The sequence below is a fragment of the Crotalus tigris genome, unplaced genomic scaffold, assembly GCF_016545835.1.
Source record: "Crotalus tigris isolate CLP2741 ecotype Arizona unplaced genomic scaffold, ASM1654583v1 scf7180000017743.441908, whole genome shotgun sequence".
Lineage (NCBI taxonomy): Eukaryota > Metazoa > Chordata > Lepidosauria > Squamata > Viperidae > Crotalus > Crotalus tigris.
In genome coordinates this window covers 79443-313211 of record NW_024096610.1, presented here as the reverse complement: position 1 = coordinate 313211, position 233769 = coordinate 79443, and the positions used below count along the sequence as shown (strand labels likewise).

General features: G+C 38.7%; 1 protein-coding gene and 2 long non-coding RNA genes across 5 annotated transcripts; 2 read left to right on the top strand and 1 right to left on the bottom strand.

The window, feature by feature from the left end:
* Positions 1 to 52016: 52016 nt before the first annotated feature.
* Positions 52017 to 103253, bottom strand: LOC120306668 (potassium channel subfamily K member 12-like). Of its 3 annotated transcripts, none has more exons than XM_039340285.1 (3): positions 102903 to 103253; positions 101198 to 101930; positions 52017 to 52986 (listed from the first exon to the last, which is right to left on the bottom strand). In XM_039340285.1, the coding sequence occupies exons 2-3, from the start codon at positions 101538 to 101540 to the stop codon at positions 52091 to 52093; spliced, it is 1239 nt and encodes a 412-aa protein (XP_039196219.1). In that variant the 5' UTR covers positions 101541 to 101930; positions 102903 to 103253; the 3' UTR covers positions 52017 to 52090. The 3 variants fall into 3 exon arrangements, with proteins under 3 accessions (XP_039196219.1, XP_039196218.1, XP_039196220.1); XM_039340284.1 differs by having other exon boundaries at positions 103030 to 103253; XM_039340286.1 differs by lacking the exon at positions 102903 to 103253 and adding an exon at positions 100447 to 100505 and having other exon boundaries at positions 101198 to 101295.
* A 119-nt stretch (positions 103254 to 103372) lies between these two features.
* Positions 103373 to 146978, top strand: LOC120306669. The gene is made up of 5 exons (XR_005556368.1): positions 103373 to 103625; positions 110436 to 110636; positions 143603 to 143700; positions 144481 to 144619; positions 146848 to 146978. It is a non-coding gene; the product is annotated as an uncharacterized LOC120306669 (long non-coding RNA).
* A 17087-nt stretch (positions 146979 to 164065) lies between these two features.
* LOC120306667 lies at positions 164066 to 227105 on the top strand. Its single transcript, XR_005556367.1, has 3 exons — positions 164066 to 164274; positions 176190 to 176265; positions 225454 to 227105. It is a non-coding gene; the product is annotated as an uncharacterized LOC120306667 (long non-coding RNA).
* The last annotated feature ends 6664 nt before the right edge of the window (positions 227106 to 233769 follow it).

Genomic DNA, 233769 nt, shown 5'->3' with positions numbered 1-233769 from the left:
TGATTGGCCACTGTGAAAACAGACTGCTGGATTAGATGGGTCAGGGGTCTCATCCAGCAGGGCATATGTCCTCTTGCTATACTGTATCCAAATCTTTGCTTTAGTTATGTGTAGAAAGACTGAAACGGCCATGGTCATGACTGACAGGTTGCAATTAAACTATTGCATGCCTTGCTAGGTCAAAAGTCCCTAAACTTTGGGGTCAGTGAGTACATTTTCAGTGTTGTAATGGGCACTCTAAAAATTGCTGCATGAAAGAGGACAAAAATATATATTTATTAGAAGGCAAACTAGTAGATTTGCTCCCAGCTACCCCCTCTAGTCTTCTACCATTCCACTTTATATCTGTCTTTTCTTCAGATCAAGTAGGCATATTTGAATCAGAAACTGGGCTGAAGTTCCCAATTATTTATATTTCTAAAGATCCTTCCAAGAGATATACAGAGTCCATAAGCAGTCTTAGAAATAAATATTATGTTCGAGTTAGTAATTGGCTTTACAGCATGCTAGCTTTCCTTTTTTTTTCCAGTTAAAAGAATTCAAATAAAATAACATCTGATAAGGGATGATGCCTATCAGGCATTGTAGAGGATGTGAAAGATGTCATGTTGGGATCCCGTTTGGTTAAGAGTATACAAATTACTGATTTTTTTGCTTCCTCCTGATAAAGCCCCATGGAAAGTCAAGAAAACAAATCATCCCAGAGTTCTTACTTGAGACATAAATGACCAGACTCAAATTATCCTACTTTGATCACATAATGTAAAGAATTAATTCTCTGGAGAAGGCTCTGCTGATGGGAAAGGTAGAAACAAATAGAAGCAGCAAGGCAGATGGACACAGTTACAGTGGTGATTATTGCACCTTTGGGCCTGAAAGGCTGAGTTAGGGATAGATCATCATAGAGAAAATTATATGGTTGCTAAGAGTCTTTAAAGTTCTTGATACAAACTTTCTCATAATTATTTTAAACGGAAACCCAGTAAAATTTACCCCAATAAGTCATATAAAAAGCATACTGTGAAATGGGACCATTTGATTTTGCATTGATTTGGTTGAGAATCATGGGTGTTGTGGTATCAATTTGTTAAAGATACCGTGTTGGAGGAATGCTATATTGGCATCTCTAGGGATGTTGCTGCTTTCTCTGATTGCATTATTCAGGGTAAACAAATTATGTTCTTCCTTTATGCTGAATGCCATTGGATCTCTTCAGATCTGTGGAATAGTCTAAAGATGCCTATATCACCATATTGCTCAGATTAACTCTGGAATAATGTGGAGTTCTATATCTTCTACTGGAAACTCTTTGCTTATACTTAAAGCAGCATTTGATACTCTTGCTATTGTTGATAATTGAGAGATTATAAAACAATTATAATCTATAAGGTTTTGTTTCAGAAAAACAATCAATAGTACATACCTTCCTCTTCTATTTTTTTCTCTGTTTCCTCACTTCACCAAGCATTTTTTTTAAAACTCCATTTTAATGTCCAATTTCTAAATATATTCTTCCATCCATGTGTTTCATTTCAATTTGGTATTTATTGCATTGGGAGATTTTCATTCCTATTGTGAGAGTCAGTAGGAATGCATTCTGACAAGTCATCGCATTAATGAAAATAAAATGACATTTACATTTCTTATTGTGTTGGGATGCACACTAAGTCACTAGAAAGAATATAGAAAGTCTATGTTCCAGCCCACTGGCATTACCATTTTGAAGATTGTCAACTTCACAAAATTATTTTTTCCCACATTTTCTGTTTAATTCTTTCTTACACAGTAAACAATTCTAGGAGTGTAGGTGTATTGTGGGTGATATAAAGCAACTCATTATGTATGCAGGGGAAAAAACCCTCTTTAGGGTGATCATAGAATCTTTTTATATAAATATATGTTTTATTGCATTTATAATTGAAAGGATGATAGTCCAAAAAAGAATCCCACTATAGCATATAATTTTACTACAGATTAAAATAGCTATTACTAAAACATTCATGATAGCCCTTCACATGTTACTGTACTTCTTTACTGAATAGTAGCTATTTTGGAGATGAAATGGAAAGTGTTCTAGACTAATGTTCTCTTCAGTAGGTAAACAGGACAGAAAAAAGATGCAACGACTAACATTCTATATAGTTTGGTCCTTAATGGATCATTCATAATGTATTTGTAAGGTTTCTGGCTATTGAGTGGAAGATAGGTATGCTTCCAGGCAGCTATTCTAGTTACCTCAAGTATAATGAACAGAAAGGCACTTTTATTGGAGTGACCTTTGATATTTGCCAGGTCTCCATAGCAGTAGTTGTGTATTTTCCTTGGTTTTAATTAGGATGATACACTGGAAGAAACAGAAACAGTTTGTTTTGTGATTGTTTCAGAGATACTACCTCTCTGATGAGAATAGCTGTGAATCAAACAATCTTATAGTCAGCCATTCTAGCAATGCAACAAACAGCTTTGTTTGGTTATTTTTTCAACCTCTTTAATGAGAACTGTTTGACAAGGCTGTTCTATTCTTGCAGCACATCCCCTATTTTTTATGGGTTTCCAGTGTTGGGTGCCAACGATCTGCTTTAACGAAGCCAAAGAAATCTTGCAGGAAATATAAGTTACATAATTAAAAATTTTGTTTTCTCAAAAGCTTTTGGTGTTGCATGCCATGCATGAAAGAAATGAATTAGCAAAATCTGTACTGAGAGTGAATGCAAAGCAAGTCTTATGTATGCTGTTCTCAGGACTATAACCTAAAAGCAAAGAAAGCAACAAACAATCTCTGTTGGTTTGAAAAACTAAGGATGGAAACGTTACCTTCCCACTTTCTTCATTTCATTTGGTGATTTATATTCTTTCTGGGTTGGAATAGGTACATTTGAATTAACATTACCAAGTTTATACTTCCTTGTTCTATTACTCTGATCACTATTATGCTAGATACCTATCCTGATTTTATTTGCTTAATTTTAAAAATGGCAAAGTTGATAATTACAATAACAAATTAGATTAGGAGGCCATCATGCACAAATGCCTGTTGGCAGCAGCCTTGCACAGAGAAGCAAAGCAAAAATAATTTTATCACTAATAAGGCAGCATGCCCAAATTGAGCAAACTTGTCATTCACATTCAGAACATACCCAACCCTGTGACAGAACATCTAATGACATTGGGGAATTAACAATATTAATTGTTTTTTCCCCTAGAGAAGGACACCTATTAAGTAATGCCATGTTTCTCATAAAAGTAATCAGCAGTCCTTTAGCCTAGGAAAAATAAGTGATGTTCTAAACTCCTGAACATTTGCTCCTTTCAAAAGGAAGGTCCATTTTTTCCATATGGTATTGAACAAATGAGATACTTATCCTTGATGTTCTCTTACAGCGGTGCATTTCAACTCAATTCAGTGGCCTTCAACCCAAATCAGTCTGGGCACTTCAGTATACTGTCTGGATAATTCCTTGAGTTGAAGTCCACACATCTTAAAAGCTGCCAAGGGTGAAAAACACTGTTTTAGAAGGACATTCCAAATAGCCATTCACCAAGAGCTTCTACTGATGTTGTACTATCCAATCTGACTACTGGTATTAGCATACATACTGTTCTGAGGTTCTGTGACCTATAGTGATAAATATCAGGTGGACTTTTAATTCTCAGTTTAGTTTACCACCAGTTTTGAGTAGAACTTTTAGAAATTTTGTGGCCTAGCACACAAAGCTTTTTCAGCTCACTGCTTCTTAGTTGCCTTATCTAAAAACTCTGGACATCTTTCAGCACATACTAAATCTTGATATTTTAGCAGCCTTTGTTCTAATACTGAATAGGCTTTCCAGCTTCTCTCACTGGCTCAAACAAGCCTCAAAAGAAGGAGCTACAGGGAATTTTCCAGGCCCAATTTTCCACATTGTTATGTGAAATAAAGCAGTACCAGTCAACTGGGATGACAACATGTTGGGCTAAATATGTCTCTGCAGCAGCTGCTTCATTGAATGAAGACATCATGCTCTCCCAATTGGCTTGCTGCCCTTTGGCTGTTATAGCTGTTGCTCAGAGTCCCCAAATTGCATTGTGAGATGGTGGTAGCCTGAAATGAGAGGACAGTTTCTTGCTAATTTCACAATGTCCTCCTTCTCAGCCTTTTCTTGGTGGCACCAGCACAGTTTAATCTCCAACAAGCAGCCCATCCTTGTATACTGTACGTATCATTGAGGGGATTTTCAGAGTTATATTCCTAGGATGTTTCACTTCTCAATGTTATGTTCAGGACTTTAGAGCCTCTGGACAGTGGATGAATACTAATGTTGCCACAGAAGGAATGCACAATGTGAAACACACTCCCAACAATAAGATAGCCATGGTAGGGTTGTCCTGGACATTTTATGGCCCATGGGCCACATCCAGCCCTTTGACTGTCTGTGTTTGGCTTGCAGCAGCAGCAACAAAGACAGTGCTGGCTGGGGGATAGCTCCTTGGGAAAATTAATTGCCTGCCCCTGCACTAGATCATCCTTCTACTTAAACACTGAGCCCTTTTGTCTCAGCCAGTGTGTCTTCATGGGCCACTGCTAAGACTTGCTTCCAGCTACTTGGCTCTAATTGCTTGTTGTCCTGGACCTGCAGAAAGAAGGGAGAAAAAAGTACATTCTCTCTCCATCTGTCTAAGAGCCACAGGAAAACACCAGCAAAGATATATTAACCAGATCAAATTGGAGATAACCTTCCTTTTATAGTTCAGTATTTTATTCTCTCTTCTTTTGATCCTAAACCTGATGGAGATGCATCCCCCGTGGTTGTAAGTTGCTGTGGGAGACAATCATTTGAAAACTGAAATAAGAACATAGCAATTAAAGAAACTGTTAACATGTCAAGCCACAATAATTGCCAGAAAATTGGGATAAAAACATGGTAATTAAAGAAATCATTAACAAGTTTATTTTAATGGACAGAAACTGCTTAACTTATCCACCTATAATTTAAGCTTGTTAGAACCAGGGCTTTTTTATATCATAGAACGCCTAGAATGGAGTTCCGGCACCTTTTTTGGATGGAACCTTATAGAGTAGGCAAGGTGGGTTGTATGACGTGTGTGAGTTCCGGCACTTTTTTTTTTTTTTTTTTAGAAAAAAAAAGCACTGGTTAGAACCAATCTATCACTTGGGGAAGCAGAAAATGAGTGATTTCCTTCTGTGCAGTAACCATTCCATATCTAGACAGAATAAATAGGCATGGTTTTGTTATTCCATTATATTTCCAAAAATGAAAAACTTAAGAGAATGATGCCTGTTTCTTCTTGACAAATTTGGGAGTTCCACTGGTACAACTCTCTTCCCAATGGGATTCAATTTAGATGACTAAAAATTCAAAACCATTCTGTGGACGAATACTATCATCCATATTTGTTGTGTTTTTTTATTGTTTTTCTACCTATCTTTCCTTACTGGTAGAAAAAAATTCAACCATTTTGTAAACCTTGTATTGGCATAATAAATACACTGTTTTTAATGGATTTGAATATTTTAAAGACTTTTCCCATTGGATGAATGTTCAGATTAAATGAATCTAAATTTTCCAAATTTCTACAAAGAATTTATTTTTCATAGCACTGGTCATCTTTAATGAGCTCCCGGAATAATGCTGCAAGTATGTTATGCCCCAATATTTAGAAATTGTGGGAGGCATGGTTTGGAGACAGAGAAGTAAGCATTTCAAAGAAAATGGATTATCTTCCTCAGCCCATGTCTTGAAGTAGATCTGAACTGGGGTAACAGTGCCAACTAGGAGGACTTCACAATTATTGTCCAGTTTCAAAATGAAAAAGTACCCAGTTTAGCATTAAAGTGACAACATGTAGAGCTAGTGGGTAGGCCTTTAGTTTCAGAAGAGGGAAACCTGGAGTCTTCCAGATATAATTGGACTCTGGCTGTCATCAGTTCCTGAGCTTCAATTATGCACATTTGTCTACAGTGAACAGTTCCTGAGTAGTGGTGTTTTTAGCTCTTCAGCTTTTTTAAAAAGAAAAAATGATTTAAAAATTATATGAGCCTCAGTATAAACATTTATAGGAAGTCGTGAATGGTACGGGTTGTCTAGTGCAGGGCTTTTCAACCTTTTCACTGACTGTACCACTTTTAGGATATGGCAGTATTCGAGTACCACCTAGCAAGGTGTCAAAAACTTGATGACTAAAAAAAAATTGTTCAAAGTTGCAATTGCACTGAAATGACTTATAAACATTTTCCATACTTATAACCATTGCAGCATGCCCAGAGTCATGTGATTTATATTTGGATGCTTGGCAACTGATTCATATTTATGATGGTCACAGTGTCCCAGGGTCATGTGATCCCCTTTTGCAACTTTTTGACAAGCAAAGTCAATGTAAGTGCTGCTGGTGGCCAAGTGCTAAGGCAGGACTTCCTTCCCTCCCTCCCTTCCTCCTTCCCTGCCTCCCTCTTTCTCATTCCCATCTCCATCTGAAGGAAGAATTTGACCCCCCCCCATTTTCCCTCTTCCATATATTTATTAAACAAGGAAAAGCCTCCAGAGACAGAAAAGACAAGTCACTGAGGGAACTAGCTTAAAAAGGTGCATTCCCCTTTAAGAATTAGCTACTGGCTAGAAAGGAAAGTTAAGGAGCCCGCAGCTGGAAAAAAAATGTAGTAAGTACTGGCTGCCGGCTAAAGCAGCCTCCCCAAATGGCTCCATTCATAAGTAAAGGAATGCTACAGGCAAAATCCATTCAGGAGAAAAATACTTCAAAATCTTTTGCAGCAAAACTTATAGCTAACAATAGCAGAGCGATAGAAGCTAACACGAGATATCAGCCATCAGCCAAACAGAAATTGCCAAACACTCCTTAAGAACACAAAGCCCACGTTGCACAAATCCCAGAACTTCAAAGTCACAAAAGCACATAAGAATCCTTCCACTCTCCATCTCCCTCCCTCCGTGTCTCATCTCCAGCCGATGCTGCCTTTCTTCATTGCTGCCTTTCTTCATTCCTTGTGGAGGACGACCCCTCCCCTGCTGCATTTCTTCCCTGTTTGTTGCTGCCAGCACAGGTGGCTGCCACAGAAGTTGGAGATCAGCTCATGGCTGGCCTGCTTGATCTCCTTTCCCCCACCCTCCTCCTTCTTTCCCTTCGGTGAATCTACAGCTGAATCCGCCTCCTCCCAAGGTTGCCTCTTTTTCTCTCTCTCCCTCTCCCACCCAAGCTGCCTCCTTTTATAATCTCTCCTGTCTCTGCCTCCCTCCTCCTCCTTTCTCATCTGGGCGAGCTGAAGTGAGCCTGGGGCCTTTGCCTTGTCCCAGCCACTCTGCAGCTCCAAAGGACTCTCTCATAGTAAGTCCTGCCCTGCACTGGCTGGGCAGGGCCGCATATCACCTGCCACGTGCTAATGTACCACAGGTGGTATGCGTACCAATGGTTGAAAAGTGCTGGTCTAGTGGCCTAGAGTAGACAACCAATTGATTGCCAATTGCTTTCCTTTATAAGGGCAGGTCCTGCTGGCCATATAAATAGATACTGTAGACACAAATTTAAACTGAGTTTATATATAAAATCAAAGCATCAAAATGTGCAAAAGTGTAGGTACAACTAGCAGCTTAAAAAAATATCCTTACTATGGTGGTTTTTTTCTAATGCCTTAGACATTAGACCCATCTTTATCATTAATACTGTAATAACATAATTCTTGTCCCATAAACAGATCACTGCTGGCTTGAAACTCAGTAGATTTTTTTTTCTTTTCCTGAGCTCCCTACATTTCCCTATTCCTCTGCATTGTTTCATTCTTTTTCCATTCATTGGAATATTTTGAACCAGATTCCAAACCAGCAAATTTTGTTAACATGTGTGGGAAGCCAACCCCCCCCCCCGAGAAGGAAATATTAAAAGGGCAGAAAAATATATTTCCTCAAAGGATCTTAAAGAGGCAGAAAAGCATGCCCAATTTTCTTAATAGCCCCAGGTCTCCCTCCCCCGAGCAGAAACCAGCTCTGTAGAAATGCAGATGTAAACCATTCAGGAAAGTTGAAGCTAGAAGATTAAGAAGACAAAGACACCTAAAATCTACATACCCACACAAACTCTAAGACAGGACATAATAGGATTAAACCACAGACTCAGGTCAAAATTCATGCCACAGGAACAACTTTAAACAAAAGGCTCAAGAAGGAATACATGTGCTCTTTCTCTTTTCTTCCAGAGCCATCCTTCTGTCTGGCTCTCCTCTTCAATAAACTGCAACCTTCTTTCTAAAGCAGTCATCATGTTGTTTATTCCCAGCTTGGACTGAACCATGATGAAGACTTTTCCTTCAACATATGACAGAAGCTAAAACCATTGTATTATTAGAGACTTGTAATAAAAAGATAGCCTTATAGAAGCACTGTTGAAAGAGTATCTCTTTCTTTGCAAAGTAGCCAAGGAAGTGCTTAGGTTAACAAATGTGCTTTCCAAAACTGAGAGCAGCTTGGAGGCAACACAACATAAAAAAGGGAACTTTAGAACTTGTCCTGAAGTTGCTTTGATGGTGGGTAGGGGATTAATAGAGGTCAACATCTGTTTTTGTCCTTCATAGAAGGTGACCTGCCTATTCTGGCTATCAGGTGGTGGAGATAAATCTCATGGTCATAGTTAAGATTCCCTTTTCATTAAGTTCTTATACAAAAATGTTTCAGTCTATTTAATAAACTTTCAGTTTAAATCTTAAGCAGAAATCTCTGCTTTAGAGGAGAGTTTAGGACAGAGATGGCGAACCTTTTAGAGACCGAGTGCCCAAACTGCAACCCAAAACCCACTTATGTATTGTTGAGTGCTGGCTGGGTGTGGCCCATTGGCTGGGTGTGGCCAATTGGGTGGGCGTGGCTGCAGTGGTAATGGCAGACTGGGTGGGACTAAAAAGTTCAATCAATCAATTCCAACTTTGCAAGAACTTTTTTTTCCCGCAAGAAGTTGAAATTGACAGATTGAATCTTTTTTTTTTTTTGCACATGGCGGCGGAGGCCTAAAACAAAAAGGTTTTATAAAACCCAGCTGAAGGCCTAGGACTGTGGCAATGATGCACGTGCCCACAGAGAAGGCTCTGAGTGTCACCTCTGGCACCCGTGCCATAGGTTCGCCACCACTGTTTTAGGGGGACAAGAATAAAGCAAAAAAAAAAAAAAAGAATTAAACCTCTGTAGTAATAAAATAACAGAATCAACCCAGCTGTCCATTGACTGCAGATTTTTTTTGAGGGGGGGGGGTCAGTGGAAGATTGTAGAAGCTGTTTAGGAAGGCAGAAGTCTTTGATTGCTGCTTCTTTTCTCTTATCATACCCCAAATAATCAGTTGTCAGCAGCACTTGTTCCTACTCGAGAATTAAAAGGATACCACCAGCTACTCTCTATGGGTTCTTTTCCCTTTTAAGGTCATCTCAGCATGTATCTAGCACTGCATCCTACAACAGTCCCTTGTATTAAATGTGTAATAGATGGTAAATGAAGTTATTTCTTTTACCAGTCTTCCAGTTTCCTGCCAATCAGTTTAATTGATTGAGCTGGAGTTCTATATTATAAGCAGCAAGGAAGGTTGGTCACTGCCAAGAACTTTGAAGAATGGAAACATTTCTTCTTTTTCTTTAATGAATGCCTGCTGGCTTCTCTTTCTAAAATTCTTTCTTAGTATTGAAAAATTATTGCCCCTCAAGTAGTAACAAAAATATTTGTCTTATTATGGGTTAAAATCAAACATAATGCCTAGGGAGTTTTTAAAGTTATGATTTAACTTTGTAAGCAAAGAGCTTATTGCTTTTATCGTAATTAAATTATAAATTGGTCCTTCTCACCCTTTTCTCCTGTAGGGACTACATCACTATCCTGCCAAGAGTTTTTTTTTTTTAATGCATCCTACTAGAGATAAAAATACGCTTTTGATGCTTTTGAGGTGAATCTCAGGACACCAAAAAAAAACCAAAAACAAAAAACCAAGAGTTCCTCATTTCTCATGCTTGCATTAAAGATCCCATTAACTATGAAAAGCTGTACTTGCTTCTGAGTATAACTGTTCTCTTGGACCTCAATTAATATTGAATTTTTCTTAGAAAAGTCAGACTGTGGTCAAAAGAGTGGTTGAATTGGTATATACATGAACACACAAACCTTATTCTCTTTTAATTTGGATTTTCAAGTTCTAATAAGGAAAGAAAAACTAGGGTTTTTGATTATGTAGACTTACCATGTGAGGCGAGTTATAAAAATAAATTTTATGTATTATTAAAAAGAAAGCTACGTTAATCTGGGTGGGGGGATAAAAAAACTTCATTTGAACAAAATTTCTTCATCATTCTCAAATGTTTGTGCAAAAATCTGCAATCTTTTTTTCCAGCATTTTCCTTGGTTTTAGTGAAGTGAAAAAGACAACTTAAAACCCAAGAAGGATCTTTTTTGTTGCATGCCATAGTCCCCATATTTTCTTTTCCTTTTTCTTTGCACCTTTAAAATGAAAAATAAACGGGAAGTTTCTACTATGCAAATCAATCACCTACTACAACCATGATTTTCAAAGAAATTTCTGAGACCCACAGAAGTTCCAGATCCATGCTTGGAAATAACTATAATGGGTGGCTGTGTCCTACTGCTGTGTTTGCAAGCACATCCTCTACATTAATAAGATGGGATAGTAGACAGCAACCTGGCTGGTAGGCCGTAGAGATGTGCACCTTTTCAGATCCAAACGGAAAAGGGGATCTTGCTGGACCTTTTAGTATCTCCTTAAAGAAGTCGTGACTTTTCCTCCATTCCCACATGGTCCCACGAAAATGTGTGTTTGAGTTCAGGAGGCCTTAGGGAGGGTAAAATGGTCTTCTTACATCCTGTCAAATGCTCCTTAATTCAAATACTTATTTTTCTAGGACCGTGCAACTTCTACAGGTAATCCTCGACTTACAACAGTTCATTTAGTGATTGTTCAAAGTTACATATGACCATTTTTCATAGATACGACCTTTGCAGCATCCCCTTGATCATGTGAGCAAAATTCAGATGCTTGACAACTGGTTCATATTTATGACCTTTGCTGTGTCTCAGGGTCACGTGATCACCTTTTGCCACCTTCTGGCAAGCAAAATCAATGGGGAAGCCAGATCCACTTAATAACCAGTTTACTAACTAATCAATTGCAGTAATTCACTTAACAACTATGGCAAGAAAAGTTGTAAAATAGGGCAAAACTCACTTAACAAATGTCTTACTTAACAACAGAAATTTTGGACTCAATTGTCGTTGTATTCAAGCTGCTAAAACATAGAGCAAGTGTACCTGCCATCTTTTCCAAAACACTATTTTGTCTTTGGATCTGAGTAAAAACATGTAATCAGTATGGAGCAGTCTTACCAAACTTGTTTTCAGACAAGTGGGTTTTTTTTGTTTGTTTGTGTGACTGGCTATGGCAAACATTTTATAAATAAACAATTCTTCTACTGCTCCCTGTGGCAGCCAATTTTCTCTCAACGCTTCAGATATGCCTGCCAATCCCAAACTATATCCTTAACATTCTGATATTGCCTGTGGATTGCTACATTTTTATGTGCTATGTATAGCTGGACTTGCGTGTTGCGGTGCTGGTGAATTGAGCTCACCAACAAAGAGTCCCAGCAATCCAGTAACAATATCTTCTGAGCATAATAACACATAGCAAAAGAGCAGCTGTAATATTGGCAATTGCTGCTGGCTGACAAGATACAGCTATAGCACAGATACAGGCTTAAGTACCACATTGTTCATGATTGCAATGACTTAACAGTTTGAATATGCAGGAAAGTTTGACAAGGTGGACTAGATCAAAATAGGAGGGTTGGTGGAATGTAAATTTGACCATCTGAAAGCTTCATTATTCTTGGTGGTAGGTCAGTGTCTGAAATGTTAGAGGAGCCTCTGCTTGGATTCTAGTATAGAACTGGATCATCGTAGGCAAGGAAGTGTGCAAATGATCGATAGCTACTACTGTTTCCATGCTCTTCTGTCACTTTTTCCCCTTGCCTTAATACATGATACTGAAGGAGAAGAAGTGGCAATACCTGGGGATAGAGTCAAAAGGGAATCAGCTTAGAGTCTCTACATAGCCATGAACAGACTAAGTCCAGCCCCTCTTGAAATCTGTTGACCCTTATCCAGCACCAAAATAGTGCCAACCACTCGGTGGGTAGATTCCTGAGCATTGGCATGAGTAGTAATAAATCAAGTTTAACTGGAACTTCATGTTGTCCTGGTCTTTTGCACCTGACAGATACAGTGTTTGATGGTATTCCTTTTAGGGTTAATGGGTGGGATACACAATTTGGTCATGTACACTATTGCATAATGCTGTCAGTTACATTTTAAAAAAGCTATGGGCTAGATTTTTGGATGCAAAAATAGCCAGTAAATAAATTTTATAACTGGTTGAGAAGTGAAACAATACATGTATCTACATGAAGAATGCATTAAACATACAGTGCTTATTTTGAAGGGATGTGATGTCTCAGCGGTTAAAGATGCTGAGCTTGTCAGCCTGGGTTCGAGACCCAAGTGCTGCTCAATGGGGTGACCCACCTAGCAGTTTGACAGCATACAAATGTGAATACATTAATAAGCACCACTTTGATAAGAAGGTAATGGCAGTCCATGTGCCTTTGGCATATAGCCATGCTGGCCACATGACCATGGAAAATCTTTGGACATGATATGAGATGAGCACCATGCTCTAGAATCAACACAACCAGGCAGGGAAACCTTTACCTTTACCTGCATTACATAGCTATGGAGACCATAAACTCTAAAGAAACAAGCAGGCTAAAGAATGAGAGATAAATATCTCTCATTCTATAGCTCTTTCTATAGAAGGGAGGAGGGACACTTTCTTGTAAGTGTGTCTTTTGAATATCTTCCTATGGGTTAAAATTGCCATGTATTATGTATAGTTATTTGTGCCTTATATATTAATTTTGGATCCTATCCAATTGACTTTCCTCTCTTTCATGCTTATTAAGTGATCTTTGCTCATGGAAATGTAGACTGACCAGAATGGTAATAGCCAAATGGTAGAAGGCTCTATGAAACTTGTCAAGTTTTTATTGCCTGTTAAAATGAGATATCACAATAGCCAGTGTGATATAGTAATTAATGTGTTCTACCTCACACTAACCTTTGTGCAAATCCTATTCGGCACATTACTATTGCAGGCTAATCTACCTTACAAGACTAATATGGTGCAGAAAGAAGACATCAAAAAAGGGATAAAAATATAGCAAGATAAAAATAAAATCAAATATAGCATCTGACAATGCTTGGATTGGAGTCCATAGAATTTACTTTAAATCTATGTAGTATCGATTAGACCAGGGGTTCTCAACCTTGGCAACTTTAAGACTTGTGGATTTCAACTCCCAGAATTCCTCCCTCTTCCAATAACTTAGAATTAGTTTTATAATTTTGTGTTGTTGGAATTTGTAAAGTTCATTTAGTATTCAATTAAAGTTTTTTTTTAAAAAAAAAATTCAGGTTCCTCGCTGGTTTTCTATGTTATCATATGTGCTTATACTTGTTACTATTTTTTTCATCTTTTCTACTCTTCTGTTACCAATTTCCAGTTATTTCTGCAGTTTCTGAGGAAGTCTGAAGACCCTGATGCTCAGTTAAATAAAGAAGCAGCAGCTGCCTAGAGCTGATCTAGCCTATTATTATATCACAGTAACACAGGAATATGAAACACCAGATCTCATTTCGTTCTTTTATGGATATCCCTTACATCCGTCTGCTCTGACTGAAATCAGCAAACAGTTTTCCAGGAAGGATAGATTGGTTTGAGGTAAGATTCACAGAACTGGCCATCAAAAAAGGAGATTAATGTCAGATACATTCTTCTTGAGATCATGGTGATTTCACCAATAAAAGCTGTTTTTATGGAATCACTGAAGCAGTAGGAGTGAGCTTAAATGGACTCCAGAAGATGGTAGAGGACAGGAAGACCCGGAGGAACATTGTCCATGGAGTCGCGATGGGTTGGACACGACTTCGCAACTAACAACAACAATGGGAATGGGATATCTTTTTTTAAAAAATGAAATCTGTAGTTTCTTGGGTCAATTTGCTATGAGAGCATGTTTTTTTTTAAGATTTTCAGATGGTTGGAGGAGAAAATATAATGGAGACTTCTCCCTTTTCTTCTTGCTACATCTTAATGTATGTTTTCTCTGTTGTTTTTTGCCAGTCAAAGAGGGTGTATAGGAAATTCAAACACTAAAATAACGCTTGAGATTACATTTAACAGATGGATTTTACTGCAGTGAATAAAAAGTATTGATCCATTTCATCATATCAGCTTTTAGTCCTCTGGCTGCAATAAAAGTAAAAAAGAAAAAAAAGATGAGTGTGTATAGGGCATATGGAATAAAGTTTAATTAAAACAAACCAAGTACCTAAATGCAAGGCTTAAGGTTTAGGACTTCTACTGGCCCCACTTTGCAAACCCTCTTTTCCTATATTTTTGTCTGCTTTGTCAGTAAAGCTTTTTTGCCTTAAAAACTCTTTGGGGCAGGGAAACAAGATAAAATATCAGGAAGATAAAAGAGAGGATTGATGGTTGATTTACTGAAAGAAAGGAACAGATAGACTTTTATTAAATAACCCAAAAAATTAACTGTAAGCAGGTTCAGTTTTACAAATGTCCTAGAAATCTAAAGCCCTGCCTCAGCTGATTCCCTCAAGAAAACAGAACTCTTGAAACTGGCAGCATTTCAAAAGGAACTTTTATTCAGAGATAAAAGTCCCATCTTTCTTTTCTTGGAACAGAACCAGGGTTGCCATCCTGGGTCTTGTATGAAATCTTGGGCTAGGTTCTTGTCTATAAATTTGCATTGTTCTTCCAGCTCCCTTGGGGTCACTGAGCATAACTTTGGCTTCAGCTGCCTGGCCCTTGAGGTAATGTCAATGGCACAGTCTGTGGGCTGGTGGAGAGGGAGTTCATCTGAGCCCTTCTCACTAAACATATTGGCCAGATTGTGGTATTCTTGTGGCTTGCCCTGCAGCAATTCGCCTTTCGAGGCAGCCCTACCACCTCTTGGCTGGGTTGCTTACTTGCTTTATGGCTGCAGCCACATGGGGTTTGCTCTTTCTTTGGAAGCTTTAGAAGTCTCTTCCTCCAATCCACCTGTGGGTTCCATTTTTTGAGCCAGGTCAAACCTAGAACCAAGAACCATTCCATCCTGGGCACCATAATAAAAGTCAAAGTCTCAGAGTGGCGGCCCATGGCTAGGTCCAGGGGTTCAGTGGTGAAAGTGGCAGGGACGCCTCTGGCAATCGACCCACCTAGTTGGCAAAAAGAGATTGGATTCTTAAGTCTCCTCAGGTGGGCCCTCAATTTTCCTACTAGATTTGGACTTATTAAACATTTGGTGTACCCCAAGTCTAGCAGAGACTTTAGGGCCACTTTCTTTTCCAAGCTTGGGATTAATAGTTCTATGGGCATGGTTACTGGTGCGATTGGCCTACTTAGCAGGAGGTCATCATTGTAATTGCTATCGGAGGGTCCCAGGTTGTCTTCCGATGGGGTCGGACTTCCCTCTCCTGGTTTTGGAGGGGAGCGGAGCTCCACAACCTCGGCACTCTTTAGAGTTGTGTCTTTGGCATAGGGCGAGGGCTTCACCTATTTCTCCGCCAGCAGTCACTCTCCTTTCTTTACTGGGGTTTTCATCTGGCACTCGGCTACCCGGTGACCCTCTTTGCTGCACTTGAAACAGGCAGTTGAGCATGGCGGTACTGTCTGGGGTTTGGCCATCTCCCCTCTCTTCTTGGATAGAGGTCGCCTCCACACTCTGCCTGATTGGTACTGGTTCCCCACTTGGTCGAACTCTGCCTGTTCAGCTAGGATGCACCAGTCGTGGAGGTGAGCCAATGTTCCTCTGGCTATGCAGACATAATACAGGTTGTTGTTCAGCTCATCCTTGAAGCAGCTCACCAGAATGTCTTCTGGCCAGTTGAAGTGGCAGGCTAGGTCCTCGGTATATTCTGCTATTGGCGCCACCCTTGTCTCACCATTTTGATGCAGTCTCTGGCTTTCTGGTCAGCCAGGGGGTCCTCAAACCTCCACCTCAGTGCCATCATAAAATGATTGAAATTCTGGAGCTCCAGAATGTTGGCGTTGTGGAGGGTCACCATCCAGCAGGCAGCAGCTCCCTCCAGGGCTAGGGTGACTACTCTAATCCTAGTCCCCTTGGTGAAGATATCTTGCTCATATTCTTGCATATAGGTGAGGACATGGATGAGGAAAAATCCCAGTTGCTGAGGATCTCCATTGAATTTGATGCCTAGGGGGAGTGCCTTTAGTTCCTGCTGAGGGGCTACCCCCTGCAAGTGTTTGCGCCTCCTGGATCCCTCCAGGAAGGGCTGGCTGGTGTGGCAATCACCCTCTCAGCTGATTTGGTGGCACCTGCAGCCATCTCTGGAAGGAAGAATTCCCCTTCACAGGTCTCCCCCTAGTACTTCCTGCTCTCTCTTTCCAGGTGGGCTACAGCCCCTCACGTTTTCAGGCTTTGGAATGCTTCCATCATGAAGCACATAGCTTACTTCATGAAGTGATCGCCATGGTCTGTTTCTTCTTCTGATTCACCATCATCGTAGAGCTTTTCCATTTCGTGTCTCCAGCCACATTGTTGGCTACTGCGGGTAAGGGTGACTCCCTTGGCTCTTCCTTCCAACTCTTCCTTCTTCCCCATGCCAATGGAGCATCTCGGCTTCTCAGGATCTTCCAGGGCAGCAACTTCCTTCGTCCATTTGCCAGAGATTGTGTTGGGGTGAGTTTTTGTAGAGGTCTCTCCCCAACACTCAGCCTCTCCATGCTCACCACCTAGATTAGACATCATTTGCTTGGTTCCCATGATAGGTCTGGTGCCTCTCTGGGTTGATCACTGCAGATCCTGCATAATGTAACGCTCTGCCTCAGCTGATTCCCTCAAGAAAGCAGAACTCTTGAAACTGGCAGCATTTCAAGAGTAACTTTTATTGAGAGATAGTGAAAGCAGGAAAAACAGGCAGGATCTGAAGTTCCTGTATGAAGACATTAGGTTAAATCCAATTGTTCAAAACCCCTCCCAACTGCCCAGTCCATAGGGAACCAATCCAGAGGTGCGAAGGTTGTGTGAGAACTCTGGATGGAGGATGCAATAAGAAGGTGTTCCCAGATGTCTTCCCAGGCATTGAGTCCTTGTTGAGGCAAAGCAGATGGCCCCAGGCTCTTCCCTCCCCCTCCCATTCCCCAGGAAGGTACATCAAAGCAAAGAGAAACAAAGTAAACAAAGCAAAGCTAAGCACATCACAAGAGAGCTCCAAAGCCCCCCCTCCCATCAGAATGGCAGCATCCCGACAGGGATCTATAGGGACCTGACAAGATCTTATCAATACTTGCATATTTAACATTAAAAATATTCCTTGCCCTAATTCCTTGACAGGGTGAGGTGTGACCAGGTTTGGACTCCCAGCCTGCCTTAAACCAGTCCCTGCAAATATACTTTCCAAATCCTTCTCCTCCTGTTCCCTCTTCTTGCTGGACTATAATTCCAGAGGGAGATGCTCTTTGTTGCTCTCCTGACTAGCAGTTCATTTCTAATCATGGTATGGAGAAGATGTTATCTGGGAACATGAAGGTCAATCAAATCTCACTCAGCACTGGAGTAAGCCCAAGTCAACAACAGGGGTTTCTTGCTTTTTCTCATTTAATTAGTGACCAAGTGGCTATTTAGTTGGAAGGAAAATATCTAACATCACTCAAAAGTATTTTTTGAAATGAGGTTTGAGGCATGGGTTGAAAAATCCAGCAATATAGTCTCTGCCCACTGAGTATAAATTGACTTTTTTTGCTAGCGTACTTTGGCCAAATCTGGCCAATGATGCCTAACCTGATTAGCCACTTGGCACCTTTCAACTGTTCAGATCCTGAGATAAATAAATAAATAAATAAATCAAGCTTGTGCTCCATTGCTCCTTTCTCCTTCCCAGCAAAGGTCAGCCAACCAAAGTAGAATAGATTAGCCCCATTTCTCCTGGCAGTATCATTTTCCATGCATTTCTTGGGAATATGGGCATGATCTCCCTCTCACAGCACTAGAAGATAAGCCAAGATAAACTTAGATTCTTATCTTATAAATGTATTTCTTCTCATAACCATAAAAGGGTGGAATTATTTGAGATATTTTTCAAAGATGTAGGGAACCTCAGAGATGGCCTTGGAGAAAGCATCCAGAAACCTTTTTAGGAGAAAGACGGGTGCAGAAGAAGCATGTTGAGCAGAGACGGTGGGTGTGAAAGTATTAGGAAAAATCCTAGCTGGCTCCTCCTTGATTTCCTGAGTTATAAGAGGGAGAAAAGAAAAAATGCATGCGAAATTTGCAAGAATTCTGTTACTATAGCCTGTCTCAGAAGCATCTAATTCTGGCTTTCCCTTGGAATCAGTTTTCTGATCTGGTCTTATAGGGCTAAAAAGAAATTTCTCTCCCCATCTCCCCATACTATGTACAGTAGCTTCAGCAATACAAACTACTCTATTTTGATCATATATGTCCTCGATCAATTGTACTGCTACATGGTACCGCTTCTTTCAGCAAGAGACATTTGACAAATGGCACAGCTTTTTTAGACCTGTCCTTTTACCAACACAAAGGAAATGCTTTGTCTATGCCAATGTGTCTCTTGACTGCATTCACTGTTGAGCTGCCAAGACTATTAGTTTTAGCACCAGCAGAGCTAGATTTTTCTTGTTGCTTTGTAGTATTTATTTCATTGTGGCAAAATATTGATCTAGGAAAATTTATATTATTCTGTCTGTATTTGTGAAGATCCATTAAATTTGATATTTGTAATAAGTGAAAGAAAAGGTCTTTCAAAACAAAACGAAATGAACAGTTACCTTAAAATATAAAGGCAGTAAGCAGTATAATAGCAATTAAAGAAACAGAGCAAAAATAAATGTACCAGTTTTATGGAACAAATTAACTCTGTTAAAAGATTTTATTCTAGTTGTATTATTATTATTATTATTATTATTATTACCACCATTTTAGATGAAATTGTGTAATCTCTTTACAAGAAAAAGAATATGGAAATGTTGACAGTCAATTATGCCACTTAAGAAGAATGGGTAACATCAAATGTAAGAGATTAGGAGTTTGCTTTTTCAGAATTTTCCCAAGATGGGATTTTTATACTTTTTAATTTTTTTTGGCTTCAAATAAACTTCTTCTTCTTGTTGAGCCATATCCATTATCGGACGTTAGCAATCATGTTGGTCATCCTGTTTTTATCAGCAGCCGCACGAAAAAGTGCTGCTGAGTTTTGTCCAAACCAGTATTTTCATATTGATGTCTTGTTTGTATGAATAATTTGGTTGCAAAAGATTTCTTCCTCATCCCACTTATGAATTCAATATTTGTAATTTATTACAATTTATCAGTAAGGAGGATCCTATGTTTCTTCTGTATGTAATATCAATGAGCCCTGTTTGCTGGCATGAAGGATATTAAACATATTTTTTTTAAAAAAAATTAGCTCTATTTATTACCCAAGAGAAGAATATAACACTACTTGACTAAGCTGCCCTTGCTTGTCTCCAGATTTCTAAATTTTTCTTAAATTTTACAATGGTTGATTCAACACAGTATTAAATAGGACTGGAAAGCTTGTTAGGCAATGGAATTCCTCTCCAGCTATGGCTATTATGTGCCTCTACCTTAGATGCTGCAAGGATGGTAATCAGAGAGGCTTTTTGGTGAAGTCACCTCACTATGGAACATCTCCCTGAGAGCTTTTCTGTTCCCTCCTTTGCTATTCTTTGGCTAAAGGCTTTTATCAGGCTAATTGTTGAACTCTTTTTAACACTGCTGAAATTATTGATGTGCCTTTTTACTAGATGTGCAATTTTTTTCCATCTTGGATAATGCCAATGGGTTGTTTAAAGTTGAGGCAAAAAGACTCATAAAAGCATGGTGGATTTAGGCATAAAGCAAGCAAATTACTACATACAGCCTCATGTTATGAGCAATCTCTAAACATATAAGAGATAATTAAGAAGACTGCTTTCTCTTAAATAATATTTCATATAACCTCCACTGCCTACATTCTGAAACCTGAGCTCCTGTTTGTGGTCTAAAATCAATTCTTAAGTTTCCTTATTTTCCCATAGCTAAATACTCGCTTGACCCTAAAAATATGTTTGGCTCCAATCTTCCCCACCGCATCTATAGTTTGAATGTAACTTGAATAAATAGTGTAGTTTCAACCAGGATTATTTTCAACTGTAACCACAAGTTACTAACTGCATTTTCACTGCATATGAACCCAAGGGTGGTCAAATCATATGAGGATGGAATAAGTTGTAAGTAAAACTGCAGCCTTTTCATTAAACATAATAAACATCATCACTGGATGACATCATTAGTGATTATGTTTCTTTAAAATCATGATGTTCCAAATCTATTATGTTCTAATAAAATGCAGTGAATTAAGATTAACATACCATAGTGAAAGAAGAACGAGATGGAACAAGAAAAAGCCAGCCACTGCAGTGCTGCTTTGTTTTTCAAATTTACTTGACAGATATTATTCATCCTTCAAGGTAAAAACCTGTGCCAATCTGCCAGTCATTCAGTGATCTGTCTTCCTTGGCAAGATTAAGATGTCTGGACTCCAGCTCCAACTCCTGAGCCATCATATTGTCTGGGGAATTCTAGGTGATGAAATCCAGACATCTTAAAGATGTTCAAGTTGAGAAAAATTATTCTAGAAGATCATATAAGCTTGCTGATTAGAGCAGTTCTTCAGAAAAAAACAATACCAATATTAATAAAAGGCTAATGAGATGGGGAAAATCTAATTTTCAGGACATTTTAGGCAAATTAAGGCAGCTCTTTTCCAAAGTAATTTGGGAATTGGATATTATGAATGATGGATACTAATGAACTGAAGCAATTATCAGCTTTATTATTGAGCTAAAACTTTTAAGATTCTTTGGGGGAAGCAATAACAATAAAATGTGTATAATACCAATGGAAACATGTAATGTACAGAAAAAGGCATTTCAGATCTAGGCTTCAGTATTTATGATGCTAAAATAGAGATGATGCTATAAACCTTTCTGTACAGTCTTTGAAGACCAAAAGATAGTTTGGAATAGTGGCAAATATCTGTAGCTCAGGTGTAGGATGAGGGTGAAGGTTCATTCTCCAAGCTTGTGGGTTGGTTTCTGAACATTTCATTACCAGGCTAGGTAACATCTAGGTAACATCCACAAGCAATTCCATCAACAGACACTTCGATCTACAACCAGTCTACGAACCCCTCAGGATCCAATCAACTGTACAGCCAATCCGACTCTCAACCAACCCATGCAAACCCCGCCTATCCTCCACCAGCAGTTCACCTCCCAATGAGCCTAACCTGAGGTAACCCTCCCATCACAAGAACCATCACAAGACTCACTGAGTCACTCACACCTGGCCCAGCACAAGATCCACCATAGACCCTCAGTTGACACCCTCACACCTGAAGCCCTTATAAACAGAACACGTGCACTGACATCCCCTAAACTCTGCTGAAGAAGTTACCTAGCCTGGTAATGAAACATTCAGAAACCAAGCCACAAGCTCACCTTCACAAAAGATAATGCTCATGAAACAATTCATTCAGCCTTTTGGACACTATCAAATACGGACCACCCTTAAACTTGGGATGCAAAAGGTACCTGGGATAAGTGCAGGAAGATATCATGTTTTCCAAAAGTTTTATCTCTTTTTCCACTGGAGGTTTTCAAATATAGGTAGAACACTAATCTATCAGGGATGGTGTATTGAATTCTGCAGTGTACAGTGGGTTAGATCTGATGATTTCTTAGGACCTTTCCAAGTCTATGAATCCATGGACTAATTGTGACACCAATTCACTATTTGCCCTGGAATGCAATAAAACGTATTTCCGAAGGTTTCTTTTTGCTATAAGATGTTCCTCCTCTGTTCTTACATCTGCAGGAATCTTCTTCAATACAATCTGTGTAGATGACTCAACTACAGCTCCCATCATCCGCAAATAGTCACATTTGCTGCAAATGATATTTGGCATGAACCAAGTTAATACAGATTTATATAGATACCATGGGCCAAATTTTCTTTTAAAATTAGATATATATATATAGTAGATCAGATATTTATTAGATTGACTTTGGAGTTTTGTTTTAGAGGTTGTTGACATTGTTTAATGCAGGAATGGTACAGCATGGCACTATCGTAATTTTATTTCAAAAGCATTCTGCAGATAATTGTTCCAGACATTTGCCAAAAAGCAAATTGGGAACAGGGAGGGAGAGAGATAGAAGTTTCTTTCTCATAGAAATGTTACTAAATTGAAAATGGGTCTTCACAAGTTTATGGACTTGAAGAAAACCTCAGAATCTGAGCAAATGAATTAGCTAATTAACTATCAGCTCAGCTCCTCCTCTAGAGTACATTTTGCAGCATCTCATCTGCAGTTGCAATGTTTCCCTTGTTCCTAAAGTTAAAGCTTTGTAACATTTGTCACTAACCTTCCCCCCCTTCATTCCTTCTGTATATGAAGAAGGTTGGCTCAGCCACTCTTCCTCCATAGTTGTGGATTGTTGGTGCATGAAACATGTAACAAAAAGGCCTACCCTACCCCGCCCCCAAAGCAACCTGAAGCAAGGAATCTACTCTCTATTTGCCAGTCAGACGGGTCTTGCAATCTTCCCCCTTCAATTTCCAGAGAGCACCATTTGTGCAAATGGTTTAAAGCTGCTAGGGAAGATCGGTTGGCCAAGATTAGTGGCTGTTGCCCAAAAGCAAAGGAAGAAAGGAATCCCAGAAAGAGAAATATTGTTTGATCTCAGTTATTGCTTGCTTAAGCACAGCCACCTCTAATGTGCAGGTGATTTTCAAGGAAATGCAGTTATTAGACATGGAAAGTAGCCCAACTGGGCTGCAGTGCTTTGTTGCAGTGGGAATGAAGGGAAATTGAAAAATGAGGATGCTGAAATGTCTACCTGGAAAAATAGTAGAGTTTTTTTGGGGGGGGGGAGTAGGGAGGATTGATGTTCAAAGAAAAGACACGAAGGAATGGTTAAATAAACGTAGCATCAGGACTTGAGTTTATTGAAGATCTTACTGTGTCTCTTGCCCCAGGGCAGATCCAAAGTGAAATTTTACTCAGGAATGTTTTTCCTTATAAATTTATTTTTTGTTGATTTCCTTTTTCCTTGTACAGTAGCTCCATAGCTACCCCCTCTGCCTACCTCCCCCTTTAAATCTGTCCTGGCGCTGAAAAATTTAGAGACTTTCAGGAAAGTATGGGAAATGGTACTCATCCTAGTGGCGGGAAATGCGAATCAGAGAAAACTGCAATCTTCAGTAGAAAGTCTCAAGGGGAATCACGTATCTTCCTTCATATAATTGTTAACACTTTTAAACAAGAAGATAAAAACTGACACAACTAATATAAAGTAAGGAAGCAAAAAGAAAAAGAAATAAATCAAAGAAATAGCCAAAAGTGCCAGAAAAGGAAAAAGTTGAAGAAAAATAGAAAAAGAAAGAAAAAACAAAATGTAAAGATATGGCTTCCAATACTCTTCAGAGTAATTCTAAGTAGAAATATATTTTAACTTTTCTCCCTAGAGTCCCATCAAATTATTCTTCTTTCTATAATATACCTTGTCTAACTATCAAAACCATAAATCACATTTTTTTTCATTTTTGCACAAAAAGTCCATAAGAGGCTTCCAGTCACCAATAAATACAGATTGTGTGTTTCAAGAATCACATACCTTCTTCTGAATGGAAGGGATTCACAGTCCTCTCTGGGCACAGAGGAAACAGCTCAAGATTCAGGGCCATATTTTATTTATCCATCGTAAAATATCCATTTTATGGAAAAAACCCTCTGTCTATATAACGCAACTGGGATATATTACCAAGATTGCTGGGAGTAGGGGTGGTTACCATAAACCGGCTCCACACACAAAGCCACATTGTAGTCCACTGTGGGATTCACACAGATTGGGAGAAAGTAAGGAAAGAGTTTGTGGGAGAGGGGAGATGAATTTGCCTTCAGTGGCCCAGTAACTGTACATTGTGGCCACTGAGTAGAAGAAAGCACAGGATTATCCTGCATTGGGTTTCATGAATACATCTCATTTGTGACAGAACCTTGGAAGCGAGTTTTTATGCAAAGTGTCATGGTTGCTGGTTGAAATTAGCAAAGAGCTGCAGTTTCTCTCCATCCCTTTTTATTCCAGTGTTTCCCACTATTGCCTGGCTTTCCCCTTCTGTTCTATCTACTAGCTCTTGACTTGCATCTCCTAGCACATCCTAAGTTTGTGTCTGCCATAGCATCTTGTCTCTAGAGGATGCCTCAATTAGTTTAAGCTTGCCATCTTATAAAGATGGCACACAAGAGACCGCAGTGGTTCTACTCTGACAAAGCAGGCACATTTCTGTTATTCTGTTTTCCTGGCAAAGGAGAGTGCAATGCTAGAGATTAAATGGGAGTTTATGTCTGAAGATAATCAATTCTCTTCTACAATTTTCTAACTAAACTGTCCAAAAACTGATATTCATTGAGAAGTCTGGGAATAAAATCTGGTTAGCAAAGAATAAGAAGGGACAAGAAAGAGGGATTATGACCTCAGTGACCATTAATGATGGACAGTGATTGCTGAAAGAAATCTGTTTAATTTGCTGTAAGTATTACTTCCAGACTGAGACTGAGCAGTATTCTTAATTTTGAACATTTTATAGCAGAGAGTACTGTTTATTTGTTTGTTTACTTATTGAATTTATTGTCACAAGAAATGACTCCAGGCAACATTGAGCAAAAATATATAAAAACAATAAACATGCCAAACACAGTCATATTAGCACACACAGAAACATGATTCAATCAACAAGAGAGCCACTTCAAGATCTTACAGCTGCCCTGAAATTCCCAGGTCCAAAGACAAAGCCAGGTCTTGAGGAACTTCTGGAAAATAAGGAGGGATGGAGCTGACTTCACTTTGGGGTGGGGGGAGGGAGAATATTCCACAAGGCAGGCACCATGTTAGAGAAAACCCACCTCTTTGGGCACGTTAAGTGTTGTTCCCTGAGAGACAGGACCTGCAGCATGCCTTCATGCAGGACTTGATGGGACAAGTATTGTAACTGAGGAGAGATGGTCCCTCAAATAACCTGGTTCTATGCCATGAAGGACTGTATAAGTCAAAACCAGCTCCTTGAATTAGACCTGGAAACAGTCTGGCAACCAATGAGCAGATTCATGGAGCACACATTCAATATGTTGTTTAGAAGCACCCATTTTGCACCACCTGAAGTTCTGGATACTCTTCAAGCACAGCTCCATGTAGAATGCAATTCCAATTGGAAGATGACTATGACATGAGTAACTGTGAGCAGAGCTCACTGATCCAAGAATGGACATAACTAGTACACAACATGAAGATGTGCAAAGGCCCAGCTCCATGGAGTCAGTGAGAGAGAAACAAGTCCAAAGTTGCAGCTGGTTACAGAAAAGAATCTGTGAATGCTCCAAGTAGATGCTGCCAAACCATAATGCTTTAGATATGTTTCTGCTCCACCATGCTTAAATATATAGCGTTTGTGTCATTAGTATTTGTGCAACCAAAAGGAAGTGAACTCTTATGTGCTGCCCCAGAATTTCCTTATTATGGTAGATAAATAGGCAAACAAGCAATATGCAATATTTGGGTTGCTAAATAAAACATTGCAAAAAAGAAAATAAAATAAACAGAAGGATATTGTTTCAGACATGAAATGTGCCAGAACAGCAACATATCATTAGAGTAACTTAAAATAAAACAACCACCATTATTTTTCTTATTAACATAAAATAACATAATATTTTAGAAGGGGATTTCCTGAAATAAGGAAGAGATGGGAAATTGAATATTTATATATGCTTGTATTTTTCTTACAGCACATCTTTCCAGGGCAAGGGAAGTAACTTTATGTAAACAATTTCTTAGACAAAGACTGAGCAGCGTTATAGACAAAGAGTGACACAAAGTAAATCCTTAGTTCTCTATCTAAACCTTACTGCTCTTTTGTGGTCAATAGGACATGAAGTGCTAGAAAATCAGTGACATCATATTTGGATCTACATAGTTTACCAGTTATATCACATTGTTTTCTCATGTCATAACAGGGACATCCAGATCCTTTTCATGTATACTATTGCCAAGCTAGGTGTCCTCCATCCTATACTTGTATTCTATATTTTTTCCATTCAAATGCAGAACTTAACATGTCTCCCTGTTAAATCCCTAAAATATTAGCTACCATGCCAGCTTTGTGCACCTACAAATATTATGTTTCTCCTCAAATTCCTTAGTGAAGTAGTTGATAAAAATGTTGACCAGCACACGGGCCCAGAGTCTAGGTCTGACTGTTGAAAAGGTTAGTGTCTCTGTACACAAGAGTACTTAAAATGTCCTGGTTTTGCTGTTGTATGTCTTGTGAAAGATTGGTTATCTGACCCCAAAAGAGATTCATCCATATCTTCTGTCTGCCCAGGATCCATAATAAACTCCCACAAAGGTTCTATATCGCTATTGTTTATCTCTCTCTCTCTTTAAAATATTATTCAATTTTATTTTTATACAAGGATTTCTGTGTTTTGGTTCCTGAATTTCTGTGCATCTATTTTTAAACAAGGCAACCCAAACACCCTGCACATTTTCTAACTGTACATTTGACAGTGCTGATTATTAATCCATTGAGCTTCAGTAATGCTGGTTATATAAGAGTCTTCCTCAGTTAAGATATCTGATTCTCCTTGTTTATTTCCCTTATGGTAATTAATTAATTAATTATTAATTAATGTTTATCCAAGTTGTAATCAGCTTTCTTTTCACTCCAATCCAAATACTATTAGACCCATAGAATAATTAAATCACAGGATCCAAGTCTTAGAAAGGGCCAGTTGCCCCATCAATTTCAATCTGCTTGTCTATGAAGGTATCCTTGTTAAAGCGATCCCAATAGATGGCTTTTGAAGGAGAGTTTATAATCCCCCTTGGTAACTGATTCTATTGTTGTCCCTGCTTATTCTATTGCAGTGTTTTCCCTGTCAACTGTAATTTTCCTTCTTGATTTTAAAAACACTATGTTGTGTGCCACACTGTGATGTTAGATAACCATTTGTACCTTTCTTCTGCATAACTATAACTTCAAATATTTGAAAAATGCTATCTCTGAAATTTCAGATTATCTGTATGTACTGTTTCTTGATAGCCTATCATTTTTTATGCAGTCACATTGGTTTCTTCTGCAACCTTCATTCTTTTTATTATTACAATTATTTCCATTTTTAATTTTTTTTTACCTTCCATCCATCTTAGACAGCTTTTCCTATTTGCTCTTGCCATTTGTTCTTATCATTACTCTGAGTTTATTAAAACACATTTGTTTCTAATCCAACAATATGCATTTGATTAGATTCAGGCTTAGTACTCCTTCAAATCACAAACTTTAACATTGCACAGTTGTTTTCTTCCCATGTTTCTGCTACTTGCACTTTATTAACTAAATCTTCCCTGACAGTTAGAATCAAATTAGGAATATTTGATCCCCATGTGTCTTCCTCTAGTCTCAGAAGAAGGAATTTATTAGCAAAAAAAAAAAAAAGAAGTCAGAAATCTTTAGAGAAAACATGCTTCGCAGAATTTATCTTGCTGCAGATGTTGAGATACTTAAAATCCCATGATGCTACTATTATATAGATATGTAATTCTCTTTTACTTTTTGTATTTATTTACTTATTTTGAAAAATAAGTAAATAAATGCAAAATAAAAAGGAGATAAAACACACAATTCAAAATTGACAGAATACTCAAACAGTTATAGCAGAATCCTGAGTAGTTAAAAGTTTCTAAATATCAAACATATTTAAAAGCAACACATTAATTGATTGAAATGCTAGGAAGGTTAAAAATATCCTTGCCTGACACAGAGAAGTCTATAAAGGCCTATCTCACTAGGAGGGGGTGTCAGAGTCAAGGGTAGGATGGAGGGTTGAAAATACCAACTACGCAAGATCGCAGCTGTCAATTAAACTCAACATAGCTCATATTGACCACTGGCCACACTGAGAATAATCACTGAAGGTTTTTTTTTCTTCAAAGCAACTATTTTTAGTAACAACTTGTATAATCAAACTTTATCACCTTGCCCAAATAAGCATTACTTTTAATCTGTCAGGCATTTTCTTGTAACTTCAGCTTATGATAAATGCATGTGAGCAAACCCAGTAATAAGTAGGCAACCCTTTCTTGCAATTTCTTTTCCAAAGTGAGTTACAGCCCTCCCTTCCAGAATATGTTCAACATTGTGGATAAGAACATGCATAGGAAACACAAAATCGCACCTGTAATCCCAACAGAGGTATAACTACAAATAAAATTTTCCCCAAATTGGGTCAATAATTTGATTTGAGAGTATCATATTGTTTCAAAGGATAACTCCAGTGTCTTCTTTTCTGTCCTTCTAGCCAAGTCTAAAGGAAACACTAAAAGAGAGAGTGTGCACAATTTTGTCTTTACACACATTGAAAAAGGGAGAAGTGAGACAGGGTCAGAATCCTGAAATGCTACTACACTACATGTGTGATATATGCTAAACTGGATAGTATTTAGGATATTCTAAAGAGCTATTATATAAATATTACTGATCCCATACTTTGTGTTAACATGATATGTGAACAAAGCCAAATGGAAGTATTGGAGTAAGTGGGGTGCCTGGTTAATAATCCCCCTTTGAGGTTCATATTAATGGTTTGCTCTAATGGTTAACCATTGTTTGTTTTTCACATCCTTGTCCCCTGGCTTTTTATGATCTCCTGTGATCATCAGTACATCTCAGATCAGACTGTCTTGGCAGTATCCGAAGGTATTATAGATATCAGGGCTACATGAACTGAATTGCTGAGGTGCCTTATTTATCTTAGAAATCACATAAAAAATCTCTATTTACATGTGTGACTTCAACCATGTGACTCCTAAGATCCCAAATCCAAATAAAACTTCCCACATTCTCTTGTAAGCAATTAATACGTGCAAGAAAACACCAGAACAAATGGAAGCAGGAGTTAAATGGAAAAATAACTTTCTGTCAAGAAAGATGACCAATTACTATGGGTAATTTCCAGTTTAGTTTGCACCAGCATGCTCCCAGTCAATCCTGATATCCAGATCAGAGTAAGCACCCACACCACAAAGTTATGCCAGTAAATAAAACAACAACCCCTTCATATTTGTTAAATATCAGCAACCATCAAAACAAGCATGCTGGCTTGGGAATCCTTGGAGTTAAAGTCCACACATCTTGAAATTGTCAAAGTTCAGAAACAATGGTCCACACTAACTATATCTACAGGCATGGAATTTCCAAAAGTCCCAAATACAGCAACTGTGTAGGTAATTATCATGAAAACTCGTAAGTAAATGGTTATTCCAGGTTTTATGTACACAACAGCAGTAGAAGACAATTGGAAAATAAGAACTAGGTAATTCCTCCTCTATTCTGCATCATGATAAAAAAATATTTGGTGATGGGGATGATGTATACAACAAAGAGAAGCAGAAACACTTAACATAAAGTGTTATTGTAAATAAATTGTTGTTCAGCTGAAAGACTTGGGACAATTTATGCAAAGCAAACATGATTTCAGAATTCAGCAGTTTTCAGACTGCCATCTGAAGCCTGAAATTCTGCATTTGGGAGCTCTAGTACCATCAAACCTCCTCCTCATCAGAAATTTTGGAAGGTCTACTGGATAGCTTAATTAGAAGCAATGATTCTCTCACCACCGAACTGTTACAAAATTGAATGTAGAAGAAGAAATCCAGCTTTTACATTTTTAATTGAACCACAGGCAAAGCACATTTTGAAATCTTACACCTTTACTTTTGATGCTGCGCTTAAGGAGAACTCTCTCCTGGTTTTAGAAAATAAAATGGTTTTGAGTCCAACACCTCATCCACTAAAAAATCTTGCTTTCACCAAAGGACGCAAAAACTAAAGGAATCTGCTGAAGCTCATGCATGATGGCTATATGAGAAGTACATGGAGCACGGAGACAGTTTCAATGAAACAATAGGTCAGTTGGGTTGTGGGCATTTTGTCCAAGGCTTTACCCAAAAGTTACTGAGGAAATCTTAAAAGATGCTGTGCAGAAGATAAGAAATTAATTGATCAAAAATCCTCAGTAAGACTGCAGATGTTGGTAAGGACCTTCTACACAACTGAGACAACTGAGGGATAAGAGAAACAAGTAAAAAATTAGGATAGACAAGCTTTGTCTACAGCATGGCAATCTGCACCATTGCCTGGAAAGGCTGTAGATCTACTTGCTGTATGATTAACCAAATGAGTTTTTGGACTAATTGTATGCCCTGACAACTGCCATATTATAGAGAGCATCTTTAGAAATTACAGCTATGTATTGTCTTTTAATAAATAGTGATGTGTTAACACAGTTGTGATTTCAGAATTTGCCTGCAGAAGCTTCCAGAGCCTGCAATAACTCAACAAACTACTGCATTTTTAAGGCACTGGGGAATATAAATTAAAATACCCCATAGTCAGATAAACAGTCTTCTAGGTCAAGAGACATCTGCTGTAATTAGCTGTGTGTAAGAACTTAAAAAAAACATTTCCCCAAGGCTCAAGGAAGGAGTTGTTTCTGATGGGGACCATATAAAATTAGGGAAGATGAGTCAATATAAAGGGATCATTAGCAGACATCTGTCTACCAATAAGTCAAGTACCTAGGAGAAATGGTATCAGCGATTGCATATTTATAGATCATATTTATAGGTCAAAAGGTATGAAAAGACAGAGAACCTTTCTCCTGACCTTCTCTCATGACAATTGGTTTCTGAAATGTTCACATAGTTTAAAGCAATAATCATTGTTTATATTCCGTTGGGTGAATTCCGTTGGGTGAATTCCAGATTGTGACAAATTTTATCATAAAGACGCAGACACAACCTAACACTCTTCAAAACCCAGCACTATAAAGGTTTGTTTTTCTGAGTAAGATCCAACAGAGGTGCTGCATGTCAGTTGTACCTGCATACAAACATCTAACCCCAAGAATGATCGCACCCCCTTTTTTTGTGTAGGAATAGGTCATTGCTAGGTATCCATTACTTCAGCTTTCAGAGGTGAGATAGTCCCATATCCTGCTTTATGTCCAAGGTTGACTACCTGATTCAGCCAACTAGACATTTCTTGGTCTTGAGTCCAATCTCCTTGATACTGATACAGCCAGATGCTGTTCACAGGTAGTTGAAAAAACCCTGTATTTGGTCTTATGAGAGGTCTAGACCAGCACCTCACATGTGAAAAGAGTTTTAGTTTAGTTCTTGCTCATGTTTTATTTCTAGAAAGATTGCCTGAACTGAGTTTTATGGTGATTTTGTTCACATTTATACTTTATTGGTCATTTTCTTGATGGAGAGTTCAGCTTAAATCCCTGACATTTATGCTTTGGACTGTATAATGTCTTCCATTTCATTAATATGAATAATATTAATAATACTGGATGAAATAACTCAAATATTTAGAATGCGGCACCATGACTACATGGAAAACACTGTCTGCTTTAAGCACTGTCTTTGCCAGTCTAAGTTCCCATTTGACTGTGGATCAGAGGGACCAGCCATTCTTCCCGAGGAGGGGTGCATCACTTCCTTGTCTTGTCAGTTTCTGGGATAGCCAGCACTTTAATCAATACTAGAATAAAATCTGCCACAAATGTATGGGAGCATATGAATAGTTGTATGGATACAAAAATTTGATATGATATACTGCATATGTTCATGTTTATGTACATATACATGCACCAGACAATGGCAACACTTACAAAGGAGCAGGACCAAGATGAAAAATAAATGAAGTAATTAATCATTATTGATTAAAATTGATTTTCTGCAAAATAAAGCCTTCCTTGGTTCATATAATCTATTTATCTTTCAACTGAACTGTATGTATGCATACTATTGACTTATATATAAATTATTCTTTCAACACACACAGACACACACACACACAGAGCTGTGTAAATCTGGGCTCAGGAAACACAAAGCACTAGATGTTTACTTTACATCAAGTCCCAGGAGTTCACTGATGTTCCTGGGAAGGCTGCATTTGGTTGTTGCTATGTTTAGCTGAACTGTTTAGCTCAGCTTATTCCATATAAACTGCATTGCAAATTGGGGAAATGAGGTAGTGAACTATTTTTTTCCCCTTTCGTTTGCAAAAAGGAAATGGGACATGGAAATCTCTGCACTGCACTATAAGGACTCAGAAACTTATAAATGCTTTTTCTGTAGTTAGTTCTTTCTTTCAGCATCAGGCAGTGGTGGATTCAAATATGTGAACAACCAGTTATCTGTGTGAATGCCACTTCCGGAAGTCTGTTCTAGACCTGGGCAACAAAAATTAGCTACCGGTTCTGCTGAACTGGTGTGAACTGGCTGAATCCCACCATTACTCTCAGGTATGATTGGGGCTTAGGATTCAGTCAGTATGCTACCATCATTCTCCTCTCATTCCACATTCATGTGTGGAAGATGAATGCTTGCAACTGAAAGCATCTTTATCCATTGAAACGTTCCACTGATTGAGAATCCTAATTTCCCAGGGTGCTCATTCACATGAAGAGTCTTTATGGGTAGGGGCGGCTCTTCTCTGCAGATATGCATCCTCTATTTAAGAAAAAAAAAACTTGTGCTCTTTCTGGGACATATGATATTACATTTATCAAAATGTGAGCAGTGCTTCTTAGAGTATGCTGCAGTACTTTCACTACATTTGACTGATGTATTTATATACTGACTTTCTTCTAAACATTTTCCCCTACGAATAAGACATGTTAAGTTAGTGATAATTATTTCCCATTTTAATTTCTCACTGAAACTATCAGAAATAGGAAACAGAAATATTGTCCATATTTCTAAAAATAAAGAAATGTTAGCATTTACTGATATTTATAACTTATGGAATAAATTGTTGTAATATCCAATAATGGAACATTAATGGATACAAGTTTTAAAAATTGTTAAGTTTAAAATGTTAAGCTTGTTTCTTTGGCTTTAAAGTTGAAATTAATCCATCAAAATATTTTATTTCAAGTTAATTGGACTTCTCAAATTATAAACCAGAAAGGCTAGACTGTTGGTGATGTCAGAAATTTGAGCATACACTAACTCACATCTGGTTTTGCTTTCTCTGGAGAACAATATTGTAACATACATTAGTAGTTGTAAAGATGCCAAGGTCAGCCTCAGTTATACTCCAGAATTATAGAATCTCATTGCTTTTGAGAAATGTTTAGGTTGAGCAAGGGAATTACCAATAGAATTATATTAAAAGACAAAAAATATGACTAGCTCTTAACAAAGGCTAATTCAAAAATGTGTATTTAACCATTTTTGAAAAGGCTGTTCACAATACATTTTTATTTAGCATATATTTAATAATATTTCACAAGAGTAGACATTTGTAGGTATAATTTGATATATTTATGTATAATGTAATATATTTTAATTAAATTATTATATCAATATGTAATATATATGTTATTAATAGTAACTTATTACTTATAATAACTTATCATAAGTAAGTTATTTTAAAGATTTTTTGTGTCTGCTTATTTATTATATTGTTTGCTTTGGTATTCATAACTAATTAATGTATTGGAGGTGTGCATATGATTGTTTTTCTTCTAATTTGTATATTGATTTGTCTGCATTTCTTTTTTTAAAATTGCAATAACTTTTTTTTAAAAAAACTAGGCTTTTTTTTTGCCTGACATTAATTGCAGTTCATTGACTACAATTAATGACATGATTAATGATTGCATTGATGAAACACAAGTTCATCGAGCAATCTACAAGGAAGATGATACAATATTTGAAGGCTGCTTTGCCATTTAAAACTTGGAAAATCTTTTCCTAGACTCTTAATCACTTTACTGTTTAAGTTAATAGTTTGTTTTGCTAAGATTTTTTTTCCCTTCCTTCAGTTGGGCAAGTGCCTGCAGTCTCCTTGTCAAGATTTTTTTTAGAAATCATTTTGCTACAGCCTCCTTATTAGGGCTCAAGGTCACCCAGTGGGCTTTGTGTCTGAGAGACAGCCTAGGACTACAATCTCCTGGTTTCTAGTTTGATGCCTTAAGTCAGAGTTTCTCAACCTTGGTGCCTTGAAGATAGGTGGACTTCAGCTCCCAGAATTCCCCAGTCAGCCATGCTGAAGCTGAAGTCCACCCAAATGGGGGATTCTGGGAGTTGAAGTCCACTCATCTTTAAGGGCCAAAGCCGAGAAACACCAGTGGTTAAGGCTCTTTGGTACTTATCTCTTTTTTAACTTTATTAGCACAGCATATATTTTAAGGCCTCGAATAGTGTTTTATGTTTCTCAGAATCATTAAACGTTATTTATAACTTTAAATGGTATCAAATTTAACCTGCATTTATCAGCAAAAACATATTCCTTCACACATACATTCCTTTAAAAGTCCATATCTTTTAAAACATTATCCTTGGAATTGATTTAACTCTGAATATCAGGGAAATACACAGAAAAGTGACTATACAATGCAAGCTGTTTTGGTCAGATTTTGTTTTCTAACGCAAAATGCACTCAGTTGTAGTTGTGACCTTCTCACCAGTCATCCTTTAAGGAGAGAAAAACAAGTAGGGCTTCTTGCTGTGTGGTGGAGTGGGATGCAATCTCAGGCAACATGCTTCCACAGACATAATGAAACAGATGGGTCAGTTTTGATTTTCTTTTTGTGATATTCCCTTTACCTTCCATTGTGAAAACCCCACACAAATCTTCTAGGTGAATCATAAAACCCCCACACAAGTCTTCCCTTTTGCTTCTCTCTCTCTGTGTGTTTTACAAGAAGCCATGAAATCCATCATGATATTAACATAATAAATCAAGGGTTGCTTTTCTTTCTTTTGGATGCCCGCTTTGCTTTTGGGAGACCTTTAGATAACAGAAGTAGGAGAGAAAAACTAAGCAGTGCATGACTTGAACTACAGTATGAATGAAAAAAATGTAAAATCTGAGAATTAAGGATTCTTTGCTTTGCTATGGGAACAGCTTACATAACCACATTCTACATCATGAATGTTTTATGTTAATCCAAGCAAAAAACCCCAAGAATGTCTTCATGGCCTGAATGCAGTACTATAGACACTTACAGCCCCTTCATATGCATTCTTAGAACTGTTGCCCATCTTATGATGTCAGTTTATTTAGAGGGCTGATTCAAGGTTGTTTTGACTTTGCACCAATTTATGTGAAATGAGAACAAAGCTGGACATTTTGTCAATGCTGGGTCTTGCACCAAATTTGTTTTTCTGTTTGCTTCATAATTCCTGTCAGGATGAAAGCAATTTTTTTTTTCTTAGCATCTACTGCATTCCACCTATGCTAGGAAAGGAATTCAGGCAACTTTTTCAGTGAACCTATTTCTAATATTTTCAGGAAATTTATACAAATCCAAAAGATTATTGCATAACAGAGAGTTAAAGAACATACACACATTTTGTTGACACCTATTGAGAATCCAGACTTAACAACAATAACAACAACAACAATAATAATAATATAATAATAAAGTTGGAAGGGACCTTGGAGGTCATCTAGTCCAACCCCCTTCTCAGGCAGGAAACCCTATACCATTTCTGACAAATGGCTGTCCAGTTTCTTCTTAAAAGCTTCCAGTGTTGAAGCATTCACCACTTCTGGAGGCAGGTTGTTCCACTGGTTAATTGTTCTAACTGTCAGGAAGTTTCTCCTTAGTTCTAGGTTGCTTCTCTCTTTGGTTAGTTTCCACACGTTGCTTCTTGTCCTGCCTTCAGGTGCTTTGGAAAATAGCTTGATTCCCTCTTCTTTATGGCAGCCCCTGAGATATTGGAATACTGCTATCATGTCCCCCCCTTGTCCTTCTCTTCGTTAAACTAGACATACCCAATTCTAGCAACCGTTCCTTATATGTTTTAGCCTCCAGTCCCCTAATCATCTTTGTTGCTCTTCTCTGTACTCTTTCTAGAGTCTCAACATCTTTTCTACATCGTGGTGACCAAAACTGGATGCAGTATTCCAAGTGTGGCCTTACCAAGGCATTGAAGAGTGGTATTAATACTTCACGTGATCTTGATTCTATCCCTCTGTTAATGCAGCCTAGCACTGTGTTGGCCTTTTTGGCAGCTGCAGCACACTACTGGCTCATATTTAGGTGATTGTCTACTAGGACTCCGAGGTCCCTCTCACAGTTACTACTATTGAGCAAGGTACCCCCTATACTATACCTGTACATTTGTTTTTTCTTGCCTAAATGTAGAACCTTACTTTTTTCACCATTGAATTTCATTTTGTTAGATAGCACCCAGTGTTCAAGTCTGTCCAGATCCTCCTGTATCCTAAGCCTGTCTTCTGGAGTGTTGGCTATTCCTGCCAGCTTGATGTCGTCTGCAAATTTGATTCCCCATCTATCCCCTCGTCCAGATTGTTGATTAAGATATTGAAGAGCAGTGGGCCGAGAATAGAGCCCTGGGGCACCCCACTACACACTTCCCTCCATGTAGATGCGGTTCCATTGAGGACCACATGCTGAGTATGGCCGGTCAGCCAGCTACGGATCCATCTGGTGGTGATTCTGTCTACCCCACATTTTTCTATCTTATCAAGTAGTAGGTTGTGATCTACTTTGTGAAATGCCTTACTGAAGTCCAAGTAAATTATATCCACAGCATTCCTCTGGTCCACTAATTTTGTCCTTTTTGAATTACTTTTGGAAATTACTTGTTAATTGTTTTTAAAGTTTAAGGACATTTGGCTTCATTACCCACCTAGGTGATATCATCTGAGTATGGGATTTACTCCCTGCTTATATACAGTAGCTTTACCTGCTGGTGTTGGTGAGGCTGTGGTTTTCTTCTTCATAGTTCTTTGATTAGGCTTGGCTTTCATGCCTAAGTCATGACTAGGTCACAGGTTTCTAGTCTGGTTGAGAATTCTTTTTTTAAAAAACATAATAGGATGGAACTTTGAAGGTTGGAAACTGGGAGAACTAGAAAGAACTAAAGATTATAATTGAAGAAGAACACTTAAATTTGACTTACTAATACAGAATGCAGCAGAATACTTTTAATATTGGACATATTGAAGGATTATTTGTGGACTCAGAAATTAATTATGAGATACTCTAACATTAGAGATAAGTGGGTTATGGAAAAGGAATGAGTTTTACTGTACAAGACTGAGACCAATCTGAAAATTGATTTAAAAATGAGAGGCTACAAGAAAAATATGAAAAAGATGCTATGTTGAATATATAAATGAAACTGGCTGATGTCTTAATAATTAAAGGGATATACAAATAACAATGTTTATTGTTTGTTATGGGGCATTTGAAGGATAATAAATATCCACAATAACCTGGAGACAATTTGGAAGTAGAGTATCTTCTATTTCATTGTATGTTTTAATTCTGCTATCTACATTAAAATGAACGCATAACTGCAAAAAGTTTCTAGAAGCCAGCTTTACTTGCTGTGATCCATTAAGTTTACACGGTCAGTTGAAATTATAAATATATGAAGTACTTAAATATATTCTTGTTGTGCAACTGGGATTCCTGCAATGGACAAATTCAAGGCTGCACAACTAGTGAAAAAGGAATGCTGATTCTGTTTTAAAAAAAACACAAACAAGTATCTCCAGTGAGATCTGATCAAATGGAAGACTTAATGCAGATTAAATCTTCTGTTGGTGGGAGACTCCTAACAATGAAGATATTTCACACAAGATGGATCTCAGTAAAGGAAGTATGCCCTGTCTACTCTATACTGTTGGCCTGCATGGAAGCAAGATCTGAAGTGATGGAGGAAATAGCCAAAAGGAAGAAACTCTCCCATTTCCTTAAGAAATTTGCAGCCACAGAGGAACCTATTAGTAACCAACTGGTCCTCTTTCTGTAGAACAATATAACAGGGGCCAGAGGTCACTCTTAAATGCAGCAAGCTAAATATCAATTTCCCTTTAGTACCTCTCAAATGCAGTAATAGCTTTGTACCAGTTTTGTCTTGCAATCAGACAGAGGAAAAGCAATTTATGCTTGACTTGGGGGAGTATATAGAAGAGGTCTAACATGTGACGCATTTTATAGCATGCTGCTACAATAGACCTGCCCTGACCTGCCCTGCTCTCTTATAGTGTGAGAAGTCTCATTTTAAAATGGCTTATTTGATAGCATTGAACCTTTTATTGATACTGAACAAAATTTGTCAGATACTTACATCTCTGGAACCAGTCCATTTGCTAGAAGGCCAATGATGAGCTTTGAAAGAGCAAATTTCAAGAGGCTATAAGACTAATACAGAAACAGATTCTCAACTTATAGACAAAACTGTGGCCAGTTTTAGAAAAGAAAAATGATAAATTCCAAATGGTATTAGTATTGCAGGATGTGGACTTGTTCTTCCTGGATTTATCATGTAGACAATCTTTGAAGGTAGGATGTGGGATGTGGGCAACAATAATGATAAATAAGTGCCATTATTCCCTTTGATAATGGATTAATTTTTATGGGAAATCAATCAGAATTTTTTATTTTAAAATAGTGTTGCCTAATTATATAGATATGGTAGTTTACGAGAGACGTGCTGCTTGGGCATTTCTCCTATGCTGCGTTCATGTGTTTGAGAGGGATGAGAGGGGAGGAAGGTGCAGGGAGGAAGTAGGATGGTAAGAGGAGAAGGGGAGGGGAAGAGAGTAGGAGGGCAGGAGAGAAAGAGGAGGGAAGTAGGGAAGGTACCAGAGAGGGTGGACGCGGCCTGGGGGGAATGGGCAGGTGATACCAATGGTTATGAATTTATTTTATCTTGTGAATTGTATTTTGTATGAATAAATGGAAAATAAAAAAAATTATTAAAAAAAAATAGTGTTGCCTATGCTTCCAAGGTTAGAAAGAAAAAAAACCTTTATGTTAACACTTATACAAAGGATTTCAATTACCTATATCCCTGTGGCTCTCAGGAGACTTGGAAACTCTAAGGGATGTCATAATAATATGGCTTTTTAATAATGTTTCATTTGGCAGATTGGTCCTAGCTCATCAGACTATACCAGGCATGTCAAACTCGCGACGTCACGTGATGCTGCACAATGTATCGGGCCGGTTTTGCCATTGCTGGCAATGGGGTGGATGCAGCTTCCATGTTACACATCCGGACCGCAGGCCAGCAGTTTGACACCCCTGGACTTTACTGTAGATACCTGAGTATTTTTTAACAAATAGTGGCTGTTTCTATATAAGAAGGCAAGGATATTTCAAAACTCACGCTAGTATATTTTTGTCCCCATCCCCATTAAATTAATGTTGTGGGCATTAATTTAAATGATTTCACAGTAAGACCAAGTTGTATTAATGGGTGAAATGTAAGAAATAAATAATGTTCAAGGTAGTAACTGTGTTGCATCTTTCATAAATTTCATGCACTGCAAGCCCCAAGAGGAGCTGCCCCTTTAAAAAAAATGGGAAGCATATAAATAAATATTTAATTGTGGCTAGCTGAATAAATAATTCATATTAAGTTACTAAGATCTCTGTGCAGTTATGGTGCACTTAATAAACCATTTTACATCACTTGAGCTGACTTTTTTCCTTCCAATATATGCAGCTCACAAGGAAAAAATTGTTTGAGAGAGCTTAAAGTCATGTTAAGCAAGGGTGGTGACCTCCCTAATCAACAGAGCTGTAGCCAAAATATGCTTCAGGAACTGAAATAATTGGGTACCTCTACATTTTTCACTTAGGGCAGTACAACAGATCAATTAAAGTATCTCATTTATTTGGCACACATTTCTGTTTCCTGCACCACCATCATCAATGGACAAAAAAAAAAAAAAAAATGGAGGAGAAAAATACATTGTCTTGGGATACAGGGAGAAAGCCTCCAGGCCTCTCAGACTCTTGAAAAGGGCCTGGTGCTACATATTTACATTGTATAGGTGTTACAGCAGCATTTTAGATCTCAGAAAAGGGAACCAATAGAACTAATTGGCAGGGTAGGAAGAGAGCTTAAGCAAACTATTTTTAGATCAGACTTGAAAGGAAGAATTTAAAAGATAAACTATACCCTCTAGATATTTGGGTGCCTCAAGCAAAGGATATAATAAGAAATGAATTTACATGCAAGGTAGATAAATGTCTTAACCATTGAGAGGAAGAAATCAAAACATTTGCTTGTTAAAATCACTGAAGAATGACTGCATTAGAGTGGCATTAGTAAAAATGCATCCAAAGGTTGTGCCACTTACAGTCACTATGGTAACAATGAAGCTATTGTGTTATACCCCATGTTTGACTATGTTTCAAACAACTACCCAGATCATAGAAATTAGAAAACTTGATTGTAATAATTGACCATCTGATCTTGCCCAGATGCTGAGAACTAATGGAAGCTTAGTTTCCAAGCTACTAAATATAGACATTTTGGAGATCAGATCCACACTGCTGTTACATTAAGTATTATTTTAATTGTATTTCCAACCATAATACCCAAACTGGGCATCGGTGCTGATTCTTTTGACAGTCGTTATCCCCAGTTTATATAGTTTATGTCAGGGTGCCCAAGAATCACTTGGTGGGTGATATAGATCCTGGGATAAGTAGACATTAGACATTAACATGCCTGAAGCTCAGCAATAAGCTTAGTGGTGCCTCTAGTCCATTTGACACCTTTTTTTTGACACTTCCCCCTTCATTGCTAGGAACCAGTTTGGTATAGTGGTTAAAATGTCAAGACTAAAACTCAGGAAACTATGACTTCTAGTTCTATCTTAACCACAAAGCAGCTGGTTGACCCCTCTCTCAGGCCTAGGAAGAAGAAATAGTCCGAAAAATATTGCCAAGGAACCTGCAGGGGGCAGTCGCCAAAAGTAAAAACTGATGGGACATTTTGTTTCCCTGTTGCTGCTTTGCTGCCTCCTGCCAAGCAGCTGTTTGATGCACACACAGCAGCGACCCACTTCCACACCCACTGCTAGCCTCCTTGTGTCTTTAGCAGCTACCCCCCTGCCCCCGGCCCCTTTATGCCACTGAATAAAGCAGTTTGTATATAGCAGTCGTTCTGTGAAGAAATATCAAGAAGCCTACAATGGTTACCTAAATGTGAGGCCCTTGAATATTGTACATATTAAATACATGGGCTTACATTTGAAAAGGTGTTGATGGAATGGGTGCTGGATGAGGGCTTTCCTGTTCTTTCTTTTCCCTGATCTGCTAAGGTTGCTTTATATTTCTGGCTGATATTCCTTCTTTCTCTGGTCTTTTGTATCACAGACTGTTGACCCTTAGGAAAGGCCACCTGGGGATTCAGAATGTGTCAGGGTAAGAAGTGGATATATCTCTCTCCCTTTTCAGAGGATGTCACTTATTGTGTCTTCAATGAGGTATTTCTTTAGGTTCCTGATAGCTGAAGGCTAAGAGCATGATGGCTCAGCAATTAAAGATGCTGAGCTTGTCAGCTGGAAAGCTGACAACCTGGGTTCAACACCCAAGTGCTGCACAACAGGGTGAGCTCCCATTATTTGTCGCAGTTCCTGCCCATCTAACAGTTTGAAAGCATGCACAAGCGAGTAGATAAATAGGTACCACTTTGGTGGGAAGATAACAGCATTCTATACACCTTGGCATATAGTCATGCTGGCCACATGACCACGGAAATGTCTTCGGACAATGCTGAGTCCTTCAGCTAAGAAATGGAGATGAGCACTGCCCCCTGGAGTTGGACATGAGTGGACAGGGGAAACCTTTACCTTTAGCTGAAGGCTGATTTTGCTACTGGAAAAAGTGGCTTTGTTTTTATGAGTGGCCTCTGCATAGGGTCATCAGAGCAATAAAAAACCTTCCTATTTTATTCTCACATAAGCCCTGTGAAGGAGACTAGATCAGCAGACTGATTTTATGAGATTTGAATCTAGACTTAGTCCAATCCCCTGCCCATTGTATATCCTTGTCTTACTGCTTGAGTTGTTCGTGAAATATTTATATGCTTGCTTATTCAGTTAAAAGTACTACATTTAGTCTTACTGTTTAAACAACAATCAAAACAGAAGACAATATTGAATGACATTACAGTTTCAGGCCACTTGGCAAGGAAAACAGCGGGCATTTCTTCTATAAATATAGTGCTAACTCCAAGGAAGAAGATTACAGTCTAGCACAGACACGGAAACCTAGATCTTCAGTTTGTTTGTGGAAATGATTCCCAGCATCAGTTCTGCTGGCTCAGGCTACTGAAAGCAAAAGACCAAATATTCTAGACAAAATATGATGGTACAGTTCCATACAGTGCTTATTAATACTGCATAGTTTACAGAACTAGCAGTTTTGAAATCAATTTTGCCACTCAGAATGGGCTGCATTTCTTTTATGAGAGCTACATTTATTTAAAATAAAACTGGTTGTGGAAGGAGCCCGAACCCAGTATGGGTAGCTACTCTTTTTTTCTCTGCTACTTCCTGCTCTCTATCCCTTTCTCTTCCTGCCATCTATACCGAACAGTAGTTCTCCAAGTGATCAAGCAGTTTTTCTTCTACTGGATCTTCTGATATAAAATGGAATTGGCGGTATTTTATAATGTGCAGGGACTTTTTAAAAAAATGTGTCTAATAGCTGGTTTCATTTACATCCTTTAGGTCTAGATTATAAATGTTGGCCTGTGATCAAAGTAAATTAAAAATGCTTACATAACTAAAAATTTATTCATTTTGTGGTGTTCAAGAGATATTTAAATGGCTTTCATTTGGAAGTATTCCAATGCATACTTAAATGGTGCAAGGAACAAGCTGCCTTCCACCACAGAAGATTGTGTTGTGAACAAATCTTTACAGTGCATTATTCCATTGAATTCCAACTGATCAATTACATTGACTTCAAAAAGTCTTTTGATAGCACACTGAGAGTCATTATGGAATATTGTCAGGAGTTATAAAATTCCCCAGAAATAAGTCAGTATTTTCCAGAGTTACTGTTTGAATTCCAATTGCTACATAAGAACTGATGAGAGCACTATGGAGTTCTTCATATAAAGACTGGAGTTCAACAAGTTCTGGAGTTCTGTCAACATTTTTGTTTGTTTTGGTTATGGACTTAAAAGAGCCATAAGCCAGTCAAACATTGAAGAGGTAGAGCAGTTCAGTGTCTGGGAAGCATACTTTGCAGTGATGGAGAAGCTGAGGTAGACATCAAATACAGGGTTGGAAGAACTTTGGCAATATTTCAGCAATTACATCCAATCTAGTCTATGTCAACTATTAAGCTCTAATTTTATAATAGTACTGTTTTGCCAGCTATAACATATGCCAGTGAACCATGGAAGATGACATGTCAAGTAGCACAAAAACTCAAGATTTCCATACAGTCCTACCTGTGAAAGATCTTTGGTATTATTAGTGTTACCAATGCTGACATCTTACGAAGAAATGACTCACTTCAGATTCAGGACAGTGTGGCAGAAGGCAGAATGCTGGGTGACTTTGGGCCAGGTTTAGGAAGAAAACAAAGGCAAACCATCTCAGAAAATCATGCTCAGATGACTGCAGGGACTAGTCCAGGCAATCACCAGGAGTCAGTATTGACTTGAAGGTACCAGCCCCCACACCAACTATCCCATAATCATTTCAATTGGGTAAATTGAGGGACACTGAGTATACAAAAATTACACAATAAAGTTTTTGACCGAATGAGGATTTGAACTTGAATCTTGCCAGCTTTAACCCAGCCCTTGAACCACCACAACAAGGTTGGGCATGCAGCAGAATTCACACAGTCCTCATATCTCTGAAATTCAGCAGGAAAATGATTGAATTTCAGCAGCATTATTTTAGAACATTTTTCAGTTTTTGCCAGGGATACTATTTAAGGGTGGATCTTTCACTTCTATTCTCACTCTTCAAGTAACAAAAAAGTCAAAATTGAATAATTAATTAGTTTTAATTTTCATTTGTGAAAAAGTAGTATGTCACCCCTCTAAAGTTTGGACTAAGTCACTGTGGTCATCTAAAAGGTTAAGAACCTGAGCTATAGTCCCAATCACTGAGAAGTAATCCATCTTTTCAACAACCAATAGCTTTAGATTAGGTTGTGAGTTAACTAGATAATATACCCTATTTTGGTTTGGTTTGGTTTTTTTTTTAAAAGTAGACTGGAGAAGGAAGATTCAGATTTCATAATGTTTTATAATAGTATTCTCTTCTGTTGGGATTTATGCACTTAACAAATCTCAGTAGATAGATATTGCCTTATTCCAATATACGTCTTCAGATAAGACTTTTATTGTGCAATTGTCTTGTCTCATTCATCATCTTCAATTTGTAACCCTCTTGGGTTTTCCCATAAACATTCCACTAAGAAGGGAAATATAGAATACTTGCATTATGTTTTTTGATTTGCAATGCTAGGAAGTCTCTTTGTAGAAGCTTAGCTATCATGTTTGAAGGTTAGATGATTGCTGAAATGCTGGATATTGTTCTGCTCGATTACTGTAGTGCTAGACTTCCTTTGGGAACTTGTTCATCTCCTGAAAATTGTGAAGGCTTCTCATTTTGGAGTAGTTTCTTTAGAAGTATAGTGTTGAATTCTAATTTTGTTATGCACCTAATCTAGTGCTAATATCTGCTTTGCAATTTTTCAATAGTTTCTTTTTCCTCTTGTGAGAAGATATTCTGTTTCTCAGCTCTTTTGTCTGGGTGGTTGAGAATACTTACTTTCCAAATATCTCTTTTGTTTTTGATCATATTTGGCTGTTATAACTAAATGAGTGCAAGAACACTAGGACCACCATATTTGGAGTGAAAAATCCTGAATGATCACTAGAGAAACTCTTTGCTGCCACCTAGTAGTTGTTTAGGATTTTGCAACTTAGATATGAAGATAGACTTAACAAATATGACATTTGATTTATTAGGATTTCACCAACATTCTTTTCTCTTTGGGAAAAAAACACTGTATGCAAATTATTTTTCATTAAATGGCATAGAAACTCAGATTTTTTTTAACATCATCCAGTAGTGATTTTGTCCTTGCAGAAAATGAAAATGGAGACCAATTTTTTTTTCTAGATTTTCCACTGCGCTGCAGCATTTTGTCGCATCTTTAATATTTTTTGGGGAGTTCAGGGAGCAGTAGTTTTATGGAACCCTCATAGTGGAGGCAATTACAATGAATAAAAGGGAGTGGTTAATAAAAATGGTGCCCTCCTTTGCACAGCTAGAAGTATTTCATTTAGGAATGCATCCCACTTTATTTTTAAATTTATTTAATAGAGAAAATTGATTTATAATTCATCTTGAGTTTTGTACTGGAAAAAAAGTAGTGAAAAAATAGTTTTAACAAAAATAAATAGCATAGATCAGCCATCATTAATGAAAAACTGTCATATCATTCAATGTTGTGAATGAATATAATATTCAATGAAGAAAATGAATATAATTGTGTATTATTCAAACCGGTCAGTCCTAGAAGAGATCAACCCCGACTGCTCTTTAGAAGGCCAGATCCTGAAGTTGAAACTCAAATACTTTGGCCACCTAATGAGAAGGAAGGACTCACTGGAGAAGGGCCTAATGCTGGGAAAGATTGAGGGCAATAGAAGAAGGGGACGACAGAGAATGAGATGGCTGGATGGAGTCACTGAAGCAGTAGGTGTGAACTTAAATGGACTCCAGAAGATGGTAGAGGACAGGAGGACCTGGAGGAACGTTGTCCATGGGGTCGCGATGGGTCGGACACGACTTCGCAATTAACAACAACAACAACAACAACATCAAAGAAAGAGACAGATAAGAACTGAGGCTTAATCCAGTGGAACATGAGTAGCTGAATAGTTTCTTTCCAAATCTATTAGCTGTGTGGTGAGAAATATTTATTACAATTTATGTTAGTCAAGAGCTTATAAATGGTTCTGTTCTTTTACTGTTTATTGAAACGTTTGTTGTTCAGCACTGGCATTTGCTTTAACCTCTCTACATGGAACCAAATTTCTAGAAGGAGACGTATTTAATATTTCCTTTTTACAAAGTGGTCACAATCTAGGCTCCAGCAATTTGTGTTCGCCTTACAACAAGCACACAGATTTTTTTTCTGGGTCAAGAGCCACTTTTGGTTTCTCAGTGACATTAGGGTTGCAAGGAGCATCAAGAAAGCTGCAGTATCAAAGGGCCCTAATTTACTTCATTTCACTTCATTGTACTTTACATCTTCTGCTTATGTCTCAGGGGACTGAATGTATTTATTAGCTGGTGGGATGTGAACAACAGTATGTTGATTTGTTTGAATTAGAGATCCTAACATGCACAGAAGTGGGCATATTAAGATCTTAATTCTTGAGATAAATACTTGAGACTATTTGCACTTGTGGCATAATAGCTAAAATGTTCCCTAATCTATTGGAACTGTCATTATCATTACCATTAGCAGGGAATTAGGCACGTGGTGTGGGTATAACTAGGGTTGGCAAGTGAGTCTACTTCTCTGCCTCACTAAAATGTGCTATTCAAAAGCCTCAGTTGATCAAAACCCAGATAAGTCGTAGAGATCAATATCTATGGTGATGCAAGACTGCTGGATGGAATTATGTTAGAGATATGTATCAGAATGATAGTGATCAGAAAAGAAGTGGATTGAAAGAAATATTAGTGCCTGAGAAAAAAGTGATGAAAAAGAGAACATTTTGAATGCAAAACAAAACAAAACAAGGCTACTGGTATAACTAGCTTAAAGGAAGAAATATGAATTAAATAATTAATTTAATTGTGAAATACAAACAGGAAAAGGTTTCTCATCAACAAAGAAAAAAATAATTAGAAAAAACAACAACTGAATACAGTATTATGATTAAAACTGACTGTATTTAACAAAAAGATGAATTAACCCTAACAGCAGAATGATAACTACATAAAATTAAAGGAGAACAAATTTGATCTAGTTGTTAAGGCACCAGGCTATAAACTAGGAGACTGTGAATTCTAGTCCTGTGTTAGGCATGAAAGCCAGTCACTCTCTCTCAACCCATGAAGTCAGGTTCAGGAAATAAGCCAGTCAATCATTTTTTGTCACAACTAATGGATCAACTCTTGGTTAATCCCAAAAAATGCAGACCTTGCATTTGTGGGAAAATGCTAAAAAAAAACCTATATAAAATTAATTAAACCATTAAATCTGTTATTAAATCTAGATTAGAGAAATGTTAAAATATAAATACATAGTGTGCTTATAATCTAGCTATGCAATTTGTTTAATATGTACTGTATGTGAAGATTACTGCAGATGGGAAGAATCTGTTCCTCTGTAATAAGGGAAAGATAGGTAAAGTGAATGCAAACTTATAGAGGAATTAGTTTGTTAACTATGCCTGACAGAATGTTTGACAGAATTCGGATTGAAATCTCATTGTTCATATTTTGAAGCAATACTAAACAAGTCTGCCTTTCAGATACCTGAAGGCATCTATCGCATCTCCCACTGAATGCATTGGGAATGGGGTCTGAAGAAGTGAGTAAAATAAGAAACAAGGTGCATTGGTGCTGTATGAATGATTGAATACAAAAGAAAAAAAGATCAGCATGAAAAAGTACTTTGAAGTGTTTTGGTCATATAGAAAGAATGTTTTGTGATTCAGTAATATTCCCTGTAAGACCAAAGACTCCTCGCTCTTACTGGCCACTCACTTTTCTGAGTGAAAGTAAAGTGAATGAATTGAGAGGAAGATGAAGGCTGAAAAAATGTGGTTAGATAAGAGAAGATGAGAACCTTAAAAAGAGAAAGAGGGAAAGTTTTTTTTTAAAAAAAGGCAATCATATGCCTTTCATTTCATTTTTTTTATTATTTCTTACTTTTTTTTGCTCTTCACATCACATTGCTAAAATTAAAGAATGTAGAGTGATGGTTATATATGCATGTAACTTATCAACATCTCTTGCCATATTTTACCCCTGGTGATTGAGATAAAGTTCTTCTGTAGTGAAATTATTTTATTCTAAATAAATATGTAGAAATTTAAAAACATAAACCAAAGTTTAAACAAACCCTCTGGTTTGGGCAATCATAATATGTAAAGAGGCTTTAGGGTCAATTTCTTTGCATGTGTGACACAGATAAAACTGGGATGGGATCTAAACACTGATGGTTATAGTCATTATCTCAGTATTTTTGTCCCTTCTTGTGGATGCCTTTGTGTAGATAATATTATGCTGGATAGAGAAATAGCTGGACCTGTTACAAAATAGTTGTCAGTGACAAACTAATGGTCACATACCAATAACATTTTCTAGATAAAATTAATATCCTAGAAATTAATTGCATTACGTGTCTGGTTAAGTTTAGGTCAGTGGTGTTTTGTAATCTCAGCAAGATTTCTTGCATTCTTTAAATGCTGTCTGCTTATTTCAATTAGTGCTGGATTCAAGGCAGCCTTCTAAAAGAGCAGAAATGTAGCTCTTAATGTACAGCAAGGCTGTGCAAACCATGAAACAGCAACTTCAAGACAATCCATCAAACAGATACTTCAAATATTCTGGAAGGAAAGAAATATATCTTGTGTTATGTCAAGAAAATCAGTTTGGGTGAAATAATTTTGATTTCTGTTTTGTAGCTAGTTATTTTTTTAACATCAGTGTGCTTTATATTCAATATGAAAGATTCCACAGGATGCTGGATTTCTGTAGCTGTCAAACTGAAAAACAGGGCCATCAATATTTGCAGTAGGAATAGTTAATGAAGACAATAGGTGCCTGGAGCTGTCACATTAGTAAAAAAATTTGAAGCTTACAGGTTTGTAACATACTGTATTAAAAGTAGAACAGTTGTTGCAGGCCAATCTACAAGGCATTTTTGGAAAGTTTCCTTATGTTATGGGAAGTTGTATAAGAAATGAAATCCACAATCTGGGACTATAGTAGAAACCAAAGGTCCCAATTAGTCATTGAGCAGCCTATGATGCTAGGGGCCCAGTACAAATCATTCCCCCATACCTGGATTTTTATAATGCCCTTCATGAAATTATAGGCTGCTTGAATATCATTATCCCTGGTTTGTAATGATAATACCCCTTATCTTGATATACAGGTTTTCTAACTGAATGCAAGCTCTGTATAAATGCTAAACTGGGCCTTGGGTATTCACATACTGATAATTGGTTTTCACAGTGCTTTTTTTCTGAAAAAAAAAAAGATGCCGGAACTCACACATGTCATACAACCCACCTTGCCTACCCTACAAGGTTCCATCCAAAAAAAGGTGCCGGAACTCTGTTCTGGGCGTTCTATGAGAAAAAAAGCCCTGGGTTTTCATTTTAAAACAAATAAGCTTTCTAGCCCTTACATTTATTAAGTTTGTAAGATTTAATAGACATGCATGTTGGGAATGGTCCTATTTCTGATTATTGTTTATGCGACTGCTCAAGGGATGGATTTAATTATTAGGGTGATATTCTTCAATATATTGTTATTATATTGCAATTGGTTCAGGCTGTATATTTTTAAAAATTCTATACCATTTAAAAACTGAAAGTAGGCCACAGGATGTTAAATATTCTCTTTGTTAGTTGATGAAAGATAGAGAAACTATAAGCAATAAAAGTCTAGAGCAGTGGTTCTCAACCTGTGGGTCAAGACCCCATTTGGGGTCGAACGACCATTTCACGGAGGTCGCCAAACAAGGCTGTCTGCCATTTTCCCCCCTTTTCTTTGGCCACACCCCTGGCACCTGGTGATGTATAAGTGGTTGGCCTAATCCTCAAGGTAGTGAGCCCATCCTCTAGAAAGTGTTACTGTATCAAACACTTCTAGACATCATCCTGGATTATAATGGATCCATCTAAGTAATGGATTATCTGGACTCATCTCAGTCAGGTTTCAGACCAGAATACAGTAGGGAGACAACATTAGTCTTGCTTTTTGATGACCTTGGGTGAACTGGATTGGAGGTATTATATTTATGGCCTGTTCTCTTTTAGAGTGCCTCAGGACTTGATGTATTTTCTCCTTCAGTTTAATATCTATCTGAACTTGCTGAGTCAAGTCATCCATTAGTTTGAGGTCCAATATCATCAGTATTATCCACATGACCCAGAATATATTGCCAACTTAGTGTAGAAAAATGCTCATGTCTCATAGGTGGGTTCTGCACAAAAGGATTACCTATATGCTAGGACAGGGGTGTCAAACTGTCAGCCCACAGGCTGGACACATCATGCGGAAGCCACACCCACCCCATTGCCGGCAATGGCAAAACTGTTCTGATACATTGCGCAACGTCATGTGATTTCGTGAGTTTGACATGTCTGTGCTAGGTAAAGTAAATCAGTCTTTCCTAACCTACTGCCCCCCACAACCTATAATTAGAGCCAAGCAACATGGCTAAAAAAATATTGGGAGATCTAATCCCAATGAATCTGGAGAACATCATATTGGGAAAGATAAAATAAATCACACTGGTTGATAAACATGGGATACACAGTGCCTGGCAGTCAAAATAATAAATACTATTCTGGAAAAATCTGATTTCCGTAACAGTTGTTTGGAATCTCAGCAGCTTGAAACAGACAATGTGAAACACATTCATCCTTAACAAGAGTATCCACTGACTGGATAGGATAGCCAAATTATTAGTTCAGTGCACACATAAAGTCTTAGCATATGTAGTTTGTGACGATCAAGTGAGCATTTGCCACTGAATACAATGCATGAAAAGAATATTTTGCCAAAAGGCTGCTAGTTTTAATATTTACTTTGGAATTAGCATAAAGTAAATTAGTTACTACTAATACAATCAGTGAAACTCGTCTTATTGCTTGAAATGGTGATAAATACTCTTTGGCCCCATCCTAATGAAACAGAAAACCAGAAACCTTTAGAAATGTGCATATAGAAGATAGTTTTGCTCAGTGGATTTAAAGCAGGACTGGAATTTGGACTTCCTGAGTTTCAGTTGCAACTTTTAGTCTATAAAGTAGGATGAGAAAGGAATTGTCTTGGAGAATTATTATACATTATTTTCTTTTTAACAATTGTTTAAATAAATTGAGCTCATATCCATATTTCTTTGCTGCTCCAGTTCATGAGGTTGACATAGAAGAAAACACAATTGCAACAGTATTGAACTATGGTTACTGCATTTCCATCCTTTAAGACGGTTACGCTTTTTCTTAGCTTAACACTATACTAACACTATACTAACAATGCGCTTAATTCTATCAACTTTATATTATGTCTAGCAGTAATTAGCTGGAAGTGGGAAATAAAAGTGAAAATCCACCTCCTGCTTATAAGTAGCAGCAGTAATGTAGGCAGGGTATGGTCAAAATGTCAAGATGGCAGCCACAATAGTGTGATTGAATCTCTGCTTGTTTTAATTCACATTAAGACAGGAGGAGCTCTGACTGCACTTTCACAGATACCACCTTGACTTTGTTAGAGAATGTCTCAAAGGATAGGACAAGGGAGCATCTGTATCTTTACCACTGTGCACTCAACTGCTTGCTGTCTGACTAGTCATTTTCTGCAGTAGTCTGTGCTCACAGAGTGAGAGGCTGGCTGGTTAGAAACTGCATACTTTCATGCTGTTATTTGAGGCCCCTCCTACCTTCAGCACCACTGGGATGACTAAGACTGAGGTTGGGATTTCTCTTTGCTTTTTGAGTGCTCTGTAATATCAGTGGTATATGCTAGTTACTTGCTAAGTTGGCCAATGATGATTGTGCCCCTGACGCTACTGGTTAAAATATTATAAAAACTTAAGGGAATAAATACTAGTACATCCCCAAAAGGCCTCTTTAAAAATATTAAATAATCAGCTTTTAGAAACAAGCAAAACAGAAAGTCTTCCAGGAATTTGCCCTTGAGATGGACTTAATTTTTTTAAATATCATTTTATTAAATAAAGAATAAGAAAAAGTCTTCACATTAGAGAAAATAATTTCAAAATTTCTACCTAGAATCACTTGTCTCTGCCAGTCTATTGTTCATGATCGCTAAAGCGCCAACTCCACCTGAAAAGTCATTTTGCCTGGTGTTGATGCAGACATTCCTGGGATAGCCATTGGCCGTCTCTGATAACTGCTTCTGCAGAAGTGCCAGGGAGACTTTGTTAGAAGCTGTGAGATCCCTCATAGAGATCATCTCACCTGAAAGCCTTCTCCCTTCTGTGTCACTATCATATTGTCCATCTGTTTCCATAGAGAAATTGTGCCGGCGGAAGCGGGATCCGGGTGTAATGGCATTGCGCCGCCCAAGGCGGGCAGCTGGCTTATTGCAATCTGGGCAACATCTGCATCGGAACTTTCTTAGCATCCAGTTTAAAACCTGCTTGATTACAATTGATATGACATTAAAAAGAGAATATATGCAGCATACCCCCATTAATATAAATGTGAAATTCCCAAATCTGTATAATCCCTGATTTTGGTAGACAGCATTTTGACTGCTCACCAGATCACCAAATCCAATGGTGCTGAAGGTGACAAAACAATAGTACAAGGAGTCAATATAATTCCATCCTTCCACCACTGTGTACATGGCAGAGGCACAGCAAGCTAGAGTAATGGCAAAGATTCCCAAAATTAGCATCACATGATAGACTGATGGCTTCCACCCAATCAGGCTGTCCACATCAGACATGGCAGAGCCCCTTCGGCAGGTAGGAGGTAGAAGGCCACTTCTTCTCAGCTGTCTCTCACGGCAAGCCTTCATGACCAAAGCCAAAAGTGAGATGATACGTTCTAGAAAAAGGTTGAAGAACAAGATGGTTCCAGCACACCCAAAGAGACCATAAACGATAAGGAAGGCTTTACCCGCTACTGTTGCTGGTGTGGACATCCCAAAACCTGGAAAAATAAGGAGATAATGAAGCTAAAGAAACAGAGGTGAGCTAAGATTATGTGATCATTGAGACTAAAAAGTTCATTATTTTGTTTTATTTTTTATCACAGTGATTTGCTGCTATTTAATAGTATTCCAAAACTATAGCATCTAAGGCAAACTGTCTGTGTAGTCATGTAACTATGGCCCTCACTCAGTGACATAAATTATTGCAATTGATTTGAGAGGATTAATACATTCATTAAAGCAGCCCATGAATCTTATTAAGTCAAGAGAAACAAGTTTTATGGGGACAGTGAATATATTTGGAATTCTGAGAGTATGTAATTCACATCCTCGTAAGTGGCTTCTGCTGTATATTGTAATTATAAGTATTAGTCAACAGGGATTAGTTTAAGGATTTAACACATTCAGAAACTTTTGGGAAAAGTTTTACTATTTGGAAGGTTTTTGGGATTTTCCAGATCTAAAATAAAACGTGGAAAGTGCCGCTTTTGAGATCTTCAAATATTTAACAAACCAGAATTATGACTCTGATCCATTAGATCACTCAGAGGTATTGCTTGACCTGCATTTTAAGATTTATAGTGAAGGATGATCCTTTTTTCAAAATTTCATCAGACATCACTCTGCAGCATTTCTTACAGTTAGATTTGTGTTTGGTAACATTGATATGTTTTTTAAATAGTGAAATCCAAATGTTTAATGCAAGGGGTTGTTTGTGCTTGTGTAGCTGTTGTGTGGAGGGACGGGAAGTCTTTAATAATACACTGGTAGTGGATGAATCAAAATGTGCCACTAACCCTGTATTGAAGAAGCAAAGCTATGATAATACACTACCAGGGAGTCCACAGCTGTAGAAATTTAGAACTCTGTGGGAAGACAAATTATACCCTTGCTTGAACTCTACATCAAAAGAGTTCTTTTCTGTGGCCTAAACAACTGAAGAACATTAAAAAATATATATAGGGCATTGTCCATTATGTTCTTGAGTCTTTCATCAGTAAATCATAGAGCAAGTCTTCCAAAGCAGCTTTATATTCCATGATGAACTCAATAATGGATTCTAAGAACAGGAAACCACAGAGAATTTGCTGCTTGACAGCTTCAGCTGGAAGAAGGAATGATATTGTGTAAATCTCTGACAATATTGCAGGGCAAACACAATTTTTCCATCTCAAATCATTGCAGATTCACACTTTTGGTGGTGTTAGAAGTAAAGTCTTCATCCTGGTTCATCCAAGCCGGGAATAAATAAGCAAACATGGTGACTGCTTTGGGAAGAAGGTTACAGTTTATTGCAGAAAGATGGTCTTCAGGAAAGTGCAGAGGAGAGAGAAGGGCAGAGAGCACAGACAGAGATTGAGCACATGGGCAGTAGGTTTTATACCCCCCCTAGCCTTTTGTTTGGAATAGTTTCCTGTTCCTGTGGCATGAACCTTGAGGCTGTTTCTGAGTGTTTGTCTAGGCCTTGATATCTGTGGTTTAATTCTATTATCATATCCTGCTTCCCAGGTGATGGGGCTGACTCCTAGAGTTTGGGTGGGGTATGCAGATCTTCTCTTTTGTCTTCTTGATTGCTCTGGCTCCAACTTTCTGATGGTTTTACATCTGCATTTGTACAGGGCTAAAGTCTTGCTTGGGGCAGAGAGATAGATTTGGGGCCAGGTTTGGTTTTAAAAAGTCCTTTTGAGGAAAAATATATTTTTCTGCCCTTTTTAATATTTCCTTCTGGGCTAACTTTCATCAATCGTGTGTCAGCCCTTCAGGTTTGACCAGACTAGGAAACCCTTTTATCTAACTGCTGCCTTGGATGTTTCCTCCTGTCCTTCAAGACCATTCTATCTGCCCTCCATAAAGTGCAAGGATGACAATAATCTATGTTTATAGTGTGATTTAAAATTTCAAAAGCCTGCACGTCATAGCACAGGTATTACATAATAAGCCCTATAGTGGTTATTGGTTTCTAAACTCTAAGTTCACACATTACTTCACTGCAAGCAGGGAGTCATGTCTGTAAATCCTGTTTCTATGATAATTGTTTTCATCATACTGTATATCATTAAAGGAAACAAATAGAATGAATGCCTTTTACTATGTTTGCTTCCATGAATCTACAACGTTAAACCATGGAATTTAGCTGATTCACTGGGAACTCCACTTCCCTAGAGAAATTTGGTGACGTTGCTATGTAGCTATATGGCTCAATGAGAGAGAGCACATGCTTTGCATGTAGAAAGTGCTGGGTTTAATCCCTGCCACCAGTAAATAAGATTGAGAAAGATAAGGATACAGCCCTGGGGGAGTAATTGTTACACTGTGTGAAAAATAGTGAAATAGATTGCCTAATATTTATGTATCTGTTTTATATAACCACTCATTTCACATGAATGACTCTGGATCAACAATTAAAAACAAGAAAGCCTAATTATAGTACAAATAAAGAACTAAAATGAAAACCATCAGAAAAACCAATTAAGCAGTTTACAACTTCTGATTTGATGTAAGGCAACTTTCTCTAAGCCAGGTAGTAAGCTGAAAAAAAAAATTCTTAGAACCTTCACTGCATTGCAAATTTTACAGTACAAATTAAAATGCTAATATTCAAGACGTGGAATAAATATGCTTATTATGCAAGTAACTAATAACAAGTAAAATGAATTAAACTCTTTTTATAAATGGAACTGCTAACTCACAATCAGAAATGCTCAAACAAGACTAGCCTTTATTATTTTTTATTTTATTGCAAGCTTTACTTTTTTTAATCATATGAAATTGGGTTTTTCTTCATCAATGTAAGGTAAGGTAAGAAACTTCTTCTGCATTTTAAGTTAGCCATGGGGATTCTGAAGGAAAATCAGTCTGACCACCATAGAATTAGACACAACTCATTGACTCATTTTAGAAATAGCAAACATGCTGTGTGGCAACACGAGCAATTTATAAGCATGGGAAAGCAGACCTCTGTTGGTGGGCCAGTTGTTAGAATGAAGGCACAGTAGATTAACTTTACAGAGCCACCAGGAAACAAAAATCAAAACAAAATGTGGAGGTTTAGAACTTTTCCCTACTTTGGAGTGGAAGTAGTATCCCTGTATCCTTGAATCTAGAGAAAGTTATACCAGTGTGAAATTTGCTCTCCCCAGTGTTAGTTTCTTTCCCAGTCACTTGACTTCTCTCCAAGATAATGAGACATAAAATCTAACAGATTTTACATGTGAAGAGGCTGTTGGAGATGTTGGTATAAAAACGTCTGCACAGCTAAGGATAATTTAAGGTTAACTTAGTCATTTGTTGGATATGAGATGAAGGCAATGCCAAGGGGCCACAGAAGAAAAAAATACATTGCCCAGGTATGTTTGTGTTGCAGTTAGGTCCAAGGGGGAAAAGATCATTAGGGTGCTCAGTGGAACTTAGAAAATTGTCATGGCTACCATATGGATTCACTTTACAGTAATAGTTTACATGCATGCTTTTGGACAGCTTGATGTAGTGTTTAAGACATCAGCGGAGAAATTATGAGATTATGAGTTCCAGTCCTGCCTTAAGTACAAAACCAGTTGGATGATCTTGGGCCAGTCCCCCTTTGTCATCCCTAAGAAGGAGACAATGGAAAACTGCTTTAGAAAAATGTGGCCAAGAAAACTGCAGGGACTAGTCGAGGCAGTCACCAGGAGTCAACACTGACTCAAATGCACACCTGCAGGATTTTGGAACCATTTGGATAGAGAGAAAGTTTTTTTGGGGAGAAACTGGAGTGAATTGATAACTGGGAACTCTGCTCATTTCTCAGTTCTAAATTTCTTTCTCAGCTCGAAGTTTGGTTCTGTTTTCTCTCAGCAAAGTTCTATGTCCAACCAGGCAGTTGGAGGAAGCAGAATGAAGGAACAGGACTGAAGCCTAAGAAAGAAGGGAAGAGAGAATCAGAATCCTGTGATGAAGAGTCAGGGAAGGTTGTGCTATGTCATTAATTGGTTGTGCTTCAGTATCTATTTTTTATAAATTAAAAACAACCACTACCTCTGAAGGCAATATTTATGAAATATTTATTTGGTAATACCTGTTTTCATAAATACTAGATTAGTGTTGGATTTATTTGGGCTGTTTTATTTGGCTACTAAACTAAATTAAATGGCAACAAAGAGCCATTCAGTGTCTATTTTTGCTACCCAAATATGATAGCCTTAATAAATAGTCCAGTAATTGAATTTTATGTGAGCTGCATCTTTTCAGGTTTGTAATACTATAGAAACATTTGATAAGAAAGAACAAAATCTTTTCTGCTCTGACTTTCCCAATTCTACTTTATGGAAAATATCTCTACTATGGAAAACAAGCTGTCAGAAATAATTTGTTTTTTCATATATTTTTGGAAAAGATAAAAAAAATAAATTTAATTCAGTGCCAAGCAGCTCGTACCATCTAGTACAGCGGTTCTCAACTGTGGGTCGCGACCCTTTTGGGGGTCGAACAACGCTTTCACAGGGGTCACCTAAGACCATTGGAAAACACATATTTCTGATGGTCTTAGGAACCGAAACATCCGGTTCTCTATCCAGCCACTGCTACCACCCTCCTCTATCTGGCTGCTGCCACCGCCCTCCTCCCCCTCCTCCGCCAGCTCCTCTACCTCCAGGGCACCCTTCTCCTCCAACAGCGCCTGGTCCTGCCGCTGTAGCGCCATCGTGCGCGTCCCCGATGCCGCCCCGGGCCGGCTCTGAGCCACTGGGCTGCTCTGCTGCTGCTGCCGCTGCTGGCTGAGCTGAGCTGAGCTGTGGCACCGAGCCAGTCTCCATGCCTCCTGGTTGCCGGCTGCACTCCACCCCCACCACCCTCTGCGCCGTGCCGGAACCTCCCCCATGCTGCCCATCCTGCCTCCCTCACCATCGGAGGCCGCCTTGGCCCTCTGGCACCTGGCATGGCCCTGGGGCTGGCAGGCAGGAGTGGCTCCTTCCTGGCTCGCCAGGCTCTGGGCCTCGGAAGCAGCCAGGCGGCAGGCAAGAGGGAGAGGCGGCGGCGATGCCAGCATGTGTGTCAGAGGCCAGCCGGCCAGGCTGGGAGGAGACAAGCGGCGCCTTCCGAGCGAGAGTTGGTGTTCCGGCCGTGCCCCTCTCGCATGCGACGAATCGGGGAAGGGTCGTGGTGGTGAAGGGCTGCATGGTGGAAAGGGGAAAGGGGCTCCCGTTACCCTGCTGCTGCGATGGCGCTCAGGAGGATGGAGGGGCGGCAGGTCCCAGGTGCGCAGCTAGGAGAGGACAAGAGGTGCCGGGATGAGGTTGGCGGGCGCAAGAGGGCGGCCGGCGGCTCTGAGGTGCGCGGATCCTCCGCATGGCTTCCAAGGTCCTGGAGGTGCCGCTGCTTGGTTCTCCGCCAGGCTCTCCTCCAGAGCCTCTCGCTCCTCCCCGGGCAATTGTGTGGAGCTGCTTTCCCCTTCAATCTCCTTCCCACTCCATCTCCTTCCTTTCCCCTTCAATATTCCTTCCTTCCATCTCCATCTCCATCCCTTCCCCTTCAATCTCTCTCCTTCCTTCCTTCCTTCCTTCCTTCCTTCCTTCCTTCCTTCCTTCCTTCCTTCTTCCTTCCTTCCTTCCTTCCTTCCTTCCTTCCTTCCTTCCTTCCTTTCTTCCTTCCTTCCTTTCCCCTTCAATCTCCTTCCTTCTCCATTTCCTTCCTTTCCCCTTCAATCTTCCTTCCTTCCCCTTCCCTCCCTCCCAACATTTTTGAGCAAGGAAGATTAAGCTTCTCCAGCGAGCATTGCTATATTGTTTTTGTGATTAATCACTATGCTTTAATTATGTTCAATTCGTAACAATGAAAATACACCTTGCATATCAGATATTTACATTATGATTCATAACAGTAGCAAAATTACAGTTATGAAGTAGCAACAAAAATAATTTTATGGTGGGGGGTCACCACAACATGAGGAACTGTATTAAAGGGTCACGGCATTAGGAAGGTTGAGAACCACTGATCTAGTATGAAATAAAATGTTTGTTTTATTCTTAAGAAATGATACAGTTGTTTAAATGCTCCAAGCTAGGTCTCTTGCTGAGGAATTATACGATCTGGAATCCTGACACTATGATTTAAGTATTGAATCGGATTGAATTGAATTAATTTTACAAATCACTGATATAATTTGAATATTTCCAATTTCATTTAATGATTCAATTTATTTGCAAAATCTATCTGATTCAAAATTCTGCTCAAATTGACTTCAAACCAAATCTTCTAACTGAAGCTTAATGTGGCTCTATTAAATCTACATGATCTTTAGATTACAATAGTTAACTTGCCTATAGGAGTAATCCAAGACTTTTCACTACTGTAGGCAAAAAGGCACTCCCTCATCCTGTGAATCCATTTACCTAACTAGATTGGAAACTGAATTATACTTCAGTTAACAGTGGCCACTGCACCTAAGATAATTGCCTACTTTAGAGGATACAGGACAAATTTCAATCATACACAACTGCCTTCCTTAGAGCTTCCTGCTGCTTTCCATTCCTTCTCCCCTTATAGATATAATCTAAATGGAATGCTTCACTCTATTGGAACATATCCACCATCTTTGCTGCATCTCCAATCATTGTTACTCAACATAAAGCCCTTTCAATGCAATCTGCGCTTGGTTCCATAAATTGGCTGGAATAATTTTGCATTGGCTGTCATATTACTAGTTGTGCTGAGTTTAATGGCCAATAAAATACCTTTACAATTAGGCTAGAATAATAATATGTCCAATTCATTTTACAGCTGCACTTTACATTTCTTAGTGTGCTTTTTAATCAATGATAGAATATCCACCCACCCAAGAAGTTTAATTAAGGGAGACAAGTAAGAAGACTTTAAGGAATCAGGCTCAAATTGGAAGGTATAAAATGTTCAGATTACAAGGATAGTTATATCATTATTTTAAATTAATTGTAAGGATTTAAGTAGTCTACATGTTTTATATCTGTCACATTTTACCACTAATTGTGTTAGTCAAATGTCAGCAAGATCAACGATTCAGTAATGACTCAAGTTTTGCTATTGTGCTGTCCTCCAGTTAGGATAAGTTGTAGACTAAGATCTCAGCTATAAACCTGACTCTAGAAGGCTTAATTTATTTGCTGGACTCAGACTTGGTTGAAGTTTCTGGCATAAAATAAAAATTCTTTATTGCAAACTAAAATGAACAGTTGATTGTTCTTGTTATTATAATGATTGATTATATACATTTTTTGGTATTGATTAGTTTTTGTTGATACTATTTTTAGCGTTGGTAAGCTGTTTAGATTCTGCTACTTCAATCAACTCAAAAACACTTATAATAGATATCATAAAAATTAAATGCTAAAATATCTCATTTACCTTTGCTTCTACAAAATACATTTTCAATCTGGCTAGTTGGAAACTAGTTTTGTTTAAAGCTTTCTAGGTCATGTGTTTCACTTTAAAAGGGTGATTCATGACTTATCCCTCATTTTTTGCTACAGTCATAATGTAACTCTCGGATAAAGCTTTGCTCCTGGCACATTTTGCATGAACTATGCTTGAAACATATTTTGTCTTTCCTTCTTAGACAAAGGACTGTTCCTGATATTTTGATTTGTATTTGAAGGCCCTTACCTTTCAAACTTCTTTCTAAGATTTTGTTCCTCAGACTAAATTAAGTAATGCTGATAACTTTAGTCAGAAATATTGGGAAACAGTTGCCAGAAAAGCTAGGCTTGTTAGATTCAGGATCCTGGATGTGGTGAGACACCACCACCACCACCACCACCACCACCATCATAGTTGGAAGGGACCTTGGAGGTCTTCTAGTCCAACCCCTTATACCATTTCAGACAAATGGTTGTCCAGTCTCTTCTTAAAAACTTCCAGTGTTGGAGCATTCACAGCTTCTGGAGGGAGGTTGTTCCACTGATTAATTGTTCTAACTGTCAGGAAGTTTCTCCTTTCTAGGTTGCTTCTCTCTTTGGTTAGTTTTCACCATTGCTTCTTGCCCTGCCTTCAGGTACTTTGGAGAATAGCTTGACTCCCTCTTCTTTGTGGCAGCCCCTGAGATATTGGAACACTGCTATCATGTCCCCCCTTGTCCTTCTCTTCATCAAACTAGATATACCCAATTCCAGTAACCGTTCCTTATATGTTTTAGCCTCCAGTCCCCTAATCATCTTTGTTGCTCTTCTCTGTACTCTTTCTAGACTCTCAACATCTTTTTTACATTGTGGTGACCAAAACTGGATGCAGTTTTCCAAGTGTGGCCTTACCAGGTGGTGTCAACACTTCGCATGATCTTGATTCTGTTAATGCAGGCTAGCACTTGATAGTTCAATTGTCAAATTTAATCTAAGCCAACATTTTATGTTAATTGCAGAAAAGTGGATGAGTGTTTACCAAAAATTCAGCATCCATAATTGAATATCTCAATTGATATCTTTAAATTTCTCTTAAGGTCATGGTTAAAAAAGTAAAATGTATTCCTCCCTCATTGTTTTCTCATAGAATCTTCTGAAGGTTTGTTTGGGTGCAGTTTTTTTTTAATTAGGTACATGTTCAGTAGAATTTATTTATGAAAGAGAAATTATTTGAGGACAATTGAAGTGAGCTTCAAGGATTCTCTATATACTTGCCATCCAGCCAAAATTTGTTATCCAAATCTTTATTAATATATCCTTCTTTTGGACAGAAGAAAGACATGTTGCCTGCTTTGATCTTAGGAATTAAGACCTGTGTATTTTTAACAGCAAAACTACCAAAGCTACAAAATTAGTTACTGCAGTTTTACAGTGTTTGCAGTTGCTGCTTCCTTTATATTGTATAGTAATTATATGGGTTTTGCTAACCCTCTTAAATATCAAAGTTTATGGATCAGATTATTAAAACATATTTAAATCCAAGAGAAAGAGGACAATCAAGAATCTAAATATTTGTTAAAATTCACAGATTTACATATTATTTGTGGGCAAAATATTCATCTGATCAAGGAGTGGAAGATTGTATGCTAGGATAGGATTTTAGGGGAGGAAAATATTGGCTTGACATTGTATAAACTCCTCCAGTTATTAAATTACAACTGCCCCCAGATAACAGATGGATCTTAACAGTAAATATGCTGCTTGCCTTCATTTCCCATCTGTAGAATTTCACCCAGCATCCATTTCCCAATTTATAAACACTGTTCTGTTTCGTGCTCTTTCTACAATAACAGCAAAGTAAACACAATATCTCCATAACAACCAAACATACTACCATCTCCTGGAAATTAGACTAGCGCTGTAACAATGATCTATTTTACAACTCTGAGAGCTTCAACTCTCCACCCTACCTGCTGTCCCCACTCCAGGCTTTCTTTAGTTCCAATTGTTCTTCCAAGTTTTCTAAATGAATCCCGGGGATGCTAAATAAGGTTTGCAGAACATGCTAGATAAATCTAGAGGGGAATTATGTTCAGTAGTAGAAACTGTGGCCAGAAATAGCTCAAGAAAACCCAGGAGAAATCAATGGATAATGTAAAGCAAGTAGATAAAAGAAACATGACAGATTGGAACAAAATCAGACCCAGACTATTAAAAAATGATGGTCTGAGAAATATCGGTGCTGCTTCACTGTCAATTCCTAATAATCAATTTTATACACACTATGTGTGGTAGACCTCATGAAATTTCAAATAGAAGTTATGTTAGCATAGATTAGCAGTTAATTTTAGGTAGGCTCATTATTAAAAACCCAAACACAGGTCTAGCATTTGCTGCCGGGCATATCTGCTTGGCACAACACATATGAAAAGGATTTCAATATTGTAACTGATCTCAAGCTGAACAGGAGTCGTGATTCTGGTGCCATTGCAGAAAAGGCTAATGAACTTTTAAACTGCATTAATAGAAAATAATTTCCAAGTCACGGGAAATAATATGCTAATCAGATGAGCTATGTACAGCGTAGGGATCTTTATTTCAAAAAAGCAAAAATCAGAGATGAATTGAAAGAATCAGAATGAAAATGGAATAATAAAAATAATTAAATATTTGAAAAGAATTAAAATTGGAAAGGAATTGAAATAATCAAGGGGCATGGAAAACAAGAGCAAAGAACAGGGTCTATTGATTGTGGGGAAGTAAAGATTGAAGCCACAGTACTTTTTAAAAAACTGAAAAGACAATGAATATTTTTTTCTCTGCAAACCAGAGAGCAAGGCTAGATCTCATGTTCTTACTTAACGAAAGAGTACATTTTATGCACTGAAATGCTTTGAATGGGGAAGCAACCAACTCTATCCTCAGCCTGCTGCTAAATTACAATTCTCTTAATTCCTAAAAATTCTGGTCAAAGAAAACCTGGACAAAGCAGGTTGGATAGAAATCTATTTTGGTCTAATGGTTATCACCAAACTTTTTTATTGTCTGATAAGAAAATAATGAGAACTGCTTCTAAGAGTCCAGCATTTCTACCTGACTATGAGATGCTGATGATATGATGGAAAAGTCCTATACAACATCTGTTTCCCTTTCACAGGTCATGAAACATATGGAAAACTCCATTGATATATATTTTTTTCATTTAAGATGATTGATTCTCCTCTACCCTCCAGTTTTGCAGTTCAAGGCCAAGTTATACATGTTGTTAAATAGTATTTGTATGTTAAAAATTCTGTTTTTTATTGACAGGAAATCTTCCAGTAGTGCTAATGAAAGTTACATTCCCACTGGAAACCATATGTTGAATGGGAATGAGATATCTTTAGGAAGCAATCACACCATCTCATCCTTAAGCTAAACTTCTAAAATTCCTTAAAATCTGAGGGTACATTTGCCTTTTGGTGGAATTTGATATCCCATTCCCATTCATCATATGGTTTCCAATGTGAAAATAAATGGTTTGAAAAAAGTGGCTTCATCTCTTCCACTGATCTAATAATAACCTTTGAAAGATCAGGAGACCAAGTGGCATTTCTTCACCTCTCAAATGGTACCTTTTGGGTCTGTACAAATTATATTCTGCTACTAATTAATGAATTATATTTTAATTTAGGATATTTGGGAAGCTGAGCTATCAGGCTGTGAAACCCAAAGAATTCCAGGTCTGTGATCTCTAGCTATTAGAGAACTGTTGGCTAACTAACAACAGAATGTAAGATTAGTGGGAGAAGAAAGTGGCAGCTACTTATTCAAAGATACTGCAGAGAATGAAAAGGGTTATATGTAACATTTCTTTTTTTTATTGAAAAGTTTTACAAAAGTTTACAACAAAACAACCACAACCCCCCCTCCCCCTCCCACACTTCCCAGAGCTGAATACAGGGTTACAAATATGACAATCATAATCTAAATTATATGTAACATTTCTAAGAAGTCTGAAAATTAAATAGAAGGGAGAGTGGATATAAGCAATTAAAAGATAGAAGATGAATATAATTTCTAAGAAAAAGTTAAGTGGGCAGATGAAATTATTTAAATAAGTGTTTTTCAAACATGGTAAATTTAAGATGCTAGCTGGATAATTCTGGGAGTTGAAGTCTATACATCTTAAATATAAATATAAGCAATATTTCAAGAAACATATAAATCCTTAATTACGAGTAGTGGCTAGGGATAACAAAAAGGAAAATGAGCTATTGAAAGTTCTTCCTTATTAAGATTTTTGTTATACCTTTTGACTCACTTTTCTGTATCCATTTATTTTTTACTATCAGCTCGAAAAATATAGAGTAACTATATGTTTATAATATGATAGATGATAAATAAATATTAAAGTTTCATTAAAAAAAAACCTAAGAGATTGAACATGAATCATTTGGTAACTTATCTTTTAAATGGCAAGAAATCTGGGAAGAAGCATTGTAGATTGTTCAAAGAGAACTGCCTCACTATAAATGAGGTTAGAAAATTCCTCTTACAGTTTCCAGAACTCTCTGTATTTACCTACAGATTAGTATGACGGCTATTTTACTGAAGTTTGTGTGGTTCTTGCTCCCATGATTTTCCCCTACTGTGTGCAGCCTGACAGATAGACATCTAATTGCTGAAATGTTAACCGTTCAACTGAAACTGCTCATTTTGAGTAATCAAATCAAATCTTTTATTACGGTCGTAGACCAGCATATCTCATTATGAGTAAGTTTGAAAACATGTCACAGAAATACTCAAAAGGTTAACTTTAATTACAGTTTTCTGTCCAGTTATTGTCAGTGAAAATTCAGCTTTAGTGGGTGAAACATTTGAGGACCAATCTAGACAAACTGAACTGCTATACAGTAATACTTCCTTTTTTTAGAATGGTAGAATTTCTAAGTTGTGGTTTATTCAATTAACCCAACCTCCTCTTAATAACCTCCTGCTTCTGCCGGAGATTTACCCTGCTTGCCAGTGAGGTAGCTTTCTTGGACCTTGTCTGGATAAACCCACATTCTCTGAGCACTGATAACTTGTAAACTACAATTGGAGATTGGTTTGGATTTCACAAACTTCCTGAACAGATTTCAATGGTGCAATTATTACTGTTACTATTACTACTGCTCCTACTACTGCTATTACTACTACTACTACTAATAATAATAACAATAATAAAGTTGGAAGGGATCTTAGAGGTCTTCTAGTCCAACCCCCTGCTCAGGCAGGAAACCCTATACCATTTCAGACAAATGGTTGTCCAGTCTCTTCTTAAAAACTTCCAGTATTGGAGCATTCACAACTTCTGGAGGTCGGTTGTTCTAATGGTCAGGAAATTTCTCCTTAGTTCTAGGTTGCTTCTCTCTTTGGTTAGTTTCCATCCGTTGCTTCTTGTCCTGCCTTCAGGCACTTTGGAGAATAGCTTGACTCCCTCTTCTTTGTGGCAACCCATGAAATATTGGAATACTGCTATCATGTCACCCCTAGTCCTTCTCTTCATTAAATTAGACATACCCAATTCCAGCAACCGTTCTTTAAATGTTTTAACCTCCAGTCCCCTAATCATCTTTGTTGCTCTTCTTTGTACTCTTTCTAGAGTCTCAACATCTTTTTTACATCATGGTGACCAAAACTGGATGCAGTATTCCAAGTGTGGCCTTACCAAGGCATTATAAAATGGTATTAATACTTCACATGATCTTGAGTTATCCCTCTGTTAATGCAGCCTAGCACTGTGTTGGCTTTTTTGGCAGCTGTAGCACACTGCTGGCTCATATTTGACAAAATACTGCTATTAAAATGGATGTTTACAGCTTAGTAGAAGAAATGAAAAGGGCCTATGCCTAGCATACCAGAATAGCCACCCTCACATGGAAAGAAAAGATTGTAGAAAGATTCATGGAAGTCTTCATGAGAACATGGAGAAGGAGAGGACTTCTGGGGACAAAACAGTGAATTGAATACAGCCCCACTGAGAGTGGAGCTGATGACAGTGGCAGAATGAAGATCTGGCAAATGGACTGACTCTTTGGGATTCCACTCTGGGCAAAGAGAGGACTTGGGATCACTCCCATTTGCCTCAGACAGTGGCTCCTCACAAGGAGACTGCAAGACAGTGGTCTCTACCAGGTTTGGAGCTTTGGGAGAAAAAGGAGTGTTATCATTGCCCAAACTGCAGCCGGCACTTTTATAGGTGCAGGAGTCACATACTTCCATTCTTAATCACTTTGGAAATTGCTTGTTAACTGCTTTTCAAGATAGTAAGAATTTTGAGAACTGCAAGTTTTACTACACTGGGCAAATTTCATTCAATCCTTAGTGAAATAAATGTCTATGGAAATTCTCAGTCATCCAGGTCATGGTTATCCCAAAGGTGTTTTTCAAGAGGCAATTGGACTTTTTTGTTTTTCTTTGAAGACATTTTGCTTCTCATGCAAGAAGCCGCTTCAGTTCTGACTGGATGGTGGGGAATGGAAAGATTTATATTCCTTGCAGACAACTGGTCATTTGTATTCTTTTAGAGAGTTGTTAAGGCCACTTGGAGGTTTGTCTGTATCCTCAGGGTCAAATGGGTGTGGACCCTTCCTGGAACTGCTGAAAGGACTGTGTTGTGGAGCTATGCTTTCTGCAGGATGTTTCTGCAGGATGAAATTACAATACAATCCTTTCAGCAGTTCCAAGAAGGCTCCACACCCATTTGCACTACTCAGGTAACCCTGAGGATATAGATAAATCTCTTCAAGTTGCCTCTTGAAAAAGCACCTTTGGGACTTAAGTTTTAAATGCAACTTTTAAAATATGATTTTATTAAATTTTTAAAATATGATTTAAAGGTAAACAAACAAGGAAAAATAAAATGGAGAAAAAAGAATCAGACAAAATGCAAGATAAAAGTGCAGAAAGAAAAAGAAAAAAAGTAAAGAAAAAAGCAATAGAATGGCTTTTGACTTTCTTTGGTAGAGATAGAGATAAAATATATTTAATTCTTACTGTAAAGTTAACAATAGTCTACATTACTTCTATAATCCCATATTAATTCTGATAATCAAATTTCTATTTCTTTTCATTTTCTTATTTTTTCTTTTTTCCCCTACACACATATAACAAAACACACACATAAACATACATATACAATTTTCTGTATTTTCCATTTTTTTCTTTACTATTTTCCTTAGTTTGTATTAATTTTTAACTTTTAAATTGCAATGCTTAATAAAATTACTATACAAAAGCACATGGAGGAGCAGAAAAGAAGATTTATTGGAGCATTTATAGCAGACAGAAGCAGAACAAGAAGATTTATGTGCACATTTTCAAAAGGAATGGAAGAGGGACCAGAATACTGTGTGTACAATTCTTCTAGTTTAGATTATTTCTTTTTTAAAAAAAAGAAATGGAGAAGTTGAGCTTTTAATTAATTAATTAATTAATTAAACTGCCCAATTCCATAGTGAATTTGGATGGTAAGTCATTAGGAATGTATTCTAATTAGCAACTAAAACTTTTTGAGCTGTGGAGAAAATCTGCATGATTGGGCATGTGGGAGGTTAAGAAAGAGCTATATTATTTCTTTAAAAAATAGATGAAAAAGAAAGGGAAATGAGTACTGTATTAATATTCTATTCTTTTTGTCTTCAAATACATGTTAAAAGTTCTACTACTCCACTTCTCCCCTTGCATGGCATCTCTTTTTTTTCCTTTCCTTTTCTTTCTTTCTCCCACTCATTCTCATTGCTTTTCATCTCCTTTTCCCTCTTTTCTTAGTTTCATTTGATTTAAACAATTTCAGAGGATGGGCTATATATGTGTGTCCAGTCATTTGTGGAAGAAAAGAAAGTGAGAAAATAAGATCTTCAAACATCAATCGATTTTGTTGAGAGTCAAGACTTTGTTTAGTCTCAGAATCATGGAAAACTCTACTTTGGCGCTGTATTTGACAAGACTATTAAATACTATTGGATTTGCATTTTATTTTTAAAGTAATGTACATTTACTATACTTTCATTTTAAAAATAAAAAAGTTCATCTCTGACTTTTTTTTTAAAATCTTGTGTTCTTATGCAAACCAATTTATGCAGGCTGTTCTCTTTGGAAGTGGAAGGGTTATGTCATGAATCCTTTCCCTCCTTCTCTTGCTTGGCCTTTTCTCTAAACAATGCCCAGAAATTACCTGAAAAAAATCTAAATAGTTTCAAATCTTAAACTATCTTTCTCCATGGTTCATAGAAAGGAAGTGTTGCAAAAATGTCCTATGGAAAAATAATATAATTTCTAATAGTTATTGGTGCTTTGATTCTTTTGAGCAAAAGCTTATGTAAAAGAATGTGCAAACTATCAAATTCTCCAGAATTCTTTATCAAGCAAGATGTTACAAAATAACAACAGCAACAAATAAGACAATAGAAAATAAATAAGGGGTACCAGCAATTCATTGTTTCCATGAGGAGGCTTGAAATATTTCAAAGCCATCTCAAAATGGAGTTTGTAGACTCATGGCAGAATCATCATGAGGTGTTGTCAATATCATATTACAACAAAACTGTTGGCTGTTGTCCTAACAATTAGTGCTACTTTTATTTACAGAATACAAGTCATGTACTTGTAGAAACTGGTGGATTACCCCAGTTTTGTTTCCCTTTCTTCACACCAAATATCACCAGTCAATAGGAACTGTTCCCCAATTTCTTTAACATACATTTTGGCTGGGACTGGGGGAGATGTTTTGGCAGACCAGTGGGCTAAACTACCTGTCAAAACTAGTAACTATTGTTTCACAAGTGTTTTATATTCAAAGGGAGCCTGAATTTCAGTTGATATTCACTGATAATTGGCCTACTTTTGAAAACAGTTCTAGCCTTATTTCAGAAGTGGCACAGGGAGAGTTGCACCATGAAGCTGCTTTCCTCTTCCACCACCTTATTTCACCCTGAAACACCCCTGCTGGGCCTACTGATCAGCTGTTGTACAGACTGAGCCAAGCATTTGAGCCAGGGATTGGTTTGAAGATCCCCGGGAGCCCACATTGAAAGAACTGGGCTCTTTTAGTGATCTCAGAACCACTGAACCATATCTTTCAAACATCCTGGAGCATTCGAGAACTACCAGAGGACTGAAAAAGGGCTGACATGGTTCCTATCTTTAAAAAAAAAAAGGGAAAGGAAAAAATAGATCCAGGAAACTGCAGACCAGTCAGCCTGATATTAATACCTGGGAAGATCCTGGAAAATATAATCAAGCAAGGGATCTGTGAACACCTAGAAGCAAGCAAAATTATCATTAGAAGCCAATATGGATTTGTCAAAAATAGATCATGCCAGACAAATCTTGTTGCATTCTTTGGCAAAGTGATTAAATTAGTAGACTGGCGAAATGCTGTGGGCAATACTGTATAGAGAAGAGGAATTTATCTTATTCTCCAAAACATCTGCAGTAATGATTGGAAACTTATCAAGGGGAGATCCAACCTAGAACTAAGGAGAAATTTCCTGACAGAACAATTAATCAGTGGAATAGCTTGCCTCCATAAGTTGCGGGTGCTCTATCACTGAAGCTTTTAAAGAAGACACTGGACAGCCATATGTCCAGAATGATACAGGGTGTCCTGCTTGAGCAGGATGTTGGACTAGAAGACCTCCAAGATCCCTTCCAACTCTATTATTCTTCCACTGCCTGAGGCAGGAAGTTTTGGAAGATAATACCTAGAGACCAGAATATAAGAGGCATGCCAGCCCTAAAATGGCTTATAGATGCTGGGCTGATGTCAAGCCTAGGAGTCACCATTGGTTGGTGAAGTATGTCAGCATGAGCAAAGCCTCTATCAAGACTGGAGGAGAATGCTATGTTGATGACTTCAGTCTGCTTCAGGTATTGGGATCAGAAGACAATGTGATAAAGATCCAGTTGAAGAAAGAAACTACCAGAGCATGTTTCTGCTGCAGTTAGATGCAAGGGAAGAAAAGTTCTTTTTCCCTGGGTGGAAAACAGTGATTAGGAATGACTGCATTAATTAATAATATGACATTTTTTAGTGTTGGCAGATGTACTGCAGTTTGTCTTCAGTGAGCAAAATGGATATTTTCTCTCAAATAGATTTTACCATCACCAGAAAAGTTCTTAACTGGATTGCAGGAATCAAAACATTCAATTTTATGTAGAGAGGGAAAAAAAAGATAACTTCAAATGTCAGGAGTACTTTTTAAATATCACATCAGCATTCTTTTTTTTTTTTTTTTTTGCTCTGAACTGTTCAAATGTCTTTGAAAAGGAACGGATGTTCATCTTATTTGAGACTGTCATTTCCTATGGAATGTTGGCTTACTTTCAAAGATTTTCACCCATGAGCAGCAAGCAACTTCTCATTTCTTTCACCTATGCAGTCTTCTCAATAATATCTTTTTATTATCTGCTTTTCAAAATAGATAATAAGACTCTACATTTAAAAATATATATTTAATGCAAAGGACAATGGATTAGGATGCTTTCTCAGTACATATTGACCCTATCCCAGTAGGATCTGCAGCAAGGGATCAAAATTGGCAAGTTGCAGATAAAGCATTTAGTGCAATCTTGCCCTTTTTGAACACATATGCAATATTGACACAGTACAAAAGTGAGACTTGCACTGCAATGTTCTGCCTGCCATCTTGCACAACTTTGACCTCCCATGTGAATTCTACTGTCCTCTCCACATCCACATCCACATCCTTGTCCTCAATCTTTATTTTTTATATTTTGGTCATGTTAAATCTTGCCCACCGAAACCTCCAACACAGAGATCTCTTTTCTTAGGATAAGGCATTATGGGCAAGATGTCTATAGAAACTATCTTTCATCAAAGGTCTACTGACAGCAGATGGGTACCCTACAGAGCTATACATCTGATGAAGCAGGAAAATGTCTGGCATAGCAAAACTCTTGGGAACTTGGTGTCTTCAGGTCTATCCTGGGAGCAGAGCATTGGCTCATTGACCAGTCTGTAGCTGCATTGTGGAAGAAAAATCACCTGTCCCTAGTGACAGTCCCTATTTTCTACCACAACAATATGAGGTGCTACTGTAGCTTATGGCCTCAGCCTATTTTCATAACATTGTCAGTCTCTAGAAGAGGCCTGTTCATCCCTTGATTAAGGATCTTCTCTCAATCCCTTCCTATCAGTCCTATTTAAAGAAAAAAAATGAAATGATCACCAGAAAGAAAGAAAAGGGGATGTCACATTGAGAATGGGTATCTCCCCCCCCCATTTAGCTACTATTCTTGCTACTCTATGTTATGTAGCCTCCAGTAATTCCAAACAGAAAATGGCTGCTCATCTCTGTCCCAAACAATGTCATGCTAGTGGCAAGGTCAATAAATAAAATGACAACAAGCAGCTAGTGAGACTCTCTTTGATTCTGGAAAACTTATCTGGAACTGAACAGCTGAAATAAGGAAAAAATGAGAATTATGGAAAAGGATCATCAATGTATTTTTGTACGTTATTGTGTATATTTAAGGCTGAATGAATGACAAGCTGAATTTATGTATATATTTATTAATCAAATTTATATTTTTCCAGAAAATAAGTAAATAAATATGGGAAATAATGTTAGTGAAAAGAGATCTTAAAATCTGCCTTAAACATAGAGTATATTCATACTGGTGATTTATACTGTCATCCGGCAACATTTATGGGGATATATCACTAAAAGGACAAGCTATATAATGCTATAGTGATGGTTAAATAATACTACATATGATTAATGTCGGAAGACTTTTGGTGTGTATTGGAACAGGTAACACTGAATGCGGGAATAAAGTTGATGATACAGAATGAACAATTAAGATTGTAAAGATATAACTATAGTTAAAGAGTGGATTTTAAATGTTCTGTTAATGGTCAGGACTATAGAGGTTTGGGGAAATTTGATTTAGGGGAGGTTCTGCCAGATTAAGGTACCATTTTAAAGTCATAACTGGAACTTTCGATTGCCAGCTATTTTACCCTATCCTTCTACCCACGAAAACCTAAAATCTCTGGAAGTAGATTGCTGTTTTGAGGTGTCTTTTTGTTGGCCACAGTCAACATTATCAATGGTTAGGAATGATGGACTATGCAGATATTAATATCTAACAATTGGATTGATATATAAAGAAAACATTAGAAAGAATTTCTTGAGAATCTGAACTGAGATTTTATGATTAAAATTGTCTTAGAAGTTTCTCCTTCATAAGACATATTTTAAAGCAGAGATTGAATTTCTGCTCCTTACTAAGGTATTTTAGCAGCAGTTCCTATAAAGAGAGTGTTGGCTTAGATTAACTTTGATTATCTTTCAACTCTATGATTCTAGAAGTAACTTATTTTAAATTTTAGAAAATAAGAAAAAAAAACTATTTCCCAAAATAATATAATGGAGGCTGGGTATGATTAATAGACACAAATGCTAACTAATAGTGGGATGGCTTGGAAAATCATATAGAGAATGGAATTATCAGTCATGAAAAAGGCAATGTTTTTTGGGCTGGAAACCCAAATTAATAGCATTAAATTGCAGGTCTCTTAACATTATTTTGATTGATAAAATATTGATGGGTATGGAACACAAGCTGATACAAGCTTTCTTTCCTCTCTCTTTCAAACCAATTGTGACTTTCTCTACAATTCCATTTTTTCCCTTTAGTATTACTTGATGCATGAAAGTAAAGATGCAAATACTTAACATTTCTCTATCTCATTTTTCTTCTTCCTTGCCTGCCAGAGTTTTTGTTTTTTGTTCTTGGCTTAGACTGATGGGCATTTCAGAATAAAACCAAAAGCAATATTCTTTTAAATGATGAGGCTATAATTCCTTTTCAAGATTCTGCTGTCATTGCAAAAATCCTTCATTATTCCTCATGATAAATATACTGCCTTATAGTTCATAACTTCCTATAAATTGTTTTGTATGCCACCCTTTCCCACAGTATGTTGGTGGAAATGTTTGCTGAATCCTTGTAATTATATTTCTTTTTTTTTTTAACAAAGATTGGTGCAAGAAATATGTCAGTAAGAGCGAGTAATTTTCAGACTGATTATTAATTCATTTTTTAGAGTCTGGCTACAAATCACTTCAAAACATAGACACATTTGAAATTGTCTCTTGACCCGATCTACTCTGCATGTAAAATGAGATAGTGAGAATTCTGAGATGGTAAAAAGCAACTTTAAAAGAATTCCTTGTCAGAGAAAACTTTATCATCCATACTGTTAGCACATTTGGAAGAAAAATTTGGGCCCCTCTTCTTCCCATTCTTTCTATTTTTCTATTAACAGTGAGTTTCCAGAGCAGCATTCAAATGTGAAAACTTCTTGCCTGTGGTCTGACTTGATAAAAATCTATTTTGCCACCTTAGAAGTCTCTATTAATGAGTTTTAACAGTATTATGCTAAAGGTATGCACAAGGCAGAATTGCTGAGACATCTGAAAAATCCTAAGTACAGGTCACAGAGGGGAAGACCTGGTAGTTGCCAGTAGACAGTTAAACATGGAAAGCTTCTTTAGATCCAGCTCAGAGACATGTCCATATGGGTTTTTGACAATAATATGGAGCTGATATGCTACTGTCTTTTTCTCAAGTTTTTTTTAAAACTTTCAGGCTTAACCTACAGCCCTGGATTTCCCTGGATGTTCAAATATAAATCCGAATCCAAGTAGTTCTTAATTTACAATCATTTGTTTAGCAATCATTCAAAGTTACAACAACACTGAAAAAACTGGCTCTCACATTTATGACTATTGCAGCATCCTGACAGTTATGCAATCAAAATTTGGGCACTTGGCAACTGGCATATGTTTACAATAGTTGTAGCATCCCGAGTCATGTGAAAGCCATTTGTGACCTTCCTAGTGGGCTTCAGACAAATAAGTCAATGGAAAAAGCTGGATTTGTTTAATGACCATGTGATTTGCATTAATGACCATGCAATTACTTACCAACTGTGGCAAAAAAGTGAAAAAAAATCACTCAATTCACTTAACAACTGCTTTGCTTAGCAACAGAAATTCTGATCCCAATTGTGGTTGTAAATCAAGGATTATCTATACTAATTTGTCCAAATACTAATTAAATCTACTCATCTAAGCTTCTGAGCCCAGACAAGTCACCTTTCAGTATCTGTGCCTTTTAAGAATGGAGCAAGAATTACAATTACCACGTTCTCATTGCCAAAATAATAAGTGCAAAATGAAACAAGAGTTATAATGAGAGACAGATTATTCATCTATCATATAGACAACAATATTGCATTGGATCTGTGTTATCTTGATGGCAAGAAAAATAAGGATGCTGACAATACATTCTAATGTGTTCCCAGTTTTTATTATTATTTACAGTAAGTGGAGCAGCACATTAATTCATAAATCATGACTATCAAATGTGTTTGCATGTTATCATAATGTGTATTTATGCAAATGCATTTATAGCATGGAATGGGTAGATTGAGATGGGTTTTCTCACTAATAATAATAAGACAAGTATGGAGAAAGAGTTGTGAGGATTAAATATCTCTCCAACCATTTACCTGATTCTTTCCTTGTACTCAGTGTTACTAGCAGACAATGGATACTGGGTTGGACATATGTACTTCCACTCTTGATGTCATTATGAGTAAGAGAGAGATGACTAGCTTTGAATAGGAAATCACTACATTTGTAACAGCGTCTGAGAATTAATAATTAGGAAGGGGTCATGTCAAACTTACTCAGATTAATTTTGATTTAGGGCATGTTTGCAATCATTTCAGTGGGAGCTCTTTTTACTGATTGACTGACAGGAAGAAAGCTTTCAGGATATGTAAGTGGAGCAGGCTCCTCTCATGCTTAATGCAAATAATTCATTTTCAAAATACAAATTAGACACTAAGTCTTTTGATTCAGATACCATAGCTATTCACATAAAAGGTTATGTGCTCAGTGGGTTCTTCCTCCTCCTCCTCCTCCTCCTCCTCCTCCTCCTCCTCCTCCATCATTACACTTGGAGACTGAGGAATGGTACCTCTATACTACACACACATACACACACACACACACACACACACACACACACACACATATATATATATATATATATGTAGGTCTTTGGTTGTTCGGGTTTTCTCCCGCGTAAAATTGGAAGTGTCTTGGCGACGTTTCGACGAAGTCCCATTCGTCATCTTTAGGCTGGTGTTTTCAGCTTCGTGCTTCGAGCAGCAATTTTACGCGGGAGAAAACCCGAACAACCAAAGACCTACATACAAATACCCGCGAAAACCTCAGAAAACTATATATATATATATATATATATATATATATATATATATATATATATATATATATATATATAAAGATAAAGAAAAACTATATTCTTTGGAGGTACAAAGTGCACAAATACACAAAGTAACCACAGAAGCTAAGATAAGAGTGCAGAGGGCAAGAGCTACTGGGTACTAATGTGTCATACTTTGTTTTGGCTGGAAAGGATAACGAGTCATGAAGCAACCAACACTGACAAGTTCTAGCTTGCATGTTGAGTACCAAACAAACGATAAGTACAGGGACAAAATTTTCTCGTCAAAATGATAAATTTCAAAGCAGTTGAGTACCTAGGTACCATTATATGTGAATTAATGTCTTTCCTTCTAATTAATCCACACTTTGGCCTTTTGCCTGCTTGGCTTCCCACATTTTAATTAAATCCCAAAGAAAGCTATGGTGAGCAAATTTTCCAATAGATGGGGTTGGCCATTACATTTTCTTTAGCACAAAGGCCATAGAGATTTTGAGATTTGTAAGCCAGACATTATTACTACTTTCTGGAACTCTGAACAAAAATTATGAATATTTACATCTGAATAACTGCTATTCCTCATTATTCTCATTTATTTGAATGCTGTATTTTATTTTCTCTGAATGAGAACTTATGCTTTCTTAGATCCTCATATTATAATCACTTGCAGTGGATGGATAGAGGGGATCAATGGAAGCGCAGCTGAAGTGGCAATTCAGCATCCTCTTAGTTGCTAGGGAATAAACCCCACTGAGTTTTCTCTACAGGAAACCCCAAGTTAAATCTCTATTATCTCTAGCAGAAAAGATCTTAGGTAACAATGCTAATCATTCAGGAAGCTTGAGGAATCATTTCAAATAGTGGACCTAGCTAGTGTTAAAGAGTGTAATATATCCAGACTTGATTCTGAGCATATCTATAATACTGTTAATGTATGCCCTTGGACTGCTGGATCAAGCATCTTTGGTTACAGCCTGCTTGGCCCCAGTAGCAATGGTCCACCAAGCTCTATTACCAACCTGGATGGATGCTAATATCTATCTACACTCCTGGCTTATAGCTCAAACAGGTCTATGGCCAGGTGAGTAAAGTAATCAGATGTGTTCTTACTTTTAGTTCTAGTTTCAAAAACAACCATGTCTAACAGCACGTTTCATTAGCCACAATGAAAACTGTATGTTTATCAAATGACATCAAATGTAACTACAAACATGCCAATACCTAGCCCTGATGAAGAGTAAATGGAATTAAATTTTACTTTGACTATTGTTATTTGGTCAATTGGCATTTTTCATCATACTACATGAGTCTCTTTTCTGAATATGTCCTGTGAAAGTAGACGAATGGCTTCTCCTTGACATTCATTGAAACTAGTAATATTATTGAAGACTATTCAGGAGCATTTGTTTTCTGCGTCTGTCATACTGTTCCTTCAGCAAGAAATGGGTAAAATTGGATTTCTCATTCTCTTTTATCATTTGAGGGTCTTACAAATTATACGTAATTTTAGGCAATCAATGCAGCCAAATCTTGGATGGTTGTATGTGTGTGTTGGGGGGACAAGAGGAGGAATTGAAGAGGAATTTACACACGAATGCTGAGTCTTATTACATTTGGAGGCAACAATAAACTCAATGTTAGAAGCAGTTTGAAAAGGAACCTGAATATTGCAGCTTGCATTTCTATCAAGGTAGTGTGGAGATCCTATCAGGAAACAACTCCTCAATTAAATCAAATATACTTCACCTACTAGTTCTGTTCTGCAGATGTATGTATATTTATCTAGCAAGGATCTGTTGACTTAGGGGAGCAAATGATGGCAAAGTCAACTGTGAAAAGGAAAGCCAAGCAATGAAGGGGTTGGAGCCACTCCTCTACATGACAATGTTTCAACTTTCAAGGTTTTCCAGCTTAGAAAAGAAGACAGGAAAAAGAAATGGTAGCACTGTAGAAAATGTAGCATTTGGGATATCTTATTCACATTCCCACAGATCTGACAAGGATATTAGTTATGGTTGCAAGATTCCTTTACTGTACTGTAAATCTCTTGATGCATTGCTTTGCTGTCTTTGTCACCCATTAAATGTCTATCTGACTTGCTGCGCTTCTATCATGGTGTGTTCATAATATACAAAGATCAAAGATAATTGCATAATCTTTCTAGTTTATGTCTGTATAAATTGATACCAAGAATGAGGAAGTTTTCTACTTTGTAGAGCTTGGAGTGTCAGATGAGAATCAGAAAAGGCCCACTTAAACCTCCATCTAGTTATGAAGATGATTAGATGTCAAACAAACATTGCTTTGAAAGGGGCCATTTAGGCTATCAGCCTCCAGCTCAGTGCAGGAATCAAAGCTTCTACTTGAAAGGTTGCCCATCATTTTCCTGGGAAACTGGTTCTATTATTATGGAGCTTGTCATTCTCTGTTAGCCTAATATAAATTCATAGGATTTTTATGAAGATAGGGGAAAAAGTCATATATACCTTTGTGGCTTCCTTTGAAAATGATGGAACAGGAAAGAAGGAATAAGCTTAGATATTTATCAGCATCATTTGTTTTTCTGGACTTTAGGGAGTTTAAGTAAACCAGTTTTCAAAACCATTCACTTGAATTCTTTTCCAAGTCTGATGTAAACTTTATGTTAATAAATTGATTTTGAAAACAGATACATTCTCCTAGAATCAGTCTTTATAGTCAGGTAGAAATCTGTCTTGTTAGGCCCAAAATATTACTATTTTGGTAATGGTATGGTTTATGGTCAGGTAAACTAGAGTCTTGGACTTCAAGAGAGCTAATTTCAATAAACTTAGAGAGGGTTTGGGAAGGATTCCATGGATGAGAATCCTCCAGGGGAAAACAACTCAAGAGGCTTGGGAAATTTTGAAAAGCGAGATAATAAAGGCCCAGTCTAGCACAATACCAAGAAAGAGGAAAAATAATAGCTCTCAAAAGAAACCAGCATGGCTGCATAAAGAACTCTCTGATCAATTGAAAGATAAAAAGGACAAGTATAGAAAGTGGAAAGAAGGACACATAACTAGGTCAGAATATCAGCAAATAGCCCGAGCCTGCAAAGACGAAGTGAGGAAAGCTAAGGCTCAAAATGAACTAAGGCTTGCAACCAAAGTCAAAAATAACAAAAAAAAACTTCTTTCAACATGTAAAAAACAAGAAAAAAGTGAAGGAAATGATTGGTCCATTAGTGGGCGAAAGTGGCAAGAAGGTGACAAGCAACAGGGAGAAAGCAGAACTATTTAACTCATTTTTCGCATCTGTCTTTACACAAAGGGAAAAAACAGACCAACCTATCAAAAATAGTGCCATAAAAACCAGTATAGAAACACAAGTTAAGATAGGCAAGAAAATGGTAAGTGAACACGTGTCCAGCCTAGATGAGTTCAACTCACCAGGACCAGATGGATCACACCCCAAGGAACTGGCAGATGTGATCTCAGAACCACTGAACTATATTTTTCAAAGATCCTGGCGCACTGGGGAACTATCAGAGGACTGGAAAAGAGCTGATGTAGTTCCCATCTTCAAAAAAGGAAAAAAAAGGGACCCAGGAAATTACAGACCTATCAACCTGACCTCAATAGCTGGGAAGATTCTGGAAAAGATAATCAAACAACGAATCAGCGAACACCTACAGGCAAACCAAGTCATTACTAAAAGCCAACACGGGTTTGTCAAAAACAAATCATGCCAGACAAATCTTATTGCATTCTTTGACCAAGTGACAAAATTAGTGGACCAGAGGAATGCTGTGGATATAATTTATTTGGACTTCAGTAAGGCATTTGACAAAGTAGATCACAACCTACTACTTGATAAGATAGAAAAATGTGGGTTAGACACTATCACCACCAGATGGATCTGTACTGGCTGACTGGCCGTACTCAGCGTGTGGTCCTCAATGGAATTGCATCTACATGGAGAGAAGTGTGTAGTGGGGTGCCCCAGGGCTCTGTTCTGGATCCAGTGCTCTTCAACATCTTCATCAAAGATCTGGACGAGGGGATAGATGGGAAACTCATCAAATTTGCAGGCAACACCAAGCTGGCAGGAATAGCCAACACTCCAGAAGACAGGCTTAGGATACAGGAGAATCTGGACAGACTTGAACACTGGGCGCTAACTAACAAAATGAAATTCAATGGTGAAAAAAGTAAGGTTCTACATTTAGGCAAGAAAAACCAAATGTACAGGTACAGTATAGGGCAGCGGTTCTCAACCTGTGGGTTGTGACCCCTTTTGAGGTCAAACGACCTTTTCACAGGGGTAGCCTAAGACCATCGGAAAACACATATTTCCGATGGTCTTAGGAACTGAGACACCGCTCTGCATCCATCTCCACATGGCCTCCTCCATCATTTGCAGAGACAGAGAGAGAGGGAGGCAATTTCGCTTCCCTTCTCTCTCTCTCTCAGATGGACTTATCTCCTGCAGGGCTCCTGATTGGTCCTGTGCCCAGGTGCCCCATCCTCTGGGAGAAGTGCGGCCAGGGCCTCTTGGAGCTGCCTGGGAAAGTCCCGGGATCCCTGTTGGGAGTGGCCTGCTGGAGGCTCCGCTGAGCGGACCAGCCCTCCTGCAAGCCATGGTCCAAGGGAGACCAGCCCCTGCAATCCCCAGCCAGCCCGACCATTGGCCCTGCTGGCCAGGAAGGCGTGCCGGAGTCCAGGCTCCAGGGAAGGAAGAAGGAGATTCAGCAAAGGTAGGAGAGGAGAGCCGCCTCCTGGGGTCTAGCGTTGGCGGCGGCTTCCTTGCCATCCTCTTCCTCATCCCCTTCTTCCTCTTACTGCCCCCAAGGCAGCTCAGGCAGGCGCTGGGGCAAGAGGGGTGCCTGGGAGGGAGCAGCCAGGCTGGATGAGGGGCTGGCAGGCTGCAGGGCACCAGCCCCCAACGCGGCTCCATCAGATGGGCAGAGGGTCAGGCCAGGCAGTGTGGGGGCGGCGGCAGCGGTTTTCTTGCCCTTCTCCTCTCCTTCTTCCTCCTGCTGCCCCCAAGGCGATTTGGGCGGGTGCCGGGAGGAAGAGGGGTACCTAGGAGGAGCAGTGGGCTAGCAGAAGGGCTGGTGGGCCATGCGGTACCAGCCCCCACCATGGCTCCATTGATGCACGGAGACTCAGGCCGGGCAGCACAGGGATGGCGGGGACCCCTGATGATGCAGCAGTGGCTGGTGCTGCCACCGTTCCCGCCACCCCTGTGCTGCTGGACTGGTCCTCCGTGCATCAATGGAACTGTGGTGGGGGCTGATGCCGTGCGGCCCACCAGCCCCTCCGCCAGCCCACTGCTCCCCCCAGGCATCCCTCATTCTCCCGGCTCCCGCCTGAGCCACTTTGGGGGCAGCAGGAGGAAGGAGAGGAGAAGGGTGAGAAAACCACTGCCGCTGCTGCTGGCTGAGCTGAACTGTGGTGCCAAGCCGGTCTCCATGCCTCCTGGTTGCCTGGCCGCACTGCACCCTGGCCACCCTCCGCAGCCTGCCGCCCAGCCCGCTTCCCTTGCAGTTGAAGGCCACCTCAGCCATCTGGCGCCCAGTGCGGCCGTGGGGCTGCTGGGCAGGAGCGGCTCCTTCCTAGCTTGATGGGCTCCAGGCCTCGGAAGTGGCCAGGGGGTGGGGAAGAGGGTGAGGCAGCGGCGATGCCCTCATGTGAGTCAGAGGCCAGCTGGCCAGGCCGGCAATGGGGCCCCGAAATCAAAGAAGAAAACTCATTTTGGAGCTGTAAGAAAGGCTCCCTCTCCCCTACCCTGATCCCCGCCACAAGCAGTGCCAGAGTTTGGAAAGGCGCTGCTCCGGGATCCATGGCTACAGGGGCAGGCTGGCAGCGGCTCTGCTCAGATATGGGGGGAGGAAAAAAAACGGCCGGAAGGGAAGAGAAATCATTCGAGTGGACCTCGCTTTGGATAAGGCTTTGCAGCTTGAAGCATTTCATTTGGAAATATTGGCACCAGTTTTAATCCGGGCGTTTGTGCTTTCTTACCCCTGCGCATGCGTGCCTGTGCGTTTTCCCCAGTGGTAGCCAAAAAGGGAGGGGAAGGGGCAATGGGAAGCGTCCTTTGATACATCATTTACACTCCCACCTCCCCAATCAGGTTTATTTGGAAATCGGTCCGACGGACCTGCCTTCCTCAATCAGCCACCGAAGGTTAAAATATCTTTCCCCGTCGAGCATTATAAAGCACCTTTTTCTTCCTTCCTTCCTTCCTTCCTTCCTTCCTTCCTTCCTTCCTTCCTTCCTTCCTTCCTTCCACCCATCCATCTCCTTCCCTTCCCCTTCAATCTCTCCTTCCTTCCTTCCTTCCTTCCTTCCTTCCTTCCTTCCTTCCTTCCTTCTTTCCTTCCTTCCTAACCCCTTCAATCTCCTTCCTTCTCCATCTCCTTCCTTTCCCCTTCAATCTTCCTTCCTTCCTTCCTTCCTTCAATCTCCTTCCTTCTCCATCTCCTTCCTTTCCCGTTCAATCTTCCTTCCTTCCTTCTTTCCATCCATCCATCCATCCATCCATCCATCCATCCATCTATCTCCTCCCCTTCCCCTTCAATCTCTCCTTCCTTCCTTCCTTCCTTCCTTCCTTCCTTCCTTCCTTCCTTCCTTCCTTCCTTCCTTCCTTCCTTCCCCCTTCAATTTCCTTCCTTCTCCATCTCCTTCCTTTCCCCTTCAATCTTCCTTCCTTCCATCTCTATCCCTTCCTCTTCAATTTCTTTCTCCTTCCTTCTTTCTTTCCTTCCTTCCTTCCATTCTTTCCCCTTCAATCTCCTTCCTTCTTCATCTCCTTCCTTTCCCCTTCAATCTTCCTTCCTTCCTTCCATCTCCATCCCTTCCCCTTCAATCTCTTTCTCCTTCCTTCCTTCCTTCCTTCCTTCCTTCCTTCCTTCCTTCCTCCTTCATCTCCTTCCTTTCCCCTTCAATCTTCCTTCCTTCCTTCCATCTCCATCCTTCCCCTTCAATCTCTTTCTCTTCCTCCTTCCTTCCTTCCTTCTTCCTTCCTTCCTTCTCCATCTCCTTCCTTTCCCTTCAATCTTCCTTCCTTCCTCCATCTCCATCCCTTCCCCTTCAATCTCTCTCTTCCTTCCTTCCTTCCTTCCTTCCTTCCTTCCTTCCTTCCTTCCTTCCTTCCTTCCTTCCTTCCTTCCTTTCCCCTTCAATCTCCTTCCTTCTCCAGCTCCTTCCTTTCCCCTTCAATCTTCCTTCCTTCCCCTTCCCTCCCTCCCAACATTTTTGAGCAAGGAAGAGTAAGCTTCTCCAGTGAGCATTGCTATATTGTTTTTGTGACTAATCACTATGTTTTAATTATGTTCAATTCGTAGCAATGAAAATACACCCTGCACATCAGATATTTACATTACGATTCACAATAGTAGCAAAATTACAGTTATGAAGTAGCAACGAAAATAATTTTATGGTGGGGGGTCACCACAACATGAGGAACTGTATTAAGACGTTGTGGCATTAGAAAGGTTGAGAACCACTGGTATAGGGGGTACCTTGCTCAATAGTAGTAACTGTGAGAGGGATCTCAGAGTCCTAGTGGACAATCAATTAAATATGAGCCAGCAGTGTACTGCAGCTGCCAAAAAAGCCAACACAGTGCTAGGCTGCATTAACGGAGGGATAGAATCAAGATCATGTGAAGTATTAATACCACTTTACAATGCCTTAGTAAGGCCACACTTGGAATACTGCATCCAGTTTTGGTCACCATGATGTAGAAAAGATGTTGAGACTCTAGAAAGAGTACAGAGAAGAGCAACAAAGATGATTAGGGGACTGGAGGCTAAAACATATAAGGAACGGTTGCCGGAATTGGGTATGTCTAGTTTAACAAAGAGAAGGATGAGGGGGGATATGATAGCAATGTTCCAATATCTCAAGGGCTGCCACAAAGAAGAGGGAGTCAAGCTATTTTCCAAAGCACCTGAAGGCAGGACAAGAAGCAATGGGTGGAAACTAACCAAAGAGAGAAGCAACTTAGAACTCAGGAGAAACTTTCTGACAGTTAGAACAATTAACCAGTGGAACAAGCTGCCTCCAGAAGCAGTGAATACTCCAACACTGGAAGTTTTTAAGAAGAAACTGGACAGCCATTTGTCCGAAAAGGTATAGGGCAGGGGTAGGCAACCCAGAACACTCAAAGAGCCACTTGGACCCGTTTCCCACCAAAAACAAAACACCGGGAGCCGCAAAACCCTTTTGATATCTAAAATGAAGATAACAAAGTATATATCCTTTTTTACCTTTATTATAGGTGTGTATGTGTGTGTGTGTGTGTGTATTACATACACACAAACATATATATATATATATATAAAAATTACATACACACAGGTAAAAAAATGATATATGCAGTGTTATCTTCATTTTAGATGTCAAAAGGGTCTCTCTCTCTCTGTCTCTCTCCCTCTCTCCCTCTCTATCCACCTTTGGTCTGCCACTCCTCTTCCCCCACTCTCTTTCTTTCTCTTTCTTTCTCTCTCTCTCTTTCATATCTCTCTCTCTCTCTCTCTCTCCCCCCCTCCTATCTGCTGCTCACCTGGCAAGCTTCAAGCTGTTGTCCAACAAGCTCAGGGGTAAGCAACCTCGTCTCTTTTATGACTCATGGACTTCAACTCCCAGAATTCCTGAGTCAGCCTAGCTGGGCTAGCTAACTCTCTCCTGCCCTTCCTGCTTCCTGCTTCCTGCAGAGACGCAGCAAAGGGAGGAGCTCCGCCCAGTAAGCTTTTCAGCTCCTCGGAGAACACTGTGAGTGCACTCTCTTTTACACATACACACACACACAAAAAAAAAAACACAAACACACACACAGAGAGAGAGAGAGAGAGAGAGAGAGAGAGAGAGAGAGAGAGAAGCGCAATTTGCCTCTCTCTGTCTCTGTCTCTCTCTGCAAAGGCAGAGGAGGCTGGGAGCCACAGGGGAAGGCTCAAAGAGCCGCATGCGGCTCCGGAGCCGCAGGTTGCCGACCCGTGGTATAGGGTTTCCTGCCTGAGCAAGAGGATGGACTAGATGACTTCCAAGGTTCCTTCCAACTTTATCATTATTATTATTATTAAATGCTAGGATCAGATGGATGTAATTCATTAATATCTCTTTCTCTTTTTCTCTGTCTTTTCTTCTTCATTTTCTCACAGTGTTTCTGGGCAGTGGACACCACTATGCTGAGAAACATTTAAAAGAAAACAGAAAGTGTCCATAGCTTCAGCCAGCATTTCACTGGCACTGAGTAAGGAAGACTGACTGGCCCTACCAGCAAGAGGGCACAAAGATATCTCACAGGATCCTTGCGAGGGGACTTCACAAACCAGGCTGCAACATTTTTGTTCTTCCATACATTTGGGCCACAGGACAACATACTGAAATACACGACTGTGGTAGGAGCAGTTATAGTAGTTACAAGTGGACAAACACATGTATGAATGAGGGGTAAATAAAACCTTTCCGTGTGTAGCATTGTAAAATGAATATTTATTTCCAAATTTTAAATAATTTTGGGAGTTGATGAGAATCAAGCAAATTAAAATGTAGTGATTAGATAGTGAAATAACACCAGTAACCAAACACAAATTAAAGCAGTTTGGGGATAAATCTCCATTTTCATATCTACAAACATCTCTCCTGGCTATCTTTGAACAGGCACTGTTGCTTAGAAAGCTTCTCACTTTCTACACAATGTTTTTGGGAGAAGTATTTTCTATATGTGTGAGTAAGAAGGAAGTACATCAATTTGTAAGTGAGTGTGTGAAAAAGAAGGAAAGTAGGGTATATTTGCCTCAGGCCTGCTTCATGCTCCAGAACTACCCACCTTCAGTCAACTTCCAAATACCATGCAGTTCTTCCATCTATTGATGGAAGAACTGCACCTGCACTGAGGGGAGGGGAAATGCTAATCCCTCCTCTATCAAAATGAAATATAGTACAGTCCTGTTTACATGGCACATTTGCCTAGGTGAAGGAATAGGGTTAGTATATCATGCTAACTTTTACCCAGATAAGTGATCCAGTGAAATAACCCTAAGAGGTCATTTTTGTAATGTCCCTCAGTCAGCCATGTCTGGGAGCAAAACCCAACCTTTTCCCATCCATGTAATACGAAGGGCTTGTGAAAGAGTCTTTCTTAAGCATTTTGATTCTGTTGTCATCGTAATTGTCATCCTTCTATGATGGGGGTAAATAGAGGTGAATAAGATTCAAAAAAGAATAGGAGGCGGGAATGTCAACCAGATCATATCATTAGAGATTCCTCTCCCCCCCACAAAAAAATCTTAGATTAGATATGTATTATAATCAAGGACTACTTTGTCAAAATGAGGATTTGCATAAAATCCTCAATATGACTTTTTTTCCACTATTTTGAGAGTTTGGTGCTATGTGTATTAGTATAAAATCAACACATTTTGATAGTTATTAACTAGTGCGGTACTATCAGGTCTCTTATTTTAGCTGGAATTAATTTACAGTATGTATCCCTGGGCTATAAATGTATCTAGATGAAAAGCAGAAATGAATTATGCAGTGTTAAGAATATAATACTGATATAATATTAATGAGAAAAATCATAATCATCAACATATTTTGCATCTGAGGGATTAATTTCTTGATTGGTAAAAATACTTGCAGGAATTCACAAAACAATAGAACAGCAGAGAGTTGTCTTCTCTCTCTCTCTCTCTCTCTCTCTCTCTCTCTCTCTCCCTCCCAGGATTGTCAAAACATAATTTTGAAACTGCTTATCGTTATCTCAATTTGACAATAATATTTTAGTTAGTAAAAATATCTGGTAGGATTCCTTAAAGGTTTTGATTACATTTTAGCAAAATTATTCTTTAGACTTTAAAATAGACTTTTCTTGCGCTTCATTAGCAAAAGTACTTTTTCAGTGATCTTTGGTGCTACTGGCTAATCCATTATTTGTTTGTTTTGTTCCTAAAGTTCCTCATGAAACAGATTTCACTATTATACAGTTCTATTTATAACATGAATAATAGGCAATACCAGAGCTTTTTTTTTGTCATAGAACGCCCAGAACGGAATTCCGGCACCTTTTTTGGATGGAACCTTGTAGGGTAGGCAAGGCGGGTTGTATGACCTGTGTGAGTTCCGGCATCTTTTTTTTTTAACAAAAAAGCACTGGGCAATAGAATAAAATACATTCCAATAGAAATTAGAAATTAATAGGTATATATGTTGAATAAAATTTAGTATGAATGCAGAAACTAAAACAAGTGAATAGAAACCAGCTGCCTAGGGAAGAGCAAACCACTATAAACTCCCAAACACACAGGCATTCCAGAAAAGTATCAGGATATATCCAAGGCCGCCTACAAGTCTGAAAGACAAGAGAGGTATACTTCTCTAAAAAGCTGTATCACCTTTCTTCAATATGGCCACATGCAGGGAGAATATCTTTAAGAGTTTAAGAGTCCTTCAGGCCAGCTCTGCTCTTCCTAAGATTGACCACCTTTGCTACTCCTCCCTTCCTGAGCTTCATGAAAGAGCCAAGTTGGCCAAGCTCACTAGTAAGGAAGCTCATTTCATAATCACTCTAACCTCTTCCTCAGAATTAAGAAGCTGAAATGAATCTCATATATCCTTGCAAGATGTTATCTCTTCCCCCCCTCAGATCTCTTCCATACAGACTCGAAATCTGAGCTCAATTAAGCAATTTTGCCAGTATGCATATTCCATAGTGATTCTCAGAATGATCTTGTGTCTCACCACATAAAAGGAAGTAAGTTATAGTAAATAGTGGTGGCATAGTCTACTATAGCAATTAGGGCAAAAAAGAAAGCTTTTCTGTTCTTATTGCCATAGTGTAAGCTCAGACAGAAGATCTCCATGCTCAATCAAGTTCACTTCTGCTCTTTCTTTACCAGAACAAATTCTCTACCATTGTCTCTTCTGCTGCTTCATCTCCTAGAGCTCTTTGAGGAATCCCCTGAACTTGGTCAACAGAGAGAGGCCACTTAGGGACAATCTTATCATGGGGTTCTCTATTATTCAGAACCCACACCATATGAAGCTTTATTGGCTCAAGCCAAGACTTTTAATTGGACCTGCTAATAGAAAGAAAGAATTCACAAGACAGAATCATAATGTCCAATTTTAGTTGGAAGTCTTGGAGTTTTGCAATAGATGAATACTCCATATCATTGCTCAGAGACATCTCTTCTGCCAAATAGATGATCTAAGAAGGCAAAATGGCAGTTACAAAAACATGGTTTAAGCCTGAGAAGTAAAGAAAGCATGGAAAAGAAACTAAAACTGATTCCTCCCTAATTTACTGGACTATAAAAGATAAAGAAGTGGAAACTCAGACTTTCAAGATTCTGTTGTTATAGTCTGTTTCAGTGTGAAGGAGAAAAATCAACCAAGAGACAACTTGGCCCAACAAAATGGCTTCAGGTACTGTATGCTTCAACATTATCAAAATATTAAAAATATAAAATAGTTTACTAAAGGGTTTGAAACTGCAAATCCAGAGATCAGTTACCTGAAAAGGTGAAGTTGACTCCTTTTGACATTTACTGAAACCTTGCTAACAAAACAAAACCAATGGCTAAAAATATAGGGTTGTTACAAGGAGGAATTCTATTGCCAAGGGGTGGGGCTGCCAAGAAGGGGGGGGGTATTGTTTTTTCATGTAAACAAGGTCACTAAATAAGCTTTTGCTTTTTCCCCTTAGTGGGTAGAACCCTTTTTTGTGTCCTTGCATAATTCAATAAACTTGGCTTAATAAACTTTGTGTGGTCTTTGCTCATCAACTGTGCTGGGGATTTTCTCCTTCAAGTACCAGCCATAGTTGTGTAATCTGTTCCTGACTTGGACTCCCTCAAAAGGCTTAAAAGAACTTCACATAAAATGTGGTGCAACAACCTTTACTAATCTAGTGCCCTCCTCATAGGGTTTCTCAGCAATTCCTAGAACTCCAAATCAGTGCAAAAATTGGGAGTTTCAGATCCCATATGTTGAGTCCGTCGTGAAATGGTAAGACACGAGAAGCAGTTGTAGTTCTCAGAAACCTTTATTCTTCAGTTCAGCTTACATTGGAAAATGGTGGCAAAAGCCCACACCTCGCAGCCTCCTTTTATAGGACTTTCCCGGGTCAATGTGTTACTTTTCGCGCGCCAGCACTTGTGCTTGCGCACAAGCACTGGCGACAGCCTGTCTGGTCCCGGGCAGCTTGCACCTGCCCGGGACCACCTGCAACGCCCCGAGCCCGCTTCCAAGGCTCAGGACATAACACCCCTTTCCCCCGGGCTAAAACTACGACCAATGCCAAATAATACACAACCCACTCTTAGTACAATGCTCTGCTCCCCTCCATGTTCGGAGTTCCCCTGTTTCCATTGCCTCAGTGTTTCTACCCTTCTACTGGCTCTGTTTAGCCAATAGTGTTATGTAATCCTCTAAGTACTTAGGAGATTTCCTTGCTCTCTGTGACCTCCTAAGCTCTGGGTGTCTGACAGGTACCCCCTGACTGAGGGGTGATGTGTGTCTGTTCCCCTTGTTATGCCTTGGTGACTCCCAAGGACTGTGCTCCAATGCCTGGCCTGCTTGCTTGCCCACCGGGCTCGTCAGGCCAGGGCTTCTTCCAGTGTATGACCTGGTTGTCCCGCCTAGCTGTAGGCTCTCTGGCCCTTCTAAGTGACTGCCACTGTTGGGCATTTCTGCAGAACCTCCTAGGTCCATCCAAGACCTGTCAGGAGGCTGTCTATCCCTGAATCCCGTTCTGTGTCTGGGCTTGTGTGGGTTTCAGTACTGTCCCAAAACTCAGTTGTCCCCTGAGTGTAGTCAGAGGTGTTGTAGTCGGGATTTGATTCCTCGACCACCTCCCTGTATGTTTGCCCCCTTCTAGGGACAGGGTTGAAGTCAGGCCAACTAGGAGGAGTGTGTGCCAGCTCTCTTGCAGGGAATGGATTGTTGGGATGCTCCCGGGTATTCTTTCTGACTGGAGTACTGAGTGATGTGGGTGAAAAGTGATCATGCCCCCGGGGTGACTCCCTGGCTGGAGTAGGCATTGATGCCTGGGTTCTAGTTGGGCTCCCTGACTTCCTGTTGGGAGCAATTGCGGAATTTTGGGATGGGCCGTTTGTGGCTCCCTCATTGGTACAGGGCAGCATTCCATGCCCCTCCCTTTGCCCAAAGGGCTCCCCCTCCCCCCCTGGAAAAGACCCAGGAGTCTCAGCGGGAAGGTCCCGTCTAGGGCAAAGTTGGTCAATGTGCCGACGCAGGACACGACCGTTGTCCAGGGATACCTCGTAGGATAGAGGACCTGTGACCCTGGATATAGATGCGGGGACCCATGTATGACCAGACCCGTAATTACGAGTCCAAACCGGGGCACCCACAAGTAGTTGCCTAGGTGCCCTGGGGTGTGAGACAGAAGGAGGCAGTCTGTCTGGATGCAACCGGTCAAGCTTGGTAGTCAATTTGCGCCCCCAACGAAGTTCAGCTGGGCTTCTCCCTGTAGAGGTGGATGGTGTGGTGCGATAAGAAAGGAGGAAGTCAGACAACCTGTGATGCCAGTCCCCGTAGGTGAGCCTCTTCAAGGCGTCCTTGGTGATGCGAATGATGCGTTCAGCCATACCGTTGGTGGACGGGTGGAAAGGTGCAGAAGTGGCATGACGAATCATAGTAGCCTGCAAGAAAGCTTCAAATTCGGAGGAAGTGAATTGAGGGCCGTTGTCAGACACAATGACATCTGGGAGCCCGTGTGCAGCAAAAATCCCCCTCAGTACCTGAATAGTCTTTGCAGTGGTGGTGGAAGAGACAGGTACAACCTCAAGCCATTTTGAATGGCTGTCAACGAGGACCAAGAAGAATTGACCCTGAAAGGGCCCAGCGTAGTCAATGTGCACCCTAGACCATGGAGACTGTGCTTCCTCCCATCTATGCACAGGAGCTTGGGGCATTTCAGGGCGTGAACGTTGACAAAGGTGGCAAGCATGCACCTTAGCTTCTATGTCTTTGTCTACCCCTGGCCACCACAAGTGGCTGCGTGCAACAGTCTTCATACGAACAATGCCAGGATGACCCTCGTGGAGGGAATCTAAGACCCTAGTCCTCATTGAGGTGGGAATGACAACCCTGCTTCCCCAAAGCAGACAACCCTGAGAGGTGGACAATTCGTTCCTTTTAGACCAGAAACTCTGAAACTCAGAACTAGGACAGTGCTCAGGCCATCCAGACAAAACCCAAGAAAGGACACGTGAAAGTGTGTGATCTGTGCCTGATTCAGCGGCTACATCCCTGGCATTCAGGGGGGACTCGGGCAAAGCTTGAATGGAGAGAATATTGATGGCTGGCGTGGGGTCAGCCTCTATTACCGGCAGGGCTAATCTACTGAGGCCATCAGCATGGCCCATTTCCTTCCCAGGCTTGTGAAGTAGGGAAAAATCATATGCAGACAAGAAGATAGATCACCTGAGCATCCTGGGAGAGATGATTTGGGGAGTTTGTTTATGTGTGGTAAACAGTCCCAGCAAAGGCTTATGGTCAGTGAAGACCGTGAATTGCCTACCATATAAAAAAATCATGGAATTTTTTAATTCCAGCAACAACAGCTAAGGCCTCCCTGTCTATTTGAGCATAGTTGCGCTCAGCTGCAGATAATGTCCTGGAGTAATATGCAACAGGAACCTGAGTTCCATCAGCCCTGAGGTGGCTCAGTACAGCACCCACCCCATAAGGGGAAGCATCACAAGCGATGCACACAGGAAGGGACTCATTGAAGTGTGCAAGTACACTGTTAGAAGTGAGTAAGGCCTTGACCTCATTGAAACTAGCCTCATGTGTTTGTGACCACTGCCACACTGCCTGTTTATCTAATAGCCTGTGAAGAGGCTCAGCTACACTAGCCTTATGTGGAAGAAAGGAATTGTAGAAATTCAGAAGGCCCAGAAAAGCCTGCAGTTCGGCCTTAGACTTTGGCCTAGGGGCTTGCATAATGGCTTTTAGTTTGGATTCAGCAGGATGAATCCCAGCAGCATCAATTTTGAACCCCAGAAACTCAGTAGAAGGTACCCCAATTTTACATTTGTCCTTCTTGAGTTTGAGTCCCGTTTTCCTGAACCTTAACAGGACAGCCCTTAGCCTTTCAGCTAGAATGTGTGTGGAGTCTCCTGCAATTAAGACATCATCAAAATAGGGGCAAACCCCTGGTATACCCCGTAGTGTGTTTTCCATTATGCTTTGGAAAATCCCAGGAGCGACATTTACTCCAAATTGAAGTCTCTTTACCTTGAAAGCCCCTCTGTGGGTCACAATAGTCTGAGCTATAGCAGCGTCATCATCAACAGGCAGCTGTTGATATGCTTGAGCTAGGTCAAGCTTTGCAAAAACGCGCCCCCCCTTGAGGGAGGCCAGGATATGACTGACCACAGGAACAGGATAGGCATGTTGCTGCAATGCCTTATTTAGAGTGCATTTGTAATCAGCACAGATGCGAATGTCCCCATTTGCCTTAAGAGGCGTGACAATGGGGGTCTCCCATGGACTGGAGTCAACAGGTTCTAGAATTCCTTGTTGGATCAGTTTGTCCAACTCAGTGTCAATTTTACTCTTTAAAGCAAAAGGGACCTTTCTTGTTTTAATTCTAATGGGAGTGACCGTGGGGTCTAACTTTAATGACACAGGGGGTCCTTTATATGTGCCCAGCTGGGGGCTGAAAACGTCTGCAAATTCTTTGCAGACTTCCTGTAGGTCGAGTGTTTGTAGGCTGTTGAGCCCTGTGACATGTATCCCCAAGGCCTCAAACCACTCGAGTCCTATGAGACTCGTTCGTTCACCCTCTACTACTAGTAGGTCTAGTGGACCCTCAAAATCCTTATACTGTACGTTAAGGGTGGCCTCCCCCTTAACACACACTCTGGAGTTTTGAAAATCCGTTAGCACAATGTCAGAAGGCCTCAACTTGGCCTGGGTTCCGCTGCCGGAACAAATCTTCCTAAATGTGTGCATAGAAATGATCGAAAGTGCAGACCCCGTGTCCAGTTCCATAGTTAATGGAACCCCTTGTAGCTTCACCTTAAGTGACAGCTTTTTCTTAATGGGCTTGTGTGTGCCTGTCCTGTAGATGCTTCTTCGCGAAGCACAAAACCCCACCCTATTCTGGCTGGGGACCCTGGTACCTTTCAGGCGCAATTCTTCCTGAGGTTGTACCTTCTGACGGCCCAGGCACACAGCTGCAATGTGTCCTTGTTTTCCGCACGCCCGGCAGATAGCGGAGCGGAACTTGCAGTCGGCTCTCTTGTGGCAACCTCCACAACTGATGCACTTGGGGAGAGCTGAAGAGCTTCCTCTTGGTTTTCCTTCCTTTGTGGGGTGGAGACGGTCCACTTCCTCGTCCGGATCCTCCTCGGAGTTTCTTTGGATTTCTTCCTGGTGCACGGATGCAGCATCTGGACTGTTTCTGATCGGCCGCATGTTCTTGATGGTGCCACCCGCTGCTTCTTCTGTGGTGACCTCTCTCAAGGCATCTTGGAAAGACAAGTCCTCCTTGGCGAAAAGTCTCTGTTGCAACTCTCGATGCCTTAGCCCGCACACAAATCGGTCCCTCAGTCGTTCTTCGAGGTCCTTGAACTCGCAATGTTTGGCGGCTTTCCTCAGTGCAGTGATGTACTCCAAGGCCGATTCTCCAGGTCGTTGATCCCTCTGCTCGAAGGTGTGGCGCCACGCGATGACGGACATCTTAGGTTGGAAGTGCTCCTTCAGTAACTTTTTTAGATCTGCGTAGCTGACAGACTCTAAAGGAACAGGTGCTGCGAGGTTCTCAGCGATTTCGAATGCGTCTTGACTGCAAACGCACAGCAGGGTGGCAGCCTTCAAGCTCTCTTCCCTCACCTGGTTCACTTTGAGGTAGTTTTCCACCCTGGCTGCGTAGGACTCCCACCTCTCTGGGTGTGAGACGTCGAATTCCGAAAGCCTTCCAATCTTCGCCATTTCGTATCAGGAAAGGTCTATCAGCCAGCCTACCCCCGAATGCATGCTGGATTGGCGGGTAGCTGCCGAGTCAACGCCGTTTCTGCCGCTCCGGACTCACTCGGGTAAGCTTACACCTTCTCTTTTCCGATGTAAGGCAATCCCACCTTCATCGCCAGTGTTGAGTTGTCGCGAAATGGTAAGACACGAGAAGCAGTTGTAGTTCTCAGGAAACCTTTATTCTTCAGTTCAGCTTACATTGGAATATGGCGGCAAAAGCCCACACCTCGCAGCCTCCTTTTATAGGACTTTCCCGGGTCAATGTGTTATTTTTCGCGCGCCAGCACTTGCGCATGCGCACAAGCACTGGCAACAGCCTGTCTGGTCCCGGGCAGCTTGCACCTGCCCGGGACCGCCTGCAACGCCCCGAGCCCGCTTGCAAGGCTCAGGACATAACACCATACATTTCTAAAAGAAGGGACAACTTCCAGCATTTTAGGTGGATAAAAAAGAAAGTTCATTGTGTATCAAATGGCAATGAATCTGTAACAGTGTTTTTCAAGCTTGACAACTTTAAGTTATATGGATTTCAACTCCCAGAATTCTACAGCCAGCAGATATATGATATATGAATAATTTCAATGAAATCCCCACATATTTATAGATCCTAATCACCATTCCTTCTATTTGTAAAGTTCAGATTGTGAATGCCATACTTGTGTGGTCAAAATGACACAACATACTAATGAGAATAAGATGTTAACTTCTGCAATTCTTGGAGGGCTATTAATCAATATCTTGTGGACAGGGTCAGTAGGATTCAGATAAGATTCCACTCCATGATTTGCAGAACTATGAACAAATGCCTAAGAGATAAATAGGTGTGCACAATGATTCAATAAAGATTATGTATTTTCAGTAGCTATGGTTTAGAAAGAGAAGAACACAGGGAAACAGAATGGCATAAAATGCTTTGAATATTAACTATTGTAGACAGAATGAAGGATATTACTATACTTTCAGGTCCTCTTTCTGAGCACCTAGAGTCATCTGACTAGCCCAATTTTATTCAGTCTGGCATGCTGCTGTTATTGGGCCACTGATCACATCATCCCAAGACTGTTATCCATCTAGAAAATTAGAAGAGAAGGCCTAACTAATATTGGAAACAAAATGCTGAAATAGAGAGTGCTCCCTCACCCTTCTTTGTTGTTTAGCTTAATGGTGTCCAGCAAAGCATCTGGTAACAATGCACACTAAGAGTCCTGAATACATGAAATTCAAAATTGTTTCCCAAAGACTGTTTCCTATGTAACATTATTTACACAAAAGCAGAACAGATGAAAACCAGAGTGCGCCTTTATTATTCCATCAAAGGAAGGTAGATTTGAGCCCCAATATAAATTTTGATTGCTGGCTAGACCTAGGATATCAGTGATAAATCATTATCCTTGACTGGGCAAAGCAACAATTAGACTCATGCAAAACTGAAAATAAATGTTCATTGAAGGATAAAGAAGAAATAGAAGAAGAGCTTACCAATGAGTTTTCAAATAGGATAGACTTGAACACTGGGCACTATCTAACAAAATGAAATTCAATGGTGAAAAAAGTAAGGTTCTACGTTTAGGCAAGAAAAACCAAATGTACAGGTATAGTATAGGGGGTACCTTGCTCAATAGTAGTAACTGTGAGAGGGACTTCGGAGTCCTAGTGGACAATCACTTAAATATGAGCCAGCAGTGTGCTGCAGCTGCCAAAAAGGCCAACACAGTGCTAGGCTGCATTAACAGAGAGATAGAATCACATGAAGTATTAATACCACTTTACAATGCCTTGGTAAGGCCACACTTGGAATACTGCATCCAGTGTTGGTCACCACGATGTAAAAAAGATGTAAAAAAAAAAAGATGTTAAGACTCTAGAAAGAATACAGAGAAGAGCAACAAAGATGATTAGGGGACTGGAGGCTAAAGCGTATAAAGAACAGCTGCTGGTATGTCTAGTTTAATGAAGAGAAGGACGAGGGGGGACATGATAGCAGTGTTCCAATATCTCAGGGGCTGCCACAAAGAAGAGGGAATGAAGCTATTTTCCAAAGCGCCTGAAGGCAGGACAAGAAGCAACGGATGGAAATTAATCAAGGAGAGAAGCAACCTTGAACTAAGGAGAAACTTCCTGACAGTTAGAATAATTAACCAGTGGAACAACCCGCCTCCAGAAGTGGTGAATGCTCCAACATTGAAAGTTTTTAAGAATAGACTGGACAGCCATTTGTCTGAAATGGTATAGAGTTTCCTGCCTGATCAGAAGGTTGGACTAGATGACCTCCAAGGTCCCTTCCAACTTTATTATTATTATTATTGTTATTGTTATTATTATTATTATTATGCCTAACTCATTTATTACCAACCAACTGCTCTAAAGTGAGCATGAGTAACACCCTAGAGATTATTCAAGAGATACTTAGAAAGTAGTTGTACTACCTATAGATTTGGTTTTATAAAGAAATACCCCATTACTTTTGTATGTATGTAAGACTATATGTTTAGATAGCTATTCAGGGTCATCACAAGGTATGTTAAATTCTGCAGTTCTAGACTTCAAGCAGAAAGAACTTTCCTTTGCATTTTTCTAGAGCTGAACTGAAGGGAGAAGTTTTGGTAAAATAGCTAAAAGTTCTCCAGGTAAATTTAGGATGTGTGACAAGATTTCTCCTGAGTGCTGGCAACCTATTGTGATTATATTTTACTGAGGAAACCTTAGAAGAAAGGGTTTGTTTATTTATTTATTGGTTTGTATATTACTAGAGCTTGTATATTACTAAATATGAACAGATTTGGGGCAAATTACAGAATCACAGTTTAACATAAAATGTAAACATTTGCAATAAAGTTTAAAATGAAAACAAAAAATGACATGCATCAAAAACAACTAACAATTAAAATCATCGTAACACTCTGATACAACCATTAACTAACAATATTAGCACTCTGAAATTATTCCCTTTCCAATGGGGAAATTATAACATTTCAGGCTAACCTATTAAAGCAATTACTATTTTCTGATCAGGAAATTAGGAAAATGGGAAGTGTGGAACAAAATAAAAATGCAATGGAGTCATACCAAATAGCCAGTGATTGGCCTTCTTTTATTCTTCCTTGTCTTTCCTGTAAGTTGCATTTTACTGCAGAATTCACCTTTCAGTTGAATTGGCTGCTTCCTTTGAATAGCTATTAGTAGCAGCACATTTCAGTTAATGTGCAGCCATTGTTGCATTGAATGAGCAAATCTTTTGGGAGCTGGAAAAGTGCCTTTTAGTTTTGGAGTAGTGAAGTAGTGGAGCATATTCCAGGAAGCATTAATTTATAAAAACTGCTGCATGTTGCTGTGGTACAAAGGGCCGGTTGAGGGGTTCATTCAGTTCTTTTTCTTTTAATCAGAAATTGATATTTGAGGAAAGTCCACTGAATAGTAATACAAGCAGCAATAGACTTCCCATGATTATATAGTTGTATCAGTTCCTTTATGCCTTCTGGTTATGTTATTTATATTTATAAATAAATTGTAGGATCCTATATTGCCTTTTGAGTCAGAGGTATTTTCTAGATTTCTTCCCTAACACCCACAGGATTGTGAAGTGGATGATAGATCACTTCTGAAGTGAGTTGGGAGCGAGCATATTGGGTTAAGGCCAAGGATAGATACGGATACCAAAGATGGCTGCTTCTTGTTAGAACTGCTGTCACTTCTATCTGTTCACCTGATCCTTCTCCTCACTGGATGGTGTGGATGACTGAACCCAATTAAAGCTGAGGAAGCTGTTCCTTCTATTTCATCTATACCAAGAAATTGTAACTTGGTGCAGAGTTTCTGCTGGCTTGCTCAACACTACAGTTCTCAGACTTTCTCAAAAAGAAGATATGGTATAGGGTTTCCTGCCTGAGCAGGGGGTTGGACTACATGACCTCCAAGGTCCCTTCCAACATTATGATGATGATGATTATACACTGTTAATTCAGTATCTGGTAGTGCTGGTTGCTATGAAAAAGAAAAAGATCTAGAAGTAAAGGGAAAAAAGAAATATATAAATGGGGGGGGGAGAAGTGTCTCTGTTGCAAATTGGTGTTTAAAGAAGTTCCCTAGGGTAAAAAGCCAGAAAGATAATTTGCAACTATCTGATTCAAAACTGAGGAAGGATTTAGAGCTGGATCCAACAATTATTTTCATTTTATTGTAATCATTCTCCTAGCAACTCAGAGTAGTACAAATGGTACTCTTTACCACCTATAATAGATGACTGATCCTAGGTCACCTAGTGAAATTGATTGTTCACATGAGATTTAAATACGTTTATCCTTGGCCTTAACCCAATATGCTCACTCCCACCTCACTTCAGAAGTGATTTATCATCCACTTCACAGTCCTGTGGGTGTTAGGGAAGAATTCAAAGATGTGTTCTCTTGACTTAAATGAGACCAAAGGATGCACTGAAAAAACATTCCTTTTTCAATATAATTGTTAAGAGGAAAGTGCTCAGGGCTGTCAGAGGTTAGGGTTAAAAAATAAAATCTAGATGGCAGCTTTGTGCAATTAAAACCTTATTCTTTTATATATAACATGCATAAAAAGAATAAGGCTTTGGTTGTGCAACTGTGCCAAACATCTTGACACTTTTTTACCTTCCTTGCAGATGTCCTGGAAAGTGGTGGGAAATACAGTAAGAGGTTTTAGAAAATAATCTCTTCTTGTAAAGATAGAGGCAGCTGCTAACAAACAATTGCTAAACTCTGGTTAATCAACACATATTCTAACGTCATCCTGAATTAATTCTTGTTATGATTTAATTTATTTATTAAACTTTTATGCTGCCCATCTTGCCAGAGGTGACTCTAGGTACCTTTAATGCTATAAGCATAATATTTATATATTTAGGTGGATTTAATGCGATACCCTCTTCTATACATACTATAAAGTAGAAGCTAGAGTTAAAAGAAGTGTGGCCAGGGGAAGTGTTAACAGGGAAAGCAACTTTCGATACTAATATTTCCCAATCTTTACATTTCAAAGAATAGCACTGTCTATAATTTTATTTCTGAAGGAGAATGTATTGACATTTTTTAAAAAGCAATTATGATTACCACTATGGGAACAAGACATGGGAGAAGGTCTAGTAGATTGTGAGCAATAATGCTAGTTCATAAAGTGATATTCTTTATGAAAAAAATAAAGAACATTGTTCAATAGTTTGTTAGCTGCATGTGACAAAGTCAGCCATATCTGCTAGTGTTCTCTTCCCAGGTACAGTAGGTAGCTAGGTCAGGGATAGGCAGAAGGTAAATTTGAATCTATTGATATATCACTATGTGGTTGTTAATATAACACAAAGTTCTGTAATATAACAAACATTTCTGTCTAGAAGGTAGAAGGCCCCACCCAGCAAAGTATCATTTATGTAGCACTTTTAGCATCACTTAACTCTCAGGGCAATGCTTGGAAAGGTAGAAGGAAAGAGAAGACAGTGACAAGTAGCAAAGTGAATGGCCTCAATTACAGCAGTGATGGGTGCACTACTGGAAGACCTGAAGGACAGACTGGGGACAGATTGTCCTGGAGGAAATCTATGTGTTCATTAAAAGCTGACACTAATTTAATGTACCTAATGAATCAATCAAATGTAGATGGACAATGTAAGATGTAAAATTTTTCTGCGTAATTTATGGACATTAATTCTTAGAATTCTTACCATTACTACTTTCCTAAGATACTACAATATAAGGAACCTAGCAATCCTCAAAATGTAATGTATATCTCATTTTATGACATATTCAGTTCTTCCTTTTAAATATAGACATTTAATTCTACTTCACTTTGACGTAATGCAAGGTTACATGTCATACTCCCTATCACTGGATGGGAAGTGCTGATGGGGGGAAGGAAAAAAATCCAAATTCTGTAATATTTATTGGTATTGAATAAAATTTCATTCTGAAGGAATTTCCATAAAATCTATACTCGCCATCTAGTTCAGTCTGATTTTAAATTTGTCATCAAAAAACACAGAACTATTTAAGTAATATTAAATTGATAACAGACACAAAACCAGGAATGCAGGAAAGAGGAACTGGCGATTTTAGCCCACCCACTCTACTCTTGCTTCAGATATAAAACACAGTTAACTGCCCACGGTGGCAAGACCAGTTCTGTCTATGGAGGCATCCTGACTTTCAGATCATTTTCCAAACTTCAGTTGCTATAGCAACTTAGGAAAGCTTTCTAGAAAAAGAAACAACATCACTTCTGAACTTCACCCATTCTACTTCATTAAAGTATACCAGCTGTTTATGTTTGCTTGAATTTTGAAAGGAACATGCACATAGTGTGTTACTCAAATCTTGTTTCTTTGTGGAAAAATAATTAAAGTCATCAATAAAGGTCACAAATATATTAATTTTCTGAGAGCAAAAAAATATCCTAATGTGTTTCCTCCTTCCCATGTAGAGCCTTCCTTTGTATTTTGATTGTATTGTTTTCTTTCACATCATTTTTGAATGTTATCAAAAAGTTCATTTCAGCTCTTATACAATACTAGTGTGAAGTTAATTGGCCTAAGATGTAATAAAGAAAAGCATATATTTGTGCATTATTTTTTAAAAAAGTTTTATTTGCTTTAAAAGCTGATTTGCATACTGATTTTAATCTTATATCTGAAAATGCCCTTTTCAGAAAAACTGTTGCATTGGTATACTTAATAATATAGGGTAGCTATTTCTCTGTGATTTTGAATAAAAAAACATGGATTTGACACTTTGGCTTTAAAAGAATAACTATTCCCCCCCCCCTTTTTTATAGCAAAATTCAAAGTATGTTTTTGTCATTGTTTCCTAACCTGAAGTCCTCCATGTGCTGAAGAGCGATTTCTTGCATTTCCAGCCAATGGTGTTGATCCTAATGAGTTAATGCAGTTGGAGAAAACTAGATTAGGAAAACTTTTTGTTTACTTCTAAATATACGCTATATGAAGATCTCGTATTACTGTGATTGATTTCCATTGTCTTTGAGGTAAACCCTTTGAATTAGTGACATTTAATTATGAATACTTATAGATTTGTGTTTTTAAATGTAACAGAAATAAATTCATTCAATCTTTCATTTAAGATGGGAGAGAAATGGGAGAGAACAAAGATGGTTTAGTGGATTATGTCTCAACTACACAATTAGTATTCTAAAATAAAATGTGAAATGATTCAGTTTTAAATAAGAGGATACAGTATGTCTAGATATATGGTCAATAGAATTCTTAGTCAGCATGGTCAATATTTTCATTTATTTGTTGGATTTATAATCTGCCCTATGCTAAAGGAGTTGAATGCAGCATACATAGTAATTTCTCCTCTATTTTCTTCAACAGCATTGGGGTTGAGGGAAAGTGGTTGGCCTAAATTTGGCCAATGAGTTTTCATGATCAAGGGTGAACTTGAAACTGGGTCTCCATGATTTTAGTCCAACACTTTCTCACACTTTCTGGAGAATATCAAATTGTGAAAGGTATTTGAAAGAAGAAAGAAGGAAGGAAGGAAGGAAGGAAGGAAGGAAGGAAGGAAGGAAGGAAGGAAGGAAGGAAGGAAGGAAAGACTTACCTATTGTTGAAACCACTGTGCACACAAAATAGAAAGCTCCTGTGAAGTCCCATCTTGGTCGGAGGGCATCTACTCTAATACCTGCAGCCATGGCTGCCTCATAGCTTCTTAAGAAGGCTTTCAGCTCAGGGAGACTAATATTGAAGATCTGGCTAAAGTTGTGAAGAGTCCAGTTCCAACGATGCTGTGCTTCTGCTTCAGATGGGCTCTCAATGGCTGAGAAGATGGTAGCTCCAGCAATCAGGTATGCCACAATGAGTACTGCTAAAAGGACAAACCTACCATTGTCCTCATTGAAATGTGACATGCAGCAGCAGCCTTTAAGTGTCCTGATAGACATCATCCAAATTTCAGCACCACAGAGGTGATGGAGAATGACCAACACCTCATTGGGGGGACTGGCATGGAGATATTACCCAGTTAAAGCATCCAATGGGGGGGGAGGGAGAAAGATCCTTCTTTTGAAGGGTTTCCCTTCTGAGTCATGGGTATTGGTTCATCGTGCTTATGTCAATGCACGCCTCCATTAACTGGTATTCCACTGAACTCCCCCACATCAGCCTAGGTATATCAATTTTCATAGAACTACTTGGGGAATTCTGTTGCCCCTGAAGCCCACTTCCAAGCATTGGCTGTAACTTGTAAGGAATAGGTTTTCTCTCCCATCTCAGATAGTTGCACTTGGCCATGTTTTTTGTAGTCTAGCCTTTATCCTGAGCAAAGACGTCCAGGTCTAGTGGAGAGAAAAAAATTCAGTCAAAATTAGTGTTGCTAATGTATGATACAGAGGGCCAATAAAATCTAGGATACTCCTCCTCCTAAAGGATGCCAAATGTTCGTTTCACCTCCCATCATTTCCTTTTCATGCTTGCCTCAGACTTTGCAATGAATCTCCTTCAGTTATATGTCACCAGCACAGCTCTTCTTTTCTGAGTCCTTTAAACACTATGCAGGTAGCATTCTCATATATTGAATACACTTAGAAAGCTACATGAGGTAAAGACTGAGCACTAAAGCTGCATTCAACACAATTTATAAAAAGGAGAGTAAATGCTCAGCACATTTAGTCAAATGTCACCATTTGACAAACACAGAAAATAGAAAAGGCTGGTTGGATAAATCAATTTAAATGTTGCTTTATCTAACAAGCTTTTTCAATTTTCTGTGTATTTCAACTAGATGAGTATTCATCAGCTTCATCATTGAAAAACCCTGAATCAATGAGACAACACCCATGTAACTTCATTTAGATCTCCACTGAATAAACTTGCTTTCTCTTTTTCTAAACACTTCCAATTGATATTTGTTCAATAAAAGATTTGGAAGTTTGAAATATTCAAGACTGCATTTGTTTGTGCTGCATATTACTTGCCTCCCTCCCCCCTCAGTAAAGTTATTCCTATCTCTTGTAAATCTGAATTAAAATGGGAAAACATTGCCCGTCCATATTCAATCACTACTGGATATGCAGTTTAGCATGAAGATAGCAGAAAGCATAGTGAAGTGAGAGGGTGAAATTTATCAAGACAGATACCGTACCTCCACCACCCCCCCCGCGCGCCCAGCATAGCCTTCCCCATATCAGTTCATTCCATATAGATGACAATATATGGGGGGGGAGCAAATGAAATAAATAAGATGCAGTTTGCCAAAGCATACTCTTCAGCATTTTTTAAAACCTTTCTTTAGAATCAGGCGAAGTTACCTTCTTGGGACTCTTCTTTCAACCTCCGCTTGAGTAGCTCTGATTTTGCCAAAGTCCCGGCCACCCATGCCAAGGCTCACAACCCCAACCTCATTTCCCTTGAATCTAATCATAAGCCAACACACACCATGTCCTTTTATTCACAGCAGTTCGGAGTCCTTCTGTAACATGCAGTTGTAAGTCCCAAACATGAATGACGGCTGGGGGGTGGAAGGGTGGGATGATCGCCTCCTTTTCTTGTACGGCTCGGTCGCGGTGATGGGAGAACCGCTGGGAAAGGAAGTGCGGCTGTTCAGCACCACGGATAGTGCACTGCAGCTCCGCGTGCGCCCGCGACTCCTCGCTCTGTCCCCGCCTATAGTTGAGCTTAGAGGGCTGGGCGGGAGCTGGGCCGCTCCAGCCTGCGAGTTGTTCAATAACCAACTCCGCCTTTTCATTGCCTTCTCGGCATTCTGTTGATTGCGGAACATGCAGCGGAGCGCTCAGCTCAAAACGGGAGGAGGTGGAGATTTATTTCTGCCTTGCCCATTAGTCGGGAAAGCTGTATGTTGCTGCTGCTGCCAGTTTTGATCGGCAGGTATTTTCGATATTCTCCCTTTTACGAGGTTGGTTGTGAAGTGGGCGAGAGGCTGATGCATTGCTGAGTGATGTCCAAAACCACAGGGAAAAGACCAGCCAATTCTGAAAGAGTCGCATTTTCAGATCCTGCAAAACGGGACCAAGGTTCGCCACTTTTCTTTCCAAAGAAAGTCTAGGAGACTTTTCAAATATTTTTCTGTCACATTATTTCTGTGACTCTTTTTCTGATTTAAAGAGATGTGCTCACATAGATGCTTGGGTTATGTGTATTGAAAAGAGTATGTTTCGTTCTCTATATAAACATGTAATATGTGTTCTTACAGAGATCATGGTTGGAAATGCAAAATCCTCCTATGTCCTTATTTCAAGTTTCAGCCAGAGCACCTAATATATGCAGATGTGGTGAACAAAACTCCCATCATGCACAAGGACACGAGGAAGTGATGAAAGTTGCAATTATTCTAGAGGATGCAATACACCATATTAGGGAATGTTTTTTTTGTTGTTGTTATTTGCTTAGTGACTTGTGCCTTCAAGTCAATGTTGATTCCTGGCTGAAGGAAGCCCCACTGTTTGTTGTGTACAATAATAATATTGTTCAAGAGATATGGTCACTTTTGTACTTTGAAACAATGCAACAATGGAAAAGAAGTAATTTGTGCACGTTGGTCTTCAGTTCTGAAACATCTTTCTCAATCTGTTTAAGATGTACTTAGGCAATTAATAAATCAAGACTTATATCAAACACAAGAACTATAGCCATTTTTTTCCTCTTCATTTTATTCTTAGACTCCTACGAGGTTGGTTAGTTAAGGAAATAGGACGAGGAACATACCAGTAGTTAAAAGGACATGAGCTAGTGCAGTCATAATTTGAACTGAGATTAATCCAGGTTTAATTTAAGATCTAATCATATGCCTCATTAGTCTATATGCCAGAAGTGCTACCCATGAAGTTTGGATTAAAAGGTTCATAAGTTCTTATTCTTAGCCATGGCAGCTGATTCCACATTTTCCCATAAACCAATTCCTTCTTTGCTTCAAGTTGGATCCTCTCCTATACCATCTGGCTTTCTTTGGCAGACTAGACATTCCCTAAAGTAGAAAGAGTAGATATAAAAACAACAACAATCCAGAAGTGCTTTGAAAAGTTGTTCTTGTGTTTCAACAATGGAATGAGAAAATAATGCCAATGAGAAAAGATACTATTTCTGTAATGTGTCTGCTTGTCCCCACCATTGTTTAAAAATAATATCACACAGGAGTCAAGAACAGACAGTGCTAACATGCCTGGGCAACTCCAAAACAAGTAATCCAATTTGTATTTCTTTTCCACGAGGGTGTCCTAGAGAAATAAGCAGCAGAGATCAGGAGCTACAATAGGCAATGGAAGGCACAATGTTGTGGGAATTACATGGCTCTCCATATGAGTTCCCTGGGTTTTTAATGAAACATAATTCTCCTTCCCTGTTGAATGACAACAATTTTAAAATGAATTTCTATAAGAAACTTTGTGAGGAGGTAGCCTTGGCCTCTGGATTATAGATTATCCTGGTCAACAAGCCAGTCAAGAGACCTTTTAGAGACAGCCTCTCATTGACTCACGTTTTCATGTTTTGAATTGTTTGCCTGAATCAATTCTTCCTCTCACTCTTCTAAGAATGGAAAATGAATCCCTAGGGATCAAATCAAAACTACCTTGAAGCCTTCTGGATGCTTTGGACTGTAACTCTCATCATCTCCAGTCAATTTGACTAAAAGCAATGGGCTATGTGATATTATAATATAATATAACAGAATCAGGGAATGTAGTAAATGTGGGCCATGATTCTATTTAATGATCTCTTTTACAATGAAGAACAAGACAAAACTTAACACAGCTGGAGGAAAGACCATTGTCTACTTTCTCCTGTGCTGTTTTTCTGTTTGCAGGGAGATGTCCTCATAAGTAAATATTTTTAAAAATTACTCTAGCCAGCAGTCTGTAACAAGACCGTCTATTTTAGCTTTCTGCAACCAAGCTGGCTGAACATTATGGAGCTGAAATTTAACACGTCCAGAGGGTGTCAGATTGGGGAAGGTGCTCTATTCTCTTCCCTCATTCTGATGTACGCATATACCTGCACTTCCTTGATTATAGTTCTGAAAATAAATCCAAAGGTTGGCTTGCTCTTATCATAGAGTGAGTAACTGTGTAAACAAGCTTTGGCTAATCAAATGTTATAAGAGGTTTCCTCTGGCTACTTGGATAAATGAGGTTATAGAGTACAGACCAACAATAATGTAGAATTAACTGGGCCATATCCATTACTAATCAGGTTGAGTCTCAATCTGCAAGAAATATTCTGTCTCTTCTTGGCTATTTTTAATCAATCACCTTATTTAAACATGTTTTAATGAAGGACCAATCATAAGCAGAACAGAAGCTCAATTTCCTGAGTTTATATACACAGTGTTGACTTTATTATTATTAAAAAAAAGAAATAGGCCTGGTCTAATGAAGGCAAATTGTTAATGGAATAATAAATAGTATTAGCTATTTGGAACAATGTGCTTAGGGAGTGAGGGAGAGGGAACAGGAGAGGTGTGCATGTGTGTGTGTGTGTGTGTGTGTGTGTGTGTGTGTGTGTGTGTGTGTGAGAGAGAGAGAGAGAGAGAGAGAGAGAGAGAGAGAGAGAGAATGGACGTGCATTCATAAAATCTTTAATTAAATAACCAAAGTAGATCAATCCCAGAACATCATGTACTGCTTAAAAAATGCAAATTTCTGATTGCCATTTTTTAAACACATGCATTAACATCATTGATAGGTGGAATTTTCAAGAAGCCATATTTCAAAGTCTGACAGATAAGGTTAGAGCAAAGACTTATTAGACTAGACTTCAAGCTTGCAAGGATATACTTCCCGGACTACTCACTTGAGTTTGTTTCAGAGTTTACAGACTGAGTTTACAGATAACTCATGATTTCTTTAAATACGGATTGCTGAATAAACCAAAAGCAAATTTGACTAGTTCATACAACATGCTGAGTGGTTAAAACTATGGTTGCATTGCAGAACCTGCAATGACTGGTTTACAGAACATATGTCAAAACTGAGCAAACTGCAGTTTGACTTAACATGTAGAATGATGTATTCTGGCGATAGCTTTCTCCTATGAAACTCATCCCCAATATTCATCATTCCCTTTCTTTTCCAGCTGATTCTTAATATGGAATACATAAACTCTTATGGGGAAGGTCTCTTTACCTACTGTTGCAGTATCCACTTGTCTGATACTGACCTCCCTTGAAATTAATTAATATTTACAGACAATAAAACCATAAATATCATCTCTCCTAGTCTCAGTTATATGAGTTTCCCAAATAAGCACCCATCATCTCTCTCAATGCAAACATTATAATAATAATAATAATAATAGTAGTAGTAAAGTTGGAAGGGACCTTGGAGGTCATCTAGTCCAACCCCCTGCTCGGGCAGGAAACCCTACACCATTTCGGACAAATGGCTGTCCAGTCTCTTCTTAAAAATTTCCAGTGTTGGAGCATTTACTGCTTCTGGAGGCAAGTGCTAAGTCATAATACGGCTTGTTTAAATTTGGCTTAGTGGATACATTTTTATGAGATGCTTAACTGAGTCATTTAAAGCCCAGCATGTTAGCCAAATCGATAACTCTGATATCTAAATTCTGACAAATGGAGATTAACTTATTAATTCCTCAATATATGTTCTCACATTAAATAAGACAGATACAGATACACCAATAACACTATCATTTATTAATATATATTGTAGTTTTCAGAAAAGTGTGGTATTTATCTTACATTGCCATTTTTTCCTGTGAGTGTCAACATCTATTACATTTCAATAGTTTAACATTAAAATAAACTCTTTAGGTTACATTATCTATGAGTTATCAAATAAAACATTGCTCCCAGAGTGAGTGGATTGTTATTAAATTATGAGCTCTACATTTTGCCTATCAAAGGACTCCTGCAGTGAAGATATGAATATAACCAGTGGAATAGAAATCATGGGCGCTCCATTCATTGGAGATTTTTAAAAAGAGGCTAGATAGTCACTTGTCTGAGATGGTATAGGTTCTTCTGCTTGAGCAGGGGGCTGGACTAGAAAGCTTTCAAGGTCCCTTCCAGCTCTGTTCCTATTCTATTCTATTCTATTCTATTCTATTCTATTCTATTCTATTCTATTCTATTCTATTCTATTCTATTCTATTCTATTCTATTCTATTCTATTCTATTCTATTCTATTCTGATGGGCTCCTTAGGAAGACACTGAGTTGTGATGTCCTCTCCCATTTGCTACTTAGAGCACTGAGGAGCTGACATCCATTTGCCTTAGTCTAGCGTGGAGGCAGGCAGTGTAAAATATTCCTGGACCATGAGTTGCTATTCGATTCTCAGGCAGTGGCTCCAAAAGCAGAAATGCTTTTGTCCACCATCCCAACTGCATAATTTCCTGTGCATTGCACCCAGATTACTATGACATGCTTGTGAGGGAATGAAGAGGGGGTTACTGTCTGCATTTGGGGAAAACAGAAATGCTCCCCATCCTACTTTCTCAAGGCTCAGCTCAGCTCTGCATAGCTCAGTTCAATGCTTGCTGTTTCTCAAAGGGTTGTAAACCCTGAGGGTAAATGGACTCATTTATCTATTCATTCATGCACTCCCTTTGTAGTGTCCTCACAAGCCTCTATGCTGGTGTTCCAGATCTCTGGCTAATTGAGTCACACTGTGGTGTTTTTATGAACTCGCCAAAATCCATAGATAGCCTCAGCCCACACAAGTGCTTAGCTTATAAAAGTATGTGTATACAGGAGAAAAGAAGGAGAAGACAACAAGCAAGACAAGGATGTTGGAAGTGGTGTCTGAGAATTTATGTGGTGTCTGGGAACTATTACAAGCAAGCAAGAATGCTCTTAGTTAATTGCCAGAAGTACAAGCAGCAGCAAGCCTTCCATTGTGGTGTGATTCCTGCTGAAGCTTGGCTTAGAGTTTGGCCTGGAGTTTGGTAGTAACCTACTGCTTGGTGAGCTAGAAAGAGGCAGAATAGACAACATCACCACCAGATGGATCTGTAGCTGGCTGACAAACCGTACTCAACGAGTAGTCCTCAATGGCTACATGGAGAGAAGTAAGCAGTGGGGTGCCACAAGGCTCCATCTTGGGCTCAGTATGCTTTAATATCTTCATAAATGACTTAAATGGGGGAATAGAAGGGGAACTTGTGAGGATAATTAACCAATGGAACAGCTTGCCTTCAGGGGTTGTAGGTACTCCATCATTGGAGGTTTTTAAGAAGAGCCTGGACAGTCACTTGTCTGAAATGGTATAGGTTCTCTTGTTTGAGTGGGGGGCTGGACTACAAGACCTCCAAGGTCCCTTCCAGCTCTATTCCATTCCATTCTAATCCAGTCCAGTCTAGTCTAGTCTATTCAGCTGAGGTAATACCTAACTCCAGCCAGCGGAAGAACGTTTGGAAGGAGGCAAAGGTTGTATGCCACTTTACAGACTCTGAGACTTTTGTTTGTTTTAAGATTGAGTATTAAAGACGTATTTATGTCACTCATCAACTTTCAAGGCCCCAAAGGGAGGAGCTAACCCAGAATAACAGCCTATTGTTGAGGAAGGTATGTGCCACAATGAAGCATTGTGTATACTTACTGTAACTTTTAGGTTATAGTGTGTTCAGCTCTTGGCAAACGAAGCTTCACAATGCTCTCTGTGGAATCACCTTTGAAAAGCATTTGGAAGCTGCAATTGGGAAAAAAAATGCAGCAGCTAGAGTAATAATTTAAACTACATTTGGGGTGTGGGATAGGGGATGTGATTCCTCTATCACACACCTATCACTGACTTCCTGAATCAATACATTCATTTCCAAGCTAAATGTACCTTTAAAAGCCATAAATGATTGAATCCAGGATGTGTTTGTAAGGTTGGGCCAGAAAAGCAATAGCCATCTGGTACTGATAAGGTAATTATAAGACTTGGTATGAGAAATCTATAAAACATGGTACTTCTACAGCAAAGGCACCAATTTCAGCTCCAGAGGTGAGAAAGCCTAGAACAGAAATTCAGCTGACGATGTGCCTAATGCAATGTTTTTCAAATTCACCAACTTTAAGATATGGTAAACTTCTAGAATTCCCCAGGTGGCTGGGGAATTTTGGGAGCTGAAGTCCACTTAGCTTACAGTTGCTGAGCTTGAGAAACACTGTCCCAATGGGACAGAATCACACGGGAGAAGCCGTTGGCGATTCTGACTTGAAAAGGGATGATGCAGCAAAGCTTCTGAAACTTAAAAAATGCTGCCATTCTGTGCCTCTTTAAACTGTTTCCCAGAGAACATGTTATGTGCAGTGCACATAAAAGCTGCAGCTCCATGTTCCTGGTAATTTCAGCTTTGCATTTTTCATTATCAGCTTCCTTGTAGTCATTATTTTTTTTAAAAAAAATATATCCATACCCAGTTATGTGAAACAGTCTGTTACAATAATCAAAGAAGACTTCCGGAGCCTGACTGCCTGCTGCTATGTTGGGGCAACGTTCTCCAGAATTCCCAGCTATCATAGTCAGTGACTGGGAAATCTGGGAACTGTAGTTCTGGCACTCCTGGTGGTTGGGGAAGATTGTTTAGTGGATCTATTCTGTAAGAACTTTTATTTATTTTTTTTTAAAAAAAACAGTCATTTATATAATCATTTCCCCGTCATTTTCCTCTTACTAGATAGAGGCCAAAACCATGATTTCACTTTCTTGATTTTTTTCTTTTGCCATTTTTAGAGAATGGATTAATTACTATGAGGATTTCATAACCTCTTTCTCTGTTCCTTTATAAACACACAATAGAGTATCATCTGATGTATTGCTGGTAATTACATCTTCATGAGCACTGATGATTTTTCTAATTCTGTTCATTTATCTCCTACAGATTAAGAAGTAGGTCCAGGAACAGCAGCAACATTGCTTAAAAATGTCAAAACATTGTAGTCAGCTGGGACTGGAGTCAACCACTAATCCAACAGAGAAGATTGCTGCTCCATCTACAACTTGTGCCAGACTCTGCATGGAAGCTGTCAGCTGTCAGCTGAAATCAGTGTGAAGGAAAGGCAGGTGATCTAGAAAATGAAAGGTCAGCAACGTTTGAAAAATTATATAAGAATTGCCCCACTTATATTGCTTCTGAATTTTGTAACATTGCTGGTGGAGAACAGATTTCTCAAGGGCTTTGAACATCCAAAGAGGAAGAATCAGAGTTTTGGCCATAAGAGTTTCCACAGTATGTCAATGGCCTTTGCTTCAACTCAGGGCATTTCTAGAAAGGATCTGGTAAGACTCCTGCCTGAAACCATAAAAACATAAGTTTGGGAAAATAGGCAACTACAATAGATGGATCAATTTTCTGTTTGGTATAGGCAGCTTTCTATGTTTCTCAGGTCTCTCCAAGAACTTTATTTAGTGACCTCTTTCACTGGAGAGCTGAGAGTATGTTTGGCTACCCAGAATGCTAAGGAAATAGGGAAGCAGGAAAAGGTAGAATGAAGAGGATATTTGAAAAATGCTTGAATTGTTTGGGAATGGGATGTTGACAGGAATGAATCAAACTCCTCCTGATAGGCCTTAATGAGAGTGGAGCCAGAAAGGGGCTAAATGAAAGGCCAGAGTATGAACTTCTTAAATTTCCCAGGTCACGGTTGGGACTAGGAGAAGAGGGTAGTTGGGTCGGTGGCAGTGGAATTAACATTGACATTATTAAGTTCAGGGGAGTGGTTTGGGGGAATGGAGTAGAAGTAATTGAGGGTGTATGGAGATGGATACAGAGGAAATAGGATGGCTTAGTAGTAGGAAACCCTATGTGAAAATGGGAGGGAATGGGAACAAGGGGAGAAGTGAGGATTCAGAGGAAGCTTGCATCATTTCATCATTAAAGAGGCAAAAAGAGAGAGAAAGTGGGAATGAGTCTCTTTTGGGGAAAAGGGATTGGCTGTCTGATACAACCCTCCTTTTTTAGCCCTCCGTCCTCAACTCTAAGACCAGATAACTAGACTCTCAGATTGGTCTGCTCCCTTCTCAACAAGCCATAGCTCAATCTAGCCATTATTGACAATTATTGATTAGTTTCCAACTTTTCATTTAGAAAATGTTATGGGGAAAAATATTGGCCGATGGCTGCAAAGGGCCTTGGAAAAAACAAATTACTGACCCATTTTAGTCAGGTTTCAGACACATGGTCCGCATGGAGACAACACTGATTACATTCCAAGAATCTCTGGAGTGTAATCAATACATTCTGGATAGGGCATATGTAACTCTCCTGGTTCTGTTTGATCTCTCAGCAGCTTTCAGTACCATCAGTTGTGGTATGCTTGTGAGCTGTCTCTGAGGGCTAAGGGAGGGGGCCCACTATTCTTCGGTGATTTTCCTTCCTGAAGGAGCAGTTTCAGTCCATAGAGGGAGGATGGAAGAGATGGCTTTCTAGGCCCCTCAATTATAGAATATTTCCAGCCTTGATGATCTCCCCACTCCATTTCAACATCTATGGGAAATTGCTGGGTGAGATCATTTTATTAGCATGGGCAGACTCTCTGACATTTGCCCAGTGAGTTTCACAATCTCTGCATTGCCTATAGAGATTTTGGAATGTGCTATTTGTGGCTTGTGTCTCATTCTTCTGTTAAAATTTGTTTAGTAAGCGTCACTTTGGAAAGCAGAATAAGAGAGGCAGAGATTTATTTTTGTTGATTTTTCTTGATCTGGTTTGCTCTATGTGTGCTTTGTGTGTGATGCTTCATCTTTCCCAAATCGAAACACTTTCATCATTCCTTAAACTCTCAGTCTGCTTGTCTGACATGCAGTATAGTCCTTATTTATCTCTTGTCAAGTCTACCTGCTAGTTTTCTTTTGTTTCAGGGCTTCTTCTTCTTCTTCTTTTTTTTTTTTTGTATATTTTATTGATTTTTTAGAATAACAAACTTTAGTGCTTAATAAACAAAGTGTTGTCTGGGTTCATATATTTAACAACGGTCAGTAGTTTCTATACTTTCATAATCAACATATTAACTAGAAATACCTCTTGTCAAGTCTACCTGCTAGTTTTCTTTTGTTTCAGGGCTTCTTTTTATCCCCTTTCAGGTCCCTTTCATTCTCACTTCAATTAAATTTAATTCTCTTTTTTTAAAAAAAAAAAAAAAAGTTGTTTTCTTTCTGCTATTAGTCTGTCTTGTCCTTGTCTGCTTTATTACTAAATTTTCTTCTTTAGTGAGTCTGATGTAGTGTAATTAAAGTTAGATTATTATATATAGTACAGATTAATTATTCATATGCTTATATCATATGTATAGCTTATTTTAAAACAGTTTTTGGAAGTTTTAGTGGATCATTTTCTGCATGGGTTCAGCATAACTTCTCTATGAATTTTTAGTTGACTGCTGTGCTATGCTATTCTTATTCTTGCTTTCACTGCCTCAAAAGAGGTCCAATAAAATGTTTAAATCTGTTGTTGTGAAATCTTTCAAGCTATGTAACCAATTTTTTCTGAATCAATGCTACCAAAAGAGTTTGATAACAGGTGTTTTGATGCCTCCTTCTTATAGCCTATAAATATTTTTGTGCAAAATATTTTATTAAATTAAATTTTGAATCTTCAATCTGTTCAGATTTAGTTCTGTTGTCTTCAAAGCTTGACCAAATATCCAAATCTAGACTGAATTCAGACTGAATATTGGCAGATCTGAACATCCCTACTTAAATGGACCTATGGTATATCCTAACAATATTTCTAATACTGTTGATTGCTTACCAGAGTCTCCTGAGGTCTGTATAGATGTTATGTTTTAAAATATTACCGTTTTCCCTGCAACCATTTTATAAATTGTTCTTAAACTTGTATTCTGTATTTCAGTCATACAACACCAAGGATAGCTTTTCTAAGATCCATATAAAATGTATTGAATAATTTAATATAAATCTTGAGAATTAAAAAGAAATAAAAGGCCTATACATTTAATAAATAAATAAATCCCCAATAATATAGAAATAATTAGTCACATTAGATGTTTGGATAACCAGCTGCTCCATCTCTCTTCACTTGATGGATAAAATGTTTTATATACATTCATTTATTCATTCATTCACATTCATTCATTTATTCTAGTGCAATGGTTAAAGTTAAGATTTGTGCAATGCAAATCTTCCTGCCACCACAAAGCTCCCTGGATACTTAGGCCAATCACATATATGCATAAACTGTTTCTTAGTCCCATCCCTCCGACACAATTCTTATATGCATGCAGTGACAAAAAACTCCGATGTGTGCCCCTTTGGGCTTTCAGAAGAAAGATTGGGTATGAATGTAACAAATAATCAAATACAATCGGGAAAGGTTTAAGATGTTACTAATTCAGTGGATTCAAGCTTCTTATTCAAGCACTCTAGCCTTCTGTAAGACTGCATACTCTATTTACTACTTTCTTTTTCTCTGCCCATAGTTTGATCTGTCTTGTCTCATATTAAGTTACTTACTCACACACACACAAACACCATTGACATTGATCTTCAAAGATAAAGGTTACGCCACCTTTGTCTTCAAGGGTATAATGGGTGAGATATGAGTACCCATTTAGAACTGCTTCACACAAGCTTGTTCATTGTTCTCACTCCTCTGAAATATCCTATGCCCATTTGTCTCATCATTCATTTGGAAGAACACCAAAATTCTGGTTATCTTGACTAATTTACATATATATATATATATATATATATATATATATATATATATATATATATTTTCTGAGGTTTTCGCGGGTATTTGTATATAGGTCTTTGGTTGTTCGGGTTTTCTCCCGCGTAAAATTGGAAGTGTCTTGGCAACATTTCGACGAAGTCACATTCGTCATCTTCAGGCTGGTGTTTTTAGCTTCTTGCTTTGAGCAGCAATGTGTGGTTTTAGCTGTTTCTTCCTTTTAACTGCCAGTGGGGGTATGAACTGATTGGATGGGAGCTTGGCTGTGTTCTGATTGGGTGGAGGTGTGTTCTGAATGGTTAGGGGCTTGGCTGTGCTCTGATTGGCTGGGGGAGTGTTCTGTTTGGTTGTGCTCAGGTTAGTCTGAGTTGCAGAGGGGTTTAAGATTTTGGGGTTAGGGAGTCGTTTGTCAATAAGGGCAGGTTTCCAAATGGCTGGTAGGCAGGAGGTATCATCTCGCTTGTTCATGCTGTGTGGGCGTTTTTCTATCTCGATGGCTTCTCTGATTATTCTGTTATTAAAATGTTCACTTTTGGCAATGGTTCTGGTATTTTTAAAGTCAATTTCGTGTCCTGTGGCTTTAAGGTGTAGTCAGCTCCATAGGCTCACCTCTACAAAACCTAGCCAAATTCTCGCCAAACAACTACAGCCCTATGCAGAATCCATCACCTCACACGTAAAAAACTCATTCCAGTTTATAGAGATCATAAAGAAACAAAGCTTACAGCCCAGCGACCTACTAGTGAGCTTCGATGTCATATCCCTCTTCACCCAAGTGCCTATCAAAGAAGCCTTGACAGCTATTCAAAACAAATATAACCCCCCAAACACATCTTAGATCTGACCAACCACTGCCTATCCAACACATACTTCATCTATAATGGACAAAAATACAAACAAACAGAAGGAGCACCCATGGGATCACCCCTCTCACCTGTCATTGCCAACCTCTACATGGAACACTTTGAAACCCAAGCTCTAGAAAAATCGGATCACAAACCCAAACTCTGGCTCAGATATGTAGACGACACCTTCATAATCTGGCCACATGGGAAAGAAAAACTGGACAACTTCCTCACACACCTCAACAGCCTACACCCCAAAATACAGTTCACCATGGAAACAGAAGCTAACAACCAACTTCCCTTCCTGGATGTCTTAGTCTACAAGAAATCCAATGGCTCCCTAGGACACACCATCTACCAGAAGAAAACACACACAAACCGCTATCTGCACGCTCTCTCACACCACCACCCAGCACAGATCAACTCTGTAGCCAAGACACTCATCTCCAGAACAAAACGCTTAGCTGACGAACAACACCTAAAACCCGAACTACACACTCTCACCAATGTACTAACATCCAATGGATTCCATAGAAATAAGATTACAAACCTAATCCAAAAAGAAACCCCCACTAAAATCCAAGACAAAGAACAAGAAAACGGCAAAGCCCTCCTCCCATACATAAAAGGCACCACAGACAGAATCAGTAAGATCCTCCATAAACACAACATCAAAACAGCATTCTGCACAAACAGAAAAATATCCACCATCCTTAGAAACCCCAAAGATAAATTGAATTAGAAAATCAAGGAGTATACGAAATCCCATGCACCACTTGTCCCACCACATACATCGGACAAACCAACAGAAGAATAAGTGCACGCATTGAAGAACATAAGAACTCAGTCAAAAAAGAGGAACCAACATCTTCCCTGGTCCAACACCTTAAAGCCACAGGACATGAAATTGACTTTAAAAATACCAGAACCATTGCCAAAAGTGAACATTTTAATAACAGAATAATCAGAGAAGCCATCGAGATAGAAAAACGCCCACACAGCATGAACAAGCGAGATGATACCTCCCGCCTACCAGCCATTTGGAAACCTGCCCTTATTGACAAACGACTCCCTAACCCCAAAATCTTAAACCCCTCTGCAACTCAGACTAACCTGAGCACAACCAAACAGAACACTCCCCCAGCCAATCAGAGCACAGCCAAGCCCCTAACCATTCAGAACACACCTCCACCCAATCAGAACACAGCCAAGCTCCCACCCAATCAGTTCATACCCCCACTGGCAGTTAAAAGGAAGAAACAGCTAAGACCACACATTGCTGCTCAAAGCAAGAAGCTAAAAACACCAGCCTGAAGATGACGAATGTGACTTCGTCGAAACGTGCCAAGACACTTCCAATTTTACGCGGGAGAAAACCGAACAACCAAAGACCTATATACAAATACCCGCGAAAACCTCAGAAAACAAATATCGAACCTCTACGGGGAGGAAATCCACCATCTGACCAGGACCTATGAAAAACTTGAAGTCCAAAGAGCTTCCATTTTATGTGACCTCGCATTCCTACGTAACTGCCGAGATCAAAATCTAATCCCCACATGTTTCCAACTGAAATTCCACTCCAACTCTGCAGCCACCAAACGGATCCTGAAAAGAACAGAATTGGCCCTAATCAGAAATGAACTTCACACAAAAAGATTCCTCCTAGACCGAATTAACAAAGATCTCCTCATACTCCACCTCAAACTCAGCAACAAGATCCACCCCGCACTTTGGGACAAATCCAAACAACTCGCCGTCTGGAGAGCCGAAACACAGACCACCCTCAAGACAGATACACACACCAACAAACTCCGAAGACTACAAGAACGCCAGAAACAAACCCCTCCTCCCTCACAGCCACACATGAAACAAACAATGCATAACATCTCAGATAGGATCCTCACCAAAGCCGAAACCAATGTCCTTTCCAAAGGATTCAACTTTGCAGTCGCTCCCAAACACATCCCCACTGAAACCATTATATGTGAAGTTGAAACCAGCCTGACCAAAATCAACCCCGATGACGCTAACAAAATCAGACTCAAAATCACCAACATCCTCTGCACCAGCAAGCCACCCAAAAGCAACTTACCCAAAGAGGAACAGACAGCACTACGTAACCTGAAAGAAGACACCAGCATAATAATCCTACCAGCAGACAAGGGCAACGCCACGGTGGTTATGAACACATCTGACTACCAAACCAAATTAACCAACCTACTCCAAGACTCCACATACAAACCCCTAAATACAGATCCCACCACCTACCTGGAAAAAACCACCAGATCCAAAATAAAAGCCTCCCCCATTAGCGAAGAGATCCAGCAAAGAATCATTCCCAGAGAGAAATCATCCAGATGCCCTAAACTCTATGGTCTCCCCAAGATACACAAAGAAGGAACCCCACTCAGACCTATAGTCAGCTCCATAGGCTCACCTCTACAAAACCTAGCCAAATTTCTCGCCAAACAACTACAGCCCTATGCAGAATCCATCACCTCACACGTAAAAAACTCATTCCAGTTTATAGAGATCATAAAGAAACAAAGCTTACAGCCCAGCGACCTACTAGTGAGCTTCGATGTCATATCCCTCTTCACCCAAGTGCCTATCAAAGAAGCCTTGACAGCTATTCAAAACAAATATAACCCCCCCAAACACATCTTAGATCTGACCAACCACTGCCTATCCAACACATACTTCATCTATAACGGACAAAAATACAAACAAACGAAGGAGCACCCATGGGATCACCCCTCTCACCTGTCATTGCCAACCTCTACATGGAACACTTTGAAACCCAAGCTCCTAGAAAAATCGGATCACAAACCCAAACTCTGGCTCAGATACGTAGACGACACCTTCATAATCTGGCCACATGGGAAAGAAAAACTGGACAACTTCCTCACACACCTCAACAGCCTACACCCCAAAATACAGTTCACCATGGAAACAGAAGCTAACAACCAACTTCCCTTCCTGGATGTCTTAGTCTACAAGAAATCCAATGGCTCCCTAGGACACACCATCTACCAGAAGAAAACACACACAAACCGCTATCTGCACACTCTCTCACACCACCACCCAGCACAGATCAACTCTGTAGCCAAGACACTCATCTCCAGAACAAAACGCTTAGCTGACGAACAACACCTAAAACCCGAACTACACACTCTCACCAATGTACTAACATCCAATGGATTCCATAGAAATAAGATTACAAACCTAATCCAAAAAGAAACCCCCACCCAAATCCAAGACAAAGAACAAGAAAACGGCAAAGCCCTCCTCCCATACATAAAAGGCACCACAGACAGAATCAGTAAGATCCTTCATAAACACAACATCAAAACAGCATTCTGCACAAACAGAAAAATATCCACCATCCTTAGAAACCCCAAAGATAAAATTGAATTAGAAAATCAAGGAGTATACGAAATCCCATGCACCACTTGTCCCACCACATACATCGGACAAACCAACAGAAGAATAAGTGCACGCATTGAAGAACATAAGAACTCAGTCAAAAAAGAGGAACCAACATCTTCCCTGGTCCAACACCTTAAAGCCACAGGACACGAAATTGACTTTAAAAATACCAGAACCATTGCCAAAAGTGAACATTTTAATAACAGAATAATCAGAGAAGCCATCGAGATAGAAAAACGCCCACACAGCATGAACAAGCGAGATGATACCTCCCGCCTACCAGCCATTTGGAAACCCGCCCTTATTGACAAACGACTCCCTAACCCCAAAATCTTAAACCCCTCTGCAACTCAGACTAACCTGAGCACAACCAAACAGAACCACTCCCCCAGCCAATCAGAGCACAGCCAAGCCCCTAACCATTCAGAACACACCTCCACCCAATCAGAACACAGCCAAGCTCCCATCCAATCAGTTCATACCTCACTGGGCAGTTAAAAGAAGGAAGAAACAGCTAAAACCACACATTGCTGCTCAAAGCAAGAAGCTAAAACACCAGCCTGAAGATGACGAATGGGACTTCGTCGAAACGTCGCCAAGACACTTCCAATTTTACGCGGGAGAAAACCCGAACAACCAAAGACATATATATATATATATATATATATATATATATATATATATATATATATATATATATATATAAAATGGGATGGTAACTTTGTTACATATGTTGCTTCATGCATAAAACATCTTTACAAAAGGCACAAGGAAGAGAATTAATGTGCGGGGAGAATTAACCCTTTAATATTAAAGATATTGTTATTTCCAGCCTGGAAGATTTTCTTTTCAAATCACTGAATGCTCAGAAAGTCTTCTTCCCCTTCAAGGATGCTGTCACAGCCAGAATGGACTTCCTCCAAATACAAGAGCAGAAGGAGAGGGTTTTTCATTTGACCTAATTTTAACAGTCAAAGAAGCTGATTTAAAAACAAAAGCAGTAAAGTATTATTCTTTCCATTTCCTTCATTACACACTATTTTGGCAACAAACAGAAATGTTTGGGACCAGTGGTATATCTATCACACAATACATACACAGTACACTCTTTGACAGAATTTACACTACGATTGTAATATCTATCTCAGTGACCCATAGCAGATCTTTGATTTTTCAACTGCCTTTAATTTTGTGGCCGAGGGCCCATTATTTTCCCCTCAATCACAAGGTTCCTACCTATTCTGTAATAAAGAGCATATGCTTGCATAACTTTTGCTGCATAAAATTTTAAGCAAAAATGGAATGAATCCAAACTGAAAAGGGCAAAAGACTGTTTGTATAAAAGTATACTCTGCTTTAGTAGGAGGATAGCCAGTCTATTGGCAATTACTTCTCAAGTGGCTCAACTATTTAATAGAACACTCCCAGCTCAGGGTTACAGGTAGCCAGTTGGACTAACTTCATTCTGAAACAAAATGAGCACATGGAAATTTGAACAATCTATATTTTAGACAAAAGTGCTGAATTAATACTTAATCCCATTTAGTCTTGCAGATTTTGCTCATGTGAAAAATGAAAATTTGCCTGTAGCTGGCAATGGGTTTCACTAAGTTCCAGCTCAAGGATCAAAATACTGTTTCATTTCTTCTTGCTCTCTTTGCTAATGATGCTTGTATTTTTATGACCAAACTTCTAGCACTCATGTCCCCTGACTTTTCAAAGTGACAAGAAGGGAATTGAGCTGCTTGGCTCCTCTTAACAGAAAATCAGCTCATATATCACATGTTCCTTAGAGAAAATTGGCAATCTCCTAATAATGTGGAGTTCAGTGCTCAACAAAGGAAGAGGATCAGCATGTGAACACATTCCATTTCTACCTTCTTTTGTGGAAGAAATTTTATTGGTTTTTTTAGTTTTTAAAACAAAATGCTCAAGACACACCGTGTGTTAGGGTAGTCAAACATCCAAAGACAAAACATATATACATAATTCTGTCAATACATCTAGTATTCCCTCTCTTTTTCCCTTAGGTAACATAATTTATTTAAAATAGTCCAATTCTAGCTTAAATTTATTCAACTTATACCTGATTTTAAAGCTTTAGAATTTACACTACCATAATCAAATTAGCTTTAGGTACAAACATTATCAATTCGGTTATCCCTTCCAAATATAATCTAGTTCCTTGATTTTATCATAAATCTTATTTAAATCTTCTTCCACTAATATCCCTTAATTAAAATAAAATGTTAATCTATCCTATACGTATCTAGTCCATCAATTAATCAATCTCTCTAAGCTGACAGAAAAAAATCAAACCTTAAGTCATTTCAATCCATTAAACAGAATTCAAAGTACATCCAGTTAATTGTCATAACTAATAACATCCGTGTTATCAAACAATCAAATCATCTTATTAGATTAATTCAACATTACATAATAGTTTTCTTAGAAGTAACCCTATCGTCCTGAAAAAGAACACACTTTTAATCAATTTCATATATATTTCCATTAATCACCCCTTTTTCTCTTACTTCTAACTCACAATCTTAATCCTAAAATCAACCCATAATTCTAGATTACCTTTAATCCATTACCTAAAAATATCTCCTTTTTAAGCTAAAATATTGATCTATCCTAGACTTATCTAATCCATCAATCAATCTGTTTAAGCTGACAGGATAGCATCAAACCTTAAATTATTTCAATTCATTGAGCATCAGACCAATACATTTTGTTAGCAATAGTAATTTTCATATAGATAAACTTTATATATCTTCCATTAGTCACCCATTACTCTTACATCTAACTCATAATCTTAGTCTTTAAATCAATCCATAATTCCAAGTTGCCTTTAGTCCATTACATAAAACTTTAACTTTCACTTTTTTCAGTCTTATTCTGGGTTTCTTCTTATGCCAAGTAGGTTTCCATAACTGAGCTTCCCTTCCTGCTGATAAGTCTCTCTTTATTGCTTGTAATATCATTTAAATCAGTGAGAACCATCTTAGCCTCTGCATTGGCCCTCTGACTCTCTTAACCATAAAGTCTCGTTGCTTTAACATTTCAAGTCTCAGTCTTTGCTTTTTCTGGTCCTGAGTACCATAAGTGAATTGCTTATAAGGAAAAATCAATTTCTCTTTATTTTCAGTTAAGTCCTCTTCTTGTGTAATCTGTTTTATAGAAGAATCAGGTGTGGTCTGAAAGTCAATTCTTGCATTGTAGCACATATTTCTTCTTTAGCCTCATAGATCTTTTCCAGAATAAGTTTACAATTTAAATGTGAGTGCAACTCTATTTTAAAAATTGTTCAACTGCCTCAAATTATCTTTCTCTTGAAAAACAGTTTGAAGACAAAAACCATCTCCTCTCCAGATAGATAATAATTACAATATTAGCTTTTAACCAGTAGATGTCCTCAGTGAGCTAAGAAATCTTTTTCAAAAGTCTTTTTTTTCTTTTCCCTTTTTTTCTATTTTTTCAGGGAAAGGTGGAGGAAGAAATACTCAAAAAAAAGCAGCATAGACTGATAGCAGAATTCTTAGGAAAAAATTTTTTCCTGTACCCCAAAACATATATGTTAAAAAAACGTAGTCTCTAAAAAGTTATTCTTTTGTTCACCTTTCTTCCCAAACATATAAAAGCTGCCTTTCCAAGCCAGGGAAATAATTCCAACAGGAATCTTATAGGCAAAAAAAAAAAAAAGGCATAAAGAGAGGGGGAAAAAAATCTCACCTGGATTCACCATGGTGGGTTTTCAAGCTTAGCTGTTCTTTGACTTGCGGTTTGTAGCAGCTGAGTGATCAGCCATTTTACTGGCTGATCTTCTCCGTCGGCCCTCAGAATTGGCCCAGACAGCTGGAGGAGCCGCTGCTCCTCCATAGCCGAGCAAAGCCTCTTTGACAGAAGTCGCACCCTCCAGGATGACTTTAGACCCGCATAAGGGTCTACCGGTGGAGGGAGGCTAGCCAACGAGGAGACGAGTCTCTTTGAATGACTAGGAGTGCCGTAACCCAGAACCGGAAGTCCCATTTCTACCTTCTTGAAGAATCAAGCCCTTTGGCATCTTGAAAATGCCTGATAATAAACAAAGGAAAGGAAGATCACAGCACTCTAATGATACAAGCTTGTGGATCAAAGAAGGAAAATGCACAGTATTTTCAGTAGCAGCCTTTGCCCTTTGGAATAGCTTCGTGGTTGAGATCAGGTGTAATGATATGGGAAACAGAGGAAAAATCATAGCCTAGGTAATGATGGAAGGGGTCACCAAAGCATCCCAGAAGGGACCTTCCCTAATTTTCTGGAGAGTACATTCAGATCTTCAAGATTCTATTCATGTAGCACAGTGGTTCTCAACCTTTTTAATGCTGCGACCCCCAACCAGTCGTAAGTCGAGGACTACCCAACCAGTTGAAAGTTGAGGACTACCCAACCGGTCGTAAGTCGAGGACTTTCCCTGCCCGGGAGCGCCGCACATGCGTGGTGCCGCCCCCTGCGCCGGCCGAGGTGTACCTGGCAAGCGGCAGAGATGGAGCAGGCCGACCACCGGCTGGGCCACCAGCTGGCCCAGCCCAAGGGAGGTAAGGCACCCGCTGGGCCCCACACGTGCCAGCAACATTCCCTGTGCCCGCTGGCCTCCCACCTCCCACCCCTGGCCTTACATTTTTAGTAGTTGCTCAGCAGGGAGGGGTGGAAACTTCTAGACAGCTCGCCTTCGCTGCAGACAACTTGCAGCACCGTTTGCAGAATGGGACTTTTGGCGGGCTCAGCAGGGCAGAGACAGCCTGGACAATTCCTATTGGCTTTTGAAAGCCAATAGAATTAGACTCTATTCAAGAGAGTCTATTCTATTGGCTTTCAAAGGCCAATAGAATAAAAGGGAGTAGCACAGCTAAGGAAAAGGGGGGAAAATGGCGGACTGCGTTGTTTGGCAACCCCCGTGAAATGGTCATTCGACCCCAAATGGGGTCCCGACCCACAGGTTGAGAACTGCTGATGTAGCACTACAATACACATAAAGCTAATACTCCTGGGTGTGCTTTTTGTCTGAACTCTCTTGCAAGGGTAGCATCAATCTGTATCACAGGATATCACAGCCTAACTGACAAACCTACCTTACCAATAACTTAAGGCAGTGGAAGAACCTATAGGAGTGTCCTTCAGGAAAGTTCCATATTCTAAGATGTTCATTAATGAAAAGATGATGTAAGTTATTATTTGTGTACCTAGAACTTTTATGTAAGTTTATTATTAACAATAGCAATAGCACTTAGACTTATATACCGCTTCTCAATGTTTACAGCCCTCTCTAAGTGGTTCACAGGGTCAGCCTATTGCCCCCAGCAATCTGGGTCCTCATTTTACCAATCTCAGAAGGATGGAAGTCTGAGTCAAGCTTGAGCTGGTGAGAATCAAACTACCAAACTGCTGGAAGCTGGCAGTCAGCAGAAGTACTGTAGCCTGCAGAACTGCATTCTAACCACTGCACCACCAAGGTGCACATTAAGGATAATTTATTTATTTTATTATATTTTATTTTTTTCATCACATTTAGAGATCGCCCATCTCTATCATTGAGGTAAGGTAATTTCAATGTAGAAACTGATAGTCCACTGTCAATACAATAGTTTGCATTAGTTTATTGCAGAACTCAGCAACTAATTAATTAGCATATGGTTGTGAATTATGCTGCCTGTTTTGTTAATATGCAAAGCCTCCCTAGGCAGAGGCTTTGGAGTGGGCATTCACGAACAACTAGAATGCCTTTTCTAAAATTAGATGATACACAATTCTAGCCATGCTGGCTCAGGAATTCTGGGAGTTGAAGTCCACGAGTCATAAAAGAGCCAAGGTTTCCTACCCCTGTCATAGGGGAACAGTTCCAACAAGTTTTGCTAAGATAAGAGGATTAAAATACTGTAGCTGTTAGAAGGGTAGAGTCTGGCTCATAATTTATATTAATTAAATTATTGCATCCATGAGAAAGTTTGACAGAGTTAAAGACACTCTGCTCCATGATATAACAAAAGGCAACATTTGGGTACTTTGTGAAGCAGAATTTTTGGCCCTGGAGTGTGCTGGCTACACATTTTGCTCTTCTGGTGTAAGCACTGATGAGGCCATGTCACCCTCCTTCATGTACTACAAAAAGGACAAAGTTTTTAATGCCAACTGAGTTTGCTGAATACAGACTGTCTACATTAGTAAAGCACTTCTCTTCCCTGAGAAGGTAATTTGAATAAAGGAATCTTCTTGTTAATTAGGATGGAAAACCTTTTCCTTTGAGAAAAGTCAAATGTTTTTCTGCTAGTTTCAGGAACTCTCTCAGTGTCTGTATGTTGCTATACTCACTCCACTTATTTAAAAGATGAGACGTTCCAGGAATAAAATGGAAGGAGACTGAAATGTGTTATAATTGGGGGACTGAATGGCATCTAAGATTTGGTTCCTGTCTGTTGTGCTTTTCATTATGACTGTGGCTTTTTTAGGCTAGATCACTATCTCTCTATACAAATACAGATCTATAGCCCATGGCTGCAAAAGTGAAGTGCTGTTTTCCAGCAGGGCCTGTTGGACCCACAAATGTCTCCTTAAGCAGCAGACCCTGCATTGCTATGGATGAAGCTACCAGAAATACTGCATCATATAAGAAATTTAGATGGCAAAGCAGAATGAGAGATAACCCCAGGAAAATGGGGGGAAAGGAAGGGAATGACAGAAATGCAGAGAAGTTAACTTCATACAGACAAAATTTGAATATGTGTCAGTGAGAGTGCATTTATACTTAATGGCTATTAACAGAAAATTTAGCTTTTTTACCGCAAAACATCACATAGCTATTCTGGAGAGGGAGGTTATTAACTAAATATATTGGTTGAAAGGCTAGAAAGGATGTTAGTACTATAAAGCTTTCAGCAGCCCTGGAACTGCAATCTTTGTTTTTTATTACACTTTCACTAGGCTGACATAGCACTTCATTTTCTTTAAGAAAAAAAAAGTATATTTCAGAAATTGAAAGTTTGATAAACTGATAAAATTTCCCCTCCTTATCCTGCCCCATCTTGCCAGCAATTTGTACTAGAGCCCAGAGAAACCACACTGGATTTCCACCCATGCTTCAAATGGATGCTTTCGGCTGTTTATAGCCAAGGAGAGGGATGAAAGAAATGGCACCCTCAAGCCAAGGAGCCAGATTTTTCTCTCTGCACCATGGCAAGATTCTCAGCTTTATTTCTGATTTTGACTGATTTGTAGAGTGGAGTTGATGAATTACCTAATGCAATATTTTGCAAGGTTAAGATTGGCGAGATCAAATCATCCTCTTCAAAATTGAAATTCTGTCTTTCCCTCAGAGAGAGAATGCCAAAATATAACACCTTTCCAGGGATTCTAGGTTTCTACCTAAGTTCCATGATTCCTAATGTTTATTGCACAATAAGGAAGCATTGTGCTGTTGTTCATCAAAATATGAAAATTGATAATTCATAAGCTCCAATGAACCAAAACATGTTTTGTCTTTGCTTTTTCGAACATGTGCAACTGAATCTGGATTGCTGATGATGACTGACATTAGTCATATTTTCTTCAGTTATTTTTTGTCTTTCTAATTTTGGACAGTTTGAAATTTCAGCATCTTTTCACCCCATCTCCCAGTCTTGTGGTTTTGGAATGGTAAAGTCTATTGATTAAGGCAGAAACACCTAATAGTGAAAACATATCTAACACTTTTTCCTCCACCTATTTTCCTCACCACCACAATCTTGTGAGGTTAGTTGGGTTGAGAATGAATGACTGGCCTGAAGTCACCCAGCTGACTTTCACTCCTGAGGTAGGACTATAATTCATAGTTCTTGTTTTTTTTTTTTTGATAGATTTGTATTTCTAATTTGTCATCATTTCCTCTGTTGAGGATATGTAGAAAGGGTAGTGTATTGTTGCTTTCTTATTAACTTGTGGATTTTATTCCTTTGAAGAAATTGATGGTTTCATGTGTTTTCTCAAGTTGTTATTTTTTATTATGATGGTGTTGCCTTCAGACCAGTTCCATACTTTTGGTTGTATGTATTGGAATGGAATGTCATAATTTCTAGATGCTGCATTATGGTCTCTGCTATGAGCCCTGAGATTGGTGATTCCCAGGGTGTTCTTCACATTGGTTGGTATATGTGGTGAATAAAGTGACTCAATGAACTTCTGAATTCATAGATTATAAATCAAAAGCTTTGGAGCCGAGCTACTTGGGAAGGCTGGGATAGGAACTATTTTTAAATAAATAAATAAATAAATAAATAAATAAATAAATTTAAGCAGAAGTCATAACGGTTTATTAAAATGTTTCCCAGAAAATCTAATAATGAAGATGGCAAAGGGACAAGTACCATCCAGTGCCCTAAATAAACTAACAATTCTGAGGAGTAGAAATAAAAAGGTGAGAATTTGCAGAAGTACAGAGAAATTTGGAGAGGAAAATATTAAAGTTCTCACAAAGACCATCTTTTCAGCAAGGAGAGGTCTTATGAAAAGTTTATTTTTTATTTTTTGTATTATTCAAAATGTCATTGGGAACCCCAAAACTGCAATATTGGCATCATCTGGCTGATCACTAAATGTGGAGTAAGCTGGCCATTCTGAAGGCTCAGTGAAAAAGTCTGCAACTCCTACAAGATTGATTTGATAAAAAAAAAATCAACAAGCCAACTGAAAGGAGTGTTACCCATCCCTATTTGAGAAGGGAAGAAAGCGTATTTAGCAGTCAAACTTTTGTTGGTCACCAAAAATGTTGCACTTTAACTGCTGTGACTTCCAGCAGCAACCTCAACAGACCAGGGGTAACATCCCTAATACTCTTCAAGGGCACTCTGTTGCAAACTGTACATTATATAACATCAAATGAGGGACTATTTACTTTCTGAAGTAAGCTTGCCATGTACAGCCTGTGCCTGAGGAATGGAGTGAATATCTGATCAGCATATAAATTCCAGCCGAGCAACTTTATACAAGTATTTCCTGAGGTAAAAATAGGGTACCTTTCAAATCTGTTACAGAATTTATTCTGCAATGCAACGTATTGAAGGCCTGCCTGAACTTGCTGGGCTGAGCTTGCAAATGATCCATGACAGCTAAAAAGATCCGACGCTGATAATATTATCCTCTTCAAAATGTTTCCTTCTAAAAAGTTCACTATGTGGAATCAGCCTGTTAGTTTAAAACATAATAAGTCAGTATTCACTACACTGACTTATTAATCAGCTAAATAGTATTTCAGCATAATTACATCATCTTTGATTATTTGAAATTGAAATAATCACAAGAATTAAGGCAAATCTCTTTAGCTCCTGCAATCCTTTGTGCACCTTTTTTGGATGGAAACTTATAGGGTAGGCAAGGCGCGTTGTATGACATATATGAGTTCCGGCACCTTTTTTTTTTAACAAAAAAGAACTGTTTTTTTGGGGGGTGTATGTATGTATGTATGTATGTATGTATGTATGTATGTATGGAAAATTTGCATAAAAATATGACTCCTGGGCATGTCTATGGTACAAATAAAATACGAACACCAGGAGAGTATAAATATAAAAATATACTTTACTAAAAGCTGCCAAGCTTTCGTTTGGAAACTCCAAACATCATCAGGGCTAAGGAGCCAGTAAACAATGATGACTTAAATGGGTTTTGCCAGCATCTGCAGCCGGCTCATGGACCGCGTCACCAGTCCCGGCCAGTTAATTAGTGTTCCAGATGTTTCTTTGTTACTCTCCTTATGCTTCCTTCTATGGTTCTTCCGGATCGTTCCTTCCACTATCTCATTATTGGCATTCATCTCCTCCACCACCCCTTTATCCTTATTTCCTTCCATAGTACTGACCCTCCTCCCCTATTTGTTTTCATTTTCCACCCTGGGGGCATCTGTTTCTCCTCTATCAGTGTTACAAGCTTCCCTGGGCTCACAGACGCTCCCCCACACACACGCTTTTCTCAATCCCTGCTCCACACCCTTTCTTCTCACTCCTCCACTGTCATGAGTAACTTTCATACGGGTGTTGCATATTTGGGGGTCTATGCCCTCCTCCTCCGTCCTGGCAATCTTCGTGTTGACAGTTCTCCACCGTTCCATTTGTTTGCTGCGTGATCGGGTGCTTACTCTGTCTCTCAATTCATCATCCCCCCTCCTCCCTATCGCATGCTCTTCCCCATTGCTGATAGGAACTGTATTCAGGCAGACACCAGGACTCCAGATCTCTGCATTCTGATTCCCCGTGTTCTCACTCTCCTCTCCTGTGCTCGTCTTTGGGGGGACTTCAAAGTGTTCGTCCCGGGGGGGGGCTGTATTGTTGGTGGGGGTATTCCTTGTCTGCAGAGGGGCCAGGCAGAACACCGTGTCTCCCCCTTCCCCAATATCACCAAGATAGACCCCCACCCCCGGAACTTAACAACAACTGTGGAGAGTGTGGAAGATCCAGCATGAGGAGTCTGCAACCTAACGCTGTGGGTAGGAGGGAGAAGAAGAACGAAAGCACGGCTCGATTGCCTAGGCATACGGTGAAAGGGAGAGACACGGTGTATATGTATATGTTTTCGTCGATTTTCATGGGTACAGGTATGCAGGTCTTGGCGTATTCGGGTCTTTTCCCGTTTAAGATTGTGAGTATCTTGGCGACGTTTTGATGAGGTCCCACTCGTCATCTTCAGGCTGGGGTCTTCGGCTTTGTGCTTCTGCGAGCCAGCACCTCAGCTACTCAGGATGTTACAAAACAGCTGAACAATCCGCAAACAATAACTCCAACACAGCCAAACAACCCACCTACAGCAACTAAGCCAGCACTCCACACACCCCCACCAATAGTTATAGAGAGACGGCAGCTCCGATCACACTTTGCTTGCACAAGCACGAAGCCGAAGACCCCAGCCTGAAGATGATGAGTGGGACCTCATCGAAACGTTGCCAAGATACTCTCAATCTTACACGGGAAAAGACCCGAATATGCCAAGACCTGCATACACACACACACACACACACACACACACACACATATATATTCTGAGGTTTTCACGGGTGTTTGTATGTAGGTCTTTGGTTATTCGGGTTTTCTCCCGCGTCAAATTGGAAGTGTCTTGGTGACGTTTCAACGAAGTCTCATTTGTCATCTTCAGGCTGGTGTTTTCGGCTTCGTGCTTCTAGGAGCAATGTGTGATCGTAGCTGTTTCTTCATTTTAACTGCCAGTGGGGGTATGAACTGATTGGATGAGAGCTTGGGTGTGTTCTGATTGGATGGAGGTATGTTCTGATTGGTTAGGAGCTTGGCTGTGCTCTGATTGGATGGGGTTTGGCTGTGCTCTGATTGGTTAGGGCAGTGTTCTGTTTGGGTGGGGGCTTTGTTGTGCTCAGGTTACTCTGAGTTGCAGGGGGAGGTGAGATGGTAAGCATTGCTATTGTTTGGCTTCGCGTTCATGGTCATGCCTCATTTTCATGGTGGGTGTCAGTTTGCTTCATCTATGGATTGGAGGGGTTTAAAGTGGCTAATGATGCAGCTGTGGTCTGGCTTCTGGTTTGTGGTCATGCCTCATCATCGGTGTGGGTTTGGGTTTGCTTTTTGCGTGGACGTGTGGTGGTGACATCCTGTGTGGCTTTTGTGAGTGTGGGTCTGGTGTCATTCTTTGTGTTAGGGACTCGTTTGTCAATAAGGGCGAGTTTCCAAATGGCTGGTAGGTGGGAGGTATCATCTCGTTTGTTCATGCTGTGTGGGTGTTTTTCTATCTCGATGGCTTCTCTAATTATTCTGTTATTAAAGTGTTCAGTTTTGGCGATAGGTCTGGTCTTTTTAAAGTCAGTTGCATGTCCTGTGATTTTAAGGTGTTGGACCAGGGAAGAAGTTGGTTCCTCTTTTTTGACTGAGTTCTTATGTTCTTCAATGCGTGCACTTATTCTTCTGTTGGTTTGTCTGATGTATGTGGTGGGACAAGTGATGCATGGGATTTCGTATACTCCTTGATTTTCTAACTCAGTTTTGTCTTTGGGGTTTCTTAGGATGGTGGATATTTTTCTGTTTGTGCAGAATGTTGTCTTAATGTTGTGTTTGTGGAGGATCTTGCTGATTCTGTCTGTGGTGCCTTTTATGTAAGGGAGGAGGGTTTTGCTGTTTTCTTGTTCTCTGTCTTGGATTTTAGTGGGGGTTTCTTTTTGGATTAGTTTGGTAATCTTATTTCTTTGGAATCCATTGGATGTAAGTACATTGGTGAGAGTGTGTAGTTCAGTTTTTAGGTGTTGTTCATCAGCTAAGTGTTTTGTTCTAGAGATGAGTGGACAACTGGACAACTTCCTCACACATCTCAACAGCCTACACCCCAAAATACAGTTCACCCTGGAAACAGAAGCTAATAACCAACTTCCCTTCCTGGATGTCTTAGTCTACAAGAAATCCAATGGCTCCCTAGGATGTAGGATGCTAAGAAAAAGACATAGGCATGTCTTGAGCAGAGGTTTGAAGCTGCAGGATACAGCTTGACAAACTCTGAGTTTATTCTTTCTTATATACTTTTTACATACATAGGCTTTGCCATTAACTGCTGACATTTTACATTTAGAAGTTTAACCTTTAGCTGTTGACATAAAGTAACTGAAAAATTCCTTCATATAAGCAATTATTTTCTAGTAACACATTACCTGTTGAGAGCAGGTAAAACAAATACAGGTAAATTAGGAAAGGAGAAAGAACTGATAAAGACAAGAAGAGATAAAGACAGGAAGAGATAAGTGGCAACTTATTATTTAGGTAGGTAAGATATTAAGTCAAAAGGGGGTGATCTTTTGGCTGCTTCCTTGGGACAAAGGGTATCAAAAGGTTATGAGGTTTGGGGGGGGCAATGCATGGCAGTTTGCTGCACGTGCAAATTTCTCCACACTAGGACACACCATCTACTAGAAGAAAACACACACAAACTGCTATCTGCACACTCTCTCACACCACCACCCAGCACAGATCAACTCCATAGCCAAGACATTTATTAAAAGTATCTTATATATGAATGTAAAAAGAACGTATGTTAACATCTGATAAATATCATGGTATATGTATGGGGGAGAGTTTGGAAAAATAAAAAATTATTATAAAAAAAAGTCTGCTTCCCATCGATAAATATCGTTCTAGGCTCCAATTCGGTTAGTTTCTCTACACAGACCAATCAATTCCTCAGAGTTTACTACTGTTGGGCATTTTCCCTGACAAAGTTATTTCTAACTTTACTTAAAGCTGCAAGAAAAAAGGAAAGTCAAATCACCCAGAAAAAGAATGGTAGAAAAGTAAAGTCATTAGATGCAGTATGCATTAACAAATAGGTTATCAGATCTATTGGTAGGTTCTTTTCAGAGGAAATTGATCAAGATCAGAACAGTAATAGAAAAGCTGAAATCTGCACTGCAGCATAATTCAGGTTCTAGAAAAACTTCCATGCAACAAATTACCTTGTTTGGCACTGATACAGGAAATATATCATAAAAATTCCTCTTATGACAGTTGATTATTATTTTTATTCCTTTCTCTGTAAAAAAGGCCCAAATAGATCAGAAGAGAATAGCAGATTCCACCCTAGCTATAAAAGGATACACAAGCAAGTATGCAGTATCAATTCTGCAATTTCGAATTCCCAGAAGAATTCGTGCATAGCCTACGGCCAATAGTGCAGGCCAAAAGTGAGTTATTCAGATTTTGGCTTTGAAGTTAACATTTGAGTTTTCACACATTAAGGGCTCTTTAGAATTTGAGCCAAGATCATTAGTAGATTGACTCTGCCACACTGCTGAAGAAATATACATTTTGCAAGAAAGATTAGAAAATGTAGCTGGGTGGGGTTTGGGAATTATTCTGCTTCAGACCAGTTCTGTTAAGAGATTCCTTGGAAGTCAGTTTTATCCCCCACACTAAATACATCAGACCTCTCTGGAATATATATTTTATTTTTTAATTTCTTAGTTTTTTTATCTGTCACAATTCCAAACTTTGTAGGAATTTATAGTGTCAAGGCACAAAATGAAACTTCCACAGTCAAAATAAAAAAAAATCATATTAGTATAAAGTCATAAAGTGATATAGACACACTTCACTGTAGGCTTTCTACAACAACTTCATTTTCAATGTTGTTTTAGAAAGACAACCTTATTCAAGCAGGTGACTGTTCTAAAGTATTGGCATTGCTATAGAAAAGCAGCATGTAGAAGCTTCAGTAGCACTTAGCTTGCAGAAATGGAAGATTACTGGTAGTTTCTCCCCACAAATTGATTCCGGCTGGAGGCTGATTTCAGCTGGAGAAACTGCACCTGGAGATATCTCAATGCCAAGCTACATGAGGCTTTATAGATAATAAATAGCACATTAAATTGTACTTGGAAGCTGATCAGAGGTAAGGTTAGGGCTTGGATCATAGATGTCTTATACTCATTGGCAATGCCAGCCAATAAATGATCCATTGAATTCTGGACTAGTGGAAACTTCTGGGTGGTCTTCAAAAGCAAACCCCATTTAGAATGTATTGATAGTAAGAACATGAGTTAGTAATGCAAGTCCTCTTTGTTGGAATGAAAAGTTGACGAAAGTTCTAAGATACTAAATACAACAGTACTGAAAAGAAAGAATAATTTTTGTAAGAATGGCAATTCCCAGGTGTAGCAGAATTGAGAAAAAAGAATGAAGAAAAATTATAAAATTTAGAGATATAATCTCTTAGGGTTCTAATTTACATGAAAGCTGGGACATGACTGTTGAAGTAAAGACATGGATAGAAAAATCAGGCTTGTCAGATGCTATATTTTTTCTATCCTGCTCTATGGAGTAGAGAGTTGGTCTCTGACAGAAGGCCACCTGAAGAGACTAGAAGCATTTGAAATGTGGATTTACAGGCGGCTGTAACGTATAAACTAGGATGACAAAATCAGAAATGAGGAGATGATAAGCCATCTGGGAAAGCCAAGGGAAATCATCAAAACAATTAAAAAACAAAAATTAGAATATTTCGGACATGTGATGCGACACCCAGAAAAATACGGCATACTCCATTTAATCCTCTAGGGAAAGATTGAAGGCAAACGAGGTCCAGGCAGAAGAAGAACATCGTGGCTTCAAAATCTAAGGGACTGGTTTGGACAAAACTCAGCAGCACTTTTTTGTGTGGCTGCTGATAAAAACAGGATCGCCAACATGATCGCCAACGTCCGATAACGGATATGGCACAAGAAGAAGAAGAAGAGATATAATAATTAAAATGGGTAAATTGGATCCAGGAGGAAAGAAACAACAACTTTGGAGGGCATCAACACAATAAAGGATGTGGGCTCCTTAAGAAACCAGATGGAGAGAACGGATGAACTGGTAACCAGGTCAAGGAGCCGAGCTTAAAGCCACCCAGCAGCATAAGAAGGACTCCCAGCAATCTTGCATCCTGCTCTGATGATGTCGGTAGTGTTGACCGACGAAAGACTTAGCTTTTAATTAAACAAGTTTTGTTTTTAGTATTATCCTGGTGTTTGGATTATTTTATAGCATGGATTTATCCAGGATTCGTATTTTTAGCATAATTAGAGACCAATGGGTAAATTATAGAAAAAGCCCGGTAAAACCAGAGTTACCAATGCCTTCAGTGGAATTATAAACAATTTTTACAAGAACTAATTATTTTGGCTACATCAGTTGGGGATACATCCCCTCTTCCCAAAGCCCCTACTACTACTTTATGTTATGATGTTATTTGGATAATTTTTAGGTTCCTGGCTGGAACTCAAATGTCCAATGAACATCATTCAAAGATGGGATTCTTTTTATTTATTCTTCATATTGTGTCATTTCTTGATGAACAAAAACATATTTCATCACAATAATACATGGATAGGTGGATAGAATCCTCAGTCAATGGCCTGGTCATTAGATTCTCTTTCTCCTGAGTTTATCACAGATCTTCCTTAATTACAGTCCTTCTTGAATCATCAACTGAAAGTTTTTTGACTACTTCTGAATAGTTTAGTGGAATTTTCTACTTTATTTTAGAAAGAGATAAAGAGAGGAACTTCTACCAGCTACAGTCGATTGTCACAACCCAATTGTCATTAATTATGTGACTTTTTGGAAATGCAGCTCTGACTTATTATATATATGTATATACTGTAAAAATTATTCTGTAGATGAGTGGTGCTAGTTGAACTCTTTGAAATAATTTATAGATTCTGGTAAATTGTGCCAATATTTTTAGGCTGCTGACATAATTCTTGTACAACTTAAGACTAACTAAGGATAAAATGTTGACTGAACTTCTCTTCCTGGCCATGTTAACCTGCATACCTTTGTCTCTGACAAAGTAGAAAAGTATGATGGCATAAATTGTGTTCCCCCACAACTCAGCTCTAATCTTTCTCAGTAACAAGGCCAGTGAACAGGAGCTATCCTTCTAGTTCTAATGCAGGAGAAGTTCAGGATGGTGACTGGTACATTTCCTGGCTGCATTTCTCTTTCCACAATGTGACCTTTTGGTGGGGAAAAAATGCCATACTTGCTGAGTGGTGGGACTGGGATGTGCTAGTATAAGTAGATGCCTGGAAAAGACAGTTTAATTACTCTTTTGAAAGAATTTTTTGAAATGAAAGACTGCTGGTGGGGAGGCAGGGGTACTCTTCAGCTGGGATCTATCATCAAGTTATTACTAAGCATATTTCTCGTGGTTCTTACGAAAAAGTGCACCAGTGGAGCCTGATTGACCATGTATTATCATTACTGTAGCTGATGTTTTTGTTTTGTTCAGTTGATGGCATTTTGCATATCATCCAGAAAATTTTCAATAATTAGGCAGATTCAAAATCTAATAAAATAATAAATGAGGATAATGCTTATCTTGGCAGTGATTTATATAAATTGGCTAGGCTGACTTGGAATTATGGGAACTGGAGGCATCTGCACTATAGCAAATTTCAATAAGGTTTTTTTTTAACCCATCTAAATCCCACAATAAATAATTCTCTTTCTAAGGAAATTATCTGAACAAGCAGACTTATGTGTAAAGTGCTTCCTCCTTTTCTGCGCTATCATCCATTCATCTTCCTCTCATCAGCTTCTACTACTTCTTTGATAAATAAATACAACAAATGCTTCTTCTCCATTTTTTCCATCTTAGTTTTTGGAAAGGTTTCAATTATGGTTCATTTCCTGCTGCAGTGCAGATAAATCGGCAGTCATTTAATGGGGAACGTGGAGAGACAGAATGAAATAGCTCTCTGTTTCATCCTGAGTTGTAAGTTGCAAAAGTTGTCATCTGATCTGAGATAAAAAGAAAGACAATAAAAAATCTTCCTGCACCCTTTAGAATTTTCTTATATGGTAGGTAAAGGATTTCCCAGCATCTTATCTCAGAACTACCTATATTTTGATCTGGTTCCCTAGGACAATTTTCCCCTTCTCTATGGGCTTCATTCCAGAAGACATCTGCACTGAATAACTGTGTCCTTGACAAGCTGAACACTCTCTGGATATTTGAGACAGCTTGCAGAGTTTAGCTTTCTCATTTTCTCATACCATAATAACTGTAACTTAAAGAGGAGAAGGGAAAGAAGTAAACTGTAAGCCACTATATATTGAAATGTCAGCAGCATGCCCTGGAATTTACCAGCCCACTTGGGAATTAACTAAATCACCAAGACTAAGTTAGCGCTGCTGGAATATGACAATCTCCTCTAAAAACAAATTATATATTTAATGCTATAAGCAGATCAGAATAGAACACATGGAGAAAGACATAATATGGAAAAATAAATCTTCTCCTTTAAGTGGATAGATCCCAGCTTGTGATCTTCTAAATATGATTTGAAGCTTGTCATGAGGGTGTGGCATACAAACGACAGTTACTGGGCATGTCCATGCTGCTGTTAGTGGATTGTGAAGATGAGCCTATAGCAGTAACAAACCCAGACATCTCTGCAAATGCTTATTCTAGTTAATGAATTGCATCAATTCTGTTTAGCTTTTCTTTAACTACTATCACCATTCTATTTATTCAAGACTTTATTTCAGCCTTACTCAAGCTGGGGAGCATACTCAGCAGTTAACTAGTAGCCACTTTCCATCAAATCCTTTCAGTCTTCAAGTAGCTAATGTAAAATTAAAGAAGAGCTCATTTTGTAAATCCAGAAAGGATCCCTGCAACGTTATTTATTTCAGCTTCTTGTGGAACTATTCACAAGGAACTATTTAACTGTCTCTAGGCGTTCACATTGCTGTAGGAAGAGCAGTTTGTCATTGTAGTATTACAGAAGGAGCAGAATGTCAAATGAGACAGATGGAAATATTTCACAGTCTGTCAGCAATCAGGTAAACGCAACTGCCTTGCTTTTCAACTGATAAGTGCCAATTATGTTAAAATTCTTCAGCAAGAAGAATCAGAAGTACGATATCACTAATTAACAGTAATTTTTTGTTTCATTCACAAAAGTTAAAGATCAAATCACTTAAATTGGAATGATTAGAACAGAATGAAAAAGATAGCTAGCAAAGGAAACAAAGCAAAAATTAAACTCATTTTATAAAGCAGGACTTGGCCGCGTAAACACCACTGCCTGTGTATATTGTCAACCTAGCACGAGTTTTTTGCATTCACATCTCCTAAGACCTCACAGATCTTGCATGCCAGAATGTCAACAAATCTCCATCCTTGTCTGAAATCTTGAACGATTCTAATATTTTATTGTAAGACAGCCAGAGTCACTTAAGTGAGATGGGTAGTGTAAAAATCTGGTAAATAAATAAATTCTTGATTAAGATCTTGTGAGATTTGAATATCACTTCAGTCTTCAGATCCTTTGTTACATTATTATTTTTAAAGGTTGTTAAGTTTTAAAGAGATGTCTTCAGGGAAGGGTCAAAAACTCAAAATGGCAGCCATAACCCAGTGGCCAGAATCCCACCCGTTTTATGTAAGTCACAATGCATGTAAAAAAAGGAGCAAGGTTCCAGTTACATGGCTCCACCCACTGATACCCCTGGACAAAGTTAATCTTTATTTTTTTTAATCCCTTATTGAGGACATCCCTGATTTTAAAGGTCCCCAAATGATAACTATAGTGTCCCAGACATTCTGGTTCCTAATAGACTCCTCCATTGCTGGTGTTTATAAAAAAAAGTTATACTTTCTCCCAAGGTATAAATTCTCCAACCATGGTGTATACTTCTTGATTCCTAGGAAGGGACAGAGAGATCAAAGGAGATGATAACATTCTTTTTAGAACCATTTGCTGTAAAAATGCCTGACACAGTCTTTTAAGTTGTGCATTATTCTTTGATGAAAACATAAACAATGGAGATCTTTTCTGGTCTGCAGATCAGCACACTGAAAAATACATGAGATATGAAAACAACAACTGTGATTCCCTCCATTTGTTTCAGTAATGTGGAATACAGCAGAGGTTGATAGAGGGCAGTAAAAGTACTCCTTGTTATAATGTTAGAACAAAAGTTCTGGTTTATTTATTAATTGATAAATGTGCAAATCATGACCTTTTGCATCAAACAGTTGAAATGCCTGCTCTTATCCCAAAGTGATTTACAGGACAATCCTATTTTGGTCTACTAGACACTCAAGTCCCATTGAATTCAATGGCAGCTACGCCTAGGTAAATGCAGCCTCAGCTTTGGTTGCGATGGGTCGGACACGACTTCGCAACTAACAACAACAACAAATTGATCTTTTATCAATATTTATCTTTAATTCCTATTTATTTATTTATTTATTTATTTATTTATTTATTTATTTATTTTCTGCCTATTATTTTTATAAATAACTCAACGTGGCAGACATACCTAATACTCTTTCCTCTTCCTGTTTTTTCCACAATATCAACACCATGAGCTGGATCAGGCGGAAAGTGACTGGCCCAAAGTCAGCTAACCACTCTTGATTTCTAGCTGAAGCCTTAACTATTAGATCAAACTGGATCTTATTTCATAACATATCAGAATGTTATGAGTTTGAATCAGTAGTGGGATTCAAATATGTGAACAACTGGTTCTCTATGTGGATGCCGCTTCTGGAAGTCCATTCTGGGCCTGGGCAACAAAAAATTAGCTACCAGTTCTGTTGAACTGGTGCGAACTGGCTGAATCCCACCACTGGTTTGAATAAATCTGATTCATTATATAATTGTGTATAAGTGTAGTTTGTATAATTTGCTACACTATTTTTAAAATAAACAATAGAACTTATTAATTCTTGTTGGAGCCTGTCTGTTGGCATTCACAAGCAGTGTTCCTTTTTTAAAATATATTACTTGAAAACTGAAAGTAAACTCAAGATGCTGAGGAAAACATCAGATGGGAAGGACTCAAATACCACTGACTTTAGACAATGCAAACATTCATTTGGTTTTCTTTTAAATTGAACAATATCAATATATACTTCAAACATCAGTGCCATCTGAATGGAATCATATCTTACTTTTAAAACACTGCAGCTGCCATAGGCTTTTCCTATTTCCTCCTACTCATTTCTCCAGTTGTCTGTTGTGTATCACATAGCCTTCCAAAGGCTTGGATGCAACACTACAGTCTTTCCAAATATTGCATCTGAACTACAAGTGTAACAGGAACAATACAACAGAGTTGGAAGGGACCTTGGAGGTCTTCTAGTTCAATCCCCTGCTCAAGCAGGAGACCTGCTAGGAGGACATTGTTCAACTGTATGTAACTCCAGATTTGTACAGTCTGCTGGTCCTGTGTTTGAGAAACTGAATCCCCACTGGATCTCTCAGTTAGATCTCTTCCATTTCTATCCAAGTCACTATAAACAAGCCAGTTGTCAAGTCTTCAATGAATAGCAGGGTTGAGGGTGAAGCTTTTTTCTCCAAGCTTGTGGATTGGTTTCTGAGCATCTCATTACCAGGCTAGGCAACATCTTCAGTGGACTTTAGGGGATTTCAGTGTCACTGTTCTTCTGTTTATAAGGGCTTCATGGGGTCAATAGGTCTTGTGATGATGATATCATGTCAGGTGAGGGTCCCATCAGATCAGGTGGTGGGTCTTGTAATGGGTCAGGTGTGAATCGCCAGTGAGAGTCCTGTGGTGGGTCATGATGGGGAGGTTACATCAGGTGTGGGTCATTGGGAGGTAAAGTGCTGGTTGGGGGGTCTTGCAGGGGTTGGTTGAGGGCTGGTACTGTCTCTGGTTGGCTGTGTGGTTGATTTGGATTCTGAGGGGTTCATAGGCTGGTTGTAGGTTGATGTGTCTGTTGATGGAATTGCTTGTGGAGTTGTGGAGTGCCAGGCTTTGATAAACTCACAAGTGTGGCGGATGGTAATGTGGCAGATGATTTTTGTGTTGTTCCAATTGAATTGGCACTGTTTGGTGTTGGTGTCAGTAGAGATTAAGGATTGGGGATTCTGAAATGTTTGGAAAGCAACCCACAAGCTCGGAGAGCAAACCTTCACCCTCATCCTACACCAGAGCTACAGATATTTACCACTATTGTAAGCAGCAGGGCTGTTAAGGATGGGTTTTCCTTCTCTCTCCTCCCCATAGATCCAGTAAGTGATTTAACCCTCTCATTCTGACCAAACAATTACAAATTTCCTATTTGAATTAGCAAAGCAATAACCAAAGGAACAGACAGTATTCTTTTATACTGGAAAGTACATTGAACCAGTACTACAATATACAGGTTCAAAAATAACTTTAATCAACTTTCCTTATTGAACCCAGTAGGAGTGTGTTGTATACTTCGTTCATGTGTGAATGATGAAGACACATGGCAATGTTGAACAACTCTTTATTCTCCTTCTAACAACACCCAAGCAAAAACAAAAGGCACACAAGCCTTTTTACATGGTCAGAAACCCGGACAATGTCAACCAATGAAACAGAGCATTTTCGCGCCGTGCATATGTGCACAAGGCTGGCACTGCTCTGTCTGGTCCCGGGCAGCTTTTGGAATGCCCGGGACCAATACAATGTCCTGAGCCTGCTTTTGCAGGCTCAGGACACAACAGAGTGGATTCCTTTCTGTGTTCTGAAAAGATTGCTAAGAGCTAGCAATTGTCTTTTCACACATCTAATACAATAAGCAGTGTCCTTAAGAGTGCAGGACATTTCAAAAGCACAGTACATAATAGACCAAACCAACTCTTTCCTTTCTCTTGGAAAAAAAAACACAGTTATTGCACAGAGTCTCATGGAGCTGCTTTTCTCCAATTTCCTTTCTGGCAATTTGATCTCTCTTTTGTGGATCAGACCTCTTCCATCCTGGCCTGTTTGAATTCAGTCTGCTTTATTTCTCTTGGCCATGTAAGCTACCATTCTTCCCTCCACTCATCCTAATCAGCTGGGCAATGCCCTTGCTGGCAAATCTTGCCAGCCTGTCTACCCAAATTAAGAGGACTGCTCACTTCCCTTGATAGATTCAGGGAAGCTGGACATAATTCTCCAGGCAGAAAATCTAGGGCTTTATTCTTTTCTCTTTTATTCACAGGTAATCTTCTGCCTCTCGTAATTTAAAACTTTGATTTACAATATTTCCTTTCTCAGATAGCAATTTGCTTTACTCTATTATTTGCCCTGCTTTCAGGCTAAATTTATCTTCTTTCTCTCCTGTGCATATATTTATGTATATATTTAAGATTATATTTATGTATATAACTAAGATTTGCCCAAAACCTGTGTGGATTGATTGTCATTCATTTGTAGTGTATCTTGAATCTCCATAAAGCTTGTCTTTTGCTAAAAGCAAAATTCAACTCTACAGAAATTTTGAGCACTGATGGGAACTCTTGCCTTGTCTTTACTCCTGTCCCTATTCTTTCTACCTCTTCCTGGAGTAAAGACAAAGTAAGGCAATCACAGGTTAACCTCAAGCTACTTTGTAGGATATGAAGTATGGAAATGGAGGGAACATGTAACTGTCCTTGAAGGTAACCAGAGCTAGCTCTCCATTGTCTTTAATAGTGTAATTAATAGGGTTTCTCAGCAAACAGCTAATTAGTAGCACCAGGAAAATATCAAGATCAGTTTCTCAGCCTTGACAGCTATAAGCAGGGCTTTTTTTGTCATAGAACGCCCAGAACAGAGTTCCGGCACCTTTTTGGGATGGAACCTTGTAGGGTAGGCAAGGCAGGTTATATGACTTGTGTGAATTCCAGCACTTTTTTTTTTTTTTTTTTTTTACAAAAAAAGCACTGTCTATAACAGTGTTTCTCAACCTTGACAATTTTAAGGCATGTGGACTTCAACTCCCAGAATTCCACAGCCAGCATTGCTGTTGAGAAACACTGGTCTATAAGATATGTGGACTTAACTTCCAGAATTACTCAGTCAGCATGCTAGCTAGGGAATTCTGGCAGTTAAAGTCCACATATCAAGGTTGAGAAACTCAGTAATTGTTATCAAATGTTCAGAATAAATAATACCTGTTAGAAAGTCATGATCTCAGGTTTGGATGGCATGAATATTTATGGTATAATAAGTTCAGGTTACAGTACTGTAAAAATAATTTTATTATATATGTCATACTGACAATATGGAATAGATTATAAATCCAGGTTGTGCCAGAAATCATTATTATGGATCTCAGCTCAAGAAGCATATTATAGAACAGAGATGGCAAAAAAAGATAAATGGTTGAGGTAGTGGGATATATTGAAAAATTTCCAAGAGAATTTAAAATCAAATCAAAAGAACAATTAATAGCAGAAGGATATAGTTGTTGATGGTTTTCCCATTTATATGAAAGTTTTAAAATGAATAAAAAAACTTGTGGTATAGTACAAAATAAATCAGAATTTGAAATACAATTGCGTATTGATGATGAACATATAATTGCTGAAACGTACAAACTTTTGTTGAAATTTGAAACAGGTAGAACAGGTTAAAGTGGGCTAAAAATTTTCATTATAATGTACATATGTATCAGTGGGAAAATATATGGCTAAAGGAGTTGAAATTTACATTGTGTTATGATCTCAAAGAGAATTTTTATAAAATGATGTATTGGTGGTGTACGATATCAGAGAAATTATTTCAAATGTATAAAGGCACTTGAAATGTATGTTGGAAATATGAACAACATAAAGGGACATTATATCTTGCTTAGCGTGTAAAAAAACTTTAAAAATTGGATTTAGATACCTAGTTTGATACAGAGGATTTTAAAGACTGATATTCAATTGAAGTCAGAAACTTTCATTTTAGGATTAATGGATAGTTAGAAAAAGCCAGTGCTTTTTTTGTAAAAAAAAAAAAAAAAAAAGGTGCCAGAACTCACATATGTCATACAACCCGCTTTGCCTACCCTACAAGGTTTACCTTTGTAGCTAAAAAAAAAACCCTTCAATGTTTAGTGTATCTAAAAGACTAGGATTTTGTTCAAGGCAACTCTGGAAAATCTGTCGAAACTCTGTTCCAGTGCGTTCTATGACAAAAAAAGCCCCGGAAAAAGCCATGGAAGATTATTTATAATTACTGTGGTGAAATTACTATATGCACAGAGATGGAAAGATTCAATACTACTCACTATGCAAAAATAGTTGGTGAAGTTTACAGATTAGCTGCGGTACCAGCCCCAGTATTACACTACATCTTTTCTAGAGATTACTCAATGCCTACATCTACAGTATTCAACTTTGTTTCTTATTGCCTTCCATTTCCTAGCTCTATAAATAGCTTCTAAGTCTTTCTTGACCTTTGTAGCGCTTACCTCTAGATCCTCTACCTGCAAAGAATACATTATGGGAGTTCTTTCCAAGGAGTGCAAAGGACTTCAGATTAAAGGAGAAAAAATGTTTCAGAGAGGACAAGGGTGCACATGTAATGCCTGTCTGCAAGTTCTTAAGCCAAATGCAACTTTGCAGAGGAAATCTGAGAATCTGCTGCAGAGGCAGTGAGACATTCTCAGGAAAAGATGCTGCTGTTTTAAGATGTTGCAGATGAATCTTACAGGAGTAACACTGCACTCTCTTCAGAACCTGTTTGCCTTGGAATCCAAAGCACAGCATAGTCCTCTTCTTTCCTTTAGGCATTTCTTAGAGGAAATTCTTAATTCCACTGATTGACACCTTTCGTTTTTTTCCAGTTTCTCTCGCTGCTGAATTCAGAATGAAGGGAAATTAATGCTCTTGCTGCTGTTTCTCCAGGGACTAAGATTTTCACCAATAAATGTTCCAATTACAGGTGGGCTACTTTCAACTTTCTGCCTGAATTGTTATCAAGTAGAAGAATGTTGCACACAATTGGATAAGTAGGTCAGGTCTTGCATAATTGACTGAATATCACTGAACCTAACTGAATATAATTAGGCATTTTTCTTGCCATTCTTTTCAGAACATGTGCTTCTGATATTTTCATACACCCTGTTTTTATTTCTGTTGTGCTTAGGAGTTCAGCTTGAGAATGCCTATCATGCCCATCACCCAGTGGAAGAGATTTGCTGATACTAGCAAAAGCTCCTTCTGTGCCATGTTCCAGAACAGCTGATATCTCCCTGGCCTAGCAGGCAGTTCTCTCACAAAGACACAGTTGCACGCAATTTAGCTAAATAAGGGAAAGACAAGCTTTCATCCAAGTCTTTACTTCTGCGTTTTTTATTAACGCACCATATTAATATTTTATCTGTGGTGGCTGGGTGGGAAAAAGGATTATGTGGTGGACAAAACATGTATCTCAAAATAGAACATTTTTACCTTGCTCAATGAAGAAACTTGGAGTTAAATTAAATATTTAGAAACACAGAAAACAAGGGGAGCTGTAAAAAGCTGCAATTTTTCACGTCACCTCCTGCTGCTGTGCCAAAAAATCCTCCTATACCCATCAATCAGCAAAATCCTTTAATTGACTTTTTCCTAGTCGTTCATTTATATCTGAGAGCTGCAGGAATCCTGGCAAGAGGCTAGTAGCTATTTGGAATGCGGACGTTCACTTGCTGACACTGATGCTCTGGATTCTGTTCTAAAGCTATGAAGATGAACACAGAGACACGCAAAGAAACTGGAGCATCATCGCCAAAATGAAACTGTGAATGAGGAGGTCCTACTTCAACCTCAGATGCAGCATTTCCCTGCTGCCCCATTGCAACCTGCCAAGGTTGAAAGATGTAAGCATATATTCCTCAATGTCTGTCTGATTTTGCATGTCAGAATTTTGAATTACAAGTAGTCTTCCACTTATGACCATAACTGAGTCCAAAATTTCTGTTGTTAAATGAGACATTTGTTAAGTGAGTTTTGCTCCATTTTACAACATTTCTTGCCACAGTTGTTAATTGAATCACTGCAGTTGTTAAATTAGTACCCGGTTGTTAAATGAATCTGGCTTCCTCATTGACTTTGCTTATCAAAAAATTATAAAAGGTGATCACATGACCTCGGGACACAGCAATTGTCATAAGTATGAACTAGTTGCCAAACATCTGAATTTTGATCACATGAACATAGGGATCCTTCAAAGGTTGTAACTTTGTGGAAAATGGTCATAAGTCACTTTTTTTGGTGTTGTTGTAACTTTGAACAGTCACTGAATGAACTGTTGTAAGTCGAGGACTACCTGTACAGCAGACAAAACGTGAGATCTAGAACAATTAGTGCAGTTATTTCTGGACTGCGCTGTGCTTCACCTTATTCTTCAGTCTCCTCCACACTGCAAAGGCAATCTTTACTAAGATTGTGTAGGGAGAGAGATGCCTAGCTACATTGCCAGATGCTAACATCTGCCCTTGCTTTCTTGCATAGCAAAGTAGATTATTTTCATCTTGATTATGAGGTGGGTATTTATGACATCTTCAGTGTTAGTTGTAGTATCACAGATTGGCACATACTGCCCACTTTAGGTTGGTGAAAATGTAGCCCCTTCTCCTCTGTCTGTACACTGAATTCAAGGATCATTTTGTTTAGTCAGCAGAAGAATCAGACTAGGTTGTTTCTGTGTATCCTCCAGGTCTTCAAGCTGATCCCTAAATCAGAAGTCTCTTCCTTGCTTCATAGCATATGGGTTTAGTGATTTTTATGGAATATTCCAAACTAAATATAAATAAATCAACAAATATCTTCTATCTGTTTCCCTATAACTGCATTCAGCTACCTTCATGGTTTATATACCATAATATTACTGAAAACTGAGAGTTACTTAGCAAAAGTATTTCATTTCCCCCTAACTTCTTTTTTTTTAAACTGCAGATATAAGGAGTTAGGACTAAGTTTGGTAAGAGACAGCAGCAAAGATAGTTGCAAGCAATAACATGATAGTGAGACAATAACTATATGGTTTATATTAAAAGGCTCCATGAATAAATCTCCCACATCCTTTGTTCTTTCAAAGATGTGGAAGCAATCCTAGACTAGAATACTTGGAAAACCTTGGACTACCAAGATGAAAATATCTGGTCACAGATTCATGAATTCACCAAATTGCACTTTTTTGTCTCTTCAATATTCATCAGAACTGTATTAGTATTAATACAGTTCTGATGACTATTAAAGAGACATAAAAGTCTCTCTTATGTTTAAAATGAAGCTCGGTAGATCATTAGGCAGATCTATGTTCCTATGCAAGTGGCCAACACTATATTGCCCTCCTCCAGAAACATAGCAGAATATTTTCTTGGCACACATTTGGAGGAGAATAGATATGTAGGGAAGACATAAATGAAGCACTCTGGGAGAAGCCTCTCTCCTTCCATCCTGCCAACAGTAAAACAAAGTCCTCCTATGAAAGAAGCCTTGCACTGCAGTGGGAAGGGGAAAGCTTATGCTGGTTGCTGAGCTGAACTGCTATGCCATTTGCAAAGGGAACAGAGGTCATTCTGGCCCAATTACATGCAAAGACCTATGAACTTTTTTTCCCCTATACAATAACCTTGCCTCTTCGGTATGCTTTTGTACAGAGGTGGCTCCAAAAATATATATTAAGGGAGAAGGAAAACATGCAAAAAGTAATCTTGAGGTAACAATCTTTGTCCCAACTATTAGATTTCTGAAAGACAAATGGCATATTTTCATTTTAATGAATCCCTCTATATTATGCTTTTTCCTCCACAATATGTTCAGCTGGTATTTTAAATCCCCCAAAATATGAACTTTGTCAGTGAGAATGGGCTTTACTGAAAATCCTGGGAGTTCAAATCTATTCATCTGGAGGATCAGTCAGAGAAGAACAGCAGGAAGAAAAACACTTGGTCAGGCTTGCGAGCTCAGAGAGACCCTCCAACTTAGATACTTGCTTTTTCATTTGTGTTTACTCAAAAATATTAACTTTTCCCTCTGTTTTTATCTTTGGTGTCTGATTATCTTTTCATGGGTCACCTTTTCTTATTTTTATTATGGTTAGAAGCCTCAAAAACTGGAATTGGCCAAGATTCATGGATCTCTGAGAATAACAGAACAACAGAGTTGGAAGGAATCTTGGAGGGTCTTGTAGTCCAACCTCCTGCTGAAGCAGGAAAGCCTATTCAATTTCAGACAAATGGTTGTCAAATCTCTTCTTAAAAAGCGTCAGTGTTGGAGCACCCACAACTTCTGAAGGCAAGTCATTGTGCTGATTAATTATTCTAACTGTTAGGAAAATTCTTCTAGGTTGGTTCTCTCCTTGATTAGTTTCCATCTATTGTTTATTGTTGTGCCTTCAGGTACTTTGGAAAATAGTTGACCCACTCTTCTTTGTGGCAGCCCTTAGATATTGAAAGACTCCTATCATGTTACCCTAAGGCATGCCGGAGGCATCCAGGTTAGGGAAAGCTTACTTAAGAGCACTTCCACAGGTCAAGCGGTACTGCTCCTTAAATGGTGCCATGCTCCTCTAATCCCATGGCATTATCATAATTTGCTCTCTAGTTGACCAAGGGCACATCCAGATGGCCATGTTAAAGTGTGGTCTAACAGTCCTTCAGCCAGGTCATCAGTTGCAAAGACAGAAAATCCATTTTGCCACCCAAATTCCAGAGGTGCTTTTCCAAAAGGCAACATGAGTTTCTTGGTTTTTTTCCCCTTGAAAATGTTTTGCTTCTCATCCAAGAAGCTTCTTCAGTTCTGACTGAATTATGGGGAATGGAAGGCAGACAAATCATACATCTGAAGGCAGATATAGTGAAGATCTCCACCTCTTGATTGGGAACAATTCCTACTAGGTGGCCCAATAGGCTTCCAGAAAGAAACTACCTCTGAAAAGAAATTATATCTTTTATGCTTCTAAACCTGGCTTTATGATGTAGGAGTATGGATGCTATGAGTTTCAAGTGGTAAACTAAACAACCTTGCTGAATGTTGGAAACAGAAGCTAGCAAGGAGTCTGATAGAAAATATTGTGAAATGATCCTTCAAAATTCATACCAATGTTTAAAAAGAGGAGGTATCACATGAAAGAAGATGAAACAGCTGGGATTTTTAATGATGGAGCTGAACTGGTAAGGTCAAGATTTCATCTTCAACTGCCGAGAGACATCATGAAAGTGGCTGTACCCACTGGGAGAGATAACAGCCTTATTAACTAAACAGCAATACTGGTTTTTATTTTTTATATAAATGGCTATTAATGCCATATACACTTTTACCAACAAGCTAACAAAAGTAGGATCTGTGGCCTACTTTTTATTTTCTATAGAACTGCATGCTTGGGAAACTGTTGATAATTTGATTTCCAATGTGCTAACTAAGCTGTGCATATATTCACATACATTCATCAAATGTTAAAAAAGAAAATTCAGTTGACAGCCTGCCTTACCTCCAGGAGCTCAAGGAAGCTATATAGCATTTCTTCCTCCATTATTTCCCCATAACCTTAAACTCTGTGAGCTAGATTGACTAAGAGATAGAGAAATATTATTATTATTATTATTATTATTATTATTATTATTATTATTATTGGTTCTTCACACAGTCAGACAAATGTTCAGACTGGATTTGGCATTTCCATCCACCTATTGAGTCCTTTCCAAGGACCTGAGATAAGCAGATCTGGATGTTTGATAGTGTTACAGATATCATCGCAGGATATAAGCTGCTCCAAGTAAAGCTGTCATTATTATTATTATTATTCAATTGATAGCTTATTATTATTATTATTTACACAAAGATGTGAAGTCATAGCTGCCAGTTCTTTAGCTGCTGTTGGCCACCATATGCATCAAGTTCTTCCCGAGGACCAGGGATGTTGTAATGTACTGGTGTGGGTATATGTCTGGATCCAAGCAGTGTGGCCTTTTGCAATTGGCAGATGGAAAACATAACTAAAACACAGATAAAACAAAACAATAGAGAACCACAAGGACAGCAAAAATATCTGAGATATTAAAAAAGAATTGGAATAAAAACAGCAATAGAATTATGCACAGAAAACCATCCTAAAATAACAAGTTCTGGGAAACTAGTGAGAAAGAAAGATGAAAGCTTCAGAGCCTGCCAAAGAGAGAGAGAAAGAGACATTGCCCTTTCTTGCCCTTCTCACTGCTGACACTCTTGAACTGACAAGGGAATCAGGCAGCAACAGGAAGCAGCCCACACTTCCTCAGTCAGAATGCCCTCCACATATGTTGACTTCAGTTCCCAGAATTCACCAGCCAGAATGGCTATTAACAATTCTAGGAACTGAAGCTGATATAACTATAGGGCACAAAATTAGGGAAAAACATGAGTAGCTAAATAACGTAGGGTTGAAATCTCTTCTAGGAGGACTATAACAGCTAGTGCCTGGCAAGAACTGTGGTACCTTTTATTAAATGTCTTGGCAGGAAAACTTCCTAGCACAATGTTCCAAGTTACATTGAAACAGATACTTTATTTGCATTTTTCCACTTGACACTACAATGCTTCTTCTATCATATTAGTGGATGTTTTCTGTTTCTGATGGAGTTAAACATATAAGACCACACTGGACATACGACTCTAGATGCTCCTTTGGGTATCATTTGATTTTTTTCTTAACCTACGCTAGGCAAAGTCACGTTCACCTAGTTCCTTCCTCTTGCTCAAGCTGTAAATAAATTCAACTCTTTGACCGAGGGCACTTTTCCTCAAGGTCTTTTCACTGACCTAAAATCAGCTCCCTTTCACTGTTTTCTCCTGGCATATAGTAGCTGCATGACTTTATTTCTGGCTCAGCTAAGGTTTAACCCAAATTGATTCTCCTCTACCCATCTCTGAAGCTCTGCAGAACTTCCTGAGGATTTGTTTTCCCACTGTAAAGAATGTTTGCTCCACCTGCCACCTGGCTCCTGGGCTTCAGCTAAGTAGGCATTTTGTTTACACATCCTTAAAGATAAAAGATGGCAGGAGAGTTGGACATATCTACTTCCCAGCCCAAATAGCAACTATGCTAATTGCTTGGAAATTAACCTGGAAAATACACGTCATCCTACCGCCTACTTTGCAACACAACTGGAGTTGATTTGGTTTGCTTTGACTGTTTGCAGTTCCTTGCACTGTTCCCAAAGGTAGACACAGAGAAAACAAGAATGACAATGAAACTGATAAGAATCCTCTCTAATATTTGGCAGGGAGGCAGCCTTGTGCACAGGTTTCTTGTTTTGTTTTTGTTTCTCCAGGACATCTCTCTCACACATGATACACGCATACACTCCACGTACACATAACAATCTTCAGCTTCAGCTTCTTCTCCATTCCAATGAGTGGTACACAATGTAACCATGACAGCAGCTATTAGGAAAATTGCCTGGCTGCAAATTTGCTTTCATGCTGTCTTTCCACCTATCCTAAGGCTTTTCAGTATAAAAAAAGGAATGGTGGCTTGGCACAATTGCAGCTATCTCTTTATAGTAACTGTTCAAATATTTTGGCAGATAAGCAGACAAATGCACACAATATGTACAGTATTGGAAACTGGAGGGGAGGATCATAACCTAATTTTTAGAAATTTGAGGGGAGAGGAAGTATTTGGCTTCACTGGACAACCAGAATTTAGTTATCATTGTCTCCCTGTACATGGTTGACTTGTAGGGAGAGGCAAATGGATAGTTAAAATTAATTCCATGTTTGCTTTGTTATTTCTGACAATGATACTTTGCAATTTAATATAAATAAGGAAACTGCTCGTGGGTTGATTAATTGACCAAATAGGTCAAGATCCACATGGCTTATTTTTAACTGTCAGGAATACCCATGTAGTATGTGTGTGTGGGGGGGGGGAATTAAACAAACTGCATTTATTGTTGTAGATTGTGAAATAGTCTTTGATGATGTAAGCATGTGACACCTTAGCAAATCAATGATCTTTCTACCCCAGGACCTTTCCCTTTCCCTACTAGAATTCTCCCAGAGTTATTTTGAGCTGTTCCACCTATGTTCCCTCCAAACAGGGCATGGAAGGAATGATATCTAGGAGCTTCTTCATAGAAAGCAGGTTCTGCCCTACAGCTTCTTTCTACAGTATAGTGGTCCTTAATTATTGCATTTCTGCCAAGGCAAGCTTCTAATCTCCAAGGAATTTGCATAAATCGGGGATGGGCAATAAGTGGTCTCTCTAGATATTACTGAACTATAAAGAATGATTAATTCTTATAATCAAATGAAATGCAAATTCTTACTTATCAAGCATACAGTCAGATTTGCTACAGAGCAAGCAAAGAAGAAGTCAAGACAACCCTGGGCTATTATTATTCCATGGAGGGCTCCGGTATGCTGACCCTGCTTGTCTCTCCTTGCCAACTACAGCAGCTAAAATGACTAACAGGAAAGAAAAGCAGAATTATAGCCGAATAATTTCATAATTCTCCTAACAAGACCAAGTCCAATATCACTCCTGGGATTAGTTCCCAGTTCCTGTATGCAGTTGTTCTGCTGTATGTGAACATTATTTACCAGCAAGGATTTCATAGCTGAGCATCAGTAATCTTTGCTGATCAACTGCAAACCATCTAATGCTCTAGCTGTGGACCTTGAGCTAGCATTTACACCCCTTTATGTACAGTGATTATATGATAATATATAATTGAGGCAATAATGGTCATGCCTTGGTATGCTCTATAATATTCTACCTGGCATAGGGACTCCCTCTCTCTTGTGGTTTCAGCCTGACCTGTTGATCTGATAGGGTTGGCACACTCTGGGTTTCTTCGATCAAGCAGTGCCACCTACTAAGCCCTCATAAGCTTGCTTTTTCTATCATGGTGCCCATGTTCTGGAATAAGATTCCCCCTAAAATCTGGGTGCCTTCCGCCCTGTTGGTGGTCTGCAAGACCTTGAAGTCTTGGCTTTAGGCTGGGAAGGTTGGAGGCCCTTGTGGGTACATGTTGCTGTTGGCTGGATTTGTCATCTTGTTCACTGTTTAATTTTATCTAATGACATATCGCTGTTTATGTTTATGCTGTGAGCTTTCCAGTGTCAGTAGGAGTCAGGCAGTGTCCAAGATGAGTAAATACATACATAAATAAGAGTATATTAACATTGGGTTATATTCATTTAGTGAAAAATCCTCCATTCTTGAAGCAACCACAGTTCCAGCAAAGTCTGAGAAACTGGGCTGCCAAACGTATTCGTATTTTTTCCTTATTAAAAGGATCTTCTCTGAAATATGATTGCCTCTGGGCTAAAGATGTCAGGAAAATAATGAAACAGAATTTATACATAGCAGATTTTAAGTATCTAAAATATTTCATTTTTCTAATTAGAAAAGGATTGTTATTGTGTTTACATTGGAATTGAGTTTGACTTGAAAGCACTCTCTGCCTAAAAAAGACTATAAAACAATTATTGAAGCTTATTGTCTTTCTAGTTGTTTTTGTTGATATTATTGTTTTCTATTCAAAAGGATTAATACCTATTGTTCAAAACTTTCACCATTTTTATCTTAATCATGGAGCTATCCTCAAACTTTGTTATAACATCAATGGAGCTCAATGTCTTTGTGACTGTTTTATTTATTTCTGCTTTTGTTGGGAATTGTTATGTATTATAGTATTGATGCTTTTATTTCTATTTGCTGCCCAGAGTCACTTGTGTGAGATAGATGGCCACAGAAATAGAATACATGAATAACCTTAAGCCTAATATATCTTAACAGATTCAATCCAAGCATAGCTAAAAATGGATTGAACCATTAATTATAATTATTCTACATTTCTGCTATTATTTGTACATAATGAAAACTTTACTGTATGGAGAATTACTATATGGGAAAAATATTTCAAACATACAAATTTATACTTAACAATAGCTCTGGAAGAAAGATCTGTATTGCGTATCTTGTACTGCAAAATGAAAATAAGCTGAGCTATAGTGGCTTGTCTAAGGCAATTTATTGACTTTCAAACTAAGAATTTTAAAATTCTCTTTTGGCCACTGTCTCAGATTAGCAATGTTCTAGCATGTACAGGCATTTGGATAAATATACTCTATTCCATAAGGAAAGGAGTGGTTTCGTAATGATCTCTTGATAATTTGAAGATGCTTCAGGGGAAAAAAATATCTGTGGAGTTAATCCATTGAAGAAACTCCTGTAGCTATAATGATAAGACTTGCAAGATGTCAACCTTACAAGGTAATCCAGGCAAGAACTTTATTATAAGGTTCTATTAACAGAATCTTGCACTTCTGAAAGTACATCTCTCCCTCCTCACCTTTATAGTGCAAGACTCTATGGAGGGTCCCTTCTGAGATGTTTGCCAAACGTATATTTCTTTTGCAGACTCAACTGATTGTTGTTTAGTCTGCAGCTCTTCTACTTGTCTCCCACAGTCATTCCTATATATGATTACATTAGCCTATTAGGTACCTATTTTTTCTAAATGATATGATTTCTTTCTACTTTCCCAACTTTGTTTGCAATAGTGACTATGTTTAGTTATGATATTAAATAACTGTTTAATGTTATGAGTGACTGGCAAATTTTGGCCTTCAGAACTCCCCTATCCTTCTATGGTATGATAAAAATCTCTGATAAACTATATAGTTAAAGCAGTGTTTTCGAGTCTAAAATTACTTTCCAGTTCAACTTCTAGTTCAACCTGATGGAGTGTAATACTACTTTCATGTCATGTTCATATATATTGCACCAGTTCCAATATTGAACAAAAATATACTAGCATTCCAAAGAATTTTTATTAGGTATATACCATCCTTCTCTCTTACAATAGGTCGTCATAATTGTATTTGGCACTACTTTCAATGACAATGCATACAAGGGTAGGATAGGATAGGATAGGATAGGATAGGATAGGATAGGATAGGATAGGATAGGATAAGGTAGGGTAGGGTAGGGTAGGGTAGGGTAGGGTAGGGTAGGGTAGGGTAGGGTAGAGATGAATGGAATGGAATGGGATAAAATGGAATGGAAGAGAAGAGAAACTATCCTTGCCAAATGCTCTTTGAGAAGGGGTTCTGAGTGTAGGAGAACTCCCAAATTGTGCTTTGAGTCTTTCCAAGGCAATGCAACCGCATCTAGAACTAAAGATGTTAAAATCCCAGATCCTGAAGCCCCAGGGACTTACCAGCCACTCGGATTTACCAGAGTTGAACTGAAGCCTGTTGTTCCCCATCCAAAGCCCTACAATCTCCAGACACCACAAGAGGGCAGCAACAGCAACACTTGGATCACCCAGGATGGAGATGAAATATCAGTTTATTATTTTATTTTAGCACCAACTTAAAGAGTGTGGCAACTTTATAATTCTCTTCTTTTTGTCGTAGTTTCCAGGACTGTGTTACATTATCTCCTGACCTAAAGAACCCATTACCTTAAAACATCAGAATGGCTGGGAAAGCTAAGAAGATGGATTATACTAAATGTTGCTGAAAATGAGCAATTGAGGTTCAGAATTCTGTTTTTACAGCAAAGAACCATAGCAACAGAAAAAGCACCTATCAAATGCTATCATTACAGACTATTTGGTATGATCACAAAAAGGGTGCCTTTTGGCTGCTATTTTCCCAGCCTTGATCCCATAGCATTAATGGCAGAGCCAGAAGATGCTCTAAAAGCTGATTCTCACCTTTTTAGGTGAGAATAAAGTACTAACCCTGGAAATTACCTCTTCCCAGAGGCTTGTTCTTGCATCAATTGACTTGCTTTGTTGGGATGTTTAACTATCTCTGTAGATATTTTTAAGTATATCAAATATTAAATTTCCTGTGATTCTTCTTGCCTAAGGAAGCATTTTTTTTGTAATACATTGCACCCCTGAATTTCCACATTGTGATAGTGGAACAAACCTAATTTTAAAGGCAGGTTTCAAGCCTGCCTCCATAGCCAACCTGTCTAAATAACAGGGATATAGCACCTGAATTGCAATCAACAAACAGGGAATTTTGTCAGATTATAGCATCAATCCCCCAATTCTTTTCTGCTCTATAGAAAAAAGAGATCAGAACCAAATTTCTGGGTGATGGAGAGAAGCAAGAAGCTGTGTGCCACAGAGGAGTAAAATTCTCCTCCAGCACCCATTAATAGTTGAATTTCCAAGTACCCATTGGAATAGAAACAATATCTGGACTCAGAATTATTATTCCCTATAGCAGTGGTTCTCAACCTTTTTAATGCTGCGACCCCCAACCAGTCGAGGACTACTCAACTGGTGCAGCACCTTTTGCAGAATGGGACTTTTGGCGGGCTCAGCAGGGCAGAGACAGCCTGGACAATAGAATAAAAGGGAGTAGCTCAGCTAAGGAAAAGGGGGAAAAATGGCGGACTGCGTTGTTTGGCGACCCCCGTGAAATGGTCGTTCGACCCCAAATGGGGTCCCGACCCACAGGTTGAGAACCACTGCCCTATAGGAATGAAAACATTTTAAATGTGGAACTTGAGTTGCTTTGTCTTTGGGCTGCTAACTAACATTATTTGTCTCTGGGTCAGTTGGAGAAAGGATGTTTAACTGTGGAGTACTTGGTGCTTATTGAACAAGGTGTTTGCTTGCAAACATTTCATTACCCATCTAGATCAGGGCTTTTCAACTGGTGGTATGCGTACCACTTGTGGTACATTAATGAGTGGCAGGTGGTACACAGCCCTGCCTAGCCAAGTGCAGTGAGGGAGGGAGAGAACCAGCACAGGCAAGGACTTACAGTGAGAGAGTCCTCTGGAGCTGCAAAGGCCCCAGGCTCACTTCTGGCTCACCCTCCCCCATGAGAAAGGAGGAGTGAGGGCGGAGATAGGAGAGGCTATAAAAGGAGGCAGTTTGGGCAGGAGAGGGGGAGAGAGAAAAAGCAGCAGCCTTGGGAGGAGGTGGAGTCAACTGCAAAGAAGAAGAAGAAGAAGAAGAAGAAGGAGGAGGAGGAGGAGGAGGAGGAGGAGGAGGAGGAGGAGGAGGAGGAGGAGGAGGAGGAGGAGGAGGAGGAGATGATCAAGCAGGCTGGCCATGAGCTGATACAACTGCTGTGGCAGCCACCTGTGCTGGCAGCAGCAAACAGGAAAGAAATGTAGCGGGGGAGGGGTCACCCTCCAAGAGGAATGAAAAAAGGCAGCAGTGGCTGGAGGTGAGGCATGAGGGAGGGAGATGGAAAGTGGAAGGATTCTTATGTGCTTTTGTGACTTTGAAGTTCTGGGATTTGTGCAATGTGGGCTTAGTGTTCTTAAGGAGTGTTTGGCAATTTCTATTTGGCTGATGTCTCATGTTAGCTTCTATTGCTCTGCTGTTGTTAGTTGTAAGTTTTGCTGCAAGGGATTTTGAAGTATTTTTCTCCTGAATGGATTTTGCCTGTAGCATTCCTTTACTTATGAATGGAGCCATTTGGGGAGGCTGCCTTAACCGGCAACCAGTACTTATATTTTTTTTCTTCCTTAAGTGCCAGCTGCGCTCCTTACTTTCCTTTCTAGCCAGTAGCTAATTCTTAAAGGGGAATGTGCCTTTTAAAACTAGTTCACTCAGCAGCTTGTCTTTTCTGTCTCTGGAGGCCTTTCCTTATTTGATCAATATATGGAAGAGGGAAAATATGGGGGGGGGCCTCAAATTCTTCCTTCAGAAGGAGATGGGAATGAGAAAAAGGGAGGCAGGGAAGGGAGGGTGGAAAGGAAGTCCCACCTTAGGACTTGGCCACAAGCAGCTCTGCCATTGACTTTGCTTGTCAAAAGGTTGCAGAAGGGGATCACATGACCCTGGAACACTGTGACCATTATAAATATGGATCAGTTGCCAAGCATCCAAATATAAATCACATGATCCTGGGCATGCTGCAAAAGTCATTAGTGTGAAAAATGGTCATAAGTCATTTCAGTGCAATTGCAACTTTGAACAGGGTTTTTTTTTTTTTTTGGTCATCAAGTTTTGACACCTTGCTAGGTGGTCCTCGAATATTGCCATATTCTAAAAGTGGTACAATCGGTAAAAAGGTTGAAAAGCCCTGATCTAGATAACATCAATGCTAGTGAGTGTGGATTTTAGTAGCTTGCCATGCCAGTGTTGGTGGGCTTTTTCTCCTTGGTAGTTCTTTGATAAGGACATTGTTTTTTGCTTGATTGTTTGTCTGTGGTTAATCCCTGTTTATCACTGAGTGTTGGTTGCTGGAGAGGATGTATTATAGTCTTTTTATATCTTTCTTAGCTTTTTGTTGTCTCTTTTGAATGGTGTGTAAATATGATTTATTTCCATGTGGCTTTTGATACTTAATTTGTTTAAATGCAAGGCTTCCAGGAATTTCCTAGCATTTTTGGATTTGGCTTGGTCTAGGATATTCAGTTTCCCAGCTGAAATTGTGTTGAGTCTGCCCATATGTTGTGATATTAAAAGTTTTCATCATGCTTTCTGACTGCTAGTTGGTATTCATGAATGCACTCTGCTAGTCTCCTGCCTGTCCGCCCCACATATTGACTGTTACATAAAACACACAAAATGCTGACTATATCACTAAGACAAGTTGAAAAAGTAAAACAAAACTTTAGAAGTGAAGAGGCACCTTGAACCTGAATGGGCAGTCAACATGTCCAGCCACCTACTATCCACTGCAAAACATAATATCCTTCAGAAAGATCTCAACTATAACATTGGCACATCACTTAGAATTCTTTGCAGACTCAGAACCAGCATTTAAACCCCAGGAAAGACAAGCAAGACAATCATACCACAGATCAGAAGAATATAGAAACAGAACCAAGTTAAAGCAGAGAACACAGCAGCCCTCAAAAACCTAAAGAAGAACCAAATCAATACCATGTTCCCAGAAGACAAAGATCAATCCATGGTTATCACAGGCAGAACACAATACATATTGGAAGCCAAAGAATTATTGGAGGACAAATATACATTACAATAAACATGAACCCAATACTGAAATTGGACAATCTGATGCAGATAACCCTCAATGAACTACCCAAGAAAGATCAAATCACAAAAAGAAGGATGCTGGCAGATGAAAAGCAGTGGACACAAGCTTCAACGTTCCTGTTCATCCCGGTATATCATTATCAGAGACTCCAACTTAAAACATAGCCATAGAATTTTTTTAAAAAAAACTTGGACAACTTATACAGAGGAATGAATATTCTATCAACTCCCCACTACATTGCCTTCTGAAAATCAAAGAACTATAAATAGATATGAAATTATGGTTTCATTTAATGACACAGCACTGTTCACATCCATAGCTTCAGAACTAATGAAAGAATCCATGGCAGCCCGTATTACACAATGCACCTGACCTAGTCAAATACATTAAGAACAAAATACCTAGAATCAGGGATCTCATTAATCTCTTCCTCACAATCTATTTTCAGTTTGATAGATAAATACACTGACAAATCAGAGGAAAACCCATGAAATCAGTACTTTCAGGACTCGTAGCAGAGATAATAATGCAGCATCCAGAAACTATAGCACTCTCACACGTACAACTAAAAGTATGGATCCTATGTGTAGACAACACCTTTGTTATAATAAAAAGGAATAACAAGAAAAGACATGTAAAACTATCAATATCTTCACAGAAATAAAGGTCACAAAGGAAGAAGATAACAAAATACTATCCTTTCTGAATATCCTGTATGTCCAGCAGAAGAGACAAGAGCAAATTGGAAACGCAAGTCTATATAAAGAATATCCAAAGCTGTTAATCTACTTTTTCTTTATCTTACTAAAAAAAACATAATGTGAAAACCCTAGTGAACTAAAGATGTGATTTCAACTTGCATGGAATATTTCAACTTGGGATGTAAAAGAAGAAAATGCTTAAAAGGATGAATTTATGAATGGCATTTTTAAAAGCAAAATAGATAGTAGGGGGTGGATTGAAACTAGGGGAAATGAAAAGATAAAGTAGATCTGATTTTGTGGAGTGGAGTTAATGAACATATGCAAAGAAGTGAAGGTATCAGTTTACTGTAACAATGAATGAATGAGCAAGATGTGTGTCAGAAAGTATGAGTTGGCATTATCTAGAAGGTTATGAGCATATTAGAAAACAAGAACTCATACATTATGATAGTTGCATGTTGTGCTCCAGTGAATAATGATAACAAAAGACTCAAGGAAGTTTTCTGTCAAGTTTTCTGTCAAGTTTCTATCTTGGTAAAATGAACAGACTATTTCCTGAGTAAAACATTGCTGCATACTTATTTCACAAGAAAAGTGTTTGGTCTAAGGCAGTGGTTCTCAACCTATGGGTCGCGACACCATTTGGGGTTGATCGACCATTTCACGGGGGTCATCAAGCAAGGCTGTCAGCCATTTTTTTTCCCTTTTCCAGCGGGTGCCTTACCTCCCTTGGGCTGGGCCAGCTGGTGGCCCAGCCAGTGGTTGGCCTGCTCTGTCTCTGCCGCTTGCCAGCTACGCCTCGGCCGATGCAGGGGGCAGCACCACGCATGCGCGGTGCTCGCAGGCAGAGAAAGTCCTCGACTTACGACCGATTGGGTAGTCCTCGACTTACGACTGGTTTAGTCCTCGACTTACGACTGGTTTAATCCTCGACTTATGACCGGTTGGGGGTCGCGGCATTAAAAAGGTTGAGAACCACTGGTCTAAGGCTAGCAAAAGTCTGGGCAAAGAGACTACCAATTTAGATATCCTTTTAGGCAGGGATTTTTTTCTCATAGAATGCCCAGAACGGAGTTCTGGCACCTTTTTTGGATGGAACCTTGTAGGGTAGGCAAGGTGGGTTGTATGACATGTGTGAGTTCCGGCATCTTTTTTTTTTCTTTTAGAAAAAAAGCACTGCTTTTAGGTATAACAGTAATGGCATTTCAAAGGCACCAGAAGCCATTGGAATGAAACCTACAAGTATCTGGACATTTTACAGTTGAATAATACCAAGTATCACAAGTTAGTAGAGTGAGAAAAGCGGGTAACAACAAGGCCTGGCAATGGCTAAGAGCAAGAAAATTGAAGAAAAATACAGAGGGGTTAATTCTGGCTGGATAAGATTAAGCCTTAAGAAAGAATACATACAAAGCCAGAATTGAGAAGACAGCAACAGACAAAAAATGCTGCCTCTGCAAAGAAACTAAAGAAACAATAGACCACCTACTCAGGTGCTGTAAGAAGATCATACAGATTGATTACAAACAATGGCATGACAAAATAGCAACAATAGTATATTGGAAGATCTGCAAGCAAGAACTGGTGGGACCACAAAATAGGGAAAATAATAGAAAATGAAGAAGCTTAAGTGCTCTGGAACTTTAGAATTTAAACAGAAAAGTACCTTCTACATAACACCCAAGACTTAACAATTATCAATAAGAAAGATAAAAATGTCTGGATAGTGGACACGGCAATACTTGTCTGGAGACAGCAGAACAGAAGAGAAAGAACTGAAAAAATATAAAGACCTGCAAATGGAAATAGAACAAATAGAAAGCAAAGATAGTGCCAATAGTAATAGGTGCCTTGGGTGCAATCCCAAAACAATTGGAACACTATTGAACACCATCAGCATTTACCTGTCATTTTCAAAAGTCAGCTTTACTTGGAACAGCTTACTTTTTGCAACAATACCTTTAACACCATCAAACACCAGCTGCCTATCCTAGGTCCTTAGAAGTGACTTCATAGGTAGACAGTAATGCCAACTCCAGTTTAAATATCTGGCTGGCTTTCTGACCAATCATAATAGCAATAATGACAATGTCTTTCCTAATATGGAGACTTCCAGATGTAGTTGATGAAAACACCCTTAAGTATGTCTGGAGGGCACCATTTATCATTGATGTCTTTTAGATTTATAAGATCACCTAAGGCATTTAGCTCTTATAAAGAACTAGTGTCAAACTGAGCTTTTTTTATGGGCAAAATTATTTGCAGTTGGCAACATAGCTAATTTCTCAGACCTAAATTCATTAGGAATGGCTGAACCACAGTGCTTAATGCAGTGGTGGGATTCAAATAGGTGAACAACTGGTTCTCTGTGTGGATGCCTCTTCCAGAAGTCCATTCTGGGCTTGGGCAACAAAAAATTAGCTACCAGTTCTGCTGAAGTGGTATGAACTGGCTGAATCCCACCACTGGCTTAATAGAATATGCCTATAAATAATCTGCCTAAAGAGTTTTAAAGAGTTTAAAGCTCTTGAAATAAAACTTTGCCAATCCATTTGTTATGAAAATTGATAGCATTTCAAAACAACTGCATATAGACGAGTGGAGCTTCAGCACAACGTTATTCTGAAACAGAGGTATATGAATATTGGTATTGTGGACTTCTACAAGTTCTTTCACAAGAAAGCTTTCCAAGGTTAGTCACTGAATTGACTAGAACTGTGGCAATGTTTGATTCTGCTTATGTTAAGTGATCAGGGTTTTTTTCTTGTTAATGAAGTAACTGACAAAGCAGCTTTATATTCTCACTTTGTAAGCAGTTACTTCAGTGAAATCATATCCAATGGTGATATTCTGCAAAATGCTGTTGATGAAGCAGTCAGAATGAAGGACTTCAGAAATAACCACACATGAAGTTAATTACATGGAGTAATGTTGCCCAGCTTGACCCAAATAAACATTTCAATTTCAATTCATTTTTTATAATAATGAATTAATATTTGATTATTTAACTTTAATTATAATGTGGGCTACCCTCTTGACTAATATGGCAATCAAATGATTTCTTAATAATGAGCCTTCAGTTACTGAATATTCAAGTTCAAATGAGTATGTTTTCACCATGTTTTCCATTTTCCTGGAAAAGTTTTCATTTTAATGAATGAGAATAGCAATGCTGTCAAGTGACATAATTTGATATATTTTATTCATACAAGCACTCTGTTGCACAAGAGTGGCTGAGATGAGTTAATAAATCTGATGGATTATGTTATGCTAAAAGAGCAAGAAAAGATAATTTCTATGCTCAGGAACTTGAACATTAGTAAAATGTAAATGGATTTGTATCACTTTCATCACCACTTTTTCATAGTGTGTCTGAATATATTCATCTTACTTAAATTCCTAAAATAGATATGGGAAACTCAGAGACCTCCAAACGTTGTTGAACCACAGTTCCCACCATTCTATCAAATGACTTCCAAATTTGCCCTCTATGATTAATGAGAAATGTAGTACATTTGAAAAGTCATGATTTTCCTATTTTAACACTAAAAACATGCTACTCTCATAGACGTAAACCCTCACTTTAACTAACATTAAATTATTAAATTAAATTAAGAGTTTACTGTGTTGAGGGTTTTTTTTCAGTCTTCATAGCAACATAGAAATCTGTCTTACATTAAGTCATACCATTGGTCAATATATAACCTAATTAGGTCAGCACTGAGTGGCAGCTCTTTTCTTGCATATTGGCAGGAGTTTTTTTTTTTTTTTTTTTAGCCTTCTTGGACGATGCAGAGATTGATCTGATGCCTCCTTCCACAGATATTTTTCTTCATACAAAATGGGTACAAAGAAAATGAAGAGGGTGCCACCTAATAATGCAGTCCTGACTTGGAGGCAAGATGAGTCAGCTGATCAATAGATAACTTCCTAGCGGAGAGGACAGTCCTCACGAATCTTGCCTGCAAGTCTTCTTTTGTCACTGCCATTTTATCATGGGATGAGGAAGTGAGATCTCCACCCTATAAATGTTGTTTCAAAAACAAGAACAGATTCCTGTGTTATGCTTTAACCAACAGTCCATGTCTCTATAATCCCAAATAACGTTGGTTATTCCAGTTCTAATTCTTCTATGGAAAATAGGTAATCCCTCCTCTATACTGCAACATGAGAGAAAAAATTTAGTAGATAGGGACAATGTATCTGACAACAATAACCTAACAATTAAAACACTGACAGTTTCAGGTAGTCCTCGACTTATGGCCACAACTGAGCCCAAAATTTCCATTGCTAAGCAAAAGAGTTGTTAGATATGTTTTGCCTCATTTTATAACCTTTCTTGTCACAGTTGTTAAGTCAATCATTATAGTTGTTAGTAACACAGTTGTTAAGTGAATCAGGCTTCCTCATTGACTTTGCTTGCCAGAAGGTCACAAAAAGTGATCACACAATCCTGGCAACGGCAACTGTCATAAATACATACAAGTTGCCAAGCATTCAAATCTTGATCAATTAACCCTGGGAATAAGAGTTAAAAATGGTCATAAGTCACTTTTTCAGTGCAGTTGTAATGTTGAATTAAGGTCACTAAACAAATAGTTGTAAGTTGAGGACTACCTGTACTAAGATATATGGACTTGCCATGAACATATTTCTGGAAAACACCAGATGGTCTACTATATCCTATATTTTCTCATAGAACAAAATCTGCCTTGATTACTGCATAGCTGGCTAATTGGAAACATGAATGAAAAATTTCCTGTGACTATAAATTATGAAGTATTATCTCCCATTTTACAATATAGTACAACCTCGAACCCCCACCCTCTCCAAAGCACTAGTCACATTGATTGATAACAGCCATGATAGTGAATATTTATATGGTACCATCCATCATTTTACTTGATAGAAGTGAACAAAAGTTAAATCCCTGCCACAATGAATGCCGAATTTAAATTTAGTGAAGGTGAAGGGAAGGGGAAAGCTAGTAAATCATGGTGGAATGAGAAACAAGAGGGAGAGCTCACAGAAGAGGCATATTGTGGAGCAATTACAGGTAATCCTTGACTGACGACCATTTGTTTAATGGCCATTTATAGTTATGATGATACTGAAAAAAGTGACTTATGATCAGTCTTCGCACTTACAACCATTGCTGCCTAGCCATGGTCACAAGATGAAAATTTGGGCACTTGGAAACCAACAGATATTAATGACAATTGCAGCATGCCAGGGTCACATGATAGCCATTTATGATCTTCCCAACCAGCTTCAGACAAACAAAGTCAATAGGGAAAGCTGGATTTCCTGAACAACTGCACAATTTACTTAAGTGCAGTGATTTGCTTAATCACCACAGCAAAAGGGCATTAAAATGAGGCACGACTCACTTAACAACTCCATTGCTTAACAATAGAAGTTCTGGTCCCAATTGTGGTTGTAAGTAAGGATTACTTGTATATATATTTCAGTCAGTTTGCAGAGCCACCAGGTTGAACCCTTGGGCCATATTGAGTTTCACCTTATTTTTAGTAGCTAGGCAGAAAAACAGGCAGAACTGGTTTATTGAGCCTGGGGGGGAGGGAGACTTATATAAAGCTATTGTAAAGGTATAAATGAGAGTGTATCATGTTCAAAATAATCAGGTAAAAATGGCAATAGTTCATATTGCTTTTTAAAACTGAAAATAATGTGCTGCTGTGTGACAGATTCCCTTCATATAAAAATTAGATGTGGGAGACGAGAGATTTTTGTTGAGGTCTCCTCCCAGCCTGCTGCTATTCTGCTTGGAAAGATACCTTTTGGATAATGGGGCTTTCCATCATCAAGCCCAGAGCTGCAAACAGAATGTGAGTCCAAATCAGTTTATCACCATCTGTTATTTGTGAGAATCAAACCTCATTTGGGATAAAGAGTAAAGAGATAAATTAGTAATTTCACATAAAAGGGGATATTTCAGTAGGAATTGAAAATCTTTGCAGACTGAGTTGCAGAATATAAAGAAGCTGTGCTAAGAATTCCCCTCTTCTTTTTCTTCCCCAGAGTATGTTTTTCAAAAAAAAAGTCTTGTTCTGTCTTTGTGACCCTTCTTTTTATCTTATGGGTTTAAACTGGTACTGACATTAAATGATGCTGCTAATCATGCTATTTCTTTTCTTTTCTTTTTTTATAAAAAGTTTTATTGGTTTTTTCCATTTTTTTTCCAGTTTAGGACACAATGGTGTCAAATCATTCAAAAACAAAATCATATACGTATAGCTCAAATTAATTATCAAAAATTTCCTCTCTGTTTCCTAAATATAATATTGCTTATTAAAATTAATACAGTTTTAGGTAAAGTTCAATCAAACAAAAATCATCAATCACATGCAACTATAATAATCTATATCCTGTTTTTAAGCTTTACTAATTACAGTTGTCATACTCGAACTATTTCTTTTCTTTGCAAGTTAGTCGAATGGTGCTTTATGAAGACAAGTTCTTAAGAGTGTTAAAAATTACATATTTTTTAAGCAAGCTATTCTTAGTAGTTAATCTGAAGGCTAGTGAATAATGAGCTCCAAAATCTGCATACAATTGGGTTGAATGCATTACCAGGTTATGTTGCATCATCCTTCTCCACATAAATGTGGCATCACTACAGTTCCCATAATCACCAGCTGCAGGATTCCATGTTGGGGAGAGTAGTGTTGGAAAGGAAAAGATAGGAAGGAATGATGTTTGTTCAGAGGTTTCTCTCTGAGATAAGGCTCTTTTCACTGACATAAATTTCCAGTCCTCATCTAAACCATGGATGCTCAAATCTTTCTTTTGTGTCTGTCTTTAAAATTCCAAATTACCTTATTCTAAAATTATCTGTGCACAGTGAAATGCTCCATTTCAGAGTACATTTTGAAATGAGATATCTTTATAATACGAAATATTCCTGGTGAAAAAAAAAACCATGAACAGAGATATCCAGCTTTTTACTCTCTTGTGCTGATTTTTCTACTAGCAAGGATTTTTTAATAGAAAGAAATGCTGAAAACAAATCTTTCTTCTCCCTATATTGAGCACTTGTTGGACTGAAATGTTCCATATTTCACAGTGCCTGCCTGCCTATTTCTGCCAAGGAACAAAAAAAAAATAACAGCTTTTTGTTGATCTCCTGCTTATAATCACTGGAGAAGCATCAGCTTTTAAGAAAGCTCAAGATACCATTCGGTCTTAGATATGAGCCAAATTACCAGATTAACTTGCATTGCTGAACTGAGGCAGCTTCCCATCTCTTGACAGCATTCTCATCCATATAATACATTCCTTGCACACTTGTCAAGATCATGTTCAGTGAGCTTAATAAGATGAAGTGGACTCAGGTTTTTATTCTTAGTCCTAGTGGGTAAGAAATGACAAGTGTAAATTGCCGTATGATGTAATTACTAAGCCAGTGAGGACAGATTTGAATCAGATAATAAGCAGTTATTATGCTCTTTTCTTAACAAAAGATATACCTACTTGTTCCTGATGATTAAAATGTTTGTTTACTTTTAAATAAGACTGTAATGGGAAAGATATTATGTTAGACAAAGAAGTAGGAAAAAATACAAAAGAATAACGATCAGAAAGACAATTGTTAAAGGAAGCATATGGGTCTAATTTAAAAAAAAAAACCTCATAGGAAGGAGGAAATGGTAAAAGACAGGCTGCCATTACTGTTATGTCCCGAGCCTTGCAAACGGCTCGGGCGTTTGCAGGCAGTCCCGGGCAGGTGCAAAGCTGCCCGGGACCAGACAGGCTGTCGCCAGCGCCGTGCGCATGCGCGGGTGCTGGCGCGGAAAAAGTAACCCATTTACCCGGGAGTTGCCTATATAAGAGGCTGCGAGGCGTTTGGGCGAGGCTGAAGCCATCTTCCTGTAAGCTGAACGCTGAATAAAAGAAACTGAGAACTCCAGCTGCTTCTCGTGTCTGTTTTCCCGCCACGGACTCAACACTGGCGACGAGGGTGGGATGCCTTGCACTACCTGGAAAGGAAGAAGTGTAAGCTTACCCAAGGAGTCCTGAGCGGCGAAAGAGGAACGGCGTCGACTCGGCAGCTGCCCGCCAATCCGGTGCGCATTCGGGGGTAGGCTGGCTGATAGACCCGTCTACTGAAGATCCGAAGATGGCGAAAATCGGAAGGCTTTCGGAATTCGACGTCTCACATCCAGAGCGGTGGGAGTCCTACGTATCCAGAATGGAGAACTAGTTCAAGGCAAACCAAGTGAGGGAAGATAGCTTGAAGGCAGCCACCCTGCTTTGCGTTTGCGGCCAAGACGCCTTCGAAATCGCAGAAAACCTTGCAGCACCTGTCCCAGTAGAGTCTGTAAGCTACGCAGACCTGAAGAAGCTGCTGAAGGAGCATTTCCATCCAAAGGTGTCCGTTATCTCATGGCGCCACACCTTCGAACAAAGGGATCAACGGTCCGGTGAGTCAGCCAAGGAATACATCGCCGCGTTACGGAAGGCCGCCAAGCCCTGCGAGTGCAAGGACCTCGAGGAACGACTGAGGGACCGATTCGTGTGCGGGTTAAGGCATCGCGAGCTACAACAGAGACTTTTCGCAAAGGAAGAATTATCCTTCCAAGACGCCTTAAGGGAAGTCACCACAGAAGAAGCAGCAGGCGGCGCCGTCAAAAACATGCGGCCAATCAGAAACAGTGCAGAGGGTGCGTCCGTGCACCAGGAAGACGTCCGACGAAACTCCGAGGAGGATCCGGACGAGGAAGTCGACCGTCTACACCCCGCGAAGGAAGAGAACCAGAAGGGAAGCTCTTCGGCTCCGCTCAAGTGCATCGGCTGTGGAGGTCGCCACAGGAGAACCGACTGCAAGTTCCACTCCGCTACCTGCCGGGCATGCGGTAAACAAGGGCACATTGCAGCTGTGTGCCTGGGCCGACGAAAGGCACAACCCCAAGAAGAACGCCTGAAGGGTACCAGATTCCCCAGCCAGAATAGGCTTTCTTACAGGCAAACCTGATTCGTCATGCCACGTCTGCGCCTTTTCACCCGTCCACCAACGGTATGGCTGAACGCATGGTGCGCATCGCAAAGGACGCCTTGAAGAGACTCACCTACGGGGACTGGCATCACAGGTGGCTGACTTTCTCCTTTCTTATCGCACCACACCGTCCACTTCTACAGGGAGAAGTCCAGCTGAACTTCGTTGGGGGCGCCAACTTACTACTAGACTTGACCGGTTGCATCCGGACAGACTGCCTTCATCTACCTCACATCCTAGGGCACCTAGACAACTACTTGTGGGTGCCCCGGTTTGGGCTCGCAATTACGGGCCTGGTCATACATGGGTCCCCGCTTCTGTGTCCAGGATCACAGGTCCTCTCTCCTACGAGGTTGCCCTGGACAACGGTCGTGTCCTGCGTCGGCACATCGACCAACTTCCGCTCTAGGCGGACTTTTCTGCTGAGACTCCTGGGTCTTTTCCAGGGGGGGAGGGGGACCCTTTGGAGCAAAGGGAAGGGCAAGAGCTACTGCCCATCTCCACTGATGGAGCCACAAACGGCCTCGTCCCAAGGTTCTGCAATTGCTCCGAAAAGAAAAGTCATGGAGCTTACCCACACAACAGGCACTCACGCCTACTCCAGCCAGGGAGTCACCCCGGGGGCATACTCACTTTCCACACACATCACACAGCACTCCAGTCACGGAGGATACCCGGGGGCATCCCAACAAATCATTCCCCGCAAGAGAGCTGGCACACAATTCCCAAGGTTGGCCTGACCTTACCCCAAATCCTACAGGGGGTCAAACATACACAGAGCTAGTCGAGGAACCAAGTCCCGACTACAACAACCCTAGCACAAATCAGGGAACACCTGAGTTTTGGGAAAGTACAGAAACCCACACGAGCCCGAACACAGAATGGGGTTCAGGGAATGGACAGCCTCCTGACAGGTCTTGGACTGACCTAGGAGGTTCTACAGAGACGCCCAGCAGCGGCTATCACTTCAAGGGGCCTGAGGGTCTACAGCTAGGTAGGTCAACCAGGTCACAAAGTAACAGAAGCCCTGGCCTGACGAGCCCGGTGGGCAAGCAAGCAGGCCAGGCATCGGGGCACAGTCCTTGGAAGACACCAGGGCACAATAGAGAGAACAGGCTCACGCCTCCCTCCAGTCAGGGGACTTATGCCAGTAACCCAGAGCTAAGAAGGTCACAGAGAGCAAAGAAATCTCCTAAGTATCTAGAAGATTACATAACATTGCTGGCAAGGCAAAAGCCAGTAATCAGTGGGAGCACTGGGGAGCAAAATGTCATATAAAATAAATGTTGTATGTTGGTAGTAGTTTTAGCCCGGGGGAAAGGGGTGTTATGTCCCGAGCCTTGCAAACGGCTCGGGCGTTTGCAGGCAGTCCCGGGCAGGTGCAAAGCTGCCCGGGACCAGACAGGCTGTCGCCAGCGCCGTGCGCATGCGCGGGTGCTGGCGCGGGAAAAGTAACCCATTTACCCGGGAGTTGCCTATATAAGAGGCTGCGAGGCGTTTGGGCGAGGCTGAAGCCATCTTCCTGTAAGCTGAACGCTGAATAAATGAAACTGAGAACTCCAGCTGCTTCTCGTGTCTGTTTTCCCGCCACGGACTCAACAATTACCTTCTTGCATCTCTCTGATTGTTGGATTTAAAGGCAAATACAGTAGTGTGAATGGTCTTTTATTCCAGTCAAGTATAATGAATCTCAAAGAATTGGAGTCCACTGGGAAGGTCATTTTTCTTATGAAAGATATTTAATTAGAGGAATACATTTCAAAAAGAGAGAAACTGTTGGAGCATAACATTTAGTCAGAGTTGTTAGTACAATTAAAAATAAGCCCCAATACTTTGTATTTTTCCAGCATTTAACAGATGCTAATATGATTGCTGTAGTATTTTGCTAACAGATCTCCTGCAAAGTGAAAAAAAAGGTAAAAATTCCTGCACGTTGAGCTTGAGTCTTTTTAGCCACGAGGCTATAACAATATGATCATGCTGTTTTGGTTCTCCATGATGTACTTTTATCTTTAACCTTCATAGTGTGTGAGCTCAGACAAGGCAACATGTAAGCAAATTAATCTTGGCTATCATAACAAGCATCATACGTGCATTTTTAGTTGCAGGGAAAGGTGTGCTGTAATATGAGACATTTAGCTTAATTTGGAATCCCCAGGGGAACAAGATGGCAAAATAATTTTGTTCTCAGAATAGTTAGAATTCTATTTGCTGCAATAGTTGAAAATTGGATTTTTTAGTGCCTTTCAAGCTTGGTTATTTGCTTGCAGATATTTCATTACTTGCCTAGGTAACATCATCAGTGTTAGTGAGTAGGGGTTTTCCCGTTTATATAAAGTAGCTTGTCTTGCCATTCAAGAAACTACAAGTTCTATCCTTGTAGTTTCTCAATTAGGGTATTGATTTTTGCTCCATATTTTGTCTGGTATTAATCCCTGCTTATCAGGGTATTGACTATTGTTTTTGTTTTTGTCCCTTCTTAGCTTTTTTTTTCTTTCGAATGATGTGTAAATGTTATTTAACTCTATGTCCTGTTGATATCTGATTTATTTGAGTGTATCTAGGAATTCGATAGCATTTTTGGATTTAGCTTAGTCTAGAATAGATTCCCACTTCAAACTATGATTTCATATGATCATGTGTTGTGAAATTGAGGAGTTTTCATCATGTCTTTGGACCGCTATTTGGTGTTAGGATGCACTCTGCTAGTCTTCTGCCTGTCGGTCCCACACAGTGGCTGTTACAGTCCTTACATGGTATGTTGTAGATGACTCCTGTTTTTTTTTCTTCTTGAACTATTGGGTTTTCTGGTTTACTTAAGATATTTACTTTTAATTTTATTTATATCCTGTCTTTATTATTTTTATATTCCTTCCTCCTCCTATTTTCCCCACAACTACCCTGTGAAATGGCTTGGGCTGAGAGAGAGCGACTGGCCCAAATGGAGTTCTTTGGCTGTCCAATCTCCTCTCAAAAACCTCCTGTGATAGGGCACCCACACCTCTGAAGTCAAGCCATTCCATTGGTTAACTGTCAGGAGTTCTGGGATTTCTTTTGTTCTCCTTTTGATCCATTCAGTGGCTAATGTTGATGTTGCCCTCTTGATATAGTTTGTAATCCAAGAGGTATTAAAAAATGACAGATGAATAAAATTTGAAAAGGAAAGCAAAATCCCAGCTGAAATAAAAAAAATAGTATCTCAATTGAGAGTAAAAAATTAAATGTCAGCTTGTTGTTAGTGTAAAAAAGATTATAACATACTCTCTCTCACACACACACATATGGTATAAGGATTAAATAAAGGTAGTCCACAAGGATATTTAAAATATTTTAAAATTAAAAAATATTGTAAAAAACATTGCAGTCTCTGATCATTTGCAATCTACAAAAGAGAATAAATGGGCTGTCTCCTTTTTATGGTGTACTGGCTTTAGGTTGTGCATTTGAAGACTAAAATTTAGCATTTTAAGCCTGTGCACAAAATCCTGTTAATTAGAGGTTGATGGGGTAGTATCAGACCTTGACCTACATTCTTATGAAAGAAGGCCTAGAGCAGGCATGTCAAACTGCCAACCTGTGGGCCAGATGCATCATACTGAAACCACGCCCACCCCATTGCCGGCAATGGGGAAAAAGTTGTGATACATCGCGTGACGTCACATGACGTTGTGAGTTTGACATGCCTGGCCTAGAATCTCTAAACCCTAGCTCAGCTAGGTTTTCCATGAGAGTTTAAAGGCAGTCTTTGGACTGCTATTTGGTGTTAGGAGTTAGCTCGAAGGCCAGAGCTGATATAAGAACTCTTCTACACAGCAAATATTTTGCTCAGCAAACTGTCTTAAATTTACTCATATTGCCCATCCAAGTTGATCAACTCAGCTTGTCAAGGTAGGTGCAATTCTTGTGGGGTCCCATAGTATAGCACCTGGCTTGGATTGCTGTAGTTCTTTTATTGATGTGTATGTATGCGGGTGTGGGTGTGTACATGTGCGTGTACATTGCATATGTATCTGTGTGTTTTCAAACCAGCTACATCTTAGAGTCATTGAATGCATTCACAAATTGCTGTTCAAGAGAAAGGAGTCAGTGCAAAGTATCAACCCTCTCTTTTTCCATTTCTCTTCCTGTGCTATGGGAAGGTAAAAGACTCTGTTTCTCTTTAGTAAATTTCTTGGTTGTCTTCATATATGGACCAAGAACTGTCACATCATCCCTTGCCTTAGTGTGTGTATGTGTATGTGTATATGCCTAAATTGGGAGACCATGAGTTCTAGTCCTGTCTTAGGCACCCAGCTACGTGACCTTGGATCAATCACTCTCTCTCAGCCCTAGAAAGGAGGCCATGGCAAACCATTTCTAAAAAACGTTGCCAAGAAACTACAAGAACTTGTCCAGGCAGTTGCCAGCAGTCAGTACTGACTCAAAGAAACAAATACAAATACAGTCTGTTTGTATTTGTGTATATGTTTGTGCATGAGTGTACACATAAGTGCATACACAAACAGTTAAGGGTGGGTGGACCAAGCCTTGTGAATCAGCTGTTGGAAAAGTAAGAGACTTTATTCCATTTAGCACCAAAAACCTTCTAAGAATAGCTGGCCAAGTTCCAACTCTATTAAAAAAGATACAGTGCACCAACTTCTCTATGTAGCCTACTATTCAGAACTACACAATCCACATAACAGCCTAGGACTGATGAAGGATTCCTCTTGCTCTTATCATTCCTGCTTATTCTGATGTATGGAGATGAGGAGGAGAGTAAGCTTTTAGTAAAAAATAATTTGAAAGGTATCAATGGAAGACTTAGTCCAAAACAGCAATAGCGCGTCTTAGACTTATATACTGCTTCATAGTGCTTTACAGCCCTCTACAGCAATAGCACGTCTTAGACTTATATACTGCTTCATAATGCTTTACAGCCCTCTTTAAATAGTTTACAGTGTCAGCATATTGCCCCCAACAATTTGGGTACTCATTTTACCAACCTCAAAGGATGGAACGCTGAGTTAGCCTTGAGCCAATCAGGATCGAAACAGCATAGTAATGATTTTATCCATTGCCTTTTTCTGATATTGTTTGACTTAACCTCCTGATTTATCAATACAAATGGAATGGAATACAATACAATACAATACAATGGAATAAATACAATACAATACAATACAATTATTTATTGGCCAAGTGTGATTAGACACACAAGGAATTTGTCTTCGGTACATAAGCTCTAGCCCTAGAATTCCTTGGTTTTCACCCAGGTGGCGCAGCAGTTAGAGTGCAGTACTGCAGGCCACTTTAGCTGACTGTGTTCAGCAGGTCAGCGGTTCAAATCTCACCATCAAGGTTGACTCAGCCTTCCATCCTTCCGGGGTAGGTAAAATGAGGACCCAGATTGTTGGGGGCAATGTAAATATATATATCTATACATTGCTTACTGGTGTACACCGCTTAGAGAGTGCTTGCACTTAAAGCGGTATATAAGTCTCATAAATAAATAAATAAATAAATAAATAATGAAGCTTACTGAAGGAAACAAGGCTGTTGAAACAGTATAAGGTTTGTCAATATTTGCTCAAAGAACTGTTTGGAGAAGCTGGAGGTTGTTTATTGGAAAATTCTCATTTTAGCTATCATTATGAAGAATGAAATACAACAGCTTTTCTTTTGGTTTAAAACAAATTGGCATCGGCTGACTTTTCTTTGCTCTCTGCTAGGAAGAATCAAAAAGGATTGTTCTACTTAGATACTATTCCCTTGACTTCCACTTTAAAATGCTGAGCTTTTCATTCTTATGCTAGCTATTTTCTACTGCCAAGCTATATCTCTCTAGCTCATATTTCAAGAGAAGTACTTATCAGCAAGTGGCAACTAGCACTGAACAAATTTTCCAATACACATTTAAGCAAGCTTTTTCTACTTACTTTTTCTCTCCAGTTTTCCCCAACTCAAGTACCAGATTACAACTCTCATCATTCTCAGCTGAGCAATGACAATTTGTTACACAAATACTCAGATAAAATGTCATCTCCCCTACCCAAAGAAGAAATTAATGCCAATAGTTTAAAGACTTTTATAAAAGGAAAGCTTTGCCAAATAAGTGCAGAGAATCCTAGTCAACAAATGCTTATCTTTAAAAGGAAACACATTGGAAATATAGTAATTCCTGCTGTCTTTTATCCCTTTGATATCTATTTCTGTTTTCTTTTCTTTTTTTAATCTCACAAATTACTGCAGTATTTAAATCTTTTTCGGCTCACTAGTCAGAATGGTCTCTGAAAAAGAAATTATGTGTAGAAAGGGAGGAGGGGTTGGACTTAATATGTTTGGAACATCATACACCATCATATTGCCTTGTATTTTTAGTATATGTCACAAGTTAACTGAAACTTGCAATTATATATTTTGAAATCATGCTATTATTGGATGATTTTTGAAGATATTTCAGTTTTATGTGCAAAATTGCAGTAAGTAAATAAATTGGCATAAAACAAATCAGAGCACAGCACAGCAAGGCAGATCCTTGTTTGGAATAACAAATGAAACAATTGGATAATTTCTCCTGCAAGATACCTGCCAATATAGAAATATTTGCAAAACAATTTCTTCTCTCACAATACATTTGACAATTGATGGGTGTCTAAATCTGTGCTACTGGTATAATGAAAAGCACAGCACCTGTATGTTACAAAGGTCCAACTGTTGGGATTCTCTCTACAATGGCTCTTCTGTACACAAGAATTATATCTGTAATGTGTACTACCTTCCTCCCTTCTAATAGGTTGAGTCAATACATGGCCATCCCAAGAAGAAAAATACTAAATCACACAGTCAGCAAAATCAGGTGGATGCAGTCCTAAAGCTGAACCACTTCAAAACAAAAATGAAATACCACATATTTTAAAGCTCCTGAGCACCAAAAAAAACAATCTGCTACAAAGATGATCTTTTTGTTCTATATTTTGCCAAACATGCAATTATGCTCCTCAGTTAATCTTAAATCAAACCAGTTTAGACCACTTCACAGAGATTGTTTTTATTCTTACAATCTTTTATATTATTTTAAACATTATTGTACTAGCAAAGCAAAATATAAATTGTAGAAATTAAAAAGAAATGTAAAAATGTGTTTTAATCCTGCCCATGCCATTGTAGACTTCCCCAAATTAGTGGGCAAAGTTTGGAATGAAACTTTAAGCATATTTAGCTGAGCAGAATTACAGTGCTCTGTGCACAGGAAACTATGATTGATTGTAGTGTAGTTCTTATGGTTTTTTTCCTGTCAGCACAAGCAATAAAGGTGAGGGAACATGGCCAGAGTAGACATCCTGCTCATTCCCCTAGTGAAAAATGTTAACAATCACTATTCTGATGGATCATGAAAGTACACCTGAAATAAAAGAAACCATACCTGCAGGAGGGTGATTTGGCTTCGTGCCCTACAGGCTTCCTTAATTGCCTCCCTGAGTTCCAGAAAACAGGAATAAAAGATATTATGGGGAAAGTTTGGGGCAGGTCTAACAAGAACTATGTAAGGAGGAAGAAAAATGAAATGTGTGAACAGCTGAGCATCAAATGAGGTATATTTGTAATAAGATACAGAATACAGAATAATAGTGGGAAAAGACCTTGGAGGGATTCTAGTTCAACCCCCTACTCAAATAGGAGACCCTATACCATTCTGGACAAAAGGCTGTCCAATCTCTTCTTAAAAACCTCCAGTGATGGAGCACCCTCAGTTTCTGGCACCAAGCCATTCCACTGATTAATTAATTGTCCAATTGTATTAATTTGATCCAAAGGACCTTTTCATATAATGTGAAAGGAAGACTATATATTCCAAACAAATGATCAGTAGTAATGAAGTCAAGAAATAACTGGGGAGCTATACAGCAGAGATATCTTCTTTCTAGTCTGTCATAAAACAATCTTTCTTTTAGTTCCATGTCCTTGAAGTTTCTGCTCTTATCTAATTTATGATAATAGAACTGAGTTGCATTTCTGGAAGATAGAGATTACAGTCATGCCTGACCTTTCCTCAAATTTTAGATGAACTCCAAATCTTGTATTCATTTTATATGTTATTCCAAAGCAAAAAACAGCTGTGGTGTAATAAATACATACTTGAATAAGTATAAGTATTAATTCTATTCGAAATTTGGCCCACATGTGAAAACCAGTGTAGTAGAATTGGTATCTGTAAACCTTTTTGGTTGTTATGTATACATTCCTTACATCTTCTACAAATCTTTGCTGGAGACAGCATATGGCAGGACTTGCCTCTCCTGAAATATCAGAATGTATTTTCCTGTCTTCTGTTGCAGATTAATTAGCATATGAGGCTTTGGGGAGAGTTTCTGACAGCATATTTTTAAAAATAAAAGTAACTGCAGTTTTCCTAGTAGGATAGTTTTTGCCAAGACGTAAGCCAAGTCTGGAGGAAACTTGGCTTCTCCAAGAATTGTATGAGGCCCAAAGATGTTATTGAAGATAAATATTTTTAATTTGAATATGTAAATTACCTTTTGGAAAACTCCAAAAAGTAGTGCCAGCATGCCAGAATTTTGTAGCTTTTGAAATTATGGGTACACACACTTGATGTGAGTGGCTATATGCATCTCTCTTCCTGCTCTCAGTTAATAGTGCTGCCACATTAATGGTGTTTAATGAAGTTAATATATCTTTTCCCATGTTTATTTATGTAAATAATGTCTCATGTTTATTGATGTATGTCATATATATCTTGTCTTTCAGGGAAACAACTTCCATTCCAACTTTACTCCAAGTAGTGCCAGAATCTGCATCGAACCATGATTCCAGCACACTGATGGTACATGTGATAACATTGTTGTGCAAATTCAGACATTACATACTTATACCCAGAACTCCTGATGCAAGTATATCAGGAGTGGCATTTGAATGATGACATTGCTGTGTATGTGTGCTATTTTCTCCATCTGTTAACTCCCAGGCTAGGTAGCACAGAGCAATTTAAAACATTTTTAAAAGAAAAAACAATTTAAACAAATCAGAATAACTACAGTACTTCTCTGTAATCTGAATCAGGAGAAGCTCTACGTGTTAAGAATGCAAATTTGGATACAGTGGTGGGGTGGATGAGGGAGACCTAATAAAATGAGATTGAATTTTGATATGGTAGAAATCTGTAGTAGGGTACTAGGGACATTATCTGAGGATTGCACATCCTCAGAAAAAAGCCTCACAGGTACTGTTCATAATTTGGGGTGGGAGAATATGTGTCCTCTGATTAGCTTTATCAGCCTGATTGGAATGTAAATGTGGCCTCGTAAGATAGGCAGAGCCTAGCTCCTTCATATAAGCAACTCTTGTACAGATTATTGAAATATGCTTTATGTAGAATTGTCCATGTCCTTAGTTGAGATGCTTTAACTGGTACAGAAAGTGGTGACCATGGTCCTGAATGGAACACCCTTGTGTGCACATTGCTAAAGTACTTGCATTGATTGCCATTTAGCTACTGAACCAAGCTCTAGCTTTTGATTTTAATATATAGAGCAGTGATGGCGAACCTTTTAGAGACCGAGTGCCCAAACTGCAACCCAAAACCCACTTATGCATTGTCGGGTACCGGGTGGGTGTGGCCCATTGGGTGGGCATGGCTGCTGTGGAAACAGCAGACTGGGTGGGACTAAAAAGTTCAATCAATCAATTCCAACTTTGGAAGATCTTTTTTTTTCCTGCGAGAAGTTGAAATTGACTGATTGATTGAACCTTTTTTTGTGTACATGGCGGCAGAGGCCTAAAACAATAAGGTTTTATAAAACCCAGCTGAAGGCCTAGGACTGTGGTGATGGTACGCGTGCCCACAGAGAGGGCTCTGTGTGCCACCTCTGGCACCTGTGCCATAGGTTCGCCACCACTTATATAGAGCCTTAAATTATTTGGGATCAGAAAGGCTCCCTTTGTAGTTTCTGTAAGGCAGACAAATTTCTAGGAGCAAACACTGGGATATATTAATTTGAATAAATTGAGATATTTATTTCTCAATGGTGCTGGACAAAAATTCTGAAAAGGAAGACAGACAGACAGGCAGAGGGAATTAATATTTTAAATGGCTCTTTTGTAATGAAGCAATTTTCAGTAATTCTAAACATTTTCAGTTGTGTGCTTATATTTTGTGTAGAATATTTTGAGGTCAAATTAAGTTAAAGGATAATTAATAAGCAATAGATCCTTCTACCTATCAGTTGGAAAATGGGCAAGAATTCCATTCCAGCAAGAGGCACTCTCCAAATTGTTAAATGAAAGACAACCTCTGCATTATCAAGGAAGATTGAGTATCTGCCACCATTGCCCACTTTGTCTCGAGGAGTCAGCCAAGAGTTACCAGATCTGGGCTGCAAAATTCTGGAGAGCAAAAAAGAATTACATTTGACTACGCTGGATGGAAATGATGTTTTTTCACACAAATAGGAAATATATCATGTGATCTTAAATGTGATCCTAACTGGAAGGAAAATGAAATTTCAGGCGATTCATCCCTTTCAAGCCCTTACATTTCCTTGCCATCAGGGCAAGAGATTCAAGATTCTCTCCCACTCTTTATTGTTCTTTCTTCTCTGTTCTATCATTGAACTCAATGGAAGGAAAATTACCATGCCAGCCTGCTATATTAATTACTAAGCTTGTGCCAGTTTCATCAAAGGAGAGAGAGGGACCTTGGCTCCATCCTAACCCTTGTGTCAGAATCCAATTATATTTCATCTTTAATTATCAAATATAGAAACTCCCAATTCGGCCTTCTTTGGATTCTGCCATAAGAGGGAGAGAAGGGGGAGAACAAAGGGGCTTTATGGCCCTCACTTCCTTCAGTACACTTCAAAGAGCTGAATGCTGAATGTGTGTTTATTGTAACCTCAAAGCGTTAGCATACCAAAGAAGGGTATTTGCCTTTCATGTAGTTATCTGAAGTCTCCATCCAGACGGAAGAAAGAAGAAAAGGGGTGGAATTGTGATACTTGAAACTATCACTGGAAGGGGGGTTGATTGGGTGGGACTACTGGGGAACCCCTTAAAACCTTGAATGGAAGAGCTTGAACCCCAGTCCTGTCTAGCATGCCTGCAACCATTTTCTCTTAATAAAGGATTCCTGTTGGAAGAATTATTCCAAGAGTTCTGTCTTCTTAAGATGCAAAGTGGGGTGGGTCCTTACATTAGACAGGACTTGCAAAATTAATCCACCTGGAAGGGAGACCCTTGCCGGGGGATTTTGCAAAACATTTACCATGTCAGACAATGGAGAAAGAGAGGGGGAAAACTCCCTGGAAAGAGAGCCGCTGACCCAGTTGGAACCTTGCCAGATGTTGGGATCCGAGAGGCCAGATTCCTCAGGAGAAGAAGTGGTGGAGACACAGGACCACAAGCCTCGCTGGTCGATGGACGTTGGAAAGAAAAGTGAGTGGAGAAAGGAATTAAGAAAGGTGACTCTGAGACGGGGGACCAAGCAACCAGAATGGAAGCAGGAGATGGAGAAATCCCTGCACGCAAGTGAAGAGGGAGGAAGCTGGGTACCGTACTCAGACTGGATCCTAGAGAAAGCTATTGACCTGATGAAGAGAACTCTCAGCTCCCTAGGAGAGGAGAATACTGAGCCCTACGGCCGCCCCAGTTCCTGGAGCCACAAAGGGAGAGACACCGAGGGGGACGTGGAACCTGCAACCCCAGGGACATCTACTGATCCAGGAGCCCCCACCCCCTACCGGACCACAGATGGCAATCTGGACTGAAGACACTACCACCCACAACGGAGGCACCGATCCATTCCAAGACGTCCACCGTTGGAGGTGAAATTCAAAGGGGAGCCAACACGCTTGGGGTTTTTCCTAACCCAAGTCCTCAGCTACATGGAGGAATATGGGCAGGACATTCCCAGCGACAAAGCCCGCATCCAGATCGTGCAATCTGCCCTGGATGGACCAGCTGCGGATTGGGTAGTGAACTTGCATGACTCCAATGTCCCAGAACTCAGTAACTTCAACCATTTCATGTCCTCTTTGAGAAGATGATTTGAAGACCCCCTGGCTGATCGCAAAGCTCATGAAAGAATAACAACGATGAGGCAAGGCAAACGCCCAGTGGCCGAGTATACACAAGAATTCCGGGCCATTGCCAGCAAACTGAATTGGCCAGAAGACATCCTCCTTGGCCATTTCAAAGACGGACTAAACTATGATCTATATGATGCTTGCCTGCCCCGAGGGGACCCACATCGACTTGAGGAATGGTACGTCTTGGCAGAGGAAGCAGAGATCGACATATTGAAGAGGCACCGCCGAAGAAAACAATGGAGCCGCCCCCCGCCTGAGCTGACACACCAACCAGTGAAACCATTGGCTCCAGCCAAGAAGCAAATGGGGTGTTTCAAGTGCGGAAGAGAAGGGCATCGAGCTGTAGAATGCCGCTCAAAGGCCCCCCAGCACAACCCAGACAGATCCCCAATCAACAAACCCGGAAAGTATTCAGCTAAGCCAAAAGAAACGGCCATGAGAATGATGGAAATTGCAGAAACCCCCACCTCTGCTCACCAAGGGGAAAGAACTCCAGCCTACACCACAGGGACGGTGGATGCCTCAGATGACAGCTCGGAGGGCGAACCCCTGGTAAGTGGATGCATCACACCCATCTTCAAAACAGTGACTATATTAATCCCCCCCATGCCCGAAGCTGTGAAGGTGAAAGCCTTAATAGACTCTGGCTGCACCCGCTGCCTCATTAGCCCAACACTAGTGGGGAATCTGGGCATCCCATCCAGGAGACTGGAACAACCAATCTCATTTGGCCAGCTAGATGGATCCATAGCAGGGGGGGTGCCAGCTACCCTAGCCACTCTGCCAATACACCTCTCCCTGGGCAACCATGAAGAGGACCTAACGTTTGTGGTGACCCCAGGTATGGAATGCCCAATGATTCTAGGATGGAATGGTTGAAAAAATGGAACCCCTGGGTAAATTGGAGGATGACAGAAATCAAATTCCCGAAGGGGACCTATGGACTTAAAACCCCAAGGGAGGCTACCAGAATCAAGAATAGAAAAAGCATCCATAGGAGAGGAAAAGAGATTAACAGAAATACCAGAGGAATATAGGGACCTTGCTGAAGTCTTCAGTGAGGAGAGGGCGATGAGCTTCCCCCCCCGACCCACAGACTGTACCATTGAATTCAAGCCTGGGGCAAAACTCCGAAGCCCAGATTATACTCCATGAGCCCAAAGGAGAAGGAGGAAATGAAAGATTTATAAAAAAAAACCTGGAGAGAGGTTTCATTGAGCCAGCCAAGCCTAAAGTGGCTGCCCCGGTCCTTTTTAGAGAGAAGAAGGATGGCTCTTTACGTTTATGCGTGGATTATAGGGCCCTGAATACAATCAGTGAAAGCAACCTATACCCGCTGCCCCTCATGAAAGACATGCTGTCACACCTATCGAAAGGGAAATTTTTTTCTAAACTAGACCTAAGGGAAGCTTACTATCGCGTGAGAATCAAGGAAGGGGACGAATGGAAGACTGCATTTAACTGCCCCATGGGGTGCTATCAATTCAAAGTCTTGCCATTTGGATTACAAGGGGGCCCTGCAGTCTTTATGCAATTAATCAATGACGTTCTAAGGGAGCACCTGTTTAAGGGGGTCCTTGTTTACTTGGACGACATTCTTATCTTTACCGAAACAAAAGAAGAACACGTCAAACTTGTCAGAGCGGTTTTAAAGAAGCTGCGAGCCGCTCACCTATATGCCAAACTCTCAAAATGCGAATTCCACCAGGAAAGGATAGACTACCTAGGCTATCGCATATCCCCACAGGGCATTGAAATGGACCCGGAGAAGGTCAAAGCAGTACTAGATTGGGCACCACCCCGCACAAGAAAGCAACTACAAAGTTTCCTGGGCTTTGCAAATTTTTACCGCCAATTCATCCCCTCATTTGCACAGATAGCCTTGCCCCTCACTAACTTACTAAAACGAAGGGAACATCCTCAGTAAAACCTAGCCAGCCACTAACATGGACAATGGAGTGCCAAGCAGCGTTTGAGAGACTAAAGAGACTTTTTTCTGCCGAACCAGTACTAAGGCACCCAGACATGGACAAGCCCTTCATAATACAGGCAGATGCAAGTGATGTGGCAGTGGGGGCTGTGCTATTACAAGAAAATGATGATGCAGTATTGCAACCCTGTGCATATACATCCAAGAAACTCACGGAAACAGAACAGCGCTGGCCCGTATGGGAGAAGGAGGCTTATGGGATACGTTGGGCATTACTCACGTGGCGACAGTTCCTGGAAGGCAACAAAATCCCCTTCCAGGTGTGGACTGATCACAAAAATTTAGAAGCCCTGAAAACTTCCAGGAAACTCAATCCCAAACAAGCCCGCTGGTCCCAGCATTTTCACCAATTCCAATTTAAGCTCAAACATTTACCAGGAAGAAAGAACTTCCTGGCAGATGCACTATCTCGCATGCCCCAATATAACAGCGCACGAACCACAGACTCTAGACCAATAATGGCAGAGTCACAACTGGCAGCACCAGTAACCACAAGAACCCAAGCCAAAATAAAACCACAACTGGACAGCCAAACTGGGATTGAATTCAGAAAAAGTTTGGAAACAGATGAATGGTTCCAGAAAAACAAAAATGTGTGCACAATGAGAGACGGGTTGCCTTGGGTAGGGGAAAAGTTATATATACCAACAACTCAAAGACTAACTTTCATGCACCTTTGCCATGACACAAAATCAGCAGGGCATTTTGGATTTGTAAAAACTTTACACTTAATTAAACGGCAATTTTGGTGGCCATCAATAAAAAAGGACATAGAAAGTTATGTTGCCAGCTGCCCAACCTGTGCATCTGCAAAGAGGTTGCAAGGGAAATCGCCAGGGCTATTACAACCAGTGGCAAGTCCCTCAGCCCCCTGGAGGGAAATAGCCATGGATTTTATAGTGGAATTGCCAGAAAGCAATGGGAATACTGTTATCTGGACAGTCACGGACTTGTTTTCCAAACAGGTGCACTTTATCCCTTGCCAAAAGATTCCCACTGCAAAGGCCTTAGCAAGACTTTTCATCCAGCACATTTACAGATTGCACGGGGCACCCCAACGCATCATCTCTGATAGGGGAGTGCAATTTACGTCTGCATTTTGGAAGGAATTTTTATCTCTCTTAGGGACCACTCAGGGACTGACATCTAGCCATCACCCTCAGACAGATGGACAAACGGAACGGTGCCATTCAGTACTTGAGCAATATTTGAGATGCTTTTTAAATTTCCAACAGAGTGATTGGACGGACTTACTTCCTTTTGCAGAAGTTGCCTACAATAATGCAGTCCACTCCAGCACAGGTTACACTCCTTTTCAAATAGCCACCGGTCAAAGTTTCAACCCCATGCCAGAATTAACCCCAAACGAACCAACGATCCCTTCGCTGAAAGAATGGATGGAGAAATTACAAAACACCTGGCCAATAGTCAGAAAAGCACTAGATGAAGCTAGGCAGGCATACAAAACACAAGCCGATAAAAAAAGGGTTGAGCCTACACCATTCATTATAGGAGAAATGGTGTACTTATCTACAAAATACCTAAAGTCCCTACAGCCCTGTAAAAAACTTGGACCAAAATATATAGGACCTTTTCCAATTAAAAGAATCATAAATCCAGTAACAGTAGAATTAGAATTACCCAAAAACCTCAGGCAAATACACCCAATTTTTCATTGCAGCTTGCTGAAAAGAGAGCATCAGTCACATCTACGGCCAAAAATCCCCCCACCACCACCTCCACTCATGGTGGAGGGTGAACAACACTTCGAAATAAAGGAAATCCTTGATTCTAGGAGATATCATGGGGCAACTCAGTACCTAGTTGCCTGGAAACACCTCCCTCCCTCACAAAATGAGTGGGTCCATAAACGTCATGTCAGAGCCCCGAAGCTATTGAAGAAGTTTCACACAGAGTATCCTAACAAGCCTGACTAAATTTTATACTTGTGTTTTCTTTCAGGTGGATCTCTCTTATTTTTAAGAGGGGCCGGATGTCAGAATCCAATTATATTTCATCTTTAATTATCAAATATAGAAACTCCCAATTCGGCCTTCTTTGGATTCTGCCATAAGAGGGAGAGAAGGGGGAGAACAAAGGGGCTTTATGGCCCTCACTTCCTTCAGTACACTTCAAAGAGCTGAATGCTGAATGTGTGTTTATTGTAACCTCAAAGCGTTAGCATACCAAAGGAGGGTATTTGCCTTTCATGTAGTTATCTGAAGTCTCCATCCAGACGGAAGAAAGAAGAAAGGGGGTGGAATTGTGATACTTGAAACTATCACTGGAAGGGGGGTTGATTGGGTGGGACTACTGGGGAACCCCTTAAAACCTTGAATGGGAGAGCTTGAACCCCAAGTCCTGTCTAGCATGCCTGCAACCATTTTCTCTTAATAAAGGATTCCTGTTGGAAGAATTATTCCAAGAGTTCTGTCTTCTTAAGATGCAAAGTGGGGTGGGTCCTTACACCTTGGAAAGTTATGTTGTGGCTCCTTCTGTTGATGCATATATCACCTGTGGTAAACTGAAGTCATTTGCTATTAACTCTGTAAAGCATCTGATGAAAATGCAACTCCAGAATTGTCATCTATTTGCAGCTTTTATCACATTAGCCATGAGTAGAAATAGCAAAAGATTCCTTTGTAGGCCTGTCTTTGCACCTTTCCACACCTATAACTATCCATAGCATGAAGATGCTGGTTACAACCTCATGACCTCATGATTTTGTCTTCATCTCATGGGAAGCCACAGTTGAGCAACTTGCCTCCTCCCCCAGCCCCAATGTCACCCATATTAAGGAGAATGATTGGTGAATATTAATTTGCTGGCAATGTTTAGTGAGAGGGAAGCTGGGAAGTTCACCAGTCCCTGTCCTCAGTATGCCCTGTACTCTGTAAAAAAAGAAGAGCGTTATCTGTCAACATTGTCTATGGTAGATGGAGAAAATGAACTCTTCAATTCAATTAGAATTCAGTGGGCAAAAGTTATTAATTGAATGGAATGTACTGTAAATGACTATGTCACACTTTGTTGGGCACATAACAAAAAAAAAGAGTTTAGAATGTGTTCTGCTCCCAAAAAATTTTCATCTAATTCACAAGTGGCCAAGACTACATTTAAAAAGGTGATTTTATTATAATTTTTTACCCTTCAATCATCAAGGGTGACTTACCAAGGAAGCTGCTTGATCCCAGCACTCATCTTTGAAATCCACATATATTTAATCAGGTTTTTTAAAACAAATTAAAGATCTAGATCAAATAGACTTTAGGACTGATTCTATATCACCTATTTTATTTCTTCCTTGACAAAGTGATTTTACAATATTACATCAACAAATAAAAATTAAGTCACGTTTACATATGCATATTTTTGCAGCAATTACTTTTTATTGATAAAACAGTATATAGAGATTAATAAAAACATAGCAGTACTATATATCATAGGGAAAATAGCTACCTAGCTATTTGCTTAACGCCCACATTTGTCTTCCCATTATATCTGGCATATGTATTTGAAAAGAATAAATTATCCTGCCTTTCACTGCTTAAATATAGTCAATTATTGTAGTCAGCAATCTAATTATGCTAATAAGGAAAGATTAAGGTGCATTCTAAGTACTGGTAGTAAGAAGTTCCATGAGTGGCCATTTTTAACCTAATCTCTCCTAAATTTCTAATCAAGTTTAGTTCAATGACCAAAATTGCTATAGAGGAGAGGTAAATGAAAAATGTATCCTCTTATATTTTAGCATTCTGAGAACTTGTAATTGATTATTTATTTTGAAGAACTTATTTGGAATGATAGAATGCCCAAGATAATTCAATGTATATTATGATACGGTTTCTAGTCTTTATTTTAGTCCTAGCATGAATGTTTAGTGTTGAGTGCCTGGTCTTTGTTTGCTCTTAATTATTGTAAACTATCAAAAAATCCAGTTGATTGTGGCATATATAAATATGACAGATTCTTAAGACAATGTAGCACTTATAGTTATCAGCTCTTTGAAACTCTGACCTTTCCAAAATTCCTGAATTTCTTCATCCAAACGAACCCTTCTCATTTGCCTGGTCTCTCCCCCCCTCCCTACACACACACCTCTAATTCCTGACCCTCTTGCAAAAATAGAGGAAAGCCCTTGCTGGGTCAGAATAAAAGCCAAGCATAACCTCAGAAGACCATAAGCAAAGCATGAACACAATAACAGCTCTAATCATAAACAAGAAAAACGGTGTTCTCCTGAAGGTACCTTATTGTTTTTATGTGTATTCTGCTGGCAGTTCTGGTTGCTTACAAGTTGGAAATGCAGTTAGTTTCTTCTCATATCCCTCTGTGCTGGGAGGAAAATGTTTTCCTTTGCTGCCTCCAGTTCTTTGTCTCTAGATTGAGAAGCTGACTCCCCACCATATGCCTTGCTTATGGAAAGTACAATGCAGAACAAAACCTCTGCTTTTGAGATTCAAAAGGACTATATTAACATTTTCTTGGCAATAGCTTGAAAATACTTGCCAATCCAATGAAGAATGGAGGGTTAGGGCTCTGCTTGTGTTCTTCTGCCATAATACAAGTGTAGGGTTGCTCCTTCTGCAGATATAGTGCAGTTCTCATGAGTTATAGCCTCTGCCTGCTTTATTCTATCTTTAAACCTATCCAGATTGATCGCCTGTCCCAAATCTCATACCAATTAGTTTCCTAGGATAACCCAAGATTTTAATACATTTATTCTCAACCTGAATCTGCAATTCCCGGGATTCCCCAGTGTCAGAATGGGAAAGGACTTTGAATAACAGAGACGTTTTCTTAGGCAGTTTCTCTGCGCTACACAATTCCTATAATATCTCTACTTATTCCAAGCTACAATAATCCCAACTACTGCACCCCACTTTCATAAGGAATTGTACCATTCCTTTAAATCAATTGCACTGCCATCATAAACCTCTTCTGAAATTGTATAATACTATTATAGAATAATAATAATATATAATTGATAAAGTAAACACATTTTCTTCCCACTATTTAATAATATCAATTTCTGCCACTTTAAATATTCAACATTAAAATGTACTTATTTATTTAAAGATGTATATAGTTATATTAAATTATATATTAGAACCAAGGTGGTGCAGTGGTTAGAATGCAGTATTGCAGGCTAATTCATTGCTCACTGCCAAGAGTTTGGTTCTGAAAAGCTCAAGGTTGGCTCAGCCTTCCATCCTTCTGAGGTCGATAAAATGAGAACCCAGATTGTTGAGGACAATATGCTGACTTTGTAAACTGCTTAGAGAGGGCTGTAAAGTACTATGAAGTGGTATATAAGTCTAAATGCTATTGCTATTGCTAATAATAATAATGACAATAGCCATCTTTCTCCTCCTTATAACTAGCATGGTAGCCCATTTACTTGGCTTTATTTGGAGCCAAGTCCTACTATTCACTCCAAAGGAAAGCATGAATTGAAGACTTTTGAGGATAGAATTTAAAATATTAAAGTTCAGGGGCTGACTTTAGAGCACACCTTCCATTTTTTCAAGTTATAGATCTCTATCACCAGGCAAATAACAGAGTAAGAGAGATGGAAGGGACCTTGGAGGTTTTCTAATCCTCCAGGCCGGAGACCCTATACTATTCCAGACAAGTAGCTGCCCAATCTCTTCTTTAAAAACACCAGTGATTTAGCACCCACAACTTCTAGAGGCAAGCCGTTCCATTGATGAATTGTTCTCACAGTCAGGAAATTTCTCCTTAGTTCTAGGTTGTTTCTCTCCTTGATTATTTTCCATCCATTACTTCTTGTCCTGCTTTCTGGTGCTTTGGGCAGTCTTCTCTTCCTTATGCATTCTTATTTCAGTTTGCACTGCTCATCTCTAAGCTCAGAGGAGAAAAGGGAAAGTAGTTTGGATTACTGTGGAGTAGAAGATTAAGTTTCATGCAGAAGACTCTCTCTTAAACTGCCAGCCATACTCTTGTTGCCTAATATCTTTTTGATAATCTCTTGAGCCACTGCTATTATTCTCTGCCTACATTAGAGTTACAGAAATAAATTGTCTGGTGGTTTGTTCCTTTGCTTTTCTCATCAGTTCTCATGTGACCAAAAAGAATGTTGGTGAAATGTTTACAGAGGGAGGATATCTTTCTTGCACTAATTTAATGAGAAGTTGCCAAGGGATAGCCTTTTATTTACAATCATCCTCTGAGTGCTCTCAATCCTGCCTAACTTCCTATGCTTCAATTAAATCTTCAGGAAGACCTCAAAAGAGAATTCCTTGGGCTTTTTCAGCTGGAAAGGTAGGAAGCTAGCAGAAGGTGGCAAGCTGAACAGAAAGCAGCTGAACAGAAAGCAGCATTCTCAGAATAGCCTCATCAGCTCCATCAAGAAACCTTGAGAAGCACACCAAAGGCAATCTCAACTGACAAAGCATTAAAACAAACGATGTGGCAAAGTGGCCTGAAATATAAAAGCAAGGCAAGCTTCCAAGGGAATTCAGTCCTATGAACACAAAAGGTGAGGGACTTGACCGAGAGATCAATGACAAAATATTGAGCCTACACTTAAGCAGATAGACCACCTGTGAGAGGAAGAGTTGAATGCTTTATTTTAATATATTAATCACCAGCTACAGCTGAACCAAGGACACCAGAACACTGTTAAATGTGGAGTTAAATTCCATGATGAGCTGCAATCCTACAAATAATGTGGAGTTCATGAGGCAATTCCTCAAGAAAAAATAACTCTGAATGATCAGGTTGTGCAACCTGTGATCATCTGAGGGTTGCTTGACTACCTTTCTCATTAACCCCAGTCTATGTACTCAATAGTGAGATATTGGGAGGGGTTTGACAGAAACTAAAAAGCTACAGAATCTCCAGCCTTTCTAGAATTATTTTTCAGTTCTACTCTAGCAAGTTAGCCTTGAGAATTTGTATTAAATCAGTGCCAAAACCCTAGAATGAACAGATGATTCATAAGACAATTTTTCCTCCATATAAATGAGATAATATTCAGTACCTTTTGGGGAGCATTTTTAAGATTGGAGTGGCTCAAAGTTTTGTTATAATTATTATTCCTTTGCCCCCTTTCTACTTCATTGAGTGTCTGGAGTCTTCTTAGAAGCCCAACAGTATATAGGAACTATGAGATTTCATGAGTTCAATATCTTTATACAGAGGAATTCCTGAGCAAAAGCTGATTGCATTTGTATTTCTGATGAATTATCAGCCCCACCCAATCTTCTTAAAATATTGCTTGCATCTACCTTCCACAGCATTACTTACTTCTCCTTTCCTCACCAAAGTAGGTTCTTCACATCACTTGTTCTTGAACAGTAGAAACTACTGTTATAATTGACCCAACCTTAAAAGGGTGAGCATGGTTTTGTCTCATCCTGAAAAAGTTAGGATTGTTAAAACAATCCTGCCATATTTCCATGTGGTAATGTCTTCATGCATTTTACATCGCTCTTCTGGACTCATCTTGATTAGTTCTCAGAACACTTATCTGAAGTGTTTTTCCCATGCCATATTTCCTTCATTGGCACTCACTCACCATGCACACTTCCATCGTTCTACTTCAGTTTCCTTGGCATATAATTTCATTTCGTAGTTCATTTCTAAAGATTCCAAAAAGAACTTTGCAAATTCTCATTTTCATTCCTGCCTTCCACTATGCTTCTATGACAGGAAAGCATTCTTTTGTTTTTGTTTCTCTCCTTGCCCCCTCACCCCTTTCAAACATCAACTATAAAACTCTGAGCCACATTCTATAAACTCTTCTTTCCACTGTGACCTGGCCAGATTGCATAACAAAAGGTTGCCACTGATTTTTTTTTTTACAGTAAACAACAGGTAGACTATTGTGATGCAAGACAAATGTATCACAAGAAAATGAAGGAATTATTCTCCTTCATCAGAAAAAGTGCCTGTGCAGACATACATTCTCTCCTTCATTTCCCAAGCCTGTTTCAAAGGATACACAAGCAACCTAATATATACAGTATATAATCTCCAAGAATCTGTATCTGCATATTTGTATTTCTATTGCATTTCAGAATTATATTCTCCAGTGATAAATTAAAATCCTAATTCAGTAGGATGAAATGAGAATACTACCTGTACTGGATTTTTTTTTTATGAAAAATCTACATTTTCTTTTGTGATGATGAGGCACTTTGAGGGTGAGTCGGAGAATGATGCAGTCTGAGAATGATGTGATTTGCTGACCTCTATTAAGAGACCTAGTATGTGTGCTAAGGAAATGCTTCTCCTTGTATACTCACTGAAATGTCTCTGTGGTTGTTTTGGTTTTGGCCATGAGAGACATATATGCATATGAATGCATGCTAGGGAAATCTTAAAGAAAAGAAAAGTGAGACCCATGCATACAACAAATGTAGGATAGAGGGATGGGAGCCAGGAGAGGCGCTTTGCTTAACCCCAAATGTTTTGGGAGGATGTGAATTGACTTCAGGGGGGGAAAAGGAAAGAAAGATTTAGAGACACAATAGTACTAAGAGGTCTTTGCTCTTCCATTCTGTAGTACCCAAGACAAGCTCTATATGACAGCATCTAGGAAGTCATTTCATAAGGCTATCAATAGTCCTATCAGAAAAAGCAGGGAATCTGCCAGTTATTGCTTTGAAACTACCTCATATTAAGTTATGTGAAGATAACAACCCTGCCTAGCCTCAATTCTGAGATATGGTAAGGATAGACTGTAGGGGAAAGTGGTTTATGACAATATAATATCTTTCCAACTCAAGGATGGGAGGACAGCATATTCATATACAATAGGGAATACTCCTCTGTTGAGATCAGCTTCCACACTCTCTTTTCTTACGTCTACCTCCCTCTCATTCTGTTGAAAGATTAATATCTCTTCAAATATGTTTTCATATAGGATTATATTTTCTCTTCCTCCAGCCTTTCTATATTCATGCTCTTTAATTTCCCTTTAAATCTTTGCTTCCATATCTTTTTCTTTCCAAACCATGCATTTGACAGACCTTCTGCTAAGCAATACTTAAAATATTATTGATTCTTGGGATTTTGAACAGTCACTTTTTCTACATTCTTATCTTCTTCCTACGCACCTATTCATACCATCTGGCAGAATATTTTTTTTTCAGAATGCTATACAATTTTCCCACAAATTCATCTCAGATTACTCCATTATAATAATTTAGAGCCTAATATGCAACTATATCCAGTCTTTCATAAGCATCACAATCTAGATGACACTAATTCATATTTCCATTTTAGCTTCTTTCATTATAATTAAACCTCTACATTCACTTTCCTGCATTCATTCATTCATTCATTTATTCAGTTCCACTTCATAAAATCAGACTATCTAATTCAGATCTCTTTTTGAACTTAGTATTTTTTTAAGTCATGTTTTAATTCGTGTCCTTTACCATTTATTTATTACATATTTAATATGTTTAATAAATAAACATATTAACTATGTGTAATATGTTTCTTTACATATAATCAGTCAGGTTGCACGTGGGTGGAGAAAGCAATCCTGAAGAGATCCAGGTGCCTTTTCTTACATTCCAATCTTTTGTAGGCATGGCCATCATCAGATGGAACCATCAGATGGAACTAGACCAGTTTGGTCTAGTGCTTAAGGCATCAGGCTAGAACCACAAGACCTTGGGTTCTAGTCCTATGTTAGGCATGAAAGCCAACTGGGAGACTTTGGGCCAGTCACTCTCTCTCACCCTAACTTACCTCACAGGATTTTTGTTGTGGGGAAAATAAGAGAGAGGAATGTTTGCTGCCCTGAGTTATTTATAAAAAATAGTAAAGGCGGGATACAAATAAAAAAAAATAGATAATTTAGATCAGCTTAATTTTTTACATTATGCTTTTTAATAAGGTAAAATGCAGATTAGATTATTAGCCTTATTTGCACTCTGCCATGTGCAACCTAACTGTAAGGTGGTTCTAGCACATTTTGAACAGTATGCCACAATAGCAACTAAAACTTTGTTTTACTCAAAGCATGTCCATACTATTTCATGAAAGCTACAGTTTCTAGTATAGAGACTGGCCTGCACAATATGGATGCATCCCACTAGGTAGAAAGTATATAAAGTATATCAACATTCACTCAGATGCTTTCTGACACTGACAACCCTTTAACAGAAATTCAGATTTTGTAATGTTTAGATTGTTTTAACAATCAGTAGAAGTATTGTTACTTATTCCCTAAATTTTATTTAGGTTTGTCTCTTCTTTAAAGTGATAATATTTCTCAAACCTTGGATGGAATATCTGAACTTTGCATGTTAATAAAAGAAAAAAAGAAAAAAGCAAGGGGGAGGGCTCCAACATTTCTGCAAAGAGTAATATGAATGTTCCATTGCAAGCAGTGTGAAAAAATAAGGAAGAGAAAGTTGAGAAATTCTAAATTTTCTTTCCAAGCTCAGAAAGGCTTCTGCATTCACAATTTTTTACCGTAGCATGAAGTTAAATTATCAGAACCTGATTAATGGACTGCTTGTCCAGAAAGCATATTAAAACTTTTCTTTAATTCTTAAGAAAATTTGTAAAAAACCATTGCAACAATAATATAGAATATAGTATAATATGATAAATGCATAATAAAAAACATTTGTAACAATAACATTTTATATTGTAATTATGCTTACATGCCGTGCCCCTGCCTGCAGCCACCCCACCCCACTGCTGCCCCGCCGTGTAGAGCGGGCCCCGTGGTTCCCATAGCACGGCGGGCAGTTGGCCACTGCCACCCCTCACACCCCCGCCCACAGCAGCCCCGTCACCCCTGCCTCTTGCACCCACAGCCATTATTGCCCTAGCAGGGCCGAAGATCAAGAAAAAGTTACCATGGCGTTGCCGCTCCAGTCTCCTCCAGGTATCTTCGGGACTAACTAGAAGATGGTGTAGCAGGGAGGGGTGCAAAGTTCCTGCCAATTCGCCTTCACTGCAGACAACTTACATGTGCAAAGTTTTCCAGCTGGGTGTTTTGGCACGCTCAGTAGCAATTCCTATTGGCTTTCAAAAGCCAATAGGGGGAGTAGCACAGCTCATGCAAAAGTTGAAAAAAAAAACCCATCAAAAAAAGGTGCTGGAACGCCATTCTGAGCGTTCTATGAGGAAAAAAAGCCCTGCAGATTAGTCTTCAAATATCGAAAAGGAGGACATGTAGGAGGACACTTTTTGAGGGAGGACAGAACCTCACAAAAGGAGGACTGTCCTCCCTAAAGGAGGACAGTTGGTCACCTTAGTCTTGCTGCCATCACCATATATAAAATCAGAGTTCCAATTTTTTTCCCCAGTTCTCTTTCCATTAGGCCCAGAAGGAAAGTTTCTGGTTTAATCTTTATATTCACTTTAAGAATTTTCTGCATTAATAAATGAATCCTACGCCAATATTTCTTTGCCTTATCACATGTCCAGCATAAATGATAAAAAGTCCCTTCTTTACATTTACATTTCCAATATTCATTTGACATACCTTTATACATTCTAGATAACTTATCTGGTGTTAAATACCAGCGATATATCATTTTGTAAAAAAATTCTTTTAGGTTATAATTTAATATAAATTTTAAGCCTTTTATCCATATATTCTCCCATTGTTCAAGCATCACATTATACATAAAATTCCTTGCCCACTGGATCATACAGTGTTTTACATGTTCATTTTCCAAATTCTATTTTAGTAATGTTTTATAGACCATGGCAATTATATGGTCATCACTACCACATAGTAGGATTTACCAATTCATTTTTAGCAAACTCAAAACCATGGCCTTTTTTGTCTAGTTTAACTCTTTCCTTCATTTGTTGATATATAAACCAGTGACAAGCGTGACCTTCTAATTCAAATTCTTCTCTAAACTTGAGGATGGGGTCTCCAGAATTGAAAAATAGTATTTTACCATACGTCCACCAGTCCGGCTTCACCACCATTTCTTTTCTTAAAAAAGCATCTTGGGAGGCTACCCATAGGGGCAATTTCATAAAAAACCTTGTTTTATATTTAGTCCAAACTCTTAATATAGTGCATCTAATAAAATGATTATTAAAATCAACATTTACTTTAACTTTATTGTACCATAAATACCCATGCCATCCAAACCTTAATTCATGGCCTTCCAAATCGAGCAGTCTCTTATTCTGGAGGTTCACCCACTCTTTTAACCAAACCAAACAACATGCATCAAAATACAATTTCAGATCTGGTAAACCCAGGCCCTGTCTTTTCTTGGCATCTTGCAATAACTTCTATTTGATTACTGGTTTTTTTCCTTGCTGTATAAATTTAGAGATATCCTTCTGCCACTGTTTAAATGGAATATCCATTGCAAGTATTGGTATTGTCTGGAACAGAAACAGCATCTTTGGTAAAACATTCATTTTAATTACTGAAATTCTGCCCATTAATGATAAATGTAGTTTGTCCCATCTTTGTAAATACTTTTTTAATATCATTCCAAAGAGGTACATAATTATTTTGAAACAATTTTGTGTTTGTGTTTGTCAACATAACTCCCAAATATCTCACTTTTTTCTCAACCTTGAAACCACATAAGTGCATGCATAATCAAACTTGCTAGGAAAATGGCCAACTGGTTGTTTGACTGATTGATTGGAAGATTGCAGTCATTTATATCTTGTTTTTCCGAATGACAATTCCTACAAATACATGGGATAGGTCCACTGAGTCCCTTTCAACCCTTTCTGCGGTGGTCATCACCTTCGCCTTTTGTCTCTCTCTTTGGAACATTTCCCCCAGGATTGTAAATGCTATCATGACACGACATAGGAATCAATGTGTCTTGATTGCCAAAGTTATGGAACTGATGCCAGAATTCATACGGATCTGAAATGATGTTGCCTAGGGGAAAAAAGTGTTGCTATGCCTTTTATTGATAGAAAATAAAATTATAAAATATCAGCACATGGTGGTAACTTTGAAATGATTTAGAATGCAGTTTGAAAGTTTGAAAGTTTTTGAATGAAGGCAAAGGTCAGGAATGTTTGCCTCTTACATTGTATTTTCTTCATTGATTTCTCTTCTGGACTCTGAGTGCTAGAAAAAAAAATCCTAAATGGCTTAAGACCTAGATATCTATATCACTGTTTTCTACAGTAGAGTCAGCATCATGATACCCATATAACATCTATATTTCCTAATATGATGGGAGGTGGGGATCTAATGAGTCATGACAATTTTGCTTGAGATTTCTTCAGAAATTTTAATGAACTTGCCACTATCTTCCTCCAGGCTTTGTTGAGGGTGACTAAAGCCCTCTTTTTGAGCTATATGGGTTTCTTTTCATTCCTGTCCAATGCACCAGAAGGACATGCTGGAGCATGTGTTATGGGTTCCAAGAATGAAACAATTGCCGTACAATGTATTAGTGTAATCATCTGTCTTTCCATCACCAATCTTTCTGAATCCAGTTTCAGATACATCAGAGCTGTCTGGACTATTTACATGTTTATTGGGACATCAAAAAACTATAAATATACACATTTTATATATTTGAAAGTCTATGGAATCCATAGAGAATTACCAATCACTTATGTCTTCTGGCTAATTGTTGAACACAGAATTGTCAACTTATCAGGTTCATTGGCCAGCCAGAAACTAAGTGTCTTATTCTGTTTTTTTCAGGCCTTGGTTGTCACAGAACAGGAAAAGCAACAATGGATAAGCCAGAGCACTTTTGTTAGTGTCCTCACCCTGAGGAGGAAAAAAGTTAGTAAGATATTGAAACTGCATGTGATCTATTCACTGAAATGTTGAGACAAAAATAGAACCAGTAGACTCTGTTTTTGTGGTATTAAGGGTCTGCCATTCATAATAGATAGCCCAGTTTGTTTTGAAAGTCAAAAGTCATTACAGCTTATCTAAGAAGTAGGATAGAAAAAAGAAAGAGAACAACTACTTCCAACTGTGAGGAAGAAAAGAGAAGAAAAATTCCATGCTGATAGTCCATTACATCAGGGCTTTTCAACCTTTTCACCCATTGTACTACTTTTAGGATATGGCAATATCAGAGTACCACCAGTTGCCTAGCAAGGTGTCAAAAACTTGATGACCAAAAAAAAAAAAAAGGAAAAAAGTGATGAAGTACAGGTAGTCCTCAGCTTACAACAGTTTGCTTAGTGACTGTTTGAAGTTACAATGGCACTGAAAAAGTGCCCCCCCCCAAGGCACAGCTGAGCAAGACACCTGCCTGCCCACCCGGCGGCGCTGTTCCTCCTGTCCGAGGTTTTCATTGTTGTGAGCATTTCTGTTGAGGATTGGCAGCAGGGGTGGGGGTGTTTGGCTTTTATTCCCCCCGTCTGCTGGGTGGTTGCAGTAGGTTTTGGTCACTTCACATGACCCTGGGACACTGTGACTGTCATAAATATGACTCCGTTGCCAAGCATCTGAATGTAAATCACAAGACCCTGGAAATGCTGCAACATTCCAGCTGTTCGGCGCTTCTTCTGGGCTCAGCAGAAACACCAGGATCAGTGCTGAGCTCCAGCTGGAGCCTGGCGCTGATCCTGGTGCTTCTGCTGAGCCCTGACAGCCCTGCAGCTCCAGCCATCTCTTGCTCAGGCTTGTGCGGTGCGCTGCTGCCACCGGTTCAGCTCATTCCCCTTCCCCGTTACCACTTTTCTAGGATGCTTGCGTACCACCTGCCAGGTGCCAATGTACCACAGGTGGTACCCGTACCACTGGTTGAAAAGCCCTACATTACATTATCTGTGCAGATTACCTCTCTTAAGCCAAAGGAGTAGAGTATTTCAACCTGGAAATGTAGACTCTATCTTTTATATATGATTCAATTCCTTTAATTTGCTCTGTGTTTAAATTGTTTTTTTTTTCAGGCTATCTTCTATGAAAGAAAAGGATAGGGCCTCTCTCTTTTCTTTAATTATTGATTTAAAATAAAGTATTCTTACTCTAAGATAAGTTTTTTATTCGGTTTTTATGAGTTTTACATAGCAACTCAGTCTTAAATACAATTGTGTGAGAAATAAATATTTGAAAGATGCATGACTTACTTCAACAACTTTCTCCTGTCACACAAAGGTACACACAGAATTTCTGTTCTTACTTGATGGGAAATCTCCATTTCCTTCAAATCACCTAATTCTGGCATATTACTTCTTGCATTTGAACCTAACCCAATCTATGATGGGACTAAACTAACCTATGATGGGATTCTAGGAAGTAGAAGAAGCAACACTTCTCTAGTGGGATCCTCTTCTTCAAGTGTAAGAAAAGATACGTTCTGTTTCTGAAACAGCACTTTCTTCTTTGAAACTCTATTGATCAGTATGTGTACTGGTAGCATAGGAATATAACCAAAGTGTGTGAAATCATAAGTATTAGCATTATATGATCAGCTGGGATCTCACATCAATAGTTCTTTCTGTTTATCTGGAAGACCTATTGACAGATATAGTCATGTAACAACTGAGTACGACTTTGTGTTAACAGTGGTTCTATGAATCAGCTCCAAATAACACAGAAAATAATGTGTTCTTTATGCAGAAATATTTTTTACTTGCAACAAACTGTTTTCTTCAAGAACAGCTTCATTTGGCATTTCTGCATAGAGAAACTTTTCTCCAAAAAGTTTGCTTAAAGTTCACTAGAAGAACAAACTACTTTAAATATTTTCCCTCTTCATAGTAATCTCATGTTTCCATTTTACCTCTTATCACCTTTTGCAAACTCAACATTGAGGGAGAGGAAAGCTATATTTAGCAAGGCTTCAGTTCCAGTAAAAAGTGGCTTTAATATTAATAAACCAGATTTCCAAACACAGAGCATAGGAGAAGCACTTTATGTTTTCACCTGAAAAGTAATTTTGTAGCAGCTGGTCAAGCTCTTTTCTGTGGCTGCTCAGATGAGATTTGCATTTTTATCTAATAAACAGAGCTTTCTACCTGCTCAGCGTAACTGTCTTCTAGAACCACAAAAGTTGCCTTTTAAAAAGTAAACATTGTTTTCTTTTTGCTACACAAACCACATACAATTCATAAGTCTTATTCGGTGTTAACATTCAGGAATGTCCACAGAGGGGGTGGTATAGAAAACCTTGATATAGCAGCTGGGACTGAATGGAAGTCCTGCCCCTTTTTAACATGTATTGCATGTGTAGTGCACATTAAAAAGCTACATAATTGTGCCATCAATATGACTTTCTGACACATACCCCTGGAAATCTCTGTTCATATCTTCTATACAAATAAAAATGTAAATGTTCTTTTGTTCAAAATCTTACATCTCCAAAAGTTCTTCACTGATTGCTTTGAAATTTTGACACAACGTTGCATTCAAATACGCGCGTGTTTTTATGTACCTATATTATATAGATGTCACACCTGTGACAGGTAAAAACATTTTTTTAAAAAACAGCGCCATCTGTTGGACATAAAAGCAACACATGCTAAGATTTCAGACAATCTCTATATCTGCACAGACAATGGAACAACAAAAAATATTGTATACCCACAAACATTGTGAAATTAAACATATTACAAACATGCGCTTTCTCTTTTCTTTCTTTTCTATTTAACCAGACTGAGCCATAGCAACACGTGGCTGGGTACAGCTAGTTACATAATAAAAACCCTGTGTTCTTGCCAGAGTTAGGTACAAGCAAATATTACCTATTTCCCCTTAATATTCCTATGTCCAAATACTAACATAATAAACCCAACCCACTGTCATTATAATTAGAAATACTTATTTGTTATAAAACAAATAAACAACTCCATGTTTGGACCTATTGATTGATTAAACAGAAAAAAAATCAAGAAGGCAACACCAGAAGACAGAGGAAAATAGTAGCTGGAAATCCAAATTAGAGAAGAAAATGTAAACAGAACAGAACAGAATAGAATAGAATAAAATAGAGCTGGGTGGGTCCTTGGAGGTCTTCTAGTGCAGCCCCCTGCTGAAGCAGGAGAACCTATACTATTTTAGACAAGTTACTGTCTAGTCTCTTTTTAAAAACCTCCAGTGATGGAGCACCTATGATTCTGAAGGCAAGCTGTTCCATTGGTTTATTGTCCTCACTGTTAGGAAGTTTCTCCTTAATTCCAGGTTGCTCCTCTCTTTGGTCAGTTTCCAACCATTGTTTCTTGTTCTGCCCTCTGGTGCTTTGGAAAATAGTTTGACCCCTCTTTTTTGTGGCAGCCCCTCAAATACTGGAATACTGCTATCATGTCGCCCCTGTTTCTTCTTTTCTTTAGACTAGCCAAACCCAAGTCCTGCAGCCATTCTTCATATGTTTTAGTCTCCAGGCCTTTGAGCATTTTAGTTGCTCTTCTCTGAACTTTTTCTGAAGTCTCAACATCTTTTTTGTAGTATGGTGACCAAAATTCCTTGCAGTATTCCAGGTGTAGTCTTAATAGGGTTTTATAAAGCAGTTCTAATACTTCACATGATCTTGATTTTGTGCTTCTGTTTAATACAACCCAGGATTGTATTAGTTTTTTTGGCTACTGCTGCACACTGCCGGCTCATAGTCAAGTGATTGTCCACTAGGACTCCAAGGTCCCTCTCACAGTTACTGTTTTTGAGCCAGGTCTCACATAATCTAAACTTGTACCTTTGATTTTTCCTGCCTAAATGTAAAACTTTGCTTTTCTCCATATTAAAATTCATTTTGTTGGATAGGGCCCATTGTTGAGTTTGTCGAGATATTTTTGGATCCTGAGCTTGTCTTCTGGGGTGTTAGCTATTCTTGCTAGTTTAGTATCATCTGCAAATTTGATGAGTTTCCCTTCTATTGCCTCATCTAAGTCATTTATGAAAATACGAAAGAGTACTGGGCCTAAGACGGAGCCTTGTGGTACTCCACTGCTTATTTGTCTCCATGTGGATGTAGTATCATTGAGGACTACTCACTGAGTATGATTTGTCAGCCAGCTACAGATCCATCTGGTGGTGGTATTATATATCCCACCTTTTTCTAGCTTACTAGGCAGCAGGTTGTGGTCTACTTTGTCAAATGTCTTACTGAAATCTAAGTATACTATATACACAGTGTTGCACTGGTCTACGAATTTAGTCACTTTATTAAATAATGAAATAAGATTGGTTTGGCATTATCTGTTTTTAACAAACAAGTGCTGACTACTGGTTATAACTTTGTTTGCTTCTAGTTGTTTGCAGAACTGTTTTTTGATTATCTTTTCCAGGATCTTCCTGGATATTGATGGTAGACTGATTGGTCTGTAGTTTTCTGGGTCTGTTTTTTTTCTTCCTTTCTTGAAAATGGGAACCACATCAGCCCTTTTCCAATCCTCAGGTACTTCTCCGGTGCTCCAGGATTTTTGAAAGATATGGTGCAATGGTTCTGAGATCACATCTGCCAGCTTCTTCAGAATTCTGGGATGTAATCTGTCAGATCCTGGTGATTTATATTAATCAAGGTTGGACAGGTATTCTCTTATCATTTTCTTGCTTATTTTAATTTTTGTTTCTAATTTGTCTTTTGCAATGGGTTTTTTTTTTGGTATGTTAGGCTATAATTTCTTTTTGTGTGAAGACTGATGCAAAGAATGAGTTAAGCAGCTCTGCTTTCTCTCTACTGCCTGTTACTTCCTTGCCATCTTCTCTCTTTAGTTGCTCTACAGTTGTCTTGATTTTTTTCTTGTTATTAATATGTCAAAATAAACTTTTTTTATTGTCTTTGATTTCTCCTGCAAGTCTTTGTTCATTCTTAGCCTTTGCTTTCCTGACTTCATCTTTGCATATCCTGGCTATCTGCTGGTAATCGGCTTTAGTTATGTGCCCCTCTTTCCATTTTGTGTACTTGTCCTTTTTGTCTTTCAGTTTATCAGACAGAGCTTTGTGCAGCCATGCTGGTTTCTTCTTGAATTTCTTGTTTTTCTTTTTCAGTGATATTGTGCTGAACTGGGCTCTTATGATCATTTTTTTCAGAGTTTCCCACTTTTTTAGTTGTTTTCCCCTTTAGGATTTTCCCCCATGGAATCTTTCCTAAGCTCTCTCTGAGTTTATTAAAATAAGCTCTTTTGAAGTTTAAGACTCTGGTTGGATTATTTTCTATTGCTTGGGTTTGCACTATATTGAATTCCGGTATGACATGGTCACTTTTCTCCAAGGTTCCAGCAACTTCAACTCCCTCTATCACTTCTTCTCTATTAGTAAGAATTAGGTCCAGTATGGCTTTACTTCTAATTCCCTCCTCCACCTTTTGGATGCTAAAGTTGTCGGATACGTTGATTAAGAATCTGTTTGATCTCCCACTCACTGCAGAGTTGATATCTGGATAGTTGAAGCCACCCATTACTACTATGGTATGCTTCCTACATAGTTTTGTTAACTGGTTGGCAAAGAGTTCATCTATTTTTTCTGATTGGTTGGGTGGCCTGTAATATATATACCTATGGTAATATCACTATTTTTCTCTTTTATATTGTCCCATATCCATTCTGGAAGGATTTTATCTTTGATCACGTGCATTTCTATAGATATGTAGTGTTCTCTTATTTATAGTGCAATTCCCCCTCCTCTTTTTGTAGCTCTCTATTTCTTTTGAACAATTTGTATCCATCCATCAGTACATTCCAGTCATAGGTTTCATCCCACCAGGCTTCTGTAATGCCGACTATGTCATACCTGCCCTCATGTACTATTGCTTCTAGTTCACCCTGTCTGTTCTCCAAACTTTGAGCATTTGTATATATGCATTTAAGATCTTTATGCCTGTCCATGGGTATGTTTCCTGCATCTCCTGATTGTTGTTTGAGGCAACTTTTTTCTTTTTTTTTCTTATCACTCCCTACCTCATTGTTTGATTTGTTTTCTTGGGATTTATGACTGGTTTTGTGTTCTAGAGATTCTAAAGATTGGTCACCCTTCCCCCTCAATTTTAGTTTAAAGCCCTCCTAGTATTCTATTATAACTTCCATTATATAATTCCATTTCCAATTGATTGTGGAAAAGCCATGCCTCAGCAGCATTAAAAGTTTTTAATGAAGAAATAACCTAAGTGTAAATGAAACCTATTATCCTATTTAGCAAATTACCATGCCTTAGATAATTCACTTTGAACTAGGTTTTTATGTTTTTCTGTTATAACTGTGCTGGAAGATTGCCTTTAATGAATTAATTAACGATTTTTCATTTCAATGACATATTAAATGAGGCACACCTTCAGAAAGGGTTTGTAGCTACCAACCATAAATTTGGTGTGTAGACAATTTTATTTTTTAATAGAAATAGGCCAGGTTTTCTTGTGAAAACATGAAATCCCTCTTGAACTAGGTAGCATTATGATTCTCTCTTTTTTTCTTTTCTTTTTTTTTGAAAAAAGTTAGTTTCTTAACCCTCCAGCAATTTTTATGATCAATTGATTTTTTTTCAGCATTCAGCTTGTCAGGAGATCAATTTCAATCTTCCTTCCTCACTCCACCCCCATGTTTTCCATTTTTTTTTATTCATTGTGTAGAAAGAATCACTAGAATCAGTGAACAACATGAGTAAATGTGGATTTTTTTCTGTAAGACTGCACACAAGGAATTTGTTTGCTTAAAAGAGTTATGACCAACTCCTCATGCTGACCTTAGCTGACTTACAAAATCTAAATAAGGATTAAAAACATAACTCAAAACAGACAGCCCAATCTAAAAATGAATCATATCTATTACAATAAAATACAAGCACAGTGAACCTCTGCAACACAGTATTTCTTGCTCCAAATCCCCATAGGCCAGGGGTAGGCAACTTTGGCTCTTTTATGACTTCAACTCCCAGAATTCCTGAGTCAGCATAGTTGACTCAGGAATTCTGGAAGTCCATGAGTCATAAAAGAGCCAAGGTTGCCTACCCCTGCCATAGGCAGATCAGAGGGATACTGTGATTGATAGTATCCAAAGTGCTGCAAAATCAAGGCGTATGAGAGTGGATATCCTCATCCTGACTCTACCAAAGTTAATCAACAAGGACCGTCAATGGTGCCAATAAAGGAGAGTATTTGTAGTTCAGGGTTGAACTGAGGAGTGCTTGGTGCTCTCTGGACTTTGTTGTTTTCTTGCAGACTAGGTAATGGGTAATGAAACATTTGCAAGAAAACAATCAAGCTCAGAGAGCACTAAGAATTCCTCAATCAATGATGTCTCCCTACTATACCCTGACCTGCAGTCTGACTGAAATGGATCCAGATAATTTGATTTCCTCCAAGATCCTCTGCAGCTGCCATCGAACAATGATCACTAGATTGTAGGATAAGTTAGAAGATTTTCCCTTCTCCTTCCTGCTTTCTATTTATTTTTTTTCTCTATTTAAGTTACTGAATCATCTTGAAGAAGAAACTGGGGTAGGAAAAATATTTCTTGGACTAGTAGAAAGGTTTGCCTGCACAAGAGAATTCTAGTTCAACCTGAGGCACACAACCAACTGTGTGACCTTGGGCCAGTCACACTCTCCCAACCCCAGGAAGGAGGCAATGGTAAAATAGTTCTGAACAGCCTTGCCAAGAAAACTTCAGGGACTAATCCAGGCAGTCCCCAGGAGTAAAAAACTGACTTGAAGGTATAAATTAAATAATTAAATTAAATTAAATTATGCACAATACTTTATAGAACAACCATCTTGAGACTTGAGGAGAGGGTGACTTTTCATCTAGGGGGACAAGTTTTCCGATATGACAATTAGAACTTATGTGATAAGGAAATCACTAACTTAAGCTACTGTTTGTGATGACTATATGTAATGGGAAAATGTAAATATAGCCTTTCATAGAATAGCAGAGTTTAGAATTAAACTTAGGTTAGTATAATCTTATTGATTTCTATTTTATTTATTTCCATCTATATCCATTCCACAAATACTAAGTCCAGTATATATAGTACTGATCTGCATCCTGAACTGGTGGGTCATGGGTCAAAAGCTCAGTGGATGTGCAATCAATAGGAATTGTTCTCTAAAATTTTCCTACAAACTGACTCAAGTCTGGAATGTATTGTGCTATTCTGTATCTCTGTTTTCTTTTTCACCTTTTCTATGAAGCTACTCTCTCTACCTTCATCATAACTGCAGAATCAGACCATTGAATCTTGCAGATAGGTGCTGTGTTTCCTGAGAGAAAATGAGAATTTTCTGTAGGAGTTCAATGAAGATTTAAAAAACAAACACCAAGGAAATTGCAGAGTCAAAGAATAGGTGGACATTGAAGAACTGTTGAAGTAATTTATTCCCACCCCCACCCTGAATGTTGTCTCAGTGTAGTGCAAGGTGTTCCTGAGACTGATGTACAAAGAATGTCAGTAGCATATAAAAAGAATAAAAGTTCCTAGTAGGATCACCCAAAGTGTGAAGGTCATCCCAGCTGCCCAGCTACAGCATTCAGACTCCTATTTTGGCAGCAATGTTATAGAAAGATGCTGGAGACAGATGATTCCTTCAGTGTCAAGAGCAAAGGTTTCATTTCATATTGCTTGAAGAAGGCAGTAGTAAACCACCCATGTAGTTTACCAAGGAAGCCACTAGGATAGACAACATAAAGTGATTGATGGGCCCCTCAGGTCAAATAACACTCAACATGCTACTGAGGAAGAGCTGTGGATTTTTTGGAGCACTAATGATGTGTATGACCCAACTAAACTAAACTTTTCCACACATCTAGTTGCTGATACTGCCATACAGGAAAAAAGATCAAAATTATAATGAGAATGTGAAACATAAAAAGATGAACACAATGAAAAACTGGAATTGGACACTTTCAGTCAGATGATCATATTCTTTACTACTCAAGACACAGAAAAGAAAGAGGAAATGGAGTTGTTTTTGGAAGAAAAATATAGCAAAGATAATACTTGGGTACGATGCAGTCAGTGACAGAATAATATCAATTAAATTTAATGGACAACCCTTCAGTTAGATTGTTATCCAACTTCATGCTCCAATTGCTGATGCAGAAGAAGAGATATTAGATCAGTGGTTCTCAACCTTTTTAATGCCGTAACCCCCAACCGGTCATAAGTCGAGGACTACTCAACCGGTCGTAAGTCAAGGACTACTCAACTGGTGCAGCACCCTTTGCAGAATGGGACTTTTGGTGTGCTCAGCAGGGCAGAGACAGCCTGGACAATTCCTATTGGCTTTCAAAAGCCAATAGAATAAAAGGGAGTAGCACAGCTAAGGAAAAGGGGGAAAAATGGCGGACTGCATTGTTTGGCGACCCCCGTGAAATGGTTGTTCGACCCCAAATGGGGTCCCAACCCACAGGTTGAGAACCACTGCATTAGATGATGATTTATTGTCCAATTCAATCTAAAATTGATAGAACATGCAGGTGAGATGTGCTGCTTGTGGCTGGAGATTGAAATTCCCAGATTGAAAACTGTAAGGAGGAATATGTATTTGGAGTTAAGAAATGGAAATTAACAGGCAAGTGATTTATCAGTTTCTTGCCAATCCAACAACTTCTTCATTGTTAACACATTGTTCATAGAACTAAAAAGACATCTATATATGTGGATATCATCAGAAAGGGCACCGAAAAATTAAATAGGCTATATTATTGGTACAAGGGAGGAGGAAGGGCTCAGTTATAACAACAAGTATGTGGCCTAGGGCTGACTCTAGAACAGATCATGAACTGCTCGTGTGCAAATTCCAAGTCAAGCTAAAGCAGAACAAAGCCAATCAGTATCCAAAATATGATCCTGACATATACTCACTATTTTTAAAGAGAACATTAGGAATCATTTTATCACCTACCGGTAAGAGTTTGTGATAAACATGTACCTCTCTTGGTAGCTATTTTATGAGAATATTTGACATGCTCCCAACATTTTACTTGAAACCATCAGATTCTTACTTCCGGAACAGACCTGCCTTTTTCAATCAGATGGCCTCAAATGTTGTTGTGACTAAAGCTCCCAGAATTAACATTAGACAGAGAAAGGTCAGAAAAGATCATCATGGTAAAAAAAGTTCTCCACAGTTCTCTTATGTAGCTAATCTGTTAATTTCACTGGGACAGGCTCAGTTACCTTTGTATCTGAATATCACTCTTGATATCATCATCTGTAGTGATAGGACAGGGGTAGGCAACCCAAAACACTCAAAGAGCCACTTGGACCCGTATCCCACCAAAAACAAAACACCGGGAGCCGCAAAACCCTTTTGATATCTAAAATGAAGATAACACTGTATATATCCTTTTTTACCTTTATTATAGGTGTGTGTGTGTGTGTGTGTGTGTGTGTATTACATACACACACACACACACACACACACACACACACACATATATATATATATATATATATATATATATATAAATTACATACACACACAGGTAAAAAAATGATATATGCAGTGTTATCTTCATTTTAGATGTCAAAAGGGTTTCTCTCTCTCTGTCTCTCTCCCTCCCTCCCTCTCTATCCGCCCTTGGTCTGCCACTCCTCTTTCCCCACTCTCTTTCTTTCTCTCTCTCTCTTTCCTCTCTCTCTCTCTCTCTCTCTTTCTCCCCCCCCCTATCTGCTGCTCACCTGGCAAGCTTCAAGCTGTTGTCCAACAAGCTCAGGGGTAAGCAACCTCGTCTCTTTTATGACTCATGGACTTCAACTCCCAGAATTCCTGAGTCAGCCTAGCTGGGCTAGCTAGCTCTCTCCTGCCCTTCCTGCTTCCTGCTTCCTGCAGAGACGCAGCAAAGGGAGGAGCTCCGCCCAGTAAGCTTTTCAGCTCCTCAGAGAACACTGTGAGTGCACTCTCTTTTACACATACACACACACACACAAAAAAAACCCCACAAACACACACACAGAGAGAAGCGCAATTCCCTCTCTCTGTCTCTGTCTCTCTCTGCAAAGGCAGAGGAGGCTCAAAGAGCCGCATGCGGCTCCGGAGCTGCAGGTTGCCGACCTGTGTGATAGGATGTTTAACCTACTTTTAAATGCAACATATTATCTATCTCCATATGCTCCATTGAGTTGATCTTGAACTTTGCTGTGTTGTTATTTTAGTAAATTGATAGGAGGCAGTACATTCTTGTGTTCAAACAGTAATCTGGATTTTCCCTTCTTTTTATTTTAAAGTAATCAGTAAGAGTGAAGTTACATGGAGAAGAAATAGTTACAATAATTACAGTAAGTTTCCAAACATAATGCTCATAGGCTTCAATTAGCTTCAGCTATAGGTGGCTGCCTGCAGTTAAGATGAATAAATGTAAGTGAATTATACTGCAATAACAAAGTTGAACAAGTTATGATTTTCTATGCTTTCCTAATTGCTGTATTGATTAAAGAAAATGACAGAGCACACCAAATGGAAGATTCAAGCTGGTACATTATATAAGCAAGGTACTTTTTATACAACATATGTTTTCCTGCTTTCCTATATCACATGCTCTAGATCAAATTCAGGGATTTCTGGGGAACAAGTAAACGTGTAGAAACTGAAACTTGGGTGGAGAAGATAGGATTTGCTTAACTCAACAGAGGTGTCCTGTTTCTACAGTTCACCCTTGTGCAAGCAGAGATTCCAGTTCTTTGTCTTTCCTTAATATCTTTAATCCAAAAGGGTGAATATGAACTTGTGCTGAATCCTTGGCTTAAATCAAGTTACTTCCACTTTTATATTGTGTCTTTGGTCTTGCTGGAAATAAGCAGGGGTGAACTGAAATGCCAACAAAACCTCTGAAGCTCGTATTGGGTTTGGATTTAAGGAGCTAAAATGAAGGCAGCATAATTAAAAAGGGATTGAAACCTCCAGCTAGGACAGTAGTGGCGAACCTATGGCACATGTGCCAGTGGCGGCACTCAGAACCCTCTCTGTGGGTACACATGCCGTTGCCCCAGCCTCGCCTCCCCTGCGACCTCCTCCTCACCACCAGCCCCACAGAGGACAGCCTCCCCCGAGTGTGGCCACACAGAGCAGCATAGCCAAGGACATGGCAGCCAGGCAGCGTAGACAAGACTCTGCCCTCACGCCCCATCCTGCACAGTTGATGCTGCAGGGTGCGGGCAGAAGGCGTGGCTGCCATGGTGCTGCTGGGCTGCCTGGACAATCTGTGGCGGGCCCTGGAGGCGGTGAATGACCTGCAGGCAGGCAGGGTGGGGGACAGGGTGGGGGCAGGGCAGGAGGTGGAGTGGGGGAAGGGTCAGTTTTAGGGCACTCAGTCTCTAAAAGGTTCGCCATTACTGAGCTAGGATATTCTTCTTTGTCACATTCAGACACAGTTAATTTATCATAAACAAGATGTCTCATGCTTTAGATAAACATGTGAAAATATATCTCAATGGCATAAAATCTGCTTTTCATGGAAAACCTTCTTGGTGGAAGCACATATAATAAGACTTACATGTCTGCATATCTCTTTCCTTCTGAGATAATACTATAAAAGCCAAAGGGCCAGAGATCTTTCAGAATGCCTAATGTACTGGTTTACTCCATCTATAATGTCTTCCCCCTCCTGGGGAGCAGAAAGCTTCCCTCTCCTGTTATTACCAATGATGGAAGTTTATTTTTTCCTTTAAAGTTTACAACTTATCATCATCCTTTTTTTTCCAAAAAATGTAGGAAATGTAACAAACAGGTTAATTTTTTTTTCATATGTCGTGTCAGTGTGGTAAAAAAAATCCCTTATCAATACTAGAAAATGACTCATTGTAGGCTAGAAGACATGGGAAGTTCAATTGAAGTAAGTGCTTTGTTCTCAATTAGATGTCATTCTCACCTTTCCTTTTATTTTTTTACATTTTATTATTATATATTTTGAGAGAATATAAGCAATGGCTGATATAATAAAAGAAAGGTAAATATAGTGGAATACAGGTGGATAAGAAACAAATCTGAAATATTATAAAACTCATATATTCTTATGCATCATCATGATATTACAGTATAAGATATTCCATATCTGCTTTCTAACTATAACTCACATGCCCCTAAAAATGTTTAGTTAACACAGTTCAAGTTATTTTTTAAAAAAGACTTATAGGGTAAAATATACATTATATTAAGATATGAACTCTAAAACCTAAATTTTGAATATGGTATCATTCCATGTGTAAAACTGTACTCCAAAAATGGTTTCCAGTTCAAATGAAATTGTAGATCGAGGCATACTCAAACAATTTAATTAGCTATTCTTTTGAAATGTAAAGGAGTCCCTGTTGATTTTACTCCGCTAGTTATAGCCAACTTTAGGGGGCAGTGCTCATCTCCATTTCTTTTAAAGAGGGAATCAATATTTTTTTCCAATAAAAGGCATATAGAGTCCTTGCAGCTATTAACATATACAGTGCCAACTCAGTGTATTTTGAAGGGAGATATAACTTAGTAAAATTTAATAAGAAAATATCAAGTTAAGATTACAACTTTCAGAATGTCTTCTAGCCTACAATGAGTCATTTTCTAGTATTGATAAGGGATTTTTTTTACCACACTGACACGACATATGAAAAAAAAATTAACCTGTTTGTTACATTTCCTACATTTTTGGGAAAAAAAAGGATTACTGTATTCATTTTAGCAGTGTAAACTCCAATGATATACCAATAGTAAAACATCTTATACTAATTCTCTATAAATACAATGTCTAAATTAAATTCAATATTCTGTTGAAATTCCCACTGTTGCATCTTTCTGGACATATTCTGACTTGTTCAGATTGTGAGTCATATTCCATTAGTAATTTATAAATTATACCTAACAAATGTTTAGTATTAAATATTATAAGATTTTCAAATTCAGTAACACTTTATTGAGGCATTAAAACCATGACATTTAGGTCTATTCATTTACACTTCTTCTATCAATATCCCTACCTCCAACCTCTGAAGATTTGTTTTTAAAAACAAATACAAGTAGCCAAATATTTGGAGTGGGGGAGAAAGGGGAACATTAATTATTTAATTTTTCTGAGCAACGGGAATCAAAGTTACAAAGTTAAGTCATGGCCTGTGAAATTTTGGGGGCAGGAGAGTCAACTATTAGCCAGCTTGGGTCACCAAGTAGGAGCATTGAGTTGTTTGATATGAACTCTAATACAAAAGTGTAGACATTTATAGTATTGTGATTTAGGTATGTTTTGATACTTTTATTTTTATTTGCATATTTCCCTTAGAGTCTGTCATCAAGTGGAATATAGTCTTAAATATAGTCTTAAATTCATACCTAACACAAATGTTTGCAATGTTCTTGTGGTGGCAAGCAGGTATTTGCCAGACAGATGTGATGGAGCAGATAGAATGCTGGGCTAGAACTGAGAAGCTCCAGTTTCATCAGGAATCAACCATCTTAGCTTACTTTTTAATTTGCACTAGTTTGAATGTCTCAGCCTGATCTGCCACACATTGTAGTATGTGTTTATTACATGAGATTTGTTTACTGCCTTAATCTATACAAACTTTGGGCAAGGTACAGATAAATTTTATAATAAAAGTAATCTAGTAGCTCACAATAATAACATGAACACTAATACAAACATTCTGGTGCCAAGTTACTGGAGGGATTCAGCAGAGGAGAGAGTACAATACACATCACAGTGAGCGTTTTGGGAAAAGCCAGGTAACAAATAGTAAATGGGGAGAAAAAGAAGCCAGCTGAGTTTCTGCTGGCCTGGAGATTTCATTTGTTCAAGGAAAAGGAAACCATTTATCCAAGTGTCTCCATTTTCCCTTACCCACTAAAAAAAAAAGATAAGCTGGCCAGACCACTGAAGGAGAAAAAAGGGGAATGGAAGAATATTTGAAAGACAGTAAAGAATATGAATTGACGCTAATATACCATGAAGACTTACTGAACAGCAAGGAGATCATACTGGCCTATAAGAAAGACCAAATGAAGAACAGAAAAGAAACATGGCAATGCAAAGAATTACTTGGCCACTGTGCATGCACCCACATGCACACAAACCTAGCAGGCAAATATGGTAAGACCTGGCAATGGATAAGAACAGAAAAGTTGGAGAGACAGAGGGGCTAATTCTAGCTGCATAAAACCAAGCTTAAGAACAAATGCATAAAATGCCAGAATTGACAAGACAGCAACAGAGCAAGTGCCACCTCTAAAAAAAGCTGAAGAAAAAAGTGGACCACCTAGTCCGCCCCTACAAGAAAATTGCACAGACTGACTACAAAAATAACATGACAAAGTAGCAACAATGGTGCACTGGAAGATATGGAACAAATACCATTTTCCTGCAATCAAGAACTGTTAGGGCCATAAACTAGACAAAATAATAGAAAATGAAGAAGCTCAAGTGCTCTGCGATTTTACAATTCATTTTAGAATTCAAAAACGCCTACATAACACCCCAGACTTAACAACTGTTGATAAGAAAGACTGCATAGTCTGGATACTAAATGTTGCAGTACCTGAAAACAGCATAATAGAAGAAAAAGAACTGGAGAAAATCACAAAATACAAAGATCTGTAAATAGAGGTAGAACTGGATCCAATCTGAGTTGGTCACAGTGACAAGAGGTTTGTTCTTCCAAGTTTTTAGACTCATGCTGGAGCCCATCCTCAGGAAACTTCTTAATCTCCAGATGTGTGTATTGTGCTGTTCTATGCATAGAATTTATGTGGTGCCTGGTGGTGTATGGCTTTCAGTTGTTGATTGGAGTGTGCTGGCTGGCTATTATGTCATTGATTATTGTTTCCTTGTACTACTGTGCCCTTGAGTCCTAAGTACCTGGTAAGCTGTTGGTAAATCAGTACTCCTATTGACTGACAAGAGGCCGATTCCCAGGCTTCAATTTGTCTGGCTATTTTTGTCCCTGCTCAGCCAACTTAGTACCTGTGAAATTGAATGCATGCTCTTGTTCATTGCAATGTGAAGCTATCAATGAGTTTGGATCTTCTTGCCTAACCATTCTCTTATGTTCTTGTAATCAGCTTCCTCCTTATCTGTCCTACATAGTCACAAGGGTAATCCATGCAGGAAATCTGGTAAATTACATTAGAGGTTTCTCCCACCTCCAAATGGTCTTTATACTGCATGATTTGTCCTCATAGGGCAGCCTCCAGACAGTGGGCAATGCCCACTTGCAGATTTCGGAAGCTGCGTTCTACTGCTTCCAAAATGTTTTTGATGTATGGCAGAGTTTGCCACATAGTTGGTCTTGTACCTTCTTTCTTCTTTTCTCTTTCATGCATGTTGTGCAGGCATCTTGTGATAAATGCTCTTTTGCCTGAATTCTCATGTAGGTATCTGCTCTTCAATTGTTTTGCTTGCTAGGGTTCTCATCCTGCCATATAATGTTCTGGTGCAACTCCTTTTATGTGATAGTGGATGGTTAATTGTTGAGACTCAGAATGCGCAGAGTGTTGGTAGCCTTATGATATACTGTGCTTTCTAGACTTCCATTATGCAATATGCCATATTGGTATGAAGACCAACAGCTGTGATTTCACAGTTTTGTGTTTAAAATAATAATTTATGTCACCACCCAATTCCCAGTGTCTCTGGGTGGCCTATGTTTTTCTGTTGAAGGCTTTTTTGAAGGCAGAACAGGAACATGTAACTATTCTTCATCAGTCAATACCTGGATAATGAACTGAGCAAAAACAGATGCCCAGGTCATTGACTTATAACTTTTCTTGTTATTGTGAGATGCTTTGTAATGTTATTTAAATTAGTCTAAGTATATAACTTGCCTTTTAAAAATCTTTGTCTTTTCTTAAACCATTTTAATTATTGTTTTGGCAACATATCAGTGGCTTCTATTAAAAGAACTGTGATGGCATTCTTTTGCATTTCAAATGTTGGCAGAGTTTCTGCCATCAACTAAAAATTCTTTATTGCATTAAACAAATAAACAAATAATGCCTGACTTCAGCGCATTTGCTAGCATCTGTATTCTGCTAGTTTGATGATGCAGGGTTTTTTTTTTAAAAAAAAAAACCATAAAATCCAGTTACTGCCCTGAATATAGTAACAATATCTTGTAACAGAATTAAATTGATTCCCAAGGAGGCTTTCTGAAATCTAAAATATTGTGTGACCTGATTTGATGAACAGTGAGACAGAAAAGATGGTCTTTCTTTGCCTTCTTCAATTGGGAAATGGAGCTTTTGATATCATATTTTAGATTTTTTTGCTAATTAAAAATAGAGGTGGACCTCATTATCTGTAAACTTGTTATCTGCAGTTTGGGTATCCGTGGTTGATAAATACACATTAAAACTCATTACCGATGGTAAATCAATCCACGTGTCCAGGCTTATGGTATGATTTTCATCACATAGTTCTAATCCATCTACCATTTTGCACATACACAGAAACTTGTTTTCGGCCTGCTTCCCCACATTTTCCAAACAAAGCCACCTGCAGCGTTCTGACTTTGTGTGGCATTCATCTTCCCCACATTACTTCCTCCGCAGTAAAAATAAACAAGGACAGAGTGGATTGCTTTGTTGAGGAAAATGGCAAATGTTTACACAAAGCTTCACCTTTATTATTCATTTGATTTATCTAGTTTTATATTGTCATACTAAAGACCCTAGGCAGTTTACAACAAAAGGAGTGTGCAACATATAAACAGAAGCATACATTCATAGCATATCAGAACAAATTGATACATAATTTCTCTGATTTTTTAACCCACAAATTCTCTAATTATTACTTCTTTATTTATCATTTAAATTTCTAGAATCATCTAATTCATCAATCCCAGTAAGTCTGGGTGACTTACTGAGATCATAAACAAAAAAAAATTAAAACCACTAATAAAAGTCAATTGTTTTAGGGGAGGGGGGAAATATGCATTGTCATGACCAATCCTATTATCTTCCTCTCCAAAGACTATCTGGAAAAGCACCATTTTTACTGCTTTTTCAAATGATTGCAAAGAGGTTGGGATCTTCTAATGCTATAATGAGGAAGCTCTGGAAGACAGTGAGCCGTGTACAAGTTTTGACTTTTCATTCAGAAAAGTTCAGAGAGAAAAAGAGACATGCCCTGAATCCTTCATCACCACAGGGGTTTCCCCTCAGATTGAGAGCACCTTTGCAAACAAAGCGTTTGAAATGACTTCTTATGGAATATAGCATCAATCTTTGGAGGACACTTAAACAGTAAAACCAGGGAAAGCACTATTATCAGATATTATGCAAACATAGTATATACACTATAGCTGTAAAATCATCAGAAAGTGATATGACACTTTCTGGGCTTTAGGGAAAAAATCAGTGGTCCTTTACTTTCTTGTTTTTTTTATTTTTGCTGTGCAAGACAGAGAGGGCCAAGTGATAAAATGCAGCTAACACCAGCAGTAGAGTGAAGGAACTGCTTATTTATGCTGCATTCCATATTCTTTGATTTTAATTAAAATATGCATAATATTCAAAGCTACTCTTTTTTCTCCTTTTGAATAAAATAGAACTGTAAAACAGAAGATCTGAGGTGGAGAAGGAACAGTATTCTTGCCTTGTCTTTCTTTTATTATTCTATTGCTATTTGTTTGTGGTTTGTTTGTTTTTCTGCTTTTTGGCCATTCTCCAGAAGCCAATTCCCATAGCCTCATTCCTATAGACTGAAAGCCTCATTATCCACAGTTCCATTTCCCATGATGCTGTGCTAGAATATCCTCACAAGTATACCATTTTAAAGGAGAATCTAATTTATTAGTGCCTGTTGAAGCAGAAGGCTATAAAATGCTGTATGAACCTTTGAGACACTATACAGTATTTTTTTCTCAACCTTTTTCATTTTCTGTACTTATTATCCTCAAATTTTACTTCCTGCAAGATGCACAATTCCTTTTGCTATTCAAAGTCATCAGTACCTCTATTATTTCTCTATTCTGAGTTTGTGAATTTTTCAAGCTATAAGCTCAAATTTGACAGAGAAAACTCAGTTCTTTTCATTCAGAATTTAACTTAAACCCTGTGAAATTATCAGGTGAGACCCAGAATCTGATTCCAATTTGAATTCCAGTTTTCAGCCTGTAGTATCTTATAATAGGCAGCTGAAAAATACAACAACAAAATCCATAGAGGTAATATCTTTATCAAATAAGATTGTGAAAATTATGCTCAATTGAAGATTATTATGGAAAACAAGTCTATATAGTTTCTCATTACAAAAATCCTGAACAGTTTACAATTACAAAAATATAAAACATAAAAATTGAGATTTACCAAATAATTACAAATTTCCATGCCTTAAGTACTCTTCATTAGGCAAGGGGTTTGGAATCCTGAAAATGTGAATCAGAAAGAAGGAAAGGGAAAAATAAGCATGCTGATATTTAAACCATTTTTAGATGGAGAGAGTCAATAGTCTTGGCATTTGGATTTTATCAAGCATAAAGTTAACATTGAACTGCAGCCATAATTTTCCCAAAGTTTGTTGGGAAGGACAAATAAGCAAATGGTCACAGGACTCCATATTTGGAAATACACATTTCAGTTGTTAAAGTCCAAATGAATCCATCCTTTATGAGATGTTCTGAGCACCTACATTCTCTGACCCTATTAATTGTGACAGAACCAACACCAAGGTCAAGGCTTCATGATCATAGACTTTAGAGAATAGCAGTTAGGGAATGTATGAGTCATTTGGCAAAGTATCTGCCATCACTGTTCTAGAACAAATGCTTCCCAGCTCTGCTCATCTGCAGCCAATCTGTGAGTACATATAAGACTCACAAAGCAAAGGACTAGTCATGAATTTATATGTTTTTTTAATAACAAATTTTATTGGTTTTTTTAACTTTTACAACAGAATGCTCAAGACACACCGTGGTGGTTAGGTGATCAATCATCCAAAAACAAAATCATATAATAGCTCAAGTAAATACACTAAATGTTCCCTCTCTATTTCCCTCAAATAATATAACCTATTTAACATAATCCATTTCTACATTACATATCTATAAATCCTAATCCTGTTTTGAACTTTATTAATTTACAGTTACCGTAGTCTAATTTAATCTTAGATAAACATATTATCCCTTCGGGTATCCCTTCTAAAATACTAATCCAGATATATTCTAATTCATAATCTCATAAATCATTGATTTTATCACAAATCTCTCTTATTTCTTCAGATAGCATTTAAATCTCATTCAAATAATTATCATGTCTTAAAAAAAGGAAAACAATATTCTCCAGCTTAGAAGATATAATAATAAAGTTTTACAATAAGGATTTTTCCAGGGCACCCAAGTAACCAAAAATAAAAAGTCAATAATTTTTTTTCCCTTTGTTATGGAAAGCTCTTTTCCCAGATAAACAAAGGCAGCTCTTTCAAAGCAGGGAAGTAATTCCAAAAGGCTTTTAACAGAAGAGTAGTTAGGCAAAAAGAGAGAGGGAAAAGTCTCACCGGGATCATCCACAATGGTTTCTTAACGCTTAGATGTTCTTTTGACTTTTGGCTGGAGCAGCTAAATGATCGGCCATGTTACTGGCTGATCTTTTCTCCATCGGCCATGAGGAGCTGCCTCGGACCGTGGAGGGAGCTGCCTCCTCCCCCCGCAATCAACGAGGGTCCTCCTCATCGGTAGTCACCCCTCCAGGGTGACTTTTCGACCCAATTAAGGGTCTACCGGCAGAGGAAAGGCAGATAACAAAGAGAGAAACCGTACACCTGCAGCCACTGCAACCCAAAACCGGAAGTCATGAATTGATATGTTTTGATGTCTTTGTAAAACTTTACAAAGATCACAATTACAGTATGCCAGAGGAACTGTTGTTCTATCAATTTGTAAATTTGTTATTGAGAAAGACCTAAATGAACATTTCATAATTTGAAATTATTGGAGGAGGAAATTTGTATTCCTGGGAGTAGCGATCTAATCACAGCAAAACTTTTTGAAAAAAAACCCTTTGTAATATTAACAGAAATAAGAGTTATTGCAGAAAGTACAGTATATAAAGGGTAGACACAAGCCTAACTCTGGCTAGCTATATCTTTTCAAAGAGATAACTAAGCAAGTGTGTATATACAATCAGAAAGAGTTTTTAAAGTTTTAGAATTCCCTCCCCCCTAAAAAGCAGGCAAAGTAGGAGATACAGTAGAGAGAGGAAATTCTTAATTATCTGCCTCTCACAACACTTTCTAATTAGTAGGTTGGGAGAGTCTGTGCAATCTACTAACAATCACATTCTCAACCGAAATTATGTTTGGTGTCAGTGGTGTCCAACTGCAATAGTGGCCATTTTTCAAATTGAAAGTAATAAACACAGATTAAGAAAAATAAATCCAAGTAATTTCTCATGGTTTGCAGTAATGAGTACAGTGATACTGTGTGACACATTGCGTGAACTAGATCGCAAAATGTAATTCAAATTATTTTGCCAGTCAGAAAGTAAATAAGACTTTATCTTAGTTACAAATGTGGCTGATATAAAATTATACTTTTTATTAATAGATAATTTAATGAGAAATCTTGACAAGGATCCCTCCCGTACATGGGTTTGTTTCAGGGATCCAAAATTTCTTTATTGATCTTCAGGTCCTGGACCAAAACATTTTTCTCTTTAATATTAATGATCTAAAAACCCAATGGTTGAGGCACCTGATAGTTGTGAGTTAATTTTTGAAACTTGTCCCCAGCTCTTTTTCTTGTATGGGTCATTTCTTTTAAAATATAAGGCTGAGATATGGACCATTTCAATATTCATATTTGTAAGCTGTCCTGCAGCCTTTTATGGCTAACCTATCATGGGGAAACTAAATCACAGAAATAAAGACATATTGTTATGGATTATATCAGTTTTGTTATACTTTCCCTAAACAGCCATACATTATGGCTGGTCCAATGGTTAGCAATCTAATTGTTTCTTCAACATCAAACATACAACAACTCCATGGAATATGTAAATCTTTGTTAGGTCACAGTATGTTATTGGAATATATCTGGCTTCGTAGGACTGGGTTAGTTGAAGGCCCAGCTGAGAATTCTTTAGCCCAGGCAGTTTTTGATCAAGAATTTATTTTATACTACAGCAAGTATTAGTATGATATAAGAATTCTTATTGTTGGGCCTTAAGTGTTTCCAGAGACAGCTTAAAATGTTTGTTTAAACAAATATTTGTTTAGTTTGTTTGTTTGTTTCAGGATGGTATTGATTTCCCTTCATCTACTTTTATGACTATAATTGTTTTTCTTAATCTGCAATGAATTGTAAATACAATTTACAATTTAAAATCAATTAAGATTGCTTTTAAAAAGCAAAAAGTCCAAAGTTGCCTTATAAGTGAAAGAGGTGGCATATAAATTTAAGAAACAAACAAACAAACAAATAAGTAAAACATCAAATAAATAGTTCCTAATTGCAGCAGTTATAACAGAAGGTTGGACTGAATGAGCCTAAATGAGCAGGCGTAGTTTTATCTTCTTCCAGGAGTGACCTGCAAAAGTTTGTAGCTACAATATTTCAATTCCTCTCACCACCCACATTGTAGAATTTCATTCATTGTATCTTGTGAGATCTTTTGAGCCCAAGAAATAATGGTTTACTCCATATAATTGTGTGACTGACCTTGGAAAATGCCTTTTATTTTAGTCTTGCTGCCAAAGGTCTATAAATAATTTCACTTTTGAGAGGTTTGTTTAAAGAAGCTAGTGTTTTCTGAGCACTATCCAACATTATGCTACAGTTGGCTTTCATTCCCAGCTTGGAAGCCATGCAACCAATAGAGCATTTTCTTAAATTTCTTATTTCCTAGCGAAAAGAAAAAAATTGCTTATGGCAATTTCAATAGCTCAAAAAGTTATAAGTGCCTGGTTTTATGACCTCTTTTGATGTGGTTGTTAAGTGAAACATCATGCTCATTAAACAAATCACACGGTCATTAAACAAATCCAGTTTCCCCCATAGACTTGCTTGTTAGAAGCTGGCTAAGAAGGTCACAAATGATGACCTCATGACTGCAGGATGCTGCAATCCTCGTAAATACATGCAAGTTGCCAAGAGTCTGAATCTCAATCACATGACCACAAGGATGCTGCAATGATCATAAGTGCAAGGATAGGTTGTAAATCACTTTTTAAGGACCATTATAGCTTTCAATATTTAGTAAATCAATGGTTGTAAATCAAGCACTACCTGTATACTCCTTTTTTCATAGACAATGCAGTTAGTACTATTCTCCTGATAATAGACATCAGTAGAAGCTGCTTTTGCTCAGGAGGAGAATTGAAGGTGAGTCTGCAGTACTTTGGCTTTCTAATAGGAGATCCACAAACAACACAAGAGCAATCTCACTATTGTTACCTAGTAACTAGCATTAAGAGGCACATTGTGGATGTCAAGGGTAGTATCCATCAAGAGTTTTATCTTCTATGATCATTTTTGAAAGTCACATAAATCAGTGACCACCAGCACGTCTGTGGTACTGAACTTATACTTTAACTATGAACAATGTGAAGAAATATGTACTTTTGTCTGTCTTGAATGTGAAACAGAACTTGTATAATAATGAATAAGACACATACCAGGGATATTTGAAGGAAGCTACAAATATGCATTTACTAGAGAAGAAATATTATACAATTAAATCAACTTAATCCAGGCAGGATCTTAGTTCTTAAGAAACTGAACAAAGACTATTTAAATCTAACATTTTGTATATATATTTTCCCCTTTTCTCAAATTTATGGAAAGGAAAACAAAAACTTACAGAATTGCTATCATACTTTTTTAAATACAGTTACAGTATTGTCATGCAGTAGTTTTGCCATGTTTTGTCCTGTCTGCTGGAAAATCTCTTGCTTCTCTCTATCCAGCCCTGCCCTGCCAATGCCCTACAGCAAGGATTCTTGCCACTTGCAGAAGCTGACCTACAAGTAATTATCTTTTGCCTAGTTGAAGCACTCTTATCTTTTTTATCTTGGGCATGATAGGAAATGGATAGTAAGCTGCTGAAATGTTATTACCTGAATAAACTATGAAATATTTTTCTTTGAAGGATTAACTGCCAGAGCACTAACAGAAACAGAACTGTGATATGTACTTTGAAAATAGAACGTCCCTCAAAAGATCAGCATCCTGATTTCTCTACTTCTAATGATCAAGCATCTGACCACGGATGAGATGGATTGCTATTCTGCCTTTCTAATACAGGGAATCAGATAGAATTGTCTGTGTTGAGAGAAAATGAACCTTAACCTAGGCTTCTTCAATCTAGCAACAAATATTTTGGCCTACAACTCCATCACTTCTAAGACTATATGGATATGCTAGCTAGGAAGGATATGAGTTGTAGTCTGAAATCTCTGGAGAGCACCAGATTAGTGGATTGAGCTATATGGGGCTACAGTTCTCAGTTTTTTGTTACATACTCTATATGGCTTCAGCTGGTGAGAGTTGTAGTCCAAACATCATAGAGCAGTTCTTCATAATATTGGATCAACTTCATGATTCCAAGCCTTGGCTTAGTTTAGAGCTTTGTTTCTGAATTCCTTTCATATCCATTATCTGCCCTTTCCTCTGTTGTTTGTCCATCTTTTCTACAGTCCTCCAGCAAAGCAGAATGGAGCTTTTTTGTTTTATATAGGAAAAGGATATGTATGTTTTTTCCATTTGTTTTAAAAGTATTCTGATATGTATCTTTAAGGTACTACTATTTCACTTTTCCTCACTGCAGTATTCAGAGACTAATGGAGTTTGGATGCTTTTTTGATACTTTCCTGTCATTTGTCAGTTTCAAACATTTCCTCTCTTCCTCTTAAAATAAGAAAGCAGTTGCTGTAAAGGACCTAACTAGTTATAATGTTATGATGTTCTACTTGCCTTTTCTCTGGGCTATTTTTGCCCTGAAAGGTTTCTATGGTTTCTTTATTTTATATTATTTTAACTTGGGAGATAGCTAAATACATAGTGGAGGGCAGGCAGACAAACCAACTTAAGAAGTCAGACAAAGTTGCTTCCTGCTGCAATGCCTTGATTGCTAGACATTTTTCCCACTTGCTGATGACAAGCTGAAAGGAAATGGAATCAAACCAGAAAAAGAAATCAATGATCTTTCTTATAAAAATGGCATACTCACTAATCAGGAGAACATCATTTGGTAAGGACTCAGAGCAGAGGCAACCAAATGGCAAAGGGAATTGCATCATCATCATCATCATCATCATCATCATCATCATCATCATCACTTTACTGTCATTTGTGCATGTTTAACAGTGAGGAAATATCCTTAGCCTCATCTCAATCTTTTTCAAACAATGCAAGTTGGTTAGCTCTCCTTTTTTTTCCCTTCCCACAAAGTGTGATTGACAACTATCCTCCAAGGGGCTTCCACTGAGAAATTGTAAATCAACCATTTTGGGCTATTGATCAGCAATTTACTTTACACATAAGACTCAAATGTTAGCTGTAAGAGTATATTTTCCAATTAACATGTCATCCTAAGGGTTTTTCCAACCAGTGATTCAAAACATTTTTCATCATGCATGTACTGTAGCTTACTCATAACTATCCTCACTGCTGTTACGTTGATTGACTGATGACTGGTTGAAAGGCATCATAAGTCATTAGTGGAAAACTCTCTAATATAGAAGGTGCTGAGTGTGCTCTTGACATACAGAATATATTAAGTAATTTTTTGCAAAGTAGTTCTACCAAATTTTGGATCATTAAATATTAAAGCCTTCAGAAAGTTGGAGGAGGGTTGAAAAAGCAGAATGCAGGGTCACTGTGAAACATTGATTGAAAGAGGCAGTCAGTTTATTAGGCAGCAATTCATTCAGCTTTGATCTTTCAGATTCTCAAATTCAGATGCTATCTAAAAATATGCTATCTAAGCCATAGTTTCCTTTATGATTCCAGAAAATTCATGTTCTTTTGAGAGAACACAATTATTTAGCAATCCTGGTACACATTGGTTCATTATCATTCCAGCAGATTGTTTCCAGAATGACTTCTTAAAATATCACAAAATGAGCATGACTGAATTCCAGTCTATTCATTGATAAGTTATCTTGTAAATAATACATTTACAAGAAATATTCTTTATAAAATTTACAGGGGGACATTTACAAAAATGTATAGAGGAAAATGTAGGAATTAAATTATGACCCATAATTTAAAAGCAAAAAGTTGTGATTGTAATGTTACTGTCTTCTACTGTGCTAAAGAGAATCAGAAGTTGGTGCCTTTTTCTTTTCTTTTCTCACATTATCTTTTTTTCCTCCCCCTTTTTCTAGCTTTCTATTACTTTTTAAATTTCTTTTTGTATTTAATATTTTGATAAACTATTAAGAAATTAAAACAAAAAAAGATCTGAACTGATACGGTGTTACTATATTGTCACATCTGGGTTGGATGTGTGGCTTGTTATGTGGTTTCTTCCCACTTCAGCTGCTGACTTCCATAGTTAACTGATGTATAATACATTTTGTGGTAATTAACTGAAAGTGGTTCAGTAAGGGTGGGTGATATATGGCTCTCCAAATGTTATCTTTAGGATTAATCAATTATAAAAGTCATGACTGAAAAAATGCCCATTGAAACTGATGAGTGAGAAAAGTTTCCTAATATACATAAACACACAGAGAGACAGACACAAGCACAAGCACACACAGAGAGGGGAGGGAGTATTTCTCTGAAAAGAAGATGACATAGAATTTAAGATGACCTCAAAGAAGGAAAAATTAGAAATACCCCCCCAAAAAATCATACATAGTGTTTGGCTTTGCTATTGCATCACCAAAGATTTGCCAATTCTACCTATGTATATAAATGTTTGTGTAAATATGTACATTGACTAGAAGCCACACTATAAACAAAAAAATCAGAGGAAGAACAAATAGATATGTTGTGTATATCAATTAAATCAGGGGTGTCAAACTTACAATGTCACGTGACGTGTCGCGACATATCACACCTTTTTTTTCCATTGCCGGCAATAGGGTGGGTGTGGTTTCGGCATGACACATCTGGCCCACAGGCTGGCAGTTTGACACCCCTGAATTAAATTAATACCTTTTCTGAAGTGTTACTTCTGACCAGTGTGTATACAATAAGGCACCCTACTTGCAAAATTAATAGATTCCCCATTGGCTGTATGCACAGAGTTCATTCTCTCATACATATAGAGCCCACCCAGAGGATGTGGTTTTCCCATTTACCAAAGACAGCAGCCCAGGTTTGAGACCCAAATGTTGCGTGATGGGGTAAGCTCCCATCCTCACCTCAGTTCCTGCCAATCTAGCAGTTTGAAAACATGCAAATGCAACTAGATAACTAGGTATCACTTCAGTGGGAAGGTAACAGTGCTCCATAACATCATGCTGGCCACATGACTGCAAAAACATCTTTGGGCAGTACTGGCTCAGCGGACCTTGAAATAGAGATGAACACCATCCCTTATAGTCAGCAATGACTAGCGGAGTAAAATCCACAGCGATTCCTTTGTGTTACGTAAAATTTACTTTCTTCTATCCTGCAACTATAAGATGATCTCCCACTTCAAATACAATTATTTGGGGTGGGGAACACTTATTTTCCTGATTGTATCATTGTGAACACCTAAAGCTATGAAGCTTAGCATTTATGGCATGTATCTAATGAAATATTAAAAACCTTCTAGGTTATCCATACATGGGGTAAATAGAAGGCTTTCTTAGAAATGGACATCAAATTTGTATTTAGTACAAAGGCAGTACATGTCATGTAAAACCAGTTTTCAGTGGGTCAATGTTCACAAAAAATGTACATTGGATTACTTATAGTTCAACTTATATTTCAAATCATTACATATGTTAATGTAACTTTGGGGAAGAAATTCTGTAGCTAATTGTATCAAAGGGATATTGAATTATATTCCTAAGAGATTTGGCTTTATTGAGCAAGGGGTATGACAGAGAATTTTACATAATTGGAAAGAAAATTATTATTCTGATTTTAAGAAATGTTTGTTACCCTTTTTTAAACATCTCTATGTTTTAAAAATATGGTCACAGCATGTTGCTATATTATCTATATTTAATAAGCTTAATGAATTTATTTTTATAGTATTTGTACATATTATATGGGTCTTCTTTCTGTTAATTAGGGGATTTGATTGTATTAAATTCATTTTAATCACTTTTTTTCTTCCCATATATATCAGTGATGGTGAACCTTTTAGAGACCGAGTGCCCAAACTGAAACCCAAAACCCACTTATGTATTGTCGGGTGCTGGGTGGGGATGGCCCATTGGCTGGGTGTGGCCAATTGGGTGGGCATGGCTACAGTGGTAATGGCAGACTGGGTGGGACTAAAAAGCTTTATCAATCAATTCCAACTTTGCAAGATTTTTTTTTCCCGCGAGAAGTTGAAATTGATCGAGTGAACTTTTTTTTCCCACATGGTGGTAGAGGACTAAAGTTTTATAAAACCCAGCTGAAGGCCTAGCACTGGGGTGATAGTGTGTGTGCCTACAGAGAGGGCTCTACGTGCTACCTGTGGCACACGTGTCATAGGTTCGCCACCACGGCCATATATAAACACTTTTATCTTCCTTATTTCTTGGAGATGTAGACTTGCATTTTAACAATATTTTAAATGTACCAGCACTCAGTGTTTGAGTTCAGTGCTATTAAGACCTTAGTGAAGCAGGAACTTACTATACACAGTTCTTATCCTAGTTGATATTCTCTAGGCATCTCTGACTGCTGTGGGAAGGAAAAGTGTCTGTGCATGTGAATGAATGTTGCTGAGAATGAGAATCTCACCTGACCCTCATAAGGCAATGCCGCAGTTATCAGAACACCATGATGAACAAACAGCAACTCTGTCTTACTGGCTTCAGCATCCTAAATTGGTAGATGGCCTCCCTCAGAGGTTTCATGTACATATTAAAAAGCAGAAAAGGGAGCACTCTACATGTGAGTGACTGCTTGGTTGATCTTTCTACCCAAACAACCACCTAATTTGAATGGTCCACTGAGGAGGGAGAGGAACCACTGTAGAACAATCCTTCCAATTCTTAATTCTTGCAGATGATCCAGAATAACATTGTTATTGGTATTGAAAGACACCAAGAGAATGAAAAAGACAAAAAAAATGCACTGCTTCCATCCAGATTCTGATAAAGGTCATTGACCAGAGCAACCAATATCATCCCATACCCAGGTTTGAACACTTATTAAAATGGGTCTAAAAATTTATTTTCTCTATAAAGATCTGTAGTGGCCCTGTGACCACAGTCTCTAAAGTGAATGTTAGACACTAGACAACATATGTCAAGGATGACTGTACCCATGGAGAGCTTCTTAAGAAGAGAATGCACTGTCTCTTTCAAGATTGTGAGGATCATCTCTTCCTGAAATAAGGCATTAGTAATACACACAGACCCACACCCTTTCTCCATGCAGAAGCCAAGAGAGGTAGTTATGTAGAACTCAAATAGCCAACAACATACTAGAGCCACCTATCCATCTCCTCACAGCCCACAGGGCCAAATGAGTTCCACATAACATGGTAAGATATCACTCTTGTCAATTCTTCAGACTCCACTCAAAAAGAATTAAGAGACTGGAGAATTTGAAAGTCAAACTCCTATCAGACCAAAGAAGCAAGATTTACAGTCTCGTTACTCAAGTTGAATACACAGGAAAGAGGCTCACAGAATCTTGGAAATTAAGTAAGAAAACAAGAGCCTTCATTAACGATGTTATGCTCAAGTCTTAATGAGTTGTGTTTTCAAGATTCCACAACTGGCAGACTGAGGTCTCACCTAAGAGATGAGGCTTGAAATCTCCATTTTTTCCTCATTTGTCATAGCTTGAACAGATACTGAGAATATCCTTAAACTGATAAATGATATCAGCTATATAACCTCACAGTAGTCAAAAGTTCTACCTCATGGGCAGGAAGCTGATTATCCTAAACCAAGCCTCTAGACTGCAGTTCACTAATGCAGTAAATGTAAAGTAATAACAGTCTTCCTCTTTTGTTGCTATGGTATAAGGTCAGACCTGAGATTATAACCAAGCTTAAACAAATTCTCTTCTCATCTTTTTCCACCAGTTTCACCAGATGATGTTGCTTCATCTTCCAAATCCCTCGGTAAATTAAGGTGCCATCTGAGATTGGTGTGCAGAGAGAGGCCACTTGGGAGCAATCTCATCAAGATTCAGGTTCCCTCACATTGCTAGCAGGGGGAAAAGCAGTCAACCGAACTTCACAGACTACAGGCAGAATTAATGTACATCTATAAGAATGAATCCATCTGGACCTCTCCCAGAGTCTCAAAATATAAACTGGAAGATATCCAATATGTACAGTAGTTCAAAGACCGTTGAACAGTACAATACATATTGTGCTTTTTGCTGCAGGAGGACTAGCCTTTTTGCTTTAAAATTATAATCCCTAAGCAAACTTTTGATTTTTACAGAACTTTTTCTTAGGTTGGGCATTAAAAAAACTTCATGGTGTTAAAAAACTGCAAAATATAAAATTTTAGGATGAAATAGAGAATGCATTTGCAAATTGTAAAATCAAGTGTATAAAAAAATTATCCAGACAATGAAATAATCATTTCCAAATAAGGTGTAGTTATTAGGTTGTTTTTTAATGGAGAAATATTGTAATTTCAGATCTTTAAATTAAGTATCCTGGAAAGGATAGAGGTTTGGTTTCTTTTTAAATATCAAATTAAATTTAATGCTTCAACTCAAAGTCTTCTATCTCCCTCTGCTGGATTATAATAAAATTACTTTCACCTGGCATTTTGTTCTAGTTCCAGGTTCCAAGAAGCAGCATTTATAACCATTGGACTTGCCACAGACAGATAAGCATACACAGACCAAAAGAACACAGAAGCAGAACCTCAAAGCAGATGACAGAACAACCTAAACAACTAAAGAAGGACCAAATTATCACACTTCTCCCAGCAGACAGAGGCCAACTATGGTTATCATGGACAGAATATAATATATACAAAAAGCCAAAAAAGAAACCTACGGCCCAGTAAATACCAACCCAACATAAAACTGGACAACCTGGTCAAGAGAACTATCAATCAAGAAAGGTCAAATCACAAAAAAAGAACAGTGGCAGATGAGAAGCAGTGGAGCTGTTTACTGCTATCTATGGGTGCCCCAAAATACACAAGCTTAGCAATTATACTGTTGCCAGGGACCCCAAAAAACAACATAGCCAAAGAACTTCTAAAAACAAAGCTTGGACACTTCACAAAGAGGAGTGAATGTTCTATCAACTTCCCACTAGAATGTGTCCAAAAAAATCAAAGACTTAAAACTAGAAGATGAAAGTATGTTTTTATTCAATGTCACAGCACTCTTTGCATCCATGGATCCAGAATAAAAAAGGAACAATTAAAGCAGACACTGATATGAAACTATCAACAACATTCTGATATGAAACTATCAACATTTTCAAAGGAATAAAATTTATAAAGGAAGAAGAAAGCATTACCCTACAAATGAAAGCGAATATATGTGTCCTAGGATAATGTTGCAGGATCCAATCTTGGTTGGTCACCGGGACCAGAGGTTTTGTCTTCCAAACTTTTGGACTCATGCTGGAGCCCACCTTCAGGGATTCGTGAACTAGAATACCATCAAACCTTAAATCATTTCAATCCTTTAAGTAAAGTTTAAATTTCACATGTTATAAGACAAACAAGTCTTATTTAATTAACATTCAATTAATTATTGATTCACTCCAACTCTAAGACATCTTTTTACTTCAAACTCAAAATGTCAGTCCTTACATCAGTCCATAGTTCTAGGTTGCCTTTAATCCAATTTAAGAAATTTTAAATTTCATTTTTCAATCTTATTCTAGCTTTCCTCTTTTGCCAGGTAGGTTTCCATAACAGGGCTTCCCTTCCAGATAATAGGTCTCTTTTTGTTGCTTGTAGTGTCACTTGATTCGATACTGACCATCTTGATCTCTGATTTAATCCTCTGTTTCTCTTGTCCATAAAGCCTCTTTGCTTCAGAAGTCCAAAGTTCGGTCTTTGCTTTTCCTGGTCTTGCTTGTAAGGCAAAATAAGATTCTCCTTATCCTCAGTTAAAACCTCTTCTTGCATAATCTGTTTTGTAGAGTAGTCAAGTGTAGTCTGGGAGTCAGTTTTAAGTTTTAAAGTAGAAATTCTGGCTCTTAGTTCTGTAGTAGCCTCTTTTATTGTAGTACATATTTCTTCTTTAGCCTTATAGATCTTTTCCAGTATAAGTTTACAGTTTAAGTGTGATTGAGGCTTCTCCATTTTAGCAATAGTTGAAGAGCCCTTTTCCTTTTTAGTGAAGGTTACAGTTGAACATTATCCACCCCCACAGATCACACAGCTAGCTCAAATTATCTTTTTTCTCGAAAAACAGTTTGAAGGCCAAAGCTCATCTCATCTCCAAATAAGCAACAATCCAATATTAACTGGATTGGACAGTAGGTGTCCTCAGTGAGCTAGAAAAAACTTCTTTAAACTCCAGTTTTTTTCCCTTTTTTCTGTCTTTTAAAGGGAGAATAGAAAAAGAAATACTCTGCTGATATAATACTGCTCCAAAAAAACACAAAAAACAATTTTTTCTATAGCACAATGTAAGTAGGAATAGAGTATAGTCTTTAAATGAATATTTATTTGTTTTTTCTGTCCTTTTTGTAAAACGTGTTTGTTCCTACAATTACTAAAGCCGCTTTCTCCAAACGGGGAAATGATAGCACAAACAGCTTCTACAGGCAAAAACAGCAGGGGTATGGAGAGGAACAAAAGGGATCTCACCTGGATCATCCGCGGTGGATTAGCCTAAAGCAGTTGACCTTTTTTTACGATTGGATTATAGCCTAAAGCAGTAGGCCTTTTTTCTTTTTCCTTTCTCCCTGTAGATTTACAAACTTACTTAACTGAAAAAATGAGTGCTCTAAACCTTACTAAAATTATGAAAAAACCCTCCTTCTGCACTCTCTTCTGGAACATCTAGTCCAGCAAACCAGGGATCCATTGAAACAATGTTACAACGAGAAAAGCAACATAACTTTCAAAAAGAAATGCAAGCTACATTACAATTAATTCAAGAAACAATACAGAAGAATCATGAAGAGACAAAAAACAACCTAGAGAAGCTAAATGAGCAAATGCTTGACATAAAGACACAATTCAATGTCCATCAACAAATGATTGTTAAAAATGAACAAATAATTCAGAAAATGGAAGGTAAATCAGAAGAAACTGATAAAAAATGGAGGCAATAATGGAAGAAAATGAAAGGCTAGAACAAACAAATCAAAGTTTAGAAGGAGTGGTTGCAGCCTTGGAAATGGAGAAAGCTGTACACTATCTAAGATTTCAAAATATACCTGAAGACAAGGAGGAAGACATAGCAGAAGTGATTATTAACCTACTGGTGGAGGCCATAAAAATAGACAAAGTCAAGATACAACTGGAGATTGATGAAATATTTAGAATGAATTCAAGTTATGCAAGGAAACACAAATTGCCTAGAGAAGTCCATGTAAGATTTATAAAGAAAACAACAAGGGATGAGATGCTGAGAAGAGTTAGAGATGACAATGGTGAGATTCAACCAGTTCGCACCAGTTCGGCAGAACCGGTAGCTAATTTTTTGTTGCCCAGGCCCAGAATGGACTTCTGGAAGCAGCATCCACACAGAAAATCAGTTGTTCACATATTTGAATCCCACCACTGGAAATGACAATATAAAAACAGAGAAATTATGGTGTTAAAACAGATCCCCAAGAGAATAAGGGACACACAAAAACAATATCATTTTCTGACTACAAAGCTAATTGCAAAAGGTGTAAACTTTAGATGGTTAATTCCAGAAGGGATCCTAATTAACTGGAACAATATAAGATATCGATTGAACTCAGTTTGGAAGGCAGAAGACTTTGATGAAAGAAATAGAGCTTTCTTTGGAGAAAGAACACAATACCAACTACAGGATAGAAAAGACCAGAAATAGAACAAATAGCAGAGGAAACAACATCACAAATAGAAGAAAAGAAATAGAAGACAGACCAAGAGAGCATGGCAAGAAAGCAGAGGACTACGAGATTGACAAAACCTAAATATAAGAAAACAAAATGGAGAAGGAAAATTGATTTTTTTTCAGTGAATATAAACGGATTGAATTCTCCATCAAAAAGGAAAATAATCTTCAAAAAATTGCAGAAAGTAAATATTGATATGTTTCTATATTTTTATTAATTTTTTTGCACAAACATAAGTCACAATAGTTGGTAAACAGTGTGATGTCTGGGTTACATTTGTAAAAACAATCCTTAACAATTAATTTCTATAGTCTGTATTTCATATATTAATTTTGTTTACTTTCCTCTTTCCCTGAAACATCCTTTTTTTTGCAAACATTACATTAATATAATTCTTATTGTTTTAATAAGTGACAATTTGGTATATATTTTTTCCAATATTCCTAAAAAATAATCATCATATTAATGCATTCTTTTCTTTCCATTCATTTAAATTGCCTTATCATCAATCCTGTTACAGTCCTTATTTTAGTTTATTTCTCCCACCAAATTCTAAGTAATTTTTACTGGTGACAATTAGTTACATTTACATTGACAAACTTGATTCTATTTTTTCCATATAAGCCATCTCACATTTTTATGTTTCTTAAGTTTTAAATATATTGGTAAAAAAAAGAGGGGAAAAGAGAAAGAACGAAGAAAAATAAAATAAAAAAATAAAATAAAATAAAAAATAAAAGAGAATAGAAGAAGCAGTAATAACAGAACAGAGGAAATAACATAGTACTTAAAATATATATCCCTCCTGGCTTGGTAGTATTTATTTTCTCAAATTTCTTATTCTTTTTAATCATAGTTAAGAATAAATTTAATCTTTAAACATTCTATTTAATAAATCTAATCATCTAATCCCTTAACTCTAATTCAAAACATTTTATATATATTATATATACTTTTCTTGAGTTCAGTCACCTTTAAATATCTAAAACATTTCATCTTTCTTGAAGTATTCCAATATTCCTACTGTTGTGGTTCTGGCTAATGAAACATTCCAAAGAACTTCCAGGCATTTATTTTCCTAAAAGTCTTTTATTGTTACAAAATGTCAGCACAGGCACAACGGAGAGATGCTAGGATCTAAGTTCTCTTCCTCTGAGCAGTTAAATTATCAGCATGTTCCCTCCCTAAATTAGCCGTCATATCTCAGACTATCCAATTAGTGTGAAGGTCAAATGTTTTCTTCCTCTTTCTTTCCCGGGTTTTACCCCCAACGCCCCTTCTGCTCTTTATTAACCCCATATTTACCAGACAATTCTGCATATTGTCAAAAGCAAGAATATACAATATTTGCAGCATTGACATCTGGCCCCCCTTACAAGAAGGATGGATCCTGTAAAATAAACAAAAGCTATGTTAAGGGTTATCTTTCAGTTTATTGGGGTGTTTCATATGAAACCTTTTGACCAATCTGTCAGCTTTCACTTCACTGGATTTCACCCAGGTGGCTTCAGACAACGGGTATCCCTTCCATTGGATTAGGTACTGCAATTTCCCTTTAAAAATTCTAGAATCAAGAATACTTTTTACTTCATAGTGGGTCTGCCCTGCAACTATGAGGGGCCCAGGTGCTTTCTTTGGGGGAGGTTTTAAAGTGGAGTCCCGATAAGGCTTCAACAAGCTACAATGGAAAACTGGGTGAATTTTCCCTAAAAGTCTAGGGAGTTTTAGTTTTACTGTGACCGGGTTAATGATCTTTACTATGGGGAAAGGCCCCAAGAATTTTGGTCCCAATTTCTTGCTGGGCAATTTGAGGTGTAGATATTTAGTTGACAGATAGACCTTTTCCCCAACTTGGAATGTTCTTTGGGGAGCCCTCTTTTTATCAGCCTGCTTTTTATAGGTTTCAAAAGTCTTTTTTAAAGCAGTTTTTGTGTTTTTCCAAACTTCTTCCCACCCTCTCACCCACTGATCAAGTGTCTGGGAAGCGGAGGGCAACTGAGGATATTCAGGTATTGGGTTAAATTCTTTCCCTGTGGCTACTTTGAAAGGCATGTAGCCAGTGCTGCTGTGCACAGAATTATTGTATGCCACCTCCGCAAAAGGGAGGAGATCAGTCCAGTTTGTCTGTTGGTAAGAAACGTAGCATCTAAGATATTGCTCCACCATTTTGTTAGCAGCTTCTGCGGCCCCATTGATGGCCGGATGAAAAGCAGATGATAACCCTTGAGATGATCCAATCAATGTAAGGAAATTTCTCCAAAACTTCGCTGTGAATTGCACCCCCGTCTGAAATTATTCGCTTAGGGGGCACCATGCAGCCGGTAGATATGTTTCAGGAACAATTTGGCCAGTCGTTGGGCAGATGCCTCAGACTGGAACTCACCCTCTCTTCAGGGTTGGGGTCTCTGGCCGGTGAAGGCAGGGTCTGACAGGCTTCCTGCTGGGCTTCCCACTGCTCTTGTGCCCCCCCAGTTGCTGTAGGCCCCAACCTGGCTGCAGATTTATGCCCAGGGGTTGCACATTTGGGGGCTGTGGCCAACCTCCTTGCTGTGCCTGTTCTCCAACAGCTGCTGATCTCCTGGCTTCTGTACCACCCCAAGGCATTGCAAGGCCTCTATTAGCTGTGGTAAGTTCAGAGGACATGGATCAGCCACCTGCTGGGAAGCCCAATCTCCCCATTGCTGCAGAAGATTCAGACTGGGATTCTCTCTCTCAGAGCTGGAGTCCCTGGCAGGAACATTTGCAATGGAAGGGCTGTAGGTTTCACTTTGTAGGAACTGATTTCTGGTTTTCATTTCTAAGTTTTGAAATCTTTCCAACCACTCACCCATAACTGTGTTATCTGTCCATTCTGCTTTTGAAGTCTTTGCTCTCAGCTGGAAAATCTGCCAAATTCCTCTCTCCCCCGGCTTGCTGGCTGTTGCTTCCCCCCCCCCCGGGGAAACTGTTGCAGCCACAGGGATGGCCTCAGGCAATCTTTCTCTCTCCATAATGAGATCTTCCCCGAATCTTTGCCAGCTCCTCTCAAGCATAGAGAGAGTGGATGGGGCTCAGGACCCCATTGAAAAGAACGTGGGATCCTAGCATGAATGTTGTGGTTCCGGCTAATGAAATATTCCAAAGAACTTCCAGGCATTTATTTTCCTAAAAGTCTTTTATTGTTACAAAATGTCGGCACAGGCACAACAGAGGGATGCTAGGATCTAAGTTCTCTTCCTCTGAGCAGTTAAATTATCAGCATGTTCCCTCCCTAAATTAGCCATCATATCTCAGACTATCCAATTAGTGTGAAGGTCAAATGTTTTCTTCCTCTTTCTTTCCCAGGCTTTACCCCCAACGCCCCTTCTGCTCTTTATTAACCCCATATTTACCAGACAATTCTGCATATTGTTAAAAGCAAGAATATACAATATTTGCAGCATTGACACTTACACAATCATCATCATGTTAATACATTTCTTTTCTTTAAAAAAGTAAAGAGATGAAAGCAGTAATAACAAAATATGAGAAGTAATATAATACTTAGAATATATCTCTCTCCTAGATTAATAGTATTTATTTTCTCAAATTTCTTATTTTTTCATCATAGTTAAGAATATATTTAATCTTTAGACATTCTATTCAAATAAAGCTAATCATCTAATCCCTTAACTCTAATTCACTTATATATATATATATGTACTTTTTTTGAATTAAGTCACGTTTAAGTATCTAAAACATTTCATCCCTCTTAAAATGGTGTTACAAATTTTTTCTATTTCTTTAACCATATTCAAACACATGTTTCTTTTTTAAATATTCTTTCTGATATGTCCCATCATTTTTTTTTTCTTAATCTCTTTTCTTTGCCCAGAATTCTTCTTGATCAATATACTTCGCTGGATCCAAAGGTTTTCCCATACAATCATAAGTGTTCCTGTAGGTGTGGAAAGTAAATCAACATCTCTGTCCTGAGCACTTGCGCTCTTCTTTCCATTAAAATCCCTTCTGTTGTCGTCCAGTTTGTTTTGTGATATTGAAATATAAGTTGACTTTCCTTCCACTTGAATTAAATCATATTTTTCTTTTTGGTAAAAGTCTATCTTTAAGTCCTTTCCCTCTGATTTATATTCCATGAACTCTGCTGTATTCTCCTGAGGATTTTTTTGAAGTGAGCTTAAATTGGAGATAAGTTGACTTATATTTGCAAAGTTGTTTTGTATTTCTTTGTGGTTTGAAATCATTGTCCTTTGAATGGATTGCAGCATATCATATATTTCCTCTTGTAAAACATCCATTGTTTTTGTAAATATCGCTTTCTCTAAATCTTAGTATTTATTAAGATTTTAAAAGCCACAGACAAAAGCTTTATAGCTCCTCATCCACCAGTAG

Coding starts and splice junctions, on each gene's coding strand:
- LOC120306668 (XM_039340285.1), bottom strand. CDS start 101,540: ATGATGTCTATCAGGACACTTAAAGGCTGCTGCTGCATGTCACATTTC. Junction 52,987..101,197: donor CACAGTGGTTTCAACAATAG/GTAAGTCTTTCC, acceptor TTATTTTTCCAG/GTTTTGGGATGTCCACACCA.